Raw genomic sequence first — 270,418 nt, 5'->3', positions numbered from 1 at the left:
CATTTTGGAAAAGAATCTTGCAGAAAATGAACCAGTGGTAATCATGATGAAAATAATGGCTGGAAATGTTTTTATAGAATATACTATAACCTGTATATAGCAAGAATAATACTAAGATTTCAACTGGTTTGTAACTGACAAGCAAGGAGTGGCCTTCGCCACTTCCCTGGCCAGAGCATGTGCTCTGCCTTGAGGTCCCACAGCCTGCTTTCCATCCCTTACCACACTTCCACGGAAGGCATGTGCTCAGAAGTCTCTGTCCCGGCCAGGTGCCATGGCTCACACCTGTAATCCCACCACTTTGGGAGGCCAAGTCAGGTGGATCACCTGAGGTCAGGAGTTCGAGACCAGCCTGGCCAACATGGTGAAACCCCATCTCTACTAAAAATACAAAAATTAGCCAGGCGTGGTGGTGGGGGCCTGTAGTTCCAGCTACACGGGAGGCTGAGGCAGGAGAATCACTTGAACCTGGGAGGCGGAGGTTGCAGTGAGCCGAAATTGTGCCACTGCACTCTATCTGTGTGACAGAGTGAGACTCTATCTCAAAAAAAAAAAATGTCTCTGTCTCCACTAGACTGTGAACACTTAAAGGCAACTGTATTTTATTCATTTTCAGATCACTAGCACCTGGGACTGAACCTGGAACATAGTAGGTACTCAATAAACATTGACTGAATGGGTAGATGAAATTTGTACATGCCCTTACTTGGCATGGATGACAGGGCAGGCCAGGAGATGATAATAATTATTATTATTTTTGTAATTTTCATTTTTATTATTTTGACATAGGGTCTCGCTGTCACTCCAGGCTGGAGTGCAGTGGCATGATCCCAGCTCACTGCAGCCTCCAACTCCTGGCCTCAAGCGATCCTTCCACCCCACCCTCCCAAGTAGCTGGGACCACAGGCACATGCTACCATAGATGGCTAATTTTTTTTTTTTTTTGTATTTTTTGTAGAGACGGGGTTTCGCCATGTTGCCCAAACTGGCCTGGAACTCCTGGACTCAAGCAATCTACCTGCCTCGGTCTCCCAAAGTGCTGAGATTACAGGCCTGAGCCACTGAACCCGGCCTGAGATCATTATTATTTTTTAACCTTTAAGGAGAAACCACATCAAAATTAAAAATTACTCTGCCAAAGACCCTGTTAAGAGGATGAAAAGACAAAGACTGGGAGAAAATATTTGCAAATCACATATCTGACAAAGGACTAGCATCTGGAGTATATAAAGAACTTGCAAAACTTATCAGTAATATTAGCCAGGCATGGTGGTGCATGCCTGTAATCCCAGCTACTTGGGAAACTGAGGCAGGAGAATGGCGTGAACCCAGGAGGCAGAGGTTGCAGTGAGCCGAGATCGCACCATTGCACTCCAGCCTGGGCAACAAGAGCAAAACTCCGTCTCAGAAAAAAAAAAAAAGAAAAGAAAAACTTATTGGTAATAAACAGTCCAATTAGAAAAAGGGCAAAAGACATAAACAGATATTTCCCTGAAGAGGATATACAGATGGCAATTAAGCATGTGAAAAGATGCTCACTGTCATTAGTCATTAGGGAAGTGCAAATTAAAACCACAATGAATCTCTATCACCACACACCTATCAGAATGGCAAAAATAAAAAATAGTGACATCAAATGCTGGAGACGCAGAGAAACTGGATCACTTGTAGATTGCTGGTGGGAATGTAAAATGGTACAACCATTCTGGAAATAGTTTGGCAGTTTCTTTCTTTATTTTTTTTTATTTATTTTTGAGATGGAGTCTCGCTCACCACAACCTCTGCCTCCCAGGTTCAAGTAATTCCCCTGCCTCAGCCTCCCTAGTAGCTGAAATTACAGGCTTGTGCCACCACACCTGGCTAATTTTTGTATTTTTAATACAGACAGGGTTTCGCCATGTTGGCCAGGCTGGTCTCGAACTCCTGACCTCAAGGTCTCGAACTCCTGACCTCGGCCTCCAAAAGTGCTGGGATTACAGGCATGAGCCACTGCGCCGGGCCTATTTATGTACCTATCTATCTATCTATCTATCTACTACCGTGTTGCCCAGGCTGCTCTTGAAGTCCTGGCCTAAAGCCATCCTTCTGCCTCAGCCTCCCAAAATACTGGGATTACAAGTGTGAGCCATGGCAGTTCCTTTTAAAACTAAAAACGGATTTACCATACAACCCCGCACTTGCATTTTTGGCCATTTATACCAGAGAAATGAAAGCTTATTTTTATACAGAAACTTCTACACAAATGCTCACAGCAGCTTTGTGATAGCCAAAGCCTAGAAACTATCCAAACGTTGCTCAATGGATGAATGGTTAACCAAACTCTGATACAGCCATACCATGGAGTACTACTCAGCAGTGAAAAAGAAATGAGCTATTGATAGAACAATATGGACGGATCCCCAGGGAATTATGTTGAGTGGAAAAAAAAACAGCCTCAAAAGGGTACATGTCACATGATTCCATTTATATCACATTCATTGAATAACATAATTCTAGAGATGGAGAACAGTTTAGTGTGGCCTGGGATTAGGGATGGGGGAGGAGGAGGGGAGTGGATGTGGCTATGAAGGGACAGCCCAAGGGAGCTTTGTGGTGATGGTAGAGTTAAGCATCTTGATGTGGTGCAACCTACATGTGATAAAATTGCATAGGGACACACACACACACACACGAATGAGCTCCTGTAAAACTGGCAAAATCTGAATAAGTTCTGTGGATTGTACCAATGGCAATTTCCTGGTTTTGATTTTGTACTATAGTTATGCAACTTCCTGTGAATCTAGAATTATTTCGAAATTAAATAGTTTAAAAAAGAAACTAGTCAGTATTTCTGACTCCCAACTTTGTTTTTTCTTTATGCACACTGTCTGTTTTTTTTTTTTTTTGAGACGGAGTCTCACTGTGTTGTCCAGGCTGGAGTGCAATGGCTTAATCTCAGCTCACTGCAACCTCTGCCTCCTGGGTTCAAGCAATTCTCCTGCCTCAGCCTCCCGAGTAGCTGGGATTATAGGCACCCACCAGCACGCCCAGCTAATTTTTGTATTTTTAGTAGAGACAGGGTTTCACCATGTTGGCCAGGCTGGTCTTGAACTCCTGACCTCAAGTGATCCACCCATCTCGGTCTCCCAAAGTGCTGGGATTACAGGGGTGAGTCACCGCGCCCAGCCCACACTGTCTCTCTCTCTCTCTCTTTTTTTTTTTTTTTGAGACGGAGTTTCACTCTTGTTGCCCAGGCTGGAGTGCAATGGCACAATCTCAGCTCACTGCAACCTCGGCCTCCTGGGTTCAAGCAATTCTCCTGCTTCAGCCTCCTGAGTAGCTGGGATTACAGGCGTGCACCACCACGCCCGGCTAATTTTGTATTTTTAGTAGAGAAGAGGTTTCTCTATGTTGGTCAGGCTGGTCTCGAACTCCCGACCTCAGGTGATCCACCCGCCTCAGCCTCCCAAAGTGCTGGGATTACAGGCATGAGCCACCGCGCCTGGCCACACTGTCTCTTTTAAAACTGTTTCTTACATCATGATGTGTGAGAACTTCGCAGCCATTAAAATATATGTAGAGCTTCAAATGTGCCTTTAAAGTTTGAATCTTTTGTGATTGTTTCATGGTGGTAATACTGGGAACGTATTTCTTTTAAAGGCCCAATACAGGTTCCTTCCCCTTCCTTCCTGGGCATGGAAATCATCATTGCCTTCCTCCTTGGTAAAACTCTTCTGACAAATGTTGGAGTAAAGTGTTTTCTTTTTCTGTTTCTTTTTCTTTTTCTTTTCTTTTCTTTTCTTTTTTTTAAGTCTAGTCAAGTGAAGCAGTGGGAGTGGAGAAGGAACAAAGAAATCTGTAAGTAGTTGTGATCAGCTAGTTGTAAACACCACTGCAGTCAGACCAGCCAGGGGTGAAGTGTTTTCTGAGGATCCTGGAAGATTAATATAGTGTCTAGAAACATAAACCAGTTGGCATTGTACATGCTAGAACATTCTTTTTTCTTGTTGTTGTCGTTGAGACAAGTCTTGCTCTGTCACCCAGGCTGGAGTGCAGTGGTGCAATCATAGCTCCCTGCAGCCTCAACCTCCTGGGCTCAAGCGATCCTCCTGCCTCAGCCTCCAGAGTAGCTGGGACTACAGGCGTGAGCCACTGCACCCATGCTAGAGTATCCTTTTTACTGTTTTCCCCAAAGTTTTATTGGCCAATTATGCTCTTTCATTCACCTACCTTTAATAGCAGGAAAGCCTCCTTACTTGGTAGTTAATTAATGATCACAAGCTCCTTGTATGCTTGCTTTCTTTTTTTTTTTCTTTGAGACAGAGTCTTGCTCTATTGTCCAGGCTGGAGTGCAGTGATGCAATCTCCAGATGCAATCACTGCAACCTCCACCTCCCAAGTTCAAGCGATTCTCCTGCCTCAGCCTCCCTAGTAGCTGGGACCACAGGTGTGCACCACCACGCTCAGCTAATTTTTGTTGTTGTTGTTGTTCTTGTTTTTGAGACAGAGCTTCACTCTGTTGCCCAGGCTGGAGTGCAGTGGCGTGAGCTTGGCTCACTGCAACCTCTGCCTCCCGGGTTCAAGCAATTCTCCTGCCTCAGCCTCCCGAGCAGCTGGGACTACAGGCACGCACCACCACGCCCAACTAATTTTTGTATTTTTAGTGGAGATGAGGTTTCACCATATTGGCCAGGCTGGTCTCGAACTCCTGACCTCGTGATCCTCTTGCCTTGGCCTCCCAAAGTGCTGGGATTACAGGCGTGAGCCACCTCGCCTGGCCTAATTTTTTTTTTTTTTTTTTTGTATTTTTAGTAGAGACGGGGTTGCACTATATTGGCCAGGCTGGTCCTGAACTGGTGACCTCAGGTGATCCGCCCACCTCGGCCTCCCAAAGTGCTGGGATTACAGGCGTGAGCTACCAAGCCCGGCCCTTGTATTATTTCTTGACCTCATCACAAGGACAAGTGATGAAGATTCTCCCAGGTCCTCCAATCTGAGGTGACCCTCTACTGGGTTGGCTGGGGAAGCTGAGAGAAAAGAAAGGCAAGTCCCGTTAGGGGAACTGTTTCTCCAGAAAGACCTGGGAGAGAGCGGCGTCGGGGTGGAATCAGGGCCTTCCTTGTTCTGTGGACCGGCCCCACCTCGGCTCCTGCTTTCCCTGTTGCCATTATTGCCTCTGGCCCCACAGCCCAGTGCTGCTGGGGAAGGACTGGAATGAGGTGATCCGTTTCTCGCGCTGCTGCCCGCTGGCTTCTCTGGCTGTCACAGATGGACTCCCAGTCAACTTTGTCAATTCTGAGTTCCTCCCTGTGGGAGGCCCCTGGGCAGCACTGACAAGAGAGTTTATGCCATACAGGAATTTGCACAAAGCCTCAGAAAACCAAAGGATTTGTCGCATCCTGTGAGACTAAGCCAGTCAAAGATCTGAGATGGTTGATGTTAACATACAGGGTGTCTGTGAAGTCTGGAAATGCACATACTATTACTATTTTTGTTGTTGTTTTTTGTTTTTGTTTTTTGAGACTGAGTGTTGCTCTGTTGCCCAGCCTGGAGTGCAAGGGTGCCACCCCTGCTCACTGCAAACTGCAAACTCTGCCTCCTGGGTTCAAGCGATTCTTGTGCCTCAGCCTCCTGAAGTAGCTGGGATTACAGGCGCCTGCCACCACACCCGGCTAATTTTCGTATTTTTTGGAGACAAGGTTTCATCATGTTGGCCAGGCTGGTCTCGAACTCCTGACCTCAAGTGATCTCCCCGCCTTGGCCTCCCAAATTGCTGGGATTACAGGTGCGAGCCACTGCACCCGGCCCACTATTTATTTTCTGAAGATGTTCTTGATGACATTCTACATTTTTGCCTGTTTCCAGACTGCATGGACACCCCGTATAGTTAGCTAGGGTGTAACTCGATTACTACATGAATGGAGCTGTTTTCAGTCTTGCTATTTATAGGATCCCTGTGGGTTACCTGACTCCAAGCTACTCAGTTTCAGGACTTCTAAGTCATAGATTCATTCATTAGGCAAACATTTTTGAGTGCCATCTGTGCCTCATGACAGCATTGCAGGTAGGTGGAGGAAAGCAACTGCTGTTGATTATCAACCCCATAGGGAGCACTGACCCCCAGACAAATTCTGTGTCTTATTTTTATTCTTGCTGTTGTGCTTTTTTTTTTTTCTTTTTGAGACGGAGTTTCACTTTTGTTGCCCAGGCTGGAGTGCAGTGCTGTGATCTCCAACCTCCGCCTCCCAGGTTCAAGTGATTATGCTGCCTCAGCCTCCCAAGTAGCTGCAATTACAGGCATGTGCCACCATGCCCAGCTAATTTTTTTTTTTTTTTTGTATTTTTAGTAGAGATGGAATTTCACCATGTTGGTCAGGTTGGTCTCGAACTCCTGACATCAAGTGATCCACCCACCTCAGCCTCCTAAAGTGTTAGGATTACAGGCGTGAGCCATGAGCCACTGCGCCCGGACATTGCTGTTGTGTTTTTAAGACACAGGGTCTCTCTATGTTGCCCAGGCTGGTCTTGAGATCTCAGGTTCCAGGGACCCTCCTGCCTCAGCTTCCCAAGTAGCTGGGATTACAGACATGAGACACCTCCCCTGGCTTCAAACTCTGGGTCTTATCAGTTCGTCTAACATAATCACATGCTTCATTCTTCTGACAGGGAGGAATTAGTGAAACTCCATCACCTCAGTGGCTGTGTTACCATGACTGACTGAATTTGTGTAATTGTTCAACCATGAGTCTACCAGCCTTGTCATAAGAAACAACAACAACCCACTGACAACTCATCTGGAAAATCACTGCTCTGTTCAAGTCATTTACACAGCACAAGAAATCTCCGGCAATGTGCCCAGAAGGTCTTTCGTTACCCAATTCCTTAAGCTAGTCTCTGAAAAACAGACACCTGCCCTGCTCTATGTCTCTAGAAGCAACTGGTTCTTAGAAGACACGATAGAGGCTGGGCACGGTGGCTCACGCCTGTAATCCCAGCACTTTGGGAGGCCGAGGCAAGCGGATCATTTGAGGTCAGGAGTTCAAAACCAGCCTGGCCAACATGGTGAAACCCCATCTCTACTAAAAATACAAAAATTAGCTGGGCATGGTGGTGGGCATCTGTAATCCCAGCTACTCAGGAGGTGGGGAGCCCGGGAGGTGGAGGTTGCAGTGAGCAGAGATCGCACCATTGTACTCCAGCCTGGGCAACAGAGTGAGACTCTCTCAAAAAAAAAAAAAAAAAAGACATGATACAGAAACATAAGAGATTTTCACTATAGAGATAGGAAACAATTTTTCAGTCAGCTCTGGATCATTGGCCCAGAATTACCTCCAGGTTCCACCAAGGCTGCCCCACCAGACTGCTACAAGTAGCTAATGTTACCTTGGTTACTTTCCAGGATGAACCTCACTCAAGAGCTCGTGGTCTTTATGACTTATTTCTTTTTCTTAATTATAATCTCTAGACTTCTAACCTAGCAAAGGTCCTGTGAGTAAGATTTAAGGAGAAACTAATTGAGGTCTGAAGGCTGAGTGTGCTAGGAGATTCTTTTTTTTTTTTTTTTCTTGCTCTTTTCTTTTTTTTTCTTGCTCTGTCACACTGGCTGGAGTGCAATGGCAGGATCACATTTCACTGCAGCCTCAACCTCCCAGGCTCAGGTGATCCTCCCACCTCAGCCTCCTGAGTGGCTGGGACCACAGGTGCCTGCCACCATGCCCAGCTAATTTTAAAATTTTTTTGTAGAGATAGGGTCTCCTTATGCTGCCCAGGGTGGTTTCGAACTCCTGGGCTCAAGTGATCCTCCCACTTCTGCATTCCAAAGTGCTGGGATTACAGGTGTGAGCCACTGCATCTGGCATGCTGGGAGATTCTTAATGTTCCCTCCCACTAAGCAGGTTGGGGTGGGTCAACACATCTTCATGGGAGTAGATGGAACTGAAATGCTGGTGAGCTTGGTAGGAAAGCAAGTTTAGGGCTTAACTCGAGTTCCAGTTAGCTATCGCTGTGTAAAAGCCACCTCCAAAATTCAGTGGCTTCGAATGACTATTTTATATATTTATTTTTTTATTTGTTTTTTATTTTTGAGACGGAGTCTCACTCTGTCTCCCAAGCTAGAGTGCAGTGATGCAATCTCGGCTCACTGCAACCTCCGCCTCCCGGGTTCCAGCGATTCTCCTGCCTCAGCCCCCTGAGTAGCTGGGACTACAGGCACGTACCACAAAGCCCCGCTAAATTTTGTATTTTTTAGTAGAGACAGGGTTTCACTACATTACCCAGGCTGGTCTCGAACTCCTGACCTTGTGATCCGCCTGCTTCGGCCTCCCAAAGTGCTGGGATTACAGGCGTGAGCCACCGCACCCAGCCTATTTATTATTCTTCACAGTTCTCGGGGATAACGGGCTCAGCTGCGAAGTTCTTCCTTGAGCATCTGAATTTGGTTGTGGTCAGATGGTGGATAAAGCTGGACTTATCTGAATCTTCTTTCGTCACATGTCTGGAGTGTCTGGAGTGGCTGGAAAACAGCTTCCTCACAAGGTAACCGTCAGAGTAGTCGGGCTTCCCTAAGCCAGCATAGCAGCTGGCTTCCCCTAGAGCGAATGATGTTCTAGGAGATCTGGGTGGTAGCTACAAGACTTCTTAGGACCTAGCCTTAGAAGTCATGCAGTATCAGTCCAAGAGATTCTCTTAGCCAAAAAGCAAGTCCCAGGGTCAGCCAGCATCCAAAGGAATGAATAGCAGTCCATTGCGGGGTGGCCATCTTTAGAGATTAGCTCCTATAGTCTAGTACTACAGAGCAGACACGCCCTAAGTTTCAAACGCCAGGCATTAAAGCAGGTCTCAAATATGAATGGCTGGATACACACAGTGCCTTCTAGCCCTTCCTCAACACTCTAGGTAAGGCACCCAAGCTCTCAGGAGTGCTCATAGAACCATTCTTCATGCTTTGGGCACTGGCGGGCCTGAACCTTCCTTACCTTCACCATTCTCTCTGCTCACCGCCATCTTTCACCACTCAGGGCACAGTAATTAACCTTAGACAGTCTTCTTTCACTCGTGTCCACCTTCACCATTTTTTTTTCTTTTTGAGACGGAGTCTCACTCTGTTGCCCAGGCTGGAGTGCAGTGGTGCGATCTTCGCTCACTGCAACCTCTGCCTCCTGCGTTCAAGCGATTCTCCTGCTTCAGCCTCCCAAGTAGCTGGGATTACAGGTGCCCGCCACCATGCCCGGCTAACGTTTTTGTATTTTTAGTAGAGACGGGTTTCCACCATGTTGACCAGGCTGGTCTCAAACTCCTGACCTCAGGTGATCTGCCTGCCTCTGCCTTCCAAAGTGCTGGGATTATAGGCGTGAGCCACCGCACCTGACCACTTTCACCTTTTATCTTTATCTTCTATGGCTTCTTTCCAACAGTACTTGGTAAATTTTTAAAAATGTTTAATTTTACCTCAGTAAAATCTCTCCTGCTTTTAACTCCAAAACCCTACCCTCCGATCACTGCTGGTGTTAAACCAAAGTGGTTTTAGTTATACAGCGGTATTTTAAAAAGAAAGGCCATAAATTGTAAATAAAATTAGACAAAAAGAGCCAATGATTTCAAGCCCTACATTTTGAAAGTTACCGGAAGTACCTGATCAAAATCTTCCCAAAAGTTAACGGCTTCTTCCTTCCTTTTCTATGAGGTCTGGTTTCTATAAGCACTAGTGTTTCAGATAAATAAAAACTCTTGGCCAGGCACAGTAACTCATGTCTGTAATCCCAGCACTTTGGGAGGCTGAGGTGGACGGATCACTTGAGGTCAGGAGTTCGAGACAAGCCTGGCCAACATGGTGAAACCCCGTCTCTACTAAAAATACAAAAAAATTAGCTGGATATGGTGGCATATGCCTGTAATCCCAGCTATTCGGGAGGCTGAGGCCTCCTGAATCCCTTCCCGGGTTCAAGAATAGCTTGAACCCAGGAGGCGGAGGTTACAGTGAAGCAAGATCATGCCACTGCACTCCAGCCTGGGTGACAGAACAAGACTCTGTCTCAAAAAATAAACAAATAAAAACTCTTATTTTCTTTCTTTTTTTTCTTTTTCTTTTTTTTTTTTTTTTTAGATGGAGTCTTGCTGTGTTGCCCAGGCTGGAGTGCAGTGGCGCAGTCTCAGCTTACTGCAAGCTCTGCCTCCCGGGTTCCAGCCATTCTCCTGCCTCAGCCTCCCGAGTAGCTGGGACTGCAGGCACCCGCCACCATGCCCGGCTAATTTTTTTGTATTTTTAGTAGAGACGGGGTTTCACTGTGTTAGCCAGGATGGTCTCCATCTCCTGACCTCGTGATCCGCCCACCTTGGCCTCCCAAAGTGCTGGGATTACAGGCGTGAGCCACCTCGCCTGGCCAAAACTCTTATTTTCTGTTCGGAAATTGTTTTTCTTTGTTTTCTAAAATTATTATTACAGACATTTTGTTTACTACTAATTTTTCATTATAAGAAACGGTATACGCCAGGTTGGTGGGCTCAAGCCTGTAATCCCAGTACTTTGGGAGGCCAAGGCGGGCAGATCAGCTGAGGTCGGGAGTTCGAGACCAGCCTGACCAACATGGAGAAACCCTGTCTCTACTAAAAATACAAAATTAGCCGGGCGTGGTGGCACATGTCTGTAATCCCAGCTACTCAGGAGGCTGAGGCAGGAGAATTGCTTGAACCTGGGAGGTGGAGGTTGCCGTGAGCCAAGATCACGCCATTGCACTCCAGCCTGGGCAACAAGAGCAAAACTCCATCTCAAAAAAAGAAAAAAACAAAAACAAACCAGAGAGGGTATTTAGCCATGTTATGAGTTATATAGAATTTTGAAGTCTAGTCTAGGAATCTAATATCCATTTAACATAGTTCTGTTTTCCTCTAGGAAAATGCATTCCAAATGCCAAACCACAAACTTCAAAATGACATTTTGTGGACACACCCCATTTGTATCTGACTCCTGCCTGCTCATTTGCTTCTTTCCATTGAGCTACACACATCATGAACTTGGATTTTGTGCATGACATTGAAATACTGAAAAGCAAAGTCAATGCGGGCATTTCAGGCAGGCTCTGTGTTGGTTTGGGACTGAGCTGTTTTTCCCTATGCCATGCTGTGTCCACCAGTCTAACCCTTAGCCCTACTGTGAACCATAGAAGGGCAGGAGCTTCCCTTTAGGAACTATTTTCCACTTAAACAGAAACTGCTGGTTAACATCACTGGCCAAGTCGGGATCACTGCTGTCTGGGCTGGTGACGTCTGGGGTTACTGTCCACATGTGTCTGCTTTCCCTCAGCTGTGCCCTTCGGCTATTGGTACCCAAAGGGAAGAGGAAGGAAGAGTTGTGACAGCAGCAGTGCCCCCAGCAGGAAAGAGGGAGAGCAGTACACCCAGCCTGTGACACCCACTCTTGCCTGTCCACAAGCCCAGCATGGTAGGGGCACGGCTGTCAGGGAACTCTGCCACACTCCTCATTAAAGCCCCATAGCCAGGTGTGGTGGCTCATGCCTGTAATCCCAGCACTTTGGGAGGCCGAGGTGGGCAGATCACCTGAGCTCAGGAGTTTCAGACCAGCCTGGCTAACATGGCGAAACCCCATCTCTACTAAAAATACAAAAATTAGCTGGGCTTGGTGGCGCACGCCTGTAATCCCAGCTGTTCAGGAGGCTGAGGCAGGAGAATTGCTTGAACCCGAGAGGCGGAGGTTGCAGTGAGCCGAAACCGCACCACTGCACTCCAGCCTGGGCAACAGAGTGAGACTCTGTCTCAAAAAATAAAACAAAAAGAAAAAGAAAAAAAAGCTCCAAGGGACAAGACTGAGACCCAAAACAAAAATCAAAATCCCTTCTACAACTCTGAACACAGTGTTAGGCACCCTATGTGAGGTAACGATGTTAGGTGAGTGAATTAACTGAATAAGTGACTTCCAGCACTCTAGCTAGGCAAAAATGTGAATTTGCAACATAAATTATTACTTACTTTATAAAAGAATCACCCTGGGCTTGCTTTATTTTATTTTACTTTATTTATTATTTATTTATTTATTTATTTATTTATTTTGAGATGGAGTCCCACTCTGTTGCCAGGCTGGAGTGCAGTGGCACAATCCCGGCTCACTGCAACCTCTGCCTCCCAGGTTCAAGCGATTCTCCTGCCTCAGCCTCCCAAGTAGCTGGGATTACAGGCGTGCGCCACTACGCTCAGCTAATTTTTGTACTTTTAATAGAAACGGGGTTTCATCATGTTGGCCAGGATGGTCTTGATCTCTTGACCTTGTGATCCGCCCACCTCGGCCTCCCAAAGTGCTGGGATTACAGGCGTGAGCCACCACGCCCGGCCTTACTTTATTTTTTGTTGTGTGGAGATGGAGTCTTACTGTGTTGCCCAGACTGGTCTCAAACCCCTGGGCTCAAGTGATCCTCTCACCTCCCAAAGTGCTGGGATTACAGGTGTGAGCCACGGTGCTGGGCCTTGGGCTTACTTTTGAGGGTAATCCTAGAGAAGTTAAAAATAGAGAAATGTAAGTTGTATGTAAATTTTAAAAGAATTTTTTAATAAAAAATAGGATTTCAGTTACATGCAAATTTCTGGAGTCCCCAACATGTCCACTGTGTAGAATAAGACATGTCTTTAGGCAGATATTTGTTAATTATGAATAATTTTTATTCACACAGGTTCATTTTTCCTCAAATTATCCAGAAAACTGGTGCATGCCAGGGGGGCTTTGGGATGAGCCACAATTCTTTTTTTCTTTTTTTTTGAGACAGAGTCTTGCTCTGTCACCCAGGCTGGAGTGCAATGGTGCAATCTTGGCTCACTGCAACCTCTGCCTCCCGGGTTCACGCCATTCTCCTGCCTCAGCCTCCCTAGTAGCTGGGACTACAGGTGCCCACCACCATGCCCGGCTAATTTTTTTTGTATTTTTAATAGAGACGGGGTTTCACCGTGTTAGCCAGGATGGTCTCGATCTCCTGACCTCGTGATCCGCCCGCCTAGGCCTCCCAAAGTGCTGGGATTACAGGTGTGAGCCGCCGCGCCCAGCCAAGGGATGAGCCACAATTCTTAAAACTTTCACAAGACATAGAAATTTTGACTTATGCTGGGCACAGTGGCTCACGCCTGTAATCCCAGCACTTTGGGAGGCTGAAGTGGGCAGATCACCTGAGGTCAGGAGTTTGAGACCAGCCTGGCCAACATGGCAGAACCTGTCTCTACTAATGATACAAAAAAATTAGCCAGGCGTGGTGGTGCACACCTGTAATCCCAGCTACTCAGGAGGCTGAGGCAGGACAATCACTTGAACCTGGGAAGGCGGAGATTGCAGTGAGCCAAGATCGTGCCATTGCACTCCAGCCTGGGCGATGGAGCGAGACTCTATCTCAAAAAAAAAAAAAAAAGAAAAGAAAGAAATTTTGACTTAAACCGGGGCGAGGGGAGGGAATCTTTTTAAAGAGCCACCAAATATTTATTGCTGCCACTCAATCTCATGGACTCTAAACTAGTCATTGCCTGGAAATTAAGCCGTTGCCATGTCTCCAGGTCTGCTATGCAGGCAAAGAAAAGCAGAGCCATCTTCTATTGAATAGCACCTGTCAGAGGGTTGCCAAAACTCTGGGGAAAATCCTCAGGCGATGTTTTTTTTTTGTTTTTTTTTTGAGACGGAGTTTCACTCTTGTTGCCCAGGCTGGAGTGCAATGGCGCGATCTTGGCTCACTGCAACCTCTGCCTTCCAGGTTCAAGCAATTCTGCCTCAGCCTCCCGAGTAGCTGGGATTACAGGCGTGCACCACCATGCCCAGCTAATTTTGTAATTTTAATAGAGACAGGGTTTCTCCATGTTGGTCAGGCCAGTCTCGAACTCCTGACCTCAGGTGATCTGCCTGCCTCGGCCTCCCAAAGTGCTGGGATTACAGGCGTGAGCCACGGCGCCTGGCCTACTCAGGCAATGTTAACCATGTAGTCCACAGCTGCAGTCCTGACCAGCTTCCACACAGGGCTTCAGTAAAACCTGAAATGTGCTGTATTACCTACCAGATTGAAAACATTCCCCTCCCTCCTCCTGAAAAGATAACACCCAACAACTATTGGTTGCAAGAGGATGCAAGGGAGTGAGTATTCTCATAAATTGGTGGTAGGAGAATAAATTGCAGTCAACTTTATGGAGAATAGTTTTTCAATACAAAATCCTTAAAAGTGTTTATACTCTGTCATTCAAAAACTCCACTTCTGGTCAGACACAGTGGCTCACGCCTGTAATCCTAACACTTTGGGAGGCTGAGGTGGATGGATCACGAGGTCAAGAGATCGAGATCATCTTGGCCAACGTGGTGAAATCCCGTCTCTACTAAAAATACAAAAATTAGCTGGGCGTGGTGGTATGCGCCTGTAGTCCTAGCTACTCAGGAGGCTAGGGCAGAAGAATCGCTTGAACCTGGGAGGCAGAGGTTGCAGTGAGCCGAGATCGCGCCACTGCACTCCAGCCTGAGCAACAGAGCAAGACTCCATCAAAAAAAAAAAAAAAAAAATCCCCCCCACCAAAAAAACCCCTCCACTTCTAGAACTGTATTAAAAGAAAACAAAGAAATATTTTTTAAAGTGTATGTAAAGCCAGGGACGATAGTGCATGCCTGTAGGTACCAGCTATGAGGAGGGCTGAGGCAGGAGGATCACTGGAGCCCAGGAGTTCAAGGCCAGCCTGGGCAACATAGTGAGATCCCCCATCTCTTTTTTAAAAAGTGTATGTAAGAGGATATTTTTCCCAACATTATTTATAATAGCAAAAAATACCGGAAAGCAATATAAAATAAGGCACCGAAATGATCGAATACTATGAACTGATCTAAGTCATTAAAGTTGTAGAAGGATATTTAATGACCTGGAAAATTGTCCATGATATCTGAAGTAGACGGAAGCAGATCACAAAGGAGCATCTTCCCCAGGTTTAGAAGGATAACGTGTGTTTATGTGTGCACAGAAAAAGGACTGGAGGGATACACACAAAAATATTGACATAGTTATCTCTGGATGATAGAATCAGGGCTGATTTTTAAAAATTAATTAATTATTTATTTATTTTTGAGATGGGGTCTCACTCTGTCACCCAGTCTGGAGTGCAGTGGTGCCATTTTCACTCACTGCAACCTCTGCCTCCCAGGCTCAAGTGATCCTCTCACCTCCGCCTCCCAAGTAGCTGCGATTACAGGTGTGCACCACCACCCCAGGTAATTTTTTGTATTTTTGGTAGAAATGAGGTTTCACCATGTTGCTCAGGCTGGTCTTGAACCCCTGAGCTCAGGTGATCCACCCGCCTCAGCCTTCTAAAGTGCTGGGATCACAGGCGTGAGCCACTGCGCCCAGCCTGTGCTGATTTTACAGTCTTCTTGGTGCTCGTCTTATTTTCCAATTTTCCAATGAACATGATTGTTTTTGTAATCAGGAAGAAACATATTCTAACAAAATAATTGTTCTGTAGGGCCACTTTGTTCTCCTTTCCTGAACCTCATTTGTGTCACAGACTCCTTTGAGAATGTGATGAGAATTGTGGATCTTCTTTCCAGAAGTGCCAATATATATATTATCAGATTTTACCTATAATTTCTGGGTATTCACAACCTAGGGGTTCATAGGCCCTGAGTTCAGAACTGTTCATCCACAGTCTGGGTGGCTTCCACCCTGTATATAGATTTGATTGGCTCTTGTTTTTTTGTTAGTTTGTTTGTTTTGTTTTGAGATGGAGTCTCACTCTGTCACGCAGGCTGGAGTGTAGTGGTGTGATCTCGGCTCACTGCAACCTCTGACCCCTGGGTTCAAGCAATTCTCCTACCTCAGCCTCCCGAGTAGCTGTGATTACAGGCGCTTGCCACCGTACTGGGATTACAGGCGTGAGCTACCGCACCCGGCTGATTTGGTTGGCTCTTGGCACATTCTCCAGTGGTGCTGGAGTCCCCGGCCTTCTCCCCCACCGCCAGCCCTTTGACCACTCCAAGAGCAGGTGGGGCCTGTCCTCAGAATATCAATGGACTCATGTAGGTACTCTGATGTGCCGGAGTTGAGTCTCTCAGGACAACATCAACAACTGAAAAGAGTAGGTGGAGAAGATCACTGTGTTCTGGAATCCTGCCCTCAAAGCAGGTAGGAAGAGTGAACATTGCAGGCCACTTCTGTAGTTTCTTAATGAGCTTTGGCCACTTGCTGCTCCCCAGGGGACTGGGGACTATATACTCAGATGACTGTTATTTGGATGCAGCCAGTAGGATGCTTGGGACTTTGAAAATTAATAGCAGGCAGTTATCATTGAGAAACCTGACTCAACATAGGAAGAGAATGATGAGAGCCGAGAGTAATGACTGGAGACTGGAGAACCACAGTCACGGGGTTACTGTCAGAGGCAGGAATTCAGAGACTTGGTGGCAGAAATGAAGAGGAAAGTAGAGCTTCAAACCTTAGTCCCACTGGACCCAAGATCGTGACCTTCGAGGAAGGTCAGGGGCATTGTATATGTGCCCCAGTTGAGGCTGGGGAAAGGTCTTAGAGCTGATTTGTGAATACTTTTATTATAGTTCTTACCTGTGAACTGAAAGCTAGCTGCTCATACGGCCGATGGAAAGGCCACAAAAGTTTCTAAACCAAAAAGCGACAAGATCTGAATCGACTCAGAGAAAGATAAGACCCCTTGGAGGTCAGAGGGGTACCAGATAGGAGGCTGTTGGAGTGATGGGACGTGAACTGAGGTAGTGGGGCTGGAGACTCGTTCAAGCTATAGAACCCAGAGGATCGGGGAGAGGTGGAATTGGATGGGGAGGCTGGAGGGGCTGGAGTCTTTACGAGAGTCTCTGAGGTGGCTAGCCTGGGAGATTGGGTGACTCCATTCTCCGAGACCACAAATACATGAGGCAGAGCTCTGTGGGACGACATAATGAGCTATCGTGGGCTTATTAATGTGAGGAGCCTGAAGACATCCCAGTGGAAATGTCCGGCAGGCATTAGGAAATAGGAATCAGCAGTTACTATGTAGCCAGATGATGTGGCTGCTAAAACGAGGACAAGATGAGGCTGCATTTATAGCTGCATAGTATTCAGGCAGAGGTAGTCATCGACTATTTGCCAGTCAGGTCTTTTGTGGAGTGTGCCTCATTGGCTTCGCTGGCAGTGGGCAGGGAGTGGGCATATTTTAAGACTGACGTTAGTAACCCAGCTCAGAACAGGACCAGAGGGATGGACCGGGATGACAGGAAAACTGGAACTTGTGTAACAGACACTAAAAAAACTAGGTGTCAGCGTTTTCTGGAAGAGGAACTCTGGGTGGAATGATCAGTGTGTAACAGGATATAAAAATGGAAGCTTCTACAGAGACACTGAGCTACAATAAATGTGAAATTTCAGAGTCAGGTGCCAAATCGCCATATATAGATTTACAAAAGAAATGGTTCCCGGGCCTGTTCAGCGACTCTGGAGGGTCTCAGCCAGATCAAAGATAGGAAAGGTCAGAGAGCGAGAAAGGGGAAATAGAGGAAGAGATTTAGGGGGAAGGGGTAGTAGCTGTGGTGTCTAAGACCCCACCCAAGCCCTTAAAATGAAAGGTTATATGGGGAAGGATGTATGTGGGAAGGTTTTACCTCTTAACCAAAGTCTAATGAGGGATCCGTCTGAGCCTGTCTCCTCACCCCCACTCTCCCTACCCTGGCCCTCAAAGGAGGGCTTCTTTACAGTTAATTGATTTCTTGGAATGGTCCCAAGGGACAGGAGCGAGGGACAGGAAAGAGTGAAACAGGGGAGGAGGGAAAGCTGATCCGAGCTCCTCATTATTGTAGGTAACTGGGGCTTGCTATCACTGGGGACTTTCCCAGGCCATGTAAACGACTCTCAGAATTCTCTGCCTGAAGGGTGGAACAGGACAGTATTTATCTATGGCTCCCAGCCCCACTCAGCCGAGGGTTGCCCTCGGGGTGTTTGCACAAGCTTCAGAATGCTGAGGTGGAGTCTCCCAACCCAGGCAGCCACAAAGAAGCCCCAGGGCCAGAGTGAGAGGTGCTCATGACGCTGAGGGAGGTGCCGCTGTCTGGAATCATGGGGGACCCTGTCAGACCCACGCTTGAGAAGACTAAAGCAGGCTGTGGTGAAGTAGACTGGGGTCAACTCCTACCTGGGACTTCTAAAGGGTAAATGATGGGCTGGGCGTGGTGGCTCACACCTGTAATCCCAGCACTTTGGGAGGCCTAGGCGGGTGGATCACTTGAGGCCAGAGTTCAAGACCAGCCTGGTCAACATGGTGAAACCCTGTCTTTACTAAAAACACAAAAATTAGCCAGGTGTGGTGGCACACGCAGGTAATCCCAGCTACTAGGGAGGCTGAGGCAGGAGAATCACTTGAACCCAGGAGGCAGAAGTTGCAGTGAGCCGAGATCGCACCACTGCATTCCAGCCTAGGTGACAGAGTGAGACTCTGTCTCAGGAAAAAAAAAAATTTTTAATCAAAATAAATAAAGGGTAAATGACGGCTGGCTCACTACCATGGTGGCCAAGACAGGGGAGTGCTGCCACACTGGAATCACCCGACCCTTCCACAGGACACTGGGAGAAAACTTGTCTGTTTCCTTTAACTCCACAGGAGGCAGCCTCCCTAGAGTTGTCTGAGAGGCTGCTCAAGAGGACTTCTGGGGGCTGGGGAGGCCTCAGCATAAAGAAGCCAGAGGGTACTTGCCCAGTGCCCAGGGCTGAGGAAGGTGACACTCATGCCTCTGTATTCACAAGCTTGGGAGATCCCCGAGCCATGAGAATCTTTGAAGAGCCCATAAAAACTCCCAGGGGACAGAGAGTCAGCTTTAGACACCTGCCAGGCTCAGAGAGAACCTGGCCAAGGGAGGCCTTGCCCATTCCCTTACCACTCCGCCCTCCACCCATTCCCCACACTCAGAAGCTAGTAGGGATGGAGGGAAGGAGAAGGAAGTACAAGGTGGAGAAATAGGAAGCCAGCCACATCCACTTCCTGCCCACTTCCTGCTGGAGGATTCCAACTGGAAGCAGGCCAGAGTTGGGGAGAGGAGAAGTTATAAAGAATCTCTTAGACTGGTTATTCTAATTATGGGAGAGGCTACATTTGTGTCTTTGAGGATCTATGAGACTATTACCTAAGACTGAGCTGAAAATCACGGGGCCCACTGGGGTATTTATACAGGAATGGAGTTGTTTATTTATCCAGCATATTAGGGTTCTCCAGAGAAACAGAACCAGTAGGATTGGGGCACATGATTATGAAGGCTGACAAGGCCCAAGATTTGCAGAGTGACTCAGCAAGCAGGAGACCCAGGAAGAGCCAATGTTTCAGTCTGAGTCTGAAGACAGAAAAAACAATGTCCCAGCCTGAAGATAGGAAGAAGAAATTCCCTCTTATATGGGGGTATCAGCCCTTTTGTTCTATTCAGGCCTTCAGCTGCTTGGATGAGGCTCACCCATATTAGGGAGGGCCATCTGCTTTGCTGGGTCGATAGATTCAGACGTTAATCTCATGCAAAAACACCCTTACGAAAACACCCAGAATAATGTTTAGCCAAATACCTGGGCACCCTGTGGGCCAGTCAAGTTGACTCACAAAATTAACCGTCACTTCCAGGCAATGTCCACTGAATGGATTTTATTTTATTTATTTATTTATTTTTGAGACACAGTCTCACTCTGTCACCCAGGCTGCAGCACAGTGGCGTGATCTCGGCTCACTGCAACCTCTGCCTCCTGGGCTCAGGTGATTTTCCTGCCTCAGCCTCCTGAGGAGCTGGGATGGCAGGCACACACCACCACGCTCGGCTAATGTTTATACTTTTTGTAGAGATGGGGTTTCACCATGTTGCCCAGGCTGGTCTCGAGCTCCTGGCCTCAAGTGATCCGCCCACCTCAGCCTCTGAAAGTGCTGGGATTATGGGCGTGAGCCACCATGCCCGGCCCATTGAATGGATTTTGAAGAAGACTCAATAAAAGTAGTGTTTTCATTATGTATGAGTCAAGCATAGACAACATTCCAGTAACATTCTTAGAACTAGCTCAAGACTTCCTGTGGGGCCTGCTAAACCTGACCCTGACCCTTGGCTACCCAGTCCCTGACCCCTTCACTCTTTAGCCAGCCCCCATCTGCCTGACACATGGTTAGTACCTTCCTGGCTCTCAGTTTTAGACTCTGCCCTCTGAACTGCAGGCAATATCCCCCACAATCTCTGAAGCAGCATCTTCACAGTCAGAACCCTAATGAAATCCCCATTAGACATGGTCTCAGAATCATTCAAGACATGATTCTCCCCCAGTTTGCTGGTGGATGTAACACCCTCTTCTGAAATAGCCTGGTGATTACTTTTTTTTTTTTTGAGACGGAGTCTTGCTGTGTTGCCCAGGCTGGAGTGCAGTGATGCGATCTTGGCTCACTGCAACCTCCACTTCCCAGGTTCAAGCGATTCTGCTGCCTCAGCCTCCCTTGTAGCTGGGACTACAGGCATGTGCCACCACGCCCAGCTAATTTTTGTATATTTAGTAGAGACGGGGTTTCCCCATCTTGGCCAGGCTGGTCTCGAACCCCTGACCTCAGGTGATCCACCCACCTTGGCCTCCCAAAATGCTGGAATTACAGGTGTGAGCCCTGCAGGCAGCTGGGCGCGGTGGCTCACACCTGTAATCCCAACACTTTGGGAGGCCGAGGCGGGTGGATCACCTGAGGTCAGGGGTTCAAGACCGGCCTGGCCAACATGGGGAAAGCCCATCTCTGTTAAATATACAAAAAAAATTAGCCAGGTGTGGTGGTGGGCGCCTGTAATCCCAGCTACTCGGGAGGCTGAGGCAGGAGAATCGCTTGAACCCGGGAGGCAGAGGTTGCAGTGAGCTGAGATCATGCCACTGCACTCCAGCCTGGGCAACAAAAGCGAGACTGTCTCAAAAAAAAAAAGGGGGGGCCAGGCGCGGTGGCTCACGCCTGTAATCCCAGCACTTTGGAAGGCTGAGACAGGTGGATCACGAGGTCAGGAGATCGAGACCATCCTGGCTAACATGATGGAACCCTGTCTCTACTAAAAATACAAAAAAAAAAAATTAGCCGGGCACGCACCTGTAGTCCCAGCTACTCGGGAGGCTGAGGCAGGGAGAATCGCTGGAACCGGGGAGGCAGAGGTTGCAGTGAGCCGAGGTGGCACTACTTCACTCAAGCCTGGGCGACAGAGCGAGACTCCGCTTCAAAAAAAAAAAAAAGAAAAGAAAAAGAAAACTTGCAGGCCGCAATCAGCCAGAGAGGTCCCCAAGCTGAATTCTAGTGGCTTAGCTTGGGTGTGACAATCCACAGAACTAGGTTTTCTGGTTTGTTGTTGTTTTTTTTTTTTCTTTTTCCTACACAGCTTAGACCAAGGTGCCAGACAGCTTCCTTTGTAGCCCAGTAGCTCCAGCACTTGCACATCCTTTCCAGTGGGCACTTCAAGCCAGGATCTTTTTGGCTTTAATCATTTCAGGTCAGATGGAGGAAAGAAATATGTATGAGACTTGGTCTCTGCCTCTGCATAATCTCTACACTGTGTTCTGAGTGTGACAACCCAGAGAAAAACAAACTGTGTGCCTACCCCACCTTCTGTCTCAAGTAAGCCTCCCTAAAAGTGGAGCCTGGAACACGGGTTCTTGCACAAGTGGCAGTTATTGAGTGGGGGTGCTCTCAGCAGGAAGCTGTAAGGAGGGAGGAGAGAGGAGGAGGAGAGAAGAAGGTTAGCAAGGATGTGGTTCCAGGAGTCTAGCCTCAGGCCTGATCCCACGGGGAGCTCTGGAGCAGACACTGGATCTCAGAATCTGTTCTGCGCCGAAGCCAGGGAAAGGAGACTGTATGCCTCTATACCAATCAGTGGCTGAAGATGCCTAGCTCCAGAGCACCTCGGGTCTGAGTGGCTCCAATCATCTGAGGGCAAACCTCTGTAGAGGGTCACAGGTGTGAACCATCAGCAACAGCCACTGGAGCAGTTAGGGGACTGGCAGGCAGAACTGGTGAAAGAGGCCCCCAGTTATCTGGGCGGTGCTCCCAGAGTCTCTGTGGGCATACAGTGTGCATGCACTGTGGGCATATGGTCCCAGTGGGCATACAGTCTGAGTCACGTGTTCAAAAAGCAGATGGAGGCTTTTGGGTGAAGAAACTGGGAGGGAGAGGGCATCCCAGGGCTGTGCAATGGAGCCCGGTAAGGTCCTTTCCAACCTCATGCATTTCCAGGCATCTCACTATCCCAGGCACCCTTCTCTGGGCCCTTCTGGTATGCTTCTCTCATCATGTAGAATTCCCTTTCCACAATCTCCTTTCCCCTCTCTTCTCATCATCATCCCAACTTCCCTTTTCTTTCTTCTTCTTTTTTTTTGTAGACAGAGTCTTGCTCCATCGCCCAGGCTGGAGCGCAGCGGCGCAATCTCAGCTCACTGCAACCCCTGCCTCCTGGGTTCAAGCAGTTCTCCTGCCTCAGCCTCCCGAATAGCTGGGACTAGAGGCAAGTGCCACCACGCCTGGCTAATTTTTGAATTTTTAGTAGAGACGGGGTTGCGCCATGTTGGCCAGGCTGGTCTCGAACTCCTGACCTCGGGTGATTCACCTGCCTCGGCCTCCCAAAGTGCTGGGATTACAGGTGTGAGCCTCCGCACCCGGCCCCAACTTCCCTTTTCTTTCTCTCCTTTTCCTTGCAGTTGGCCAAGTGGCTGGAAGTCCACCTACAATGGGCATGCCGTCCTGGAACATCTCTCTTCTCTATCTTGGATTCGGTTCTATGGTAAATGTAGTGCGACCAGGAAAGCAGCTGTACATACTTATGCACACATTTTTATTTGAACATTTTCAAACTTTTTTTTTTTTTTAAAGACAGGGTCTCACTCTGTCACCCTCGCTGGAGTGTGGTGATGCAATCACAGATCACTGCAGCCTTGACCTCCTGGGCTCAAGTGATCCTCCTACCTCAGCCTCCCAAGTAACTGGGACCACAGGTATGTGCCGCCACACCTGGCTAAATTGCTTTTTTTTTTTTTTTTTTTGCATTTTTTTGTACAGACGGGGTTTCCCCATGTTGCCCAGGCTGGTCTTGAACTCCTGAGCTCGAGTAAACCACCCGTCTCAGCCTCCCAAAATGCTGGGATTATAGGCGTGAGCCACCATGCCCAGCCTTTAAAACTTTTTATTATGGAAATTTTCAACATATATCCAAATAAAGAAACAGTAAAATAAACCCCATTGTACTCTTCACCCCATTTCAAAAACTGATGGCTGGCCCAGTGCAGTCACTCACGCCTGTAATCCCAGCACCTTGGGAGGCTGAGGAGGGAGGATTGCTTGAGCCCAGGAGTTCAAGACCAGCGTGGGCATCATAGCAAGACCCCCATCTCTACAAAAATAAAAGTTAGCTGGGCATGGTGGCATGCACCTGTGGTCCCAGCTACTCAGGAGGCTGAGGCAGGAGGATCACTTGAACCCAGGAGGTCAAGGCTGCAGTGAGCTGTGATCACACCACTGCACTCCAGCCCAGAACAAAACCCTGTCTCAAAACGAAAACAAAAAAACACAAAAACCGATGGCCAATCTTATTGCCTCCATACCTTCACCCACTCCTCCATGTCCAGAATGCTTTGCAGCAAATCCCAGATATCATATCATTTGTAGATTTTTCCAAAGATAGCTCTAAGAGCTAAGGACTTTTATAAAAGAACATAACCACAGTACCATTAACACTCACCATAACAATAATTATTTCATATCATCAAGTATCTACTCAGTGTTCACATTTTCCCAATTGTCTTATACTTTTTTTTTTTTTTTTTTTTTTTTTTGGAGACAAGAGTCTCACTCTGTCACCCAGGCTGGAGTGCAGTGGTGCAATCTTGGCTCACTGCAACCTCTACCCCCTGGGTTCAAGCAATTCTCCTGCCTCAGCCTCCCAAGTAGCTGGGATTACAGGCATGTGCCACCACACTATGGAGGAAAAGTTAAATATTAATTTTTTTTTTTTTTGAGACCGAGTTTTCACTCTGGTTGCCCAGGCTGGAGTGCAATGGCGTGATCTCAGCTCACCACAACCTCCACCTCCCGGGTTCAAGCAATTCTCCTGCCTCAGCCTCCCAAATAGCTGGGACTACAGGAACGCGCCACCACGCCTGGCTTATTTTGTATTTTTAGTAGAGACAGGGTTTCACCATGTTGCCCAGGCTGGTCTTGAACCCCTGACTTCAGGTGATCCACGCACCTCAGCCTTTCAAAGTGCTGAGATTATAGGCGTGAGCCACCATGCCCGGATGGAAAAGTTAAATATTAAACTTGAACTCAGTTGAACATGGGCAAAAACAATGGTCACCAAGTCCCAGAATAGTTTGTGTGAGCCCCTTGAGGCATTCATCCAGCACTGTTTCAGAGAAATCTCTATTTCAATCTATTCCTGTACATTAGTTATTGAAAAACAACAGACAGGCGCAGTGGCTCACACCTGTAATCCCAACACTTTGGGAGGAGAGGCGGGCGGATCACGAGGTTAGGAGATGGAGACCATCCTGGCCCACATAGTGAAACCCCGTCTCTACTAAAAATACAAAAATTAGCTGGGTGTGGTGGCGCACACCTGTAATCCTAGCTACTCGCGAGGCTGAGGCAGAAGAATCACTTGAACCCGGGAGGCGGAGGTTGCAGTGAGCGCCACTGCACTCTAGCCTGGCGACACAGCGAGACTCCGTCTCAAAAAAAAAAAAAAAAAAGAAAAAGAAAAGCAACAGACAATCACAAAAACAAGTTGACCTTTTTGTGGTCCTTGAGCCCAGTCCCAAAGGGCCCTCATGACTGGGCCTCATGCTAAACAACTCGTTACAAAAAGAGGGTCCCAGACTGCACCGAAGCTTCATGAGACCTCTCCTCATCTGTGCACTGATGAGTGGCCAACTCTGGAGCCCAGGCTGTTGCTTTCCAGTCTGGTGGTGAGTCCTCCATAGTCTGGTGAGTGTAGTGTCTGACTCTGGAGCCCAGGCTGTTGCTTCCTGGTCTGGTGGTGAATCCTCCATAGTCTGGTGAGTGTAAATATATATATATATGTGTGTATATCTATCTATCTATCTATCTATCTATCTATCTATCTATCTATCTATCTATATCTTTTCCCTTATCCCCTTCCCATTTCAATTTGCTTGTTATATCATTTGCCTATTATATCTGCATTGCCATTTACGTGGGATAAAGATTGTTTACCCTTGAAGGTATTGTGTGTGTGTCTTTTCTTCTCCCCTCTCACGTTTCCCACACAGAACACACACCTAGCTAATTTTTGTATTTTTGGTGGAGATGGGGTTTCACTATGTTGGCCAGGCTGGTCTCGAACTCCCAACCTCAGGTGATCCGCCTGCCTCGGCCTCCCAAAGTGCTGGGATTACAGGAGTGAGCCACTGCCCCTGGCCATCTTATACATTTTTAATAGTTTGTTTGAATCGAGATCCAAATAAGTCCATACATTGCATTTGGCTAATATGTTTCTTAAGTCTGTTAGTCTGTAGGTTTACCCTCCATCTCATTTTTTTTCTTGCAATTTGTTGTTTTTAAAGAAACTGAATAGTTTGTCCATAAGAGTTTCTCATTGCCTGAATATTGCTTAGTGCACACTCATGGTGCAGATTCACATGTTCCTCTGTCCTTGATATTCTCTTGTAAATTGGAAGTTAGAGTGAAAGCAGGGCTATCCAATAGAGCTTTCTGCAATTATAGAGATGTTCTATATCTGCATCCTTCAATATGGTAGCCACTCATCCTGTGTGGCTATGAGCACTTGAGATGGGGCCAGTGAGACTGAGGAGCTGCATATTTAATTTAATTTAATAATTTAATTAATTATGTATTTACTTATTGAGACAGAGTCTCAGTCGCCCAGGCTGGAATGCAGTGGCGTGATCTCAGCTCACTGCAACCTCTGCCTCCCAGGTTCAAGTGATTCTCGAGCCTCATCCTCCCTGGTAGCTGGGACTACAGGCATTCGCCACCATGCCCGACTAATTTTTTTTTTTTTGAGGCGGAGTTTCACTCTTGTTGCCCAGGCTGGAGTGCAATGGCATGATCTCGGCTCACCGCAACCTCTGCCTCCCGGGTTCAAGCAATTATCCTGCCTCAGCCTCCCAAGTAGCTGGGATTACAGGCATGCACCACCACGCCCGGTTAATTTTATATATTTTTTAGTAGAGGCTGAGTTTCTCCATGTTGGTCAGGTTAGTCTCAAACTCCCGACCTCAGGTGATCCACCTGCCTCAGCCTCCCAAAGTGCTGGGATTACAGGTGTGAGCTACCTTGCCTGGCCTTTTTTTTTTTTTTTTTTTTTGTATTTTTAGTAGAGACAGGATTTCACCATGTTGGCCAGGCTGGTCTTGAACTCCTGACCTCAAGTGATCCACCCACCTCAGCCTCCCAAAGTGCTGGATTACAGGCCTGAGCCACCGTGCCCAGCCTATTTAATTTTAATTCATTTAAATTCAAATAGCCACATGTGGCTAGTGACTATTGAATTGGACAATGCAGATCTAGAGGCTTGAGCAGAGTTGATTTTTTTTTTTTTGAGATGGAGTCTCACTCTGTCGCCTAGGCTGGAGTGCAGTGGCGCGATCTCGGCTCACTGCATGCTCCGCCTCCTGGGTTCATGCCATTCTGCTGCCTCAGCCTCCCCAGTAGCCGGGACCACAGGCACCTGCCGCCACGCCCAACTAATTTTTTTGTATTTTTAGTAGAGTTAGCCAGGATGGTCTCGATCTCCTGACCTCATGATCCGCCCGCCTCGGCTCCCAAAGATTTTGTTTTATGTTTAAAACTACTTCACGTGGTGATGGTGACTTCCCTCATCCACCACTGTATTTAGTTACAGAGTGTTTCTTCTGGTCTGCAGTCTGCCCTGATGGTGTCTGTGCTTTTTATGCACTTCCCAATAGGCCACAGGGTGGCACTGCCAGCTTGATCTCCTCTGAGGCAGCCACCAGCACTATGGATGCAATGACTTAGCCAGGACCCAGCTACACAGCAAATTTCCCTCACTGTTTGTTGGACTTCATCATGCTTCCTTCACAAAGCCTGCAAAATCATGGAATTCGAATGTTTCTTCATTTTACAGATGAAGAAAATGAGGCAGGGAGAGGAGCAGACTGATTCTCAATGCTGTGCTCCCCTCCTCAGGGAAGAGCTGGGGAACCCATGTGGGGATAGGAAAGAGGTAAAATGTTACACAGCTAGTTAATGGCAGAGCAGAGATGGAACTTAAGTCTGTCTTTTAATGCCCATACCAGTGTTATTTCTGTTTTCTTCTATCAACACAGTGAATGTCATGGTAGATTTGCTGATGTTGAGCCATCTTTGCATTCTTGCAATAATCCTGCTTGGCCATGTTTTAGTGTCTTAACACACTGCTGAATTCAATTTGCTATTATTTTATTTAGGATTTTTGAATTTCTGTTCATAAGTGAGTTCAGCCTATTTCTTTCTTATCTTGATACTCTACTTTCTTGTTTTAATATCAGGATTCTCCCATCCAAGTACTAACCAGGCCCGACCCTGCTTAGCTTCCGAGATCAGATGGGTTTGGGTGCATTCAGGGTGGTATGGCCGTAGACCAAATATCAGGATTCTAATAGTTCCATAAAATGAATTGGGCAGCTTCCTCTCTTTTCTATTTTTTTTTTTTTTTTTTTTTTGATGGAGATTCGCTCTCTTGCCCAGGCTGGAGTGCAATCACTGCTCACTGCAACCTCTGCCTCCCAGGTTCAAGCGATTCTCTTTGCCTCAGCCTCCCAGATAGTTGGGATTACAGGTGTGTGCCACCACGCCTGGCTAATTTTTGTATTTTTAGTAGAGACGGGGTTTCACCATGTTGGCCAGGCTGGTCTCAAACTCCTGACCTCATGATCCACCCACCTTGGCCTCCCAAAGTGCTGGGATTACAGGCGTAAGCCACTGTGCCCAGCCCTCTTTTCTATTTTCTGTAACCATTTACATTAGGTAGGATTTCCTATTTTTTGAAGATTAGGTAAAACGCATCCATGAAATTGTCTGAACCTGGTTCTCTTCTTTCCTCCCTCTTTCCCTCTCTCCCTTGCTTCCTTTCTTTTTTCTTTCTTTTGTGGAGGTAGGGTGGGGGCCTTGGGAGAGATTTTTGGCTTTCTGTTTCGTATTTTTAAAAAGCGTTATTGGTTATTCTGATATCCCATTTCTTAATTGATTTAGTTATTGTACATCTAGAAGATTGTCTCTTTCATCAAGTTTTCCAAATTAATTGGCATAAAGCTGTTCATAGCGATTGCATGTGATTTTTCAGATCTCTTCAGTACATTTTCCTCTCCACCATGCTGACTGTTGTCCAGTCTCGTGCCACAAGGCCTGCACAATGACTTTGTAATCATTATTCTGAACGCCAGCTGCAAATGTGCAGTAAATGTATACTGTCCATTTATTAATAAGACAGGGAGCATTAACCAGATATGGAGAGAAAGCCACAGTTCGTAGGGCTTGCAAAGGGCATTTAGTTTAGTTTACTCTCCTGCCCCAACACAAATCTGCATAAAATACTGCTTGGTTTTGTCACTGCCTTGCTTAAGAATGTCCCACTAGCACAGAGTCTAAATTGCTTGGCCAGGCTTTCAGGATCCTATGGAGTCAAGCCCTCCATAAATGACTGTGTCCAGTATCAGACCTAGAGCCAGGGAGAATGCCAGAGACAAGGGCACCTTAAAAGGGGTGTCTACAGTTAGTTGGGAAGTCAAAATAACACTATGAGGTAAATCTCATGCTAATCTGCAAAATACTGCTTTAGATACAAACAGCAGGGAGTGATTGGGTGAGGGGAGAGTTGGCCTAGTCCCAGGGGCCAGGAAGGGAATGGCCAGGCAGGAAGGAGCACAAAGAGAGTTTTAGGCAACAGAAACTGCCAGAAGAAAGGCAAAATTAGTGGGACAAAGGTGCAGGGGCAAAAAGCACCACAGGATCCAGAATGTGAGAGGGGGGCCTGGCTTAAGAGGCCATCTGATTATAGACATGGAAGGAGAGAGGGCCTGCCTGCTGGGCTCTTCTGTGTCAATCAGGAACTAAAACCATCCAATGAATTTTTGGGAGTGAGAATCAACAAGATTCACTGATATTCTTTCATATAAGAATACATTCTTGCCAGGCGCAGTGGCTCACATCTGTAATCCCAGCACTTTGGGAGGGTGAGGCGGGTGGATTGCCCAGGAGTTTGAGACCAGCCTGGCCAACGTGGCAAAACCTCATCTCCACTAAAAATACAAAAATTAGCCAGGCATGGTGGCAGATGCCTGTAATCCCAGCTACTAGGGAGTCTGAGGCAGGAGAGTTGCTTGAAGCCGAGAGGCAGAGATTGCAGTGAGCCGAGATTGCATCACTGCACTCCAGCCTGAGTGACAGAGTGAGACACTGTCTCAAAAAAAAAAAAAAAAAAAAAAGGAATACATGCTTGTGGAGACAACCCAAATGATGTCCATGGGTAAACAAGTGCGATACATCTATACAATGGAATATTATTCAGGCTTAAAAAGTAAGGACTTTTTTTTTTTTTTTTTTGAGACAGGGTCTCACTGTCACCCAGGCTGGAGTACAGTGGCACAATCACAGCTCACTGCAGCCTTGACCTCCCGGTCTCAAGTAATCCTGCCACCTCAGCCTCCCAAGTAGCTGGGACCACAGGCATGCACCATCACACCCAGCTAATTTTTGTATTTTTAATTTTTGTTTATTTTTTGTAGAAAATAAATTTTGTAGGAAGGAAATTCTGACACATGCTACAACATAGGTGAAACATAGATATTCTACTAAGTGAAAGAAGCCAGACACAAAAGGACACATATTGTGAGTCCACTTATCTGAGGTCTCTAGAATAGTTAGGTTCATAGAGACAGAAAATGGAATGGTGGTTGTCAGCAGCTAGTGGGGAGGGGAAAATAGGGAATTAGTGTTTAAGGGATACAAAATTTCAGTTTGGGAAGATGAAAAGGTTCTAGAGATGGATGGTCATGATGGTTGCACAACAATGTGAATGTACTGAATGCCACTGAACTGGACAAGTAAAAATGGTTAAAATGGTAAATTATAAAGTTTTTCTATTTTTAATTTTTTTTCTTTTTTTATTCTTTTTTTTTGAGACAGTGTTTCGCTCTTGTTGCCCATGCTGGAGTGAAATGGTGTGATCTTGGCTCACTGCAACCTCCACTTCCTGGGTTCAAGTGATTCTCCTGCTTCAGCCTCCCAAGTAGCTGGAATTACAGGCGTGCGCCACCATGCCCCGCTAATTTTGTATTTTTAGTAGAGACGGGGTTTCTCTATGTTGGTCAGGCTGGTCTCAAACTCCCGATCTCAGGTGATCCGCCCGCCTCGGCCTCCCGAAGTGCTGGGATTACGGGCGTGAGCCACCACGCCTGGTCTGATTTTTTTTTTTTTTTTAAAGAAGTCTTGCTCTGTCGCCCAGGCTACAGTGTAGTGGCACAATCTTGGCTCACTGCAACCTCTGCCTCCTGGGTTCAAGCGATTCTCCTGCCTCAGCCTCCCAAGTAGCTGAGATTACAGATGCACACCACCACGCCTATCTATCTATAGAAAGGATCTTTCCACATAGTTTGTGGGGCTTTTGGCTTTTTTTTCTGAGACTGAGTCTCGCTCTATCGCCCAGGCTGGAGTGCAGTGGCATTATCTTGGCTCGCTGCAACCTCCGACTCCCAGGTTCATGTGATTCTCCTGCCTCAGTCTCCTGAGCAGCTGGGATTACAGGCGTGCACCACTACGCCCAGCTAATTTTTGTATTTTTAGTAGAGACGGGGTTTCACCATGTTGGCCAGGCTGGTCTCAAACTCCTGACCTCAAGTGATCCGCTCACCTCAGCCTCCCAAATTGCTGGAATTACATGCGTGAGCTACCATTCCCAGCCTTTCCACATAGTTTGAATGTCTGACAATAAGCATGTAATCTTGCAATAATAAGATAATTAAAAGTGGAAAAAACTAAACAGAGGAGGATGTCATGTGACAGATAAGCATAAAAAGTGCTGGGGCTCTGGCTGAAAGCCACCTCAGGGGAGGGTTTTCCTTCTTCAGAGCAGGGGCTCTGCTTTCTCGTAAATCCCTGGGGATGACTGAGAAGCAGATGAAAGGTTAGGGCTCCGGAGGAAGCTAACTCCCAGCAACCTCTGCCCATTCTCCCCCTTGAGCAAAGGGACCTTGGAGGCTGGCAGTGAACACAGGAGATGCACCCTGCATCCAGTCCCACCTACCGCCACACACACCTAGGGCCTGGCCAGGGGTCTAAGATGGCCAAGTGCATAGCAGCTAAGACACACACAAGCAGAAGCCCTTGAGAGGTGGGCACCTTGCTGGAGAGCACAGGCCAGGCCTCATCTGGACAGCAACTTCCCCACCCCACCAGGGACAGTCCCATCCAGACATTCTGCGTTGCAGGGAGAAGCCAGCACGGTCCAGGGGACTGCGAGGGAACTGGCATCTGAAATGTTCATTCCTCTGCTTTGCTCCCAGGTTGCTAGGGTAGAATCCATAAACGCGCTGACTGGCTTCATTACTGATTAATAAGTTCCAGCTCTATGCCTGACAATCCCAGGCGGCTCCCTGCTTTTCCTAAGAGCAGGTTCAAAGCTGTGGCTCTCCCCCAGCCCCAGGCTCCTACAGAGCAGTTCACTGGGGCCTCCTCTTCCCAGGCCTGGTGAACTGGCCTTGCCTTCACCTCTGGGGGTGTGTGTGTGTGTGTGTGTGTGTGTGTGTGTGTGTGTTTGTGTCTCCATGTGCCCATCAGATCCTTCCTGAAGCAAACTGGCTGAGTGGTCATGCACCTTCCCAAGGCTGACCTAGCCCTTGAACGCATCCTACTCATTCCCTGTCTCTTGGGTGTTTCTTGATTTCCCATGTCCCTCTTACGTTTTCTTTCTCTCTTTCACCAGACATCACTGTCACAGGCTGTAAACAGGATCCGTATCTCCCCTGTCCTTGAAAAAAATCAAACCCAAATAATGTCCTTAGTACAGCCTCTCTCCTTCCTGTGACCCAAACCACTGACAGCTGTCACATAACTCTATTACAAGTCTCCCCAGCACCTCCCAGGCATTCTGTTTTTTAAAAATTAATTTGTATTAAATAGAGATGGTCTCTATTTAATAAACATTAGCGTCTCTTTATGCTGCCCAGGCTGATCATGAGCTCCCAGCCTTAAGCAGTCCTCCTGCCTTGGCCTCCCAGAGCACTGGGATTACAGGTGTGAGCCACCACATCTGGCCTGATCTGCTGTCACTCTAGATTACATTTGTCTTTTCTACAGTTAGATAGAAATCTAATCATGTAGTATATATTATTTTGTATCTTGCATTTTTGCTCAATGTGTGTTTTTTTCAGACGGAGTCTTACTGTAGCACCCAGGCTGGAGTGCAGGAGCACGACCTCGGCTTACTGCAACCTCGACCTCCTGGACTCAAGTGATTCTCCTGCCTCAGCCTCCCAAGTTGCTGGGATTACAGGCTCACGTCACCACACCTGGGTAATTTTTGTGGTTTTAGTAGAGACAGGGTTCACCATGTTGGCCAGGCTGGTCTTGAACTCTTGACCTCAAGTGATCCACCTGCCTCGGCCTCCCAAAGTGCTGGGATTACAGGCATGAGCCACCATGCCTGGCCAATTTTTGTATTTTTTTGTAGAGATGGGATTTCACCATGTTGTCTAGACTGGTCTCAAACTCCTGGGCTCACGCAATCTGCCCACCTTGACCTCTCAAAGAGGCACTTTCTTTTTTTCTTTTCTTTACTTTTTTTTTTTTTTTTGAGACAGAGTTTTGCTGTTGTTGCCCATGCTGGAGTGCAGTGGCGCGATCTCGGCTCACTGCAACTTCCGCCTCCCGGGTTCAAACCATACTCCTGCCTCAGCCTCCTGAGTAGCTGGGATTACAGGCGTCCACCACCACGCCCAGCTAATTTTTTGTATTTTTAGTAGAGATGGGGTTTCACCATGTTGGCCAGGCTGGTCTGGAACTCCTGACCTCAGGGATCCACCCGCCTTGGCCTCTCAAAATGCTGGAATTACAGGCGTAAGCCACCACACCCAGCCCCACTTTTTTTTTTTTTTTCTAAACAGCTTTATAATTTACATACCGCTGGCGGGGCGAAGTGCCTCGCGCTTGTAATCTGAGCACTTTGGGAGTCCGAGGCAGGTGGATCGCTTGAGGTCAGGAACTCGAGACCAGCCTGACCAGCATGGCGAAACCCCATCTCTACTAAAAGTACAAAAATTAGCCAGGCGTGGTGGTGGGCACCTGTAGTCCCAGCTACTAGGGAGGCTGAGGCAGGAGAATCACTTGAACCCGGGAGGCGAGGCTGCAGTGAGCCGAGATCATGCCACTGCACTGCAGCCTGGGAGACAGAGCAAGACTCTGTCTTTAAAAAAAAAAACAAAAAAAAAACCCATACAATCCACCCATTTAAAGTGTATAATTATGTTGTTTTAGTATTTTCACAGATGTTTGCAACTATCATCACTTCAGTTTCTTTTTGTCCCATAAACTTTCTGAAAATTGGACCCTTGAAATATTATGGAATAACTCTAGAAATCAGATTCTCTCCCCCTCCAGGGTGCATTGTGTTACTACTGTCTATTCTTGTTTGCTTCTGAACTAATTCTGTGTGTTCTTTGTCATGTGTGGCCACTGAAGTCCACTGGGTTAGCTTAGTGGTCAGCTAATGAATGGATTGAGATTTCCTTAAGTATTTGGAAACCATAAGTCTCCCAGTCTTTGCTGGTCTTTACTGTGGGTTTTTGGAGCAAACCTTCAAACTCAGCCAGGCAGCTGACAACCCTACCTTAGCCTTCACGTCCTGCTTGCACAGAGCATCAGGGTTCCCCATTGAGAGCCCTCCTGTTGTAAATAAAGGAGCTGGGGAGACCAAATTATTGTGTGGGAAGTTTGCTTAGCAAAATGGTAGACATGCCTAACTGATCCCCTTTCTCCCCTTCTCTCTTATTAACAGTCCCCCTATGTTATTGGGGACAGAATTGTGCCCAGACAAGAAAATGATGTTTCCCAGCCTCCCCTGCAGCTGAGTGGGGACAACCATTGAGATGTAAGTGAAAGTTGATGGATGATGTTGAGAGGTGACAGCATGCTGGCAGCCCTCACAGCCCTCGCTCACTCTCTGCGCTTCCTCGGCCTCGGCGCCCACTCTGGCCATGCTTGAGGAGCCCTTCAGCCCACCGCTGCACTGTGGGAGCCCCTTTCTGGGCTGGCCGAGGCCGAGGCCGGCTCCCTCAGCTTGCGGGGAGGTGTGGAGGGAGAGACGCGGGCGGGAACCAGGGCTGCATGGAGCACTTGCAGGCCAGCGTGAGCTCTGGGTGGGCGTGGGCTCGGTGGGCCCACTGTCTGAGCGGCCGGCTGGCGCTGCCAGCCCCGGGCAGTGAGGGGCTTAGCACCCGGGCCAGCAGCTGTGGAGGGTGCACTGGGTCCCCCAGCAGTGCCGGCCCACCTTGGCGCTAAGGCAAATTCTCGTGGGCTCTGGAGCAGATCTTCCCAACCAGAGTATGGGAACCGCTGCAGGCCTGCCACAAGATACAGATAACTGTAAATGTCATAGTCATTTTATTTGAATTTTATGCAAATTCAGTATTTATTTATTTATTTATTGAGATGGAGTTTTGCTCAGGCTTGAGTGCAATGGCGCCATCTTGGCTCACTGCAACCTCTGCCTCCTCAGTTTGAGTGATTCTCCCGGCTCAGCCTCCCAAGTAGCTGGGATTACAGGCACACACCACCGCACCTGGCTAATTTTTTGTATTTTTTTTTAATATATTTTTTTGAGACAGAGTCTCACTCTGTTGCCCAGGCTGGAGTGCAATGGCACGATCTCGGCTCACTGCAAACTCTGCCTCCCGGGTTCAAGTGATTCTCCTGCCTCAGCTTCCTGAGTAGCTGGAATTACAGGTGCCTGCCACCATGCCCAGCTAATTTTTGTATTTTTAGTAGAGATGAGTTTTCATGATGCTGGCCAGGCTGATCTTGAACTCCGAACCTTAGGCGATCCGCCCGCCTCAGCCTCCCAAAATGCTGGGATTACAGACGTGAGCCACCGCGCCCAGCCAATTTTTTGTATTTTTAGTAGAGACAGGGTTTTGCCATGTTGGCCAGGCTGGTCTCGAACTCCTGACCTGAGGTGATCCACCCACCTCTGCCTCCCAACGTTTTGGGATTACAGGCGTGAGCCACCGTGCCTGGGCCAAATTCAGTATTTATGTAATCTCCAATACTTTTTATTACCATAATTATATACTATAAAGAAAATGTAATAGTCTATTTTTACCAAGCCTCTTGTAGACACTGCCAAATAAATCATACAAATATTATCATGCCCTTTGTGTGAAAAAGTTAAGGAGGCCTGATCTAGACCTTGGCTAACCGTTCCTTTTTAGGGGAGTCATCATGTACTCACTGAGGGAGGCCGCTTCTTGGTTGTGCACTCATTTCCCTGACACTGCCACCTTAGTGAATTTGGCTATGGCCCACATTTCTCAACTGAGAGCTCAGACCATTGCCTCTTGCATGGGATGGAGGGAGCGGCTGATTGCAGGAGCCGGGTGTTGCACTGGGCATGATGGCTCACACCTGTAATCCTAGCACTTTGGGAGGATCGCTTGAGGCCAGGAGTTTGAGACCAGCCTGGAAAACAGAGTGAGATCATGTCTCTACAAAATTATAAAAAAAAAAAAAAAAAAAAAGTTGGATGTGGTGGTATGCACCTGTAATCCTAGCTACTTGAGAGGCTGAGGGAGGAGGATTGCTTGAGCCCAGGAGGTCGAGACTGCAGTGAGCTATGATCACACCACTGCACTCCAGCCTGGGTGACAGAGCAAGACCCCATCTCAAAAAGAAAAAAAAAAGAGGTTGAGTGTTGATGTCTCCAAGTTTCACAATCAAAAGCCCGCATGTCTCCCCTTTGCAAACCTTCCAGCACTGTCTGTGGGGATTAGCTCCCCTGTCAGCCCTCACCACCTAGCCAGGGGCAGCCAGAGCTGAGGTTTGTTCTGAAACCCAAGGAAAGCCCTGGGGAGGAGAGCTTGCTAATTAGAAAAGGCCCTCAGCTGCCTTTCCCCTCTTCCTTCTCAGCATCCCTGGCTCTCAAGGTGACCTGCAGGGACCAGGACCAGCAGCAGCATCGGGATCCTGATAGAAATGCAGATTCTCAGGTCCTACCCCAGCCTTATTCAGAAACTCTGGGCCCAGAATTCCCTCCAGGGGATTCTGATGCATGCTCCAGTGTGAGCATTTGCATAGCTCTCTAAAGTCTTTCCCCTGATTGCTTAGAGCGCATCTTTCCTCCTTGCTAACGCCCTCAATCAGGGGTAGTCATAGACCTGAGCAGCCTCTGCAGTTGGAAAGGTGGGCCTGGCAGGCCCTGTGGGATCTCAGCCCTGCTAGGTAAGCCGTGGAGCTCTTCCTGGTCAGGGAGAGTGTGCATGGGGGTCACTAGCCCCATAGGAAACTAGAGAGATGGAGACAGACTTAAACAGCACAAAGAAACCAGAGAAACCAAGTTCTCCAGTGGGTACCTCTGAATCACCAGTAGAGGTTTTCTTCTTTTTCTTTCTTTCTTTTTTTTTTTTTTTTTTTTTTTTGAGACAGAGTCTTGCTCTGTCACCCAGGCTGGAGTATAGTGGCACGATCTTGGCTCACTGCAACCTCTGCCTCCTGGTTCAAGTGATTCTCCTGCCTCAGCCTCCCAAGCAACTGGAATTACAGGTTCCCGCCACCACGCCCAGCTAATTTTTGTGTTTTTAGTAGAGATGAGGTTTCACCATGTTGGCCAGGCTGGTCTTGAACTCCTGACCTCAGGTGATCCACCCACCTTGGCCTCCCAAAGTGTTGGGATTACAGGCTTGAACCACCACGCCCGGCCTTCTTTTTTTTTTTTCTTTTTTTTGAGAAAGGATCTTGCTCTGTCGCCCAGGCTGGATTACAGTGGCACAATCATAGTTCACTGCAGCCTCAACCTCCCTGGATCAAACCATCCTCCCACCTCAGCCTCCCAGGTAGCTGGGACTACAGGTGCACACCACCATGCCCGGCTAATTTTTTTTTACTTTTTTTGTAGAGATGGGGTCACCCTATGTTGCCAAGGCTGGTCTCGAACCCCTTGGCTCTAGCGATCCTCCCAAAGTGCTGGGATTCCAGGCATGAGCCATCGCACCTGGCCAGTAGAGCTCTTCTGAATCGTGCCTTTTTGTTTTAACCTTAGGTGCGGAGGGTCAAACATAATACTTCTCTGTTTGTGGCATATTAACAACATTGATCCACATAAGGCGTGGGTGTGTGTTTGTGTGTTTGTGCACGCGCACGCGTGCGTACCATTTGATTTCCATTTCCCACTCACCTCTCCCCCCACAGGCAATTGTTTTGTTGTGTATTCGTTCCTTCATATATGCACTTGCAAAATGAATACTGCTATTTTGCATGAATTTATTTTTTATGTTAATGTAAGTGGTATAGCCATGTAACATACCTATGGAAAAAAAGGCATGTATCATACATGTACAGCTAGATACATTTTCACAAAGGGAACATACCTGTGTAGCCAGTGCCCAGCTCAAGAATGAGAATGACCAGCACTCCAGAAGCGCCTTGTGCCCCTAGGGTAATTTCTATGGGACTCCTAACAACATAGATTGGTTTTCCTACTTTTGAAATTTTTATCAGTGGCACCTGTATGCATGTATTTTTGTATGTATATATTTTGAGTTTACATTAATGGTATTGGGTTATATATTTCACCTTGTTTCTCACCTTTCTCTCACCAAGGACTAAGTTTTTCAGGTCTATTTCCATTACTGTGTGTACATTACTATGTATACATAGAATGCATTGCTTTTATTTATTTATTTATTTATTTATTTATTTATTTATTTATTTTTTGAGATAGATTCTCGCTCTTGTCACCCAGGCTGGAGTGCCGTGGCACGATCTCGGCTCACTGCAACCTCCACCTCCCGAGTTCAAGTGATTCTCCTGCTTCAGCCTCCTGAGTAGCTGGGATTACAGGCACCTGCCACCATGCCCTGCTAATTTTTGGACTTTTAGTAGAGACAGGGTTTCACCATGTTGGCCAGGCTGGTCTGGAACTCCTGACCTCAGGTGATCCGCCCACCTCAGCCTCCCAAAGTGCTGGGATTACAGGCGTGAGCCATCACGCCCAGCCTAATGCATTGCTTTTAATTACTGCATAATAGAGGTGCAGGATTGGACCGGGCACGGTGGCTCATGCTTGTAATCCCAGCACTTTGGGAGGCTGAGGTGGGCGGATCACTTGAGGTCAGGAGTTCCAGACCAGCCTGTCCAACATGGCAAAACCCCGTCTCTATTAAAAATACAAAAATTAGTTGGACATGGTGGCATGCGCCTGTAATCCCAGCTACTGGGGAGGCTGAGGCAGGAGAATCGCTTGAACCTGGGAGGCGGAGGTTGCAGTGTGCCAAGATCACGCCACTGCAGCCTGGGTGACAAAACCAAACTCCGTCTCAAAAAAAAAAAAAAAAGGTCTAGGATTCTAGGATGGGCATCTACCTATCCACAGTCCCTGAGACAGGCAACCTAATCGCCTGGGGATCCCTGCCATTACAAACAGCACTGCAGTGACCATCTTGTGCACATTCTTCATGGGCCCATGGAAAACAGGTTGTGCAGAAAAGAATGGACACAGCAGGCCTGGCTGTCCTCCTGAGAAAGGCCTGCGTACCAGGGTGACCCTTGGCTGGTGTCTGGGAACTTGGATTTGGGAGGGTTCTCACCCTTCCCTAACAGATAATAGTGGCTCACTGGGCCTAAACTGTTTATTTTTATTTTTATTTTGAGACAGGGTCTCGCTCTGTCACCCAGGCTGGAATGCAGTCACAGCTCACTGCAGCCTCAACCTCCTGGGCTCAAGCAATCCTCCCACCTCAGCCTCCCAAATAGCTCGGACTACAGGTATGAGCTACCATACCCAGCTACTTTTTAAAATTTTTGTAGAGATGCGGGTCTCGCCATGTTGCCCAGGCTGGTCTCAAACTCCTGGATTCAAGCAATCCGCCTGCCTCAGCCTCCCAAAGTGCTGGGATTACAGGCATGAGCCACCACTCCCTGCCACAGTTCCTCTTTTGTAATCTGCTGAGCTCCATTGTGATGCCTCTGCCCTGTCCTGCCTGGAATGCCGCTCCCTCCCTTCCCTCACTTTTCTGATGGCTTCTTCAAAAACTGAATTCACTATTCACCTACAGACATTCCCACCACCTTGAGGAAGGTGGGGTGTCACTGCCAAAGTGAAAGACAGGCGGTACCACCTACCATTAAGAAACAGGCGGCCGGGCGCGGTGGCTCACGCCTGTAATCCCAACACTTTGGGAGGCAGAGGCAGGCGGATCATGAGGTCAGGAGATTGAGACCATCCTGGCTAACACAGTGAAACCCTGTCTCTTCTAAAAATACACAAAATTAGCCGGGCGTAGTGGCACGTGCCTGTAGTCCCAGCTACTCAGGAGGCTGAGGCAGGAGAATCGCTTGATCCTGGTAGGCGGAGGTTGCAGTGAGCCGAGATTGTGCCACTGCACTCCAGCCTGGGCAACAGAGCGAGACTCCATCTCAAAAACAAAACAAAACAAAAGAAAAGAAAAAAAAAAGAAGAAGAAGAAAGAGGCACACCAGCCTGGGCAACATACAGCAAAATCTGTCTCTACAAAAAATAAAAAATCAGCTGGGTGTGGTGGCACGTGCCTGTACTCCCAGCTACTCAGGAGGCTGAAGCAGGAGGATTGCTTGAGCCTAGGAGGACAAGGCTGCAGTGAGCCGTGTTTGTGCCAGTGCACTCCAGCCTGGGCAACAGAGTGAGACCTTGCCTCAAAAAAAAGGAAGAGGCACAATGTTTGGTGTCATTGGATTTTGGAGGCAACACACACCCTATTCTAATGAGCTACTCTGACCCAATTGCCCAGTAGACCAGAGATTGCCAGTTCTGAGCAACTGACAGCTCTGCAGTCCAGGCTTTGGTACAAGCTGCTCTGCCACTTTGGCCGATAGTACTTGAAAAGTCTTTGGCAAATAGCTGGGCGGTGGCTCACGCCTGTAATCCCAGCACTTTGGGAGGCTGAGGTGGGCGGATTACCTCAGGTCAGTAGTTCAAGACCAGCCTGGCCAACATGGTGAAACCCCGTCTCTACTAAAAATACAAAAATTAGCTGGGTGCAGTGGCACCTGCCTGTAATCCCAGCTACTCCAGAGGCTGAGGTGGGAGAATCATTTGAACCTGGGAGGTGGAGGTTGCAGTGAGCCAAGATCGTGCCACTGCACTCCAGCCTGGGTGACACAGCGAGACTCCGTCTCAAAAAAAAAAAAAAAAAGAAAAAGAAAAGTCTTTGGCAAATAGACTTGGAGCCCCCGCAATCCAAGATAAGAGAATCACACACAGACCCCCAGGGTCCATGGTCAGTCAGGACATCTGCAGCAAATTGTTTTAGCTTCCCGTTGGATGCCTGATCATGGAACATCTTCAAAACTTGGTTCACCACTTACTTTCAGGGACCTTTCCATAGATAACTACATCATACACTCTGTGGCTTCAACTTTCTTGGACTGAATGTGTGCTTTATTAAACAAGACTTGTAGCCATTTGCCTTGCTAAGTGATCCACCTGTGTTGACTTTGTCTCCCAACTAGTATGTGATATTGAGCAAGTTAACTAAATCTTGAAAAATGAGAATAAGCCAGACACAATGAAGCAGACCCATAGCCCCAGCTACTCCAGAGGACGAGGCAGAAGAATTGTGGGACCCCGTCTCTAAGAAAATAATAATAATAAATGCCGGGTGCAGTGACTCATGCCTGTAATCCCAGCACTTTGGGAGGCCGAGGCGGGCAGATCACCTGAGGTCGGGAATTAGAGACCAGCCTGACCAACATGGAGAAACCTCGTCTCTACTAATAATACAAAATTAGCCGGGCGTGGTGGCGCATGCCTGTAATCCCAGCTACTCGGGAGGCTGAGGCAGGAGAATCGCTTGAACCCAGGAGGTGGAGGTTGCGGTGAGCCGAGATCGCACCATTGCACTCCAGCCTGGGCAACAAGAGCAAAACTCCATCTCAAAAAAAAAAAAAAAAAAAAAGAAAGACAGAAAATAATAACAACAACAACAATAATAATAATAAAAGTGCTAGACTGGGTGCAGTGGCTCACGCCTGTAATCCTAACACTTTGGGAGGCTGAAGCAGGAAGACGGTTTGAGCCCAGGAGTTCGAGACCAGCCTGGGCAACATAGTGAGACCCTCATCTCTGCAAAACATCAAAAATTAGCCAGGTGTGGTGGCACGTGCCACCTGTACTCCCAGCTACTCCGTAGGCTGAGGTGGGAGGATCACTTGAGCCCAGGATGTTGAGGCTGCAGTGAGCCATGATCATGCCACTGCACTCCAGCCTGGGTGACGAGTGAGACTCTGTCAAAAAAAAAAAAGAGGTAAATAAATAAAAATAAAGCCCTTAGAAAGGTGCCTGGAGACTGGGCGCGGTAGCTCATGCCTGTAGTCCCAGCATTTTGGGAGGCCGAAGCAGGTGGATCACCTGAGGTCAGGAGTTCAAGACCAGCCTGGGCAACATGGTGAAACCCCGTCTCTACTAAAAATACAAAAATTAGCTGGATGTGGTGGCAAGTGCCTGTAATTCCAGCTACTCAGGAGGCTAAAGCACGAGAATCATTTGAACCCGGGAGGTGGAGGTTGCAGTGAGCCGAGATCGCACCACTATACTCCAGCCTGGGCGACAGAGAGAGACTCCGTCTCAAAAAAATTAAATTAAAAAAAGGAAGGTGCCTGGAACATTTTCAACAGTCAGTACATTTAAACTGCTGTTGCTGTTATTATGGCTGATGGGAGAGGGTTGCAGAGACAGAGTGGGGATTAAGTGAGAGAAACACCTGCCAATGGCACAATGATTATGACCTCCGGAGAAATAAGGAGGCGATGAGTGTTTGCAGGTGCTCCTGCAACAGGGCTCCATGGCTTTGCTTCAATGCAGAGCGCCGCTGGACTCTCGTCACGGCAGATGGAATCACGCTGCCAGGGCAGAGGGGAGCAGCCCTCAGAACCGTGCCATGAGTGTCAGGCCACAGGGTCGTGGCCATCCTTGGGTGAGGAAACCGCTTTTCTGCGCATGCTTCCCCAGGTGTTTAAAACTCTCTCTGGAAGATGAATCAGAGAACGCTTTAGACAGGTTGCACTATGGCTGGAAATAGAAATGCCGGGATCTCTCATTTCAAGTTTTCCACAAATGTTAATTTCCTTTTTCTGAAAGGAAAAACACTTGATTCTAATTTTTTTGTAGGCCTGAAATGAGATTTTTCCTCAATTGGAAGATGTGTTGTACCGTGTATGTACCATACACTAAATGAGAGAAGGGTTGGGAAAACGTAAGCAGGAAACTTTTACTGCAAAAGTAAAAGGAATTACTAAGCGAAAGCCAATCTGAAAAGGCTGCATACTATATGATTCCAACTATATGGCATTCTGGAAAAAGCAAGACTATGGAGAAGGTGAAAAATAATTCAGCAGCCACCAGGTGTTGTGGGGAGGGGGGATGAATAGGTGAAGCACAGCGGATTTGTAGGGCAGTGAAAATACTCCGTATGACACTATAATGGTGGATGTGTGGCATTATGCATTAGTCCAAACCCACAGAATGTACCATAGCGACAGTGAACCCTGATGTCAGCTGTGGCTCCTGGGTGATAATGATGTGTCCATGCAGGCTCATCTGGAGGGGGATGCTGCTGGGGGGAGGTTGTGCTTGTGCAGGGGCAGCGAGGAATATGGGAAATCTCTGCACCTTCCTCTCAGTTTTGCTGTGAACCTAAAACTGCTCGAAAAAAATAAAGTCTATTTAAAAAAAAAAAAAGTAAAATGAGAAAGCAAACTTGGTTTTGAGGGCATATTATTTAGAACTCTGCTGGGTGCAAGTAACAGAAGTTTCTAGCTCACTGAGCCCCAGAAGGACGTTATAGGTCATGGGTGCCTCGGGAACCGGAAGACAGGGATGGTTACAGATGCTGGGAGGATGCTGCAGTGAGGCGGAAGGCAGAATCCCTGTGGCCTCTCTCTCCCCAGCTCCCCTGTTTACACAGGATGATCTCCCGCTTTCCATAGACACTGTTTTCCCTTTCTGTACCCCAATCCTAAATTCCTGGGCAAGGGGACGCTGGTGGCCCAGTGCTTGGGGCAGGTGCCTGCTCCCAGCCCCAGCAGCTCTGGTCATGGTGGGTGGAGGTCCGGGTATGGTTCAACGGAAGCTGCCTGCAGCGCAAACCTACAAGGAAGTGAATGTGTGTGTTGGGTGGGGCAGGGCGCTTTCAGGGGGCCCTAGTTTTGTAATAGTCGTGCCCCCATCCCCACCCCAGCAGGAATATTGTGTTAGCTCCTGGCTGAACTAGGCCCCACTTTCTGTGCTTGCTGCTGACACCCGCTTTCCTTTTGATTTAAGGCCGTTGCAGGGCTCCGCTTTGGAGCGGGCATTGGAGGAATTCTTTGACCACCAAGCAGCCTCCATACCTCCCTCCTACATAACAGAGCCACCGAGAGGCTGTTTGCATTCTGCCTGCTTTCTCTTTTTCCGTTGCAGTAGTTTATTAATTAGTGTGCAAAAAATAAAAAGGAGGTAATAACCTTATTTATGTGCTAGTCCACGTGTTCAGTGTGCTCATTTTTTCTGCAGCCTGGCATCGGGAACCGGAACGTTTGGCCCCAGGAGAGGGGGCCGGGACCCTGGGTGCCAGAATCTTACAGTGCGGAGGCGACAGGCCAACGCAGTTCCTTCCTTTTCCTCCCTCCCTCTCTTCTTCTCCCCGCCACCTTCCTCCCTCCCTCCTGCCTCCTCTCTCCCTCCTCCCTCACCCCCTCCTCCCTCCGCGGGTTCTGGGCGTCCTTGGAAGGAAAGGAGAGTGGCCTCGAGGTCGGAGAACTCGCAGCAGTCATGGCAAACATCGCTGGGAAGCGGGACAGGATCCCCGGGAGGTTGAAACTCGGGTTCCAGGCGGCCTCTGGTGGCGATCACGGAGGGTGTGCCTCCCGGTCCCGCCCCTCACCCCGCAGCCGGGGACCCTCAGCCACCTCCCGGGCGGGCCACCCCGCCGGGGTCTGCTCTGGCCGCTGTCCCCCCGCATCATTTGCCACGAGCCCCTTCACTTCAGCGGTGCACGCGGGGCCATCTCCGCTTCCACAGTGTGGTGTTTAAATCCGCAACGATCACAGCCCAGCGGGGGACTCAGCAGGGAACCTGGGCAAGATGGATGCAGGGATTCAACGACGGCCCGGTCTGGCCAGGCCAAGCTTCTGGCCCCTCCTACAGCGGTTTGTAATGGAGGCTGATCCGCCTTTTCCGTGGTTGCAGCGAGGGAGAGCCTTGTCGCACCTCGCAGCACCCCCACCCCCCTAACCCCCATCGTCCAGCAGGCGGGCCCCGGCTTTGCACAGTTACCAACCTGAGCAGCCCCGCAGCGCGGCACCCAGCCAGCAGGAGGGAGGGAGGGCCAAGGTGGCTCCCCGGGGAGGCTGGAAGTCCTTGCCACCCCGGACTTGGGGACTGGGGGCTTCTGCACTGTTGGAATCCTGCCTGGGGGCACGAGCTGCCTTGAGAGAGGTTTCTGGATGTAGAGTCAGTTGGGCTCCCTCCCTGCCTTTTTTTTTTTTTTTTTTTCACCTCCTGAGACATCCAGGAAATGTATAGATATCTGCAGCACTCCGGGATGAACTGGAGGGTATTGGGGGAGTCAAAATGGGACCCGGTGGGAAAAACATATATTTCATTTTCCGTATATTATGTAATCCTGTAAATAAAATTAAATACATTTTAAGCTGGGGTGGTGCTTTCTGTAACTGAATGAAAAGCACCTCCAAGGCTTCAACTTCAAGAGAAAAAAAGGAAAAGGAGGAAATTTTTAAAAAAAGTTAACTAGGGGCCGGGCGCGGTGGCTCACGCCTGTAACCCCAGCACTTTGGGAGGCCGAGGCGGGCGGATCACGAGGTCAGGAGATCGAGACCATCCTGGCTAACACGTGACTATCTCTACTAAAAATACAAAAAATTAGCCGAACGTGGTGGCGGGCGCCTGTAGTCCCAGCTACCCGGGAGGCTGAAGCGGAAGAATGGCGTGAACCCGGGAGGCGGAGCTTGCAGTGAGCCGAGATCACACCACTGCACTCCAGCCTGGGCGACAGAGCGAGGCTCCGTCTCAAAAAAAAAAAAAAAAAAATGTTAACTAGGTAAAAATTTAAAAACAAAAAGCAACATAAAAAGAAAATTAAATACAGACTATTAGGAAAGGTGTGAAATACCAAGCATGTGTATAACATTTTCTAATGAAATCTTTCCAACCCCCTCTTTTGCTTTTTTAACTTTTTATTATGAGAAATTTCGAACATACATAAAAGTAGATAAGTAGATAACAAATCCTCACCTTCAACAATGACCAATGTAGGCCAGGTGTGGTGGCTCACACCTGTAATCCCAGCACTTTGGGAGACTGAGGCAGGCCGATTACTTGAGCCCAGGAGTTCGAGACCAGCCTGGGCAACATAGCGAGACCGCCCCCCCATCTCTATAAAACAATTTAAAAATTAGCTGGGCATGGTGGCACGTGTCTGTAGTCTCACCTACTCAGGAGGCTGAGGTGGGAGGATCACTTGAGTCCAGGAGGTTGCAGTGAGCTGTGACCTTGCCACTTCAACAAAGCAAGACCATGTCTTAAAAAAAAAAATTACCAATGTAGGGCCAATTTTTTTCACCTATATCCTCACCTACTCCCCCCCATTATATATTTTCATTTAATTAATTTTATTTATTTATTTATTTTTATTTTATTTTTTTTTTTGAGACGGAGTTTCACTCTTGTTGCCCAGGCTGGAGTGCAATGGCATGGTCTTGGCTCACCACAACCTCCGCCTCCCGGGTTCAAGAGAGTCTCCTGCCTCAGCCTCCCGAGTAGCTGGGATTACAGGCATGCTCCACCATGCCCGGCTAATTTTGTATTTTTAGTAGAGATGGGGTTTCTCCATGTTGATCAGGCTGGTCTCAAACTCCTGACCTCAGGTGATCCGCCCACCTTGGCCTCCCAAAGTGCTGGGATTACAGGCGTGAGCCACCGCGCCTGGCATATTTTTATTTTTTAATGATACGATAAATTGAGCTTGTGCTTTAGTTAAGGCTTGGCTGTGTAACAAGCCACCCCAAAACTTAGTGGCCCAAAGCAACAATAGTTTACTATTTCTTACCATTCCAGTGATTGGATTGGGCAGTTCCTCTGCCAGTTTTGACTGGAGTTCCTCCTAAAATGTCTAAGATTGCCCCTCATCCTCTAATAGGCTAGATGAGCCTCCTTATATGGCACCTAGAGTTTTCTAAGAGAATCAAGGCAGAAGCTTCAAACTTACTGACCTGTAAGAGTCCTGAGTCATTCCTGCCCCATTCTATTAACCAAAGCAAGTCGCAAAGCCAGCCCAGACTAGAGAGGTGAAGGGAGAATGGAGAGAGGGGAGAAATAAGCCTCAGTGATGGATGGGACGAATGAATGGCAGAGATTGCACAATGGTATGCACATTAGGATGAGAGGAATTTGTGGCTTTTTTTTTTTTTTTTTTTTTTTTTTGATACAGAGTCTGGCTCTGTCACCCAAGCTGGAGTTCAGTGGTATGATCTTGGCTCATTGCAACCTCTGCCTCCTGAGTTCAAGCCATTCTCCTGCCTCAGCCTCCTGAGTAGCTGGGATTACAAGTGCACGCCACCACGGCTAATTTTTGTATTTTTAGTAGAAACGATGTTTCACCATGTTGGCCAAGCTGGTCTCGAACTCCTGACCTCAAGTGATCCGCCTGCCTCAGCTTCCCAAAGTGCTGGGATTACAGGCGTGAGCCACTGCACCCAGCCAATAGCCTTTCAACAATCGATTGTAGTTTGCTTCCATCAACATAACTTTTCTTTCTTTCTTTCTTCCTTCCTTCCTTCTTCCTTTCTTCCTTTTCTTTTGAGATGGGGGTCTCACTCTGTTGCCCAGGCTGGAGTGCAGTGGTGCCATTATAGCTCACTGCAGCCTCAAACTCCTAGGTTCAAGTGATCCTCCTGCCCCAGCCTCCCGAGTAGCTGGGACTACCCATGCAGCATCGCACCTGACTAAATTTTAAAATTTTTGTACAGATGGAGTCTCACTATGTTTCCCAGGCTGTTCTCAAAATCCTGGCCTCAAGTGATCCTCCCACCTTGGCCTCCCAAAATGTTGGGATTACAAGCATGAGCCACCACACCCAACCCATAACTTTTCCTTTTAATAAACTTTATATATATATATATAAATTAATTTTTTTTTTGAGATGGAGTTTCACTCTTGTTGCCCAGGCTAGAATGCAATGGTGCAATCTTGGCCTCCTGGATTCAAGCGATTCTCCCGCCTCAGCCTCCGAGTAGCTGGGATTACAGGCATGCACCACCACACCTGGCCAATTTTGTATTTTTAGTAGGGACGGGGTTTCTCCATGTTGGTCAGGCTGGTCTCTAACTCCTGACCTTAGGTGATCCGCCCACCTCGGTCTCTCAAAGTGCTGGGATTACAGGTGTGAGGCACCGTGCCCGGCCTTTAATTTTATTTATTTATTTATTTTTATTTTTATTTTTTGAGGCCGAGTCTTGCTCTGTCGCCCAGGCTAGAGTGCAATGGTAGGATCTCAGCTCACTGCAATCTCCACCTCCCAGATTCAAGCAATTCTAATTCTTCTGCCTCAGCCTCCCAAGTAGCTGGGATTGCAGGTGCCCACTATCATGCCTGGCTAATTTTTGTATTTTTAGTGGAGACAGGGTTTTGCCATGTTGGCCAGGCTGGTCTCGAACTCCTAGCCTGAAGTGATCTGCCCACCTCAGCCTCCCAAAGTGCTGGGATTACAGGTGTGAGCCACCATGCCCAGCCAAACTATACACACGCACACACACACACACACACACACATATATATATATATATATATTTGAGACGGAGTCACTCTGTTGCCCAGGCTGGAGTGCAGTGGCATGATCTCAACTCACTGCAACCTCCACCTCCCAGGTTCAAGTGATTCTCCTGCCTCAGCCTCCCGGGTAGCTAGGATTACAGGCGCACACCACCGTGCCCAGCTAATTTTGTTTTTTTTTTTTTTTTTTTGAGGCAAAGTCTCATTCTTGTTGCCCAGGCTGGAGTGCAATGACGCGATCTCGGCTCACAGCAACCTCCGCCTCCTGGGTTCAAGCAAGTCTCCTGCCTCAGCCCCTGAGTAGCTGGGATTACAGGCATGTGCCACCATGCCCGGCTAGTTTTGGTATTTTTAGTAGAGACGGGGTTTCACCATGTTGGTCAGGGTGGTCTCAAACTCCTGACCTCAGGTGATCCACCCGCCTTGGCCTCCCAAAGTGCTGGGATTACAGGTGTGAGCCACCGTGCCTGGCCATGCCCAGCTAATTTTTGTACTTTTAGTAGAGATGGGTTTCACCATGTTGGCCAGGCTGGTTTCAAACTCCTGACCTCAGGTGATCTGCCCACCTCAGCCTCCCAAAGTGCTGGGATTACAGGTGTAAGCCACTGTGCCCAGCCAACTTTATATTTTTTAGAACAGTTTTAGTTTCATGGCAATAGTGGGCAGAAGATACAGAGATTTCCCATATACCCCCTTGACTCCCGACAGGTACAGCCTCCCCCATTATCAATATCCCCCACCAGAGTGGTATATTTGTTGCAATTGATGAACCTGCATCAACACATCATCATCACCCAGAGTCCACAGTTTACGTTAGGGTTTACTCTTGGTGTTATATATTTTGTGAGTTTGGACAAATGTATGATTATGTATGTCCAGCATCATAGTATTATACAGAGTATTTTTTCTTTTTCGTTGTTTTGTTTTGTTTATTTGAGACAGGGTCTCGCTCTGTTGCTCAGGCTGGAGTGCAGTGGTGCAATCATGGCTCACTGCAACCTCTGCCTCCTGGGCTTAGGTGGTCCTCCCAGCTCAGCCTCCCAAGTAGCTGGGACCACAGGCGCACATCACCATGCCCCACTAATTTTTCTGTTTTTTGTAGAGACGGGGTCTCGCCATGTTTCCCAAGCTGGTCTCACACTCCTGGGCTCAAGTAATGCTCCCACCTCAGCCTTCCAAAGTGGTGGGATTACAGGCATGAGCGAGTGTGCCCAGCCCAGAGTATTTTCACTGCCCTAAAGATCCCCTGTGGTCCAGCTGTTCATCCCTCCCTCCCGGCTAGCCCCTGGCAGCCAGTGATCTTCTTACTATCTCCACAGTTTTGCTCTTTCAAGAGTGTCACATAGAGTAGTTGGAATCGTACAGCACGTAGCCTCTTCAGATTGGCTTCCTTCACTTGATAGTATGCATTTAAGTTTCCTTCATGTCTTTTCATGGCTTGAGAGCTCATTTCTACTTAGTGCTAGTCCACTGTCTGGCTATACCACAGTTGTTTATTTATCCATTCACCTACTGAAGGACATCTTGGTTGCTTCCAAGCTTTGGCAATTATGAATAAAGCTGCTATAAACATCTGTGTGCAGATTTTTGTGTAGGCATAAGTTTTCCAGTCGTTTGGGTAAACACCAAGGAGTGTAACAAAACTCTTTATATGAGGTTTTATGCTTACAGTGGCAATTTCTGACCTGGACTTATGCTGAACTGCTGAACACTTCAAATACTTTTTTATTTTTTGAGACTTGAGTCTCGCTCTGCCGCCCAGGCTGGAGTGCAATGGCACGATCTCGGCTCACTGCAGTCACTGCCTCCCAGGTTCAAGCGATTCTCCTGCCTCAGCCTCCCGAGTAGCTAGGGCTACAGATGCACACCACCACGCCCACCTAATTTTTGTATTTTTAGTAGAGACGGGATTTTGCCATGTTGGCCAAGCTGGTCTCGAACTCCTGACCTCAGGTGATCCACCCGCCTCAGCCTCCCAAAGTGCTGAGATTACAGGCTTGAGCCACCGCACCCGACCAACTTCAAATGCTTGATAGCTACCATCAAGGGGAAGTTGTGTTAGCACAAGTTAACGTTTAACATTTTTTATCATCCATTTACAATTTTGCAACAGTTGATATTATATTTAAAGAACCTGGTAGCCAGGCATGGTGGCACGTGCCTGTAATCCCAGCTACTCAGGAAGCTGAGGCAGGAGAATCACTTGAACCCAGGAGGCAGAGGCTGCAGTGAGCCGAGATAGTACCACTGCACTTTGGCCTGGTCGACAGAGTGAGACCCTGTCCGGAAAAAACAAAAAAAACAAAAAACAAAAAAACTAAGAATCTGACAGCTCTTTCTTTTGTGGACAAGTGGAATGTTTACATTTCTTATGTAATGTGAATGGATTTTGAATCTGAACTATCTTTTCCTATTAGACATTTCAAAACAATGATGAAGGTCTAATTTGCAGAGGTACCTGCATTATGAGAGCAGCCGTGCTGCAGTTGGCTTGGGCACCATAAAATTACACACCAGCAGGCTGGGCGCGGTGGCTCACACCTGTAATCCCAGCACTTTGGGAGGCCAAGGTGGGTGGATCACCTGAGGTTGGGAGTTCGAGACCAGCCTGACCAACACAGAGAAACCCTGTCTCTACTAAAAAAATACAAAAATTAGCTGGGCGTGGTGGCGCATGCCTGTAATCCCAGCTACTTGGGAGGCTGAGGCAGGAGAATTGCTTGAACCCAGTAGTGGAGGTTGCGGTGAGCCGAGATTGCACCATTGTACTCCAGCCTGGGCAAGAAGAGCGAAACTCCGTCTCAAAAAAAAAAAAAAAAAAAAATTACGTACCAGCCACAAAAAGACAGAGGTTTCTGATCTGTGTGGTGATGGTGTTTCAGGGCATGGTGTGGAGGTATCGCCCTACCAGGCCACCTCTTCCCATCCCTATCTGTTGGCTACACCTTGATCTGCCCTGAGCCTTTGGGAACCTGGAAGAACCTTCTGCCCCCGGCAGTTCTGTGGACCCTTGTCCATGATGAGAAGGGGCACTGAAATAGTGTCTAATGGCAGAGCCCTCCTTGGCCAGTTGGTCACTCGTGCTCACCACCTGTGGGGAGTGTGGGAGACACAGCCAGAGTCTACCACACTGGGTGCCCTCTTGAAACATCTAGAGTTGACTATTCCAGGGCCCCTGCCCTGCCACCCTGAGAACAGAGGGAATTGCCATCTCAGGGCTCCCTTAAGGACATGTTGGTTTTTTTGTTTTTCTTTTTTCTTTTTCTTTTCTTTTTTTTTTTTTTGAGATAGGATCTCACTCTGTCTCCCAGGCTGGAGTGCAGTGGTGCAATCCTGCAGCCTCAACCTCCCAAGCTCAAGTGATCCTCCCACCTCAGCCTCCCAAATAGCTGGGACCAAAGGTACGTGCCACTACACCCAGTTAATGTGTGTATTTTTTGTAGAGATAGGGTCTCACTATATGTATTAGTCCGCTTTCATGCTGCTGATAAAGAGATACCAGAGACTGAGCAAGCTACAAAAGAAAGAGGTTTAATTGGACTTACAGTTCCACGTGGCTGGGGAAGCCTCACAAGCATGGAGGAAGGCAAGGAGGAGCAAGTCACATCTTATGTGGATGGCAGCAGGCAAAGAGAGGTGCACATATGCAGGGAAACTCCCCTTTTTACAGCCATCAGATCTTGTGAGACTTATTCACTATCACGAGAACAGCATGGGAAAGACCTACCCCCATGATTTAGTTACCTCCCACGTCGGAATTCAAGATGAGATTTGGGTGGGGACACAGCCAAACCATATCACTATGTTGCCCAGGCTGGTCTCGAACTCCTGGGCTCAAGCTATCCTCCCACCTGGGCCTCCCAAAGTGCTGGGATTACAGGTGTGAGCCACCACGCCTAGCCTGTCATTTTCTTTTTAATTTTCTTTTTTTTTTTTTTTTTGAGACGGAGTCTCTCTCTGTCACCCAGGCTGGAGCACAGTGGCGCGATGTCCGCTCACTGCAAGCTCCGCCTCCCAGGTTCACACCATTCTCCTGCCTCAGCCTCCTGAGTAGCTGGGACTACAGGCGCCTGCCACCACGCCCGGCTAATTTTTTTTTTGTATTTTTAGTAGAGACGGGGTTTCACTGTGTTAGCCAGGATGGTCTCGATCTCCTGACCTTGTGATCCGCCCGCCTCAGCCTCCCAAAGTGCTGGGATTACAGGCGTAATCCAGCGTCCGGTCTTTTGTTTGTTTGTTTGTTTTTTGTTTTTTGTTTTTTTTGCGATGGAGTCCCACTCTCTCGCCCAGGCTGGAGTGCAGTGGTGCAATCTCAGCTCACTGCAACCTCCACCTCCCGGGTTCAAGCAATTCTCATGCCTCAGCCTCCTGAGTAGCTGGGATTACAGGTGCCCGCCACCATATCCGGCTAATTCTTTGTATTTTTAGTAGAGACAGGGTTTCACCATGTTAGCCAGGCTGGTCTCCAACTCTTGACCTCAGATGATCCGCCCTCCTCGGCCTCCCAAAGTGTCAGGATTACAGGCGTGAGCGACCACGCTCGGCCGGGCCTGTCATTTTCTTACTATTACAGCTATCATTGGAATTATTGGACATCTGCTGATGCATGGCTGTGACCATTTTTTTTCTTTTTTGTAGAGACGGGGTCTCTGTTGCCTACCTGGAGTGCAGTGGCGTGATCATAGCTCACTGCACCTCGGCTTCTAGGACTCAAGTGACCCTCCCATTTCCAGCCTCCTGAGTAGCTGGGCCACCACAGGCGCACACCACCATGCCCGGCTAACTTTTTGTTAATTTTTTGTAGAGATGGGGTCTCACTATATTGCTCAGGCTGGTCTCAAACTCCTGGGCTCAAGCAATCCTCCTGCCTCGGCCTCCCAAAGCACTGGGTTTACAGGTATGAGCCACTGTGCCTGGCCAGAATATAAAGCTAAATTTCAAATATCTTTTAAAAACAAGAGGGAAAAAGAGACCAGGTGGGGTGGCTCATGCCTGTAATCCCAGCACTTTGGGAGGCTGAGGTAGGCAGATTCCTTGAACCCAGGAGATCGAGACCAGCCCGGGCAATATGGTGAGACTCTGTCTCTACTAAAATACATAATTGGCCAGGTGTGGTGGTTCATGCCTGTAGTCTCAGCTACTCAGGAGGCTGAGGTGGGAGGATCACTTGGTCCTGGGAAGTCGAGGCTGCAGTCAGCCGTGATTGCGCCACTGTACTCCAGCCTGGGCAATAGAGTTAGACCCAGCTTAGCTTCAAACTGTGTTTTAAAAACTTGTTTTCCTTTCCTCCTTTCTCCTCAGTCTCAAGACGTAGCTTTGAGACAAACTGCAGGTGTGTTTTCTTTGGTCTTACGAAACGTGCTTTCAAACGCCCTTCCCTTTCCAACATTATGCTCTCATGTGTCATGCACACTTATTTACCTGGATGCTTGCTAAACTCACACCATGCTCACTTATCTGGTTATAGATTTCCTTAGAAGTTTCCAGAGCTGAATTCTGACACGGACCAGATATCCCTGGAATTCTCTCCTCAGCAGGAGGTTACTTCAAGGCTGGAGTTCACTCTCAGCTAGAGATTGACTGCGATTGATTTGTGAGCTGCGTGGACTCATGATGGTGCTGGCCCCTTCAGCAGATGGAACAATAATTCAAAAGAAGCCATTGGAGCGAGACATGCCACCTGGTACCTCCTAGCCCCCCGTGCCTCTTCTGCAGTCCAAGCCCCTCTTCTTAAACCAGGGCCCCCTCTCCAGAAATTGGAAAATGGCAATTTTTGGAAAGGATTCTGGCCAGCCTTTCCTTGCTAGCAACGGATAATGAAATTTACTTTCTTTTTAACACACCTTGCTCTTATTTTGGCTTCTTTCTGCAAGTGGCAAGCAACCTGACCCTCTTTCGGTTACAAGTCTCAACGAAATGGAATGGGAATGATAGTAAGAAACAGGATTTCAGCACAAATATGGTCATGTGATTGTAGCACTCTTTTTTTTTTTTTTTTTTTTCTGAGACCGAGTCTCACTCTGTCACCCAGGCTGGAGAACAGTGGCATGATCTCAGCTCACTGCAACCTCCACCTCCCAGGTTCAAGTGATTCTCGTGCCTCAGCCTCCCGAGTAGGTGGGATTACAGGCACCCGCCAACATGTCCGGCTAATTTTTGTATTTTTAGTAGAGACGGGGTTTTGCCATGTTGGCCAGGCTGGTCTCAAACTTCTGACCTCAAGTGATTTGCCTGCCTCAGCTTCCCAAAGTGCTGGGATTACAAGCGTGAGCCACCGTGCCCGGCCTGTAGCACTCTTATATTTGACATTCAAGAAGGAAACAATTGCATTCCCAAACAGCTAAATATGCATGTCTAAAAACGGAAGTGTTTTTTTTGAACTGTCAAATTCTCTCCAAAGCCCATTCATCTCAGCATCCCAAAGCTGAAGCACACCTTCTGTGAGCTCTGTAAGAAAGTGGTAACCACAGGGCACCATTGCCAGCACAGCACAGCACGACTGCTTATAAAACGAAACTTCTGACGCTGGCTGCAGCGTCATTTTTTCACCATCCTCACGTGGGAGAGCAGTTGTCTGAGTGATCGCTAAGTCATGCTCACTAAATCAGTGCAGTAAGAATTGCACTGCTGACGCTGAGTCCAGTAAGAAGCAATTCTTACTGCTGGGGCTAGAGCAGGCATGGCAATGAACTCCAAGCTGGGGCCTCCATTTGTTTTCTTTTTCTTTTTTCTTTTCTTTTTTTCTTTTTTCTTTTTCTTTTTTTTTTTTTGAGACGGAGTCTCACTCTGTCTTGCCCAGGGTGGAGTGCAGTTGTGCGATCTCAGCTCACTGCAGCCTCCACCTCCCGGGTTCAAGCGAGTCTCCTGACTCAGCGTCCAGAGTAGCTGAGATTACAGGCATGCACCACCATGCCTGGTTAATTTTTTGTATTTAGTAGAGACGGGGTTTCACCATGTTGGTCAGATGGGTCTCAAACTCCTGACCTCAGGTGATCCACCCATCTCGTCCTCCCAGAGTGCTGGGATTACAGGCATGAGCTACTGCGCCCGGCTTCTCTATTTGTTTTCTAGCAAGCCAAAGTCTGAGTGGAAAAAACACAAACTGTCTTTTCTCTGGTCTCACACAACAATCAACACAGAAGACTTCCGTGACCCCAAAATATGTGGGGATTTCTCCCCACCAGCAATCAAGCAATCAGTTCTGCAGTGGACACCAACTGGGTGTCCTCCAATTCTATTCAATTCAATTCTGACACTCTCTACCTGGAGATAGCTTCAGATCCCACAGGTTGATGGCTCAGTCCCCAAGACTGCCCCCACCTTCAGATACCAATGGCAAGCCCCAGGTTGTGTCACCTGTGCTTCTGACCGACAAGCTATACATCGGGGTTCCCACCACCCCTTCCTTTGGTTCATTTAATTTGCTAGAGGGGGCCGGGCGCGGTGGCTCACACCTGTAATCCCAGCACTTTGGGGGGCCAAGGCGGGCAGATCACGAGGTCAGGAGATCGAGACCATCCTGGCCAACACGGTGAAACCCCGTCTCTACTAAAAATACAAAAAAATTAGCCGGGCGTGGTGGCAGGCACCTGTAGTCCCAGCTACTCCGGAGGCTGAAGCAGGAGAATAGCATGAACCCAGGAGGCGGAGCTTGCAGTGAGATGAGATTGCACCACTGCACTCCAGCCTGGGCGACACTCCGTCTCAAAAAAAAAAAAAAACTTGCTAGAGGGGCTCCCAGAACTCAGGGAAACACATTTACCAGTTTATTATCAAGGATATTACAAAGGATACAGATGAAGAGATACATAGGGCAAGGTATGGGGGAAGGGGTGCGGAGCTTCCATGCCCCCTCCAGGTGTACCACCCTCCAGGAACCTCCACGCGTGCAGATATTCAGAAGCTCCCAGAACTCAGTCATTTTGGGGTGTTTTGTTTTGCTTTGTTTTTTGAGATGCAGTTTCGCTTTTGTAGCCCAGGCTAGAGTGCAATGGCATGATCTCAGCTCACCGCAACCTCTGCCTCCCGGGTTCAAGCCATTCTCCTGCCTCAGCCCCCCAAGTAGCTGGAATTACAGGGATGCACCACAGGGATGCACCACCACGCCCAGCTAATTTTGTATTTTTAGTAGAGATGGGGTTTATCCATGTTGGTCAGGCTGGTCTTGAACTCCTGACCTCAGGTGATCCACCTGCCTCGGCCTCCCAAAGTGCTGGGATTACAGGCGTGAGCCACCATACCTGGCCAAGGCCCATTTTTATAAGTAGTGCACGATGTTCCAGCCAACATTGTAATGGCACATTGGGCTTGGATGTTGTGATGTTATGATATATTTATATTGGTTTTTGTTCACACTTCCTGGTTGATAAGTGCCATAGCCCTTGTTATTTCCTAAGTGACTAAAACAATAGGTATATATTTTAAAAGCATTTGGGCTGGGCGCAGTGGCTCATGCCTATAATACCAGCACTTTGGGAGGCCAAGGCGGGCAGATCACTTGAGGTCAGGAGTTCAAGACCAGCCTAGCCAACATGGTGAAACCCCGTCTCTATTAAAAATACAAAAAAAATAGCCAGATATGGTGGTAGGCGCCTGTAATGCCAGCTACTCTGGAGGCTGAGGCACGAGAATTGCTTGAACCCGGGAGGCAGAGGTTACAGTGAGCCAAGATCACACCACTGCACTCCAGCCTGGGAGACAGAGTGAGACTTCATCTTAAAAGAAATAAAAAATAAAAAATAAATAAATACATAAATAAATAACATTTGGCCTTTTGTCCTTAGTTCCTGAAGCAGCTTCAGAACAGCCTTCAGAGCCATAAAGGTGAAAGACATTCTCTTGTCATAACATTGGGGTGCTTTAGGCCTCAGAAAACAGAATCTCTCTCTCTCTGAGCTTCTCCTGCCCTCCTTTCACCTGCTCCTTTTTCTCTCCAAGGCAGCCTGTATATCTTAGTTCTTTTGCATTGCCGTAAAGGGATTCCTGAAGCTGGGTAGTTTATAAAGAAAAGAGGTTTATTTGGCTCACGGTTCTGTAGGCTATGCAAGAAGCATGGCTCCAGTATCTGCTTCTGGTGAGGCCTCAGGAAGCTTCTAATCGTGGCGGAAGGGGAAGGGGATATGGCATGTGCAGATCACATGGAGAGACAGGAAGCAAGAGAGAGAGAGCACTCATTACAGCGAGGACAACACCAAGCCATTCACGAGGGATCCACCCCCATGACCCAAACACCTCCCACCAGGCCCCACCTCCAATACTGGGGGCCACATTTCCACGTGAAATTTGGAGGGATTAAGTATCCAAACCATAGTACCTTAGAAACTAAAATATACTCTAATATTCTCCTGCCTTGAGCCAAATAAACCTCTTTTCTTTATAAATTACCTGTCTTGGAGCTGGCTATAAAGAAATTCTCTGGCCAGGTGAGGTGGCTCACCCCTGTAATCCCAGCACTTTGGGAGGCCGAGGTGGGTGGATCACAAGGTCAGGAGATTGAGACCATCCTGGCCAACATGGTGAAACCCCGTCCCTACTAAAATACAAAAAATTAGCTGGGCGTGGTGGTGCACACCTGTAGTCCCAGCTACTCAGGAGGCTGAGGCAGGGGAATTGCTTGAACTCAGGAGGCGGAGATTGCAGTGAGCCGAGATCGCACCACGGCTCTCCAGCCTGGTGACAGAGCAAGATTCTGTCTCAAAAAAGAAAAAAAAAAGAAATTATCTGGCCTATCTTGTGTGATTGTAGGTGTAAAAGTTGATCATACTTCAGCTGGGTGTGGTAGCTCATGCTTGTAATCCCAGCACTTTGAGAGGCTGAGGGATCACTCAAGGCCAGGAATTTGAGACCAGCCTGGGCAACAAGGTGAAACCCCACCTCTATAAAAAATACAAAAAAATAGCTGGGCATGGTGGCATGTGCCTGTAGTCCTAGATACTTGGGAGGCCAAGAATTGCTTGAGCTCAGGAGGTGGAGGCTGCAGTGAGCCATGATTGCACCACTGTCTTCCAGCCTGGGTAATAGAGCAAGACACACAGAAAGGGAAGGGAGGGGAGGGGAGGGGAGGGAAGGGAAGGGAAAAGGAAGGGGAAGGGAGCGGAGGGGAAGGGAAGGGAAGGGAAGGGAAAAGGAAGGGAAAGGAAAGGGAAAGGGAAAGGAAAGGAGAAAGGAAAGGAGAAAGGAAAGGAAAGGAGAAAGGAAAGGAAAGGAGAAAGGAAAGGAGTAAGGAAAGGAAAGGAGAAAGGAAAGGAAGGAAAAAGAGAGAAAGAAAAGAAAGGAAGGAAGAAAGAAAGAGAGAAAGAAAGAAAAGAAAAGAAAAGAAAGGAGAGAAGAAAAGATCATACGAATTGGGTCATTCTTGACATACCCAACTGAAACAGAGTCAGGAGGTCAGGGGGAAGCAGGCAGGGCACATAACATTGCTCCAAAAATGTAATTCTCTGCAAGCCTGGCTGCTGAAACTGCCTGCTATGACCTGAAACCAGTTTTTTGTTTTGTTTTTTGTTTCGTTTTGTTTTGAGATGGAGTTTCACTTTGTCGCCCAGGCTGGAGTGCAGTGGCCTGATCTCGGCTCACTGCAATCCCCACCTCCTGGGTTCAAGCTATTCTCCTGCCTCAGACTCCCGAGTAGCTGGGATTACAGGTGCCTGCCACCACGGCTGGCTAATTTTTGTACTTTTAGTAGTGACAGGGTTTCACCATGTTGGCCAGGATGGTCTCGAACCCCTGACCTTAAGTGATTCGCCCACCTCAGCCTCCCAAAGTGCTGAGATTACAGGTGTAAGCCACCATGCCTGGCCTTGAAACCAGTTTTATCTCATGGCTTCTGAAGCAAACTGCTGCAACTCTAAGACTAGTTCTACCCACTGCCAACACTCTCCAATCAGAGCTTGCTTGCCAGCTCTCTGAAACCTTACTAGTGCCAATGAGCTTCCTCAAAGAGCAATATGAAACATTTCCCCTTTCTATAAAACCTCTAACCTTCTCTTTGTTCTTCAGACATACCGAAGACCGGACAGTCTGCATATATGCTCTGAATTGCAATTCTTTCTTCCCAAATAAAACGTTTTAATTTCAGATTTATCTGTATATTTTATTTGACTTCAGCATAGGTTATAAGACCTCCATTTCAGAAGAGATCCCGCCCCATATCCGGGAGGAGGGAATGCCACACAGAGAGGCCAAGAAGAATCTGAACAGACAGGCCTTGCTAGGCTTAGATCATATCCTTTTTGTCCAATCACATTTCTTTTTTTTTTTTTTTTTTTTTGAGACGGAGTCTCGCTCTGTCGCCCAGGCTGGAGTGCAATGGAGTGATCTCAGCTCACGGCAAACTCCGCCTCCTGGGTTCAAGTGATTCTCCTGCCTCAGCCTCCCGAGTAGCTAGGATTACAGGCACACGCCACTAAGCCCGACTAATTTTGTATTTTTAGTAGAGACAGGGTTTCACCATGTTGACCAGGCTGGTCTTGAATCCCTGACCTCGGGTGATCCACCCGCTTCAGCCTCCCAAAGTGCTAGGATTACAGGCGTGAGCCACCATGCCCGGCCCAATCACATTTCTAAATGGATGTCCATGCTTCATGCCTATCCAATGAAGTCTCCATAAAAGGCCAAGAAGATGGGGCATGGGGAGGTTCCAGAGGGATGAAAACATGGCGCCTTGTAGGAAGGTGAACAAGAACTCATCCGCAGCTGAGCACAGTGGCTCATGCTTATAATCCCAGCACTTTGGGAGGCTAAGGTGGGAGGATTGCTTGAGCCAAGGAGTTCGAGACCAGCCTGGGCAACATAGGGAGACCTTGTCTCTACAAAAAATACAAAAATTCGTCGGTAATGGTGGTGTTAGCTTGTAGTCCCAGCTACTTGGGAGGCTGAGGTGGGAGGATTTGCTTGAGTCCAGGAGGTTGAAGCTGCAGTGAACCATGATCGTGTGCTAGATACAGTTCAGTGGCATTAAAAATGTACTTAACGCCACTGAACTGTATACATAAAAATGGTTACAATGGCAAATTTTATGTATATTTTATCACAAGAAAATCTTTTTAAGGCCGGGCATGGTGGCTCACACCTGTAATCCCAGCACTTTGGGAGGCCGAGGTGGTTAGATCATGAGGTCAAGAGATCGAGACCATCCTGGCCAACATGGTAAAACCCCATCTCTACTAAAAATACAAAAATTAGCTGGGCATGGTGGCATGCGCCTGTAGTCCCAGCTACTCAGGAGGCTGAGGCAGGAGAATTGCTTGAAGCCAGGAGGCGGAGGTTGCAGTGAGCCAAGATTGTGCCACTGCACTCCAGCCTGGTGACAGAAAGACTTCGTCTCAAAAAAAAAAAATCTTTTTAAAGAAAAAATACAATATTTACAATGCATTATTTACAATAATTACCCTTCCTGTGCCCCCACTCCTTCTCAATGCAGGGTAGCTCTTTGAATCAAGAGGTGCAGGCCTTGAGCCTGGGCTGGCCTTGGGACTTGCTTTGACCGGTTGAATACTTCACATTGTGCCTGCTCCAGGCCTCAATGGCAAGAGACCTTGAGCATTTCTGCGATTTCTGTTCACTCTCCTGGAACCCCGCCGCCTCCCTATGAACAAACGTGGGCTAGCCTGCTGGGGATGCAGGACCAGGCAGACGAACGACGATCCGACCAGCTGAGGTCACTCCAGACCAGCCCATCCGCAGCCAGTCTGGCAGATGCAGGTGGGAGCCATGTGTATCAGCTGAGCTCAGCCCAGATTGCCAGCCGGCAGCAGCAAAAGCTAAATCAACAGTTGGTGTTTTGGCTTCATGCCTATAATCCCAGCACTTTGAGAGGCGGAGGCAGAAGGATCGCTTGAGCCCAGGAGTTCAAGACCAGCCTGGGTAACACAGTAAGACCCCATCTCTACAAAAAATCAAAAAATTAGCTGGCCATGTCTGTGGTCCTAGCTACTTGGAAGACCGAGGTGGGGGGACCGCTTGAGCCCAGGAGTTCAAGACCAACCTGGGCAACATAGGGAGACCCTGTCTCTACAAAAAAATTAAAAAATTAGCTGGGCGCGGTGGTGTGTGCCTGTAGTCCCAGCTACTCAGGAGGCTGAGGTGGGAGGATCGATTCAGCCCAGGAGGTCAAGGCTTCAGGGAGCTGTGATCGTGCCACTGCACTCCAGCCTGGGTGACAGAGCAAGACCCTGTCTCAACAACAACAACAACAAAATGTTGGTGTTTTAAGGCCCTAAGCTTTGTGGGGGTCGGTTTTGCAGCAAAAGCTACCCGACTCAGAGAGGGATGACGCAGGTGATAAGGATTTTGCTGGCGAAGAGCCTAACCCTCTTGAATTCTAGTTTCTCAATTGGAGAGCTCGAAGGAGACTGGTTGCTAATGGTTTGAGGGAAATTTTATTTTTTCGAGACGGTGTCTCGCTCTGTCACCCAGGCTGGAATGCAGTGACTCGATCTCCGCTCACTGCAACCTCTGCCTCCCGGGTTCAAGCAATTCTCCTGCCTCGGCCTCCCGAGTAGCTGGGATTACAGGCGTCCACCACCACGCCCGGCTAATTTTTTGTATTTTTAGTAGAGACGGGGTTCAAACTCCTGATCTCAAGTGTTCCGCCCACCTCGGCCTCCCAATCTGGCGGTGGCTCATGATTACCGGCGTGGGCCACCGCGTCCAGCCTGGGGGAAACTTTTAAAGATGGCAGTTACCAACAATGACACTGAAGAAGCTAGGACTTCTTGGAGGTCAAGGTTCCAGCCTTCCTGGTTCTTGGACATTAGAATCTAGTATGAAGGAGATGCGGTGAGTCAGAGTGTACAGAGCTGCGGACTTCCAGTCTGATGGTGGTGGGGATGGGGAACGGGGGCCAAGCTGGCCTTCCCAGCCTCGGACCTCCCAGATCCTGTGTGCCGCAGAAGCCAGCCTGCAGCAATGCCCCCCACCAGGCTGGGGCGCCCACTGTCCCCTGCCTTGTCATGCGTGCCAAGATGAATGCTAAATGTGGAGATTCTTCCTCAGTGCTGGATTTCGCGCCTTCTGGCATTCAATACTAGCCTAGTTTTTAATAAAGAAGAAACAACACTATTTTGGTGCTGTAAACCTATTTTTCACCATCTGGCGTACCCGTATGCCTCTTATATTTCTTCTTCTAGGTCAGCAAAAATCCCATCATGGGACCAGAGCCTCCCTACCAAGGAGGATGTTATCATAGATTTCAGGGGACGAGGTACCCCTCTTCAGGTTGCATCCACTTAACTTTGAGTAACAGACTTCTAAAAAACCTGTTTCTATAAATGTCAGTAAAACAAAATGAACGTTTAGCTCATGGAAATTAACATAAAAATGAAAGTTTGATTTTTTTTTCGCATAACAGATGATGACAATCTTAAAATACCCGACAGACGAAAGAGGAAGGAAAACCACCCCTTCTGTCTGAGAGAATTATGCGATAATGGCCCAAAGCGGTCCTCTGCAATTTTTTGGGGGGTGACACTAAAGGAACAGAAGGTACTGGGGGAACCAATGGGAAAAATAGTTTAATTAGTAAAGTTAACTTAATTAGCAAAAATAATTCTCTTTGGAGCAAGCTTTGAATAAATCTGTGATAATTTGGTGATTCTATGAATTTTCTGGAATATGTGTACATGTGTGCATTGGGGTGCATGCACATGTGCGATCATGCATGTGCACGTGTGTGCATGCATGCATGGGGGTGGACCCAGGTTTTGTGGTCCCTAAAGATTATACAATTTTGGGAAGCCCTTTAAAAAAAAGAACACAGGCCAGGCACAGTGGTTCACGCCTGTAATCTCAGCACTTTGGGAGGCCGAGGCAGGAGGATTGCTTGAGCCCAGGAGTTCAAGACCAGCCTGGGCAACATAGGAAGATTTCGTCTTTATTTAAAAGAAAAAAAAAATTTTAATAAAAATGTTTTAAAAACCACAAAATGTGAATGCAAAATTAGGTAGGAAAGGGATGCCTATTTAGAATTAGAAAGAAAACGCAATTCACAATGTTTTCAAAGCTGAGAAATACCTCAAATTTCATATAATTCAGAAAACTAACAAAGTTTTGTTAACTGCTTAACAAACCTCAATGGCCCTTTTTCCCCCTGTAATTTTTGACTGCATACTCTTTGATCACCTTTTCGTGTGGCCGCAACTTTATAATATTTTCTAGGGAGAGGATAGAAAGATAATTCAGTTTTTGGCTGGGCGTGGTGGCTCACGCCTGTAATCCCAGCACTTTGGGAGGCCGAGGCAGGTGGATCACCTGAGGTCAGGAGTTTGAGACCAGCCTAGCCAACATGGTGAAACCCCATCTCTACTAATAATACGAAAATTAGCCGGGCATAGGAGGTGGCGCATATCTGTAGTCCCAGCTACTCGGGAGGCTGAGGCAGGAGAATCGCTTGAATCCAGGAGGCGGAGGTTGCAGTGAGCTGAGACAGTGCCACTGCCCTCCAGCCTGGGTGACGGAGCCAGACTCCGTCTCAAAAAAAAAAAATAAATAAATAAATAAAGATAGTTAGATCGTTCAGTTTTTGTTCTAACATGGTTGATAGAAATTTGGTTTTCATTACTGATAGTTTAGAAAAATGTCAGCTTTACATTTTCATAATTAATAATTCTGTGCACATTTTTAGGATTGTTGTCAAATTTGGGAAAACCTCTATCAAGTTTCTTTCATATAAAAGCGGTAAGTTTTCAGGGTATATCAAGGTTTCATGTTCAGGAACTAACCTTAAATACTCTAAATTGGCAATACTCATGGACCAATTTGACCTCCAATTCTTGCTGTAGAGGTCTAGTCTATTATGAGATTTATGTTATCTTTATCAATGACAGTATTTTAGTCAAATCTGCACAAAATGTAAATGTTTTCCTGCTGTGTTCATGTATTTCACTTATTTTATTAAGTAGATTATTTAATAATCTAAGAGCCCATATATTACCTCTATTCAAAATTTATCTCTTCCTCTTTTGGTATGATCTGAAAAAATATTTTGGTACAATTTACTTCTCAGATGTCAGAATAGTTTCTATAGGTTATATATAGAAATATTTGAAAAATATTTTCATCATATAGTGAGTTTGCAATTATATTACTGCATTATTGAATATATATATATTTTTTTTTTTCTTTTTTTCTTCTTCTTCTTCTTTGAGACTGGGTCTCACTCACTCTGTCACCCAGGTTGGAGTGCAGTGGTGCAATCATGGCTCACTGCAGACTTGACTTCCTGGGCTCAAGTGATCCTCCCACCTCAGCCTCCCCAGTAGCCAGGACTACAGGTATGCGCCGCCACACCTGGCTGATTTTTTAATTTTTTTTTTTAGGGATAGGGTCTTCCTACATTGCCCAGGCTGGTCTCAAACTCCTAAGCTCAAGAGATCCTCCTGCCTCATCCTCCCAAAGTGCTGGGATTACACGCGTAAGCCACCACGCATAGCCTGATTATATTCTTAAGAGGAAAAACTTTCATTTTGATCTGCTTACAAGTTTTCATGTTTGATGGTTGGAAGAATTTTCCATGGATTAACGTCTGGCTCTGTACATTCCAAACCTTGCTGCTCCTCCACCAGCCCAGTCCCAGCTGCTATAGTGCATAGTATCATGAGGCCAGGTGGGCAGGTCAAATCATTCCTGGAAGTCATTCCTACCCCAGGATGGCCAATAATAACTATATGTGAAAACATATGTGAAAACTATATGTGAAAACTATATGTGAAAACATATGTGAAAACTATATGTGAAAACATATGTGAAAACTCTATGTGAAACGTATCCCATTTTAAAGGCCCCGAAGAGTCTTCTGCAAATGAGGGGCTCTGAGGGTTAAGCTTCATGAGTTCTGTGTATGTATGAGTGTGTGAGAGGGTTTTTTGTTTGTTTTTTGAGAGAGTCTCACTCTGTTGCCCAGGCTGGAGGGCAGTGGCATGATCTTGGCTCATTGCAGCCCCCGCCTCCTGGGCTCAAGGGATTCTTCTGCCTCAGGCTCCCAAGTACCTGGGATTACAGGCACTCGCCACCGCACCTGGCTAAGTTTGTATTTTTAATAGAGACCGGTTTTACCATGTTGGCTAGGCTGGTCTCAAACTCCTGGCTTCAAGTGATCCGCCCACCTCAGCCTCCCAAAGTGCTGGGATTACAGAAATGAGATTTTTTTTTTTTTTTTTTTTTTTTTTGAGACAGAGGTTCGCTCTTGTTGCCCAGGCTGGAGCGCAATGGCACGATCTCGGCTCGCCGCAACCTCTGCCTCCCGGGTTCAAGCGATTCTCCTGCCTCAGCCTCCGAGTAGCTGGGATTACAGGCATGCACCACCACGCCCGGCTAATTTTTGTATTTTTTAGTAGAGACGGGCTTTCTCCATGTTAATCAGGCTGGTCTCGAACTCCCGACCTCGGGTGATCTGCCCGCCTCGGCCTCCCAAAGTGCTGGGATTACAGGCATGAGCCACAGCGCTCAGCCGGATTGTTTTCTTTTTAAAAAAAGGGGGCAGGGCCAGGCACGGTCGTCACGCCTGTAATCCCAGCACTTTGGGAGGCTGAAGCGGGTGGATCACCTGAGGTTGGGAGTTTGAGACCAGCCTGACCAACATGATGAAACCCCGTCTCTACTAAAAATACAAAATTAGCCGGATGTGGTGGCACGTGCCTGTAATCCCAGCTACTCGGGAGGCTGAGGCAGGAGAGTCGCTTGAACCCAGGAGGCAGAGGTTGCGGTGAGCTGAGATCGCACCATTGTACTCCAGCCTGGGCAACAGGAGTGAAATCCCATCTAAAAATAAATAAATAAATAAATAAATAAATAACAGGGGCAGCAGGGCACGGTGGCTCATGCCTGTAATCCCAACACTTTGGAAAGCCGAGGTGGGCAGATCACCTGAGGTCAGGAGTTTGAGACCATGGTGAAACCCCATCTCTACCAAACATGGTGAAACCCCATCTCTAGTAAAACTACAAAAAATTAGCCAGGCATGGTGGCACGCGCCTGTAATCCCAGCTACTCGGGAGGCTGAGGCAGGAGAATCTCTTGAACCCTGGAGGTGGAGGTCGCAGTGAGCCAAGATCACGCCACTGCACTTTAGCCTAGGCAACAAGAGCGAAACCCCATCTCAAAAAAAAAAAAAAAAAAAGCTTAAAAAAAGCTAAGAAATACAAAATTTAGCCAGCATGGTGGCGCACGCCTGTAATCCCCGCTACTCGGGAGGCTGAGGCAGGAGAATCGCTTGATCCCAGCAGTGGAGGTTGTGGTGAGCCGAGATCGCGCCACTGCCCTCCAGCCTGGGCTACAGAGATTCCATCTAAAACAAAAAACAAAAAACAAACAAACAAAAAAATAGGAGCCAACAGAATACCAAAGGGCCCAGTACAGAGAGCTTGGATCTGTGCCTCCGCATGAGTCCCGACTCCCTGTGACCTTGAACAGATCTCTTACTTCGAGGCTTGTCCACCTTGGTTCCTCCCACCCGAACCCACCCTGCCCAGACAGCCTCATGGGCCATGTCACCCCGCGGCCTCTAGAGGGCAGCATATCCTCACTTCGGAAGACCCGGCTGCAGTCCCGGCGCAAGGGCAGCGGCACCGGCTTGGTTGCTAAGGGGGCTTCGGAGTCTCGCTGCCGTCCTCGCTCGGGGGACTGTCGGCGCTTTGCGCAGTCGTGCTCCACGCGAGAGGACGCCGCCAGCAAGAAATATGTCAACAAGCCTAGCCTCGCGCAGGTGCCGCTTAGTTCCTAACGGATGCGCGTGATAGAACCGGGGCAGAGAGAGCGCCGCCTCCCTAGTGAAGTTCAAGTTCGCAGGACGGTTTTCATTCCCCACGACCCCCACGGGTCAAGGTCCTCTTGACTTTGGGTCTGGGCACCTAAGGGAAGTAGGAAAGAGCTTGCAGGCCTGGCAGCTGTGGCCTAGGTAATATGACCACGGCGCTGGCAGTGCCACTGACTTCACACAGAAACACACCATGGGGACCCGGGACTCAGGGCCCTGGCCCCTGCAGAGGTATGTCAGAAGCCTTCCCTACCATCACGCCTCCCCCCGGGGACTTTGCCACCTCTCAGGCTCCTGGAGCACAGGACACTCCTCTTGATTTCGGGTGTCTGGCACCTGCTGGACAGGGGTGTTCATCAGCTGACGCGGGGATGCTTGTGACCAGGCGGGACCGGGAGCCCGGGTGGGCACACCACCTAGACAACAAGGCACAGCGCCTTGGCCAGCTGCTGCACCCCAAGCACCTATCCTGGGGGGCCTGTGCAGGATCTGATGAGGTCTGAAGAGCCCCCAATTTGGGGGTCGGGTTATGCACGGGGAGGGGACTCACTCTCCCATGGGACCTCCTCAGAAGGTGGCTGCCTTCCACCAGGGAGCAGTGGGCATAGCTAATGTTTTCAATTTTATCTTTGATCGCTGGAACTCAGGGGCAGGAGGAAGCTGAGAGTGTCCAGGGCTCCCCTCCCACTGTTTGTGGGTAAAGGGGTGTGGTGAGGAGGCAGAAAGGAAGGATCTAGGTGAGAAAAGCACTCTGATGAAATTGACTATTGTCAGCCCTTGTCAGCTGTGGTGTGCCAGGCAGAGGGTGTGTGTGCACGTCCCTGGAGCAACGTGCAGGGGAAGGCACATGTTTTTTTAAAAATTTGAGGCGGCTGGGCGTGGTGGCTCATGCCTGTAATCCCAGCACTTTGGGAGGCCAAGGCAGGTGGATCACTTGAGGTCAGAAGTTCGAGACCAGCCTGGCCAACATGGTGAAATCCCATCTCTACTAAAAATACAAAGATTAGCCGGACATGGTGGCAGCGCCTTTAATCCCAGCTACTTGAGAGGCTGAGGCAGGAGAATCACTTGAACCTGGGAGGTGGAGGTTGCAGTGAGCCAAGATCGCACCACTGCACTCCAGCCTGGGCAACAGAGCGAGACTCCATCTCAAAAAACAAACAAACAAACAAACAAAAACATTTATTGAGGCTGGGCTCAGTGGCTCATGCATGTAATCCCAGCACTTTAGGAGGCTGAGGCAGGAGGATAGCTTGAAGCCAGGAATTCAAGACCAGCCTGGGCAACATAGAGAGAACCTATCTCTACCAAAAAATAAAAAATAAATTTTTTTTAAATTAAAAATTTATTGTGTAGAGTGTAGGACGCTTGCCAGAGACTGGGAAAGGTAGTGGGAGTGGGTGCGGATTGTTAATGGGTACAAAAAAATAGAATAGCATCTAGTATTTACAGAATAAATAAGATCTAGTATTTGATAGCACAACAGGGTGACTATAGTCAATAATAATTTAATTGTACACACTTATGATCCCAGCACTTTGGGAAGCCAAGGCAGGCGAATCAGATTGCTTGAGCTCAGGAGATTGAGACCAGCCTGGGCAACATGGTAAAACCCTGTCTCTACAAAAAATACAAAAAAATTTAGCAGGGCATAGTGGCGCACATCTGTAATCCCAGCTACTCGGGAGGCTGAGATGGGAGGATTGCTTGAGGCCCAGGGGCAGAGGTTGCAATGAACTGAGATTGCACTACCACTGCACTCCAGCCTGGGTGACAGAACGAGATCCTGTCTCAAAAAAAAAATTTTTTTTTAATTTATTGTGGTAAAATACATATATAATTAACCATGTTCACCATTAAAAGTTTTTTCTTTCTTTCTTTCTTTTTTTTGAGATGGAGTCTTGCTCTGTTGCCCAGGCTGGAGTGAAGTGGTGCCATCTCGGCTCACTACAACCTCTGCCTCCCGGGCTCTAGTGATTCTCCTGCCTCAGCCTCCTGAGTAACTGGGACTACAGGCACACGCCACCACACTCGGCTAAGTTTTTGTATTTTTAGTAGAGATGGGGTTTCGCCATGTTGGCCAAGCTGGTCTCGAACTCCTGACCTCAAGCAATCCACCCACCTCGGCCTCGGAAAGTGCTGGGATTACAGGTGTGAGCCAGCTCACCGGCCAAAAGTTTTTTTTATTGTGGTAAAATATACATACCATAAAATTTACCATTGTAACCATTTTAAGGTGTGCAATTTGTAGCATTTAGTGCATTCATAATCTTGTGCAACTATCATCACTATCTAGTTCCAGAACATTTTCCTTTCTCCAAAAAAAAAGAAACCCCTGCCCATTAGCAGTCACTTCCCCTTCTCCCCTCTCTCAGCCCCTGGCAGCCACTAATCTGCTTTCCATCTCTATGGATTTGCCTATTCTGGATGTTTTATATCAATAGAATCGTGCGACCATGGCCTCCTGTATCTGGCTTCTTTCACTCAGCCTGTTTTCAAAGTTCATCCATGTTGCAGCACGCGTCAGCGCTTCCTTCCTTTTCATTGCTGAGTCATATTCCATTGTATGGATAGGCCCCATTCTGTTTACCCGTTCATCTGTTCATGGATGCCTGGGCTGTTTCCACCTGTTGGCAACTGTGAAGGACGCACGCGCGCCTTTGCAGCTGTGTCTGGCCCTCATCTGCAGGCCCCTCTGGGTCTAGCACCCTCTGCCAGCTGGGCTGTGAGCAGTTGTTCTGGGCCTGCATACCTTCCCTCACCCTTTTACTCCCTTGTGAGTCTGGGCACATGGACCTTTTTCTGGTCCAAGAGAGATGGTCCACGTGCCTGCACCAGAAAAGGGTCCACATGCCCGGACTCACCAGGTGTTGCCTCAAATCAAGGGTCCACTTGGAGTTATTTTGTTGCCTCTCAGGGGCCAGGCCCTTTAAAACTTGGATGCTAGAAGCAGCCCCTTTTCCTCTACTTTCTGCTAATACATCCCCAAGGCAAAGAACAAGACTGGCCTGGCTGCCGCCATGATGAGAGGATGGACAAGGCAAAGACAGTAGGAAATGCTGGGCAGTGGAAGGGCGTGGGGAAGCAAATGTGATCCTGCATATTTTCTTTTTTTTTTTTCTTTTGAGACAGAGTTTTACTCTGTCTCCCAGGCTGAAGTACAGTGGCGCAATCTTGGCTCACTGCAACCTCCACCTCCCGGGTTCAAGCGATTCTCCTGCTTCAGCCTCCCGAGTAGCTGGGATTACAAGCGGCCACCACCATGCCCGGCTAATTTTTGTATTTTTAGTAGAGACAGGATTTCACCATGTTGGCCAGGCTGGTCTCGAACTCCTGACCTCAAGTGATCCACCTGCCTCGGCCTCCCAAAGTGCTGGGATTATAGGCCTGAGCCACCACGCCCGGCCAATTTTGCATATTTTCATCCTCACTTACTCTCTTGCCATGACAATTGAGTGGAGGGTGGGACAGTGTGGGACATGGAGGCCACGGCCCAGGACAGTGGGTAGGGGAGATGATGAGGGGCCACCTTTCCTCCCAGCACGGCCAGTCTACCCAGGCCAGGGCAGGAAGCAAGAGGAGGGGAGACCATGTGAGGGCAGGGGAGTGTCTGTGGAGGCCCTGCCTGGACAAGCAGACCAAGGAGGTCCTTCTTTGCCAAGAGAGATGGGCAAATTGTGATGGCCAGTTCTGGAAAAGGCAGTCCCTGGGCCCTGAGGAGAAGAGAATCTCTCCCCAAATCCACATGCAGGGAATGAACCCTCCCTGGGCACTCAGATCAGTGAACAGCTTGTATCAGTGTAAGGTACATGAGTTGGTATATTTACTCCTTGGATTTTAATGGCCAGGGATTCTTTGACTTGTCAAGTCCTTTAGCTACAGAAAATAAACACATGTCTGTCCTCTCTGCTCCACCCTGTCGTTTGCTGACCCTACGTTTGCTGTGTCAGTGAACACTAGGGGCCCCATTCCAGCTTGCCTCATTTGGAATCCAACATTTACTGAGATGCCATAGATGAGCTGCTCTCAGATATCTCAAATTTCACAAACTGATACACTTTTTCAAAAAACAGGACCTGGCCCGGCGCGGTGGCTCATGCCTGTAATCCTAGCACTTTGGGAGACCAAGGTGGGTGGATCACCTGAGGTCAGGAGTTCGAGACCAGCCTGACCAACATGGAGAAACCCCATCTCTACTAAAAATACAAAAATTAGCTGGGTGTGGTGGCATGTGCCTGTAGTCCCTGCTACTCCTTGGGAGGCTGAGACAGGAGAATGGCTTGAACCCGGGAGGCAGAGGTTGCAGTGAGCTGAGATTGCGCCACTGCACTGCAGCCTGTGCAACAGAGTGAGACGCTGAATCAAAATCAAAAACAAAGAAACAAACAAAAAAAGGAACCAATTTGGTTTGCCAACTTTTTGTTGTGCCAAGTTAGGGAATTAAAAAACAAACAGGCCGGGCGCGGTGGCTCACGCCTGTAATCCCAGCACTTGGGGATGCCAAGGCGGGCAGATCACCAGGTCAGGAGTTCGAGACCAGCCTGACCAACATGGTGAAACCCTGTCTCTACTAAAAATACAAAAATTAGCCAGGTGTGGTGGCACGCGCCTGCAATCCCAGCTGCTCGGGAGGCTGAGGCAGGAGAATCGCTTGAACCTGGGAGGCAGAGGTTGCAGTGAGCCAAGATCTCGCTGCTGCACTCCAGCCTGGGCAACAGAGGGAGACTCTGTCTCAAAACAAACAAACAAACAAACAAACCACAACTATCACCGTCATTTCATATAAGGAAAGACATTTGAATTTCAAAAGAGTCCAAGGAGGCCAGGCGTGGTGGCTTACGTCTGTAATCCCAGCACTTTGGGAGGTGGAGGTGGGCAGATCACTTGAGGCCAGGAGTTCGAGACTAGCCTGGCCAATATAGTGAGACCCCATCTCTGTAAAAAATTCTTTTAAAAAGATCCAAAGGTATATAATCTCATAGGATAGTTGTTTAAATAGAGCAAATTCAGTCTTATGAAAATCTTACTCTGTTGTCTCAATCTCTCCTTCTGCATCATTTTGACCAGACAAAATCCTCAAGGATTATGAGGTCTGGGGACCAACCCAGTGTTTAGAAACCACTTCCAAAGTGCCTCCTCCAGGGACCCCTGGGAGCATCCCATCTGGTTATTTTGTTTTCTTCTTCAATTATTCTTCCCAGTTTTCTTCATAGGCATCTATGGGGTCTTTGGCTAATGAGAAACCATACTGCTCAAATCAGAACCTCTTGTACCTTCTAGAAGTTTCTATATTAATGGTGAGCAAACTTAATTTTCCCCCACAAGAGCCAATTTAGGGAAAAATATGCTTACGGGCTGCATTTATTTTCTTTCCAGGTGAAAATAGCTTTGAATCCCATGGGAGTGGGGGCAGGACATGTATTTTCTTCCAGGGTAGAATGTCTGTGCAATCAAGTAGATTTATGCTAATGAGAAAGCAGTGCCACTTTCCAGTTACTAAGATGTTAATATCTGGCATAGTTGAGAATTCGTTATATAGAGGCAGCTTTCTAATTTTTCAGCCTAACAGTTAACAGGCTGAAGATATAGATAAATGGAATGGCACAAAACCATTTATTGAAAGTATGTTTCATTCCTCTCCCTTTGATCAACCACGTAGACTTATTTTAATCCAATACAGGAAACCAAGTTATTAAGAATTCTGCAAGTCGCCGGGCGCGGTGGCTCATGCCTGTAATCCCAGCACTTTGGGAGGCCGAGGCGGGCGGATCACGAGGTCAGGAGATCGAGACCATCCTGGCTAACACGGTGAAACCCCATATCTACTAAAAATATGAAAAATTAGCCGGGTGTGGTGGCATGCGCCTGTAACCCCAGCTACTCGGGAGGCTGAGGCAGGAGAATCACTTGGACCCGGGAGGCAGAGGTTGCAGTGAGCCCGAGATTGTGCCACTGCACTCCAGCCTGGGCGACAGAGTGAGACTCCGTCTCAAAAAAAAAAAAAGAATTCTGCTAGTCGTTAATACATGGCAAATTGTACATTTCAGTCAGAACTCAGAAGGTTTCTAAGGTTTGGCTACAAAGGCCAGTCTCAAAACAGCTGCTGTCTCCAGGTAGCAAGGGCTTCCTCAGAGGTCCTTAAGGAAGCCCAGAGCAAGCCTGCTGGAAATCACTCATTTTGGAGGCTTTTAAAAAATATTACAAAAAGTGGCTGGGTGCGGTGGTTCACGCCTGTAATCCCAGCACTTTGAGAGGCCGAGGCGGGTGGATCACCTGAGGTCAGGAGCTCAAGACCAGCCTGGCCAACATGGAGAAACCCCGTCTCTACTAAAAGTACAAAAATTAGCCCGGCGTGCTAGCACTCACCTGTAATCCCAGCTACTTAGGAGGCTGAGGCAGAAGAATCACTTGAACCCAGGAGGTGGAGGTTGCAGTGAGCTGAGATCGTGCCGCTGCACTCCTGCCTAGGCAACAGAGTAAGACTCTGTCTCAAAAAATAAAAAATAAAAAAAAATACAAAAACAAGTGCTTATGTGTTATCAGGTGGACTTTTATTAATACATAGAGATCAGAACTCAAATTATTGTGTGGTTGAAATATCTCTTGAGTAAATCATTCACATTGGCCCTAGGTGACCAAAGCTATGATACAAAGAATTTGATCCATTCGATCCTGAGGCACCAGAGTTTGCATTCTGGAGTCAAACGCCCTAGGTTCAAATCCCTGAGAAAGTACTAATTGAGTTACCACTATGATATTGTTCCTGGCGCGGAAGGACTTAACAGAACCAGTGGAGTTAGCAAGATGTCAAATAGCAGAGGAGGAACAAACATAGGGTACAGAGACTTCACGATTCACTTCCTTAGTGCTTGCAGTTTCAGGCAAGAGTGTTCCTTACCATAACAAGACTAAACAGAACTGTCTGCCAGACCTTAATTCTAAAATGGATTTTCATTGTTAAAAAATGATTTAAGGCCGGGCACGGTGGCTCACGCCTGTAATCCCAGCACTTTGAGAAGCCGAGGCGGGCAGATCACCTGAGGTCAGGAATTCAAGACCAGCCTGGCCAACATGGCGAAACCCTGTCTCTACTAAAAATACAAAAATTAGCCGGGCATGGTGGCGAATGCCTGTAATCCTAGCTCGGGAGGCTGAGGCAGGAGAATTGCTTGAACCCAGGAAGCGGAGGTTGCAGTGAGCCGAGATCGCACCACTGCACTCCAGCCTGGGCAATAGAGCAAGCCTCTGTCTCAAAAAAAAAAAAGAAAAAAGAAAAAAAAGAAAATAATTTCCTGTTTATCTTTTGTCCTGCTGAGCCACCCCAGACAAGTTATTAAATTTAAGCCCATTGAGATGAAATTTCTTCAGTAAGATAAGGATATTTCACGTACCTCATAGGGTTATGGGGATTAGGGCTATCCTACTGCTGCTGAGAACTAAATACTCCAATCTTTTTGTAGTGATATTCCGTAGACAAGACAAAATAATGCTACCTTGTGATATCATTTAGCAAATCATTAGAAAAAAATCCCTATTGAAACTCCCCAAAGCAAACAAAAAGTAAAGCTAACCGCCATTGGTCAGCCCTGAAAATCACCCCCAAGCATTATGAAGAATCATTTGATGAACTAGATAGGCAGATGTTCCAGAAGATTCTTATTGCTAATTTCAGCAACAAAGCCAAGCTTACACATAAACACACAACCACAAAGTAAGTTATGATCCTCCCCACATTCCTCCCATTTCTTTGCTTTTCTTCAAATAAGGAGAGATGCTTCAAGATACCAGGACACGCCACATTTGTTGTTCTGAAGCAAACCGCACATTACCAAAACATCTTGGATAAAAATAAAATTGTGTTTCTTTCTGAGATGGAAATTGCTTTTGGCTGCTCACCCAACCATGCTTTTTGCTAAACTCTGGGCTTTGTTTTTGCTTTTTATTGGAGCAGGTTTATAAACACCAGAGGCAAAATGCACCAACTTGAACAGATGGCTTAAAGTGCTATTTCATTTGTCATTATTTGCTCAGGGAAGATGGTAAAGTTGGGCTGCTGGGATGCCAAGCTTAAAGCTGGAGGAATTGTCTTGGGCAGAATCAAAGTCCCCTACAAGGCAAGGCTCTACACAAAGTTGGGCCTCAGTACTTTTCTAAAAGGAAAACTTAACAGACACAAAAACCATCCTTTTCTTGCTCATACGACTCAAACCATAGGTGAGAAAAACTTATCATGACTAGAAATCTTATTTCCACAAATTTGGGGGAGGCAGCCATGTCATATCCCACGTGCATGGAGACCCCATTTCCAACTCAGGGCCTCATGACCACTTCTGAAGAAACATTGTCAATTCCTTTTGGACTCTGACACCTTTGTCTAGGATATACTCTGTTACAGCCATTTTGCTCACACGATGTTAGCAGTATTCCTGATGTTAGCAGCAGATTATTTTCTTTGTTTTGGAATTCACTAAGTAAGATCCTCTTGGTCCTTTGCTGGAGAAACGCCACTTCCAGTTTTCCCTGTGAAGTCCCTATCTTAGGGTTGATGTGGCATCCTGAATGGGCCATCTGTCAGCAAAGCTGGGCACCATTAAAAACTGTGCTTGAAGGATACACATTGAATCATGATGGTGCTTGCTTCTGGTGTAGGGGAAGGGAATGGAATGGAGGATGGGGGAAATGTCGCCCAGGCTGGAGTGCAGTGGCTGGATCTCGGTTCAGTGCAACCTCTGCCTCCTGGGTTGAAGCCATTAGCTTGCCCAGCCTCCCAAATAGCTGGGATTACAGGCATATGCTACCATGCCCGACTAATTTTTGTATTTTTAGTAGAGACGGATTTTTGCCATGTTGGCCAGGCTGGTCTCGAACTCCTGACCTCGTGATCCGCCCACCTCAGCCTCCTACAGTGCTGGGATTACAGGCGTGAGCCACTGAGCCCAGCCATTTCTCTGTATTTTTAAAGTTTCGCAAAAACCTTTTTTTTTTTTTTAGTAGAGACAGGGTTTCACCATGTTGGCCAGGCTGGTCTCGAACTCCTGACCTCAGGTGATCCACCTGCCTCGGCCTCTCAAAGTGCTGAGATTACAGGCGTGAGCCACCGCGCCTGGCCTCCAGTCCTTTCTTAAGGGCCACTGCAGCCCTTGCTATCTTTGACTTAGTACCATGAGGAAAAGGAAACCAAGTTCAAGTGTACAGGAGCACTGCAACAGCAAAGAATCCAGTCATTTTCAATGAAAATTAATTCAAACAAAATACAAAGAAAAGTAACCAGAGTTGGGCAAGATAATATTCCTTGAATGTGTATATGTTCAAAATCTGAATGTATAAAATATTAAAGAAAAGAGTAAATATTGGCTGGGCGCGGTGGCTCACGCCTATAATCCCAGCACTTTGGGAGGCCGAGGCGGGCGGATCACCTGAGGTCGGGAGTTCGAGACCAGCCTGACCAACGTGATGAAACCCCGTCTCTACTAAAAATACAAATATTAGCTGGGCATGGTGGCGCATGCCTGTAATCCCAGCTACTCAGGAGGCTGAGGCAGGAGAATCGCTTGAACCTGGGAGGCAGAGGTTGCAGTGAGTCAAAGTCACGCCATTGCACTCCAGCTTGGGCAACAAGAGTGAAACTCTGTCTCAAAAAAAAAAAAAAAAAAAAAAGAAAGAAAGAAAAGAAAAGAAAAGAAAACGGTAAATACAAGGAAGCAACTGAAAAGCCAACAACACCAACCAACCACTTTGGGTTGCATCCACCTATCCAGGTAACGATGCAATCCTAAACTTACCAATTTTTCCATTTTAATTCTAAGCTAACAGATTTTATTGGTTGACTTTTTTTTTTTTTTCCACAAGACAGTCTCGCTGTCACCCAGGCTGGAGTGCAGTGGTGCGATCTCGGCTCACTGCAACCTCCACGTCCCAGGTTCAAGTGATTCTCCTGCCTCAGCCTCCTGAGTAGCTGGGACTACAGGCACCCGCCACCACGCCCAGCTAATTTTTATATTTTTTAGTAGAGACGGGGTTTCGCTATGTTGGACAGGTTGGTCTCGAACTCCTGACCTCAGGTGATCCACCCCCCCCCCCCCGCCCCCCGCTCGGCCTCCCAAAGTGCTGGGATTACAGGTGTAAGCCACAGCATCCGCCCCCCGCCCCCCTCCTTTTTTTTTTTTTTGAACGTGAGAGTTGCATCAACGGTCTGTAAGAAAGCTGGCTTTTCTTATAAAAAAGACACTGAGTACATCCAGAAAACCCCAGCAAGGATATGCCTGACACTAGGATTTCTCCAAACTATTTACTTTAGACCTGATTAATGATTGTGCACCTGGAGTGATGAGTTTTCCAGAGGTCAAGTTGGACTCAATCACCCATATTCAAATCAAGAGAGCAACTGGGAGAGAACACAATTTAAGGCAAAGTGTACTTCACACGTGTAGAACCTGTGCCTCAGTTGTGATGGCCACCCTCACCTCCTTTTTTTTTTTTTTTTTGAGACGGAGTCTCGCTCTGTCGCCCAGGCTGGAGTGCAGTGGCGTGATCTTGGCTCACTGCAAGCTCCGCCTCCCGGGTTCACGCCATTCTCCTGCTTCAGCCTCCCATGTAGCTAGGACTACAGGTGCCCGCCACCACGCTCGGCTAATTTTTTGTATTTTTAGTAGAGACGGAGTTTCACCGTGTTAGCAAGGATGGTCTAGATCTCCTGACCTTGTGATCTGCCCGCCTCAGCCTCCCAAAGTGCTGGGATTACAGGCGTGAGCCACCGCGCCCGGCCACCTCCTTTCTTTACATTGTTTCTTCAGTCCCATAACATCTTTGCAGCATTATTATTCCTGAGTGATTATGACAGCACAATTAAGTTTTTTTTTTTTTTTTTTTGAGACGGAGTCTCTGTCACCCAGGCTGGAGTGCAGTGGCATGATCTTAGCTCACTGCAGCCTCTGCCTTCCGGGTTCAAGTGATTCTCCTGCCTCGGCCTCTTAAGTAGCTGGGATTACAAGTGCATGCCACCACGCCTGGCTAATTTTTGTATTTTTAGTAGAGACAGAGTTTTACCATGTTGGCCAGGCTGGTCTCGAACTCTTGACCTCAGGTGACCCGCCCACCTTGGCCTTCCAAAGTACTGAGATTCCAGGCCTGAGCCACCACACCCGGCCTAAAATTAACTTCTGATGAAGAGAAAGTTTATTGTAACAAAGACAAGAGTTTTTGAAATGCAGATGAGAAAAATTCCTGTCTTGGAGACTTGACAAGTGGCTACAAGTAGGCACAGTCTAAATTCAGCCCATTTGCGAAAGTTATAAAGGAGATGCATTTTTAATCAAAGTCACCACGGTAGGGTTTCATATGAATAAACAAGCTTTTATTTTCTAATGGAGGAAAACATTTGGAGTGGAGACCAGACTTGAGAAGAACCGTACACAGACTGCTTTCTTAGAACTAGGCATTGCCCCTCTGGGCCAGAACACAGAGCTCACACGCCCACTTCTTGTTTGGTGCTGTACCGAAGTCACCACTGGGGCCTGCGACATCCACATTTTTTTTTTTTTTTTTTTTGAGATGGAGTTTCGCTCTTGTTGCCCAGGCTGGAGAGCGAGGGCGCGATCTCAGCTCACTGCAACCTCCGCCTCCCAGGTTCAAGCAATTCTCCTGCCTCAGCCTGCCAAGTAGCTGGGATTACAGGAATGCGCCACCATGCCCGGCTAATTTTTTGTATTTTTAGTAGACACGGGGTTTCTCCATGTTGGTCAGGCTGGTCTCGAACTCCCGACCTCAGGTGATCCACCCGCCTCAGCCTCCCAAAGTGCTGGGATTACAGGCGTGAGCCACCGCGCCCGGCTGACATCCACATTTTAAAGCTGCTAAAGGATTTGGATGGATTGGTGCTGAGTCAGGGTACAACCTGCTATCACTTGAAAATATGGGCTGCTATTTTATTTTCTTCCTGGGACCCGTGTGTTTTGTACAGCACATTAGCACATTTTCTTTTCATTCAAAGTAGTGGTTATAACACTTGATCTCAGCCACTGGAAATGTGTTAGTATAAATCTTCAATGTACTTATTTTCAAATGAGGTTCAAATCAGAGCTACAAAAAAATAAAAGGCGTATTTCAGTTTTCAAAGTTGTAATCCCACATCGAATTTGTAACAAAAGCTGCTCCTCAACAGGAGTTCACGCTAAACGCATTGCAAAGAACTACTGTGGGGTGAAAAAAACTACTGCAATTGATGTACAGCATAATTTAAAATATGGGATATTATTTTAGGCAACTGTATTTTCTTTTAATCTAGACACAAAATGTAACACTGTATTTCAGCTACGGTACATCTGTAAACAAATTCGGAATAAAAAAACAAACAAACCTTACTTGACTTTTCCCCCATTCACTAGTCAAATTTAGAAGGCCAAGTTTTTGTTTTGTTTTGTTTTGTTTTGTTTTTGAGATGGAGTTTTGCTCTTGTTGCCCAGGCTGGAGTGCAATGGCGTGATCTTGGCTCATTGCAACTTCCACCTCCCGGGTTCAAGCGATTCTCCTGCCTCAGCCTCCCAAGTAGCTGGGATTACAGGTGCCTGCCACCATGCCCGGCTAATTTTTGTATTTTTTAGTAGAGATGGGGTTTCACCATGTTGGCCAGGCTGGTTACAATCTCCTGACTTCCAGTGATCCGCCTGCCTCGGCCTCCCAAAGTGTTGGAATCACAGGCGTGAGCCACTGCGCCAGGCCAGAAGGCCACGTTTTAACAACTGTTTTCAAACCAACCTAATGCCAAACTTCAGAATTTAGTAGGAGATTCAGGTATGACGTTATATATGCTTTCTTTTAGTTCTAGCCTTAAATCTTAAGTTAATTCTTGACTTTAAATTTGTACAGTTAAACCAGCTTCCCTAAAAGTAATTCCTCTTTTTTGTTTACAGCTCTAAGCTGCTTTTGTGATGAGTATTGCCCATTGCACTTCAGCATAGCGGAACAGCAGTTAAAAGCCTAAATGTGGATTGCATATTGATAAATTATTACTCCTCAAAAGCACCTGATAATATAAGTGTCACTCTTGGTTACTTTATCATCCTTTTCTAGAGACAAAAACACAGAATGAGAGGGACATCCTGTAGCCATTTCTTTTTTTTTCTTTTTTTCTTTTTTTGAGACAGAGTTTCGCTCTCATTGCCCAGGCTGGAGTGCAATGGCTCACTGCAACCTCCGCCTCCCGGGTTCAAGCGATTCTCCTGCTTCAGCCTCCCGAGTAGCTGGGATTGCAGGCATGCACCACCACACCCGGCTAATTTTGTATTTTTAGTAGAGATGGGGTTTCTCCATGTTAGTCAGGCTGGTCTCGAACTCCTGACCTCAGGTAATCCGCCCGCCTCGGCCTCCCAAAGTGCTGGGATTACAGGCGTGAGCCACCGTGCCCGGCCAATGTGAGATGCCCCTCCCCTTGAACATGGGTGGGGTTTATGGACTTTCTTCCTTTTTTTTTTTTTCTTTTGAGATGGAACTTTGCTCTTGTTGCCCAGGCTGAAGTGCAACGGCGCCATCTCGGCCCACTGCAACCTCCGCCTCCCCGGTTCAAGCAATTCTCCTGCCTCAGCCTCCAGAGTAACTGGGATTAGAGGTGCCCGCCACCATGCCCGGCTAATTATTTTTGTATTTTTAGTAGAGACCCGGTTTCACCATGTTGATCAGGCTGGTCTAGAACTCCTGATCTCAGGTGATCCACCCGCCTCGGCCTCCCAAAGTGTTGGGATTATAGACGTGAGCCACCGCGCCAGGCCTGCTAATATCAGTGTCTAACGCTGTGCTGATAAGTGCTAAACAACAACCCAACATCCAGTTTATCTAGCACTTAACGTTACTAAGTTATTAAACCAAGCTTCAGTGGCCATTAGTAAGGCAAACCTGCTACCATTTTAGTGCAAGTCTGAATTTTTGTTTTTTGTTTTTCTGTTAGATAAAAATTCTGATCTTGGATTGGGTGCAGTGGCTCACGCCTCTAATCGCAGCACTTTGAGAGGATAAGGTGGGCAGATCACCTGAGGTCAGGAGTTCGAGACCAGCCTGGCCAACATGGCGAAACCCTGTCTCTACTAAAAATACAAAAATTAGCCGGGCATGGTGGCACACGCCTGTAATCCCAGCTACTCGGGAGGCTGAGGCAGGAGAATCTCTTGAACCCAGGATGTGGAGGTTGCAGTGCGCTGAGATCACGCCACTGCACTCCAGCCTGGGCGACAGAGCGAGGCTCCGTCTCAAAAAACAAATAATAAAATAAAATGAAAACTAAAAAATCCAATCTTGGAGCAATAGAAAAGGCTAACTACAACCTAAGAGCTTATTTAAAACCAACTTAGCCGGGCGCGGTGGCTCACGCCTGTAATCCCAGCACTTTGGGAGGCCGAGGTGGGCAGATCACAAGGTCGGGAGATCGAGACCATCCTGGCTAACACAGTGAAACCCCCCGTCTCTACTAAAAACACAAAAACATTAGCTGGGCACGTTGGCGGGTGCCCGTAGTCCCAGCTACTCGGGAGGCTGAGGCAGGAGAATGGCGTGACCCTGGGAGGTGGAGCTTGCACTGAGCCGAGATTGCGCCACTGCTGACAGAGCTAGACTTTGTCTCAAAAACAAAACAAAACAAAACAAAAACCCAACTTAATGGTACTAACTTACCAAATTTAAGCAGTCCCATCTAGGTTTCTGACTGATTTTAAACACAGCCTGAAAAAGTTGTTTCCTTAATCACCCAGCAGAAAACACTAGTTTACATCAAGAAATAAGGGCCACATCCTAAACATATAGACACCTGAGGAAAATGGATTCTGAAGGACTTTCCCTCAACATACCATGTGCCCTAAATGTTGACTCATTTCCTTGACATCCTGCAAATGCTTCCTCTTGTTAACAGCTATCGTGCAGGCAGTAGTTGGTGGGTCAGAAGGGAATGCAATTCTGAACCTCCATGAAGCATATCCTTTCTTCTCTCTGGTCCCAGCAGCATGGGAATTAAGACCCAGCCAAAATCATCCTTACTTCTGAACTCCAAAGGTGTACCAATGTTTTAATGGGTGGGGGAAGAATTAGATGAGAACATAAGATAATTAATGGCAAGTGATTTAAGAGACACAGCAGCAACACTGTTAAGAATACATTTCTATTCCTGATGCAACTGAATTGCTAAAAAGGACTCCATGGAAAAAAATGTTCCAATACCCAAAGTACCTATTTGGAATATTTTGTTTTTTAAACACATCTATAGGGTTGAATATAAATAGAAAATGAACACAATTCTTACTATCTTGCAAGGTGGCCCCCACTTGCTTACCTTTGAGGAGTTTGGCTAGTGCTGGGAAGGCTACAGAAGCCAGTTTCTTTTTTTTTTGAGAGTTTCACTCCGTCGCCCAGGCTACAGTGCAGTGGCCCCATCTCGGCTCACTGCAACCTCTGCCTCTGGTTCAAGTTACTCTCGTGCCTCAGCCTCCTGAGTAGCTGGGATTACAGGCGTGCGCCACCACACCCAGCTAATTTTTGTATTTTTAGTAGAGACAGGGTTTCACAATGTTGGCCAGGCTGGTCTCGAACTCCCGACCTCAGGTGATCCACCCGCTTCGGCCTTTCCAACTGGTGGGATTACAGGCGTGAGCCACCACGCCTGGCCTCTATACTCATTTTCTAACATAGGGAGTGCTTTGACAGGCAGAGACTAGTCCAGGGCAGCTGAACCATACTGGCAGAGCAAGAAAGTCCACTTGGTGTCTTAACTATAATGCATGTGAAAACCAGAAGCTACGACACAAAACTATCTCAAGAAGACCGCTTACACAGGGCACTTCATTAATAATTCGGTGACTCCTCAAAGGTTCAGTTCCATCAAGCCATTTCTTCATAAACTTGTAAATTGGCCAGCTTTGTTAGCAATTACACATAAAAATAGGGTTTCTAAGTTCCACTAATGGAAAAAAAAGCAATGTGAGAAAAGCCCACTACAAAAACCTATTTCCAGATGTGAAAAGACGTTTGTCATGACAAGGATTACTACCAGATGGGATACCCCACGTTTTAATATCCATGAAAGTCAGTGATTTTGCTTGCTGAGGCGCCTTGTAACCAATGGCATCTTGGATTTGTTGAAATGCAGTATATTGTCTAATGTTAATGGATCAGAATGAGACTTGTTTTCTCAGATGGCTAAAATGATTCCTATTTTACTCTTGAGTTTTGACCATTTAAATAGAATGACCTTAAAATAATCAACCTTTATTTAAATGGCTCTGAAACGTGTTCTATTTAGGAAAGTTTTTTGGTGTAATTTAAGAAATTTCTCTTGAGATTTTACCTCCCTAAAGTTACTGAAACGTTTTATGTAACCCCAACTTTAGTAAGAGTATCTAAACTTTCAGGTACAGATAAAAATAAAGATGTCAACTTTTTGCCTATCTCTAAGTTACCAGATTACAAGAAACAATTCAAAATATTGGTGGTGATGTAGATTTTCAGTTAGATGTACTCATGTAGCTAAAAATACTTAAAATACAGTCTAATCCAACTGGAGGGAGTTTTCCAAATTGCAGAAAAGTTAAATATTAGTTTTCTATTTAAAAAAATCAGTGAAATTAAATCCAGTGAAAATCTGAGATTTGTCTTTTAGCAGTTCTTGAAGTAACCCAACTTTAGGAAAGCACCTCCAGGTTTCTGAGGAAATCTTAATTTCCCTGGGACATGACAACAAAGAGCTATTTCTAGACACTAAAAAACAGCAGATGGAACTTGCTAGAGAGTTAACTTTCACTTCTGTGGCTCCCCTCAAAACATGTGGTCTGCTTTATTTCCAGTTTAAGAGAACTGAAACACCACAGTTTGCTGAATCTTAGTTTTAACTCTAAAGTCTGCAATTAGATCACAACTCATTTCTTTGAGGTCCTTAGGTGTGAATCCACTTTGGATATACACAATGATGGCTGAATTCCTCATAAACATTTCCCTTTAAAAAATTCCCTTCAGCTCTATTACACATCTACCTTGTTTAGAAATCTTGTATTAATAAATAAAGGGAAAACCGAAATTGAATTTATAAAGTTTTATTTTTGTATATGTGCTAAATCTTAGGAACTGTGAACAATCTTCATGTCAGTCTGTTGGCTTGTAAAAGGCTAAGAAGTGCATGACTTGGGTGGTGAAATTTCCTTTTAGGAATCTGAATCTCTAAATAAATTTTCACACATTTGCAGTTTTAAAATGTGGTGCACCTTGCCCCCGCTTCTCTTACACCTATAAATTTGGAGGGAAAGTGCTAAATTTCTGCAAACGTCAAGTAATTGTTATAAATACAATCAGCAGCAAATTCTCAATACACTTAGCACTTCTGTAGTGTTTTATCACACTCAAAAACCTTATTTGCAAAAACTGAACACTCACATATATGTAGGACCAATTCTGGTTGAGTCCTACTATGAAACCAATACTGTTTTTTTTTTCTTGGTAACACAAAAACTGGGGTGTAGGGGAGTGTTTTCCTTTATCGGCAGTATGTAGTACCTTCAAACTAGAGACCAAAACTGGGCACTTACAATGAAAAGGCAATTTTCTTATCCAGCTATAATCCTAAATAAGGCAGGATATATCCACCAAATTACCCACAAAATTCAGCAAAGTAAAATAGCTCATGGGAAAACATAAGCTGGAAAAATACTAATAAAAAAACTGAATTACTTCGAAGTAGTCATCTGAATATTCACAGACTTGTTTTCATTTACAAATGTAAGTCAAAAAAGTCTCCTCATCTTTCTAACCACTACGAGGATTAAGGATTTAAGTTATTCACTAAGTTAATCATGAAAAAAATAGAAAACATTTTAATTCTAAATTTGTATACACAACAGCTAAAAGACACAAGGCTGGGAAATTATCACCAGGAGAAAAATCAATGAAAGAAAAAAAAAACCTAGTATGTTATTTCTGCCTCTACAATGCTAAACATGAAAGTTCAGTTGGTGGAGGGCTTAGAAACAGCAGCAACATGGTTTAACAAGTTGTGCACTGAAATACTTAGATACAATAGGGCAAAAGCCCTTGTTCACATGGTTTTACAACTAAAATATCTTCAGTCTTTATGGTAACACATTCTACTGTCTTCTATAATCGTGTCATTTAGAATTCTGGGGGCTGTTTCTTTCAAAGGAAGACTGGCGATTCCGCAAACATTTAAAATAGGAAATATATGGCTCAAAAAATCAGTTGAGGGAGAACTAAATAATCCTTAGGCACTTTGAAGACTTGAAATTTAAAATGTGCCACTTGTGTTCAGAAAAAGACCTCAAAATCACCATTATGTTGCTCTTGCAACAACATGCATCTTTAAATTTCTGGTTATACATTAATGCTTGAGTTAAATATAGAAAATAATTTGCACAAACAAAAATAACTCCACTTTCCCTTGCTCCTAGTCACAACGAATACCACTCTTCCTCAAATGGAGACAAAAATGACTCACAAGCCCCTCACCTGGCACAAGGGGGCTTGTAACTTCAAAGCAACCAAGGTTGGGCTCTTCCTCCAAGCAGAAAAATTCACAGCCTTTTATATGTCAAGTTTTCTCTCAACTAGGAAGTCGTTAAAGTTTTTAAGTACATTACATATTTTGTTAAGGAGCAGCAGGAAATATATAAATCTCCTCTCAGATGGTGAGATGGTACACCTAACTCATCCAAATAAAGTTAACCTATTTCACTCGTTTAAAGAGCTTGGAATTGAGGAACTTTTAAATTAAAAAAACTATCAACTGGGGCCAGGCGCGGTGGCTCACACCTGCAATCCCAGCACTTTGGGAGGCCGAGGCGGCCAGATCACCTGAGGTCAGGAGTTCAAGACCAGCCTGGCCAACGTGGTGAAACCCTGTCTCTACAAAAATACAAAAATTAGCTGGGCGTGGTGGTGGGCACCTCTAATCCCAGCTACTCGGGAGGCTGAGGCGGAAGAATCGCTTGAACCCAGGAGGCGACGTTGCAGTGAGCCAAGATTGTGCCACTGCACTCCAGCCTGGGTGACAGAGCAAGACTCCATCTCAAAGAAGAAAACAACAAAAAAATAAAAACAAAACAAAAATCAGTTGGAATTGCAAACACCGTGTGTGACTTTCACTCAAAGTATCGGTGTCAAAATGTCCTACAGGAACACCTAGAAGCACAGGTTGACTATACAGTACTACAAATAAGATACCCAAAGCTTTATCTTAAATACCTGCCCCTTTTAATCACAAAATAATGCAATGCTCAATTTTGTTTCTGCTTTGTTCAGTTCCAAGTGTAGCCTTTTGACAAAACATTTCCCTATTAACTGAATTGTAAAAAATACAACCAAGCTTGTGCTCATTAAATATACATGTATATAAAAAACATACAAAAAGTACAAGATTATGTTAGGAAACTTTTACAGTGTCAACATCCTGATTTCTCAAAATCTTCAGTAGAGGGCCAAAGGTCAAATCTTTCTGTGCACAAAAACTTGATGTGACTGAAATCCTGAATCAGTGTCATGCCTAGGCATGCTATGCACAGAATGAATTTTAATATGCAGTCCTCTTTTAAAAAAAAAAAAAAAGGACAAAAAAAGTAACCAAAAAAAAAACCAAAAACACACCACAGGACAAAAAGTTCTTCTTAAATCAAATTCTATTTGTGAATTCAGCAAAATAATTTCTATAAAATAAAACAGCAAAATATTTAAATAGAATAGGGTGGGCTGTATCTGTTTGCAGGGGTATTTGGTTTTTAGACAGGTTCCAAAAAATTACACACATTCAAGTTACCAATTCTCTTTTAAATACAGTATGAACTGAGGATTTCCTTATTTTTAATCAAATGTTTATTCTGAAATTGTAATATCTCAATTATATCAACCAGTAGTTTCTTTTTTAATGAGACCCTGCTTTGAACGTTAAACGTTTTGGAATAATGGAAAAGGAGCTAGGACAATTCTTGCTTTCAAGTAAAATTGTGACTGAGCAGAAAATCAGCCAGCTATCTTGGTGCAGAGAGGTACTCCAAGTACCGTGGGGTTCTGATGACTTCCACGTCACTGGGATCCAACAGAAGGAAAGTTTTAGAAGATTCACCTAATAAACTCTACCAAAGAAACAAAACAAGCACACCAAATACAGTCTTATATTATGCTCCAGCATCTTGGCATAGCAAATTTTTGCATATTTGTTTTAAATCTTTAAAAATTCCCATTACTGATACGTAAGTGTTCTTTATTCCACCCAGAGATTGAACTGTCAAACATTATATATAAGGAACATATGTGCAACTGAAAATAGACTGTCACATTTCTCCCCTTGTTTTATATTTTAATATTCTAGGTGTAAGAAGTAAAAGCTCTGAGTAATACAGCTGTCACTTCTCGGACAACTGCTGTCATTATGGTAACTTTTTCCTCATTGGCTACACTAACTTGGTGTGAAGCCATGCTAAATGTTACAGCATAACTATAGCTTCAAAGTGATTAACCTAATATCAGAATAAAAAGGCAATGAAAAAAATCTAGAAACAGTGTTACATCACCAATTTTCCACATCAACCAAATAATTTAAAGGTTACCAGCCTTACATTGCTCATAGCAAAATTGACTCCAGTGGCAAAGAATTAACATGAAACTATTGGTGTGGCTGACATGGATGGGCTCTGTTTTGTTGCTGTTGGTTTTTTTTTTTTCTTTTTTGTAAAGGAGCTGATCCAACTGCCATGAGGCAGGCAACACTGGTTGCAGAGTGCAGTGGGTGTAACAAGAAAATTAACTTTTGTAGTTTGTGTAGATCTGTGAGTCTCATCAAGAAAAAAGTTTCTTGCTTAAGAATTAACAGTCAACATTAATATACTATATACACCTTTGCCATTTACACATTAGCATCAGGCCATTTATTACAAAACACTATACACTTTCCACTGCAGGCGGGTTATATATTGACAGCAAATTTCTGCAGATAAGACAGTGAATAAACTCTCCACTCCATGTTGATTAGGAATAGTTTTTCTAGTTTTAAATATTAGCCAGACACAGAAAAAGGTTGGACTGTAAGGCCTGGGTGCACAGTCTTGATGGAACCAGTTAATTATGTGCATTTCATTGATCCTTGGTTTGAGGTGGGGATACTTCTTCACTGCCTTCATAATTTTCTTGTGCTCGTTGGCCAGTTCTCTGAGGGTTGTTCATGTGATGTGCTGCTGGGCCTGTATATGGCTGTCCATGCACATGGTTATTCTGGGAAAGGAGAAAAGATCTGTATGTTAAAACTTTTCACATAGTAAAACAACTTCAAAATCATGGTCTGAAGTCTCTGGAAATGTATACTCTTATTCTTGGGACTTACTCTGTAAATACCCTTGGACTACTATAGTGCAAAACAAAAACAAAAACAAAAACAAAAAAAGGCTTGAAAAACGTAGTGTAAATGCAAACCCCAAAACCCTGAATAAGAGCAGTGATTGTGTAGGTCCACATAAATCTTTGGCCAAAGTGATTTTTAGTGCCAAAAATTATTTAGACTCAAGTCTGGCAAATAAAGGATTAACCCACTGTTGCTCTTGGTAAAAAATTTTCAGAGAATGATCTATGAGCATCTATTGACTCTTCCACATGCTAAATCCGATTGACTAACCATGATGTAAGATATATAGGAGCAGTAACCCTGAACTCACAATAATGCTGATTAAAAACAGAACAATGTTCAAGATGATAAAGTAACCAGGCATGATTAACATAAGAGCTTTCTCAGGGTCAAAGGAAGTTAACCTTCCTTGTGGATTTGGTTCCTTAACCTTTTAAAATGTCTGAACCCTACAGTGCTCTCATTTTTCTGTACATGCTCCATCAGCCAAGCCAAGATTTTAGGCTTAACTTTTTTTTTTTTTTTTTTGAGATGGGAGTTTCGCTCTTGTTGCCCAGGCTGGAGTGCAATGGTGCTATCTCGACTCACCACCACCTCTGCCTCCTGGGTTCAAGAGATTCTCTTGCCTCAGCCTCCTGAGTAGCTGGGATTACAGGCATGCGCCACCACCATACCCGGCTAATTTTGTATTTTTAGTAGAGACAGGGCTTCTCCATGTTGGTCAGGCTGGTCTCAAACTCCTGACCTCAGGTGATCCACCTGCCTCAGCCTTCCAAAGTGTTGGGATTACAGGCATGAGCTACCGCGCCTGGCCAGGCTTTACTTTCTATAGATGAAAATAAGTACGCTGAATGTGTACTTCCTAACTATTCAGTTTGCTTCTATGTACACAGTGAAATGTAAGAAAGAATGCCTGAAATGTTTCTCCAAGTATGGTTCCTGGACCACCAGCAGCATCACTTGGGAACTTGCTAGAAATGTACATTTTCCAGCCCCTTGAAGACCTATGAAATAAGACACTTTAGGGTAGCATCTAGCTCTCTGCTGGAGCAACCCTTCCAGGGAGACTCACGCCTGTGCAAGTTTGAGTACCACTGCCTCACAAGAGCTGATTTAGTCACATTTTGGTTTCAGAAAGAAAAAGTTATCATTTAGAATGTTTCTTCATCTCATTTCTTTTGCTATTTACTAGTTTATTTACTTTAATCACCTATGGAAATCTACCCAAATCCTTTTTTTTCCAGTGATTTTTACCATCACTGAAACCTGTGGCTAAGTAACCAAGGACTTCTTACTTCATTGCCATATCTTAATAATGTTTTTGGAATCCAGGTGAAGATTTTACCTCACCGGAAATGTCACCACAATCCTTTGCACTAAACAATGATCATTTTATGTTGATATAAATTCTCATACAGTTTTATTAACTACTAGCACAAGAAGGACACCTTCTTGACAAGGAAAACCCTACAGTGGTTAAGTTCAAACATGTTACACCATGACCCCCACTCCAAACCATCCCTCTTCTGGATCATGCTCCCAAAGCTAGTCTAGATAATCCTACTTCTTACTTTGTAGTCACAACAAACAATTGAGCCATCCTCTAAAATTAAGCATAAAACCCAGTTCTAGGGGATAAAAGCATAAACTGACTCCTGTTTACCTGTTGATACTGAGATCCAGGTGAATGGGGGTACAATGGGGCATCTTCAGGTGGAGGCGACTCATGTTCATCTGGAGCATCTTGGTCATCTGGCTCCTAATTTTGAATATTTCAAGATAAAAAATTACGTAGGCAAACTCAAGTTTACTTTTAACTTTTTCTATTTGAAATAAATTTTAAAAATCTACAAAACTGACCCATTAGCAACTTTTCTTTTACTGCAGATAAAGAACTTGGGGAAAAAACAAAAAAAAAAAAAACAAAACAAAAAACCTGATTTGCATTCTCTCAGAACTACTACATTTCAGGCAATTTCACAGAAATTTCTCCAAAAGAAAGCTCCCTTCATTAGCTTAAAATGACATAGAATAAACATTCTTTTCTTTTCTTTTTTTGAGATGGAGTTTCACTCTTGTCACCCAAGCTGGAGCCCACTGGCACGATCTCCGCTCACTGCAATCTGTGCCTCCTGGGTTCAAGTCATTCTCCAGCCTCAGCCTCCCAAGTAGCTGAGATTACAGGCGCCTGCCACCACGCCCGACTAATTTTTCTATTTTTAGTGGAGATGGGATTTCACCTTGTTGGCCAGGCTGGTCTTGAACTCCTGACCTCAGGTGATCCGCCTGCCTCGGCCTCCCAAAGTGTTGGGATTACAGGCGTGAGCCACCATGCCCAGCCGAATAAACATTTTTCAAAACCCAAAACTTCAACATAATCTTTTAATAATATCATTAATACATAAACACTGGCCTATAAAATAAAGAATTACTTTGCTCTCTTCCATTTCTATCTGCTGCACACTGGTGGCTTTTTTTACCTCCTCTGGACAGAGTTCACAAGCTTTTGCAAGTGTCATCCTAGCACTATGTGATCTCTCCAAGAAATAACCATTGGACGTTTCATTGCTTTGCACTGGGGGAGACCAATTGTTGTAAGTGTACTGAGGATTGCCAGTATATGGTCTTCTTTCAAGTTCATCTCCAAGCCATTCCACTGCCCAGGTCCACTTTCTTTTAAGATCTCCATTGCCCTGCAAAAGAAAATAAAACCATATAGATAAGAGGATTTGGAATACTTCAAAGTTAACTTAAAATGACAACCCCAAGTTCTCATGATTCTCTTCTTTTAAAACAGAATCCTTAATTCTGATTAAGATTTCTACAAAATTATAAGAAAAAAATCCTCACCTGCAGGATTTGGTAAGCAACAGGACAGTTACTAAATAGAGCTACCATACATTTTATACACTGGTATGCTCTTTTTTGATAGTGATTCTTAGAGCGCTGGATTGTGTCAAACAGCCCATCTCGGTCATCTGGAATTCCTTTCAGTGCATTATGAATTCTGAAAGAGAACCAGATATAAAATAAAAACATCTAAAATCTAATAGCTAATATATACTGAGTGCCTACTATGTGCCACTCAATAATGTCTTTTAGTCATTTAATCTAACATTAGACAATAGGTACTATTATTAAACCTTTATTTTTTATTTATTTATTTTTTTTGAGACGGCCTGGGCTGGAGTGCAGTGGCGCCATCTCGGCTTACTTCAAGTCCTGCCTCCCAGGTTCACGCCTCTCTCCTGCCTCAGCCCAACTACAGGCACGTGCCACCACGCCCAGCTAATTTTTTGTATTTTTAGTAGAGACGGGGTTTCACCGTGTTAGCCAGGATGGTCTCAATCTCCTGACCTCGTGATCCGCCTGCCTCGGCCTCCCAAAGTGCTGGGATTACAGGCATGAGCCACTGCGCCTGGCCTTATTATTAAAACTTTTAACAGGTGAGAAAATTGGCACAGAGTTACACAGCTTGCCGAGGTCATATAGCTGCGGAGCAGTGTGACTCCAGAGTCTGTGCTCTTACTAACTTATTACCAGTCCAAAATAATTCTGCCATATATGTAATTTAAACACATTACCTGAAGTGAATTCAGGACACTCGAGAGTAATGCAAACTTTAAAAAAGTTATAACTAAGTTTATGACTGCTGTAGTTGAGGGTAATTTGCTACACATCAATACCTTTTATAAAACTGCATCTCTGAAGGCAAGTTAGGATTCAGTGACATAATTTGGAGGTACAGTATTTGAATTCTAATAATGAGAATACATGGCAGGCAAAGCATTTTGACAGGCAATAGTACAATTTGGCTGATTTGCCAATAACACAGGATTTCATTTCAGTTTCTCCCAAACTACAACAGAGTAATAATACAAAGCCAACTAGTCCTGTCTTTCCCTGAACTAACTAACTTAAAACATGATTGTAGGGGCACAAACATGCCTTGTTTCTTTTGTGTTAAAAAGATTATGTGCCAGTAAATAAAATGTGGTGTATATATATCCATAAAACAAAATATTATTCAGCTATAAAGTAATGATACATGCTATAACATGGATGGACTCTGAAAACATTAAGCTAAGTGAAAGAAGTCAGACACACAAATTGCATGATTTCGTTTTTACCAAATGTCTGGAAGAGGCAAATCCACAGAGACAGAGAACAGATTAGTGGTTGCCAGGGTTAGAAGGAATGGTGAGTGACTGCTTAATTGGGTAGGGGTTTCCTTTTGGGGTAATAAAAAAAAATGTTCTGGGATGGGCACGGTGGCTCACATCTGTAATCCCAGCACTTCGGGAGGCCGAGGTGGGCGGATCACGAGGTCAGGAGATCGAGACCATCCTGACTAACACGGTGAAACCCCGTCTCTACTAAAAATACAAATAATTAGCCAGGCATGGTGGCGGGCACCTGTAGTCCCAGCTACTCGGGAGGCTGAGACAGGAGAATGGCGTAAACCCGGGAGGCGGAGCTTGCAGTGAGCCGAGATCGCGCCACTGCACTCCAGCCTGGGTGACAGAGTGAGACTCCCTCTCAAAAAAAAAAAAGTTCTGGAATCAGATAGTGGTAATGGCTATACAACATTGTGAATGTACTAAAAGTCACTGAATTGTATACTTTGAAATGGTGAGTTTTGTTATGTAAATTTTACCTCAATTAGAAAACATAACCTGGACACTGAGAATTTAAAGATTCTAATATACACTATGTATTTTACTTAACAGTATGTTTAAAGTCAAAGTAAGATTTTTTTCCTCCATCAAATGCATTCATGATTTCCAAACAAAACAGATTACTTCAACAATTTTGCAAAGCTTAATCATTTCAGACAAATCAACCATGTTCAGGCCCTCTTGCTGTTTCATCTGAAACACTACATATAAATTGCTTTTACCTTCAGTTTTTTCAAGTAACAATGAAGTGCTAAATCATTATTTCTGCCATATCATATTTTCTCCCCATTAGCATCAACTGCTCTCAAATGCCATTTTTATTAATACTATCTTCACTTGCCTTATTACCTGATGCCAAGCAGTGCTGGGCACATGGTAGACACTCTATAAATATTTGAACATTGTTTACTGAATGAACTAAAAGCTCATTATGAGAAAATTATTTTCACGTTTGGGCCAGTGATTCATTTAACAGTATCTTACTAATCTCATTACACAAAAGTGTAATTCCCACATTTAATCTAGCACGTATGTCTTTGCCATTATCACTTGCTCTAATCAAACAAGAGCTAAGATGTGATTAACTGGTTTAAAACTGTAAGTGCTTACAGTACTTTCTTTTTTAAAAAAATAGAGGCAAGATCTTGCTATGTTGGTCAAGCTGGCCTTGAACTCCTGGTCTCAAGCAATTCTCCTGCCTTGGCCTCCCAAAGTGCTTATTACAGGGGTAAGCCACTGTGCCCAGAAATACAGCATTTTTAAAAAAGAAAATAGTAAAAGTTAGATTTCATTAAAATCTACTCTGAAGGAAGCTTTCAAATCCTATGAACATATTTAGAAGGGCACTGAATACTGCCTGAATAAACGACTATAATTCTGAGCTACTATCTTTTGTGTCTCACGAAAATTGATTTTTGGTTTAATGCTATTTTTACAGTATTTGTTTGAAATCTATTATGGTAAATTTGGAGATAATTTGAAAATACTAAGTTGCAAATTCTGGCTTTCGCAATCCCCACTAAAACTCCAGATTGTTACTTCTCTTTAAGCATTTTGTTGTTACAGAACTTGTTTTTAAGTTTGTTTTATTACCTTGGCAGATGGGAGGCAAACTGCGACATAGACTTTGAATTGTTTTCCCAAACAAACTATTATACTATCTTCCATGTGGGAAGGGAAGTTCTAAAACCTGGCAGTGCTGTCAACTAATACCATAATTTATCATCTATTATATAACTCTTGGGATTAAAGATAATATATTCAACTTTTACTACAAAAAAACCCCCAAAAACAAATAGAAAAATTCTAGTGAAAGTTTGAGGGCCAGTTAAGCTGGATAACCTTAGTTTTTACGGGGGAAAAAAGTTAACATTCTAAAAGTTCTCATAAAAACTAATTATAATTGATCCCCTCATTATTCATGAATTCCACATTTGTGAATTCGCTTACTTCCTAAACTTTATTTATAACTGCAAAATCAATCATCAAGGTGCTTTCTTCGTCATCTGTGGACATATACAGAGCAGCAAAAATATCAAGTTGTCCAACACAAACGTTCCTAGCTGAAGTCCAGAAGAGTGTCATTCTCTCTTGTTTCAGCTTAAACTGTAAACAAGTGTCCTTCTTCATGGTGTATTTAGTGCCACATTTTCCACATATTTGTGCTTTTGCTGGTTATTTTTATGTTTAAAATGACCCAAGTATATAATGTTGAAGTGCTATCTAATGTTCCTAACCACAAGAAGGCTGTGATGTGCCTTATGCAGAATGCATTGAGAAGCTTAAGTTCAGGCTTAAGTTACAGAGCTGTTGGCTGTGAACTTTATGAGTCAACAAAATATATTAAATGACTTTAAGTAGAAACACACATACAACAAGGTTATGTATTGACTGGTTGATAAAAATGTAAACAGAGGCTTATAGAAACCTAATTCTGTATTTCCTCCTAGGAGTAATGGTTCAGTATTTGCTAACTCAGTGTCTGTGGTGACTTTACAGAATATAAGTACCATGAAAAATGGAAACCGTACTTACCTGAAGACTTTTTACATATACTATTATACTTCATGTGACTAATGACTAAGTTGCTTCAAGTGACTAATTCTAAAACAAATGTAATATAATCATAAAATAATCCTCGGGCATCATTAATGAAATTCAAATATTTACCAAATGCCCAAGCTAGCTCCTCCTTAATTAAAAAAGTCATTCTAAAGAAACAGGCTTATTAAGTATGAAACTTAGGCAGTGAGAAAAAAGAATAAAAAAGGAAATAAAATTCTGAGGAAAAGGGGAGAACCTGTTATTTACCCTTGTCCTAGGTTTAAGATAAAACATTCACTAGAACTCCAATAGGTTAAAAAAAATGTGGTGACTGTCAATTTCAGTTAACTCTAACACCTGGGCAAGCCTAATTGTTTCCAGTCACAAAAAGAGTATCCACCTGTGAGTTTGCCAGGAGTCCTCAATCAGTAAGATTTGCAAAAGCAGATCCAAATAGGGCCGCAGTTCATAGGTATAGGAATATGCAACCTAAAAACAAGTAAGACATGGTGAGTAACTTAATGAAAGGAATAACAAATCAAATTATAAACATACAAATGTTATTTTCCTTTTACCTGCCAGAGAAGTTCACTGAGGACAGTAGATGAGAACTGAGGATTCTCCCAGCAGCAAAAACGAAGCAATTTGACGGTTTCCTCTGAATTACTGCAGTCTTCAATGATTTTCTTCACATAACTTGTTCTCACAAATAAAATGTCTGCCACATTCTGCTGAATTGGCATTATAGGTTGTGATAAATTAGGATCACCAAAAGGATTGGGAAGAGGAGGATTACCTAGAATACAGATTTGTCACCAATAAAAAACTAATAAGCTTCTTCACAATAATAATACACAACTTTCACGATAGAAAATAGCCTATAATTTTTTTTTATTTTTTTTAAGATGGAGTCTCGCTCTGTCGCCCAGGCTGGAGTGCAATGGGGCGATCTCAGCTCACTGCAACCGCCACCTCCCAGGTTCAAGTGATTCTCCTGCCTCAGCCTTCCGAGTAGCTGGGACTACAGGTGCACGTCACCACGCCTGGCTAATTTTTTTGTATTTTTGTAGAGACGGGGTTTTGCCATGTTTGCCAGGCTGGTCTTGAACTCTTGACCTCAAGTGACCCACCCACCTCGGCCTCCCAAAATGCTAGGATTACAGGCATGAGCCACTATGTCTGGCCAAATGTTTTATTTTAGAGAAATAACATTTTAAATCAAGTTACCTAAGCACAACGAAGAAAGTAACATTATGCATTATAATGATCAGATAGATATACCAAGATATAAAAATACAAAATCTAAATATAAAAAGTTAATTTTTTTTTTGGACACAGGGTCTCACTGTGTCACCTAGGCTGGAGTGCAGTGGCATGACCACAGCTCACTGCAGCCTTGATCTCCTGGGCTGAAGTGATTCTCCCACTTCAGTCTCCTGAGTAGCTGGGACAACAGGTGCACACCACCACACCCAGCCAACTTTTTTGTTGTTAATTTTTAGTAGAGATGAAGTCTCGCTATGTTGCCCAGGCTCAAACTCTTCAGCTCAAGTGATTCTCCTGCCTTGGCCTCCCCCAAAGCATAGGGATTACAGGCATGAGCCACTGAGCCCAGCCTAAAAAGTTAATTCTTAAACTATTTCATAAACATGGTATCAACCTCAGTCACAAGGAGACAGAAAAAAGACCCCCATTAAACACGTAAAAAAGGTACAGGGCTAAAATATTCCAAAGCAAAAATCTTCCTCCAGACTCTTAGTACTATATATGCCCAGCAGCATTTAAAAACTACCGTAAAGAGGGCTGGGCATGGTGGCTCACACCTGTAATCCCAGCACTTTGGGAGGCCGAGGACGGCAGATCACCTGAGGTCAGGAGTTCGAGACCAGCATGACCAACATGGCGAAACCCCGTCTCTGCTAAAAATACAAAATTAGCCGGGCGTGGTGGTGGGCACCTGTAATCCCAGCTACTTGGGAGGCTGAGGCAGGAGAATGGCTTAAACCAGGGAGGCGGAGGTTACAGTGAGCCGAGATCACGCCATTGCACTCCAGCCTGGGCAACAACAGCAAAACTCTGTCTCAAAACAAACAAACAAACAAAACTAGTGTAAAGAATGGAGCATTCAAATTTACCATTGATTGAAGACTGCATTCTTGAAGAGACATTGCAACAGCGGATCAGCTGTGACACTACTGAGTATAATTTGCCTAATTCAGCATACTGGTATTTGATTGGAGGACCTGGACCTTCATCTAAAGACACAAGCATAAAAGTAGCAGGTACACTCAATTTCAGAAGCTGTGTCTTCTCTGCCACACCTACAACAAAAAGGAGTGAAGGGGAGAAGAAAGAGAGGGAGAAAAATATGAGGAAAAAATTAAGATGGCAAGGGCTTCATGAATAAAACAAGTAGTTATACAAAATATCTTGTCTATAATTTTTATGATCAGAAAAATTTTGATTTGTAATTTTATCACTTTTACTTAGCATTCAGAGAATTATTTTACTAGAAAAGAAAACTCACCCATTGAGTATAAGTATTAACATTGTTCAACAGTGACTATGACTATGACATTCCAATCACACCGGCTCACTGTAAGGAAGATGAACACTTTCTTTCTTTTTTGAGACAGTCTCGCTCTCTCGCCAGGATGGAGTGCAGTAGCATGATCTCAGCTCACTGCAACCTCTGCCTCCCGGGTTCAAGCAATTCTCCTGCCTGAGCCTCCCCAGTAGCTGGACTACAGGCACGTACCATGCCCAGCTAATTTTTGTATTTTTAGTAGAGACGGGGTTTCACCATGTTGGCCTGGGTGGTCTCGATATCTTGACCTCATGATCTGCCCGCCTTGGCCTTCCACAGTGCTGGGATTATGAGCCACCACGCCCGACCAGAAGACGAACACTTTCTACAGCCTGGAGAGTCTAAAGGGACTAACCAACACTGCAACCCTCATTTGTAAGGAGGATGAAAACAACAAAATAACTACATTAAATGAGAAGCAAAAACTCTTTTATAAATTGCCTGCCTCTCTTCTTTCCTCTACAGCCAAACTTCTTGAAAAAGATACCTACATTTGGTCTCTCTACTTTCTCATTTTCTATTCCTCAACTCATGCCAATTTGGTTTTGGCCCCTCTTCACAGTAATAAGCTAAGGAGCAGTTCTCAAACCATAACCACTTCTTCCTCCCTGGATTCCTGATTTTCTTTCTACCTCTTTTTGTTCTTATTTGCGACTCCTCCTTGTCTCTTAAAAACTGATGTTTCTCCAAGTTCCCATGCCAGGCTATCTTCTCACACTGATTTCCCTGGATGATCTAGCCCACGCTCACGGCTTTAATGTTCTAGATATCTTCATTCAGATGATTCAAAAACATTTCAAGACAAATTACTTACTGTTCTACTGTATATCTCCATTTGGGTGTCACACAGGCTCAAACTCAATCTACCCAAACTGAACTCACCCCTTTCTTCCCATACATACATGTTTCTCCTCCTGTGTTTCCCCTCAGTAAATGGTACCACTATCCACTCACAGTTGTTCATGTTAGAATTTTGGGCATCATTCTTCACATCTCTTCCCTGTCCCCTCCTTCTCTGAATATCCCATCACCAAATCCACTGATTCCACTTCTTATAAAAAGCACCATATATCTATCTGTCCACTTGTATCTCCCTCACTGCCAGTTCTCCAGTACAGGTCACAATGATCTTATGTCTATAGATCATTTTAACACTCTCTGGGATCTTACTCCACTGCAATACATTCCACACTGTGGCCACAGTGCTCTTTCTAGATGGTATTATCTGTTCAAAACCCTACAATGGCTCATCCAATGCCTCAGTCTCTCTCACAAGGCCTATTAGAACTGCATGATCAGAAACTCCTGCCATTCCCATCTTACATCAATTCTAGTCAGACTGGACAATTTTCATCCCATCCAATAAGCCACGCCAAGTTTATCAAGTCTTTGCATCTGCTGTTCACACTCTAGATGGAAAGCTCAACTAACCAATTCCCACGTTACATTCCCCATTAAGTCTTCTGCACTCCCCAAATCCCTTCAGGTACCATGCCCCCCGTGATGCACTTTGCATTTTCCCTATTATAGCTATTAACATATTTTATGGCAACTACATTATTTGCTTCTATATCCCATTAGACAATCTTATTTATTGCCATATTCCCAAAAACATAATAAAAACAGGTCCACAACCTCTTATCTGAAATCCTAAGATTCCAAAAGCTATTTTAATTTTTAATTTTTTTTAAGATGGAGTCTCGCTTTGTCTCCCAGGCTGGAGTGCAGTGGTGTGATCTCAGCTCACTGCAACCTCCGCCTTCTGGGTTCAAGCGATTCTTCTGCCTCAGCCTCCTGAGTAGCTGGGATTACACGCATGTGCCACCACGCCCGGCTAATTTTTGTATATTTAGTAGAGACGGGGTTTCACCATGTTGGTCAGGCTGGTCTTGAACTCCTGACCTTGTGATCTGCCTGCCTCGGCCTCCCAAAGTGCTGGGATTACAGACGTGAGCCACCGCGCCTGGCCCAAAAGCTATTATTATAACAAGTTTTTTTTTTTTTTTTGAGACGGAGTCTTGCCCTGTTGCCCAGGCTGGAGTGCAGTGGCGCGATCTTGGCTCATTGCAACCTCTGCCTCCCAGATTCAAGCCTCAGCCTCCCGAATAGCTGGGACTACAGATGCCCGCCACCACGCCCTGCTAATTTTTGTATTTTTAAGTAGAGATGGGGTTTCGCCATGTTTGCCAGGCTGGTCTTGAACTCCATACCTCAGGTGATCCGCCTGCCTCGGCCTCCCAAAGTGCTGGGATTACAGGCATGAGCCACCTCGCCCAGCCCAACAAAGTTTTTCATTAAGTTGCTGTCAAAATGTGGTTGGTGGGATAACCTAGCCCAAACTGACTAAAGGCTACTTATAGTCTTTATTTCTCCCTTCAGTATAAATATTCATATTTTACTGTAGAAATATTAATGTGTTCAATTGTAAGTTGTTGTCTCAGACCCTGCTATAGAGATGTTGGTATATGCACTGCCTTGCTTTTCTTAAATCCAAACAATTCTCAATCCCAATGCATATCTGATCTTAAGGACTTCATATTAAGGTTTACAGGCCCTACAGTATTTGTTTTCAGCAGGAAAATTTTACAAGTAGGTTACATTATGGAACAATGATGTGTGCTTTGTGAACAGGCAATATCTAAAAGAGTTGAACAGAATAGGATTCTTCTGAATGTCTAAATTTGGCATTTTTAAGTTTGAAATACAGATTCCACTTATGCTTGTCTGTGTAATAAATATTCTCTTTCTCATCTACAAATACCCAAATATCTGCAATTACGGAAAAGACAAGGGAAAAGAAGACAAACTAAATAGACAAATGAAAAGTACAATCTCCCTTATGTTAAAAGGGCCATGGATCCAATGGTGATTAAGTAAGATCACAGAAAAAAAACCTGAAACGACAGGTACGCCTGGATATAGAACTTCATTTTGGATATATGACTTTTTGGTTTGTTTGCTTTTTGGAGACAGGGTCTCATTCTGTTGCCCAGGCTGGAGTGCAGTGGTGCAATCACGGGTCACTGCAGCCTCAACCTCCTTAGCTCAAGTGATTCTCCCACCTCAGCCTCCCAAGTAGCTAGGACTACAGGCATATGCCACTACATCCAGCTAATTTTAAAATTTTATTTTGTAGAGATAGGGTCTCCCTATGGTGCCTAGGTTAGTCTCCTGGGCTCAAGCAATCCTCTTGCCTTGGCCTCCCAAAGTGCTGGGAGTACAGGCATAAGCCATTGTGCCCGGCCCCTAAATTAATATTTTAAGCGAGTATTTATATTATCCATAATTGTAGTTTACTTAAACAAAAACTTATGTACAGACCAAGTCTGCTATCTAAATTTGGTGAGTATCACAACCATTTGGGGACCCCTTTGAAAACATGGATTCCCTGACATTAGCTTTGGGGATGCTGATTCAATCAGTGTGAGAAGAGGCCTAGAAACCAGTATTTTCCAAAAGCAGCCAGATTTGGCACCACTGCATTAGGAGATTAAAAAAAAAAAAAAATCAAAACACAGATTCTGACCTGTGTCTACCACAAAGACACATGCATAAACAAAGTAAAAGGTGAAAGTGCCATGTTCAGATAAAATTCACAACAGGTTTTATGGGAAATTGTTTCTACTTCAGATCAGATTATATTTCATCACTTGACCTAAATGACTTCACAATTTAATATGATACATCAAAACAGAATTCTGAAAAACTTAAATTCTTACCTAAATTGGCATACATTACAAACAGGTTGAAATACTGCTGTAAATGACGCCCATGCTCTGAAACTTCCCTTCTCAAGAGATTTAGTACTGCTCTTAGTAAGTGATCACTCAAGCTTAAGTTGTCATAAGCCTGTAAAGGATAAAACATTACCTGTTTTACAGCAACAAGGTATATGTATACTTCTACTTGCATAAAAAGGACATGCACATATGCTGATACAGGCATACATTTATGGAAGGACTGATCACACAAACTAAACTATTTTGCTTCTTGGGAAAGGGAATGAAGATCAGAGGCGGATTTCATTATAATTTTTTACACTTGTAATTTTTTAAAAAAATCTAAGACTATTTAAAAAACCTTCAAAATAGGAAAAAATCTACTTAACAGTAAACTTATAATTAAGCTACTGCATGTAACCGAACAGAGAAAATTCTCTTACATTTTTAAAGAGCCAATAATTACTATTCATTGCCATGCAGTAATATTAAATGGAACTCACTGACATCATATTGTGTGTTTCTGTTAGGTAAACATATCAAGTGGATGCACATATGCTTGTGACTTCGACTTCCAGGAAACACAATTTATTTGTAAACATCTCATCATTTAGAAAGAAAGCTGTGCAATTACCTGACTAGAAGGTCCAGGAGAGGCAAAAGGTGAAGGACATGGCCCATCTTGCAAGGAAAAATGTGCAATAAAGACTATAAGTTTTGCAAACGCACCCCTCACTTCTGCACTAGGGCACTCCAGAAGGTATTCGGAGAAGCGATTTGAAACATTAAAAAGGACGTTATGAGCAAACCAAAAACGTACATTCTTGCTGTGACGAAGGAGAATACACAATGCATCATACCTAAAATAAAACAAAAAAACCTATGACTATTAAGTCAATAACTTGTTCTCTATAGTAAAAGGATGAGTCTCATTGAACCAAAAAAAAAAGACAAAGATCTTCCTCTACTGCTGGAGAGAACCAGCAAAGGTTGCTTCTAATATTAAAACAATAGATAAATACTATGACTTGGTCTATTCTCTCAGAGTTACCAAACAGGTGAAAGCTTGTCCTCTAAAAATCCATTAACAAACTCTTCCTAGATTCAATGACAAAATACCACCCCCTTATCTTGACATATTCCTGAAATGAGTAAGTAAAAATTATTAAATCAATGTATCATAATGGCCTCTATACTTTCACAATTAGAAACTTAAGAAAACCATTTTAATTTTTTACCCTTTTAATCGGTGTCAGAATTCAATCTAGGTAAGCTAAAACCTAATAAATTTCATAAGTAGCTTACACTTTTCAGTCTCATCTTGTAATCTTTGGTTTTGTTTGAGACAGGGTCTTGCTCTGCTGCCCAGGCTGGAGTGCAGTGGCACAGTCATGGCTCACTGCAGCTTCAACCTCCCAGGCTCCAGCGATCCTCCCACCTCAGCCTTCCGAGTAGCTGGGATTACAGGTGTGCGCCACCATACTTGGGTAATTTTTAAAATCTTCTTTGAAGAGATGGGGGTCTCACTATGTTGCCTAGGCTGGTCCTGAACTCCCGAGCTCAAGCAATCCTCCCACCCTGGCTTCCCAAAGTGCTGGCATTACAGGTGTGAGTCACTGTCCCCCAGTCTCAGCTTGTAGTCTTTGGTGCAGGGATGTCAAAGATATGATACAAGGTAATAGAAGCAGAAGTCAGCTTCTGAATAACAAAAGGCCATGTTTAGACTAAGTAACTATTTTAATATGATTTCTCTATTGTGACCCAGAGTTTTTATTCTATATTCCAAACTTCAAACAAAATTCTCTTGGTTTAGAAAAACATAAAGCAATCTATTAAAGAAGCAAACCAAACATTAGTATAATAGGAATGAAAATCCAAAGCAATGTACCAATCACTGGCAGAGCCACGGACTACTTTCTTTGTGTGAAATCCTGTAGTAAAGAGGAACCTAGCAGCAAGTTGAATACTGATCATAGTGATTTCTTCTGCTTCAGGCAACAGGTGATCTTGCCCTATAAATAAAATGCAGATATAAAAACACATTTTTATTTTCCAACCCCATTTTCAAACAAGTCTGTGTTTCCATTAATTTTGAGAAGTCCTAAATTTGTTAAGAACCCTTCTCAGGCTACTTTAATTTAGACCCATTTATTTTTTTATTTTATTTTTTTGAGATGGAGACTCACTGTCACCCAGGCTGGAGTGCAGTGGCCATCAATTTGGGTCACTGCAACCTCCACCTCCCAGGTTCAAGCGATTCTCCTGCCTCAGCCTCCGGAGTAGCTGGGACTACAGGGAGTAGCTGGGACTACAGGTGCATGCCACCATGCCTGGCTAATTTTTATATTTTTAGTAGAGATGGGGTTTCACCATGTTGGTCAGGCTGGTATTGAACTCTTGACCTCAGGTGATCCACCTACCTCGGCCTCCCAAAGTGCTGGGATTACAGGCGTGAACCACCACACCCAGCAAATTAGACTCATTTAAAGTGAAAACATTAATTTTATGAACTTAAACATGTTGACGCCTACTATAAATTATTCTTTATTACTAAGAAGCTAAACTCTCTTGATACTCACCGGGAGGAGGGTTTAAGTAAACGCCATTACATGTAAGCAGTTTTTTCATAAACTGAAAATACTCCATACTGTACTGCATTCGGTTATGCATGAATTGTACGTTCTGTTTCCGTACACTTCTCTCAATGGCTGATGGCATAATAATCTGATGAGGTCTGGTGGTGATAGCAAGCTCTGATATATATCTTATCAACTCATCATCTTGGTCTATTGTGTCCATTCGTTCATAAAAAAGTATATAAGCATTCCACCACCTTTTCTGGCGCCTGTATGACATACGCTTCATCATGTGATCAAACACTTCTCCCATGTACTCTCCACCAAAACACTGGTTTTTCATTTCTTCGTCATCATCCATTTTACATTCTGTTACATCACCATCATCAAATTTATACCAGCGATTTCTCTCACCATCTCCACCATTCCTTTGGATGATGTAAGAATAATAATGCCCCCCACTCGCTTGACCACTGTGTACGAGCACACCCACAAGTCTGTATTTTGTGCTTCCTGCTGTCTCACTTTCAGACTGCTCACTCTGTTGTATCAACTGACTCTCTGGGTTTACATTATCCCCTTCCAGCTTTGCGACACCTGCAACTGTGTAAGGTTCCATGTCCAGCTCTCGAGGAAATTCAAAATAATCATTGAACTTGATTGCACATTCTCTTTCCCAGTCATAGTCAAATCGCTTTAGTTGTATAGCAAGAACAGGAGGTAATTTTTTAATCAGCAAGCGCTTTACGGTATCAACCTAAAATAAACAAGACAAAGTTACCAGATGTTCTATTAAAATCCACAGGAAAAAAAAAAAAACCCCAAGCAAACTTTTAAATGATATTAAGACTTATCTGAATTTTTAAGTATAAACAAATACATGACAATGAGCATAATCAAGATAATCCTATCAGCTGATTTAAATGCTGAAATTAATAATATGCAAATGGTAAATTGTTGACTGGTTTCTGTCATTGTTATCTAGCCATTATTACCTGTTTGATGTTTACTGTTGTTCCCACGAAGGTGGTTTCCTATGCACAAACCAAAGAACTACAATAACAATAAGAGTAGCTAATATTTGTTGGGTAATTCAGATGCCAGGTAATATATACTAAGTGCCGCACAAGTAAAAACATACCGAATCCTTACAACCTTCTCAAGTGTGTACTACTGAACCTTAAAAGATGAAAACTAGTAATCACAGAGAGGTCAAGTAACTTGCCTCAGGTCTCAGGAGCTGCAGGTGGCAGGCAGTATGGCTTTACAGCCCACAATCTCAATCTTTAAACTTCAGGACTTCTCTAAGTGGTGCATAAGGCCAAAACAACACAAGTGACTTGAGGGTGAAAGGGTTTGGGAGCTCCCAAAGATACACCTTATTCATTACTATAATGCGTGTGAATCATCTCTCTCAAAGAACTGCTAATAAGTTTCCAAAATAAATGGTTTTATAACATAGGTGATAAAAGAAATCTTATGGGCCACTTGACTAGTCTAAAAGAAATCTTATGTGGTTCAATAAAGTAATTAATGGTTTCAGCAAATGTTTTGGTCTTGACAAGTAATCCTGGACATGACAGGAGAAATGTTTTCCTCTATCAGCTCTGTATCTTTGAGGGGTTCAATGGCAATTTGTTTCTCGGTAGAGATGGAAAGTGTCTGTGTAACTTATATAAGAGAATGTGCTATCACGTTATGACTTTTAAAATTATTCACTCTTATTTACCTATTTTTATCTTATTTACCTAGCCCCTTTGGCACTACTTTTTTTCCTTCCTTGCCAAACCTTCTATTAGTTATCATATTGACTACTTCTCTGCTACCACTATACCAAAGTAGGAGAAAATAAAAATAGGGTGACTTGTGAGGATGAACCAAAAAAACCAATTTCTTCTAAATCCATTAAATGTAATCAAAATTAAACAAAACTGGACAGCCCGTACCTTTTTATTGCATTTTTCACAATGATATGCATTTGCACCTTCTAGTAAATCTCCTTTGACATACTGTTCCAAAGAATCAAGAAGATTTTGGTGATTTCTAATGTCTACGTTTAGGGTCGTAAAAGATTCTTCACATTCGTACCTAAAAACGATTTAAAAAAAGGATTTATCCCTTAGTTTTGTAAACATTTTAGTTATGGACTTAATGTAAACTACATTTGCCTTTTTTTTTTAAATTATACTTTAAGTTCTAGGGTACATGTCCACAACGTGCAGGTTTGTTACATATGTATACATGTGCCATGTTGGTTTGCTGCACCCATACATTTGCCATTTTTATAATGCGAAACCCGTAAGTCATAGAATGTTAGCAATAAAAAAGTTAACTTGATCAAGATTATTAGGTGAAATGGTATTTTAAAGTTGAATCTGTCTGGGCTCACAGCTTAATCTCTTTGTAGTATACGATGCTGCTTCTAGTGTTATCTGTTTAGATAGTAATTCATGCTGAAGCCAAAGCATGAATTTATTAAGTTCTGAAAATGATAAACTACGAATAAGCTAAATTTTTATATATTCTTCCTTTTCTGTAATGGAAGCCTTAGTAAAGCAAAAGTTTGCACACACAAATGAGTACAGGATTAGCAACCTGAGAAGGAGCTAGAATCCCAGTTTATGGTCATTTTCTACCAAAGAGACTTTCCAATTTCTGGTGAGACACATGCATAAATGCAAAACAAGGGATGTGAGGAATACATTATTAACCATTAATTCATCCAATGGATAGACTGAGAGTGCTTTCTATGTGTAAAAGTACTGAGGGATATTCACTGTTTAAGATAGTCCCTTATTTAAGGAATTTTAAACTCCGGAAAAAAGGTACACAAAGGCATTTATAAATTATATGAATGGAATATAAAGCAGGTATTAAGCAAATTTTTACTATATAATCAGGGAACAGCCCATAGAGGGAAAAAAGTTAGATCTTAGACTACACTTCAAAAGTAGGATATTCTTCAACATCTATAAAAAGAAGGTGTTCTAACATTAGAGGACAGCAAAGTCTTTCTGTAAAGGGCCAGATAGTAAATTTATCTTAGGCTTTGTGAAGCATATGGTCTCTGCAGCAAGTACGGACGCTCTTTGCTTATGAAATGGCTACAGCCCAATAAACCCATCATAAATTGAAAATATCATAAGCTGAAAATGCATTTAATACACCCAACCTACCAAACATCATAGCTTTAGCCTAGCTTACCCTAAATGTGTTCAGAACACTTATATTAGCCTACAGTTGGGCAAAATCTTGTAACACAAAGATTCATGTAATTCAATGAATACTGTACTGAGAGTGAAAAACAGAATGGTTGTATGGGCACTCAAAGTAGAGTTTCTTTCTTTTTTGTTTTTAATGAGGTGAGGTCTCACTCTGTCACCCAGGCTGGAATGTAGTGGCATGATCACAGTTCACTGGAACTTCTAACTCCTGGGCTCAAGCGATCCTCCTGACTCAGCCTCCCAAGCAGCTGGGACTACAGGAGTCCACCCCCATGCCCAGCTAGTTAAAAAAATAAGACTAGTTTAGCTGTTGATCAGGTATAAGGATCTGATTTCAAGACCATAATCTTTTGACATTTCACTTGCCAAAGAAAACCAGTGATTTCCAAATAATTTAGAAAATTGTCTAAAACTAAGGAGGAGTAACATGAACAAATGACCCCAAAGTTGGCTGTTTTTATCACTAATTAAAAACAAGGTTAAAATTTTATTTTATTGTTCACCTAATATAAAAGGCCTTTCAAAAGGACTAAAAGTTGCCTAGGCTAAGTGAATAAGTATATTCCCTAATTATGAATGAGTGGTAAGACTATAACTTGCTAGAAATTTCTCATTTATATAGTATTACCTCTCACCCAATCATTTCCTGGTAATCAAAAACAAAACACCCCCACAAACCACATGTGTACTCAACCCATGACTATATTTAATACAGTTTGGATTGTAGAAAATACTATCTTACTGTGACATTTTGGTGAAAAACGATTGCAAATCAACATTAATCCATATTATAACAAGTCCCAAAGTAAAACTTCCATATGACAGGCATGTATATTTATCAGTAATGAACTCATTAACTATTTCTAATAGAAGCCCTTAATCAATTTTCAAGTCAAACAATTTGTTTTGTCAATGTTTTTCTTGTAAAATCTTTTTTTATTTTTATTTTTTTAGGCTTTTTTTTTTTTTTTTAATTGATCATTCTTGGGTGTTTCTTGCAGAGGGGGATTTGGCAGGGTCATAGGACAATAGTGGAGGGAAGGTCAGCAGATAAACAAGTGAACAAAGGTCTCTGGTTTTCCTAGGCAGAGGACCCTGCGGCCTTCCGCAGTGTTTGTGTCCCTGGGTACTTGAGATTAGGGAGTGGCGATGACTCTTAACGAGCATGCTGCCTTCAAGCATCTGTTTAACAAAGCACATCTTGCACCACCCTTAATCCATTCAACCCTGAGTGGACACAGCACATGTTTCAGAGAGCACAGGGTTGGGGGTAAGGTCACAGATCAACAGGATCCTAAGGCAGAAGAATTTTTCTTAGTACAGAACAAAATGAAAAGTCTCCCATGTCTACCTCTTTCTACACAGACACGGCAACCATCCGATTTCTCAATCTTTTCCCCACCTTTCCCCCCTTTCTATTCCACAAAACCGCCATTGTCATCATGGCCTGTTCTCAATGAGCTGTTGAGTACACCTCCCAGACGGGGTGGTGGCCGGGCAGAGGGGCTCCTCACTTCCCAGTAGGGGCGGCCGGGCAGAGGCACCCCTCACCTCCCGGATGGGGCGGCTGGCCGGGCGGGGGGCTGACCCCCCCACCTCCCTCCCGGACGGGGCGGCTGTCCGGGCAGAGGGGCTCCTCACTTCCCAGTAGGGGCGGCCGGGCAGAGGCACCCCTCACCTCCCGGATGGGGCAGCTGGCTGGGCGGGGGGCTGACCCCCCTACCTCCCTCCCGGACGGGGCGGCTGGCCGGGTGGGGGGCTGACCCCATCACCTCCTTCCCGGACGGGGCGGCTGGCCGGGCAGAGGGGCTCCTCACTTCCCAGTAGGGGCAGCCGGGCAGAGGCACCCCTCACCTCCCGGACGGGGGTAAAATCTTTTTTTACAATAGGTTTGATATGTTTTGTATACAAATATACCTTAAAGATAATGACAATAATCAATGCTATTTTAAAAGTCATTATTTCATTTGTATAGGAAATACTACCATAGCTTTGTCATCTTCTAAACTTACTGTATTTACACTATTATAATCACTCAAGTTCTAAGATAAAGGGCAAATTTATAAATAACACCTGTAGCTATATGCAAAATGCCATTTTATTTCCTCAGGAATAATCTTCTGTAAAAGAATGTAAGAGTAGGCCAGGCGCAGTGGCTCACGCCTGTCATCTCAACACTTTGGGAAGTTGAGGTGTGACGACTGATTTTGAGGTCAGCAGTTTTGAGACCAGCTTGGGCAACAAGAGATTCGATCTCTAAAAAAATTTACAAATTAGCCAGGTGTGGTGGCACATGCCTGTAGTCCCAGCTATTTGAGAGGCTGAGGCAGCAGGATTGCTTGAGCCCACAAGTTCAAAGTTACTATGAGTTACGACCATGCCACTGAACTCCAGCCTAGGCAACAAAGAGAAACCTTGTCTCTTTCAAAAAAGAAAGAAAGAAAAAAAAAGAGAAAGGAAAAGAAAAAGGAGAAAGGAAAGGAAAGGAAAGGAAGAAAGAGACTGTAAGAGTATAATATAATAAAATGGCTAAGAGATCAGGCAGAGTAGAAGGAACTAAAAGTTAACTGACAAAAACAAAAAAAAGCCCCACAGCAGTAAGGTATGCAAAGTATATAAATCATTCTGTTTCAGGTATTTAGTAATCAGTGATATACTCCACTTTTGTATGTAAGTACTAGTAAAAATTTTATTTCTGTTAGTATATACATGGTACAACATATACTTTCAATGTGTAATTAGTACTTACCTATGTGGGCAGCCTTGGCAGATCTTCTGATCAGCAAAGGAACCTCCTAAGACTTTACTTAGCATAGCTGGATGTCCTAAAGCTTTTAAAGCTTCATCTAAACTATCCACCAATGAATTAAAAAATTCTAAAGCATCGTGTTGTTCACGCAGATTAACAGGCTCACCCCAAAGCCTAAGAAATGAATGAAATAAAACATGTAACATGTAACATTCACAGAACAATATGTACAACTATATTTTTCAGGGGAAAAAAAAGCAACAAGACCACAAACAACAGTATATAAAACCGAGATTTTATTCCTCAATTACATGGAAAAAGTAGGAAAAAAAGAATGTGCTTTCCCTGTAGAATGTAGTGGGGTAAGAGAGTGAGCCTCATAGTAAAACTAGTACTCTAGCGGCAAAGAACTGCCACAAAACTAGTGGTGTAATTGATGGATAGTACGGCTCCAGGAAGGATGGTTGCTTCAGGTGGTATGACACATGCATGCATTTTGAATCCAATTAAAGATACTATTAAGATGAGGTGGTGGATCTCACTCTTATGTGGATGTTACAATCACTATTTTATTTCTTTCATTTTGCTTAAATTTTGGATTATAAATAGTAAAAAGATCAGATCTAGTTACTCTTAAATTTATTTTTTTCCCAAGTGAAGAGAGAAAGGTTTAACTTGTTCTAGAGTTAATCTCTTGAGTAATCTAAGAAAAGACACCATCACTACATACCACAAAAATGAGAACTCATACTGCTAAAACTCAGGCACTGCTGGAAACTATCAATAATACCTGATTTTGTATATACAGAATAATGTATATAGAGAATTTAAGTGTATTTGTTCTAAGCAAGAAATGACATTTTAAAGTATGCAAGAACTGTCTGTTTATACTTTTGTAAAAACCTTTTCTACATAGCAAATAATCTGATCTCTATTATATTTTACACAAGTAAAAATTTGTATACAGTAAGTTTAAAATCAAATATATTATTTGTTAAAAATCAGCTTGTTTCATTACTGGAAATTACACCAGTCCGTTCTATTTACTTTCAAACCATATTCAACTCCTCAAACTTTCAAACATGTAATCAACTAATTTCAAAAGGGAAAAGGTACCCTTTATAAAGGAGAGATCTGTTAAGACACCAAGAAATCAAAATTAATATCACTTAATAATTAAGTGGATAACACATGCCTCCCAATACAGTGCAGTGAGAAACACAAAACATCAATTATGTAGTTTTATTGCCCCCACCCCCTCAACATTTAACATAAAGCTAATCATCAGGAAACAATCACACAAATCAAAAAACACATTCTGCAAGACAACTGGCCTGGATTCTTTAAAAATTTCAGTGCGATACAAGTCACAAGTTAGGGAGATTATTTTACATAAAAGGCAACTAAAGAGCTAACAGCCAAATCCTTGTGATTCCTTCATGAGTATCAGATTGGGATAGAGAGATAAGTTATAAAGACCACTTTTGGGAAATCGGAATATATACTGATGAATATTAGAGATTAAAAATCGTTATTATATTACTTGGATATAACTGTATCATACATAAGTAGGAAAATTGCCTTATTCTGATATATGATCTCTTATAAGATATATGTTGAAGTATGAAGGGGTGAAGCGTCCTGTTTGCAACTTCACTATCAACTTAAGAAAAAAGGCCGGGCGCGGTGGCTCACGCCTGTAATCCTAGCATTTTGGGAGGCCGAGCCGGGTGGATCACGAGGTCAGGAGTTCGAGACCACCCTGGCTAACACAATGAAACTCTGTCTCTACTAAAAATACAAAAAATTAGCTGGGCATTGGTGGCAGGCGCCTGTAGTCCCAGCTACTCGGGAGGCTGAGGCAGGAGAATGGTGTGAACCCAGGAAGGGGAGCTTGCAGTGAGCCGAGATCACGCCACTGCACTCCAGCCTGGGCGACAGAGCGAGACTCCATCTCAAAAAAACAAAAAACAAACAAACAAACAAACAAAACTTAAAAAAAAAATAAACCAAAAACCAAGCACACATATGGCAAGATAAGCAAATATGGCAAAATGTTAATTAGTAAAACCGCATAAAGAATATAACATAAAGGTGATAATTATACCTCTTCTTCATCTTTTCTGTAGGTTTGAAACTTTTCAAAATAAAAGAGTGGGGTGAGGAAGTGTAGTTAACTAACCCGCTTGTGTCAAGAGTAGATTATGTGTCTAAAGTGTGGATAATCCAAAGTGCTAGTCTATACAAACCGAGCTCCACTAGCACAGCGAGTAACTGAAAAGTCAAAAAAGCAAAGGCATTACAAGAGAAAAAATTGTAACTGAATGACAAGACGAAAGTTTAAAAAGTGTAAGCCTCAGCTGGGCGCAGTGGCTCTCGCCTGTAATCCCAGCACTTTGGGAGGCTGAGGCGGGTGGATCACCTGAAGTCAGGAGTTCAAGACCAGCCTGATGAATATGGTGAAACCCAGTCTCTACTAAAAATACAAAAATTAGCTGGGCATGGTGGCAGGCGCCTGTAATCCCAGCTACCAAGACAGGAGAATTGCTTGAACCCAGCGGGCAGAGGTTACCGTGAGCCGAGATCACACCACTGCACTCTAGCCTGGGCCACAGAGTGAGACTCTGTCTCAAAAAAAAAAAAAACCCAGTATAAGCCTCTGTTTGTGTTCTTCAGTTTGGAAGAGCATAAACAGAAATGCTAAAATAGCCTTAAGGCAGAGATGGAATTGGAATAACCTAGGGAAAGAAGACAGAACTGAAATAGTCAGAGAGGAGGGAGAATGGTATGCTGGGTGACGGGACTAAAAGCAAAATGAGAGATGGGAGGGAGGGTGGTCCACGCAAGACACTAGTACAGAGTAAGTAGAGGGCCTAGTTAGGGGAGGAAAAGAAATTTATACTGCTTTGTCAGAAGAAGGGAAGGCGGATCAGAGTATCAGGTGACCCTTCGTTCCCCGCTCCTCTCAGCTGGCCGGGAAGCACCTTGAAGGGATTCCAAGGAGGATTACTTACAAAACAAAACAAACCAAACCTCACTGCTATAAAGAATTATACCCCTTTTCATACACAGTAAGAGTTACGTGGTTGTACTGTAGTTATTTTAGCACAGTGCATGACGTAGTACTGACTTAAAGTCAAAGGAAACAAGATAAAAATGTAATCTGAGTTTTCTAACTTAAAAAGAAAATGGTGAGGGCAATTTTCCCTTTATAGATCTTTTCTAGCTATTAAATGAAAAAATAAAATATTGTTATTTTATAACCCTGAAGAAATACTGTATTAAGATAATGATAATTGGCCAGGTGCAGTGGCTCACGCCTGTAATCCCAGCACTTTGGGAGGCCGAGGCGGGTGGATCACCTGACGTCAGGAATTTGAGACCAGCCTGGCCAACACGGCGAAACCCTATCTCTACTAAAACTACAAAAAATTAGCGGGGTGTGGTGGGCCTGTCGTCCTAGCTACTTGAGAGGCTGAGGCTGAAGAATTGCTTGAACCTGGGAGGCAGAGGTTGCAGTGAGCTGAGATCGAGCCATTGCACTTCAGCCTGGGCAACAGAGCAAGACTCTATCTCCAAAAAAAAAAAAAAAAAAAAAAAAAAGGCCAGGGAGCAGTAGCTCATGCCTATAATCCAGCACTTTGGGAGGCAGGCAGATCACCTGAGGTCAGGAGTTCGAGACCAGACTGGCCAACATGGTGAAACCCCGTCTCTACTAAAAATACAAAACTTGGCCGGGCATGGTTGGCCCACGCCTGTAACCCCTGTTAACCCTAGCTACTCAGGAGGCTGAGGCAGAATTGCTTGAACCCAGGAGGCGGAGGTTGCAGTGAGCTGAGATCACGCCACTGTACTCTAGCCTGGGCGACAGAGCAAAGACTCCATCTCAGGGGAAAAAAAAAAATTGTATATATATAATAATAATAATAAAAAATTGCTGTTAACATCATAAGAAGACAGACATTATAATGTCACTCCTCATGGAGATAAACATTATCCCCTATGAAGTAGCGTTGCCTATCCATTCCACAAAAAGAAAAATAATACCACAATCTGATCAAGCCTCTAGATCTCATAAGGTGTTTATAGAAGATGCAGGTGACCAAGAAAAACAGAAAATAATAAACGACCACAGGGATTCCATCAACAAAATTCAGACTGTGGGAAAATTTACATGCTAAACTATTTGTCCTCCGATTCCCCCATAATTGTAAAGGGAAAAAAGAAACAGATGAATAATCAAGATCATTACCAACCATTTGTGGTAAATGGACCTCAACTGAATCTTATTTTTAAAAAATATCAGTAAAAACCAGTTATGAGATAACTCGGTAAATTCAAACACTGACAGAGATATTTGATATTAAGCAATTTTAAAAAAACATAATGGTATCATGATCATGTTTTGAGACAGACACTACAGACACATACTTAAGTATTTACAGATGGAACTAAGATTTGCTTCAAAACAATCTAGAAAGAAATAGGTAGGGGCCGGGCACAGTGGCTCACGCCTGTAATCCCAGCACTTTGGGAGGCTGAGATGGGAATCACCTGAGGTCAGGAGTTCGAGACCAGTCTGGGCCAACATGGTAAAACCCCGTCTCCACTAAAAATACAAAAAATCAGCTAGGCGTGGTGGTGGGTGCCTGTAATCCCAGCTACTTGGGAGGCTGAGGCAGGAGAATCACTTGAATCTGGGAGGCGGATGTTGCAGTGAGCCAAGATCACACCACTGCACTCCAGCCTGGGCAACAAGAGCAAAACTCCATCTCAAAAAAAAAAAAGAAAAAAAGAAAAAGAAAAAGAAAAAAAGAAAAAAAAAATAGGTTAAGAATATAGATTAAATGAGGCTGGCCACAAGTTGACTACTACTGAAGTTGGGTGACAAGTATACAGGGGTTCATACTATTTTTTCTACTTCTGTATTTATTAGATGTTTTCCTAATAAAAAGTTAATAATATGGTTAAGAGACTAAAGGATGTTGCCCTTACTTACTATGGCAGTTTCTACTTCTTCCTAAGGGGACCTAAAAAAAAAAAAAAAAACCCACCCAATTAAGGACAGTTTGAATATTACCAGTGCTTAAAAAAAGATGCCTTCCAACATGTCTTTTAGAGGTTTAATGTTAGTGTATTGAGATGTTCATTTTAAGAAGTATCTCTATTACTGTCCATCCATAGTTTACCTGAACTGTTTCCAAAATCCTCTGGGCACATAGTATTGCAGTCGAGAAGCAGCTAAATGACCAAAGATGACCTGAAGGTGTCTTAGGACACCAATGTTGTACTCTTTTCTATCTTCAGTTTTACTTAATGCTGGTTTATCTTCAAATTGTTGAGGATATCCAAATACATCATCCCTGGGATCAACATTGCTCTAGAAACCAAAAAATGTCACCAATGAGCTAAAGTATAATAAAATACGTTGAGACAAATGCCAAGCAGTTATTGAACAAATGATTTGTATTCCTATTATGCTCATTTCCAAAGCACTTTTCAATTTATAAATTTTTAGTTATTTAGTGTTTATCCCCACCATTTCACATATTAGTTATCATAACCAAATAACCCTGACCATGTGTAAGAAAGATAGATAATATAGTGTAGCATTAGCATAGTAATTTAGACTGAACTAGACATAAATGCAGGCTCTACCACTTATAAACCAAGTAACTTTGAGCAAGTAAAAACTACTTAAACTTTCTAGGCTTCAAGTTTCTTTATGTGTGAATGGGGGTAATATATCCTTTGTGTAGCTGTTGTATATAAAATGCTCAGATCTGTCAATAAAATATACCTATATCAGTATAGTCATTCTTTGCTTAATGACAGGGATAAATTCTGAGAAATGCATCATTAGGTATTTTGTCATGTGAACATCATAGTGTACCTATAAACCTAGATGGTATAGCCAATTGCTCCTAGGTTGTAAACTTGTACAGCATGTTACTGTACTACATACTGTAGACAACTGCAAACCAACGGTGAATCTGTGCATCTAAAAATAGAAAAGGTACAGTAAAAATACGACATTATAATCTCATTGGACTACTGTCATATATATGGTCTGTAATTGTCTGAAACGTTGTTATGTGGTGCATGACTAGTACTCTTCCACAAATGGTGCTGGGTAAACTGGATAATCCACATGCAAAAGAATAAAGTTGAGCCCTTATGAAACACTACATACAAAAATTAACTCAAAATGGATCAAAATCCTAAATGTAAGAGCTAAAACCACAGAACTGTTAAAAAAAAAAAAAAAACATAGGGCAAAAGCTTCAAGACACTGGATTTGGCAGTGATTTCTTGGATATGACATCAGAGGTACAGGCAACAAAAGAAAGTATCTGCAAATCACATATCTGATATGGAGTTAATATCTAGAACATACAGAGAACTCTTAAAACTCAACAACACAACTCAATTTAAAAATAGACAAAGAAGATCAACAAGTGGCCAATAATAAGCACAGCTAAAGATGCTCAAAATCGTTAACCATTTGGTAAATGCAAATCAAAACCATGAGATACTACCTCACACTCAATTAGGGTGTCAACTACCAGAACGAGTGAGTATAACAAGTGTTGGCAAGGATATGGAGAAATTGGAGCTCTTGTGCAATGCTGGTAGGAATGTAAAATGGTGCAGTCACTCTAGAAAACAGTTCCTCAAAAAATTTGGCCGCATATGGTGGCTCATGCCTATAATCCCAGCACTTTGGGAGGCCAAGGTGGGTGGATCACCTGAAATCAGGAGTTCGAGACCAGCCTGGCCAATATGGTGAAATCCCATCTCTACTAAAAATACAAAAATTAGCGGGGTATGGTGGTGCGTGCCTGTAGTCCCAGCTACTCGGGAGGCTGAGGCAGGAGAATCGCTTGAACCCAGGAGGCAGAGGTTGCAGTGAGCTGAGATAGCACCACTGCACTCCAGCCTGTGTGACAGAGTGAGACTCTGTCTGAAAAAAATAATAAATAATAAAATAAAAATAGCATCACCAAATGATCTAGTACTTCCACTTCTGAGCATATGCCTGGAAATATTGAAAGCAGGACCTCAAACAGCTATTTGTATATCCATGTTCATGGCAGCCTTATTCACAATAGCTCAAATGGGGAAGCAACCCAAATGTCCATCGACAAATGAATGGATAAGGAAAATGTGGTATATACATATAATGGAATATTACTTAGACTTTAAAATGAAATAAGCCAGCTATGCAAAGGCAAACACTGTATGATTTCACTTATATAATCACTTATATGAGGTATGTAGAGTAGTCAATCATAGAGACAAAAAGAATAGTAGTTGCCAGAGGCTGTGGGGAGGGAGAATGGGGAGTAGCTTAATGACTACAGTTTGAGTTTTGCAATATGAAGAGTTTTGGAGATGGGTGGTGGTGATGGTGTACAACAATGTAAATGTATTTAATAGGACAACTGCACATTTAAAAACAGATGGTAAGTTTCATGTTATATGTATTTTACCACAATTTTAAAAAACAACAGAAGTAGTGGTGTAAGATGTAACATGAAGACAGAATTCCTAAAGGTCATAATCATATGGCAGCTACAAAGAAGAATGTGTTTTTACATTTAACTATCTTTCAGTATTCTCTGAGTTGTATCTGATAACTCTGATATAGAAATAGACAACAACCAGTCCCTGCCCATGAGAAACTTATACTCTAGGGATGGAAACAAAAACATAAGCCAAAAAAACCAAAACCCAAAAAACCCCACAAAAACTCCCACAGTACACTGGGGTGCAGAGACAACATGGAGCAGAGGATACCATGAGAGTAAAAGTGGTACACCTTATTTGAAATTGTGTTATATTTTCTATGCCTCATTTACTTCTTGCCAGTACAATTACCTATATCTACTTGTGTTTAACTCAATATCCCAGGTATATGATGGGCTCCAGAACTGGAATTTGAATTACATTTTTTTCCCAGAGCAGTGGTTTTTAATCAGGTATGGGTATAAGTGTCCTTTATGAAGCTTTTTTTTATAAAGTGAAAGTGCTCAGAACCCAATCCCTAGACCATCTGGCACAGCAGGTCTAGGGAAGAGTTGAGGCAAGTAGATGTTTCAGAAGCTCCAATTGATAAACTACTTCTTCAGAGCAAAATCAGTTCTGGCAACTGAAGGGAGGGAATGAAAAGAACCATTTACTACAATTAGAATATACTCTGGCTTCTCTCTTCAGTTCCCACTATCACTATAAACAGGAAAAGTAAAACCAAGGAAATATTACATGGTAAGCACAAACATGACCACAACTTAAGTCTTCTTGCCATATGCTCTTCTTTAAAGAGCTATCTTACAGTTATGTCAATTCTGATTCGCCACTACAACTCAACTTCTTCACTGCTTTATACTGCACTGGATACTCAGTAGGCAGCCTAAATTTTGCCACAAGACTACGTGAGACTATTTAAAGTAGGGAAAGTTTGTTTCCTAATCAAGAAGAGCTATGATCTAAGGGAAATTCAAAGAATAACCTAAAAGTAAGCACACACAGTGAAATTGGCAGATACTGTATAACTTGGCATAAAATAGAAAATTAAAATTTAGAAATAGAAAAGTAAAAATTTAAAACTATTATCAAAAATGAAGGTTCTTACCATCAAACAAACCCCAAATTATACTAAACACTCTACACAAAAAAACACGAGTACATTAACTGTTGCTTTTTTTTTTTGAGACGGAGTCTCGCTCTGTCACCTAGGCTGGAGTGCACTGGTGCCATCTCAGCTCATCGCAACCTCCACCTTCCGGGTTCAAGTGATTCTCCTGCCTCAGCCTTCCGAGTAGCTAGGACTACAGGCATGTGCCACCACACCCAGCTAATTTTTGTATTTTTAGTAGACATGGGGTTTCACTATGTTGGCCAGGCTGGTCTTGAACTCCTGACCTCAGGTGATCCACCTGCCTCAGCTTCCCAAAGTGCTGAGATTATAGGTGTGAGCTACCATGCCCAGCCAACTGTTGCTTTAGAAATGTACAAACCATTCTAAAAATTATCTGCAGTTTAAATTCTGGTAGGTAGTGAGAACTATACTATGTTAAGAGGTAGCAGTTCATGCTGGCTGGGAGAAGTCCATCCCTACTTACTTTTTCTTTTTCTTCTGAGACAGGGTCTCACTCTGTAACCCAGGCTGGAGTGCAGTGGCATGATCATGGCTCACTGCAGCCTCCAGCTCCCAGGCTCAAGCAATCCTCCTGCCTCAGTTTCCTGAGTAGCTGAGACCACAGGTGTGTGCTCGGCCCATCCCTAACTTTCAAATATACTTTAATACGTTTGATGAAAGTATAACACTCTCTTAAGAGAGAATAGTATCTGGTATCATAACTTGAAACACAGAAAACAGAAATGGTAACTCAAATTTACCTCATTGTCCTGCTTCTCATCCCCAGACATATCATCATCTACATCACTACCTGTGCCTTCAATGGCAAGAATACCGTTCCTAATGGAAGGAATCATGTAGAGTTGCTGAATCACAGAATTCATGTAACAAGTAGCACCGGCATTTTTCAGCCCCACGAATCCTTTGGGTGGGCGGGGTCCAACAGGTGGCAGATATTCCCACTCAGTAAGTGCTTCACAAGCTGAGAGAAGGAAAGATTCTTGTAGCATGAACACGGCCATTCTGTCCTTTCAAACTCTATTATGCTGACAAAGCAACCCTGGCAATAATTCTACCACCCATAATTCGACTAACCCTACAGCAACCTGAAGCAGTGTTCTGAGTTTGCACTTCATCTTCCAACAATCTAAAATATACAGCAACAGGCACCACTGTGCAGCTTCTTATCCAATCACCCGCAAACCCGTTTCATATGATGTTGCTTCTATGGCAGTCTCAAAAGTACAAGATAGTATAATTCTAATGTCTACATGCTAACTTTACTTGCATCTTTATTTTTAGCCATTATTCACTTTCTTAATATTTGATACTTTTGCCTTCAAATTTGGCAAGGAATGAAATGTTATCTAAATATATCAACACATTATAATTTTCTCAGTTTTAAATAATCCTAAAACCACATGGGCTCACATCCTGGTTCTGATGCTTACCACTTTTTTTCCCCCACCTTTAGGTAACTTTCTGTTTCTTCCTAGTAAATGTAATAATAAAAGTAACACTTGCTTTCCTGATATCTATAATGCTATTTTGAGGAGCAAGCAAGACAGCAGATTTGTGATAATTGTAAATCACTGTACATCTTCCTATCTCCCTCCACCTAGTATAAACCTGGAAACAACATTAAGTATCATTGTCTAGGGGGCCAGTTAATTATATCATACCAAACTGCATGGCCAAAAATGGAATTAGGTAAATATTTCTGTGTTGACAGGGAACAATGGCAGATAGGGAAGGATGCAAACAACGTTGTACTATACTCCAATCTGTGATTAAAAAATTAACCCCCATTAAGTTAAAAAAAAAATACAAGAATTCTCACAATACATAGATTTGATAGGACAGCTAAAGGTCTAACCTTTTAAGCAATCAATTTATTCAGAAATTCCTGAGATGTTATTTAAAACTTCCAAACATTCTGAAACACATCAAAAAGTAATTTGACATGTTCTTAAAGATTTACTATAATCAATTATATTCTTAAGTGTTCTAAATAGCGATTTTCTCTTAAAACAGCATCAATTATGCTTATTTCTGCTTTTTCTGTTATTAATATTTTATATTGCCCTTGCCCTTTTGAGCTTCAATTCCTTATCTGTAAGGTCTGAAATCTGCAGCCTATTCATGCGCCTGGTGTGGGCATTAAATGAGAACATAAATAAGGTGCACCAAAATGGTAACTTCTCACGTTCTAATCTTCAAAGCCAGATTTTCTTCGAACTCATAACGTTACGGAACTTCTAAGTGAAGACCTGAAAGGTTTTCCAATACATGCAACTTAAAGTTTTAAGTCTGGGCCAGGTGCGGTGGCTCACACCTGTAATTCCAGCACTTTGGGAGGCCGAGGCAGGTGGATCACCTGAGGCCAGGAGTTCAAGACTAGCCTGGCCAACATGGTGAAACCCTATCTCTACTAAAAATACAATATTAGCCAGGCATGGTGGCAATACAAAATTAGCCAGGCATGGTGGCAGGCGCCTGTAAGCCCAGCTACTTGGGAGGCTGAGGCAGGAGAATCACTTGAACCCGAGAGGTTGCAGTGAGCCGAGATCGCGCCACTGCACTCCAGCCTGGGCAACAAGAGTGAAACTCCGTCTCAAAAAAATAAATAAATAAAATAAAGTTTTACGTCTATACTCTACGGCATTTACTTTGGCTACCTTTTAATCTGGAGTTTGAATTTTATGACAGGTTTCATGAGATGAAATTTATCTTGCCAAATGGCGACACCACTTATAGGATGCCACTTAACAAATGTTTGAATTTTTTTCTATACAAGGTGGTCTGCTTATAATGGTCTTATTTTTCTTTTTTCTTTTCTTTTCTTTTCTTTTTTTTCTGAGATGGAGTCTTGCTCTGTCACCCAGGATGGAGTGCAGTGGCGCGATCTCGGCTCACTGCAACCTCCACCTCCTGGGTTCAAGCAATTCTCCTGTCTCAGCCTCCTGAGTAGCTGGGATTACAGGTGTGCACCACAATGCCCAGCTAATTTTTGTATTTTTTGTAGAGACAGGGTTTCACCATGGTCAGGCTGGTCTCAAACTCCTGACCTCAGGTGATCCACCCACCTTGGCCTCCCAAAGTGCTGGGATTACAGGCCTGAGCCACCGTGCCCGGCCTATAATGGTCTTAACTGTTCATTCACTCACTAAAAATGTTAAACTAGTTACTGAAAGAAATACGTAAGTTGGAAATATTTTCTGAAAGAAAAACAGGAAAACAACTTTGAAACATTGAAATGATCAATTATCACATTCTATTAAAAATACTTACTAGTTATTGCTGTGCCAATGTAATACATTTCAGTCAAAGAATCTACTATTTGTTTGAGATTCCTCACACAGCCAACAGCTAATGCTACAAGTAATTCAAAACCAGCATTAATTGTAGGTGGTGAACCACAGACCGGAATAGCCTGTTCAGCTGGAAGCTCTCCATTTCTCATATACTGTAGGTAAACATTGGATGCAGGAAATATGAAATCATCAATTAATTCCTAAAAAGTTGAAAAAGGGATTACATATTAGCAATGCTATATATTTTTAGAAAAAAAAAGTTCTCTTGTAAGTAAATCATTTTAAAATTACTCATTGGAATTTAAGATCTCATTACATCTCAGAAAACTCAGATTTTCTAATAAAAAGATCTTCCTTCAAAACACTATTTACTATCACTAACATACCTAATTTCGCAGGTTAAATAAATTTGTAAATATTAAGAAAGAACTGAATATAGTACTTATCAAAATTTTTATTTTAAATGTTTGCTCCTTTAATCAAGTGTATAGCAAATTAAACCCATTTTGAATAGAAATAAAATGTACAAAAATGAAACTTTGTTTCCTTGTGTTACTACATGTATGAAAAAACTCATTAAAGATATACAAGATGCATTCTTACAAAACAGAGGTTTGCCTCATTAAATGAAATTAACAATTCAGATTTTCCAAAGAGAAAAACTAAACAACAATTACTTTATAAAGTATCTTATTTATTTATCTATTTATTTTGAGACAGGGCCTTGCTCTGTTCCTTCAGGCTGGAGTGCAGTGGTGCGATCTCAGCTCACTGCAACCTCCACCTCCTGGGCTCAGGTGATCCTTCCATCTCAGCCTCTCAAGTAGCTGGGGACCATGGGTGTGCGCCACCACACCTGGCAATTTTTTTTTTTTCTTTTGTAGAGAAGGGGTTTCACCATGTTGCCCAGGCTGGTCTTCAACTCTTGGGCTCAAGCCATCCACTGGACTCGGCCTCCCAAAGTACTGGGATTACAGGCATGAGGCCAGCAAGTCCAGCCATGAAATCTTATTTAAATACAAATTTAGAAATGTCTCTTGAATAAAGTAAGGCATAACTGTATTTCTTAAATTACTGTAAATTTGATAAAGATTCTTAAAAAAGAGAAAAGATCAAGAAAGTACAAAGACATGATACTACTATAAATTAATTAAATTTGATTATAAACATTTAGAAGGTTATGATATGTAGCTTACAACCAAGAACACAGAACTTACTTTAATGAGATTAGCACCTCCTTTTTCACAACCAATATGAAATTTTTTCTCAGAAGTTTGAAAGGCCAGTAACTCCTTTGTCACTCCAAGGTGGCCCTCTAAGATCGTCTCTTCAATACCCGTTTCTCCTGTTCTTTTAACATCATCCTGCCAAAGGCGGGGGGTGGGGTGGGGGGGGGAAGAAATCAAATGTCTAGCTTATGAAAGGGAGGTAAAGAGGGAGAGAGGAGCCAGAACGAGACAGAGCTGGAGGGATATGAGATAATTTCCTTAAGTCTTTCCATTCAAACAACTTTGTTTTCTTCAGAACTTTCTAGAAATTGGCTTTATGAACTACTAGAAGAAATGCTAATTTGAAGGTTAAAAACTACAAATCTCTTCAGAAATAAATTCTTGTATCATTTTGCCTAAGTAAAAAGTATCAGATGTTATGGTAGAAAGTTCTGCTCTATCAGACTCATTTTTGACATAAACAATTCAAGAATACTTTTTTTAAAAATTAGAATTTGCAAAAAGGCCCAAAATGCTAAAATAAAAGAAGCTGAACATCAGTATTTCAAGTGTCAAGTAAGCAATTCATTTTACTAAACTAGATATGCATTTTGTGAATCACAGATTACTAACGTCCACTGATGCAGAGTACATTCTTTGGTCCCTTTTATCAATCTTTGGAGTTTTCCATTTAACCAAAATGCTCAAAAAATATAAATCATCAATAAAACATTCTATTTACTAATAATGACATATAAATGGAGTATTAACTAAAACTTACCCTAATTCTTTTAAGCCAATCAATTTCATTATTGAGAAGAACTTCAGCATTGGGTACATTAATATTACTATTGTAAGCGTAATTAAGAAGGTGTCTTAAAAGAGTAAAGTAGTCGCCTGAGTGTTTAGCTCTCTCTCTTGCTGTGCTCTGGAAACAGAGTAGAATAATATCAATTTACACGTCCATCCTCAAAATCCACTTTTTTAAAAACCCAGAGTTAACTAGAGAAGATGACTACCACAGTGCGGGAAATAAAGTAGTACTTCATTTATTAAATATAGACTGTCCTAACTTTAATGCAAGCTAAAACCACAAATTTCTGAATGTTTCTTGCTTAAAGAATGAATCACATTGATAAGCATATTTTAAAAAGTCTCACCCCCAAAACAGTAAAGAGTAGAGTAATGAAGAAAAGTAGAGGCCGGTGTCCCATGCAACATCTGGTGCACATTAAAAAGAACTGCTCCTGTGCCACCTGACGAACAGTTCTGAAATAAAAAATGTTTCACATTTAATACATTATTTCCATTTTAAAAAATGATTGTAACATTGTTCCCTCTTGGGGAGGAGAGGTGGGGGGAGTATAAAAGGGAAATAAATTAATAGTAAGGATACAGGATTACCCTACCTACACACAACAAGCACTCAAGCCAACACCACATAATACATGAACTTAAGCTCTATGTCCAGGACTATAACCTCAAATTGACACTAAGAGTTTGAGGGATACCACCTTCTAACACCTCTTTCTTGGAACAGGCTGGAAATGTTCCTCTATATACCAAATGCTCTACTACAATAACCTTATGCATCTTTTTGGCCTTCCACAGAATTTTTATTCAACTGTGGTTCTGCACAACAGCTCTGTGGAAATTCTGTAGTAACCACGGTAAGGCTATTGTGGCAGATGTCTCTTACACCAGGGGTCCCCAAACCCCAGGCCAGAAGGCCAAATGAGCATTATGGCCTGAGCTCCGCCTCCTGTCAGATCAGCGGTGGCATTAGATTCTCATAGGAGCGCAAACCCTATTGAACTACACATGCAAGGGTTCTAGCTTATGTGCCCCTTATGAGAATCTAACTAATGCCTCATGATCTGAGGTGGAATCCTTTCATCCCGAAACCATCCCCCACTACCTCCCTGATCCACGGAAAAATTGTCTTCCATGAAACTGGGCCCTGGTGCCAAAAGGGTTGGGGACTGCTGCCGTATACCGTACTGGCAGTTCCAAAAGCACGGTCCCCAGAGCAGCAACATCAGCATTATCTGGGAACTTGTTAGAAATGCCAACTCTCAGGCTCCAATGCAGACCTCCTGAATCAGAAATACTGGAGGTGGGGCCCAGCAATGTGTTAATAAACTCTTTAGGTCAATCTGATGTGCACTAAACATTGAGAACCACAGGCTGGGTGCGGTGGCTCACACCTGTAACCCCAGCACTTTGGGAGGGTGAGGCGGACGGATCAGGAGGTCAAGAGGTCAAGACCATCCTAGCCAACATGGTGAAACCCCGTTTCTACTAAAAATACAAAAATTAGCCAGGCGTGGTGGTGGGTGCCTGTAATCCCAGCTACTTGGGAGGCTGAGGCAGGACAATTGCTTGAACCCGGAAGGCGGAGGTTGCAGTGAGCTGAGATCACGCCACTGCACTCCAGCCTGGTGACAGAGCAAGAATCCATCTCCAAAAAAAAGAAAGAAAAAAGAAAGATTGAGAATCACAATACCATATTTTCTCTCTGATGACCCTTGGGAAAACCTTGTCTCATGATTCTCAGATCTGGGAATCATGGATCTATCTTTTTTAAAAACTGTTATGTACTATATAGATCTCACTAGAATAAAATGCTCCAAGAGGGCAGAGACATCATCTACCTTTAATTAAAACTGTGCCATTGGAACCTAGAATAGTGTCTGGCGTATAAGAGGACCTCAAGAACCAGTTATCAAATGTGTAGTCTATCTCCATTACAAAGTAAGCTCTTTAAGGGTAGGGGCTTTCTTGATGCCAAAGGTCCTGGCACCTAGAACAATGTATGACACATGGAAGATGCTCAACAAGTACCTGCTAAGCATTTGTGAATATCTTATAGACATCACAAACTGCATTTCATGGATAACTACATTTCTGTCTTTGTGCTAGTTACTAGATAACTCAGAACCAAATTTATTTTTATTTATTTATTGACACAGAGTTTCGCTCTTGTTGCCCAGGCTGGTGTGCAATGGCAACATCTCGGCTCACTGCAACCTCCGCCTCCCAGGTTCAAGCGATTCTCCTGCCTCAGCCTCCCGAGTAGTTGGGATTATAGGTATATGCCACCACACCTGGCTAATTTTGTATTTTTAGTAGAGACGGCGTTTTTCCATGTTGGTCAGGCTGGTCTCGAACTCCCAACCTCAGGTGATCCGCCCGCCTCGGCCTCCCAAAGTGCTGGGATTACAGGCGTGAGTCACTGAGCCCAGCCCTCAGAACTTAATTTAAAGTACAAGTGTAAAGGACCTGACAGCATACATTCTGTGTACTAACCTCCCTCCCTAGAGGGTATCTTAGGTTTCTGAAAACAGTCCATAGGCCTATAAATCAGAGGGATTCAGAAGCCCCTAAAATTTTTGGAGGTAGAATTTGGGGGGAACCCAAGTAAACCAAAGTCAGGCGTATCTACTTTTCTGGGAGCAAGCCCATAACTTAATCAGATTTTCAAAGGTATGCTATTCCCACTGCTTTGGTTTACTAATTTTTCAATAAGCTAGGTATACAGCCCAAATATGAGGGGCAATAAAAAGTTGATGCTCGTGAATACCCGATAGAACTTCCCTGAGCAAATGCAGACTTCTAGAGTGCTTCAAAAGAAACACATTTCTGTCAACTAATCCTGTTGCCTCTATCTTCACAACAGTCAGTCCCTTTTACTTTAGACAGGGTTTCCCTCTGTCACCCAGGCTGTTTAGTGGCATCATCCTAGCTCACTGTAACCTCAAACTCTTGGGTTCAAGCAATCTTCCCACCTCAGCCTCCTGACTAGTTAGGACTACATGTGCATGCTACCACATCCAGCTAAAAAAAAATTTTTTTTGAGACTGGGTCTCGTTCTGTCACCCAGGCTAGAGTGCAGTGGCACGATCAGGGCTCACAGTAGCCTCATCCTCTCCGGGCTCAGGTGATCTGCCCACTTTAGCCTCCTGAGTAGTTGGGACTACAGGCATGTTCACCATACCCGGCTTATTTTTTCTATTTTCTTTAGAGACAAGGTCCCACTATGTTGCCCAGGCTGGTCTCAAACTCCTGGCCTCAAGTGATCCTCCTGTCTTGGCCTCCCAAAGTGCTGGGATTACAACCATGAGCCACCACTGCATGCAGCCCACTGTCATCTTTTATTTAAATTCATAAAATAGCTTGCTTTTCCTGCTATCCTACATACTATTCTTAACCAGAATAAACTTACAAAGTTAAGGTGGAGCACATCATTTCTCTGCTTAAAACCCTCTGAAAGATTCCCATCTCACTTAGGGTCAATGTCTTCACAATGACCTATAAAAACCCTCACAGGGTGTTTGTTATCCTCTCTGACTTTACTCCCTACAACTGTCCCCGTCCCCTACCGCCTCTGTTCCATCCACTCCAGTTTCCCTGCTGTTCTTTCACATGTCAGGCATGTTCCTGACATGCCTGGACATACACATCTGTTGTTTTTTCTGCTTAAAATATACTTTCTCCATGAGTCACATGGATTATTACTTTGCTCTGAAAGGTAATGATAAAAGGTGACCTCTAAACAAAGCTATCACCTTTGTGAAGTCTTCTTCAACTACCCTATAAAAAAATGAACTCCACTCATGCCCCGTACTACACAGCCCCTTTTCCTGCTTTATTTCACCCCCATAGCACTTATTCCTATCTGATATACTTCTCGTATGCCTTCTCTTCCCCCATCCCTTTTGGCATGTAAGCTCCTAGAAGGCTAAGATTTTGTCTGTTTTGCCATATCCACAGTGGGTAGTGTCTTGTAGACAATAGGTATTTGATCAATATTTACCAAACATATACATGAGACTGCCTACACCACATTAACATCAAACACTGCTTAGACCTTAGCACCATAGGCCTTCTGTCAAACTGACTCCCACTAACCTCCTGTACAGTATTATCCTTGACTCCTTTTCTAAACATTTAACCAAATACTCAGCTCTGCTCTGAAAGCACTATCCCAGGAGTGGCAAAGTCAAATGCTTTCTCGGATCAGAGAGGTAACATAAGTGAGTTAACTAGGCAGGGAATAAAACAACAGGCTGTGGAAACAGCAGAAAAAAATATCGTTTATCTAAAAGAATTTAAATCCATTGCAACTAACTACAATAAAATAAAGTCAGTGTCATGATGTGGAAGCAGACCATCTAACAGGAACAGAGGTCTAGGAAACCTTTCCTAGATTAGGGATAAGGAAAAGTTACTAGAATATGTGGCATTTAAGTTGAAACTTCTGAATGAGTAGAAGCAGGGACCAAATTATGGAGTGCTTATAAGCCAAATTTAAAAGTTTGAACTTAATTCAAAGATAACGGGAAGACATGGAAAGATTTTAAGCAGGAAAGCAACATGCTCATATTTTCTAGAGATCACTCTGCTTGCCGTGTAGTCAACAGATTAGAAGAGTACAACACTACAGGTGGGAAGATCAAGGATACTATGATTGTCCAGGCAATGGGTCCAGACTGCTTAGATCAGGGTAGACCATGAGGAGGAAAGTGTATGGAGTTCAAAGACACATGAAGTAAAAGCCACATAACTGGGAGTGAGAAAGGGAGAGAGAGAGCGCACTGGCAATGACCATCTTCTACTTTTATGCACATATAAATCCTGCCCAAACATGAGCTCACATGCTACATCCTGCACAAAACCTTCACTTTTGCTCCTTCCAGGTAGAAAGTAAGTTATGGCCTTTCCAATTCTCAAAGTATTTTACCTTTTATGGCACCAATTTCTCTCTCAAAGTTCCTTGAGTGCAAGAACTGCCTTATTTGACTTTGGTTTTAATTGCCAAGCACATAGGTAGGGATTCACATATTTGCTGGTGGATTATAATTACACCCAGAGCCCAATTTGTGTGGCAGAAATGTCAGAACTCAAGAAGCAGAAAACCTTCAGTCTTAGTGTTAGCATTTAGTGATCATTATGCCCTTGTTAGTCATTTAATTTCTACAGTCCTTGTGCCTCTCCATCAGCAAAGTCTACTTCTGAGTTGCTATACGGATTAAGTGAGAAGTACCTTGTAAATAACTATGCTTAAACGTTACTATAGGATTATAAACTCCATCTGAGGGGCAGATTTGTACACAGCTCACAATCCCTTATTTGAAACCCCTGGGGCCAGTATGTATTTGGGGATTCAATTTTTTTTTTTTTTTTTTTTGACATGGAGTTTCACTCTTATTGCCCAGGCTGGAGTACAATGGCGCGATCTCAGCTCACTGCAACATCCGCCTTCCGGGTTCAAGCAATTCTCCTGCCTCAGTCTCCCAAGTAGCTGGGATTACAGGCGCCCACCACAATGTCCAACTAATTTTTTGTATTTTTAGTAGAGTCGAGGTTTCACCATGTTGGCCACGCTGGTCTGGAACTCCTGACCTCAGGTGATCCACCTGCCTCAGCCTCCCAAAGTGCAGGGATTACAAGCATGAGCCACCGTGCCCGGCCTGGGGATTCAGATTTTAGAATATTAATGCCAATAATTAATGTCCAAGTCGGACTTGCTGACAAATTCTTACTAACGGGAAATAATGGATTTTGAACCTACATAGGTATTCAGATATTTATAAAAAATCAGGTACTTAAAACTCAAAAAGATCCTAACTTAGAACGCCCTCCCTATTATTGCAGACAATATGGTGACATAATGAGATAACATGCTTTCTACAGTACATTACCGCACTGCATGCAAGTTTCAGGGAAGAGAGGGGCAAAATGGTTCTGACTTATATAAGGGTAATTTTCATAAAGGGTAGAGGGCAAAAAACCCTGTTAAATCAAGTTCCTTAATAGTTAGTAGACTAAGAGATGAAATAAGTTCCTAATTTAAGATTTTAAAAATTCAACATAGAATAACAAACTTGCTACCCTCCAGGTTTGACATCATTAAAACTGTTGGCTAATCATCTTTCCTATCCTCACCATTCCCACACGTATGCATCATTAAATGGAATTAGACTTACTAAACCTATTTATCTTTTCCAACGTGCAGGATTGTCTTCTCAAGGAGGTAGCACGCCCAACCCGATTTGTGGGGATCCTGTTAAGAGTTTCTGAATAGGCTGGACTGGATTTCTTCAAAGAACTTACCCAAGGACCTTCTTAAAATAGGTGATATTCACACTTTAAACCCACTAAATCACTTTAGACTCTAAAGTGACATTCCCACTTCAGACTCTACATCCTCTCGAGTGGGCAAGTTGAACCCTACCCCCCACAGCATGTACATTTTTAAAACTTTAATTATTACTATGTTTCATTTCAACAAATGACTTATTGTGAATTTACATCAACCTTTCATCAATGAATTTTGTCATTATTGAATGGCATGTGATGGAATGATGAAAGTAAACATTTTCTGTGTCTTTTCACAAAATACAGATAAAACAAGTTAATTACATACAACAGTGACACAAATTAGAGCCCAAGTTAATAAAGTTACCATATACGAAGATCAGGATCAGACTGATACAAGAGGATGGAAACCAACATTTTCTATAAATCTGACTGACTTGCAGAAAAAGAAACCCAAAACAAAATTACTGCCACTGATTAAATGCTCTTGAAATGAAAACATGAGCTTTATAACTGATCTTTATTATCAGTGTAAACTGCAAAAGTTCTTACAATGACCCTGTCTTACAAATTTCATATCAAATTCTGTTTGGCTTTAAAAAAAACCTGGCATCTAGGAATCTAAGATAGGAGGCTAATGTCCTATATGATTTAAATCTTGCAAACTAGATTTTTAGAAATAGGCTAATCTATATACCTCCCAGGTAAAACTAAATTCTAAGATTAGAAAAAAATCATGCTTTGACAATTAATATTGGCATTTGCAGAGACTAAAACCAAACATTTAGGTTAAGCAAAACACTCTTAAATAATAAAATTTTCCTCAATACCAATATGCCATAGAGACAATAAATATTTAATTTTGGGGACACATTTTGCCAGCCTAAATTAATTCACTCCATTTACAAAAAGTAAGTTTCTTACAATTAAAAAAGATACTTACTTGCTGTGACAGTGCAATAGTAAGTCAATGATGAATGTCTGCCAAGCCTTTTCTTTACTAAGAGCATCTAAGGCTGTTGGAATCAAGGCAAAACATAAGGTCATCACTTCCAATGCTTCACAGCAAACCTGTTCGTCTTCCAAGTCTGGCTCATTGCCTGCATTGGTCTGTAAAATTACAATCAAGAACAAATTACCCAAAGAAGTATTTAAGAAAAATCTCACACAACTTCTAGTTAGTGCTTAAAACTCATCTGCTCACTTAAACCACCTGGCCTCAGCCTCTCCATGGCTGCATGTTAACTCTTGAGGCCCCTTTGGAATAGTCTGGAAATGACTATAATAGAAAATAAAGTCTAATTCCATTATTTTCCTATGTCTTCAGGAGGGCTGAAGGAGCACACTGAGCACACTACCTATCTTTTTGAGACCTTCTGAGTTGTTTACTTCTGAACCAACAACCAATCCTTTCTCAGGAACCACTGTGGCATAGCACTTAGGTACTTTTGACTAGTTCCATTATGTTGCTTGCCTATTGTGCCATTTTATTCAAAATCAATTGTCTGACAACTATTCAGGAAGGGTTTCAAAGGCTTACAACCTAAAATATGCCTGGGGAGGTACCTAATGAATTCTAATCTGACTTTATTAATCAAAAAGTAGTAACTACAGTACATGCCTGAAACAGAATAAGTATTCAGTTAATAAGCTGAATGAATACCCAGGGCTGTGCCAGACAGATACTATGGAACATCAACATATATCCTGGGCAAATCAGGGTGATGTTGGCCATGTAAAAGAAGCTCTACCAAGTCAGGGAAGTTCCTGTAACTCAATTTCTCCTTCTAAATATGTAGCATCAGGGGCAGGTACACATGATAAATCAAAAAGCCAACCACAGCTTCTCTTCTGTAGATAATTTGCTTAATCTAATAGAAGGTCAGGAATGATATCTAATTGGCTAACACTCTTATTTTTGACTGCTTTAAGACAATCAAATAAAAATACTTAAATGCCATACCATAACTGACAAACCAAAATTTACGCAGGACAGAAAGATGATAAAAGAAAAAAGAGAATGGGATAAAGCAAATTCAGTATGAGACAATTATATCTGACCCCCACAAGAAGCAGCAAAAGGCAATTTCATTTAAAAAGCAGCCACATGGCACGATTCTTAAGTACTTCATTTTCAAAGTAAAATTTTACCATATTCTCAACATAGCTATCAATTAATTTTCAACCATTAAGATGCAAGTGATTCAATTTTTAAAAATAGCAAAGCTAATAAAAATCAAACCACATGCACAATTAAGAAACATTTGTTTACAAGGAATATAGTTCTGTGATAATTCTTACCTTCTCATAAATTTTAGTGATTTCTTCATTTGGGCTAAATACTAGCTGTAACGACCCACATCCTGATGCCCAGATAATTTTTTGTATAGCTCTAATTACACAAATATCAGGCATATATCTTGAAGCCTGCAAGATAACGAGTAAATAGAACTGTTGATAGAATGAGAGTGAAATTATGTTTAGAAAAACAAAAATGTTTCACTTTGTAAAGGAAATAGGAATTACTGTGTAGTACCATTGTTTTTAAATTCCCAAGTTGCCTTTGTCTTAAAAAAAAAAAAAAAAAAAGGTGGGGGCGGAGGGCCCTCTGGCTCTGTCACCCAGTCTAGAGTACAGTGGTGTGATCATAGCTCACTACAGCCTTGAACTCCTGGGCTCAAGAGATCCTCCTACCTCATGCTCCCAAGTAGGTGGAAGTCCAGGCATCTGCCACTGCACCTGGCTTATTCCCCACCTCCTGCCTTTAAACAGCAATACAACAAAGTACGCTCCCCAAGTTCTCTAGCTCTTTACTATTACATTTTACTACTACAAAGATGACAACCTTTCCACTCGTAGTTTCTTATCCAAGAAAAATGAAAATTTATGTCTACACAAACACTTGTACACAATGTTTACATCAGCTTTATTCACAGCCAAAAAGGGAAAATGATCCAACTGTCCTTCACCAAGTATATGGATAAACAAAATGTGGAATATTCATAATGGGTACTAGTTAGCAATAAAAAGGAATGAACTACTAATCCACACAACACAGGTAATTCTCAGTCATTATTCTTAGTGAAAGAAGCCAGACACAAAAGAACACACACTATAATCCACCTATATAAAACTCCAGAAGACAAAAAATACTCTCTAGGGACAAAAAGAGCAGTAGTTACCTGGGGAAAGAATAAACTGCAAAAGTGCATAAAGAGTGATGAAAACATTCGGTTTCGACCGCAGCAGTGGTTTCACACATATATGTCAAAATTCACCGAATCTGGGCCGGGCATGGTGGCTCATGCCTGTAATCCCAGCACTCTGGGAGGCTGAGGCAGGCAGATCACCAGAGGTCAGGAGTTCGAGACCAGCCTGGCCAACATCATGAAACCCCATCTCTACTAAAAATAAAAAAATAGCCGGGCATGGGGGGGTGGGTGTGGCACCTGTAATCCCAGCTACTGTGGAGGCTGAGGCAGAATAATCACTTGAACCTGGGAGGTGGAGGTTGCAGTGAGCCGAGATAGCACCACAGCACTCCAGCCTGGGCAACAGAGTGAGACTCCGTCTCAAAAAAAAAAAAAATCACCCCATCTGTATACTTTAAAAGGATGCTGTTTATTATACATAAAGTTGATTAAAAACAGAAAGTACTAATATTAATAGTAGACAAAACTGATATTAAGGGGACATTATCTATAGAATGAGACAGTGATTAAAATAAGTGGGCCTAGGAAAGTTAAAATTGTGACAGAAGTCTTGATAAAACTAACCTCATCAGATATCTGCTGAGCAAGACGAACTGACACATTTCTAAGCATGCACTCGGATGATGGATTAGGAATGCTCTGAAGGGCACTTTGTAGCACCACTGCTTGATCATGGGTAACTTGGTTGATCTGAAAAAAGTTAACCATTTTATTTGGAGTAAATAATTTGTACATAACCAGACCTAACCAATTGCTCTTCATTCATCACCCACTCCTGCAGAACGACTTCCTTGCATATACACATTATAGAACCTGTGGCAACTTACACAAAAAGCACTGCCAACAAAGTGGGCTTCCTCTCTTCCTTGTGCACTGTAGTGCCACGTGTCTGCAAATCCCCATTCTAGAGCAATCAACTCGTGTCTCTAAATCTGGCCTCAGCTTAACTTGCAGGGGATAATGATACACTAAATAGACTGGTTCCCTTCTAGAGACTCAGTAAAGTATTGTACATCTTTTATGTACATGCCTTGGGCAGACCCTGCTTGTATTCCCCATTGTTACCACATTTTTCTTTGGAAAAAAAAAAGAAAAATTAAGGAATACTGAAAAAGCAGTAAGAGGACTAATGTATGAAAGGTACCCTAGTTTTTACTTAATGCTATAATCAAGTTGTTAAATCAGTGACAGATTAATTTCATTACGTAGTTGTTAGCGAGGTAATTCTGACTGCCTTCAAGTTGTAACTCCCCTCCTATATATATATACTGTAAATATTTCAACAATATTATTTTAAGATATTTCTATATTACTAAGTTTGCATTGGGCTCCCTACTGTGAGCTCGTTGAGATTAGAGGTTATTATGTACCTCTGTATCCATAGTGGCACATTCTCTGAATAAATACTGAAGAAAGGTGAAAGTGGAAACATGTAATTGTTTTCTGTGTACTTCATTAAGTATCTGTGTCAGGGATCATGACAAAAATCTGTTTTTATCCTAACAAGAAGCTGTCTTTTTACTTACCTAATAAGAACTACTTTAAAAAAAAAAAAATCCTAACAAAGATGGGACCTGTGATACAAAACAATATAAAATTTAAGCCATTTTTTACAGAAAATTCGTAACACACATCAAAGTGTCGAAAGTAGTATAATTAACTCCCATGTACATATTACTTAGCTTCAGGAATTATCGCCAGTGAACCAAATTGTTTAATCTGACTATCCTCCCTTGCTTTCCATCACTTCTCCACCCCAGGATTGTTTTTAAGCAAATCCTAGATATCATGTAATTTCACCTGGAAGTATCTTAGCAATCACTTCAAAAATATAGGGGGCTCTTCCTTTTAAACATAACCACAGTATTATCATAGCTAAAACAATTATATGTGATATTACCATAAATATCAACATTCTGATCTCCACAATTGAAAACTAAGCCATTTCTAAAGAAGAAAATCTTTATCCCTGAAGTTTTACCTTCTATCAGTAACTTAGTAAAACAATCATTTATGATGTTTATAAAACTTTACTTAGAATTAAATGCATAGTTTGATCTCTCATAAATAAGTATCAAATTCTGGCATGTCTTGAGAATTTTTTGTGACATGGATCAAGAATGCCACCAAGGCAGAAACCGAGTCAGAATAAGCTCAGAACTTGGGTTTAAGCCCAAGGTGGGAAGGGAAACAAGCAACAAGATAAACCAATTATATCTCTTATTACAATCTGTGTCTTTATATATCTACCAGGCACAAGTTAATAAGAGATTCATATGGAGTTTTTGTTAGGTTTAAAATAAATGAAAGTCAAGCAAGATTTAAGTGGGCAGGGAGAAACTACCCTCAGATTATCAGCTGTCAGCGAAAAGTATTTGCACTTTTAATACAAACATCATAAAGAAAACCTCTGAAATAAGGCACTTTGAACATTGAGTCAACCTTGAACTCTACACTTAAAATACTAATTAGTTTTACTTTAAAAATTGCTATCTACTATTATAAAAGGATTTTTAAAAAGTCTGTATTACCTGTGTCATGGGATTCACACCTTCTACACCTGGCTGACAAGCTTCTGCCACAGCTCGAACATGACCATAGCCAATGGCAGTTAGCAAAAGCTTGGCTATTTTAAGAGCATTGAGGTAGGCACCCCTTCGAGTTTCCATATCTGCATTCGGTAGGAAGTTATTTCTGGTTAGCATACTCAGTACAAGGGGTAGGCCACCACTTTTCAAGAAGTGAAACTGAAAATCAGAGGAATCATCAGCCAGAGGTGCACCAGCAGGCATTAACAAGGCATAGACTACCTGGAAAAATAGAGAAGAGGGGGAGAGGGCTGTATTAAAAGATTTAAAAAAAAAATAACTTCTATTTGTACTATTGTCAGTGCCAAGAAACTCTTGACCATCTCACTATTATTTATTTCAAATTAATATTTCATTTCAAAACTACTTCATTACAATTTTACCCAAATCATTCACCTTACCATATGAAAGGTCAAATTTAAAGAACACAGAATAAATTTAAAAGGAAAAACAAAGAAAACAACAACAACAAAAAACCCCAAAAACTAACCTCTGTTAGATATAGCACTTGTGAGGCTGAAGGACCAAAGAAAAGTGAGTCAAGAGATGGACTAAGGCTGCTTTCTCCAAGTTTGGCATGGTCTAAACAAATAGCTCTTAATTTTTCTATCGTTGTGCTATCTGGAGGAAAAAAAGAGACAGTGTGAAAATGTAATTCATGTGTTCATACATATTTAACTTTTGATATCTTGAAGACCATACTAATATGGAATAACAATCCACTCAGTTGGGCTATAGGCTCAAACTTCCTAAGACATGACAAGACCTGGAATGATTAAAAAAGAAAAAAAAAATAAACAAAAACAAAAACAAAAAACAGGGCTCTTTAATCAGTTACTCTCAATACAAAGCATCTGCTACTCAGGGACCTCAAATCAAGATACTCTCCTCTCAGCCACTGGAGATGGAAAAAAATACATTTCAAAAGGAAGTAGTTCTGACTGAAAATAACAAGAAAAAAATTATAAACTCTTCCCTCTAACCTCTTTATTGTTTGCCCCCTGACACTATATATTAACTGGCTTGCTTCACTGAAAGGAATGTAGTGATATCCAAGAAAATGAACCCTAAAAAGCAAACATCGAAAAAGGGTAAGTGCCTATGTACATTCACCTCAAAGCAAGCAGAGCTTTTGTCCTTTTGTCATAATATTAAAACATAATTTTAAATTACGGTGAAAAGACACAGTGGGGGAAAAATAAGATAATCCCAAAATACAATTAAGCATTAGCTACCAAATATTCCAACTTTATTAATAGTCAATCAACCTTGGAAAGTATTTTGATGATCTAAGGTAACTGCCCTATGATTAAAAAAATACCTTGATAATTTTTTTTTTTTTTTTTAAGTAAAAGCTTCTTTTAAAGAAAAGAAAAATAGGTCTGGGCGCAGTGGCTCACGCCTGTAATCCCAGCACTCTGGGAAGCTGAGGCAGGCAGATCACCTGAGGTCAGGTGTTCGAGACCAGCCTGACCAACATGATGAAACCCCATCTCTACTAAAAATACAAAAACCAGCCGGGCGTGGTGGCATGCGCCTGTAATCCCAGCTATTCGGGACGCTGAGGCAGGAGAATTGCTTTAACCTGGGAGGCGGACGTTGCAGTGAGCCAAGGTTGCGCCACTGCACTCCAGCCTGGGCAACAAGAGCGAAACTCCATCTCCAGAAAAAAAAAAAAAAACTATGATTTTCTTTGGGTAAATGAATTTTTACAGGCCTAGAAATAGCAGCCATTATCTTACAAATTTTTCAGTTTGTGTTGAAACTGTCACTTCTCTCTACTCTGAAGGCATAGCGACATATAATGTAACCAATTAAAATAGTTTTTATAATAAAATATTTATAAATATCTTCTCGTGTCATTGAATATTCATCTATATCATTTTATCTGATTATTAAAATGACAATATTATTTTACCAGTTTAATTCCTATTATTGGGCATTTAGGTTTTTACCTCCCCTCACCTTTTTAAACATCAAAGATCCTAGCAGCTGAATTTTTATAATTTTCACCATGCAAAACCCTGCAAGCATAAAGAAGTTGAACATAATGCCCAAAGACTTGACATACATTGTCAAATTACTCCCTAAAAGCAACCCAATTCATATGCTTAACCACTGTATCTCATAGTATCTTGCTTGGCTTAAAAATATTCTGAGTGAAGGATGGAGGCAAAGGGGAGTAGGAGGAAAAAAAAAAAAAGAAGAGCTCAAGAAAAGGAAGTGGTGGATATTTTTTTTTCTTCTTTGAGACAGGGTCTCACTCTGTCACCCAGGCTGAAGTGCAGTGGCGTGAGGACTGCAGCCTCAACCTCCCTGGGCTGAGGTGATCCTCCCATCTCAGCCTTCTGAGTAGTTGGGAACCACAGGCATGTGCCACCATGCCCAGCTAATTTTTGCATATTTTTTTGTAGAGACAGAGTTATGCCATGTTGCCCAGGCTGATCTCAAACTCCAGGGGCTCAAGCAATCCTCCCACCTTGGCTTCCTGAAGTGCTGGGATTACCAGCGTGACCCGGTCAGAAGTAGTGAATTCTAAGCAAATCATTTAATGGTCTTGAATTATAGTTTACTCATTTGAGAGATCTGAATCAAAGTTAACACTCAGTGGCCATTCCAGCTCTCATATTCATCCCTGATTATATCATGTTACATTTTATAAAAAATGGAAGCCAGAAAAATTTAAGCCAGTCATAATCTTGTCATCCAGAGTTTATGACGATTTTGGTTTCTTTCTAGCCTTTTGAAAAGATACCTAAGCTTTGGGAAGCCAAGATGGGAGGATCACTGGAGCCCAGGTCAAAACCAGCCTGCGTAACACAGCAAGACCCCCATCACTACAAAAAAATTTTCAAAATAAGCCAGGTGTGGGCCGGGCGCAGTGGCTCATGCCTGTAATCCCAGCACTCAGGGAGGCGGAGGTGGGCGGATCACTTGAGGTCAGGAGTTCAAGACTAGCCTGACCAACATGGTGAAACCCCATCTCTACAAAAAATACAAAAATTAGCTGGGCGTGGTGGCGTCCATCTGTAATCCCAGCTACTCGGGAGGCTGAGGCAGGAGAATCACTTGAACCCAGAAGGCACAGGCTGCAGTAAGCAGAGACTGCGCCACTGCATTGCAGCCTGGGCGACAGTGTGAGACTCTGTATCTCAAAAAAAAAAAAAAAAAAAAAAAAAAAAAGTCAGGTGTGGTGGTGTGTACCTGTAGTCCTAGCTACTCTTAGGCAGGAGCCTCACTTGAGGCCAGGAGTTTGAGGTTACAGTGAGCTAGGATCATGCTGCTGCACTCTAGCCTGGGACACAGAGTAAGGCCCTCTCTCTTTAAAAAAAAAAAAAAAAAAAAAGAAATGAGAAATAGCATTTAAGCTATGTGTCCCAGGTGAATTAACAATCTCTCTGTGCTTCAGTTTCTCCGTCTTTAAAATACAGATAAAATTAATAATTTCCTTATAGGTATGTTGTGTGGTTTATCAGTGCTAAGAGCTTACAACAGACTTTTACAAAAGATGGTATTACATATAGAGAGGACTGCAGAAGTTTTAAGTTTAACAGCAAATCATAACATGGGCACTTGGCTTCAGGCAAAGATTCAGAATGAAAAGAAGTGTAACATTTGGGTGATCATTTAGCATTTGTGCACTCTTGGATGTATTTTAAATGGAGGGGAAAGAGAGAATCATTAGCTTTTTTCCTAGTCATTAACTATACCTTATAGAGATGATGTGTGGTTTAAGTTGAGTTTATCAGTGCTAAGAGCTTACAACAGACTTTTACAAAAGATTGTATTACCACGTTTTAGACACAAACTCTTAAATAAGAAAGGAAGCAGGAGCTCTAAGAAAAGGAAGTGACAGAGAGTGGTTTAATGTTTAATGAATACTAAGTGCCAGTCCCTAGGCTAGGGGTTTTCCATACATTGTTTCATTTAATCCCTGCAATTACACAAAAAAGTTATCATTATCCCAGTTCTAAGGATAAGGAAGCTCTAATAAACTATGAAACTTATGTTTAACGCCATAGAGTAGCAATTAGAAGCAGGATTGGAACTCAAGTCCATTTGAGTCCAAAGCCTATGATTTTCTGCTGCAATACAACCATTACCAGCTTTTTCAAAAGCTGGCTGTTTCAAATTTAGGTATTCTAGTTTCATTATATAAAACATGAAGAAAGCACCCACTTCAAGTTTCTTGCCTTAACTGTCTGACAAGAGCTCATGCTCGCCATCTGGTGGCATTAAGCGCCAATCACAAGATCAAGGATTCAGTGGTGGGTTTGTGTTTTTACAGTATGTTGTGAAGGTTGAATCTGCAGTAAAGCACTGCAAGGACTATTACTGAAATACTAACAAATGAAACTATGTAAATTCTAAACGATGTAACAGACAAGAATGAAATATATCTTTTGAGAGAAGCCTTAGCTAAGAATCTAATGTGAAATGCTTCTGTCCCATAATAATTGCAAAGCAAGATGAGAAGCCCAACAAGGTGTTTAATTTAGAAAATGGAGGTAATAAAAGCAGAAGACAGCTTTAAAAATTATGTCAACTAAATATGGTGTACTGCACTATATTTATCAGTACTTCATCCCCAAACCCCACTAAAATGAGAATGAATGAATATAAAAATACATAAACTCAAAAGAACATAAAAACAGAAGGGGAAGCAACACATTAAACAGCTGTCAACAAATTACTGACGGTGTAGTGAAGATGGGGATAGATAGTTGGTTTAGCTGAAGTTGTGAAGTTGGTTTAGTTGTTGTGAAGGCAAGGAGAAGAGGGTGCCTATAAATTAATGCCCCACTAAATCTGAGAAAAGCCAAGGGTATGAAAACAACAAACACTTGGGAAGGCACAAATGATTCGAAGGCCTAAAGACAGAGGCTGAAGACTGATTAAGAAGCCTTTCCAACTCCCTCAGGTTTCAGATTTCTCATTGCTGTAGAGATACAAATACGGAATGGAAGATGACTAGGAAGCTGGACTGGTACAAGCGTGAACCTGTGTTAGTTAACTGCAGGATACAAAAATCAATATACAAAACTAAGTAGTGTTTCCATTTGCCAATAGCAAACTATCTGAAAGAGAAATCAAGAAAGTTATCTCACAATAGCTACAAAAATATAAGATGCCTAGGAATAAATTTAAGCAAGGAGGAGAAAGATCACTACAAAAAAAACTGATGAAAGAACGAACACAGGACACAAATAAATGGAAAAATATTCTATGTTCATGGGTTGGAAGAACAAATATTGTTAAAATGTCCATATTACCCAAAGCAATCTACAGATTGATGCAATCTCTATTAAAATACCAATTATATTCTTCACAGAAATAGAAAAAACATCCTTTGAGGTGAATCTGCAAGGTAAAACAAAAAAATACAAAAAACACTCCTAAAATTCATATGGAACTACAAAAGACTCCAAATAGCCGAATCAATCTTGAGTAAGAAGAACAAAGCTGAAGGCATCAGCTACTTGACTTCAAAATTTACTATAGAGCAATAGTAACCAAAACAGCATGGTATTGACACAAAAATAGACACAGATCAATTGAACAGAATAGAGAACCCAGAAATAAATCCACATAATCAGAAACAACTGATTTTCAACAAAGGTGCCAAGAACACACATTGGGGGAAAAGGCAATCTCTTGAATAAAAATGGTGTTGCAAAAACAGAATATACATATGCAGAAAAATGAAACTAAACCCCTATTATTCATCATATGTAAAAATAAACTCAAGATGGGTTAAAAACTTAAATGTAAGACCAGAAACTATAAAACTACTAGAAGAAAACACAAGGGAAATGTTTCATGTCATTAGTGTGGGCAAGGACTTTTTGGCTAAGACTTCAAAAGCACAGGCAACAAACACAAAAACAGACAAACGAAATTACATTAAACTAAAAAGCTTCTACCCAACAAAGGAAATAAGACCACAAAAAGACAAATCTACAGAATTGGAGAAAATATTTGCAAACTATGCATCTGACAAGGGGTTAATATCCAGAATATATAAGGAACTCAACAGCAAAAAATCCGATTTTTAAAATGGGCAAAAGACTTGAATAGATATTTCTCAAAAGAAGACATCCAAATGGCCAACATGTACATGAAAGCACACTCAACATAACTAATCATTAAGGAAATGCAAATCCAAACCACAATGAGGTATCACCTTACCACAATTAGAATGAAATAAGGATGACTTGGCAGGGGCACTGTGGTTCACACCTGTAATCCTAGCACTTTGGTAGGCCGAGGTGGGTGGATCACCTGAGGTCAAGCGTTCGAGACCAGCCTGGCCAACATGGTGAAACCTCGTCTCTACTAAAAATATAATAATTAGCCGGGCATGAGGGCAGGTGCCTGTAATCACAGCTATTCGGGAGGCTGAGGCAGGAGAATCACCTGAACCCAGGAGGCAGAGGGTGCAGTGAGCCGAAATCACGCCACTGCACTACTCCAGCATGGGCAACAGAGCAAAATCTCCGTCTCAAAAAAAAAAAAAAAAAAAAAAAAAAAAAAGATTTAAACCTCGGATTTTGATTTCTAAATACCCTTCCTTCTAAAAACTCTGGAATGGCAGATTCCAGAGCTGGGGCAGAGGAAATACTATAGATAAGCTTGAAACATCTTCTCATACCAGAAAATAATAAAGTACAATAAAGTACCTTAAAAAAATTGAGGTTGTATGTCTGGGTCTAACCTATAGGGGCTTCCACTGACCATATCTAGGACAATTGAGCATCAAAATAAATAACCATTACAATGGTTATAACCCAATGAATAAAATAAACCCATAAGAGTGATCATATATGACAAATATAAAGGCGAGAAAACAAAGCACTACCTTATAGAATGTCAACTAATAAATGTAGAAAGGATGACAAAATTAAAACAAAATTACCATTTTGCAACCATCATAGTAAAAACATTTAGGCAACAATCACAATAGATGATAAAACAAATGTTTGATGAGGAAAAAGATAGTTACGAAGTCTCAAAGCATCTCTCTACACAAAGCATCTCTCTCCTTTAGAGGAGAAACCTGGCAGCTATCAACTAAGTGATCTGGGTTAATGTCACCAAAGACACAGTGACATGTGTCTCTCAATGTGATGCTCTTAGACACATCAACATACAAGTAGTACTCTGTCAAATGTACAACCTCCATATAATCATCAGAACAGATAAGACCCAATGAGAGATATTCAGCGCAACTGACATGTGCCATTCAAAAACAAAGTCACAAAAGACAAAGACTGAGGAACTATTCCAGATTAAAGACAACTGAAAGAGATACCGAATAATTATGCAATGTATGAACCTGGATTTAGATCCTCAACCAGAAAACATTGTTATAAAGTCCAATACTGAGGAAAGTGTCAAAATATGAAAATGGTCTGCAGATTAGATGATATTACTGTATATGCTAAATTTTTTTTATTTTGAATAATACTATGTTAATGTAAGTGAGAACATTCTTGTTTTTAGAAGACATATACTAAGCTATTTAGGAAGAAAAAGATGATTGTCTACAACTTGTTCTCCAAATGTTAGGAAACTTTTGCCATCACTACGGCAAACTGTTAATTACTGAATTTGGGAGCCAACTGTATTCTTTGTAAACAGTTTGAAATTATTTTAATATAAAAAGCTAGTTAAAAAACTCAAGGACAGTAAAAGATGATGCTGGAAAAAGAAGAAAACATAATATCCATCAGTAATAGCCTAGAGAGAAATAATTACAGTCTGTTATGCTATAGCACGTTTCTATAACCCCAATTAGCTCACAATCAATTGGCAAATATAATGATGTCAGTATAATGCAGAAGGTGAGTTTGTTCATGTGTGATTTCTTCCAGGCAACAGTAGCCAGAACAACAGAACTGTTAATCTTCAACAAAAAAATTAAAATGAGCAAAGCAAAAAGCCCCCTCAGCTGGGTAGATGTGTAAGCAGAAGCCTGTTTCTTTTTAAAGGAAAATTTAAAGTGAATACTTGCATCAAGGGCTCATCTTGTGAGATACAATCCTAAACTAGACTTTCATGGACCTTGGCAGGTTCTACTTCCCCCTGTGCCTATCTTAATGGTAGCCCATCTATCTCAGAGCTCCACTCTTTTGCACTGTATCTCAGCAATGTCAAGTCAGCATTTCCTCTGTACTGGTTTTGTGTCTTTTTACTATCTCCTGAGGAAGCCTTCAGCCACACTGAAGTACCTGCCTGGACTGTCCAAATTATCTCTGAGGATACTAATTATCATTTTATGAGTGCTCTAATTAAACTATGTGCAAGTTTTAAAGGTAGTCCTATGTTGGGAATTACAGACCATGAAGGAGGAGGAGGGAGCCCAATAAGTGGGTAGAGCTCAGCATAAAGATTCAACTCAAGCAGAGCGAGGAGTGTCCCTGGGGTAGAGACCCAACATTCAGAGACAAGAGTCCTTCTGCGTTCAAAGAAAGGGTGGGGGGTCTGGAGATAACTGATTAAATAGGAAAATAAGTGAGAGGATAACAGAAGCCAGGTTTTTCATTGTCAGAAAAGAGAGTTTGGCCAGGCATGGTGGCTCACGCCTGTAATCCCAGCTACTGGGAGGCTGAGGCAGGAGAATCCCTTGAACCAGGGAGGCGGAGGTTGCAGTAAGCCGAGATTGCGCCACTGCACTCCAGCCTGGGTGACAGGGCGAGACTCTGTCTCAAAAAAAAAAAAAATTACAAATATAGAAAGGGAGAAAACTAGAATGAAACTGTGATAGGCTGGGATGGGAGGAAGTCGTGTGACCCCATGGTTTTGTAAAAACTTACACACATATATATATTCATGTGTGTGTGTGTATATATATAGTAATAGACTTAAATGTGGATACACATACACACATTCCTTAGCTCTAACTGCTTAGAGAGCCAGGGAGCAACAATACATCGATAGCAATGAGTGCAATAAATGTCCAGATCTTGGTTTCTAAACACCATTCTCCAGGAAAATAAATCAAACAGGCCTCCTTGGAGAAACAGCCAATTTCAGGACTGGGGCAGAGAGGGTACAGGATGTTAATCTGGAACTTTTTTAAATTTTTTTTTTTTTGAGACAGCGTCTTGTTCTGTTGCCCAGGCTGGAGTACAGTGGCTTGATCATATAGCTCAATGCAGTCTCCATCTCCCAGGCTCAAGTGATCCTCCCACCTCAGCCTCCCAAGTAGCTGGGACTACAGGTGCGCATCACCACACCTGGCTAATTTTTGAAATTTTTAATAGAAATGAAGTCTGGCTATGTTGCCCAGGCTGGTCATGAATCCTGAGCTCCAGTGATCCTCCTGCCTCACCCTCACAAAGTGTTAGGATTATAGGCGTGAGCCACTACACTTGACCTAATCTTAAACATCTTGAGCCAAAGAGCACACAAGTGCTGAAAGAATAATGGGAACATATTAAAGTAACACAGAACAGTCTGAAAGGACTCCCACTGGCCAAACGAGATCATTTCAGCATCAAGATAAATGATAGTAACAGATTATAACTCCTTGATCATGATTTCATACAGATATAAACGAATGAATAAAATGTCTGATGAGGAACAGTATAAATATTTTCAAAGTACCTCTGCACAAAATACTTTTTTTTTTCTTCAGACAGAATCTCGCTGTCGCCCAGGCTGGAGTGCAGTGGCATGATCTCGGCTCAACGCAACCTCCGCCTCCCAGGTCCAAGCCTCAGCCTCCCAAGTAGCTGGGATTACAGGTGCACACTAACACGCCCGGCTAATTTTTGTATTTTTAGTAGAGACGGGGTTATGCCATGTTGGCCAGGCTGGTCTCGAACTCCCGGCCTCAAGCGATCTGCCCACCTCGGCCTCCCAAAGTGATGGGATGATAGGCATGAGTCACTGTGCCTGGCCCAAAATACTTTCAAAGGGAAGGGTAATTTTACAGTGGGGAAGCAAGGAAAAAACTCAAGTGATCACAGTGATCATCGTCAGTAATGGGAAAAATTGAAATTACATACTATCTGACTGGAAGCATTGAGAAGAACAGAACATCGCTTCTGTGGTATTTCTGCCAAAGACGCATAACCTGAATACAATCATGATAAAACAAATCTAAACTGAAGGACATTCTATAATTAACTGGCCTGTAATCTTTAAGAGTCAAGGTCATGAAGGTCAAAGACAGTATGAGGAACTGTTTCAGAAGGAAACTAAAGAGATACATTAACTAAATGCAATACAGTTATTCCCCGGTATCCATGGGGGGTGGGGGTGCAGGGATGGTTTCAGGATCCACCCTCCCAACACCAAAATCCAGGGATGCTCAAATACCTTATATAAAATGATGTGGAATTTGTATACAACCGATGCACATCTTCCTGTATAAATTATCTCCAGATTACAGTCACGTGTTGCATATGTTCTGAGAAATGCATCATTAAGTGATTTCATCATTGTGTGAACATCATAGGGTGTGTTTACAACAAATCTGGATGATACAGCCTACAACATATCTAGGTTATATATGGTATAGCCTATTGCTCCTAGGCTATAAACCCATACAAGCATGTTACTGTACTGAATACTGTAGGCAATTATAACACAATGGTATTTGTGTATTTAAACATAGAAAGGGTACAGTAAAAATATGGTATTATAATTTTATAGAACCACCATTGTATATGTGGTCTATCACTGACTGAAACGTCATTATCTGGTGCCTAACTGTACATTGTATTAGGTAACACCTAATACAATGCTTACACATAGCTTCATTCGTGTGGATTCAACACAGTACTCAGCATGTGGCAAATTCAAGTTTTGCTTTTTGGAACTTTCAACAATGTTTTTTCCCCCAAACATTTTCAATCCACAGTTGGTTGAATCCATAGATCCAGAACCCATGTATATGGAGGGCTGACTATATCTGAGTTTGAACTATATCTTTTTGCTGTGAAGGAGATAACTGAAAACACTCAATAGAGTCTGCTAAGTAGATGGCAGTAATGAATCGACATTAATTTCCTGGTATAGATGGCTTAATTTTGCTTATACAGACAAATATCCTTGTTTGTAGGGAAAGTATTTGGTGGGCGATGGGACTACAAAAACCAGTAAATTACTCTCAAGTGTTCTTGAATTATACTTCTAATTTTTCTGTAAGATTGTAAGTATTTCCAAAAAATACATTTAAAAAATTTTTAGGTTGTATAGGCTTGAATGATCTGCCAAAACTCTACTTTTTCCCCAAAAGCCCTACTATTTTTAGTGCATAATTTTGCCGAACATTAGGTTTTAAAGGAACACACATATATTAGAACATAAATGCAAGAATGTGTTAGTGAAAAACAAAATCCTGTATATGGAAAAGGATCACTAAGGAGACAAAGGTCTTGAAATTTTAACACTAGAATATTTGGAGGGGAAAAGCCAACAGAAGAGCTGGAAAAGGTTAAAGAAGCCACCCCAAAGGTGGAATAAGATTAAAGAGAGAAGGGAAGAGAGAAAAGGTAAAATCAGATCTAGTAAATTCACCATCACACTTAGACATTTCAAAGACACACAAAACGCAAAATGCTGGTGAGAAAACTATCAAAGAATACAAATCTCTCTCAACTGAGGAAATCTCCAGGCCCACAGGTGACGCACCACAAAACAGACTTAACGCTAAGGCACATCATAATATTTCAAAACGTAAGGATAAAACCAAAACTTCCAGAAACGAAGGTCACATGCAAAGGAATAGAAACCAAGAGGACTTTGGTCTTCTCATCAGCAATGCCACCAGCCAGAAGGAATATATTTTCAAACCTAGGATTCTATACACAAACCATTAATCAAACGTGATAGTTTGCCCACATTCAGATAAAAAATATCTCAAAAAAAAGTATGTGGGAAGAATAAGTGATAGGTGTACAATCAGGAAAATAAAAGGGAAATTATTAAATCCAGGATAAAAGTTGTCAGTGATCTAGAGAACTATATTTCAAACAATCTTGGAAACGTAGATGTTGAATCTGGATTTAAGCAAATACTGGGAGGATGTGGGGGTATGTAACAGTTAAGTTTTCATCTACACAGCAGAAAATCAGTATATATCTGTAAGTAACAAAGAAATAGCTGTATGAGGACACTCCAGACATAATGGTACATATATATACTAAAGTAAAAGCGAGAAGTTGGAAGTGGTTGTTTCTAAGGATAAAAAAGGAACAATACCGCAGATGACACATGACCCATATTATAGTCCAGGTATAGGCAAACATTTTCTGTAAAGGGCCAGGAAAGTTAAGCAGTTTAGGCTTGTGAACCATATGGCCTCTGCCACAACTCCTGGGCGGTGCTATTTTAAGACAAAAGCAGTCATGTAGACTGAATGTAAACAAATGAGCCTGGTTTTGATCATGGACACTAAAATTTAAACTTCATATAATTTTCATGTATCACAAAATATTATTCTTCTAGATTTTTTTTTTGTAGCCACTTAAAAATATAGCTCTTGGGATGCACAAAAACAAGCAGGGGGCTTGATGTGGCTTGTGGGCTGTCATCTGTCAACTCTTGTTATAGTCTATACCAAAAAGCACGGTCCATTTAGAAACAGAATTTGCTAATATACTCCTTTATTGTCCAGCAAGTACTTGATCATCATTTAAAAATTCTTACCTGGCGGCATAAGTTTCATAAGTACTCTTGCTCCATCTCTAAGGGGTGGCATATTTAGGCTGCTACCTAAGTCTGCAACTTGCCAAAGAAAAGAGATGTATCTGGGATGCAGTGACATTATCTAGAATATAAAATACACAAAATAATTACCTCTAAATTATTTACTCCCGTTTTATAAAAGCCCAAGTAAGTTTCTCTGTGTTAATCCCTATACTTTTACTTATGAAATTTCTACTCTTTGAAATAGTCTGACTTTCCCATCTTTTAATCCCTACAAATCCTTAATAGTGCAGATCAAATACATCATCAAGTCACTTCCAGTCATTTTTTTGTGATAGCTCCTCTCCTGTTCTATTAAACCATTTCTCTCATATATACAATTTAGACTCTGGACATAACAAAAGGCTGCCATGCCCACTACCAAATTCTTAATCCAGTTGTTATAGAGAGCCAAATCCTCCTGACACTGGAGTGGCTGCTACTATTGTAACCATTAAAATTTCTGTCGGGAGGGGCGAAAGGAGAGCTTAAAAATATTTCTTTGGCTATATGTTACTGACAATCTGATAAAGATTACAGGTATTTTCCTACATAGTTCTTGTTTTCATTTATTTATATTTTTAGAGATGGGGTCTCACTCTGTTGACCAGGCTAGAGCATAATGGCACAATCGCAGCTCACTGCAGCCTAGAACTCCTGGGCTCAAGCAATCCTCCTGCCTCACAGCCTCCCCAGTAGCTGGAATTACAGGTGTGAGCCACCATGCCCAGCTCATATATAGTTCTAAAAGAACTATCCGTTTTGTGGTATAAATTTTAGAAAGTGATACAGCTGACTCTTGAACAACACAAGTTTGAACTGCACAGGTCCATTTACATGCAGACTTTTTTCCCAATCAAATGTGGACAGAAAATTCAGTATTTCCAGCAAGCAAAACCCAAGTATATGGAAGGCTAACTTTTTGTATATCTGGTTGCACAGGGTCATCTGCAGCATTTTGGGTATATGCAGAGGTCCTGGAACCAATTCTCCACGTATACGAGGGATGACTGTTTTCCTCTAAATTTATACATCCAATAGTGTTATAATTAAGCTCTAATTGGTTAATTTTATGTAAAAGTAACAATACTATACCTATGGGGAAATTATGTTTTAAATTCCAACTGTGTTACAATTACCTTTTAGAGGGATCCATTCTGAAGTTGGTGGTTAACTGTATTTTTTTGTCTCATTAAACTGTAAGCTCCTCAAGAAAAGAAAGAACCACTCTATATACTTTATTCTCAAAAACCCTAGCATGATGCCTTACATACAGTAGTTCAAAACTGTATCTACTCACCACTCCAGGCAAACAGCTTTCCACTTCTGGATTGGGACCATCACTGTAATGATTACCATGGTTTCCAGGAGATCCAGTGGAGGAATCAGAAGAGCTATCAGGGCTTGAAGGCATATTGGAACTTATCTGTGTAAGTTTGGCTGTAATAAGCTGAAAATTATATACTATGTTAATATCAAAAACAAGGAAAAATACTTACACAAAACACAAAACTTAGTGATATACCAACCAAAAAATCCGAAAGACTACATGCTATACTTTAATGCTATAACTCTAACACCTAACACAGTCCCAAACATAACAAATGCTCAATTAGTATTTACTGATTAAACGATAGTCTCTGGTTTGATTTTATTGAAAAATCTGTTAACTATACATACATACCGATTTATCTTTTAAGTTTAATTGTCCAATCAACTTTCTATCATCTGCAGGATCTATCAGCTCACCGCCCACAAAGAGCTCAATTTTTGTATGGGCTACGTTGGCTTTAATACGATTGAGAATACATCGTCGTACTGAACCAATTGTATCATTTGTATGAGACCATACCTCCAAGTCATCAACCTGTCTGCCCTGGTTTGGAAATCGAACTACAAAAGAGAGGTGTTTACCGCGGAATGCTCTGGGGGGAAAAAGAAAGACAGACATCATCATATTCAGCAGACTCTGAAATTTTGTTGCCAAGAAAATAATGCTGGGGATTTAACACTAAGTATTTTCTTATTAAACAAGAGGATGTGAATTAAAGATACTTAATACAGCTTGAGAATCCCTTATATGAAATGTCTGGGACCAGACAAATTTTGGATTTCTTGGATTAGGGATACTCAACCTGTATTACTTTCAGTATCTTGAAAATAAGGCCAGGCATGGTGCCTCATGCCTATAATCCCAGCACTTTGGGAGGCCGAGGCGGGTGGATCACTTGAGGTCAGTAGTTCGAGATCAGCCTGGCCAACATGGTAAAACTCCATCTCTACTAAAAATACAGAAAATAAGCCAGGCTTGGTGGTGGGCGCCTGTAATCCCAGCTACTTGGGAGGCTGAGGCTGGAGAATCGCTTGAACCTGGGAGGCAAAGGTTGCAGTGATCCGAGACTGCACCACTGCACTCCAGCCTGGGCAACAAGAGTGAAATGCAAAAGAAAAAAAAATATTGCTCCTTTTAACTAAAAATATAAATAATATTTAAAAACATAATCATATTCTATTGTTGTTAGTCTTGTATCTATGGTTGCAGAAAATGAGGTGTCTACTAAAATGAAATTAAATCCAAGATATAACGCTTATTTTTATGCTGTAAAAGCCCAACTCACTAAGACTATTTTTAAATGTAAAAGGTTGGCTGGACGCAGTGGCTCATGCCTGTAATCCTACCACTTTGGGAGGCCAAGCAAAGAAGATCCCTTGAGCCCAGGAGTTCAAGACCAGCCTCGACAACATAGGTAGACCTTGTATTAATAAAAAAAAAAATTCAAAAAAAGAAGGTAGAGTTTACCTTTTACATTTAAAAGGTCGTTTTACATTTTGTTAAAAGCATCAACAAAAATGCCACAATGCACTTTATTTTTTTTCTGGAAAAAAGCCTTCATATCAAAATTCACTCCAAAATGCTATTTATATTGGTATAGTACCTTTTTTAAAGTAAAATACAAAATAAAAATCATATTCAAGAAGCAACTGTATATAATTTCATGATTAATAAACAAAACTCTTTAAAAAAAATGATGGCATTGACTACACAAAACATCCCAAAACTATAAACACCATTTGAAAATATTTGTTATATGCCATGCAAGGCAGCTTTTAAGAGCTCTTTACAGGCCAGGCACTGTAGCTCACGCCTATAATCCCAGCACTTTGGGAGGCCAAAGCAGGAGGATTTGCTTGAGCGTAGGAGTTTGAAACCAGCCTGGGCAATGTAGTGAAACCCCACCTCCACAAAAAGTCAAAAAAAATTAGCCAGGTGTGGTAGCCTGTGCCTGTAGCCCCAGCTACCTGGGAGGCTGAGGTGGAAAGGTCGCTTGAGCCCGCAGTGAGCCATGATTACACCTCGGCATTCCAGCCTGGGTGACAGAATAAGACCTTTTCTCAAAATAAACAAATAAACAAAAACACTTCAACTGCAAAATGCCACTGCAACACTTAATGAGTAATAATGTCAAAGACAAAAAGAAAACTAGAAAACAACTTAAGAATGCCTCACCCAAAAAACCAAAACAAAACCAGATGGGAGAGTGGGGGAGGTTATTAAAAAAAATTAGATGAAATGAAAATGTTTTTAATGGGCAAAGACAACAATTTTCAAACGAGAAAAATTTCTGCTCTCCTTTTACCAAATGGCTAGGAAAATATCAAATAATTAAGAATTAGCACCAATAGATTAGTTATTCACAAACCTCGACATAGGGAGAATTGTTCTTTCCTCATGATAATCACTGTCACATTCATTTATATATTCCCTTAAAACAGTTAATACTCGAACCATTCGAACAGCTTCCTGTCTTGCACAATTAACACTGTCTTTGTCACCATCCAAAACACACAATGTGTCATAGGAAGCCTTCAGACGATCAAAACAAGACTGAATGAAGTCTTCATGGATCACCACCTACAAATATCAGGCCAAATAAACACAGTTAAAATTGCTTTAAAATGTAAAAACCAAATATTAATCCAATTAAAGATGGCAATGGCTGATTTAATTGTAGCACTCAATTAACAACAGTCATATTTAAGTAGAGAATCCATACAATAATAAAATGTATGTTTATTAAAAGGAAGCTAGCATTACATAAGTTAACAAACATAAATTAGTCAAAAGTGAACTTCAGGATTAGGTGTTAGCATCAAAATGAATTCACATAGACTTTCTTTGCCATTTCAACATCTAATAAATAGTTATATTAAAAATAACCCAATCACTTCAAGACAACTAACAAGGCAAGATTCATTTAGATAATATTTTTTCTCTTTTGTATAAGAGAAATGGGGGCCGAAAGAATTATATATGGAAGTTTTAATGCACATCAATCCTCACCTGATTGACTTGTAGTCTTGGACCAAGGTTCGTGTATATCTCTTTGAGGAGATCTATAGCTCTGCTGGCAATATCATCATTACTCTGAATCACGACCTGGTTTCAAAATGATAAAAGTATTCATCCCTTTCAACATATATTTTTGTTGGGCATTTAAATTCAAACCATATCCTCAGTTATCTTAAACACACTATTCAATGATTTAATGGTAAGTTGACTTTGATAATCAAGTAAAATTAAGTGAGAAGCACAGACCAAAAGAAAGGGTAATAAATGCAAAATGAAAGTCTCTGAATAATTTAAGAATGAAAGGTACATTTTTGTAAAAATAAAATACGCTTTGACCACTATTATTTAACCCTATAATTTAATATCTTGATAACCAAGTGAGACACTCAAGAAGAAATTCAAATTAGTTGACAGGAAATAAGAGATTACATGAAACACAGTTTAGCATAAAGGACTACTCTACCCCCAGTTTCTATAAATCTTTATCACTCATCTAATTACATTAGTGGTTTCCAAACTATGTTCAGAACCCTAGGGGACTTTGAGGAAGTGTTTCAGTGTTGGCCCCTATAAAAGGGTTGGGGAGGGGAAAGGGGATAAGCATGGGGAGACCAAGTAAGAAAACATATTTTCCTTGTTCAATTCAGTTTACTTTTGTAGTGTGGTGCAAATTTTGAGTTTTAAGATGTGTTTCTGCTGTTAAAACAATGTTGAAAACCACATACTTAATTAAAAGCTTTTAAATACTCAAATGCCACAATAAACATCTTTATCTATGGTTTGCAGGAAAATATGTGAGACATCCAAACAATATAAACTGCTGTATAACAGGTCAGATTAAAGATAGGCATAATAGAGTAGTACTATAAAAATAGATTAGCCTTAAAAAGATAGTATTTTATTCCCCCAGGTATTTAAAAATATCACAAGGTAAACAGTGCCAATAAAGCATATACTCATAATCTATACTAAACACAAGTCCTCTCTTCTGTCCTCTATTTTAGTGTTAAACATTGAAGAGGAGGAAACAGATCGACACTGAATGAAAACTCGGGAAGGAACATTAATATCCACGGGGGAGGAATGAAAGATTTGTATGTTTAGTGCACATCTATGGAATACACAGATACTAAGCTAAGACAAAAGGAACATCAGTGGCAGGAGGAGGGAGAGGAAGAGAGAAGAAAAAGCCCACTGACAGGTGACATAATAAAAATGAACAATTCCTAACTACACCAAATTCCTGAGACAAACATCAGAGTAAAATACACAATTTATATGCAAAATTACAATTCCTTACGTACATGAAAAAGTACATCAGACACCATTTACAGAGTTCCTACTTTTGACTTACCCTCCAAAGGTAATCTAATCCTATTAACTCCAAGTCATCCATCATATAGGCTCTCCTTTTTGCTACTAGTTTTCCTTCTCGACAATTCACAGCTTTGAAGAATCGCTCAAAACACTTCATTCCATTTTCAGTTAACAGAGAAGGATCAAGCTGAAGCACATTACTTTCAAAGAAGTCCTTATTAATATCAGGATCTAAGTCTGGTTCATCCCCCATCAACTTGGAATACCACTTAAAACAGGCTTCACGATCACAAAGGTAAACTGCATTCTCAGCTAAGCATTTCCATATTTGTTTTGCCTGAGGAGCACATAGCCACAGCTGACCATCCTTCAATAAAAATCTTGAAAAAACATTGAAAATTGGCAATTAGATTTATGTAATTTTTATCCGGAAAGGCAATCTGTATTACCTATAAAATACATTTATCACCATTATATTTTAACTATAGATAAAAAGATATTCATTCTTTCAAAATAACCTATTTCTCTACTTTTATCTGGTACTAAAAAAAAATCCCCACTAGATATTAATTAATTCAACAAGCACACACTGAACACCCACTTTGTGCCTGAAATGCAGCTAGCTGAATTAGGAATAAAAGATTCATTCCATGAACCTTTAGTTTTTGAAACCAGACTTTTGGAAAGAAGCATGTTTAGTAGCTTGAGTTAAAAATAAAAGACTTAGGCTGGGCACAGTAACTCACGCCTGTAATGCCAGCACTTTGGGAGGCTGAGGTGGGCGGATCACCTGAGGTCAGGAGTTTGTGACCAGCCTGGCCAACATGGCAAAACCCCATCTTGACTAAAAATATAAAAATTAGCCGGGTGTGGTGGCTCATGTCTGTAGTCCCAGCTACTGGGGAAACTGAGGCATGAGAATCAATTGAACCCGGGAGGCGGAGGTTGCAGTGAGCCAAGACTGTGCCGCTGCACTCCAATTAAAGATGGCAATGGCTAATTTAATTGTAGCACTCAATTAACAACAGTCATATTTAAGTAGAGAATCCTGGGTGAGACCCTGTCTCCAACAACAACAACCAGAAAAAAGACTTAGCAGCCTGCTTATATGGCATCATTGAAAAATGAGGTATTCAATCAAGTGACTTTCACAAATAACTAATCCATCAATATTTATGAGTTAAAACTGCTTAACTTTTCAAAGGTTTTCCATTTTTTTGTTTTTTTCTAAAGATGGCATAGACCCTTCTTCAAATGAAAATCCCATTTGGAATCTGATATATATTTTAAAAAGTAGAGCTGCACCAGTTGTTGGGAGAGGAAAAAGAAAGGAAAAATCGGGAAACTTCCTACTGCTTGTTCAGAAATCTTCAAGGAACTTAACTCAGAAGCCCTAAAGCTCCTACGTAAGTTTGAAAAACTACCGGTCTAATAGGAAGAGCACAGACTTAAGTAAAAGAGACCTAGTTGAGTAGTGCAATTCCATCGTATACTGGCTGTGATATTTCAAACAAGCTACCTTAAGCCATTGGAATCTTGGGTTTCTTACTGATCAGATGGGAGTAACACCTGCTGCACTGTGTTGCTTCGGAGTAAATATAAAGTGTCTGGCACAGGCCCAACACACAGCAGGCATTAAAGTCAGGTTCCTCTTCCTTGAGTTAGTTGCTATTAGCTCACATACAGAGGTACTAACAGAGTAGAAACTACAATAGTTCCTCTGATTCCAAACTTTAAAATGGCAAAAAGGCTTGAAACCACTTTTCTGTTCTAGTAAACCTAAGAGACATATAACACATGCCAATCAGTAACGACTGCTTACTATGGCAGTAACTCTCAATGTGGGGAGGAGGCAAGTCCTTCTATCCAGGTGGTTAAAAACAAAACACACAGGAAAAAAAAAAACAATGCACTTTAAACAAATGCCAAATTTCTTAAAATTTGGTAGAGGTTTTTCCTCAAAATCATTATATAGCTACTTAAAATTTTCTCCATAAATAAGCACAGAGTTCAATAAATAGAAATCCATAATTAACACAGCCCAGGACAAAACTACCCAGAATATGTTATTAAAATAAATGGGGCCAGGCACGGTGGCTTACACCTTAATACCAGCACTTTGGGGGACCGAGGCGGGCAGATCACGAGGTCAAGAGATAGAGACCATCCTGGCCAACATGGTGAAACCCCGTCTCTTCTAAAAACACAAAAATTAGCTGGGCGTGGTGGCGCATGCCTGTAGTCCCAGTTACTTGGGAGGCTGAGGCAGGAGAATTGTACCTGGGAGGTGGAGGTTGCAGTGAGCTGAGATCTCACCACTGCACTTCAGCCTGGCGACAGAGTGAGACTCCGTCTCAAAAAAATAAGATAAATAAATAAAATAGACTTCAAGAAGCAGTGATAATCTGGGCATTTCTGTTAGCACACTTGTAATCTAAACAAGCTCTTTTGCTACATGTGGTTTTTTGAATTCAAAAGGAACCTCTCATTTAAAAAAAAAATTTTTTTTTTTTTTTTGAGACAGGGTCTGGAGTGCAGTGGTGCAATCACAGCTCACTGCAACCTCCGCCTCCGAGGTTGAAGTGATCCTCCCACCCCAGCCTCCCGAGTACCCGGGACTACAGGTGAACACCACCATGCCTGGCTGATTTTTGTATTTTTTTTTAGAGATGGGATTTCGCCATGCTGCCCAGGCTGGTCTTGAACTCCTGGGCTCAAACCATCCACTTGCCTTGGCCTCCCCAAGTGTTGGGATTACAGGTGTGAGCCACCGTGCCTGACCATCAAAATTTTTAACAAAGGCACTTTGCACATCTGTTAAGTGTATGATCACCAAACGCTAAATATTGCAGAGAAAATCCAGCCCTAGACTACATTTTATCTTAATAAACCTTTTCCCCTCAAGCCAATCAGAAATGATATTATTAACACATGACTTTAGATTGCCTGTCAGCCACTGTTAGAATAAACAAGATACCAGAGGACTCCAACCACTCTTTTGAGGTGCTGGTCTAGCAGCCTTTTGCCCCCGTTTCCTTAGTGTCTATGATATCATTAAGTCAGTATAGTCCTCCTTCCGGTTGTGTCAAAATATGGGAATTTGCCCTTTAAAAATAAACATTATTTCCAGCATAAACAGATATGAAGAACGAAGTCAATTCTAAAGGTTAAAATGTGTTCTCTTAAAATATTGCAACAAAGTTAAAACTCAGCGAATCATTTTAAAGTATTTAGTAACAAATACAGGGAAATGTCTTACATGACTTGGGGACTTGGGAAAAGGCCACCCAACAAAGACCAAGCTATACAGTCTATTCATTCTGTATTCCTTATCTTTTTCTTAAAGAGAGCAACACTAACTGTATAAAACAAACCTAAGGAAGTTAAGCCGTTCTTGAACTTCTTGAACATGACTATATCTACTTCCCAGCCTCACAGTTTGTGGGTCATAATCTTCATGGTCTGCAAATTAAGAAAAAACCATGCATTATACACATGGATAACCCAAATCACTGCTTTGACTTCAACCAAAGAAATTAGGCCAGTTAAAATGTCACTAATCCTTTATCATTAAAAGGCAACCTAAATTCTACCAGTTGGTGGTTTCTATCCATCTCCTGTTTTCCCCACAAAAATACGTTCCTGTTACATAACCAAAACAAAATAATCTGTTAAATATGCTATCAAAAATAATTATTCAGCACAACCCCTTCGTGCAACCTTCACACACAATGAAGCAATTCATGATTGCAGCCTAAGACTGACCTAAGTGGTCTATGAACTGATAAGGAAGACAAAATTTTTTTCTTCAATTTCTTACCTGTTATATTGAAAGGTGTTTTCATGAAGAAAAAATTATTTTGGTATAAAAATAAATATTACTAATTTACACCTAAGAAGTGAGGGTAACACAAGATGCTACTCTACATGACCAAGTTATCATACAATTGTCACCATTACCATGTTAATGTCCAGAATGTGTCATTTTCCTTCAGCATTAATTACTATATTTCCATATCAGATCCCAGACCCTATGGTATGTGCAAGCTATTGTTAAAGATTCTAATTATGTAAGCTCTTTTGGAAATCAGTAATCAAATTCTTCAAAACATTGATGTTTCTTCTCTGAACAAACTCCTGATGTGTTATAAAGATGGGACATTCATAATGTCTGGAAACATATTTGGTTTTGATGCTTTGGTAAAGAAAAAAGCCCCATATATTACGACCAAACTACTTTCTAATTCCACATATATTGGAATATGCAAACAGGCATAAACACTCTACTTTCAGGAATGCATATTTCATCAGAGATTGGGACTTAAAGGACTACTTCAAGAGGTTTTCTTAAGAAACTGGAAAGAAAATCAAGTTTTAGCTCATGCCTGTAATCCCAGCAATTTGGGAAGCCCAACCCAGGCAGTAGTATTGCTTCAGGCCAGGAGTTCGAGACCAGCCTGGGGAACATAGCAAGACCCTGTCTCAAAAAAAAAAAAGTGAGAGGATGGTTTGAGCCCAGGAGTTCAAGGCTGTAGTGAGCTATGATTGCACCACTGTACTCCAGCCTGGGCAACATCAAGACCTTGTCTCTTTAAAAAAAAAAAAAAAAAAAAAAAGGCAGGGCGCCATGGCTCACGCCTGTAATCCTAGCACTTTGGGATGGCAAGGCAGGCGGATTACCTGAGGTCAGGAGTTCGAGACCAGCTTGGCCAACATGGTGAAACCCCGTCTCTACTAAAAATACAAAAATTAGGCATGGTGGCAGGCGCCTGTAATCCCAGCTACTCTGGAGGCTGAGGCAAGAGAATTGCTTGAACTCGGGAGGTGGACGTTGCAGTGAGCCAAGATTGTGCCACTACACTCCAGCCTGGGTAACAGAACGAGACTCCGTCACCAAAAAAAAAAAAAAAAAAAAAAAAAAAGGCAAGAATTCTCTTATACTCTTTACCTGTATTCACCAATTGTTTACATCTTCCTCCATTTGCTTCATTAGTTGCCACACATGTAAAAAATACACACATACACGTGTGTGCATAATCTTTATAAACCATTTAAGAGTTGGACATATGTCCTTTTACCCTTAAATACTTCAATGAGTATTTCCAAATAACAAGAAAACTACACTAGTAAAATACTACCATCATCTAACCCAGGGTTTCCGTTACTGACGTTTGGCCAGGTAATCTTCGTTGTACAGGACTGTTCTGTCTAGGACTGCACTATAGGTTACTTAGTAACATTCCAGGCTTCTACCCACCCCTCAACCCCAGTTTAAGACAGCTCCAGACACTGTCAAATAGCCACCTCCACCCCCTCGGAGGAGCACTGATTTAATCCATGGTCCATATTCGAGTTCATCAATTTTCCCAATAACGTCCTTTTACATCTTTTCTACAAAGCCCAAGATTAAATATACATTGCATTTGGTTTTCATGACTTTCTATTCTTTAATCTGCAGAATTAATCATCCTTTGTGTTCTTTGACCTTTTTGAAAACTGGAGGTCAATTTTGTTGAAATGTCACTCAATTTGGGCTTCCATGCCACTTCGTCATAATTAGATCAGTCTAAGCATTGTGGCGAGTAACACAGAAGGGAGGCAGGTTTCTCTGATGTAAAGGTACTATTTTGCTCTTTGTAATTAATAAGTAATTTGTAGAGAGAGACTTTGAGGCTATGTAACTATTTTGTTAAACTTTTGCCCACTAGTTTTAGCTAACAACCCACCTCCCTTTTTTTGTTTAGGTGCTAACACTTTACTTATGAAGAACTGGGACCCTGCACAAAGAGTAGAACTTTGGAAACATTCAGCTGACAGCTAATCAATAAAAGTCAAGAAATAAGATGCCTTTATGCTAAATAGGAATGAAGAGGCCCTCTTACTACAGAGAAGCTTCCAAGCTGTCAAGACAAATTTATATATATATATATGTATATATATAAATTGGTAGTTTAGTAGTAAATATTCAGTTCAAAACAAATACCTGGACTTGTTAGCTAGCAGTCAAATGAGGAGGATAATCCACTTTTGACTCATATTGTCTAGGTGGCAAATATCCCGCTGAAAACAGCAGGAAGAATTAGATGAGACTAAATTACTCAGATGTCTATGAAAATAGGTAGGAAGAGGTAGTGAATCATGGCTGAGACTAACATAAATTGGTTCTTGTCATCATAAACAGCAAGTTTTCTAGGGCCCATTTTAGAACTTATTTTAAAAGTTCATTTAAAAAAAAAACATCGAGTCATAAAGTACCATAAAATCTATCCATTTAAATACAATTCAATTTTTTTAGTACAGTTGTATAATCATCATCACAATCTAAGTCTACATTTTTCCTCACCCCAAGAAGAAACCCTGTACAAACCACCCTCTCCCTTTGTTCTCCCTGCTTAAGTCTGAGGCATTTCATATAAAAATGGAATCATGGCTGAGCACAGTGGCTCATGCCTGTAATTCCAGCACTTTGGGAGGCTGAGGAGGGCTGATCATCTGAGGGCAGGAGTTTGAGACCAGCCTGGCCAACATGGCGAAACCGTTTCTACAAAAAAAAAATTAGCCGGGAATGGCGGCATGTGCCTGTAATCCCAGGTACTCGGGAGGTTGAGGCATGATAATCACTTGAACCCAGGACGCGGAGGTTGCAGTGTGCCGAGCTGGCGCCACTGCACTCCAGCCTGGGCGACAGAGCAAGACTTCATCTCAAAAAAAAAGAAAAAAAAAAAAGAATCATGCAATATGTGGTATTTTTCTGACAGACTTTTTCCCACTTAGCATAATGTTTTCAAAGTTCATTCATGTTGTACAGATTTATGTATACATTTTACTTGGGTATGTAACTGGGAATGGGTAATATGGTAAATTCTACGATTAATATTTTGCAAGGTGGGTGCCACTCTACAATCCCACAAGGACTATATGAATGCTCCAATTTCTCCATAGCCTCATCAACATTTACTGTTGTCTTTTTTGTCACCCTAGTAGGTATGAAGTAGCATTATCTCACTGTGGTTCTGATTTTCATTCCCCTAATAACTAATAATACTAAGCATCTTTTCAAGTGCTCATTGGCCATTTGTATGCCTTCTTTGCAGAAATTTCTATTCAGATCCTTTGCATCCATTTCTTAATTGGGTTGTCTACTTCTTTTTCTTGCCTAGTTATCCTGGCTAATGCCTCAAGCAGAATGTTAAATAGAAGTGGTTGGAGTGGACATCTTTGTCTCATTCTTGTTCCTAGGGGGAAAGCAACCAGTTTTTTACCATTAATTAGTATGAGGTTAGCTGTGGGTTTTTTGGGACAGTCTTGATCAGGTAGAGGAAGTTCCCTTCTATTCCTAGTTTGAGCCTTTCTATATTGAAAAGAGGCTGGATTGGACAAATGCTTTTTCTGCATCTATTAAGATGATATGTGCTTTTAGTAGTTTCACTATTGTTGGATGGAGTATTCCACAGATGTCTGTCAGGTCTGTGGCCTGTTAGAAACGGGGCTGCACAGCAGGAGGTGAGCCCCCCACCCCCCAGTCCGTGGAAAAACTGTCTTCCACAAAACCAGTCCCTAGTGCCAAAAAGGTTGGGGACTGCTGGTTTATAGTATTCAAGTATTTTTTTCCTGCAAATTCGGAACACTCTGTCTGATGTCACTTGTTTTGGGCCTAATTACTTCCTTTAGGGTGTCTTGTAAGCCAAGTCTTAGAGCAACAAATTCTCTCAGTCTTTGTTTATCTGGGAATATCTTCAGCTTGCCTTCAGATTTTAAAGACTGTGCTGCTGAATGTAAAATTCTTGGTTGTCATGTCTGTCCCCCAACCCCAGCACTTTGAATATGTTGTCCTACTGCCTTCTGGCCTCAATGTTTCTGATGAGAAGTCAGCGGTTAATTTTTATTGGGGTTTCCTTGTGCAGGAAGACTCGTTTTTCTCTCACCACCTTCCAATTGTTCTCTCTGACTATAATGTGTCTCAGTCTGGGGCTCTTTGCATTTACCCTATTTGCAATTCTTTTTTAAGCTTCTTGTCTGCCATCAAATTAGAGACGTTTTCAGTGACTATGTCTCTTTCTGTCACTCTCATTCATCTGGTATTCCCATTAAAATTAATGTTGGTCCCCTTCATGGTACCCAATATTTCCCTGAGATTCTGTTCACTTTTCCTGTGTTCTTCAGATTGCATAATTTCTACTAATCTATCTTCAGGTTCACTGATTCATTCTTCTGCCAGCTCAAATCTATTGTTTAGCCCCTCTTATGAATATTTCATTTTGGTTATTATACTTTTCAAGTACAAAATCTCTACATGATTTTTTAAATAAAAAATAATTTCTCTTTACTATCCTCTAATTTAGATTAGACATTGTCATCATACTTTAAAAATTCTTTAGACATGGTTTTCTTCAGTTCTATGAGCATATTTGTAATTCAAGTCTTTGCTGTCAAGTCTGTCTGCAAAGCCCTCCATTTGGCCTCCTTCAAAGGCAGTCTCTGCGTCAGTCTACAGGTCCCATCTTCCCATTTGTTTGCATGCCTCAATTTTTGTCATCAAAATCTGGACATGTTAGATATGCAACAACAACCTGAATACTGATCTCCCTTCCCCCACCCGTTTGCTTGCTTGTTTAGTGACTGGGCTATGACTATGGGAAACAGAAATATGACTATGGGAAATAAGGGCTATGGCTATGGGATATAGTGACTGGGAAATAGACTTCATAGTCTATTTCCCTCACAGTGCACAGCTTCCGACAGCTCTGCCCCCATGTTTTCCTCCTTCTTTTAATCCTTTAGCCTGCCTACCTAGGAGTTGCCCCTGCATCAGTATAAGCCCCTTATTGGCCAAACGCTGTGTTTAAGCCTCCTTGACTAGTAGATTTTTACCCTTTACCACTGCATGTCTGTGTGGCTTGGAGGCTGCTATCACACCACTCAGAAAGTTTATGTTTTTGTCCTATGCTCATTCGGAGACTAGCAGCTTGCTTGTTCCCTTCTCAATCACTCCAGCAAGGATGCAGCAAGTCTTCCAGACTGCCAGGGATACATGTAATTTTCATGTCTGGCTTCCTAAGAGTTGCCCCTGAGTCGGGGTAGCTTATTATTCACCCAATGCTTTGTTTGGTCAGAGCTGTATTTAAGTCCACTGTACTGGTGAGGCTTTCACCCTTTGCTGACGGATTGACATGAAGCTTGGGGAATGTTTTCAATTTGTCCCGTGTCCAGTTCTGATTGTTTCTGCTTAGGTGAAGCCTAATGCATACACGTAGCATTCCTGACCCCCAGGGTTGACTGTGATCACAAGAGAGCTTGTCTTGGCCATCTCTTTATCTAGATCTTTCTGTTAAATTTCTGGTTGCTCATCCTGTGACTTGCTGATACCAGTATAAGGGAGCCACAAGCACTCTCCTAATTCTTCATCACCCAAATCTCCATTTGTGATAATACCCTTAGGCACAGCACGGTCTGGTCCAAAGAAAGTTGGTCCCTTCAAGCACAACTGCTGAGCACAGCATCCTCACACCTTCTCTCTCCATCTGGACAGAACATCTATGTTACTGTTCAGGAGATAGAGGGAGGACAGCAGCTAACTTCTCCCAAAATTATATCCCTGCCTTAAGAGCAGGTGCTGGTGTTGGGTGTGTGGGATCAAACTCTGATTTTTTCAGATTGCACTCCCTGACATATAATGTCCACCCTGTGAGCAAGCCAGGTTGGGGATAATCAGAGCCCAATATTCTCAGCCTGCCATGCCTTAAGTAAAGCATTTATCCTACAAGCAGGCACTGAATGGGGTAAGGGAGTCTCAGTTTTCTTGGACATGACTGCCTGGAACAGAGCTTCTGCCACATACGACTGAAAAGGATCAGAAATGCCAGTAGCCCACACCACCTCATGTGGTCAAACTACAGCCCTAGACTGGCAGCCTCAGGGAAGGAGCCCCTGCTTCTTAGTCACACCTGCCTGGAGTAGAGTTTCCACACAAGAAAGCTGGATCTGAACATGGGAGAACAGAACAAGCTGTGGCTCAAATGCTACAGACTCTTGCTGTTTTGCAGATTTAATAGATTTTCTTGAGTGTTTTCCCATTTGCTATACTCCCTCTTAGGACAATTTTCAGGTACTCTAAATGACTATTGTTTATATTTTTCTCCGGTTAAATGGTTGTTTTGTTAAGGTCTGCTGAACATTTTATTCTGCCATTCCAGACGTGAAAATCCTCACCCCCTTGGGTTTATTTTCATCATATACTCTTCATTTGTTAGTTGGCATTTTTGTCTACATGAGTATTTTCATATTTTATTTTCATTACTAATTTTGACCTAATTATGGCCAGTGAAAGCCAACTCCTGTGTCCTTTTGACATGTCAACATGATCGTTGAGCACTTTCTTACTTTCTGGAATAGGATGGTCAAGGATCATGTGGTACTTTCCCTGTTCCACGCCTGGAAACAGCCGTTTCTCCAAGAAGGTACAAATTGTTCACAAAATGGATAGTATGTAATTATTTTTAAACCACAGAGAAGTCACACAGACTTAATAGTACTTCATAGTTGATGTAAGGAATGAGTCCTGAGAAAATCTAGCACAGGATCTGCACCCTAACATAGCACTGTTGGTGAATGACACTCATAAAGCAATCTTTTTGTGTGGAAAACGTTCCTAAAAACTGTTACTGTTGGATGGAAAAGACCGGGAAGAAGTAACAGAAGGTAGCATCCTAAGTAAACAGAGTGGAAAAATCTGACCTACAGTGAAGTTGGGTCATCCAACTCTATCCAGAAACAAGAAAAAATGGTAAATTAAACTTTCGGTAAGTATTGAAGTCAGTAGAATGACTATTCTACCAATGAGTTAAAACTTGAGTGAAAACTAAAAGGTGGTTTATACTTCATTGTATGCATATGAAAAACTTTTAAAGAATAATTTAAGTACCAGTGTATGAAAACACTTGTAGTGAGAACATGAGTAAATACTGTAGAGAATTTTACTAAGTTCATTCTTTTATCTAAATAATGTTTATAGGAGGTAAAATCAGCTGATCATGCTTACTGAGGAAATGTTTTTCCCCCAAAAGCTAAAGATGCTAGTGAAGATAAAATACAGGCAGCACAAACCATTGGTAAAATGGTTATCAGAAATTGAGAATATCAGTAAACTGTGAAAGCCTGATGTTATCATGCCAAGTAACCTAATGCCTCATAGCTAATGGGATTTGTCTATCACTTTTATTATAGAGGCAAAAACCATAATTAACTTTAGAATTGCAAATTTAGAAATGTTAGTGGATGTTACCACAGAAGTGATTTAACGTTGTAAAAAGTTTAATAGAAGAATTTTACTGGTTTTAAAAATTATTTGCCCCCACCCCCATATTTAACTATCTCCAGACTCATCAGTATTAATCAAGAGTAGTGTAATAAATTGGAAGAAGAAAAGGTACCAAGGTTAGGAGGAAAAAAAGGTATGATGTTAAAATTCAGAGGGGAATTTACTATGTGCCAGACATTATTCTAGCATAAATAACCTGCCCACAGTCATACAGCTAATATGTTTGGGTCATGTTTCAGACCTAGGCAACTATGCAGACTCACATCTCTCAGTTTGCAGATATACAGACAACATAAGGAGGAAAAACTGAAGAATGTAATCATTCCTGTGATAACGAAGTTGAGATGAGGCGGTAACTCAAGTAGAATTGTACTAAAATGTAGCAGAAAAAACCCTAGTGAGACAGCCGGGTTCCTGACCTCTGACAATGAAATTAAACACCACATGCAAATGAAGTAAATAAAAATTAGCATTAAAGCACGTATGAATTATATGTCTCCACTCTGGGGGAAGGCCCTCCTTGGCAACCATGAGGGCTGTGTACCACCAGGAAGAGATTATAATCATAATATACTAAACCCAAATGCTTGGGTATACTACACATAAACCTCTTTTTTATGTCACTGATTTTGAGTACCTTTGGTATAGAACATAAATCACATGGTTGTATTGCCTTGATCATTCTATTACACTGCTTAGAAGGAACCTAAGACTAAAATGCTAAGATCACTGTCTGTTCCTCATCAGCTGCCTAACATTTAGATTGCTTGTCTAGCTCTAACAATCTATTGGCCCCGAGGGGATAAATGGAAGAATAAAGAGTCAACACTATCACTGGGAGTATCAGAAGAGTTACTTAATTTTTATGTTTATCTGAATTTCATTGGGAAATGTACATAAGTATTAAGCAAAAATCTGGTAATTCTTAAGCACGAGGGGATTTTATTCAATAATGTCAAAAGCCTACTCCTCAAATAATGAGTATTATAAATATTCTCATTTTTAACATACACTATGGGCTTCTGCAGATCCTACATAACATGTTAAATGAATGGTAAGTTGAGTAATCAGTATGTTTAACTCTATAACTAACATTCGTAATACAGTATTTTCTTACATACTGCTCGGGAAACAAACTTGAAACAACAAAGTATCAGTGGGGAAAGGGGTATGAATTTGTCATAAGACAGAAGAGGAACAGTATATACTGAGAAGCCATCCCTACTCTTGCACACACAGACTGACATAACTGTCAAAGGGCAAAAGAGCACTGACACAGGGCTCCACACATGGCAGGCTAAGACTTACAATCAGGATCTGTTGAAATCACAGGAAACTTTATCCTAAACATGTTCAAACAATTTCACACTTTGAATGCCAATGTAAACATCTAGATTCTTACAGCCAGCCTCTCATCTCTACTCTTATGTTTTTTAAATTCATGGAGTCTTGAAGCACTTACAAAACATAGGCTTGGCATTATAAAAGAACTATAAAGTAAGAACAGACTTAGACAAAACAAGTTTCCTTTTAAAAAGCTAAAGGTGGTGGTAAAGGACATAAAGGTTGAAAATGAGCCAAGTACATTCCTAAGAAGGTAGCGATCAATCGTAAAAAAGGCAGGCAGAGCTCCCAAAGCAGAGAACAAAAATCTATTTAACAAAGAGAATGGGGGAAGGCAAGCACTTAGTGAAGACTCTTAAACTGCTGGCCTAGAGTTTAGGATGTCTAAGAGTTGGGAGTAATAGTGGATCTTAAATCCATAAAGGAACATGATTTACATTTCTAAGGTAATTAATGCAAAAAAAGGTCCCTGCTATTTCCCATAGTTTATTTTAGCTTACAATACATACCTCTAGCATATAGTCTCATGCTTTCCATGTAAGTTGCAAGGTTTTCTGCTACCAAAGTAACTAGGGCATGATTGTGTTGAAGTTGATTGATTAAGTCATGGCGATAAAACACATGGGGACTTCGCTGAGTTTGACTGAAACGAGAAGAACTTAACAATATAATTAGGCAATTAAACTCTGTTGTAACCAGAAGAGTTCGTACTATCTAAATTCTTAGCTACTGATGTAAAAACTTAAAAATTATACTTTTGTACATTTACTTCTTTTAATGAAAATATCACAACCAACTTAAACTCTTCAAAAGATAAGACATTTATTACATTATTATTTTACACAAAAAGCATCCATCACTATTCTCCAACTTCACCAAATGGGAGTATACCTCAATGACTAATGTCTATACTATAACTGTACCAAAGCACTTATGTTATGTAATTATTCCCAAAATTATAAAATAGAAACATTTTTTGCAAGACTAGCATCACAAAGATTATGCTACAGTTGTAAGGAAGAATTCAATCAAAGAAAATGCTCTTAGCATTTTCTTCTTATTAGCTATTTAAGAAAACATCCTGGGACACTCTGTTTGTAGCCAAGTTTGCCCACAGGTGTCACCACAAAGACTCATCTGTTTTGCTATCTTCATTGAAACCCTAATCTGTTTTGCTACCTTCACTGAAACCAATCAACTTTCACATCCACTACTACTATTTTAGGGGAGACAAGGCCACTGTTCTTGGGAGAGTATGTGAACTACTGTGTCTACTTCGAAAGATAAATGCATTCATTTGAGAAAGGCCGAAATATGTACGATGAGCCAAACATACTCAAAATATGCTCCTCAAATATTATTGTTAACGAGATATATGTCTCAATTTCTTACAGTGTTTATCTCTATAGCTTTTCCAATTTGCTAATTTTTTCTAGCCTTAGGGAAAAAAGTGAGACAAAGTTCAACTGTTTAAATAAAGACATATACATGACCTTTTCTATTTCTGTCTGAGGTATAATCATAGTAATCTAGAGCTGTAAAGGATCCTGGCAATCATTTAATCTTACATATAAAGAAAACATGTTTTTTGGTTTTGTTTTGTTTTTGTTTTGAGACAGTCTCACTCTGTTGCTCAAGCTGGAATGCAGTGCTGCAATCTCAGCTCACCGCAACCTCTGCCTCCCGGGCTCAAGCGATTCTAGTGCCTCAGCTTCCCGAGTAACTGGGACTACAGGCGCATGCCACCACGCCCGGCTAATTTTTGTATTTTCAGTAGAGACGGGGTTTCGCCATGTTGGCCAGGCTGGTCTCGAACTCCTGGCCTCAGGTGATCCGCCCTCCTCGGCCTCCCAAAGTTCTGGGATTATAGGCGTGAGCCACCGCACCAGGCCAAACATGATTCTTTACAGAATTTTTACAAGATTAAATTACTGGTTTGACACAAGATTCACACCTAGGAATCCTGACTCCACTGTGAATATTCCTTCTACTGCACCCTGCTCTCTTTCTCTTCACATTATTTTTCCTTTTCATGTTATCAGTTCCAACTGTATTACCAGAAAATAGGACAAATTATTTCAGTAACCAGAATATGACACCTAAGATAGTATAAAGACAGCTATTAAAAAGAAATTTAGCTAAAATAAATGTTTAAAAATTATGAAACTTTATCTTGTCATGTTTCATCAATTTAAATGTTCTTGTGGTCTAATCCATCTTTAAAGACATGCTATGAAACTTCTTGGCATACTTGCTGGAAATATAGTATGTATATAATAATAATTCTGAACCAAGAACCCAAAGGCAATATTACCTTGATTCTGATTTATCACTTAACTGTGGCTTACTTCCTCATTAATAAAAAAAAAGGAGGTAGATGTAATAAAGAATTCTTTTGTTCCAAACACTTCTTATATAGCCTCTTCTCACTCCACTAATTTAAAAATTTGCATTTGCCAGCCAATATGCTGTTTCTTTTCAATAAAGTACATAAATTTTAAGTATTGAAATTTTCTATGTTAAAAAGTCTTACCTCAAATTTTGAGGCGCTTCACCAAACAAACTACAAATTTCTCTAATTTGTTTCAGTGCGGGAATAACCCATTTGTCATTTGTGCGAAGTTCTTCTATAAAGCGATCTATCCATTGGATCTTTTGTGTATCACGGTCCTTAAACAAATGATTTCAATGTTTTAAATAGATCAATACTCAGGAGAATTTTATTTTCAAATTATTTTGAGAATTATAAAATAAAAGCTTTTCTTTTAAGATTAGCAATACAAGCATCATGTTGTAATTACAGTAAAGAGTTTAATTTAAATAATAAAAGCTTTAAGTTTGTTTTTATTTCACACTTACTACCAGAACTCCAAAAAGCCCAGCACTGTTATAAAAGCTTTGTATTATATGGACTGAAATATATCTGTACACACTACAGATCCTAAGTATTAGGCACACTGACAGAAAGTTTCATTTTCCAAGTTTGCCAGAGGGTAGGTATTTAGCCAGTATTTTAAGAGATTCTACCGTATCATAAAATCCAGAATTAATATATAACAAGACCCTGACTTACTCTAAATGGGCCATCTTTTAGTACAGTGAAGAACACAAAAAATGTATATTTGACTAAGAAAATAAATAGAATGACAACTACATTTAAAAATAATCGCCAAAATCAAAATAAAGAAACACACGTACAAGGAGAGAAAAAGGACAGAGGCAGATATAAACTTAAAAATTAAAAATGTTATAAACTCAAAATTATTTCAATTATGGTATTTTACTTCTCAAACCTCAGTTACTTCACCTCTTCCCCTAAAGTCAATAGTAATCAGAACTGCAAGTTTGTGTGCCTAACAATTTCGTAAGCTCGGATTGTTTTACTTTTGCGTACAGGGAAAGGAAAACAATTTTGTGGAGTTTTTTGTTTTTTTTTTTTCCTGAAACCCCTCAAGTTTGGGGTTATTTTGTAATACACAGATATTCCTTTTTCGGCAGCAAAATTAGAATCATACTCTTAAGTGATATTAATCCTTTTAATGGCGCCATAATCGAACCTTGTATAAACTATTAGTAATTATTCACAGCTGGGAGCTGTGGCTCATGCCTGTAATCCCACCACTTTGGGAGGCCGAGGCGGGTGGATCACTTGAGGTCAGGAGTTCGAGACCAGCCTGGCCAACATGGTGAAACCCAGTCTCTACTAAAAGTACAAAACAATTAGCTGGGTGTGGTGGCACGTGTCTGTAATCCCAGCTACTGGGGAGGCCGAGGCAGGAGAATCGCTTGAACCTGGGAGGCGGAGGTTGCAGTGAGCCGAGATTGCGCCACTGTACTCCAGCCTGGGCGACAGAACAAGACTCCGTCTCAAAAAAAAAAAGTAATTATTCAGGAGGCTTCCACATGTTCATGTCCATAAACACTAATGAATGTCCTTGTGGGTACCTCTTTGTATCCTTTTTCACTATTTCCGAGAAGAAATTTCTCTAAGTAGAATTGTTGGGTTTAATAGTGTGTACATTTTTAAGGCCATGAAAACATTTATGATCAAATGTACACTTTGACAACAGTTTTGGCAAGCAGAAGGGAAAAGGTGACAGTTGGAAAATGACTTTTAAAAATTTTTTCCCAAACAATAAATGAAAGTTGAAGTTGAAAAAAGGCAACAGTCTACTAAATTCAGTGAAACTCAGTAACTATTCATGAATGAATGTGTACATCACTATGCCAGGCACTGATACTAATAGATATTTAAAAAAGAAGTTACTAGTTAAAAGCCCTGATAGCAAATGTACTGCTCTGATTTCAAGACTCCTCAGAAGGACCCTTGGTTTAATGAAATAATTTATACTCAAGGCCCTTATTACTATTTAATTTGCTGAATAAATACTTACCGAACTGTCACAAGTAAACATAGTCAAAACCTGAGTAGTATCTACATTAATACACCTTCCTGAGCTTTTCTTGGCTCTTACCTAAATACCAGTTCATCAGTGTAACAAATAGTTTTATTAACATGTGAGAAATTACTCAGCAATGTTCACTTTACCATGTGTTAAAAAATACACATGCCACAAATTAGAATGTAGGGAAACTGTGTGATTTGCTCACTGTGGAGGCACTAAATGTTTTAATGGTTAGGAAATTCTATTAATTTTTCTTAACTTCCCTATGAGCAAAGAAAACCTAATTTCTCTTCCCTCTGAAGTCCCTATCAGCTTTAACATTCGAATTCTATTCGAAACGGCATTTCAGAACCATACACTTGATAATGCCACCACTGTATAATCTGTTCTGTTTATACTTTCTCCCAAGGAGACTAAAATGCTTTTCAGATGAGTCACAAAACCTTGATGTACAGATCCTAAGGAAAGCAGACTAATGAACAAAAAAAGTCAACTCCGGAAGATCATTTAAAAACTAACAATGTCAGAGTAACAGAACTATCCTGTAACTAAGCCAACCTAACTGAAGGGGAAAAGTCACAAAAAGTGAGCAAAGCAGTACACTCTTACCTGGGAGCAACTGTAATCTAGTATTTTTATGTGGGCACTGAGAGCCAGGTCCATGATATCTACAGGCACATCATCACTGTGAGCCAGATTCCACAGAAGGTTCAACACTTTGTGTGCCATCACACCATCTTTATCATCTTCTGCAAGACGACGTATCAGCTCAAGTAGCTTTTCACGTTGCTTTTTACTCGCATTTGTCCAACTGGCCTAGAAAAAAATTAAGTGACATGAAAACAACACATATTTAGTCACCACTTCATAAATTGTCACCAGGTTAACTATATTCAAATTCATCAAAAGCAACGTAGCTAAGCACAGAATGATTCAAGTGAGATCTGAAAATATAGTTAGCCTGGTATTTTTTTTATAGGGTAGAGTTAAATTCCAAAAAAGAAAAATAAATGATACACTATTTCAATTTAGAAGACACCCAATTAAAAACTCTAAAATACATTTTTTTAAAACCTCTAAAATGGTATTGTAATACAACATGGTTATCATGCTTGGGGAAGGGCAGGGTACTAATGGCATTTAGTGAGTAGAGACCAGGGATGCTGCTAAGCAATATGGGAAAAGTTTTATGAGTAAAGTTACTGCTATGGTTCGAATGTCCCCCCCAAAACTCACGGTTAAGCTGGCACCATGCCTCTTGTACTTCCCAACCTCCAGAATCATAAGCCAAATAAAATTCTGTTCTTTATAAATTACCCAGTCTGTGGTGTTCTGTTATAGCAGCAGCAAATGCACTAAGTTGCTGATCAGTGTTTATTAGAAAATAAACTGAAACGAACTTAACGTCAAACAGCAGAAGAACGATTAAGCTGACCGGGCACGGTGGCTCACGCCTATAATCCCAGCACTTTGGGAGACCCAGGCAGGTAGATTACCTGAGGTCGGGAGTTCAAGATCAGCCTGGCTAACATGGTGAAACCCCATCTCTACTAAATATACAAAATTAGCTGGGCGTGGTGGCGCATGCCTGTAATCCCAGCTACTTGGGAGGCTGAGGCAGGAGAATTGCTTGAATCCAGGAAGTGGAGGATGCAGTGAGCTGGGATCGCGCCACTGCACTCCAGTCTGGGTGACAGAGTGAGACTCTGTCTCCAAAAAAAAAAAAAAAAAAAACAACGATTAAGTTAATGAGAGAAGATTAGTTCAATGGAATTATTAATATGGTACGTCTTCAAAGATGATGTGAATGCCTGTTTTTATTTCCTTCCAGCCTACACAAAATAACAAAAGGAATATGACAACTGCTAAAAATGTAAGACTAAAATATCAGATTACAATTAAAAACCTCTAGCTAACATTATAAAAAGAGAGACAACTAGGTATTCCTCCTCAAGGAAAAGCACACCACCACTTGAGATATGCTCTAGTAAAATTAAAAAAAAAAAAAACCTTCTGTATCAAAACTATTGACAGACACCAAGGCAACAAACAATCCAGTTTCTTCAACAAATAAATTGCAAGGGAAGTAAAAAAGAAGAAAGCTAGTTTCAAAGAGACTTAAAAGACATACACATGGACTGCACCAGGATCCTGATTAAAACTCACTTCTAAAATGAAGATGTATGATCTAAGACAACTGGAAGTTTTAAAACTATTTTATGATATTAAGGAATTATTGTTTTTTAGGTAGATAATGGTATCGTGAATTTTTTCATGTACTCATCTTTTAGACATACAAACTACATGAAAAGGAGAAATTAAGAACATCTATTCAACCAGTACAACCATTAAGTGAATGAAAAAGATAACCAAATTGGGAGAAATTATTTGTAACTCTTGAACTGACAAAGATTAGCATTCAAAATATATCAAGAACTACAATCCAAAAAATATACAAATAATGCCACGGTGGGGGGAGGGGGGGAACAGGCATTCACCCAAAAAAAAAAAAAAAAAAAAGGCAAATAGCTCAAAAAATATACAGAAAGATACTCAATCTCATTATTGATCAAGGGATATAAAAACTAAAAGCACAAGCACAATGAGGTAACATTTCAAACACCAAGAAGATTGTCAAAAATTCAGAACTCTGACAAGAACAAGTGCTGGCAAAGATATGAAACTTACTTAGAACTCAAATGTTTAAAAACTAGGCTCTAGGCCAAGTACATAAAGCAAAGTCTAACCCAGAAGGTTGGAATCATTTGGTTGCAATCTGCAAAGAACCACAAGGTGACTCAGACTTCATTGCTTCCTTTCAAAATCATCTTTAGCAGAAACTTTCAACACTCCATAAGAATTGCCAGATTTACCAACACCTTGGGAAAAAAGTGCTTGTTACCAAATGACAAGTGCTCAATAAACATATGTTAAGCCAAAGGGGGAAGAACATGAAGAATTATTATTATATTCAGACCATTATTGTATTTAGACTATCCTGAGAAGAGGGGGGATACAGCAGATATAATAACAACCCCTTTTTTTCCTTCTCTCATCAAAGGCATCACTGGTCACGTATCATCATTTCGGAAGTCTTTATCTTTGCAGTGCCCATGATGACCAATTCTATTATTTCCTCAGCTGCCTTTGATATACTTCAATGGATGGAAAAAGTATTTAAGTTTTGCTTTTACATGTATAGAAACAAAATATATAAAAACCACATAAAAGATTCACTCAATAATTTGTTCCCTTCAAAATAAAATTTTCCATAAGGCAGCGATTTTTCCATAAATCAAAGCTTTAATGTCCCTAAGACTTATCTGTGAAACTTGCTTAAAATACAGACTCTTGGGCTTCAGTACCTACTGATCTAACATGTCTGTGATGGAAGCCAGTAAAAATGGTATTTTTTTCTTCTACTGTGAAATATCTAGAAAAGTACAAGCATATACCATTATTACAGTACACAATGTGAACACCTGTGTAACTAGTACCCAGGTAAAAAATAATACACGGCAAGTAACATCCCAGAAACCAGCTGTGCCCATTTCGGAACTTTACATTAATGTAATCAAGGTGTATTAATTACTGTGTGGCTTTATTCCTTTCTTCAACCTTCTGTTTATTAGACTCATCCATATGGTTGAGTTGCTCTTTCATTGCCGTGAAATATTGCACTGTATGAACATTCCATAATTTATCTATTCTATGTTTTATCTATCCTACATAGCAGGTTTTTTCACTATTACAAGTAATTCTGCTAACAAGTGTTGCTGAACACGTATCCTGGTGTACATAAGCATGAGTTTCTCAAGTGTATATTCAGAAGTCAAACTGATGAGTTATGAGAATCTTAAACTTTACCAGAAATACCAAGTATTTTCCAAAGTGGCTATAGCAATTTATGTTCCCACTGGTCAGTATAATTATTATTTTTAACAAGAAACGTTGGTGACCTATTGATCTAATGCCAGTTGTTAACAGAACACCTCTTAGTGCAAACTGCCAAAAAGTTACGTTCTTAATCCACAAATTCACTAACCACTTGAGCTTTCACAAACCTAACCCTGGCAACTAATCAAAGATGTTACAAAACATGGCCTCAAAAACCAACATGATGGCATCAATGCAGATATGACTGTAGGAGGAGTTCTTGGGCTACCTTATCAGTTACATTTTGATTAACTCATATTTTGCTTGTACATATGACCCCAGAATACCAAGATATTGGTATTCTCTTGCTTTCATCTTACTGTTTATTGTAGCCAATCATCCTTCCCTGTAGTCCTACAATTTGCTTGAACCTGTAACTAAAATAGAAACTACCAGGGGAAAGAAAGAAAAAGTGATAGCCTGAGTTTCCATTATGGGGGCTATTAAGAAAATGAACATCAAGTTCTTGTTGGAAAAGAAAACAATGGGCCAATTCCTTCACACCACAGACTGTTTAATGGGATTTCTATTTAAGTATTTATTGGCTAAAAGTAATTCACAGATCTAATTAATCAATTCTATTTGAAATAGAATGGTAATATTTTGCTATGTTAACAATTACCTTAAAACAATCAAAAAGATGATCAAGTTGTTCAGGAGAAAAATCCCATGCCAATTTTGCCAGGAGATCATGTACATTCTTCACAATGGCTTCATGTTTCCCTGCCTATTGAAAAACAAAAACGAAATCACAATGCACAAGAATCTGAGTAATAGATTAAGTAGTGTATACTGCTTGCTGACAATTAATAAAGTACTCCTATCTCCTTCATTTAACTATGTAACACAAGAAAATTCCTAACACAGCCCGCACAGTGGCAAATGCCTATAATCCCACCTACTCGGGAGGCTGAGGCAGGAGAATCACTTGAACCCAGGAGGCCAAGGTTGCAGTGAGCCGGTATCGAGCCACTGTACTCCAGCCTGGGCAACAGAACAAAACTCCATCTCAAAAAAAAAAAAAAAAATTCTAACATTATAAAATGCTTTAGAACTGCCATCTAAAACCTGGCAACTTAATTTCATGATATAATAAATACAGCTAATGTGTATTTTGGCGGTTCATACAAACCTTTAATACAATTTATTTAATTTGACAATTTTAATATTGCAAATACAAAAATAAGGCACACTAACAATATTGTTTCAAAACTGGAACCTTAAGCACTCAAAGGCAAAGCTGTTTTCTTGGTTTTTATAGACTAAAAAAACAAAGCTTTATAATCTACAACTCAATAATGCTTCCCAAGAAATCCACGATTAGAAAACTGTCATTAAGATAATAGAAGGAGTTGTAGTTTCCAACTCAAAAACTAAAAAGGTTACTAATCCTTCTGAAGAGTTATAAATTCTCTGGAATAATTATTACAGGTCTTTATAAATAATCAAGTGAATTAATTCTCCTGACACTGGAGGTTTTTGCTTTCTATTAAATCTATGAAGAAACCAATTACAGATGTCTTTACTCTCTTTCAATAGACATTCCTTATGATTTTACTGTTTGCATCTTTATTTAAAACCACTGACAAATTCTCAACCTTTATCAAATACAGATAAAAGAATATTTTTATTTTTAAAAGATTATTGGTTATTTCAAAAAGATTCCTGGCAGGGTAACAAGCATTTAAACGTTCTCAAAGTCAAACAATACAAGCCTGCATCCATTTCATGACAGCTACTGTATTTCTTCAGTTTTTAGTATCTTTATTTTAAAAACTAAATAGCCATCATCTTAAATTCCTTACCTGTGCTGCCCAGATATTATCAAGATCCTGTAAGGTCAGAGCTTTTTCTTTGATGACAAAACGAAGAATCTTCTCTAACTTTTCTACATACTGTGGCTGATGAAGACTATCTCGCAACACTATGGATAAGATATTGTTCTGCTGTATCCATTCCTAAATGTTAATTCAAAAACGTGTTTGAAAGCAGAAATTAAAACAATTTTTTCTTAATTGCTCACACTATTATTAAATAATATAAGGAAATTCAAAACACATTTACAAAATATAATACTGGTAAAATATACTTATGTGTTGCTTTAATGGAAAATTATGAAATTTTATAACAATTTTGCACATACAGAAATGCTCCCATAAATAATACTGAAATTAAGAAGATTCTACACTCCAGCATTTACTCAGAAAAATATTATTTAAGTACACAATCACCATGGTAGGGTGAGTACAGGACCAATTTTAGGATCTTTGGATTCTTTATCCCAATTTTGCCACAGAATTATGTTTTGACCTTGGGTAAAAAGGCTCTCTATTTTTTACTTTTATTTATTAACAATTATCATGTGCTAGGCACTATTATTGCTTATCCATTATCTCTTTAATTTTCCAAACAATCCTAGTAAGAGATACATTATTCTATTACAAAATGTAAACAGGCTCACAGATGCTAGAATTGGAATATGAATCAAGTCATATGCTTCCACAGTCTGTTTTTCTGTAACACTGTGCTAGCTTGCTCAACTAGCATTCATTTAATCTATAGCAACAGAATAAAGTGCTAACTCATGATACAAACAGGGAGTAATCCACACTATATGATTTTGCAGTATTTAGCTGAGAATAAAAAGTAGTTAGGCCCAAAATGTGCTAGAGAAGTACATGTCTCAGCTGATAATGAGCCAGTTTTTAATGTCTAATCTGTTGCAGATATTTGTTTTTATGTTATTCTACATATATACACATATGTTTTTAATATGGAGACAGGGTCTCGCTTTGTTGCCCAGGCTGGTCTTAAACTCCTGGCCTCAAGCAATCTCTCCTCGGCCTCCCAAAGTGCTGGGATTACATGCGTGAGCCACTGCAGAGCCACAGATAATTTTGTAAAACACAATAAAAATGTCGCAATGTCAAACTGCAATGAAAGTTTCTAAACACTTAATGCCATTCTCTGTCCTATCTAGGACTGGTTCAAGAACCAGCACCAGTCTTCAGAGCACACTTTGAATAGCTCTGTGCTGGACTTTCCATGAGGCAGATACGTACATCATATGTATGAAACCAGATGTCTACCACCTGACCCCCTAACACAGGGCAATATCTAAGCAGTCTCCACATGCATTTTAACATACTCTAATCACTAACTCCCCTATTAAGTGAGGGCTCCTTGAGGGCAAGGACAGTTCTCCTACAGATGTTTCCCCAGGACTGTTACACATATACATTCAAAAAATATTGGCACTGTAACTTAAATGGCATACTTACTCATTTCAAAACAATATAATACAAAATAGCTATGGTACATAAAGTTTCATAAAATTTCAATGTCAAAATAAGGGCTTTCAAAATAAAATTCTCAAAATCGTGATAAAACAATTTGTATAGATCTTATTCTAGTAATTTTATTTCCTGTTTTAAAACGTTTAACTGTAAATGGTCAAATGAACAATAGGCCACTTTATAAGGTACTAGATACTACCCAATCCATTTTCTAGATCAACTCTACCTACTCCATTTCAACCAACTTCCCACTCTCCAACAAACTAATAATTACTTCAAAACGCCACATTCATCACTAAGTTTATCAAAGATGTTTTAAAGCTACCCATATCACTACCAAATAATAAACTATGTTATTTCAAAAAGTTCTCAGGATTAACAGAGTTATAAATCAATCAAAACACCTCCCAATTTCAGTTTACTTTAAAATGTTACTATTACTAATTTTTTTAGCTAGAGCTATTCTAATTTCTTGTCTTAAGTAGATTCTTATTCCTATGAAGAAGAACTGAAAGACTCACTGCCATTCGTTCAGCTGTGAGCCACTCTTCCTCCTCAGGATTACCATGTCGATGAGTATAGTATGATACACTAGATATCACCTTATTAACTTCATTCAGTGCATTCATCTTTCCATTGAAAGAAGAAATTTGCAATAATCTGTAAGAAAAATTCAGTGATAAGTATGATTCTAAAATCGGCATTAACAATTATTTCAAGAGGTAAGTATCTTACCTAAGTATCATTTTTAACCTAAATATTTCTAAGTTTTTAACAGTTTCTTCTTGTCCTGGAACCCTTGAAGCTAAATTCTTCAAAGATTTAATAATCATTGAAAGAGCATCATTTTTGGCTTCATTCTTTGCTTCTTTTTTCAGTTCTTCATCAGTTAAGTTTTCTAAAAACTGTGGAACCATTTCTATTATTGGAAGAAAGTACTTTTTCACTGTATGAAGAGTGAGAAACTCATAGCATTGCCCAAATGGTCTGAAATAAGAAAGATACAAAACTCCTGTAAATACGCAATTTCTTAAAATCAATTTAGGACTAAATTCTTTATATTACTTTTAAAAAATCCCAGTTATTAGTTGAAGAAACCACACTTGAAAAACTCAATTTTTATGAAGCAAAAACCAGCAATTCTACGGTGCACTAACCATTGATTTTTAAATGTAACTTACTTAATAAGGGCTGCAATTATTTGAACGTTTAATGCTGATCCATTAATAAAACGATCATGCAAAATCTGGAACCCATTTAAAGTGCCAAATTTGTTGAGAAGATCCACTAGCCAACCCTGTAACACAATTAATGAAAAAAGTTAACTTCCTACTTTAAAGGGTAAAAAGCACGAAAAAAAAGCCTTATTGAAATATACTAGAAATAGTAAATTCAATAAAATAAATCATCTTTCAAAGGACCACAAAACATTGCATTTTGTTCATAGTAATTCCATCTGTGAGACAGAAGCAGTATACGTAGTAAGTATAGATTAAATCACTGGGGCATAGTTCTGTCTGTCTGTACCAATGTAAGTGGTGAACAGGAATTAGAAGACATGCTCCTATTTCAGATATCCCACCATATAAGAATGAATACCTTCTAATTACTGTAAAGTCTTTTATATTAAAATAATTTTCAGGAGGCAGAAAGACTTCAAGAGAGTTAAGAAGAAGCTACTTGGTAATGAATTTTGAATCTACTTCTTGTTTAGTTGTAAAACATTAAAATTTCCCTATAAACACAGTAACTAATAGCCTGAGAGTCAATTGTCAATTAAAAACTAAGGTCTGGTACTAGTATCTACTGTTCCTAAGTAGAATATGCTGGTTGATACTTTTGCTTATACAAATTGCACCCAGTTCTCCTTATCTTAGAAGTAACACCATGCAACAGGATGAACTGTCTAAGAAAGAGCTGTAGCTCAAAGTACCATACAGCTGGCACAGACAACAGTTGTGAGGCTAAAAGCCTGTCTGTATGTAAAAACCTAAAATGAATTAAAAGGCTATATAAATATAAGAATCAAATATATGTAGAAATTAATGTACCTAAGAAAACCTTTCACACCTTGCCACCTTCTAAAATTTAGGCCATGTTTTAGAAGCCACTGGAAAACAAGGAGCAAAATACACAATTTCTCTTCTAAGCCTTAAGCAAAAATAATTTCTACAGCTATTTAAAAAAAAAATACAGGAAAAAGTAAAGATGCTAAATGGCTGTATGTTCAATGTTTGTTTAAAGAGAAAATATGATAGCTAATGCTAGTTTTTTCTGTGTGTTTTTTTGTTTTGAGATGGAGTTTTACTCTCGTCGCCCAGAGTGCAATGGTGTGATTATCGGCTCACTGCAACCTCTGCCTCCAGGGTTCAAGCAGGATTCTCCTGCTTCAGCCTCTCAAGTAGCTGTGATTATAGGCACACACCACCACACCCGGCTAATTTTTGTATTTTTAGTAGAGATGGGGTTTCACCATGTTGGCCAAGCTGGTCTTGAACTCCTGACTTCAGGTGATCCACCCGTCTTGGCCTCCCAAAGTGCTAGGATTACAGGCGTGAGCCACCTTGCCTGGCCTACTGCTAGTTTTTATATGGTTTTAAAAGAATATGAATGAACTAAGTTTCTCTAATAAACCCATTAACGTATTTCAATTTAATAGTGTTTTCCTACCTTTTTAGTCATGAAAGGCTAATTCAAAACCATTAAAACTCGAGTACTTAATTCACCAGATCCCTTTTGTCATTCAGCAATTGTAAGAAAGTACATGCTCATTATGTAATATATTTTATTTCTTCAGTAACTATAATGAGACTATTAGATTGATATACTTGATAGTTACATACAATATTTATAAAACAGCAGGTGTGGACACAGTAAAGAATTAGTCTAAAGCTAATCTTTCTGTATTTCTTTGGCTGCAATGTATGCTTAAACAATTGGGAATATTCAGATAAGAGTGCTTCAAACTGAGGCTAATAGGCTAGCTTCAGCAGCTGCCAACAACAGCTTTCCTTCTCTGGCTCTAAGTTTTCAAGACTGGCAGAGAAAGATCAGTCGCCCTAAATAGAAAATTCAAAATGACCACATAGCTTACAATTCACCATATGCTTTCCACATAGTTTTCTATTGCTACAAGTTCCTTTTCTCAAAGATAGCATGGTGAATTTCACCTAAGACCTTTTGTCGTAACCAATGAAGTTTTTATTATATTTTAAATGTTTGAATAAATGATCTCATTTAAACATCTTCAAACATCTTGGGGGAAGATGGGGATTAGGAAACACTCTGAGAGATAGTCCTGACAGCTTTAGCTTTGTCATGGGTCAAAAGTTGAGGCCACAGAGGTTCAATGTCCCAGGAGGGTAGGAGGTGTAGAGAGAATTTGAAGTAGAACAGAAGACCTACCAAAAGCTCCAGAGAATGATTAAGTATTAAGGCTCAAAAATATTCCGAATAAAACACTTTTAAGCTCTGTAACTCAAATTTCTCAAAGGTAAATGAAACTCATTACAAACAGTATCCGAAAGTGAATCTACAGCTTAGAAAGTTTATCTCCATCGACTAAGTCTGATGATCTGAATTTTGCCACTACCACTTTTGGAGAACAGGAGAAAAAAACATATGGAGGCTATTACATATCTCTTAGATTTTTCATTATATCATGACATCTGCATTCAACTAGGACATGGTTGAAGATGCTGCCAAACATGTCCCCTTTTAATCAGATTTTTAAAAGCTTATAGAAGACCTGTTTAGCTGTATGATAAAATTTCTCTTACTTCAATAGCAAGTAAATGTGAAGGTAACTCCATAGAATATGCTTCTCCTTGATTCGCAACTATATTTTGGGCTATATTTTTAAAAATTGTACTCTTGAAGGCTTTGAAAGGCTAACACTCTCACAATCGCTACACTTTATAAGTTTAATAGCAAGAACTATATTTCAAAGATATAAAACTATCTTCAACCAGAAGTCATCTAAAAATTTTACATTTAGCCATGTTAAATCAAGTTTTGTGCCCTGTGAATCTCTTAAGTTGTGGATTACTGGCACATAGAGAAAAAAAAAAAGTAAAATTTAAAAAGAAATACAGGTATAGATTAAAATTTTCATTTTGAAGACTGCCATTATTTAGATAGTAACCTGATCTACTCAAGCAAAAATAAGCCATCTAGTGGCAACTATATGAACTAGGAAATATCAGAAAATCTCAACTTAAGTTTGACCTTTTTTTGATAACTTCAGCTTATTAGTAAAATAAACCAAGTTCTCCATAATGTATGACTTAAAATCTTTCTGGCTGGATAGAAAAAGGGAAATTTGTACAAGACCTATAATATTAAAAATGTCTCCCTAAAATCTAAAATTTTAAAATTATATAATATTTATTAAAAGAAGCAGCGTTTAGGGAAAAATTTTTTAAAGTGTACAGTCTGTTTACACCAATATAGAAAACTTACATTTATGTACACAATATATTTAAGTGAGATTTGGAAGATTTACTATATTGATTTCATTAACAATTTCTGTAATTTTATGATGTATTATTAGGTATTTAGAGGATATACTTGATTTTGGAGTCAAAATCTTAGAATGCCTAAAATGATCACGGCCCTACAGAACAACAATTGAGTCCTTGGTCAAAGAAGTAATCTCCTACTCTATTTCAAAGAAAAAATACAGTCTGTTTCCTACTAACCCAAATTATGACTACTTCTAAAGAGGCTGGACAGAAGACAATGGGGATAATTATACATGCAGAAAAAACAAAGAACTAGAACGACAAAGCTACGAAAAAGGCTCCTGGTTGTGTGTATTTTCATTTAAAGTGTTATTTCATTGTCACACTTTAAATACAGATCACTGAAGATTCTGTGTCAGAACAAAACAATTGTATTATTTAATTTTGAAAATAACAAACCAACACACCTTTGGTGATCGAGGATCTGGAGAACGAGCAAAGAGTTCATCTTCAGGCAACTGAACACTTGAGGAAACTGATTCACATGGACGTGTACCATTGTAGATATGGAATTTGCAATGAGGATTTAAGGCCATGGCAAGAAGTTCTAAAAGTGGAAACCAGTCTTGGGACAACTTGGCCACACATAGCTCCACCAGACGATGAGTATTGTTAATAATACACCTCTGTTATACAAGGGGGAAAGGCGATTTACAAGATCAAAACACTGCAATTTCAAACAGAAATATCTTCCAATATTAATCGTATCCTAACAAATAACGATCTCTCCATTTTTCTAATCATTAATATTGGGATCAAACTGATTATCAAAGGACAAATTAGAATTTGTTTACTTCATAATTTATATGGTACTTTCAAAAGCCATTTGCTATGGCTTAAAAAATACAAGAGGCACCATAAGATATCTATTCCTGCTCTACGTCCACAGGTAAGATGCAAGTTACTATTTTTTCTCTGTGGAATTTGTACACGAGAGGCAGCAATTCTAGAGTCTAAACAGTATGTCAGGCTGAGCACAGTGGCTCACGCCTGTTAATCCCAACACTTTGGGAGGCTGAGGAAAGCGGATCACTTGAGGCCAGGAGTTTGAGATCAGCCTGGCCAACAGGGTGAAACCCTGTCTCTACTAAAAATACAAAAATTAGCCACGTGTGCTGGCATGTGCCTGTAGTCCCAGCTACTCGGGAGGCTGAGGCATGAGAATAGCTCGAACCCAGGAGGCAGAGGCTCCAAGGAAGCCAAGATGGCGCCACTGCACTCCAGCCTGGGCAACAGAGCAAGACTCTGTCTCAAAAAATAAAAATAAATAAAATAAACAATATGTCAATCATCCAAGATAAATTTGCTAGCTAAATGTCAAATGCAGAAGTCTGACGCCACTTCCAAAGTTTCCATTTCTACACCTATACAATTACATGTTAAATCAGAAAATGTGGAATTTTTATGCTATGGTCATATTTGGGAAATAGGTTATAGGCCACAAAAATATTATCTGCTTGACAACTTATGACCATTTCCATAGTATACAAAAGAACAGAGGCCGGGCATGGGGGCTCACACCTGTAATCCCAGCACTTTGGGAGGCTGAGGCAGGCGGATCACTTGAGGACAGGAGTTCGAGACCAGCCTGGCCAACATGGTGAAACCCCATCTCTCCTAAAAATACAAAAATTAGCCAGGCGTGGTGGCGCACGCCTGTAGTCCCAGCTACTCGGGAGGCTGAGGCAGAAGAATCACTTCAACCTGGGAGGCGGAGGTTGCAGTGAGCTGAGATCGCACCACTACACTCCAGCCTGGGAGACAGAGTGAGACTCCGTCTTGCGGGGGGACACACAAAAAACAAAAGCAACAGAGACTTAGAGTAGTTATGGCATTTTATCAGTCTGAGACATATACTTTTTTCACTTTTTAAGATCTCTGGAATCTGACTCTATCTTATAATCAATGAACAATACATTACTGTTTTCCTAAATGGAAGGTATTTGCAGAGAGGAATTGTGTTTGCTTCTGCTAGTCACTTGGGGGCACTACCGACATGAGACCACTTTACATTTTCCACTTAAGGGCTTTTTGTATTGCAACTATAATTTGAATTCAGACTACGAAACTGTTTAAATACTGGCTTGTGGTTTAGATTTTCACTTTTTTTTTTAATCCCTCCCTCCACCAAGTGCCAAGGTTGAGATATGCAGGATTTTTTGCTGTCCCTTTCTGCATAGCAAGTTCATTTCTCATTTACCTCTATACTGACCCTTTGGTGTCCCAGACGTATATGAAATGCCCCATCTTGGGTGTTTTTCTTCCTTAATAGTCCATAAAACAGTGATGTACCTTACAATTGATAGCATTACATTTTCAATGAAATGTGATGACTTGCCTAAGGTCACAGACACTTGAGATCCCAGAGGAGAGATTAAACCCAAGCTTAACTCTAAATCTCATGCTTATTCTAAATGACCATGCGGCCTTCAAGAGACTTAATTTATAAACATTTTTAAGTTTTTCATTTTTAGACCTTTTAATTCAATTATAACAGAATAAATATAACACAGCCACACACACATATACCTCTTCCCACTCACAGGCATCACTATGTAAATCTGATCCTTTAAAGTCAAATGCAAGACTCACATGAATTTCAAACTTCCAGCCACTCACTGCTTCATCTGTAAGAATTTTAGTGAATGATATTGTTAGCCCATCACGGAAAAATCGCTGACATGCTTCACTTTTAACATCAAGGCCTAAGAAAAAGGGAGAAAAATTAATGCAAACAAAATGTTCATCTGGTTGTTTTTACATTGTCCAATATACAATAAAAGGTAATAAATAACTGGAAACTTCACCGACAGCTAACAAATATTTAATTGCATAAAAGTAGATTAACCGAGTAATATTAACACTAACTGAAAATGTTACAAATTATGGCACTAGCCTTAAACACAAAATGGTGATCAGCAGCACCACAAGAAGAGGCAAATTTAAATAGTATTTTGCTCCCTGAAAATAAGTCTTTGACCTTAAAAGCATTTCCCAATTTTTAAAATCTTATTTTGTTCATAAATCATTCATTTAGCATCAATATCCTTATACTATTCTGTGTTTGATCAAATAAAATGAATTATGTCTTGTCTTCCTTATTAGCCTCTCTCAATTATCTCAGTGTCTCTGTTTCTTTATATCTTTGCTTAATTTCACCTCATTTTAGAAAGGCAACAGAGCAATGTGCTTCCAAACAAAGAAAATCTGTAACTCTTAATGACCAAATAAAAACTATTCAATTTGTACAGAAAGTATTATTTGATTGATAGTACAAAAGAGATGGTAATTTAAACTTTTAAAAATTTGGAACTTGTTGAAAATAACCGTGGTCTCAGAAAAAAAATATGGTGGAGGGAGGAATACATGTCCACTGAATGTCAATGCTATTAAATGAAATACCATTAATCAGTGTTTATCCATCATTTTACAGTCAGGACTTAGAACATGCTTAGCAAAGAAGTCTTCCAAAATTTGCTGATATGCCCAAAAGAAAGAAAATCAGTATATTGAAGCGATATCTGCACTACTATGTTTGATGCAGCACTGTTCACAATAGCCAAGATTTTGAACCAACTTACGTGTTAACTGATAAATGGATAAAGGAAATGTGGTACATATACACAATGGAGTATTATTTAGCCATTAAAAACAAATGAGATCCTGTCATTTCCAACAACATGGATGGAACAAAAGGTCACCATGGTAAGTGAAATAAGCCAAGCACAGAAAGACAAACATCACATGTGCTCACTCATTTGCAGGATCTAAAAATCAAACAATTGAACTCACGGACGTAAAGAATAGCGGGATGGTTAATGGGTACAAAAATTAGAATAAGACCTAGTTACTTGATAGCACAAAACGGTGAGTACAGTAAAAAATAATTTAATTGTACATTTTAAAATAACTAAGAGAGTAAAACTGGATTGTTTGAAACACAAAGGATAAATGCTTGAGGTAATGGATACTCTATCTACCCTGATGTGATTATTACGCATTGTATGCCTGTATCAAAATATCTCATTACCCCAAAATATATACACCTACTATATACCCATAAAAATTCAACATTTTTAAAATAAAAAAAGATATTTTCTTTAAAAAATTTTGATGAATTAGTGAACGTATAAAAGAACAAAAAATTCTGAGTGGTGAAAACAACTGTAACCTGTCCGCGTATTGTATTTTCACTTTGGGATATTATTTCTACAAGATTAATGAGGCATAAGGACACGTTCTTTAAACAAAAGAGGGGAATTATTAAAAGATAAATCAAACTTTCCCTTGCCATGGAGTTGAACTTAAAGTACTAAACATGTTAATTTTGACAATAATCAGTTTCAATTGTGATAGTGCCTACTGTTAGTTATAACACATCCATAGCTATCCTATTTCAGAAAATGAAATGTTACTGCTTTTTAATCTGCAATATCTTAAAAAATGAATTGAAAGTTATTACAATGGTAGTCCTCTGTTAGATAATTCAACTGCACCTAAAGTAGACCAAAGTCATTGGGGGAAAAAAAAGATTAATTCCAGCATTAAGCTTTTTTTCTGGACAACTGAGTAAAAACACCAGATTTCCTTTTGCTGGTTAAACAAAAACTGAGACTTCATCTTCCGATTCTTTAAGAGAAAAATCACACCTTTCCTGTGTATTAATAAAAAAAAAAAAATAGGCTGGGTACAGTAGCTCACGCCTGCAATCCCAGCACTTTGGAAGGCCAAGGTGGGAGGATCACTTGAACCCAGGAGTTCAAGACCAGCCTGGGGAACCAGTCTGTCTCTACAAAAAAAAAAGAAAGAAAGAAAGAAAAAAGATTAGCTGGGCGCGGTGGCTCATGCCTATAATCCCAGCACTTTGGGAGGCCAAGGCGGGTGGATCACCTGAGGTCAGGAGTTCGAGACTAGCCTGGCCAACATGGTGAAACCCCGTCTTTACTAAGAATACAAAAATTAGCCGGGCATGGTGGTGGGCGCCTGTAATCCCAGCTACTCGGGAGGCTGAGGCAGGAGAATCGCTTGAACCGGGGAGGTGGAGGTTGCAGTGAGCCAAGATCACGCCACTGCACTCCAGCCTGGGCAACAAGAGTGAAATTCCATCTCAAAAAAAAAAAAAAAAAAAAAAAAATTAGTGGGCATGGTGGCGCATGCCTGTATCCCACTCAAGAGGCTGAGGCAGAATGATTGCTTGAACATAGGAGGTAGAGACTGCAGTGAGCCATGATCACATCGCCACACTCCAGCCTGGGTGACAAAGCAAGACCCTATCTTACAAATATGTAAGCGAGACAGTTTATTTCAGAAGTACAATATTAATGAAATGGTAATTTTTACCTGAAGGATTATGAATGAAGATTTTACTAGGTAAAATTTTACTGAGTACAAAGAGCCACACATCCTAATTCACTGTCATTTCAGTAAAGCAGTCAAAGGTCAAGTGTAAATAATTTGTAGACTTACATAGTAATATTTTGAGGACAGAAATGACTCAAGATAATTACAAGGAGGGCAGGGGGCAGATATGTCTGGAGTCCATCATACCATCCATCATTTATAGAGTACTTAATTGTAAAATGTTCTTTTGTATAGTATTTCCCATAACAGATAAGACCCTCAATTAAAAATGTTTAACCTCTGAGTGACAACCTCTTTGCAAATCTGACGAAACAATGAATCCACTCCGTAGAAATACAAATATAAATTTTATGTGACCTCAGAGAGTTCACAAACATCCTTTAAGAATGTCCAAAGGATATGAGCCCCTCCTTGCAAGCTGCAGTATGTGTTTATGATGGAGGAAAACAAATCCACTTCATCCGCTTTTGGGATAAAGTAAAAATACATCTAGTAGCATACATTATAGGAAGCATAAAAACATATAACTTACCCTTTTTACTAAGATCAATAGCAGCTTCTAAAAGCACTTCTAATTCCCCTTTCGGCAAAACTGGAACCACCCATCGAGGCCTAAAAGTTTTACCAAACAAAAACATGCTTAATGGTTGTACACTAAAAGAGGCACTACAAATGAGCTACTAATTATAATTATCTTGCTATGAAAATATTTAATATTAATATTAAAATAACATTAAAATATTAAGACAAGGTTGGCAGATTATCTGCTTTGTGGGACTAAGCACCACCTGATGTCTCTACAAATTTTTACAGGTACTGTCAAAAGATACAGCAATAAGAGAGGGAAGAAAACTAAATTATCTTGATAACTTAGGATATAAAACTATTATAACAATCAAATATTAACTAATTAGGTATCATGGATATTTTTGTTAAAATTCATAGGGAAGTGCTCTTTCAGGATTCAGATCAAAGGAGACATTATGATAAACCTCTTCATTGCCCCGCCACCCCCCTTTTTTTTTTTGGTAAGAGACAGGGTTGCCCGGGAGCAGTGGCTCACGCCTCTAATCCCAGCACTTTGGGAGGCCGAGGCAGGAGGATCACCTGACATCAGGCGTTCGAGACCAGCCTGGCCAACATGGTGAAATGACGTCTCTACTAAAAATACAAAAATTAGCCAGGTGTGATGGCACATGCCTGTAATCTCAGCTACTCGGGAGGCTGAGGCAGGAGAATCGCTTGAACCTGGGAGGCGGAGGTTGCAGTGAGCCAAGATTGTGCTACTGCACTACAGCCTGGGCAACAGAGTGAGACACCGTCTCAAAAGGAAAAAAAAAAGAAAAAGAAAAGAAAAGAGATCAAGACCATCCTGGCCAACATGGTGAAACCCCATCTCTACTAACACAAAAATTAGCTGGGTATGGTGGCACGTGCCTGTAGTCCTAGCTACTCGGGAGGCTGAGGCAGGAGAATCGCTTGAACCCAGGAGGCGAAGGTTGCAGTGAGCCGAGATCACACCACTGCACTCCAGCCTGGTGACAGAGCGAGACTCCATCTCAAAAAAAACAAAAAACAAAAAACAAAAAAAAAAAGAAAAAAAGAAAAAAAAAATCATTTGTATTTTTCTCCCCCCTGAGAACTTGCTAATAATATGCAACTTTAGCCTAAGAAGTATTTTATTACCAATCACCAACCACCAGACAAGTATGGAAAAGCAACAAACAATACAACCTTCTGCTATGGTATCACTGCTATAGAGAATGGTCAGGGACCACTATTAAATATAATTTATTATATACCATTACTATAGGCACCTGCCAGAATCACACAATGTATTCTTATAAATATATAATTAAAAACAATGGAATTTATTAATAGGAAAAATATTCAAGATAAATGAAAGCAAGTTACAAAATTATAGTAAGAATCCTCTATTTATAGAAAAATCAATTCATATATGATAGTAAACACAAAGGTAATCTGAAGAATGTATTGATTGTTAACAGTAATTTTTGGCAGGAATATGTGTATGTAAGGGGGAAATTACAGAGAAATTTACCTACACAAAATATTTCTGTTAACGCATACTCATTATTTATGTATTTAGATTTCTTTTTTTAATGCAAAGGATTTCTATTTCCCCTCACATTATGCATTTAATAGTGTTGACTTATTTTTAGAAAATGAAATTTAAAAAAAAACTCAGTAAAGCAAGTGCCTTTAAGAACATGTGTTTTCATTACTTTCCTTTTGGGGAGTGAGGGGGAAATGTGTCGCACCTTCCTAGCACTCACTTGTTGAGCCCACAGTCTGGTGAAGATCACAGTCACATGGGATTCCTTGATGTGCTCTTCCCTAGCCTCTTGAAATCTTTTTCTTCCTCTGCACAAAAGCTTAAAGCTTCACTCTCTTGGAGGTTTCCTCTAAATAATCAAAGTGTGTGGGGTGGGATAGGGTGGTTGTTTGTACTATAAGTGTGAAAAATTATATTCTGAACTGTTCCCTGAGATGAAGACCAAAAAAAGGAAACATCTAGGATGGTTAAATAGCTCAAACTAGTCAAGAGTTCACTAGGATCAGGCTCTGAGGAACTCAATGTCCTCATGACCTGATTTACCTCAGGCCATCCCAAAAATTATGAAAGTCATCCAGCAACCAAGAGACCAATGAGAAAAAAACTTCATAAACTCTCCAAGAGGGAAACTGAACATACAATTTTACTTCGGAAACAACCCAACTAGGGTCATCATCATTAATGTGAAATTTTTACTAACACTGTCACTCCCTTTCATTTATTAAATCTATTAAGAATCATGGGTTATAAAGCACTTGGCAGTGACGAAGCTATAAAGACTATTAAGGAGGCAGTGGGGTTACTTTCCTGTCTGCTCTCTTTCTTGGGTGTTACACACCAACTCACCTGTTGATCATGTCATCCAACTTGGCCAAGTCAGTATGTGGAAATGCAGGTTCCTCATCTTCAAGCTGTGGTGGGGCATCACCTTGACCTTGCTCATCTGGGGGAGTTGCCGGGGAATTTTCATTGGAAGAATCAGGCGATGAAGTCTTAATTAAAAATTAAACATTCCACATTTAAGTTTCTATAACATATGTAAAATAGTAATCCAAACACCAACATAGACAAGCATTGCAGATTTAAAAATTTTGTAAATAGCCCTACATATCCATGGGTTCTGCATCTGCAAAGTCAACCAACAACCTTGGATCGAAAATATTCAGAAAAAATTGCCTATGTGCTGAATATGTACAAACTTTTTTGCTTGTCATTATTCCCCAAACAATATAGCATAATAATGATTTATATAGCATCTACACTGTATTAGGCATCATAAGTAATCTAGAGATGATGTGAAGTATATACAGAAAGATGTGCATGAGTTATATTCAAATACTAAACCATTTTATATCAGGGACTTGAGCATACACCAATTTTGCTATCCAAGTGGTAAGAGGTCTTGGAACCAATCCTCCATGAATACTAAGGGACAACTGCATTGTAAATTTTTACAAAAGATAAAATAATTGAAAGTTTATGATGTTTCAGGCCATCTCTGTACTACTGTGCTTTAAAATAATTTCATCTAATCCTCAACAACCTAATGAAATATGTTACTGCCATTTAATAGATGAAAAAAAACTCAGAAAGTAAGTAGCCCAAGATCACACAGCTCAAATTCTATACTCAGGATTTCTATCAAAGTCTAAATAGTTTGTGTTCTTAATCATAATGTGTACTGCCTCTCTGCTTACATTTCCCATTATATAAGCCATGACAGAAATTATTCCACAAATATGATACATCACATTTTATACATTATAAAGTAATTTATAACTTCTGTTTTTTATTTGAAGGGAGAAAATGTAATTATTCCATAACTTCCCTACACCCAAACCATTATCCAAACAATAATTATTTAGAAGTTCATGATTATGGTTCTTAAATAAGTAACATCACTTTCAACTAACGTGGCTATTTTTCTCTTTCATTCCTCATTTTTAGCATGTCTTTCTCTCCCCCCGTTTTAACAGTGCATAATATTTTCACAACTAAGTGAATGAACTTTTATGACCTTTACTCTTAATTCAGAAAGCAGGTGGTATTTTCTCTTTCAAAATGAAACTAACCTAAATTTTAAACTGATTTTTATTCATGTGTTCTTGAATTTTCTATTCACTATAGGCTGATGGCCCTTTAAGAGAAACGGGCCCCTCGCCTTATCATTCAAGCACCTATTTAACAGTTGTAAAATAAAGAGTTGCATAAATAAGCACTTGCACGAAGACAGATGAGTTTACCAGCATTAATATGTTTTACTCACAAAGTTTATACATGAACTCATATGGTCAATTAGTAACTAAATGGTGCACTGTGCAGGTGCTCACAGTAACACAGTAAAACTGTGCAGGTGCTCACAGAGCTGGTCTCAAGGCACAGGAAACTACAGCACGGAAGTCAAGTGTTACAAGTCCAACAAAAATGTCTGATGTGAAGTATGTAACTTTGGAAGCCTGCTTTATTATTTTTTAACTCCTTGCCCCCTGATATACAGGTAGTTTACACATGCTCATAGAAAATATAAAAAATAAAATTTAAAACACCTGTAATTCCACACCTATAAACACCACCGATATTTATTTCCTTGTAATCTTTAAGAGTAAATAAAAACTGTCCATATATATGTTCAATAAAACTGGAATTATACATAAGTCTCTGTCCTTTTCCATTCAATATATCTAGGTATTCAATTTTTTGATTAAGAATCTTAAAAAAATATTAATGGCCAGATAATATTGCATGAATTAAACAAAATTAAGGGGACGTTTAGTATTTGGTAATTTTTACTGCTAACAAACATAAACATAGCTGTAATTAATGTTCTCATATATAAACCTTTGTGTTGAACTTCAACTTTTCCTTAGGATAGGATCCTGGATATATAATTACTAGAACAGTATAAACAATTTCTTTGAAGGCCACTGACAAATACTGCCAAATTTCATTCCAGAAAATTTGCACCCTCCCAGCAACCACATCCAAGAGTGTTCATCCCACGGTGTCTCTGCCAAGGCTGTTTCATTTATCGAGTTTTACTACATACTAAAGCCTAAAATTCTCTAAGAGAATTTTTTTTAAAGGCATGCTTAAAAAAAATTAAGTGAAAAATCTGATTTTAGAAATTCCCTTTATGCCAGCACATAAAAAGCATATCCAAAAAGCGAGCCCTAAATTGAACAGTGATTAACACTTTGGTTGCTGCTTCTTGGTACAACCGTGTCAGATCTTGTAAAATAAAATCCTAACATTAAAAAGTAGAGAAAAACAAAATGTAAGAGTGAGGGATAATGTAATTTGTTTCATTCCTTTGTTATTTTAAATTACCAGTCATCTTTAAAAATGTAAAGTTTTTAGAAGAAAAAGAACACAATGTAGACATAGAATATTAGGTTGAATATCACAAACCCAAGAGCTCTAAAAATCATCAAGTACACCTTAAAATAAGAGTAAGGTTAAATTAAAGGTTTGATTTTTGTCTAAAGCCATGCAAGTCAGAAACATTGCAAAAAAGGTTAGAATTCCATGGACAATGCAGGTATAAAATGAAAAAGGAAGAGGGAAAGATACTGGAACTCTAACTACTAGCTTCTGGTGTAAAATTAGAAATCTTTAGCATCCAACTCAAACCTCTGACTACGCTTTTAAAAACCTGAATACTGGCTAACAAATTTATGTCACAGGAAGGTCTTAACTCTGTCCAAGACCTGTGACCATACACTTTAATATTTTATGTCTCGAAAATGGGAACTAGAGAGGAAAAGGAATAAAACTGACACATTTATTTGGGGGAGAAAAAACCCCCGACTTGTTCACTTCTCTAAAATGGCAGAGAAAGAAGAAAAAGGAGAGACAGACAGAAGCTCTTTTCTATACTACTTACGATAGAATATCTAATCTGTAATAGCTGGACAATAAGAACTTATCCCCAAATAACAGTATAAAAACTTCAAAATAACACTTTTGCCTAAAAACTTACCTGACTCTACATAAACATGTAATAATTGGAAGCAGCATGTTTGTGATCATTTACACACACCTCAACTTACCTCTTACCTCTATAGAAGGTAAGTTGTGATGTGAGCTGTACATCGTAAGTTTTAATGTTTTGCCATTCAATTTAATACTTCCCAATATAAAACTGTATATATTAGAAAAGACAACTGAAATCAATTATCTAAATTTCCATTTCAAGAAATGAGAAAAAGAACAGCAAACCAAATCCAAAGTAAGCAAAAGGAACAGAGAGAGAGAGAGCGCGCGCGCGTGCGCGAGAGAGAGAGAGAGAGAGAGAGAGAGAGAGAGAGTGTGTGTGTGTGTGTGTGTGTGTGTGTGTGTGTGTGTGTGTTGGCGGGAGGGGTGTGGGGGGAGGGAGTAAAGCCAAGAGAGTTGTTTTTAGAAGGTTTAATGACATTGGTAGTGGTATCAGAAATATCAGAAATAAGGAGGCATTACCATAGGCCCCAAGACACAAAAAAGATAATAAAAAGGGTCGTTAACAACTTTACCTCAAATTTGAAAATCCAGATGAAATAAACCAATTCCTTGAAAACCATAATTTACCAAAAGACACTAAAAATTAAAAAATTCCTCCACTTAAAAAAAAAAAAATGGATCGGCCGGGTACCGTGGCTCATGTCTGTAATCCCAGCATTTTGGGAGGCCCAAGGCAGGCGGATCACAAGGTAAGGAGTTCGAGACCAGCCTGACCAACATGGTGAAATCCCATCTCTACTAAAAATACAAAAATTAGCTGAGTGTGGTGGGACGTGCCTGTAATCCCAGCTACTCGAGAGGCTGAGGCAGGAGAATCGCTTGAACCAGGGAGGTGGAGGTTGCAGTGAGCCAAGATCGCGCCACTGCACTCCAGCCTGGGCAAAAGAGCAAGACCCCATCTCCAAATTAAAAAATGGATCTTCAATTAAAACTTTTCCATAAATAAAACCCCAGGCCAGATGGGTCCACCAGTAAAATCTTCCAAACAATTAATGAAGAAATAATAAACTTCGCATAAATTCATCCAGAGAACAGAAAGAGGTACACCCTATGAGTTTTGCGGCCAGCATAAAACCTTAATACCAAAATCTATGTTTAGCATTAATTCAATTGATCCTTTTAACAGTCCATGAAGTAGTTACACTATTATTACCCTCATTGTACAGATAAACAAACTGAGGCTTAGAGGTTATATAATTAACCCAGAGTCATAACGCAAGTATGGTACAAAGCTGAAATTTGAACGCTAGGCAACATGACTTGGGTCCATGTTCTTTTTATAATCTTATTGTAAATTGACAATTTACAATTGTATGTATTTATGGGGTAGAAAGTGGTGTCATGATTTATGATGGGTCCAATGCTAACCATAGGCTACACTGAATGATTTAATGCTTTCCCCCTTAGAATTGACACATGGCTTAGTTAATTTTAATGACTGACAGTATAAGCCATCAGAAAAAGACGGACTACATACTCAAGTATTACCATCTACACCACTTGAGCTTTCTTGTTACTATGCAAGACCTATGTTCACTTTTCTTTTTTTTCGGAGATGGAGTCTTGCTCTGTCACCCAGGCTGGAGTGCAGTGGCACCATCTCGGCTCACTGCAACCTCTGCCTCCCGGTTCAAGGGATTCTTCTGCCTCAGCCTCCCGAGCAGCTGGGACTATAGGCACGTGCCACCACACCCAGCTACTTTTTCTATTTTTTAGTAGAGATGGGGTTTCACCATATTGGCCAGGCTGGTCTCGAACTCCTTACCTTGTGATCCGCCTGCCTCAGCCTCCCAAAGTGCTGGGATTACAGATGTGAGCCACTGCGCCCAACGTGTTCACTTTTGTTAATCAAAACTTAAAATAACAGTTGCTTCACAAATTATTTAGAACATGTTCCATCATTTAGTACCCCAACAGTAGACCCACCAATGTAGGTTTTTTGTTTTTGTTTTTGAGACAGAGACTCGCTCTGTCACCCAGGCTGGAGTACGGTGGCGCCATCTCAGCTCACTGCAACCTCGGCCTCCCAGGTTCAAGCAATTCTCTTGTCTCAGCCTCCCAAGTAGCTGGGATTACAGGTGCATGCTACCACGCCCGGCTAATTTTTGTATTTTTAGTAGAGACAGGGTTCCACCCTGTTGACCAGGCTGGTCTCAAACTCTTGACCTCAAGTGATCTGCCTGCCTCAACCTCCCAAAGTGCTGCGATTACAGATGTGAACCACTGAGTCCAGCCCCACTGTAGCTTTAACTAGTATCTTCAACATCCTACCTGATTCTGTTGGAGGGGGGGCTGAGACTGTCCATCAGGAGCCTGGCCCTGGTTGTCATTCCCTCCGACCGGAGAGCCACGAGTCGTGGCTGTCATACTCGACACAGGGCAGATCTTTGCAATTTTGTCTGCTTATGTAGTTGTCTTGAGAAAAGAAATTATAGTCCACTTATAGAAGATGAAGTACCAGCATTTGTCAGTCTTAAAAAGGTCCAATTCAAGAATAAACCATCTTGCAGAGACCATTGCATAACCTACAAATAGAAAGGGGAAAAAGTAATTGGTTTTAGATATAAAAAACATGAATTATGGAACTGTTCGAATTTAGTATCACCAGTGAATCTAATCAGGAAAAAGGGGCTATACAAACAAGAAGAGAAAGTAAAAAGCTGAAGTTTCATTAATACTACATTTAACTTAAAACTGATCATTGGTACACTGGCCATTATACCAAGAAAACAAACAAATATAGCCTCCTGGAAATGACTCCAAAGGCAATATATCAAAGTACTTAACTGTCATTTTAATTAAATTAAGAAACGGCAAAAACTATCTGTTTTCAATTTGCTGATGCATTCATTACACTGTAAGAATAAGGACAAGAGGTATGAGGGTGGGGTCCCTGGTGAGGGCTCAAGCCTGGACCTGCAGCCCTAAATGAGAACAGGCATTCCTGTTTTCACGCCCAAGTGTTCCCTTTTGGCCTGCCACGCACCCCTATCCCGTGCCCATATAAACCCCAAGCCCCAGGCTCCAAAAGCAGAAGAGTGGCAGAGAAGCACAGCAGAGAAGGAGAGAAGAGAGGAAGTGTCTAAAGGTGGAGAGGAGGTTCAAGCTGGGGGCCGTTGGAGATTGGCTGTGAGATAGCCGAACTCCAGGAGAAGATCATCTTCCCACTCCATCCCCTCTCCAGCTCCCCATCCCACTGACAGCCACCTCCACCACTCAATAACATCCCCACATTCACCATCCTTCAAGTCCCTGTGACCTGATTCTTCCCAGACACAGGAAAAGAACTCGGGATGCCCTAAATGCAGAAACCCAAAAAGGCTGTCACACTGACTCTTCTCTGAGCTGTTTAACACTTATGCTGGGACAGCAGGGCTAAAGGAGCATTGTAACACTCCTAGACACTGCTGTGGGGCCGGAGCCCAAAAGCGCTCACCCTGGCTCCTGTACCTGCTCACCTGTGTGCTCCCCTTCCCATAAGAGGAATAAATGAGCCACACCCCTGTCACACATCCTGTGAGGGCGTCAGGGAACTCTCCTGTTTCAGTAACATGTGTACTTAGACAAAGTACAAAGTGATTTTTTAAAACATTTCAAGGCAGGCCGCACAACTAACGTTTATCACTGATACTAGGGCATTATAAATGGTTTTTTAAACTAGCTTCTAAGTACTTTTAACATAAACTTTGACGCTTTGGAGAGAAACATCAGGGGTGCACGCATACAGAGTAAAGACCACGTAAAGATGCAGCAAAAAGGTGGCCACCTGCAAGCCAGAGAAGAAACCAAACCTACCAACACATTGATATTGGACTTCTGGCCTTCAGAATTGTGAGAGAACAAATTTCTGTTAAGATCCCCGCTCTCTCCACCCCCTACAAACAAAAAACCCTGAAAACCCCCCAAAAACCTCTGGTAAAATTTTAAGAGGGTTCAAACTACATAATACTCCAATACAACTGAATTTGTCAGATGATCTCAGCTCTCTACTTTGGCAAGGTTTTGGCTCCAGCCACTCCTAGAGCCATAACAGGGTTACAAGGCCACAACTGTTTAAGAACAGGGAACTCTTCTTTACAAACTGACCAGCAAACAAGTACAGGAGAATGCTACCAAATCCTCAATTCTATATTCATTAGATCAGTAGCCCTCTTCAGCTACACAATAAAATCACCTGAAGTGATTTTGTTTAAAACACTGATGCCCAGGTTCCTCTCCAGATGAAATAAATTACAGTATCTGGGAGTAAGGCCTAGGCATCAGAACTTTGCAAAAAATCTCCCCCAGTGAATGACTCTAAGGTGCCACCAGATAGAGAAACTTAACTGATTGGTTCTAACTCACTGGCTCTCAAGAGATTGAGAGAGACTTCCCACAAGCATTGCAAAGTTTCATTTCTAAGTTTTCTAATTATGACCTGGCTTAAGACATTCAAAACCAAATGTATACCATGGTATATAAAACTTACCTGGGGGCTTGCTTCTGTAATATTAATACCCAAGTATTTTTCACCACTTAGGTTACCAAGCCACTGCAGGAAGTTTCGAAGTGCTCTGCCACAACTCACTTGATTCTCATACCCAGTCTATGCAGCACAGAAATTGAGTATTATCTCCATTTTACAGAGTCAAAAATAAGAGACAGCAGGGGCTTGCCTAAGTTATGCAGAGCGGACTCTAATTCACATCTGACTCTAAGACTTCTTCCTCTTCAAGTTCTCTATCATTGTCAAAAAAAAGTTGACGTACATTTTAACCCCTGCCACCACCTGACATACACACAAATTACAGGCAGATTAATGAGGAAAATGTAAACAACTATAGAAAGTGCTAGAGGAATATGTTTAAAATCAGGCGCAGTGGCTCACGCCTGTAATTCTAGCACTTTGGGAGGCCAAAGGCAAGCGAATCACTTGAGGTCAGGAGTTCAAAACCAGCCTGGCCAACGTGGTGACACCCCATCTCTACTAAAAATACAAAAAAAAAAAAAATTAGCCAGGCATGGTGGCTCACCCCTGTAGTCCCAGCTACTGAGGAGGCTGAGTCAGGAGAATCACTTGAACCCAGGAAGCGGAGGTAGCAGTGAGATGAAATGGGGCCACTGCACTCCAGCCTGGGCAACACAGCGAGACCCTGTCTCAAAAAAAAAAAAAAAACTTGACTAAAGCACACACAAAAACTGATTTGTTAAGATATGTTGGCTGGGCGCGGTAGCTCACGCTTGTAATCCCAGCACTTTGGGAGGCTGAGGCGGGCGGATCATGAGGTCAGGAGATCAAGACCATCCTGGCTAACATGGCGAAACCCCGTCTCTACTAAAAATACAAAAAATTAGCCGGGCGTGGTGGCGGGCACCTGTAGTCCCAGCTACCTGGAGAGGCTGAGGCAGGAGAATGGCGTGAACCTGGGAGGCAGAGCTTGCAGTGAGCCGAGATGGCACCACTGTACTGCAGCCTGGGCAACAGAGCGAGACTCTGTCACACACACAAAAAAGATATGTCCTCCTCTAGGCAAAATTCAGAAGCTTCAGGGAGAAGTAGAAAAACAGATATGAAGATAGACTTCTCAAAAAGAAATAGAAGTGACTAATAAATACATGAAATAAGACATAATTTTAAAATAGAGCTTTTCGCATGTTAGGCACTGTTTGTAGCACCGTAATCCTTACAAATGTATACAGTAGGAACTAGTATCATCCCTCTTTACAGGTAAGGAAAGGGAGGCACAGAGAGCAAAAGTAAATTACCGTATCAGTAAGTACTAAGTGGCAAAATGGGATTCCAACCCAGGGAGTCCATAGCTCTTAAATGCTACACTAGCCTGCCTCTCAACCTCATTAGTAATTGCGAAAATGCAAATTACAAAACCAAAATTTGTTCCACTGATCAAACTGGCGAAGCAAAACAAAGTTTTAAGACTGATACTATCAAGTACTGGTGAGTCTAAAGACATAGAAGCTCTTTAAATACATAAAGTGGAAAAAAAAAATGAAAAAGTCTGATTTAAGCAGTCCCTCTTTCGCTTTTGTTATCCATTTTATACACCCTAAATTACAAAGAGTGTTACGTGAAGCAGACAATTTTCAAAACCTTGAGAAACTTGCATATCATTTTCCTTAGCCACTTTGGGTCTGCTGACAAATTATGTGAATGATTATTTTCTTTTTTGAGACGGAGTCTCGCTCTGTCACCCAGGCTGGAGTGCAGTGGCGCAATCTTGGCTCACCGCAACCTCCGCCTCCCGGGTTCAAGCAATTCTCCTGCCTCAGCCTCCCGAGTAGCTGGGACTACAGGCTCGTGCTGCCACACCTGGCTAATATGTGAATAATTATTTTCTTGGCACTCAAAATATTAGCTAACCAATTCAACTTTATTCTTGTCTACTTCAAATCTGCTCCAGTTTCTTCTTTTTCTTGTCCCTCAGCTTGGGGTCATGATCCCATTGTATACCCTCTCCAAGGGATGATGCTCCAATCATCATCATCCCCAATCAATCTTTTCCCAGCCTGTGCTTGAATCTTCCCTACTGAAAATCACCAGTGTCTGCCCTTCCCTTTTCCCACAAGTCGTAAGACTGTCTCCATTTCCCCCTTCTCTTTCTTTTTAAATAAATGTGATGAAGACAAAGTAGGTAAGTTGTAAATTTTGGGTTTTTTGTTGTTGTTGTTTTGAGACCCAGGCTGGTCACGAGATCCTGGGCTCAAGCAATTCTCCTCCCTGGCCTCCCAAAGTGCTAGGATTACAGATGTGAGCCACCATGCCCCGCCCATCTCACCTTCCACTTTGTCCATTCTCTCTCATCACCTGGCTCCATCCAAAGCTACTAAAACTAAAACTGCTTTAAGCCAGAAGGTCTTAATCGAGACGTAGGGATGGGCTTCAAGATTAATTCCCCTAAAAATTACATACAAAGCTTTTGAGTATGTGCATTAGGGGACGCATGAGAAGAAGGTCCACAGATCAATGTTCTACTTACTGACAAATCAAATAACTGCTTCTCAATATTCATCCTGTTTGCCCTCTTCTCATCATTAGACACTGACCACCTCTCCCTTCTTGAAACTCTGAGCTTCCTTGGCTTATATAATCCTGGACTCCAGGTTTCCCGTCCACTTCTCTTCCAAGGAAAGGGGTAGAGTGGCAGTTCGTACAGTTCTTAACATTGAAACTGAGGTGAAAACCACTAGAGAGTTGGCTCTACACGTCTAGAATTCAGGCAAAACTTGGGAATCTTGAACACAGATTCAACTATTCACAAAAGGGTAGGAAGAGATGGATTCATCAGCACCACCTGGGAGTCTGTTTTTTTTCCCGAAAATAAATACAACCTCCACTCCCTACCATCTCCTCCTGAGAGTGATGAGGTTAGCGACTATATATTCCCAAGTGTGGGGCAAGTAGGGGGCCAGGGAGATCACCTTGTCTACTAAGCCAATACTGTGTCTCTTTTAAAAGTCTTTCCAGGAAGCAATACAAGGACGAACAAAATGTGGTACCTATGTTCAGTGGATTATTTAGTATTTTTTAAAAAGAAAGGAAATTCTGACAGGTGCTACGATATGGGTGAACCTTGAGGACATCATGCTAAGTGAAATAAGTCATTCACAAAAGAACAATACTGCATAATTCCAAGTACACGGGTACCCAGATTAGTCACGCTTGCAGAAACAGAAAGTAGAATGATGGTTGCCAGGGGCTGGGGGGATGGGGAGTTATTGCTTAAGGGGTACAGCGCTTCAGTTTGGAAAGAAGAGAAGTTCTGGAAATGGATGATGGTAAGCATCCCACAATGTGAATGTACTTAATGCCACTGAACTGCAAACTTAAAAATGGTTAAAATCAGCCGAGCACGGTGTTTCACGCCTGTAATCCCAGCACTTTGGGAGGCTGAGGCAGGTGGATCACCTGAAATCAGGAGTTCAAGACCAGCCTGACCAACATGGTGAAACTTGTCTCTGCTAAAAATACAAAAATTAGCTGGGCGTGGTGGCGCACACCTGTAATCCCAGCTACTCGGAAGGCTGTGGCAGGAGAATCGCTTGAATCCGGAAGGCAGAGGTTGCAGTGAGCCGAGGTGGTGCCACTGAACTCCAGCCTGGATGACAGAGTGAGACTCCGTCTCAAAAAAGAAGAAAAAAGGGCCGGGCGTGGTGGCTCATGCCTGTAATCTCAGCACTTCTGGAGGCCAAGGTGTGCGGATCACGAGGTCAGGAGATTGAGACCATCCTGGCTAACACGGTGAAACCCCACCTCTAATAAACATACAATAGCGGGCGCCTGTAGTCCCAGCTACTCGGGAGGCTGAGGCAGGAGAATGGCGTGAACCCAGGAGGCAGAGCTTGCAGTGAGCCGAGGTCGCACCACTGCACTCCAGCCTGGGCAACAGAGCAAAACTCCGTCTCAAAAAAAAAAAAAAAAGAAGAAGAAAAAAAAAAGGTTAGAATGGTAAATTTTATGTATATTTTCCCACAGTAAAATTGTATATATAGAGTACTCACTGTTCCCTTACCTTGCAGTTCTTTTAGCATTTGGAGATCATTTGAGCTAAAATACCTCAAAATTATATTCTCATATTTTTATGCACAATATCCTTCCATCTATATGAATTCAGTAACCATCTATACACAAATCAGAAATATCTGGCAAAAGTCATGGTATAAATTATTCTAGACAAAAGTATCATGTGGATAACTAAGGGACTATCCCTTTAAACAAAATAACTAAGATAAATGGGAAAAGCGGCAGTGTGAAACTCCTCTCTCAAAACACCTTTCTCTAAGACCACAGAACTAAATCATCTTCTGCTTATGACAGGACACTCAATCAGCAAAAGCCTCAAGCTGCTTGCTATCCCTATCTCTTATATAGTCTCGCCTTTCTAGCTCTTGGTTTCTGTTTCTTCTACCCGACAAGCTGTCCTCATTTCTATATTTCCGGTATTGCTGAGCAGGTATGTCAGGTCTCAGCATAGCATACTCTGCTGCATCTCTCTACTACCACATAAGAATTTGATCCCTTTCCCTCAGCACACTAAGATGCAAGATAAAGAGCAGGAAATAGGCATGGAGCAATTAAAAATAATTTCTGGATTCAAACATAACTCATTCAAAATCCAACTTCTGTCACTTACAATCTGCCTATCTTAAAAAGAAAGTAACAACCTCTCTCATTCTTTTTCCAGGTATTTAAAATTGAGATGCTATTACCCACACAAAAAAAAGAAAGCCATGAGAATTGCTTTAATAAAAGGAGTCTCACAAATAGCAAGCACAGTAATTCTCAAAAAAATGTAAATTTTCTTTTCCCTTTCTACAATGTACTGTGCAGAGTTCCTAAATATTTCAGGAATGAATCTGAAAATATTGCCTTCAGATATAATTTGGAAAGGTTTGAGTGGGAGAAAAAAACTTATCACAGATACAACTAAGTTATCCAAGAATAACACCACTACTTTTCTTAATAAATCCTATTCAATACTCAAGTGGTGGAAACAGCTGGGAATCACACAGCTTTGCCTGATTTCAAGTAGCAGTCTCACAACTCTAAAAGAGCCTGTTTTTTATGTCACAGAGATTTAGGCATACCTAGCAGGGCTAGAACAAGCTCTCTACCAAGTCAAAGCAGCAGTATCCTACACACAACTGAACAACTTAGTAATTATTCAAATCATTCAATATTTGACACAGTAACAATCACTTTCCATAGGCATGCTCAAATACAATGAATCACAGTGTGAAATTTTACCACATGAAGTTTTACGCTTTATTTCATAAAAACAAAATTATTACACAAACAGAAGCATCTTTAATTTTCTCAATGGGAAATACAACCAAAATGGTGATTTGATTGCCTCTACAACACACAACACATTTTCATATTCAAACTTAGCATCCTAACATCTTCCACAATGGGAAAAGCATCACCTTTACCTAGATAAAGGCTGGACTGCATTAAGTAATCTAGTACTCCATAAACAGCAAACCATTTACTTTAAACTTTGCAGAACTGAATTTCTCCAGCAGCTTTCACACAGGGCCTTAATACCAGAGAAATCCCTTTTAGAACAAAGAATTATCCTTTCTTACCCAGTCATTATCCCAACTCTGCTAAAATTTGCCCTATGTTCCAGAATCTCTCTCCTTTTATACAGCACGTTGAAATCCTCTGATTCTACATATGATCCTAGGATACTTAAGATTTTCTTCTCTCAATTTTTCTTTTCATCCAAAAAAAAGGTGTTTAAATAAAAACTCAAAGCTTAGTCATTCAAAAATTGTGTACTGAGCATCTGCAATGGGTCACATATTGTTCTAATCATAGGAGAATATATGGAAGTACACAGTGCATCAAATATCTCTGCTTTTGTGGAACATTACAGACTGGGGATAGAGACAATAAACAAGCAACAGCAACTCCAACCCCCTACCAGATTATTTCCTTTACTGGACATCAAAGTGAAATGAGTTTCTTAGAAAACAATTTGATAGATCATCCTTAAGCTCAAACATGGAAATTATCTTGACTTGGAAATTAATCTTGACTTGTGAATTTTGCCTATTCCGGTTTTATGCACCAACAATCAAAGGGAATTACTTCTCTTCCTTTCAAATTTCTATGTTTAACCGACATCTATAACCCTTGTTTTTCCATTAAAATATTTGACTCACTAGAGACAAGAGACCTAACTGTACAACACAAGCTATACTTAGCCTTCACCAGTAGAGGGCGCCAGACCTCACTACTTTTTTTTTTTTTCTTTTTCTTTTTTTTTTTTTTGGAGACGGAGTCTTGCTCTGTTGCCCAGGCTAGAGTGCAGTGGCACAATCTCGGCTCACTGCAACCTCTGCCTCCTGGTTTCAAGTGATTCTCCTGCCTTAGCCTCCCAAGCAGCTGGGACTACAGGCAGGTGCCACAATGCCGGGCTAATTTTTGTATTTTTAGTAGAGATGGGTTTTCACTATGTTGGCCAGGCTGGTCTAAAACTCCTGACCTCGTGATCCACCCGCCTCGGCCTCTCAAAGTGTTGGGATTACAGGCATAAGCCACTGCGCCCGGCCCATAAATAACTTTTGATTCCTCAGAAACTTAACTACTAACAGCATACTGATGACAAGAAGCCTTACTGATCATAAAGAGGCGACTAACATATTTTGTTACATGTATTATAATACTGTATTCTTACAATAAAGCAAGCTAGAGAAAAAAAGAAACTCAGAAGGGGTGGTGACTCACACACCTGTAATCCCAGCACTTTGGGAGGCTGAGGCGGGCGGATCACTTGAAGTCAGGAGTTTGAGACCGGCCTGGCCAACATGGTAAAACCCCGTCTCTAATAAAAAATGCAAAAAAAATTAGCCAGGTGTGATGGTGTGCACCTTTAATCCCAGCTACTAGGGAGGCTGAGGCAGAGAATCGCTTGAACTCGGGAGGTGGAGGTTGCAGCGAGCTAAGATCGCACCACTGCACTCTAGCCTGGGTGACAGAGTGAGATAGTCTCAAAAAAAAAAAAAAGAAAAGGGAAAAAAAAGGAAAGAAGAAAATCAGAAAATGTATTTATAGTACTGTACTGTTTTTACCAATAAAGTAAAATTACATCATCTGTTTACAAGATCAATCATCTGAAATGGCGGACAACCACAGCTGCAGACCTCAGACCTCAATCTATGGTACCTATCAAGCAATTCAACTTTTTCTTATAAGAAACTTTGCAGAACATTATAACGTCATGACTTTTCTCTGCTTCTTGGGAGCCTGTTCGCCAGCACCACTAGTGACACTTCATGAGTCCCGTAATGTTATTCAAGGTTTATGGTATTGCACTAAACATGATGAAAAATACATGAGAACATGAGAGATCATTTTTTACTATGATAGACCATTTACTGGAGAGATGAACTGCTCATGCAGAGATCAGCGTCACATATTTTCATCGGATACTTACAACAAACTCATCGCAGTAGCAAAAGGAGATGGCTATGAAATTACAGTAGTAGAGAATGTACTAGTTAATTTTATGCAGTTATGACTTAATCCATCTTTACATTTGTTCACATTTCTCTCAACTGCACGTGGCACCACATGTGGTCTATAAAAACGTTTGTGTGCATTAAGTTTTGATAAATGTTAAATTTATAATAGATTTATGTATATTTTATGGTAGTAAATAGATTATTATCTACATGTATTTTACGCGTTCATGACACACCTTTCTTAATTTTTTCAGTATTTCCAAGCTATGCAGTTTATCCTGTTTTTTTCAAATTGTCACAAATCTCCAAAATATTTTCCAATATATTTATTGAAAAAAATCTGCAGTGAAAGTGGACCACACAGTTTGAACCCATGTTGTTCAAGGGTCAACTATATACTGATTTAAAATTATAATGTGAATGTATAAATCAATTGTTTCATGTTTATTACAATCCAGTAAGCAGCATCTTTTCAGCTAAGCTTTCTTTCAAAATGCCCACCATTTTAGAGTACAAAAATACTTATTTTTGGCCAGGCGCGGTGGCTCATGCCTGTAACCCCAGCACTTTGGGAGGCCGAGGCGGGCAGATCACAAATCGGGAGTTGGAGACCATCCTGGCTAACACGGTGAAACCCTGTCTCTACTAAAAATACAAAAAATTAGTCGGGCATGGTGGCAGGTGCCTGAAGTCCCAGCTACTCGGGAGGCTGAGGCAGGAGAATGGTGTGAACCCAGGAGGCAGAGCTTGCAGAGAGCAAGATCGCACCACTACACTCCAGCCCGGGCGACAGAGCGAGACTCCATCTCAAATAAAAACAACAACAAAAAAACGTATTTTTAAGCCAAGTTTAGATCTTTTTGAATTTTTAAATTGAACATGCTGTTGCTATGACAGATTCAATTATGTTTTTAAAGACAAAATTTTAGTGCATTGTTGTCTAGAAGAAAAAGTAACCTACACAGCAGTTTTTCTACCACAGCATGAGAAAGGACACTAAAATAAGGTTATCACAGGTTTGACACACTTCTATGGACACAGAGAAATTGCCAAAAAACAAAAACTGTATAAAGCAGAGCACAAAATAAAAACAGCAAACATTAATAGCTTATATGCTGGACTTCAAGGATTCTTTTGGTGCCTCAATCGAAAACACATGAAATGTGAGTGAAAATAATTATTAAGGGGATAATCTTGACTCTAATATTTTTAGGTAATCTCATTTGCAAACATTACTATTTTAACTAATTATTTAATTGCTTATAATTACTTGTAGCATACACCTCACAATCAATTATATTTAGACACTATGGTCCATAACCACCCTGTGGGCAAGGCGAAACAGGTCTCAGTATTTATGCTAAAGATTTTTTTTCTTTTGTGGACTTGTTGGTTCCATTCCATTCAAAAGTTCTCTGTGGCTCCTTTCCAGTTCTTAGTTTGTATATTATTCTTGAAAAGTTTTAAGTACTTACTTGTGTATCAAGCACAACAGTAGGTGCTTTATTTGTATAATCTCATTTAATCATAATACCTATCTCATACAGCCATCAGTCCAATTTAACAGACATAAATAGAAGCTAAGAGATTAAGTACACTGAGCTTATACAAGATCACAATAATTTCCGTTAAGACTCTAAAACCCTTGGCTCTTCCAACTATACCATGAAGGTTCTCTACAGAATCTGTTGTTCTCTATAAATTCAAACGGGGAGAAAAGGAAACAACAGGGAAAAGGGATTGAGCTTTCTTTTGAAAGCAGTGACTGTCAGGCCTGCATCCATTCCTACAATTGTTTTGTTCTTTCGGTATTAAAAATCATCACTATGAGTTTTACTGAAATGCAAAATATGTCACAGCACTGCTTAAAAATCTTCAAAGACTGGCTGGGCGCAGTGGCTGACGCCTGTAATCCCAGCACTTTGGGAGGCCAAGGCAGGCAGATCACCTGAGGTCGGGAGTTCGAGACCAGCCTGACCAACGTGGAGAAACCCCATCTCTACTAAAAATACAAAATTAGCCGGGCATGGTGGTGCATGCCTGTAGTCCCAGCTACTAGGGAGGCTGAGGCAGGAGAACTGCTTGAACCCGGGACGTGGAGGTTGCAGTGAGCCAAGATTGTGCCACCGCACTCCAGCCTGGGCAACAAGAGTGAAACTCCGTCTCAAAAAAAAAAAAAAAAAATCTTCAAAGACCAGGATGAAGATCAAAATACTTATCTAATGGTCTACAAGGCCCTCAAACACCCAATTCCAGCCTCATCTTGCAGCTAACCCCAGCCAAAGCTTGTTCAAACTCCAGTTCAATTTGCCTTCTTGTTGTTCCTTCACAAAGTGCTCCTTCATGCCACCTCTGAGAGCCTCTGAACAAAGCAGTCTGCTTAGTTTTACCCATATTAATTCAGCAGCTCCCAACTCTCCTGACTCAGGATTCATCAAGTACTCACATCCTAGACTCTAGGAGCCAGCTACCCTATTTTCTCATAGCACCTGTGTGAGTTTATCTTCTTACTAAAACATAAAAGCTCCTTAAGGGCAGAAGCTATGCAAGCTTTGCTCATCACTGAATCCCAAGGATTCATTGGCAAACAACAGGTGTTTGTTTGTCTTAGCCCCTTCTGTAACAAAAGCTCAGAGTGAGTGGCTCAAGTAACACTTAACAGTTCTGGAGGCTGGGGAGTCTAAGATCAAGGTGCCAAGCATATTTAGCGTCTGGTGAAGGCCTGCGTTCTGGTTTACAGATAGCAATCTTCTTACTGTATCTTCACAAGGCAGAAAGAGTGAGGGAACTCCCTGGAGTCTCTTTTATTAATACAAGGGCACTAATCCCATTTGTGAAGGTTCCACTCTCGTGACCCAATCACCTCCCAAAGGCCCCACCTCATCACATGAGGGTTAGGTTTCAACATATGAATTTGCGAGGTGGAGGGGTGGAGACAAACGTTCAGTCTATAGCAGTGCTCAAAACTAAAATTGGGAGTGTGGGGAAATACAGTAAAAACAAAGTCAAATCTCTCCCTTCCCATCTCCTCCATTCTTCTTTCATGATGTGTCCAATGTTATCTTTTCCACTCCCACTCAAACCACTCTAGCCTAGACTCCTATTTTAACAGCATCCTGGCTAGCGTCCACACTACCATACCAATCGTTCAGTATATTAATGCTAAATTAATCTCAACACTTTCAATCTCTAAAACCTTGAATGGCTTCTCTTCTCCATCTGGTACATATTCAAGGTCATTCATAATCAGCCTTTAACTTATTTTTCCAACTTTGTCTCTCATTTCCCAACTTCAATACTAGTGCAGCCAGGTTGACACACCTCAAATTTTAAATAACATTTTCCTCATTAATAGTGACAATAGCTAACATTTAAGTATTTGTCTCAGGCACTATTCTAAGCAAGTTAATCCTTAGAACAACCCTATTATCAGCCCAATTTCATGAGTAAAAAAACTGGGACAGAGGACTACAGGCTGTCAAAGTGGTAGGAGCCAGGATTCAAACTCAGACAGTACAAGTGCCAGTGTCCTACAGTTTTAACTATCACACCATACATCAATAATGTCAGAAAAGGGAGGGGGAAACTACCATTAATCTCACCATAACCCCACTCCCAAGACAAACTGTTTAGTTTTTGATGCAGAAACATGTTTTACAAAATTGGATTTTTCACTTAATTCACAATTTCTGCATGTTAAGTATCGTTGTCACTGTTATAGTACATATCAAGGAACTAAGACACAATTAGCTGTATTCCTCAGATATATGGAATAAAAAATCATGTTATAAAAATTAGCTGGCTGTGGTGGTGCACACCTATAGCCCCAGCTACTCCGGAGGCTGAGACAGGAAGATCACTTGAGCCCAGGAGTTTGAGGCCAGCCTGGGCAACAAAATGAGGCCCCTTCTCTGGGGGAGGGGGTGTTTGAGAATCCTTCTCAAACAGGCAGGAGTGGCTGAGAAGTCTGGGGATCTCTCCCTCTGACAGAGTGTGTTAAATGAGGAGGTTCATGTTAAGGAGTCTGAAATACAGTAAGTTATTTTTAATAGTTGAGCCCACAGCTATACACCTAAACATCCCTAAGTTATTTTAAAATGTGGCCTTTGCTCAAAGGTAAAAGCTTTTCTTTTCCTAGTTCCACCAGCACTGCCATTATCATTTGCACAGACTTTATCATTCTTATCACACATTATGATAAATTATACCCAAAGCCAGTCAAGATAACTGTATTAAGCACAGGTTTCCTGCCCCCCCCATCCCCAGTGTGATGCTACTTCTAGACAGCTTTAAATCCAATCAATAATTCAGGTTAATGCAAATAAAGATGTCCAATTAATCTTTGTTAAATTCAAATATGTTACTTGAGCTAAATGCTCGTATTTTATTTCCAACACTATTCACACACACATACACACCCCTTACAGATTCCTGATTTTTGTCACTAAATTACTGTGTACATCCATGGCTACTTCCTATAAGTCACTGCAACAGAACTGCATCCTGCATTCAAAATTCTTTGTGGCAGCAGAAATGTATTCTTTTAGAAATGCTCAGTAATTGGCCAAACACCCTTATTCAAACCTCCTCCATATCGAGCATCTGTCAAGTTGTACGTACACAATTAGAGTAATGAAGCTTTTACATACATATAAACTTCAGCATCTTTTCCAAAGCATTCTCAAACACAAATTTTTAAGTGGCTGTAGGCAATTTGAGTAATTTTACATTAAAAATAACTTTTGGAATGGTGCCCTCAAAGGCTCCGTAAATGCTCTCCCCAGTGAAACAATCGTTAACTGGTGAAAATTATTTTTTTAAAAAACAAAAAACACTAAAAGCCTCTGGAAATTGTCCTAAGGGCATATACCAAATGAAAAAATAATTTATTTAAGAAAATCTACCATATCTCAGTAAGGATAGTCTGTGGCATTTGAGCCAGCTCAGCAGGACAGTAGCTCCACTCCAGGTGAGAACGGCCAAGAACACACCTCCCCCGACCCAGCTCCCAGTTGATGGTATCTCCCCAGGAGGTAAAGGCAGGCAGCATTTCTCAACACCCCCAACTTTGAGTTGCACAGGCTCTATTGCACCAAGAGTGGCTAAGAAGTCTGGGGCTCTTTTTTCCAGCTAGGCCCCACTTGTGAGGCAGACGCTCTTAACCCCAGGTGCAGCAAGTCAAGAAAAGCGTGGTCCTAATGGCCCCCACCCCACCTCACTCAGAGTCAAGATTCCATGGCAGGCAAAGCCAATCACCCTGCTCAAGAAGCAGAGGTGTCACTCTGAGAAGTGAGCCACAGTCCAACCCAGTTCTGAAGCAGTGGTGTAAAGATTTTGCCCAGGGGGAAAGGCAGGCCGTAAGAACAGAGTTCTGAAGTTGTCTTAAAGTGAACTATTTGAAACAATATGGTAATATGCTGCCTGAGGGTGTGTTGGAAAACAACACAAAACAGGAGAGATCATGGTAATAAGCAGCTATCAAAAGACCTGTGGTGGACAGCAACAAGTTAAACTACTCAGCTAGCAGCTTACCAGATAGAACCAGGGAAATAAAAGCTAAGAACCTTCCTGGGGTCAGAACAAACCTCAGACACAGCCTCAAAGATTACTTACCCCTGGAAAGCATGAGAATTTAACTGGATCAGACTGTGGGGCAATTTATGTCCCAAGGAGTCATTTAAATCAACAGACCAATCAGTAGGCAATTAGTAGAGGCTAATATGTGCATGTGATACCAACACAGAGAGAGGTTTAACAGAGAGATCACAGAAACTCACAAAGCCTTGCTAAAATCACCATCATCCCAGGCATGACTAAGGCTACACCCGCTGAAGAGCAACATCACAGGCTGAGGGGTAGGCACTAAAATAGTTCAGCCAGTCACTACATAAATAAGGAAGCAACAAACAACAAAGCTGCTAGAGGTGTAGGGTATCCAAAGTTGCTATATTATATAAAAGGTCCAGTTTTAAACAAAAAAATTTAAGACATGCACAGAAGAATGTGTGCCCCACATACAGAAAAAAAGTAGGCAAAAGAAACTGACTTTGAGAAGGTCCAGACTTAGCAGAGACCTCAAAAACAGCTCTTATGCTTATGTTCAATGAACTAAAGGAAACCATGCTTAAAGAAGTAAAATATGACAATTTCTAAACAAACAGAGACTAACAGAATTTAACAACAAAAAGAACCAAACGGAAATTCTGGTGTTGAAAAGTACAATAACTGAAACGAAAAATTCAGCCAATGAGCTGTCGGAACAAAGAATCAGCAAAGATACAGACTGTTAGATTAAGCAATCTGAATAACAGAGAAAAAAAATGAACAGAGCCTCAGAGAAATGTGTGACAAAATAAGCAAACCAACATATGCATAATGAGAGCCCCAGAAACGGGAGAAAAGGGAACAGAAAAGACATTTGAAGAAATCAGAATCAAAAACTGCCTCCAAATTTAATGAAAACCATTAATCTACACACGCAGGAAGTTCGACAAATTCCAAGTAGGATAAATTCAAGATCCAGACTGAGAAACATCATCAACTGTCAAAAGCCAAATACAAAGACAATCTTGAATGCAGCAAAAAGTGCATCCATCACCACATACAAAGGATCATCAGTAAGACCAACAGCTGATTTCTCACCAGAAAACTTGAAGGCCAGAAGGCAGTGGGATGGCATTCTTCAAGCACTGAAAGAAATAAAACTATCGTGCCAAGCGCAGTGGCTCACGCCTGTAATCCCAGCACTTTGGGAGGCCAAGGCAGGTGGCTCACCTGAGGTCAGAAGTTCGAGACCAGCCTGGTCAACATGGTGAAACCTCATCCTTACTAAAAATACAAAAATTGGCCAGGCGCAGTGGCTCACGTCTGTAATCCCAGCACTTTGGGAGGCCAGGGCGGGTGGATCACGAGGTCAGGAGTTCAAGACCAGCCTGGCCAACATTGTGAAACCCATCTCTACTAAAAATACAAAACTTAACCAGGCATGGTGGCGGGCGCCTGTAATCTCAGCTGCTTGGGAGGCTGAGGCAGGAGAATCACTTGAACCCAGGCGGCAGAGGTTGCAGTGAGCCGAGATCACACCACTGCACTCCAGCCTGGGCAACAGAACAAGACTCTGTCTCAAAAAAAAAAAAAAAAAGAAAAGAAAAGAAAGAAAGAAAACTATCAACCAAATTTATTTCAAAAATGAATTCAGGGCCGGGTGCAGTGGCTCACGCCTGTAATCCCAGCACTTTGGGAGGCCGAGACTGGTGGATCACCTGAGGTCAGGAATTTGAGACCAGCCTAGCCAACATGGCAAAACCCCATCTCTACTAAAAATACAAAAAAGTAGCTGGGCGTGGTGGCAGGCACCTGTAATCTCAGCTACTTGGAGGTTGAGGCAGGAGAAGTGCTTGAACCCAGGAGGTGGAGGTTGCAGTGAGCCAAGATCGCGCCATTGCACTCCAGCCTGAGTGACAGAGCAAGACTCTGTCTAAAAAAAAAAAAAAAAAAAAAAAAAAATTAATTCAGAAATATACTTCCAGTATGACAACCGGAGGAGCATGACAAGACACAAACTCAGTGAAATAACACTGGTAAATACAATTATGCAATTATAAGAAAACAGTATGACTGCATATTTCTTTCTCTTAACTGACTTAAAATGCATTGTGTAACACAACATGTGTATAATTCATTGTTGAGCCTACTACATATAGAAGTGTTTCCCAGTAACAACATGAATTAACATGAAATGCATCAAAGACCTAAATATAAGATAAAAAAACTATAGAACTCTTAGAATGAAACATGAGGGTAAATCTTAATGACCTAGGATTTGGCAATGGATTCTAACAGATACAATACCAAAAGCAGGAGCAACAAAAGAAATAGTTAAATGGGACTTTATCAAAATTTTAAAATTTCTGTGCTCCGAAGAACACTGTAAACAGTGAGAAGACAACCCACAGCCCACAAATTACAAGAAAAACATTTACAAATAATGTATCCAGTAAGGGACTTGTATCTAGAATATACAAAGAATTCATACAACTCAATAATAATAAAAAGACAACTCAATTGAAAAATGGGCAAAGGATCTGAATGTGTAAGACATACAAATGGTCAATAAGCATATGAAAAGATACTCAACATTATTAGCCATCAGGGAAATGCAAACCAAAACCACTATGAGATATCACTAGGATGGCTATAATCAAAAAGGCAGAAAACACAAGTGATAGCAAGGATAAGGGGAGAAACTGGAACCCCTGTGCATTGCTGGAAGAAATGTAAAATGGTGCAGCCACTGTGGAAAACATATGGTGATTCCTCAAAAAGTTAAACACAGAATTTACATATGATACATACAGCAATTCCACTTCTGGGTATACACTCAAAAGAACTGAAAGGGACTTGAACAAATACTTGTACACCCATGTTCATAGCGGCATTAGTCACAATAGCCAAAATGTGGAAGCATATGTATCCGTTTGACAGATGAATGTGTCAATAAAATATACATACAAACAATGGAAAATAATCCAGCTTTAGAAAGCAAGGAAATTTTGACATGCTACAATATGGATGAACCTTGAGGGCACTATGTTAACTGAAATAAAGCGGTCACAAAAGGACAAATATTTTATGATTCCACTTATGAGGTACCTGGAGTCGTCAAATTCACAAAGTAGAATAGTGGTTGCCACTTTTCCCCCAACACATTGATGTTTTGTACCCACAAGTAACAGAAGCTGAATGCAGCATGGGGTTGGGGGTTATAGGTCTGAACCAGATGCTCATCACCACCACCTCCTAGCCCCACATTATTCTTCTTGGCTTAGTCAGGCCACATGCTCTGTCTCAGAAGTATGTACGCAGTTCCACCTGATATTTATGCATCTTAGCTTTGTCTCTCTAAGTCAGTCACCCCAACCCTCCCCCTTATACCTGCCCCTTCCATCAAGCTACCTTTTTCAAGTCCTATATTTATTGTAGTTTGTCAGAAATTTAGGATCTTCAAAACTGTGCTATTTTACTGGAATTTTTATTGTTTTGTTAGTGCTCTAATTACAAAGTAACATAGCTTTGAAGTGATCAGTTTACTCTTAAGCCCATTTTTCCCTATACACATTGTTAGTTTTTGGTACCTGATTTTTGCAGACTATGAGGTTTTCAACAATGCATATACTGCAACATAGCAGACAGGCCGACAACAGATGATGTTCTAACTCCAGGTATCTTTTTTTTTTCTCTCTCAAGATGGCTAATACCTCCAGAGACTGTTGAAAAGCTTTAATAGGAGAATGTATGTGAAGTACCAGACACACAGAGGGACCCAGTAAAGAGCAGGTGTTTTAACAAGTGCTGGTTATTCCTCTCTTGAAATGCTGATTATCCCCTCTTGACAATTCTTATTTTTGAATCTTCAGAGGGTCCCTATAAATATAATCTCTAGACCAGCCCAGAGGAAAATTATTCTCCCAACTATAAATTATCAGAATTTGCTGCTCCTGGTATACACACCACAATTGCTTAGGTTTTTAAATAAATGAACAGCCTCAACAGTTTTACTGATATAGCTGTTATTCCATTGCATTACAACAGAATCCTACCACATTTTAAAATTATTTTGTCCTATTTTTTAAAAAGTAAATTTCAAGTTAAAGGTATAGGCCGTGTGAAGTGGCTCACACCTGTAATCCCAACACTTTGGGAGGCCGAGGTGGGCAGATCACTTGAGCCCAGGAATTGCCCAGCACACCAGCCTGGGCAATATGGCAAAATCCTTCTCTACAAAAAATACAAAAATTAGCTCAGCGTGGTAGCATGCACCTGTAGTCCCAACTACTGGGAGTGCTGAGACAGGAGGATGGCTTAAGCCTGGGAGTTCAAGGCTATAGTGAGCCATGATCACGCCACTGCACTTCAGCCTGGGTGACAGAGCGAGAACCTGTCTCAAAAAAGGGGGAGTGGGGGTGGTATCTTACCTTCTAGAAGACAATTCATAGCATAATATTCCTATCAGATTTTGTGCTGGCTCTGAAGAAAATTTGACAGTAGGGAAAATTAAACTAGTAATGAGATAAAATTATGTGGTGCTACACAACTAATTATCTGTTGAGTGAAAGAATGAACAAATGAACGACCCTTTTAGTTAGAAATATATTTCCCATTTCATAAATAGAGAAATAACCTAGTAAATACAAAACTGCAGTCCCAGTTCCAGTCACCTAATGCCAAATGCTAGGTTTCCAGCAATAATATTAAGTAAGCTGGCTCAAGCTTGCAAATTCTGGTTCTATCATAACAGAATTTTTAAAAACTAATTTAATCACTTTCTATTTTAATGTTGCTTAAATAAATGCAGAAATGAAATTAGGATTAAATTCCTTATGCTTACTGCTCTCATAACTAAAACTAAAATAAATTTATAAATGGAATACAAATAAAACTATTAATATAACGTGACAGATGGCAGTGTATTACTGAATGCTAAGGCATGGGTTCGAGTTTTGCATGGCTATACCACCATCATATGTTCCTACTTCTACCTGAATGATTACACTACTCTATACACATAGTATCCTGTGACATCATTTGCCCTTGGCACCAACACATTATTAAGCTAACATAAGTACCGAAATGATGTTAACAGTTCTTGATTATGAGGCAGTCATCTGGATAATCCAAAAATGCATGTACTAATGTTGAAAAATATCATCAAAACGAAAAGACTTATTTTAAAAAGAAAACACCTTTCTTAACTCCTTTTTTAAATCGTTACAAAGGCTGTGAAGTTCCGACAAATCCCAGTCCCTAAATCAGCCAATAGGTGAGCAATGTTGACTTAATATTAGACATAAGTCACATCAAATGTTACAGAATGCGGGTATGCCTAACTATCAATCTACTCTGTTGAAACAACAGGTTAAGATAAACTCAAAGTTAGGCCGGGCGTGGTGGCTCAAGCCTGTAATCCCAGCACTTTGGGAGGCCAAGGCAGGCGGATCACCTGAGGTCAGGAGTTCAAGACTAGCCTGGCCAATATGGCGAAACCCTGTCTCTACTAAAAAATACAACAATTAGCCGGGCGTGGTGGCGGGCGCCTATAATCCCAGCTACTAGGGAAGTTGAAGCAGGGAGATTGTTTGAACCCAGGAGGTGGAGGTTGCAGTGAGCCAAGATTGCACCACTGCACTCCAGCCTGGGTGAGAGAGCAAGACTCCGTCTCAAAAAAAAAAAAGATAAACTCAAAGTTATCTGTTAACAGCTTTTTACCAATTTTTGACAAAATTATCTAACTTTTCTAAGTTACTAACCCAATCATGAAATGCTAACCCAATACACTGAAAAGAAAGATCTCATTTCATTTATGACATTTTAGACAAGGCAGTATTAATAATTAACTTTTTCTTTTTTTTGAGACAGTCTCGTTCTGTCGCCCAGACTTGAGTCCAGCGGCGTGATCTCAACTCACTGCAACCTCCACCTCCTGGGCTCAAGCAATTCTCGTGCCTCACCCTCTCAAGTTGCTGGGATTACAGGTGTGTGCCACCACACTCAGCTAATTAATTTTTTGTATTTTTAGTAGAGACAGGTTTTCCCTATGTTGGCCAGGCTGGTCTTGAACTCCTGACCTCAAGTGATCCGCCCACCTCCACCTCCCAAAGTGCTGGGATTACAGGCATGAGCCACTGCACCCAGTCTAGTAACATTTTTTATGTGCCTCCACTGGGTGTTCTTTCTGCCTGTATCTTCCAAAACCAGATTGGTTAAATCATAAATGTAAAGAATCTGAAAAAGTACACCAAAAAATTTCAAATTATGTTTAATCAATGAGATTATCATTATAAATTATATTTAAGTTTTTTAAAATAACACCCTTGAGATCTAATTCACATACCATACAAATCGTCCATTTAAAGTGTACAAGTCAAAGGTTCTCAGTATATTCAGAGTTGCACAATTATCACCAAAATCGATCTCAGATTACTTTTTCATCACCCCCAAAAAGAAACTTCATACCATTAATAGCATTCTCCCTTCCCTCCAACCTCCCCTCAGTCCCATGCTAATCTATTTTCATATAAATGGCATCATGTGATATGAGGTCTTTTGTGACTGGTTTATTTCACTTAAGCATAACATTTTCAAAGTTCATCCAAGTTGTAGCATGTATCAGTACTTCATTTCTTTTCATTGACAGATAATATTCCATTGTATATTTTATTTATGCATTCATCACTTGATGGACAATGGACATTTGGGTTGTTTCTGTAATAGTTTTACATACACAAATTCCACTAAGAAAGATCTGAGAAGAAGTATCCTCTAAAGTCATTATTTATTTATTTTTTTTAATTTATTTTTTTTGAGACGGAGTCTTGCTCAGTCGCCCAGGCTGGAGTGCAGTAGTGCGATCTTTGCTATAGGCGTGGTGGCGGGCGCCTATAATCCCAGCTACTAGGGAGGCTGAAGCAGGGAGACTGTTTGAACCCAGGAGGTGGAGGTTGCAGTGAGCCAACCTCCCGGGTCCAAGCAATTCTCCTACCTCAGCCTCCTAAGTACCTGGGACTACGGGCATGTGCCACCACACCCGGCTAATTTTTTTTTTTTTTGTATTTTTGGTAGAGACTGGGTTTCACCATATTGGCCAGGCTGCTCTCGAACTCCTGACCTCGTGATCCACCCGCCTAAGCCTCCCAAAGTGCTGAAATTACAGGTGTGAGCCACCGTGCCTGGCTGGCTTCTCTAAAGTCTTTATATCTTTGCACAATTAATCCTAAAGATTCGAACACTCAAATTAACACCGGAAGGGCTAATACTCAAAACAGAAAAATCTAAAGTGAAAGCTGTATCGAGTTACTGCAAATGAAATTTTCAAATACAATGTTAAAGCAAAAATAAAAACATTAAAAATTTAAAATATAGTATATAAAAGACGAAAATATTTAAATTCAGTATGTGGTACCTTCTCCCCATAATTATAGAGACACTATTATTAAACAAAAAGACCAGAGGTCAGCAATTTTTTGATAGAATATCACATATAAAATTAGAAGCAGAACAGCTAAAAGCAAGGGATGATCATCTTTAAAACAGGAGAGGTGGCCACATCTGCAATCCCAGCACTTTGGGAGGCTGAGGCGGGTGGATCACCTGAGGTCAGGAGTTCGAGACCTGCCTGGCCAACATGGTGAAACCCCATCTCTACTAAAAATACAAAAATTAGCTGGGCGTGGTGGTGGGCACCAGTAATCCCAGCTACTGAGGAGGCTGAGGTAGGAGAATTGCTTGAACCCAGGAGGCAGAGGTTGCAGTGAGCTGAGATCACGCCATTGCACTCCAGCTCAGGTGACAAGAGCAAAACTCCATTTCAAAAAAAATTTTTTTTAAATAAATAAAAAATAAGAGAGTTGCATGCTAAGGGCCCTTTTAGCTAGATTTTATGAAAGAGCAAATAATACTTGTGTGCCGTTGGAAATGCAAGACAGGAGGCAAAATTAACAAGGAAAAAATGCTAATTAAAAAGGACGATTGAAGGAACTTATATGCAGTAGAGCGCTCATTTACTCAGACATTATGTAATGCAGTAGTTAACACTAAAGACTGAAGATAAACTGCCTTAGTTTGAATTCCTGTTCTACCACTTAACTAGGTGTACAAGCTGGACAAGTTATTCAACCTCTGTGCCTTGGTTTCCTTATATATACAACAGAGACAGTAATATCTACCTTTTAGAGCTGTTGTAAGAATATAAAGAATTTATGCAGGTGAAGCAATTTCATAGATCCTCACACACAGGTGTTAAGTGTTAGTGATTGTTACCTGTGAGAAGTTTACAAAGCAGAATGAGAGAATATGTAAGAACTAAATTGAACTTATAATTTACAATAGAGCAGCACAATATGAGCACCAAGGAAAAAAACATCTAAATTAGAATGGGATATACTGAAATATGTAAGATGAAATGCTGTCTGGGTTTTGCATCAAAATGGAAGGGGGTAGGTAAAAAAGACTAGCCATGAGTTGAAGCTGATTGATGGGCAAATGGAAGTTTATCTACATCTGTGTATGTTTGATTTTTCCTTAATAAAAAGCTTGGAAAGGGAGTAAATTAGAAGAGGGTAGAGAGTATCTATTAAAGACTTCTCAGAAAAGGGATTACAAGCATATGCCACCAAGCCTAGCTAATTTTTGTATTTTTAGTAGCAACAGGGTTTCATTATGTTGGTCAGGATGGTCTCGATCTCCTGACCTCGTGATCCACCTGCCTTGGCCTCCCAAAGTGCTGGGATTACAGGTGTGAGCCACCATGACCAGCCAATTAAGTTTATTTTTAAAAGCCTCATTTCAGAAAATTCATTCAACTAGTGATTTTGAACTACACAAGATGTTATTAGCCAAGCTTCAAATTTTATAGGTAAGCAAGAGTTAAATAGTAAAATGACTGGTGAGCATGTGAAAGTATTCTAAACACTAGACACAAATACAAATTTAAGCCACCAGATATTCCTAAACTTCCACCAAGAGGGCTAAAATTAGAAACACTGACTGATAATAATACTAAGTATTGATAAGGAAGAGCAACACGACCTACTGCTAGTAGGAGTTTAAACTGGTACAACTACTTGGGAAATCTGTTTGGCAGTATTGACTAAAGCTAAACACATATGTATCCTATAAACCAGCAATTCCAATCCTGGATATGCAGCAAAAGACCACCAAAAGACATATACAAAAGTGTTCATGGCAACATTCTTTATATTGGTGAAAACACTGAACAATCTCAAACGTCAGCCAGACACAGTGGCTCACACCTGTAATCCCAGCACTCTGGGAGGCTGAGGCAGGAGGATTGCTGGAGCCCAGGAGCTCGAGACCAGCCTGAGCAACATAGTGAGACTCCATCTCTGTTTAAAAAAAAAAAAAAAAAAAAAAAAAACAATTATCTGGGCATTATGGCATGTGGTCGTGGTCCCAGCTACTCAAGAGGCAGAGGTGGGAGGAATCGCTAGAGCCTGGAAGGACAAGGCTGCACTGAGCTGTGATCACACCACTGCACTCCAGCCTGAGTGATAGAGCAAGACCCTGTTTCAAAACAAACAAATGAAAAAAACCCACCTCAATCCAACAGAATGGATAAATAAATCATGGATTTAATACAATACTATACAGTAATGAAAAAGACGAAGTTGGCTGGGCACGGTGGCTCACACCTGTAATCCCAGCACTTTGGGAGGCTGAGGCAGGCAGTCAGCAGTTCGAGACCAGCCTGGCCAATGTGGCGAAACCCCATCTCTACTAAAAACACAAAAATTAGCCGGGTGTGGTGGCAGGCGCCTGTAATCCCAGCTACTCGGGAGGCTGAAACAAGAGAATCACTTGAACCTGGGAGGCGGACGTTGCAGTTAGCCAAGCTCGCCACTGCACTCCAGCCTGGGCAACAGAGCAAGACTCCATCTCAAAAAAACAATAAAGAAAAAGACAGTTAGTGATCATGTATTGAGCAACAGCAGCCAGATACAGGAGTATATAGTGTATTACTCCATTTATCCGAAGTTCAAAAATAGGCATAACATTCATTAAAAGACAGAGGTCAGGCTGGGCACGGTGGCTCACGCCTGTAATCCCTGCACTTTGGGAGGCCGAGGTGGACAGATCACTTGAGGTCAGCAGTTCGAGACCAGCCTGGCCAACATGGCCAAACTCCATCTCTACTAAAAATACAAAATTAGCCAGGTGTGGTGGTGTGTGCCTGTAATTCCAGCTACTCGGGAGGCTGAGGCAGGAGAATCGCTTGAACCCAGGAGATGGAGGCTGCAGTGAGCCAAGATCACACCACTGCACTCCAGCCTGGGCAACAGAGCGAGACTCCATCTCAAGAAAAAAAAAAAAAAAAGAGGTCAGGGTATTTGGGGTTTTACAGGGAGGAGGTAGAGGCATAAGGGAACCTTCCAGGGTGCTGGAAATATTCTGTATCTTGATCTGAATGACTACACAGATGTATATATTTTCTAAAAATTTATCAAGCTATACAATCTCATATTTGTGCATTTTACTGTAAGTTATATATCTCAGTTAAAATAAAATTTACAGTAGATAAGCCACTCAAAAGATAACATCACATCTTCTCTTGGCAGTCTAAGACACTGGTTCTCAAAGATCCCTGAGATCTTTTCAAGAGGTCAGAGAGGTCAAAATTGTTTTCTTAAGACTTTACTTGCCATTTTCACTGTCATTCTTTCTCAAGTGTACTATGGAGTTCTTCCAAAGGCTATATGACGTATTATATCGCAATAGATTGAAGGCAGAAGGAGGCAGAGAATCCAGTTGTCTTCTATTAAGCCAGATAGGAGATTTGTAAAACATGTAAAACAATGCCTCTCTTCTAATTTTTGTTCTGGAAAAGTTATTTTTCATAAAAATATCTAATTGACATGCAGTGGGGTTTTGTTACTTTTAAAAGCATACATAACTTTATTAAATGTCTGTTTTCATTTCTAATACAGTAAATCATCAATGGCTGTAACCCCACATAAACAAAAGCTCTCTGGGATCCTCAATAATTTAAGAGTATAAAAGCATCCTGAGACCAAGTTTGAGAATGACTCACCTAAGAAACAAAATAAGCTTCTTTTGCTAGTTCTCTTACAGTAAAATAAGAAATGAGGTATCAACATTTTCTCTGAAACCATCTGTGCCAGATAAAAATCACTATTACTGTATTTATCTGTGTATTTTCATCTTCAATTCGGAAAAAATAATTTCCCCCTAAATACTATTTCCCCTAGCAGGCTATATCACTTTTTAGCAAGTTATGTTATTAAAGCACTAGACTGCAGATGAAAACTTAACCAAACTTTAAGTTGCTCTGCCAACAAAGAAATTATACCCCTGGCTACAAAGTCTATGGTCCCTAAATTCACAGTACAAGCTGTGGGCCAAGCACAATTAACCCACAGGATTCTAAATAAAATAAAGCCCTTCAGACCACACAGGAGAAACAAGGGAGAGGAGACATTCAAGTTGTTGGATTGACAAGTAAATGGAGGAATATAACCAACTTCTAAACCCATTAAAGTGTTTACCTTCTCTGTTTTCCTTTACTTGACAATTTCTCTTGACTACAGATTTTTCCACATCTTTAGGAATAAAGATAAAATTTAAGAACTTAAAAAAGTAGTAGTTTAACTCACCTCTTGCCCAACATCTTGGTTTTACAGAGTCATGAAGACCCAAGAGGTTAGCTAAGTGATTTAACACAGGGAGTTGGGTAACTGGAACTAAAGCACAGCTCTTGACCAGGCGCGGTGGCTCATGCCTGTAATTCCACCACTTTGGGGGACCAAGGCAGGCTGATCAGCTGAGGTCAGGAGTTTGAGACCAGCCTGGCCAACATAGTAAAATCCCATCTCTACAAAAAATACAAAAATTCGCCGTGGGTGGTGGTGCCTGTAATCCTAAGCTACTTGAGAGGCAGAGGCAGCAGAATCACTTAAACCCAGGAGGCAGACGTTGCACTGAGCTGAGATCACACCACTACACTCCAGCCTGGGCGGCAGAGCGAGACTCTGTCTCAAAAAATCAATAAAATAAAAAAATAAAACACAGATCTTGTGACTCCAAGTCCAGTACCCTTCCACTGACTACATTCTCACTTAAAATAGTAAAGCTAACCTCCAAAATAGGAAGCAATGAAATAATTACAATTAAACCATCAGATTATTCACCTATGTTTGTATATCAAAGTATTTTAGGGCAAAATAACATCTACACAAACCAAGGAGAGGCTACAATTAATGCTCTCTGGATGCCAGTCTAACCCCTTGCGGGGAGCGGGGGGGAAGATGACACTTGTGCTTTGATAATCCACTGTTTAAGGAACCACATTGAGAGAGTAGTCATTCTGTAACCCAGATTCCCTTCTCTCAATGACCTTTCAACAGACCTCAACAGACAGCAGCTCTCAGTGAGGAAAGGGAATTGGAGGTGGCAGGAAAAGTTGAAAGGAAGACAATAGAGGTGTTTTGCTTTTTAGCTCAGTACTCCATTCTGTGGCAGAAAAGCCAAACTCAAATTAGCAGCACCTCCCTCATACCATGGGAGCACCCCATTGATCTCCTTCCTTTATTCCATTCCCTAATCATTATTTCTTATCTTTCAGAAGAACGGTTAAAATACCATCTCAATCCCCCGACACTCAACTCTCCAACACATCTGCCACGAATGCCATCAGAATTATCTTTCAAAAACAAACACAAATCTAATGTCTCCTTTCACTTAAACTTCAAAGTACATCTCTCATTACCTTAACAGTAAAAGGCAAATGTCCTAACATGGCACTCAAGGTTACCCCTTGTGATTTTAGCTTCACTCAAACTACCTTTCAGTTCCATCTCCCATAACCCCTCCCCTCCCAGTATCTCTAGTGTTCCTTGCACACTCTCCTACTAGTTCTTACTCTGAAAACACTATACTTTCACACTTGCATTGCTCCATTTCAAATAATGGTTCTCAATTTTGCCCCCAGGGCACAACTGGCAATGTCTGAAGACATATGAGTGGGGTAGGGGCTATACCACTGGCATCTTGTGGGTAGAAGCCAGGGCTGAGTAGGACAGCACCTCACAACAAAGACTTATCTGCCCCAAACTGTCAATAGGGTTAAAAAACCCTGCCTGATCTCAAGTTGATCCCTCTGACCGGAAGTCCCTGCTCTAATTAATAGGGCCATGAAAATAGGACATCTTTGAAGACCTCACCCAATGCCAAACAATGATTTCTCCATCTCTCCTACTACACTTTTCACACCTCCACTTAATACAGCTGTAATTGCACTGTATAACTGTCTGGTTCACCATACTTCAGAGCCTTGAAAGCAGAGAATCATCTTTATATACCCTCTGGTGCCTAAAATGGCACAGGTTGAGCATCCCTTATCTGAAAAATCTGGAATCCAAAATGCTCCAAAATCTGAACTTTTTTTTTTTTTTTTGAGACGGAGTCTCGCTCTGTCACCCAGGCTAGACGGAGTGCAGTACCGCGATCTGGGCTCACTGCAACCTCCACCTCCTGGGTTCAAGGGATTCTCCAGCCTCAGCCTCCTGAGTAGCTGGGATTACAGGTGCACACCACCATGCCTGGCTAATTTTCATATTTTTAGTAGAGACGGGGGTCTCACCATGTTGGCCAGGCTGGTCTCGAACTCCTGACCTCAAGTGATCTGCCCGCCTCAGCCTCCCAAAGTGCTGGGATTACAGGGGTGAGCCACCGCGCCTGGCCCCAAATTTCGGATTTTGAATTTTCACTCACCCGCAAGTAATATTCCAAATATTCCAAAATATGGGGAAAAAATTACAAAATCGGAAACACTTCTGATCCCAAATATTATGGATAAGGCGTACTAACTGAATCTATATTAAATCAATGAATTCAATTCAATCACAGTAAGGTAGCACTGACATGATTCTCCTTCCCATAATGCACCGAGGATAACAAAGCAATCCTCAGCTGACATTGATATGGCTCAGATAACGACATGCACTGACATCAGACAAGAAACACACCAGGCACGGTGGCTCACACCTGTAATCCCAGCACTCTGGGAGGATGAGGCAGGTGGATCACCTGAGGTCAGGAGTTCGAGACCAGCCTGGCCAACATGGTGAAACCCCATCTCTACTAAAAATACAAAATTAGCCGGGTATAGTGGCACCCACCTGTAATCCCAGCTACTCAGGAGGTTGAGGCTGGAGAATCACTTGAACCCAGGAGGCGGAGGTTGCAGTGAGCCGAGATCACGCCATTGTACTGTAGCCTGGGCAACAAGAGTGAAACTCCATTTCAAAAAAAAAGAAAAAAGAAATACACCTGTAGTCACTACAGTAGGTTCCTCCTCCAACACTCAGTCTGGCCCCACAATCCCTCTTGCCTCAGCTCAGCATGCTCCAAGTCAACTCTTAAGAATCCTGGATAATTAATTATATCTACAAAGGACACAGTAAACAGATAATATACACACTAATTAAATGAGTAAATGAGATTTTCTATATTTTCAAAAGTCTGGACAAATGCTGTACATAGCCAGTATCCTCCTTTCACATTCCCGAAAATGTGAGAGAAGTCAAAAATTTCAAAAACGACAGTCACCTTTTTAGGGGTTTTTCCCACTCACAGAGTACAGAAACTTTTATTTCTAATTATACCCTCACCTTTCAAATGTAAACTTCATCATACATTTGCCTCACTTAATTCCTATTTCATTCTAATTATTGCATTCACTATTTGCACAAAGCCAACTAACCTAACCAATGAGCACAACCTAATCCAGTAAGGTTTAAGATTCATATCCCTAACCAGTTCCCTCTGTCTCAAGGATATTTAAGACCTCCAGGTAGGCCAGGCATGATGGCTCATGCCTGTAATCCCAGCACTTTGGGAAGCCGAGGCAGGCGGATCACCTGAGGTCGGGAGTTCAAGACAGCCTGACCAACATGGAGAAACCCCAACTCTATTAAAAATACAAAATTAGCTGGGTGTGGTGGCGCATGCCTGTAATCCCAGCTACTCAGGAGGCCGAGGCAGGAGAATCACTTGAACCCAGGAGGCGGAGGTTGTGGTGAGCCGAGATCGCGCCATTTACTTTTTTGTTTTCTGCTCATTCTTATAAAAAGGCAAAATACATCTGAACTTGCACATAAACACAAGATACTGCCGTACAAATACAGCAAAGCTGCTGAAACCAAACTATTCTCAGGCAATACCACCTTGCAATAAAAAGAAATCCCTTTCATCAGCTAATGTACAGAAGTTTGAACCTGACTTAAGGAAAGGAGGTTCAGAGTTGTTAACATATAGTGTATCAAATAGGAGGTCAAGCACAGTGGCTCAGGCCTATAATCCCAGCAACACTGGGAGGCCAAAACAGGAGGATTGCTTGAGGCCAGGAGTTTGAGACCAGCCTGGGAAACACAGTCAAACCCCTGTTCTCTAACAAAAATTAACCAGGTGAGGTGATGTCGGCCTGTGGTCCTACTTACTCGGCAGGCTGAGGTGCGAGGATGCCTTGAACCCAGGAATTCCAGGCTACAATGAGCTATGATTGCGTCACCACAATCCAGCCTGAGTGACAGCGAGACCCCTCCTCTTAAAAAAAAAAATCACTGCTCTTAACTAGGGGCTGGCAAACTATGGTAACAGACCAATTCCAGCCTCCTGTTTTTGTACAGCTCACAAGGTAAGAATGGATTTCACACAGAACGTCTGCAATCAATTTGATGACAGGGAACACTGAACTTTACCCAATAAAGCAAAATACTGTATTACCTCCCCTCCACACACACACACCAAATTGTTTTTCTCATTAGACCTAAGTTATACATAACTGTATTTAATTATATTTTTTATTTCACCAATAAAAATTTTACCCAATGTCCTCAATTTTGCCTCTTAGCCCACAAAGTCCAAAGTATTTACTATGTGGCCCTTTACAGAAAAAGTTTACTGATCCCTGTGCTCTGAACTCCAGAGATGTTACCAAGCAGAGCAACCAAAACTTTGTACACTACACCTCGACCAGAGAGAAAACACTGTTAGGCAGAAATGGGTTCAATACTATACGGTAACTTCCATGCTCTCTGGGGTCCAAGTTAATAATGAGCGGCCTTACTTAGGAGTTCTAAGTAACCAGTTAACAGAAAAGACTAGAAATGAGAGATGTAACCAACAGCCTCAACTTATAACTCTCAATAGCCACCAAAGTCAGCAGGAATAAAATGGACATCAAGGATACTAACAGGAGGCTTCGCCACTCCCTTTTTCCTTTCCACCCAATTCACAGGCTCTGTAGAAGATGGGATCTAATATGCACGATCACCAGCTCAAACTCATCCCAAGGAAAACAATTCCTTTGATTATGGTTGACTAACATGGTGTTCAAAGCTCACATGATTAATAAGAATAAACTGTAGGGTGCCATAAAATGAAGATGAATCAATTCTGTACAAGAGGTTGGAGGTACTGCAAGTTAAATACTGCCCCAGATTTTCCCATTCAGGTAATCAAATGGTTATTATAAACAGTATTATTCTAGGTGCTCTGTAATATACAAAGGTAAAGGACAGAATCCCTGACCTTATTATCCATTACCAGGGAGACAGTTTAATGTTAATTTTATGAGTGACTACAGAGAATTTAATAATTAATGTGATTTGACACATATAGATATAGCTTCATAAAGAAGGTAGTCTATGGCATGCTATCTTGGTCAAGTTACTTCACCTTTCACCTCTTTGAGCCATTTTTTTCATCTGAAAAATGAAGGGTCTGACTAGAAAGAATTGAGATCTCTTCCAGGATTTCTCATTGTAATGAGATTAGTAAGAAAAGTGACTCCCAGAAGTAAAAAGATTTAGCAAAAAATAAGTAAAATAGCAAGAATGTGATAAACTATATTCATCCAACAGTTACTAAATGTCTATATGCCAGGCACTTTCTAGGTGCTAAGGATATTATCACTGACTTAGAATGAAAGCCACTAACCTTAAAGATAGAATTGTGAGGACAAAATTAATCAAAACACCTAAACAAAGTAAATTAAATAGAAAAACACACTGTATAGAGATAATAGAGCATCAATACAGCAAAGGAATGGCAGGAGTAAGGGGTGACACCAGAGTATGTAATTTCTGGTCAAAAATTAACAGCATCAGAAGTACAGCTATTCCTAAAGCCAGTATGCCAAGAATTCCAAAAGAACCTATTTCTACTATACTTGACATTTGGGCTCACTGGAGAAAACTGGAGTTCAGAATGAAATTCTATTTAGTGACAAAAAAAATTCAATTGGCATATACCATAACAAAGTTTTTTTAAATAACAACTTAATCCAATCTCTCCTACGAGGTACATAAAAGAATGCCAGAAAACTAGCACTAAAGACTTTAGAGATCAGCTAGTCCAGCCCACCTCACTTCATATGTTAGCTTCTAGACAACAGTAATCTCTAGAACAGTGCCTAGCACACAGCAGATGCCCCAGAAGTATTTGTTGAACGGATTAAAAAGGAAACAAATGTCTTAACAGATATTAATGTTTATAGTAGAGCTGGAACCGTAACACCGAGAAGGTGCTAAGTGACAATAAATTTGATATATATGTGCACATATACTGTATATAATACATGTGAGTGTGGAATCCCTGTCTCTTCTAGTGTTTGAGCTTTTCACTACATGTTTGTGTTTCAGTCTGGAATTTTTGACTGTGTGACTAACAAAACGAAACTCAAACAAGAGTACTGCTGCCTAATGGTGGAACACATGACATGCAAAGGGTCTCAATTCTCCCCTTTCCCTAAAAGGGACTGCAAAAAAAAACCTCTGGTTACACATCAGACTCACCTATAGAGCAAATATATATTTTGAAAAAGCTCCACAGATGATTGATACACAGAGGTGGTAGAAAATCCTTGTTAGGCAGTGATTGAGAATAAAATTGAAAATCCATTTGCTGCCAAATATAAGATATGTGTGTATACACACGTTGAAGACACCAAGATTTAGCATGAGTATCTTTGAAGAATAAATTTTAGGTAAGCGATCTCATCCTAACAATATACTTTTTCACAAGTTATTCTTTAAAAGTATATTACAATGGTCATCACTTTATAATCCACAATAAATTATAAATTCAATGCCCAATATAGGTAAGTGTTAGAAGTTTTAAGTCTTTTTCCTTATTACATCAACTTTTTTCATGATCCTTATAGTCTCATTTTCTATAATTTAACAAAAAGATCTTTGGGGAATCTTGTGTCACACTAAGAATGCTCATAGGGCCGGGCCCAGTCGCTCATGCCGGGAATCCTAACACTTCGGGAGGCCCAGGTAGGCAGACAGCTTGAGCCCAGCAGTTCAAGACCAGCTTAGGCAACAAGGCAAAACCCATCTCTATAAAAGAGAAAAAAAATACAAATAGCCAGGCATGGGAGCACCTGTAGTCCCGGCTACTCAGGAGACTAAGGGGAGAGGATCACCTGAGCCCAGGAGAGGTGGAGGCTGCAGTGAACCGTGACCACTCCAGCCTCAGTGACAGAGTGAGAATCTGTCTCAAAAAAAAAAAAAAAAAAAAAAAAAAAACCCTCATAGATCCTAAACTCCTATAGGCTTCCCTGCTGCCATGCCCCCACCATGCAGAATTTGGTCCAATGGACCAAGGGGATTAAGAGACAGAAACTCCAAATAAATGTCTGTTATTGTTATTTCATTCGTTCCATAAAACAATTATACATCAATCCCAAAACAACACAAAATTCAAAACGCTTAATCAAAATCAAACTGATTTTGACTAAGACAAATAAAACTCTAAATTCTCAAACTGAGATAACAGAATTTCATGTGACACTAAACGGTAATTTGTGGGATCATTTAAATAAATTACTAGGAGACAAATGCATAGTTTCTACACCTTTTAGGAATGTTGTGTAATATTTTGTCATAAACGCACCAACTAAACTATCACCCTGAGCACGCTGGAAGATATATGGAAGGGGAGAAACCTATTTGCCACATAGCTTTTAACATCTCCCTTGGGCAACCAAGATATTTATCAAATTGGAGACTATCTTGATAGTCTTAAAAACTAAACTATATCTTAACTTACTCTGGTACGAGAAACAAACCAAAAGCTCTAAATGCTTTTTTAAAAATAGCAATCAGTGTCATTTCACTAACATAGCACAGTAGTCGAAGCACCACTGGTTGAACCTGACAGACCTCAGACCCATCGTAAGGCAATAAATGGAAAATGCTTAACAGTGCTGACAGACAATTAATGCTCAAATGATAATCATGCTAATAACTGAAAACAATTGAGAAAAAAATCCATTTTCTTATTTATCCACTTGAAAGTTCTAACAACATGATAAAAACAATAGCCCAGTGGTTTTCAACTCCAAATGCATGTAAGAATCATCCACAATGCTTTTAAAATATACCTTTGCCCAGGCTCCCTATCAGACCAATTAATCAGTCTCTGGGGGTGGAACCCAGGGATCAGTTTTTTTGTTGTGGTTGTTTTTTAACCCCGCCAAGTGATTCTCATGTCCAGTCAGGGTTGAGGTCCAATGCACTAACTCTTTCCCAAATATTAACGTTAAACTCTATGTTAAAATAATACAAGAACTTAGCAATACACAGGATGGCTTTCAAAAACACAGCTCCTAAAAGAACCAAATGACAACTAAAATCCGGTTTTTTCCCTTTTTGAAAAAAAAAAGAAAAACAATTCAAGACTCAGAAAACATACCTACAAGAGGGGAAACATAATGTAGGCTACCATAAAAAGTAATACGTTCTTTCAGAATAAAAATCAACTAACTCAATCTCAGGATAAGACCCCCCTCACCTTCACTGCCCAAAAGACTTAGAAGAACACTAATCCATTAACACACACTGCTAGATATTTCAAATAACTAATTCTTAACATCTGTTTTAAACAAAGATTGGTTTTAATACTAAAATTTTGAAACTAAAACGTTAGAAATTGATCTTATTAAATAAAAATAAGCTCAAAGACACTTGTTGTGTGACCAACTAATCAAGAACTGGATGATTAGCAAATTCATGACAAACATCCATTTCAAAACCATAAGCTGCATTATTACCACCATGTCAAAGAAAAATCTCTGAGAAGATAGCAAAGAAATCTCATACCTTAAGATATTAAAAACAAGACTCTGGAAGAAAAAAGATCTAAAGTAAATCCTACTTGAGCATTCCATAGATAAAACATGAGAACTGGGAGGTCGACACGGGCGGATCACGAGGTCAGGAGATCGAGGCCATCCTGGCTAACACGGTGAAACCCCGTCTCTACTAAAAATACAAAAAATTAGCCGGGCGTGATGGCACGCGCCTGTAGTCCCAGCTACCAGGGAGGCTGAGGCAGGAGAATCCCTTGAACCCGGGAGGTGGACGTTGCAGTGAGCCGAGATCGTGCCACTGCACTCCAGCCTGGGCGACAGACAAAAAAACAAACAAACAAAACCATGAGAACTATGGACTATGGAACACCAAACTAGAGACCCCAATAACCTGGTGAAAGGTAAAATCTGCCCTTCAATGTTCCTTCCTGAAGTAACTTAAGATTCTCACATGTACTGTTGCTGGTGCTATTACTCCCTCCAGAAATTCTCAGAAACTACCAAGGTCAGCAAACAAAAGAAACATGAGAACGCTGATAACCAGAATTACAAGTTACATGTTCATGCAAAAAAATACAAGAAAAGGGGTAGAGAGAATTCATATAGTCCAAACGTCCTATTTTTAAATTAGAGAAAATAAAACAGTAAAATACCAAAGACATTTTGAGTTCACCTGTGGAACACCAATTCCAAATACTTCAAGCTTTCACTCCACCCAAAAGCTGGAACGATAAAGTTTAAAGGGTTAAAGTTAGATGTATGACACAGCACATGAGTTTAAAAATTGAGAAAACGAATGTTGACACTTTTTTATATTTAATACATAATTCTTCAAGAATTTGAAGGTATTTGCTGAAACCAAAATGGCAGCCCAGCGAATTAGAAGACGAGCGAGATCTAAAGGAGAGTTTATAGTCTCTATTTTTGAGTTCAAGTGTACTAACCAGCCAAGCTAGTCATGGTTAAGGAGTCCTTACCTAAGGGTAATCAGCTCCGAGAGGGTTAAGTACCTGCTGGAAAGTTTCCTAATCAATGCACCCCAAATCATTCTTCCTCAAAAGTGAAAGTATACAAACGTTAAGTAGATTTAGGGACTCATGGGTTTCCAGGTAAAAGAACAGTACACATACTTCTCTCCCCGAAAAATAAAGCATGAATATTTAATCTATACCTACAACTTGCTTATTTAAACTAAAAGACAATCTGAAGCAATTATATACACCTGTAAACTGCACCGTGTAAATTCAATTAACGTTGTAACTATGGAACTTCCAAAAAATAACATGCTTAATTTAAGCAGGTTCTACTAGAAATTTTGCAAATTCTCGTGTAAGTTCTAGTCGCTACAGAAATCCACACAAATAATTTAAGAAGCCATCTACACACCTGCTGTATAACTCTTTAACTTATTTCACAATGAATGAAAAATCAGCCATTTATCCAACCCTAAGCCTCACGTCACAAGAATCTGAAGACCTGATCACTACCAAACTCGCACATGCTAATATTTGCAGAAACAGTTAAAAATAGAAAGGTAATAGGTCCAAGCTAGCTTGGAAGCGATTTCTGCATTCAAAAACCCCTTTCACGGCTTTGGCCCTCTGCAAATAAAGCGGGGCGAAGGAGGTGTAGGAGGCCGATAACCCAGCTCCCACTCCAGGAGCCCAGGGCCGGGGAGAAACTGCGGGTTATCGCGGGAGGGTGGGGGGAGGCGGACAAGTCGTCAGGCCTGATAGCCAGGCGTAGCCGAGGCCTAGCTCCCCAGCTCCAAATCACTCCACCTCAGTAATGGCGTTTGGTGTCAAGTGGAACCAGACCGGGTAGGAAAGCGGCCGCCGGGCGGGGGGCGGCCAGCCCCCAAACCGACCCGGCCCCCGGGTGCGGACGGCGGGGGGGCTGCCCGCCACGCCCGGAGACTCCATCCTCCTACTCGGCCCCAGACAGGACGGGAAGGGGGAGGAGGGGGAGGGACGGAGCCGTCAGCCATTTTCCCTTACAGTCCAAAACACACAGACACGCTCTCGGGACACCGGCTCCACACACAACACGGGCCCGCGCGCCCGCCCAGCCCGGGCCGGAGGAGGGGGAACGGGGAAGCCCCAGCCTGGCCGGCAGCCGCCGAGGGAAGAGGCTCGCACACACGCACACCCCCCTCGCCCTCCTCCCCTCACCCACATCCAGCTGTTGGCCCCGGGAAAGAGCGTCGCCCCAGTGCAGCTGGCCACTCACCGCACGACACAGACGTCTTCTCACAACCAGGGCACACGGAGGCGGGAGGCACCAGGCGACGGTGGGGCTCGGTCCCGGGACGAGACCTACCCTGGGTGCATCCCAGGCCCGGGGGTGACCGGCAACAAAGTGTATCGAAAGGCTGCGGCGGCCGGGCTCGGGGCTGCGGGCGTCTCAACCAAAAGGCTGCACACCGGCGCCGGAACTCGCTCCTCGCCGCGCCCGCCTCCTCCTCCTCCTTGGCCGGCGACGGCCCTCTTCCCCTTCTCCCCTCAGGCTGGGGCTCTCGCTGAGCTCAGACGGGCTCCGGGCGGTGCGTTTCTCCTGCGTCACCTCCTCCTGCTCCTCCTCCTGCAGCGACGGCTTCACCTTCCCCTAGTCGCCGCCTCTGTCCCCGCTCCAGGCCTGGTGGCTTTGAAGTAGCTCGCTCCTCGCTCCCGGCGCCGACCCAAGCACCGGGCGCTAAGGCGGCCGCCTCCCGTGAGAGAGAGGCGGCGGCGGCGGGCTCCCGCGAGGCCCGGGAGCTGTGTAAGGCGGGGAGGGGCTAGGCGCGACAGAGGCCCTGACGGGGCCGGGTGCGGAGAGGTTGCGGCTCCGGCGGCGGCGGAGACTAGCGTCCGCAGCCGCGGATGCCCGTCCTCGTCAATATGGCGGATCCGGCAAACCAAAAAAAAAAAAACCGCTCGGCCAGTGGCGGCGGCGGTAGCGGCGACGGCGGCAGCAGCGGTGGCGGCGGCGGCGGCGGCGCAGACTCCCACTAGCCCCAGAGCCGCCCAAGACCCGAAGTTCTCCGCCCCCGTCAGGGCCCGCCCCTTTCAGGCCCCTCCTTTCGGCCCTCCCCCTGCTCCTGCCCAGCCCCCTCCCGCTCAGCTGCCCCCTCTTCTCTCCCTCCACCCCGGGCCGTCAAGGCTGGGAGAGCAGCGCGAGCCGCTGAGGGGGCCGGGCTTCGGCGCGAGCCGCCGGGAACCCGGAGAGCTAGGGTGGGGGAGGGGAAGACAATGCGGTAAAGATTGTTCGCGCAGTACTGTTTCTTCCGGCTGGCCCCTTCAGGGTCGTGCTACGGCCAGAAATCCTGTTCCATGCCCCTCGGCTCAGGAGCGGGACGAGGGCAGAGGTGGCTCTAGGACCGAAGTTGGGGAAGGGAGGCCCGAAAAGATCTGGCACACCACTCGGGAGGGGCTGGGCGGCAGGGACTGGCGGGGTGTGTGGCCACGACAGGGTTAATCGCGTGAGCCGCAGCCGCGTCGCTCATAGTTTGACTCGGGCCGCTTGTTTTTGTTCCATTGTGAACCGTAGCCCCGCCGACAAGAACCCGGATGATGACGTCACCGGCCTCCCCCTTTTCCGGGACCGTGGGGGGAGGGGCGCGGAAAGATGAGATCTCGAGACCACGCGCTGGGCGGTCGCCGCCGCGGTGCCTGGAGGTCCCGGCGGTGCAGCTGACCCGCGTCACGTGACGCACGAGCTGGCCGGGCCACTGGCTGCGGGGGCGCGAGGTCCCGAGGGCCTGGCCACCTGCTTGGCGCCGATAGGGGGAAGGTGTGGCTATCTCCCGCAGCGGAAGGAGGGGGCGTGGGGAGTGAGGTCCTTTTCCCCACCCCGCGAGGGAGGTGCTCTGAGAAACTCTTTCACACGATCATGCATCATCACTACCTCAAAGCGTTTAGGCGTCCTCAAAGCGTTTAGGCGTCCTCACAGCCTAGCTGACGGGACTGACCACCTTTTTGGCCATAGGAGCCCTTCAAACAGACCAGCAAAGAAAAAAATTATAAAGTGCCCCAGACGGCTTAGCGAATAGGCCGTACTTGATGTGGCAAGATTAGCCTCCATTGCCAGATCATCAGCACAATTCGGTGTTAGGACCCGGAAGAAACTTATGAACCCATCCGCTGTGTCATGGACTATTTTCTACATGTTTATATTCCAAAGTGCGGGCATAGGAAAAACTTAGGCTAATCTCAAATTAATGGGGTGCTTGGAACAAATCTGTACAGTCTACCTAGGATGCCCAAATGAAGAGGAAATTAACAGTTCCTAATTTACAGATTTCCTTTTGACTTAAAAAATACCTGTGGACATCAAATGGCATGCAAAATCATAGTAAAACCCTACAAACCGAGATCTATTTTATAGAGAAGAGGGTTGAATTTAGTTATGCTATGATTATATCAGTTTGTAATAAAAGACTGTTAAAAATGGAACCAAACTAATGTAGGTGACAGTGAAAGCAAGTTATTGGTATCTTAAATTTTTAAACCATTTCTCTATTTAGCACAAGATTGTTTACAAATTTTTCACCACAAATTATCTAATAGGGTATCCAAGATGTATCATTCATAGCCCTAATAACTCTTAGCATATGTTACCTTGTTTTTATAATTATTTCCATGAATCATTTGCTTCCCCACTAGCTCATGGGCTTCTAAAAAGCAGACACGACCACCCGCGTACACTATAGGCTGTTATTTTCTATTTTAGATAAGGAAACAGAAAGGGTAAATGATTTGCCCGAAGTCAGGATTGGAAAGTGTTGAACACTGGTCTTTTAACCCTATCAAAAGTGCACCTTTAACAAGGATGTCCCCTCTCACCAATTCTGTTCAATATTGTACTTGCAGTTCTAGCCTGAAAAAGAAATGAAAGGCATCCAGATAAGAAAGGAACAATTAAACTATCGCTACTTTCACATGACATGATTTTATATATAGAAAATCTTGGGAAATCCATTATAAAAAAAATAAAGCCAATAAGCAAGTTCAGCAAAACTGCAGGATATAAGATCAATATTTAAACATCAGTTATAGTTTTACACACTAGCAATAAACAATCTGAAAATTAAGTTAAAATTCCATTTACAATAGCATCAAAATCAATAAAGTTAAAAATCGATTTAACAAAAGAAATGCAAGATTTGTACATTGAAAACTACAGAACATCATTGAAAAACATTCAAGACTGAAATAAAAGTATTAAGATAGCAATACTCCTCAAATTGATCTACAGAGTCAATGCAATCCCTATCAAAATCCCAGCAGGCTTTTTTTTTTTTTGCAGAAATGGACAAGATGATGCTAAAATTCATACAGATAAGGAGTTTCCCCCCCACCTCGCCACTAGCCAAAACAATCTTGAAAAAGGAGAACAATGTTGGGAGGGCTCCTACTTCCTGATTTCAAAACTCACTATGAAACTGTACTGCGTAAGGACAGGTATATATGCCAATGGGATAGAATAAGGAGCTCATAAATAACCCTTAACATATATGATCAACTGATTTTCCACGAGGGTGCCATGACCATTCAATGAGGGAAAGGATAGTCTTTGCAATAAATGGTGCTGGGAAAACTGGATATATATATATATATATATGCAAAAAAATGGAGTTGGATCTTTTCCTCACATAACATACAAAAATTAACTGAAAATGAATCAAAAACCTAACCATAAGAGGTAAAACTATAAAACTCTTAGAAGAAAACGTGACAGGGAAGTTTCACAACATTGGATTTGGCAATAATTTCTTGGATATGACAATAGCACAGGTGGAAAAAATAGACAAATTGGAGTTCAACAAAATTAAAAACTTTTGTGCATCAAAAGACACTATCAACAGAGTGAAAAGGCAACCTACAGAATGGGAGAAAATATTTGCAAATAATATATTTGATATGGCATTAATATCCAGAACATATAAAAAACTCCTACAACTCAACTCAGCAAAACAAAAAACCCAAGTCAAAAATGGGCAAAGGACTTGCAGAGCCATTTCTTCAAAGAATATATGTAAATATCCAATAAGCACATGAAAAGACACTTAACATCATAGTCATTAGAGAAATGCAAATCAAAACCACAATGAGATACCACTTCACACCCATTAGAAAGGCTATTAACCAAAAAAATAATAATAATACAGTGTCCGGCCAGGATGTGGAGAAATTGGAACCCTCCTACATTGCTGGCATGAATGTAAAATGGTGCAGCTGCTGTGGAAAACAACATGGCAGTTTCTCAAAAAGCATAAAATTACCATATGACCCAGCAATTCCACTCCTAGGTATATACCCCAAAGAAGGGAAAACAGGGACTGTAACAGACACTTGAACACCACCGTTCATAGCAGCATTATTCACAATAGCCAAAATGTGGAAACAACCCAAATGTCCATCAACAAATGAATGGATAAACAAAATTTGGTGTATACACACAATGAAATATTATTCAGCCTTAGAAAGGAATGAAACTCTGATACATGCTACAACATGGATGAACCTTGAAAACATTATGCTAAGTGAAAGAAGCCAGACACAAAGGCCACATATGGTATGGTTCCACTTATATGAGGTACCTAAAGTAGTCAAACTCATAGAGACAGAAAGTAGAATAGAGGCTACCAGGGGCTAGGGGGAGGGTAATAGGGAGTTGTTTTATGGGTTCAGAATTTCTGTTTGAGATGATGAAAAACGTTCTGGAAATGCAAAGTGGTGATGGTTGCACAACATTGCAAATGTACTTAATACCACTGAATAGTACTCTTAAAATGGTAAATTCTAAGTTATCTGTATTTTACAATAAAAAAAATGAAGAAAAGAAAATCCAGCCACATACAATTTCATATGGTTTAGGCTATACATTACTCTCCCACCAGCTGTTTTAGTCTCAACTCTCAAGTCAAGCTCACCACCAACTGATGCCTTGTGCTCTCTCGAGCTACCCAGAGGGTGCACCTTGGCTCCCAGGGTAGATTTGGCCTACAGGACTGTCCCCTTTTGAGATCTTCCACTTAGTTAATGGGATAGGAAATAAACAGTTTTGAGTTAAAAGAATAGGTTTATTATCACAGTGCAACTCCTTAAATTAAAATCCATATAGTCCAGGTCTTTCTTCTTCCTTTGTTTGGGTTTCTCTTTTCTAACACCTGTCCTTTAGTTTTCAAACTGTAATTTTTTTTAACTTCCTGGTTCTGCTTTATTAGGGCAAAACCTTATTATATTACATTTCCTCATGAAATTTCTCATTGCTCTCTCTCCCCACTCCCCCTGCCCCAGAAATATCTGATAAGTATACTCATTGTTTACTAGGACACTTATCTTAAACCATAGACAAATTTTCCTGGATAAATTGATGTTATTTAATATTTTCAGGGGTACAAATTTTAAAGTTCTGTGGAAATACTTTCTGGGCTAATGGCCAAACTAAAATAGAAGAGGAGGGACCTTTGATAATATGTTCCCTAGAGAAGGCTTTGTGATTGAATGGAATGAGCAAAGTCCACAATGAGTTACTATTTTTAATATAAAAATACGATAACTAAAAATCTAAGTAGGTGGTCCCACTTAATCTTTATGACAACAGGCAGAAAATGTAGCTAGGGAGAACAAGAGATAATTAAATGATCACAGTTGATAATGTGCTATTGCTCATGGTGTCTAAAATTTGACCAAATTTTAGACACCAGTGCCTAACAACCTGCTTAGAAGTAGTCTGTCCCTCCTGCTCTGTGGGAATGTCTCTGAAACTGACCTATTCCCAGCCAAAGACTTGGATGTAAGGACAGCAAGAGTAGCCCCAGCCTTGGATCATCCCTGAGTTCTGGGGACATAAAGGAATCTAAAGCAAAACTACCATGTATCTGCCCACTCAAAGGGGACCAGCTACCTGGTCTTAGTCATGGTACATGGGGCTTAGTCACCAATCAATACCACTGACATTAGAAGGAGAACATCGAGGATAAGCTAGTTAGAAGTGTTATCAACTCAAAGACTATTTCATATTAGTAACTGCACCAAAGTCTTGAAAACTTGCAGCCCATGTATGAAAGAAACTTGACAGTTGTCTCAACATTGATCATCTTTTTTTTTTTTACCCCAAGTTGTTGTTTATTTTCATGAGGGGGGGAAAGAATCCTTTATGATAGTGAAAGTATACTTTATTTTTTTGATACAATAGCTGCCAACAATATACTGGTGTTGATGTTCCAAAAAGAAAAGAAAATACGTGCATGCTATAATAAGCTTTCATTTGCCTGTTCAAGAAATTCTAAAGAAAATACTCCAATTCTGTTCAACATTATGGCTTGAGAAGTTGAAATTTTTCCATGATGAAAATATAATTTGTGTGGCCCAAACTTTGACTATTTATAAAGGATGGAGTTTTTAAAAGCCCAAATATATCAATAATGAATGCTCCCCTCTCTTTGAATTAAATGCTTAATTCAAATTAATGTAAGAAATTGGTGAATCATTAAACTTGATGAAATTTCCATCAAAATTTTCATGAAAAAATACATTTCTATTTCCTCTCCATTTTTACTTCATAGATATTTTCTAAATAGGTTTAAGTGCACAGAAATAAATGCTATCTACATGCAACTCTGGAGCGATTCAAAACACAACAGAAATAAAGTTAACATGCCTAAATCCTAGAGTGTATCCACTTAGTGTAAGAATAAATGTCAGAAATCTCTTAATTGTAAACAGATTGCTCAAGGATTTAAAGATAAATTGTGAAAGTCAAAATTACCAAGAAATAAAATCTTATTTGAATTTTATGACAAAAGTTAACAGTCGTAGTAAAAGAAGACAACAGAACTGTATAGAAAATATGCATCTACATCAAAAAAGGGAAGTTTTATCAACTAGAATAGTAGAGAACTTTCCAACTGTTGAATACAAAACTTTCTCAGAATCCCTTGGAAAACAGTAAGACTTTCCATTCAGACTCCAATCTCCTCACTGAAGTAAATACAAAAGGTGTTTAAATGAAGAGGAATGATTTGTTAGTTGTAAAAATAAAATCAGATTATTTCCATTATGCCAATTTATATACTGCACGAACTGTCTACCATGAAAATTTTATGGTCCAAATTTCTCAAGATTTTAAGCTATGCTCTTTCCACATACAGTGGGATTAAAGCATGTTGTCAGATCATCCTTTTAACTAGGTAGCTTTTGTCCATTTACCAATTTCCATTTGATTTGACTAACGTCCCTGATAAAGTAGTATCTGTCTTTCAACAACAAAAAAAACAATTCTGATCATCAAAATTACAATGGACATACCTTCCTCGAACGTGGCCAAGTGTAATCACTGGGTTAATAAAAAACAAGAGAATAAATATCCAAAATGAAAATACTCTGAGTTGGGCCAGACGCAGTGGCTCATGCCTGTAATCCTAGCACTTTGGGAGGACGAGGAGGGTGGATTACAAGGTCACAAGTTCAAGATCAGGCTGCCTAGGATGGTGAAACCCCCTCTCTACTAAAAATACAAAAATTAGCCGGGCGCGGTGGTGGGCGCCTGTAATCCCAGCTACTCGAGAGGCTGAGGCAGGAGAATCTCTTGAACCCGGGAAGAGGAGGTTGCAGTGAGCCAAGACCATGCCATTGCACTCCAGCCTGGGCAACAGAGTGAGACTCCATCTCAAAAAAAAAAAAAAAAAGAAGAAAAGAAAATACTTTGAGTTTCAGAATGAATTTTCATCACTCTAGTTTGAAGAATGGAGCTCTTTCCTCTGTTAGCCCTCCACCCTGCACTAAATATTACAAAAATCCAAAAAATACATAAATATTCCTTATACCATGCATTATGCACCAGTTTGGGGTTGCCTGATAAAGTCGTAGCTACTATTTAAACAGACATTGCACCTCAAAATTCTGTCATCTATGCACAGTGAATAGACACAATGGTGAGGGCTCCTGAAAGATGGCAAGCTACCTCTAAAGTGAAAAGTTTGTGGTGGAGTGTCTCCAAATTAAAAAGAGGGGAACACGGGTACAGAGGTAGGCAGGGTAAAAGGATTTTAAAATAATACTGCTTAGGAGTGTGTGTGTGTGTGTGTGTGTGTGTGTGTGTGTGTGTGTGTGTGTATATATTTTTTTTTTTTTTTTTTGAGATGCAATCTCGCTCTGTCTCCCAGGCTGGAGTGCAGTGGCGTGAACTTGGCTCACTGCAACCTCTGCCTCCCAGGTTTAAGCGATTCTCCAGCTGCAGCCTCCCAAGTAGCTGGGATTACAGGTGCGCACCACCGCGTCCTGCTAATTTTTTTTTTCTTTTTTTTTAGTAGAGACGGGGTTTCACCATGTTGGCCAGGCTGGTCTTGAACTCCTGCTCAGGTGATCTGCCCGCCTCGGCCTCCCAAAGTGCTGGGATTACAGGCACGAGCCACCGCACCTGGTCAAGGAGTGTATATTTTAAGATAACTACTATACCTTGTCTACCCTTGATCCTAATCCTCAATAACTGCATGTTCGTGCAAAATACAATTTCTACTCTATAAGAAGAAGAGTAGCCTGTTAGGAAAAGCATATTCTTAGGGGAAGACATGAAGACATCTCTTTCATAAATGCAATTTTACTTGGTGGGTCTTTTGGCATCACTATATGCTATTTCAACCTCCTTATCACTGGGACAGGTATTGATGAACTCGTCCCTACTATATGCATTAGTTAGGTATCTCCAGATGCCAGTCATCTCTTTTGGAATATCAAAGTTGTGATATTTTTTGGCCACCACCTTGACAATATGCAGTTTGGGGAGCAGGCTGCAATCAGCTAATGTCATTTCATTGCCATCCAGAAATTTATGTGTAGAAAACTTAATGTCCTCTATACTATTTTCATCAATTTCATCAGGGAGAGGAGAATTCAGATATTTATCCAGTTTCTGCAGGGTTTTCAGGAGATCCTTCTCCAGTGCTTCATTAGCCTCTCGCCTTCAATTCTTGATAAATGCAGAGAATTTGGCAAAGATGTCCATTCCAGCAGTATTTGATTCTGGGTGTTTTGGTGAAAGCTTTAAGTACTTGGGAGGGCATAAGACTTCTTCAAGAAATTCCTCAATCTTACTTACATCCGTTTTGACTTCACTGTTGAAACTTACAAACGGTGGGTGGGTCCTGGGAGCTAAGTTCTGTAGGTCTGCAGGCTTCCATTTCAGGTCAACAGTTGTGACACTAAATACAACTCCTTTGAGTCAACGAATCATGAAGAACCTCTGGGAAAAGGGGCAGTTTCCTATGCTTTCACCATCACTGCCAGCTTTGACGAGGAGCTCAATGAGGGGCTCTTTGTCCTCCTCCTTCAGCCCGTTCAACGGCATCGACAACGCCATGGCCGGCTCGGCTGCGCTCCGCAAACGGCGACGGCTGCTGCTGCTGCTGCTCCTCCTGCTCCAAGGCTGCTCCGACTGCCGGCTCCCGCCGCAGTGCTCTCTGGACAGTACGGCGTCTAACTGGCCGCGGCCTCGGCCCCTCAGCACCTCCCCACGCCCTGCGCACGACCAAAGTTGATCATCTTAAAAACGTACTTGATATTGGCCGGGCGCGGTGGTTCATGCCTGCAATCCCAGCACTTTGGGAGGCCGAGGTGGGCGGATCACAAGGTCAGGAGTTCGAGACCAGCCTGGCCAACATGGTGAAACCCCATCTCTACTAAAAACACACAAAAAAATTAGCCGGGCGTGGTGGTGGGCGCCTGTAATCCCAGCTACTCAGGAGGCTGAGGCAGGAGAATCGCTTGAACCCGGGAGGCTGAGCTTGCAGTGAGCCAAGATTGTACCACTGCACTCCAGACTGGGGGACAGAGCAAGACTCCATCTCAAAAAAAACAAAACAAAAAGTACTTGATATCACTAACAAGTTGTGAAGCTGAATAAACATTTCTAAATTATTAATAAGAAAAGGCCAGGCGAGATGGCGCCTGTAATCCCAGCACTTTGGGAGGCTGAGGCGGGCGGATCACGAGGTCAGGAGATAGCGACCATACTGGCTAAACGGTGAAACCCCGTCTGTACTAAAAATACAAAAAATTAGCCGGGCCTGGTGGCACGTGCCTGTAGTCCCAGCTACTCAGGAGGCTGAGGCAGGAGGCTGAGGCAGGAGAATCGCTTGAACCTGGGAGGCGGAGGTTGCAGTGAGCTGAGATGGCACCACTGCACTCCAGCCTGGGCGACAGAGCAAGACACCATCTCAAAAAAAAAAAAAGAAAAGAAAAGAAGAAATTTTGATCAACCATGGTTTTTTTTTTTTCCTGGATTTTGCGCTGTTTAATTTGTCAGCTGTTTAAATCTTGCCATTTGTGGTGATTTCTCATTGTAAATATTCCCTTTTGTACCTAATTTTGCATTTGTAATTTTGAAATTTTTTTTTCAAAGAAGGCTCCCATAATTGTGTAAGCATCAGGCTTCATAAAGCATGGGTTTGCCCCTGTGAAGAGGAATAAGGTAATAATAAATAATTAAAGGCAAAGCCATGAAGGTACCCATAGTGTCATTTGAGAGTCTGTGTATATTTTGTTAGTTTCTCTAGTTAAAAAACAAAAAGATTTTTTAAAATCCCCCCAGCAATTTAGAAAGCCAAGAAAAACCCAAATAAAACAAAGATACGCAATGAGATGAAATATTTCTTATTCTGATTTTCAAAAGAACTTTGAGAGGCCCAAGTGGTGGAAGCTGAGCCCCCAGGGCCTGGGCATCAAACTGGATGGCTTTGCAGGAAACCCGAAGAAGAAATCTGGGGTAGGAGCAAAAAGGAGGAGGGGTCGCTGAGAGAGCAAGGATCAGCCAGGGCCTGTAATACCACCACTTTGGAAGGACGAGGTGGGAGGATCACTTGAGCTCAGGAGTTTGAGACCAGTCTGGGCAACATAGGGAGACCCCATCACTATAAAAAATAATAATAAATTAGCCAGGAATGGTGGCACATGCCGGTAGTCCCAACTATTGGGGAGGCTGAGGCTGTAGTGAACCAAAATCACACGACTGCACTCCAGCCTGAGCGACAGAACCAGGCCTTGTCTCAAAAAAAAAACAAAAAGCAGGGCCGGGCGCAATGGCTCATGCCTGTAATCCTAGCACTTTGGGAGGCAGAGGCGGGTGGATCACCTGAGGTCAGGAGTTTGAGACCAACCTGGCCAATGTGGCGAAACCCTGTCTCCACTAAAAATACAAAAATTAGCCGGATGTGTTGGCGCATGCCTGTAATCCCAGCTACTCGGGAGGCTGAGGCAGGAGAATCGCTTGAACCCAGGGAGCAGAGGTTGCAGTGAGCCGAGATCACGCCATTGCACTCCAGCCTGGGCAACAAGAGCAAAAGAGCGAAACTCCATCTGAAAACAAACAACAACAATAACAAAATAAAAAATAAAAATAAAGATTTGAGGAGTAAGACCTGAAAAGTGCTGGAGGGACCCCAGAGCTGACCCCAGGCCAACCTGCCTCTCTGCATCTCCACCTTACCTTACCCCAGGGGGCATCACTATTAATATTCCACCAGAGTCTATTAGCCAGTGTTTTAGGTATTATTTCACTCCTTTTACTGTAGAGTTTTTAGATCTTTGGGGCTTTTAAAAATAAAAATAAAAAAAAATAAGGCTGTACCTTATATATTTTATGTAAACCACCATAGCGCAAAATAATTTGATCCTTTTGTTTTTACTAGCGAAATCATGTTTATTTCATCTAGGCCTAAGAAGTACATATTTTCCCAGGAGGAGATATCACCAGTTTGTGGCACTAATTATGCCTCATTCCTGACCCTATGCTAGTTCTAGTAAATCCATTGCTCCTTAGCAGTGGTATATCTCAGATATATATCTACATACCGTCTAGAGGATTCCAAATTTTCCAGCCATATTCACAATCAAAACTGCACTGCAGTCACCCAGACCAACCATTTGCTAATTCAAGTCAGACATCAAGTCAAATTCTCTACATGACTGCAGCCTGGAGAAGCTTCAGTTCTGTCCTGCTTTCTGCCTTAGCACTGTTATTTCTTCTTGACTAGCCTAGAAGTCTTGTAAAAAGGGAGATTTTCAACCAACTCTTCCTTTTGCTAGAGTTTCTTCAAAGTCTACTCTAATTTGGAAATATTACTACTTATCTCAGAAAAAGTAAACACTTTTAAAGCCCATAAGCAAATATGCTCATTTGCTACCAATTCATCTACTATAACATCATTAATTTGGATCTCACTAAATTAGAACATGATATTCTAGACAGCAACTGTCTTGAATTTTATGCTTATCCTATCATTGGGGGAAAGAAAAAAAAGAAAGCATATTCAAATCGACAGTATACACAAAATTATAAGAGAATTATTTATAATCTAGTCTCTATTACAGAGTTGTTTGGAATATTTTAGAAAAATCTGCTAAAATGCTAAACTTCTAAATCATTTTTAGTAATTAAAGTAGCTTCTCTAAAGCATGTGAAAGGGCCCTGTTTCCACACAGAGCTTTCTAGAATCAAGAGAGCCAGGGCCAAGTTAAAGAGGCACTCCCAACGACTCTACTGCAGGCTACTAAAAGTTTCAAATTGGCCAGGCGCAGTGGCTCACGCCTGTAATCCCAGCACTTTGGGAGGCCGAGGTGGGTGGACCACCTGAAGTCAGGAGTTCGAGACCAGCCTGACCAATATGGTGAAACCCCCCCATCTACTAAAAATACAAAAATTAGCCAGGTGTGGTGGCAGGCGTCAATAATCCCAGCTACTCAGGAGGCTGAGGCAGGAGAATTGCTTGAACCTGGGAGGCGGAGGTTCCAGTGAGCCGAGATTGCTCCACTACACTCCAGCCTGGGTGACAAGAGTGAGACTCCGTCTCAAAGGAAAAAAAAAAAAAAGAAAGGAAGAGGATTAGAGAAGGAATAAAGGTAAAATAGAATATTTTATTTTTATTTTTAATACATCTAATAGATAACAGTTTGTTCAAAATAATAATAGCAGTGATTCAATATTAGCAATATTCAGTATAGCTTATGGATAACTGAAATGAATGACAGCAATGTTATAGGGGTGTGAGAGAGGAATTGAGAATATTCTGTTATAAGATACTTGTATTACCTGTCAAGTGGTGGTGTTATTTGAAAGTGGACTTAGATTAGTTGTAAATGTATACTGCAAACTCTAGAGCAACTTCTGAAAAGAAAGAAGTAGAATTGATATGCTAAGAGAGGAGAGAAATTAGAATCATATAAAATGTTCAATTGGCCGGGCACGGTTGCTCACGCTTATAATCCCAGCACTTTGGGAGGCCAAGGCGGGCAGATTGCTTGAGCCCAGGAGTTCGAGACCAGGCTGGCCAACATGGTGGACCCCTCTTTCTACCAAAAAAAATACAAAAATTAGCCAAGTGTGCTGGCGCACGTCTGTAGTCTCAGCTACTCAGGAAGCTGAGGTAGGAGGATCACTTGAGCCCAGGAGGTCGAGGCTGCAGTGATCCAAGATCATGCCACTGTACTCCAGCCTGGACAACAAAGCAAAATCCTGTTTAGAAAAACAACAACAACAAAAAAAAACGTTCAGCTAACACCAGAGAAGGCAGAAAAAAAGTGTAAGGCAAAAACAACAACAACAACAAAAAAAACAAAGAACAAGGATAATGAATAGAAACCAGTAACAAACATGGTAGACGTTAATCCAACTGTATCAACAGTCACTTTAAACATCAATGGTCTAATTATTATAAAATACACCAATTACAAGACAGAAACTGTCAGAAGAGATTAAAAAACCCAACACCCAACTATTTGTCATCTAACAGAAACCAACTTTAAATATAAAGACATAGATTAAAAGTAAAGGGATGTTAGCTGGGCATGGTGGCTCATGCCTGTAGTCCCAGCTACTTGGGAGGCTGACGTGGGAGGATGGCTTCAGCCCGGGAGGAGGAAGCTGCAGTGAGCCAAGATCATTCCACTGCACTACAGCCTGGGTGACACAGGGAGACTCTGTCTTAAACAAACAAACAAACAAAAACAAAAACGAGTATAGTCAATTTTTACATGCATACATATATGCTCTTTATTTATTTATTTATTTATTTTGAGATGGAGTCTTGCTGTCACCCAGGCTGGAGTGCAGTGGCCGCCTCCCAGGTTCAAGCGATTCTCCTGCCTCAGCCTCCTGAGTACCTGGGATTACAGGCGCACGCCACCATGCCCGGCTAATTTTTTTGCATTTTCAGTAGAGACGGGGTTTCACCATGTTGGCCAGGCTGGTCTCCAACTCCTGACCTCAAGTGATCCGCCCCCCTCGGTTTCCCAAAGTGCTGGGATTATAGGCACGAGCCACCGTGCCTGACCTACATATGCTTTTCACATATTTTAACAATAATATTAAATCATTTCAGTACTTATGTGCTAAGCACTGTTCTAGGCACTATATGTGTATTAATTCCTCGTTCTAGGCACTATATGTGTATTAATTCCTTTAATCCTTATAATAAACCTGTAAGTTAGGTGGTATTATCATCTTATTTTAGATAGGAAAACTATGGCATAGATAAAGCATCTGGCTGGAGTCATGTGATTAGTAAGCACAGAGCTAAAATTCAGACAGACCCCACCCAGTCAGGCCCCAGTGTCTGTGTTCTTAGCCTTTCTATATTACAACTGCATATAAAGATAATCGTAGAAGCGGCTTAGCACAGTGTCTCATCCACAATATTAAGTGCTCAATATTATCATTATCATTTTTATCATTATTACTATGCTTCATTGAATCTGAGGTGCCATCAATTGTAGATACATCATTATTTTATGTGCCATTAACAAAGAAAGAAAACACTGCCAATCATAACTGAAGGCTGAGTGTTCTAAAGTGCATTCCAATTTCAAAGATGTGAGGAAATTGCACTTTGTAGAGTGAATGAAATTCAGTATTGTTATATATAGTTTCGCATTTAGTATACAGCTGCTTTGAATACCATCCATATACTAAGGATCCCCAAATTTACATTTTCAATACTGACCATTTCTTTAAATTGTAGACCTGCATATCCAAGTGCTTAGTTGACATCTCCACATGGATGCTAATAGACATCTCAAAAATTAAATGCCTAAAACTGAGTTCTCAATAGTCTTTACCATATCAGTATATGGCATTTTTATTCTTCCGATTATTTAGTCCAAAAGCTTTGGAGTCAGCAAATTCTGATGTCTCTACCTTCAATATAAACCTAAAATTCTACAACTTCTCACTACTCTCATTGCCAATACACTATTCCAAAGCACCCGTGGCAGAGATGGCTAGCTCCTCACCTGATCCATGCTTTCCTCTTCTTCCTGGGCACACATTTCCCAGCCTCCCCTTGCAGTTAGATATAGTCATATGATGAAATTGCTTTATAAGCAATGAAATATGAGAGCAAATTTCTCGTGCCACTTTTAGTCTGCTCCTATAAAACTCACAAACATATTCCTATATGTTTTTCTCCTCTGACAGGTTGCTGCAGTAGGGATGACTGCATGCGACCCCCAAGGATGACCTTGGTGGCCATGTGCTGAAGGTAGCAAAGCTCTTGTCACCCTGGGTTTCTGAATGACTGCATGGAGGAAGGCTGCCCCATTGACCTGTTCACCCACATAATACTTTAAGATGAGCAATAACAAAACGTGTTGTATTTGAGCCAGTGAGCAGTGACAAAACTGATATTGGAGGATACAACATGGAGAGCCATGTTAAAAAGCAGCAAAATTCTTGATTAAAAAGTCGCCTGTAATAAATTAGAAGTCAGATCAAATGTCTCCTGGGCCTATAACTCTAGGGAAAAAAAGATAGAAAGCAATTTTAGGTATGTATTGATGGTTACTTGCTGTATTTAGCAAGGTATTACATGAAGAGAAAAGCTGACTCAAGAACCGGCTGGTTCAATAGCAGAAATGAAAGAAAATAAAGAGTTAAAATAGGCCGAGCACGGTGGCTCATGCCTGTAATCCCAACACTTTGGGAGGCCGAGGTGGGGGGATCAAGAGGTCAAGAGTTTGAGACCAGCCTGGCCAACATGGTGAAACCCTGTCTCTACTAAAAATACAAAAATTAGCCGGGTGTGGTGGCGTATGCCTGTAGTCCCCGCTACTTGGGAGGCTGAGGCAGGAGAATTGCTTGAACCCGGGAGGCGGAGGTTGCAGTGAGCCAAGATCGTGCCACTGCACTCCAGCCTGGGCAACAGAGCAAGACTTCGTCTTGAAAAAAAAAAAAAGAGTTAAAACAATGCCGCACACCAACGACCATCTGATCTTCAACAAAGTTGACAAAAACAAGCAATGGGAAAAGGACTCCCTATTCAATAAATGGTGCTGGGATAACTGGCTACCCATATGCAGAAGACTGAAATTCCACCCCTTCCTTACACCATACACAAAAATCAATTCAAGATGGATTAAAGGCTTAAATGTAAAACCTAAGACTATAAAAATCCTGCAAGATAATCAGGAAATACCATTCTGGAATAGGACCTCACAAAGATTTCATGACAAAGATGCCAAAAGCAGTTGCAACAAAAACAAAAATTGACAAATAGGACCTAATTAAAGAGCTTCTGCACAGCAAAAGAAACTTATCAACAGAGTAAACAGACAACCTATAGAATGGGAGAAAATATTTACAACCTATGAACCCGACAAAGGTCTAATATCCAGAATCTGTAAGGAACTTAAATCAACTAGAAAAAAAAACAAACGACCCCATTTAAAAATGGGCAAAGGACAAGAACAGACACTCTTCAAAACAAGACATAGACACATCCACAGGGAAGTGAGGGGAGAGAGAGCATCAGGACAAATAGCTAAGGCATGTGGGGCTTAATGCCTACGTGATGGGTTGATAGGTACAGCAAACCACCATGAAACATGTTAACCTATGTAGCAAACATGCACATGCTATACAGGTATCCCAGGACTTCAAATTAAATTTAATTTAATTTAATTTAAAAAAACATACACATGGCCAACAAGCACATGAAAAAAGGCTCAACATCACTAATTATTAGAGAAATGCAAATCAAAACCACAATGACCCCAAAGTCCCCAAAGTCCCCCTGCCCTTAAGTCAAATTAAAAAAAACCACGGCCAGGCGCGGTGGCTCACGCCTGTAATCCTAGCACTTTTGGAGGCTGAGGCGGGCAGATCACGAGGTCAGGAGTTCGAAACCAGCCTGACCAACATGGTGAAACCCTGTCTCTGCTAAAAATACAAAAAAAAAAAAATTAGCTGGGCATGGTGGCACACGCCTATAATCCCAGCACTTTTGGAGGCTGAGGCGGGCGGATCACGAGGTCAGGATTTCGAGACCAGCCTGACCAACATGGTGAAACCCTGTCTCTACTAAAAATACACACACACACAAAAATTAGCCGGGCATGGTGGCACATGCCTGTAATCCCAGCTACTCAGGAGGCTGAGGCAGGAGAATCGCTTGAACCCGGGAAGCGGAGGTTGCAGTGAGCTGAGATCGCGCCACTGCACTTTAGCCTGGGCAACAGAGCGAGACTCCATGTCAAAAAAAAAAAAAAAAACCAACACGAGATGCCATCTCACACCACTCAGAATGGCTATTATTAAAAAGGCAAAAAACAACAGATGCTGGAAAGGTTGTGGAGAAAAAGGAATGCTTATACACGGCTGATGAAAATGTAGATTAGTTCAGCCACTGTGGAAAGCAGTATGGCAATTTCTCAAAGAGCTCAAAGCAAACTTACCATTCCACCCAGCAATCCAATTATTGGTATATACCCCGAAAAATACAAATCATTCTACCATAAAGACGCATGCATGCATATGTTGACTGCAGCACTATTCACAATAGCAAATATATGGAATTAACCTAAACAACCATGTATGGTAGAATGGATAAAGAAAAGGTGGTACATATATACCATAGAATACTATGCAACATTAACAAAGAACACAATCATGTCCTTCCCAGAAACATGGATGAAGCTGGAGGCCATTATCCTAAGTGAACTAACACAGGAACAGAAAACCAAATATCTCATGTTCTCACTTATAAGTGGGAGCTAAACACTGATTCCACATGGACATAAAAAAGGGAACAATAGACACCAGGCCCTGCTTGAAGGTGGACAGAGGGAGGAGAGGAGGAATCAAAAAACTACCTATTGGTTATTACCTGGGCGGTGAAATAATCTGTACACCAAACCCCTGTGACATACAATGTACCTATATAACAAACCTGCACATGTACCCCTGAACCTAAAAGTTAAAAAGAAAGAGTTGGGAAATTTGGGGATACAGGGTTAGAAAAGCTCACAACTTCTATATCCCAAATAAGAAGAGAGGAGACCGAAAAAGACTTTGTGTCACAAAGTGTACGGGAAGACTTTGTCATGATATGCTGGTGACGCTGCACATCTTCATGTAGGCCACACAAGCGAGGCTTGGCTGCAGTCTGACCTGAGTGTTGGCAGAATGCCCCCCGATTCTTCCTGGAACAAGGGGAGATAAGGGCAAGGAACTGCTGCAAGGCAGTTTCATGTCCCTATCTTGTGAGCTTTTGACCCCTTGACACAATAGTCCATAAAGACCCCTCACTTAGAGGGACCCTGCCCTAAAGCAAAAATTAGATTAAGGGTGGTGGTGCCCTCACCTAAGCCTGTTGCTTGAGATGACATCGAGGTAGCCAACATTAATTTGAAAGAGAAAGAAGCACAGGACCAAGAAACAAACACTGCAAAAAGGAGACTTTACCACTATGTCTAGGAAAGAACATTGGGCATAGTTACATTACAGCACATGGAACTGTCTGGAAGCAAAGAGATCTGAAGCCTTCTATGGTTTTGAAGGAATTAAATTACCAAAGAAACCAAGAGCCTGCTCTCAAATGCTTCGAGGTGTAAAACAACCCTTGGGCAGGAAATGATCAGAGAAGGCTGCCATGGTCTCCAATCCCCATCATTATCTCTCTGACTTCATTTCTTACTTTCCCCCCCTCACTCCCTCCGTTCCAGCCAGCCTCCTTACCATTCCTTTAACAATAAACATGCTACCACCTTTGCCTTTGCTGATTCCTCTGCCAGGAAAAAACTGTTTTTCCTGTGGATCCCAGGCCCGGTGGATCCCAGTCCCACACTGTGATCCCAGTGGATCACTGTGGATCCCAGCCCCAGGCCTATTTAGGGGAAAGTGAAACAGTCTACCTTTCTTCCTGCAAGCTGCCACTCCCACAGACATCCAGGTCCACTGTTGCCATAAAACAAAATCTAGGTGTAACCTAATTGCCCTGCCACCTGTTCATGCAAGAACCTCAACTCCCCACAAAAAGCACCTCATTATTTCCAGGAGTTGCTGGGGGTTGTCACACATACTTAGGAACAAGTCCACTGCAACAGTCTCTGTAAGACTCTACTCTCAGCTGGATACCACAGACACTGCTGCCACTCTAAGGGCTTGGTTAGGGTGTTGGTTTTTCCTGCAGGATTGCAATAGTTCTGCCCTGGTGGCCCCCTGGACTGTAGGGGTCTGCAGAAGATATGCGGTGGTCTGTGGGTGGTTGGGATGAACAGCTCTCCCCACATGTTATCTTCTGCTAAATCAGTACAGGGCAGTGCCACATGGAAATATAGGCTAAGGCAGCTATTGGAAGTCTGTAGTAAGAGAAGGGCATTAGTGCTCTCCAGGTATACATTTTTCTCTCTTTTTTTTACTGACACGGTATTACTCTCTTGCTCAGGCTGGAGTGCAGTGCCTATTCAAAGGTGAGATCACAGCTCACCAAAGCCTTAACTCCCTGCCTTAAGCAATTCACCCACTTCAGCCTCCCAGGTAGCTGAGACTATAAGCATGTACCATCATGCCTGGTTAGAGAACACTTGTTTTTTTTGTTGTTATAGTTGTTGTTGTTTGAGATGGAGTCTCACTCTGTCACCCAAGACAGAGTGCAGTGGTGCAGAGGCTCACTGCAACCTCCACCTCCTGGGTTCAAGCGATTCTCCAGTCTCAGCCTCCCGAGTAGCTGGAATTACAGGCATGCCCCACCACACCCAGCTAATTTTTGTATTTTTAGTAGAGATGGGGTTTCACCATGTTGGCCAGTCTGGTCTCGAACTCCCGATCTCAGGTGATCCGCCTGCCTCGGCCTCCCAAAGTGCTGGGATTACAGGCGTGAGCCACCACGCCTGACCTTTTTTTTTAAATTAATTAATTAATTAATTAATTTTGAGACGGAGCCTCAATCTGTTGCTCAGGCTGGAGTGCAGTGGCACGATCTTGGCTCACTGCAACCTCTACCTCCAGGGTTCAAGCAATTTTCCTGCCTCAGCCTCCCGAGTAGCTGGGACTACAGGCACGCACCACCATGCCCAGCTAATTTTGTATTTTTAGTAGAAACAGGGCTTCACCATGCTGCCTAGGCTGGTCTCGAACACCTGACCTCAGGTGATCCGCCCACTTCAGCCTCCCAAAGTGCTGGGATTACAGGCGTGAGCCACCTTACCTGGCCACAATGGAGATTTTTTAATTTTCTTTATTTTTTTGAGATGGAGTCTCACTCTATCACCGAGGCTTGGATGCAGTGGTGCGATCTCAGCTCACTGCAACCTCCACCTCCCAGGATAGAGAGATTCTGTGCCTCAGCCTCCCGAGTAGCTGGGATTACAGGCACGCACCACCATGCCTGGCTAATTTTTGTATTTTTAGTAGAGACAAGGTTTCACCATGTTGGCCAGGCTTCTCTCAAACTCTTGGCCTCAAGTGAGCTGTCTCCCTCGGCTTCCCAAAGTACTGGGATTACAGGCGTGAGCCACTGGGCCTGGCCACAATGGAAATTTTTTTATAATTCAAGTGTAATTTGAAAATTGAGGTAAAATTATTATTTTTTTTTAAATTTTTTTTTTGAGATGGAGTTTTGCTCTTGTTGCCCAGACTGGAGTGCAATGGCACAATCTTGGCTCACTGCAACCTCTGCCACCGGGTTCAAGTGATTCTCCTGCCTCAGCCTCCCGAGTAGCTGGGATTACAGGCATGCACCACTACGCCTGGCTAATTTTGTATTTTTAATAGAGACAGGGTTTCTCCGTGTTGGTCAGGCTGGTCTCGAACTCCCGACCTCAGGAAATCCGCCCACCTCAGCCTCCCAAAGTGCTGGGATTACAGGCGTGAGCCACTGTGCCCAGCCAAAATTATTAAATTAAGGTTAAACTACTTAAAATATAATGAACAAACATCCAGTGAACAGCTTGATGAATATTTACATATTCATATTTACACAACCATGTAACCACCACTTATATGAAGACATAAAACATTTCCATAACCCAGACTATCCTTCATAAAAGGTGATTTTCCAATTCTGTCATTTTTTTACGAACTTGAATTAGTTCATAATGAAGAACTTTCCTATCATTTCTGGATGCTCTTGAATATAGTTTGCCCAGAAAAACAAAATAAATGTGATTCTTTTCCTTTATTTGCCTATTATACAATTAGTGAGTTGATGTTCCAGCAGCCTCCAAAAGGTAACCAGTGAGGTTTTATTTATTGATTATTGATGTCATTATGAACTCATGGAGTTTTAAAATACTTGATGTGTAAATATTACAGTACTTTGCAGTCATTATGCTTTTTGATGCTCAAATTGTTCCATCTTGTCATACAACCCTTGGAGTCCTTAATTTTTCTTAATTTCTGGTAAGATAGGATATTCCAAGTTCATCTTTTACATTTCCAGCCTCGGAATTGGAACTAGCCACTTCCCTAAGGAGTTCTGCATATTTGTTTGTTTTAAATTATATTTACTCACTATAATCTGGATGCTGGGTCTTTATTGCTATCATTTCTTTTCAGATCTTTTCAGTGCACAGAGCTAAGAATTTTTTTTCAAAATAAAAATAAATTATGAATAAATACTGCTATTTCTAATCTAAATTAAAGATTAAAGGGTTTTTACTTAATTTCTTTGATTTTGTGTTTGCATCTCTTCTCTCATGTGTAAAATCTTGGTTCCTAATGATATTAACATAATGACTTACTTGATTTATTCCACTGGATAGATAGAATAGTTTCAGGATAACAATATCAATGTTATTACTAACAGTTAGATCACCGAATGCCTTTTAAGATTTATTCGCAGTTATTTTAGTCCTTAGGATCCAGCCCACAAAGTAGAAGAAAAATACTTTGTTCATGAATCACTTGAAATCATTATTATATGCATAGTTTTGCCACCAACTTGATATATAATCAGGTTCAATTTGTTTCAGTTTGTCTTCAATTTTTAACGACTGCCTCTAGTTTTCTTTTTGATTATATTCAGTTGTTAAATTATTTACAACTTGGCTGGGCGCAGTGGTGCTCACGCCCGTAATCCTAGCACTTTGGGAGGCTGAGGTGGGCGGATCATGAGGTCAGGAGTTAGAGACCAGCCTGACTAACATGGTGAAACCCCATCTCTACTAAAAATATAAAAATTAGCCGGGTGTGGTGGGGCATGCCTGTAATTCCAGCTAATCGGGAGGCTGAGACTGGAGAATTGCTTGAACCTGGGAGGCGGAGGTTGCAGTGAGCCAAGATCGTGCCACTGCACTCCAGCCTGGGTGACAGAGTGAGACTCCATTTCAATATATATATAATATATATATATATGTGGGTGTGTATTTACAACAATCTTGCTGTTCTAACATCTATTAGTGACCTATTGGTGCATAACAAATTATACCAAACTTAGCGGCTTAAAATAACCAACTTTTATTATCTCACAGTTTCTGTGGATCAGGGATCCGGTGTGGCTTAGCTGGGTGGCCCTGGCTCAGGGTCTCCTCCTGAAATGCAGTCAAGATGTCAGCCAGGGATGTGGTAAGGCTCGACTAACGCCGGAGGATCTGCTTCTGCCAGGGCTCGGTCACATGGCTTTGCTGGGCTTTGGATCCTCGCCACATGGGACTGCTCTACAAGGCAACTGGTTCCCCCAGAACAAGTGATCCAAGAGAGAGAAACAGGGTAAAAAGGAAGCTACACTGTCTTTTAGAATCTCATCTTGGAAATTTTTATACCATCACTTCTGCCAAATTCTGTTTTTTTGTTTTTCCACACACAAAACGGATGTAACGTCTGCCAAATTCTACTGGTCTCACAGATCAACCCTGGTACAGTGTCAGAGGGGACATCACAAGGGTGTAAATACCACAACGTGGGGATTCTTGGGGGCCATCTTTTACACAAAGCAAAAATATAAAGCAAGATACATTCAGAGAGTTCTAGCTTTCACCTTTGTGTGTTCCACATTGCTTACCTCCACCTTTAGGAAACCACTTTTGTTACTACCTGCTTTATTTTTCCATTGTTTTGTTTGGAAAAATATCAAAAAATATGTACATATATCTGTAGTTCCAAAATTAACTTACTATACACCTTTTCAGCACCTTGCTTTCTTCAATTAATGCCGTGTCCAAAGGACCACCTAATGGCAACCTATAGACATCTTTATTCTATTTTATACCTTCATTCAACTCCATTATATAGCGATCCTGTAGTTTACATAATGTTGTAATGGCTTCATCATTTATCAATTTTTCTCCAATTTTTGGACATAGTTGCTTATAATTTTCATCATCATAAACAATGCTGCAATGAATATCTTTCTGTATAAAGGTTTTGCTGGATGTGGAATTATCTTAGACTACTAGACTCACAGATACAGATTTATTAAGTCAAAGATATGAATTTTTTTTTTTTTTTGAGACAGAGTCTCGCTCTATCGCCCAGGCTGGAGTGCAGTGGCACGACTTCGGCTCACTGCAATCTCTGCCTCCTGGGTTGAAGAGATTCTCCTGACTCAGTCTCCTGAGTAGCTGGATTACAGGCACTCACCACAATGCCCAGCTAATTTTTTGTATTTTTAGTAGAGACGGGGTTTCACCATCCTGGCCAGGCTGGTCTCGAACTCCTGACTTCGTGATCCACCCACCTCGGCCTCCTAAAGTGCTGGGATTACAGGCGTGAGCCACTGCGCCTGGCCGAAAATTTTTATGTTCTGCTTATGCATTGCTAAATTGGTTCACAAAAGAGTTATACTGCATTACGTTTCCACCTACTATGCAAAGAGTGTTCATTTTCTCTGTGTTGTGATCTGCATTTGGTAGCCAGGTTTTTTTTTTTTTTTGAGGCTGGTCTCGAACTCTTGACCTCATGATCCGCCCACCTCAGCCTCCCAAAGTGCTGGGATTACAGGAGTGAGCCACCGTGCCCAGCCCCACAATGGAGATTTTTAAAAATTGAAGTGTAATTTTAAAATTGAGGTAAAATTATTAAATTAAGGTTAAATTAAACTACCTAAAATATAATGTATGAATATTAAGTGAACAGCTTGATGAATATTTACATGTTGTACAACTATGTGACCACCATTTACATCAAGACATAAAGCATTTCCATAACCTAGACTATCCTTCATAAAAGCTGATGCTCCAATTCTGTCATTTTTGTGTGTGTGTGTGACAGAGTCTCTCTCTGTCACCCAGGCTGGAGTGCAGTGGTGCGACCTTCAATCTCTGCAACCTCTGCTTCCCGGGTTCAAGCGATTCTCCTGCCTCAGCCTCTCGAGTAGCTGGGATTACAGGCACACACCACCATGGCCGGCTAATTTTTGTATTTTTAGTAGAGATGGGGTTTCACAATGTTGGCCAGGCTGGTCTGGAACCCAAGACCTCAAGTGGTCTGCCTGCCTTGGCCTCCCAAAGTGCTGGGATTACAGGTGTGAGCAACCGTGCCCGGCCTCATTATGCTTTTTGATGCTCAAATTATCCATCTTGTACCAGTGGGGGACCTTAAAAAGTCGGCTCCTTAGTACTGTCATACAACCCTTGGAATCTGTAATTTCTCCCTTAACTTCTAGTAATTCCAAGTTCATCTTTTACATTTCCTACCTGGGAATTGGAATTAGCCACTTCCCTAAGGAGTTCTGCTTGTTTGTTTGTTTTAAATTATATTTACTCACTATGATATGGATGCTGGGTCTTTATTGCTATCATGCTGTCATTTCTTTCAGGTCTTTTCAGTGCACAAAGCTAAGAAATTTTTTTTTCAAAATTAAAATAAATTATGAATAAATACTGCTATTTCTAACCTCAATTAAAGATTAAAGGGTTTTTACTTAATTTCTTTGATTTTGTGTTTGCATCTCTTCTCTCATGTGTAAAATCTTGGTTCCTAATGATATTAACATAATGACCTATTTGCTTTCTTCCCCTATATAGATAAAATAGTTTCAGCATAACAATACCAATGTTATTACTAACAGTTAGATCACCAAATGCCATTTAAGATTTATTCGCAGTTATTTTAGTCCTTAGGATCCAGCCCACTAAGGATGTACAGGGAAAATATTGTGTTCATGAATCTCTTGAAATCATTATTATATGTGTAGTTTTGCCACCAACTTGATATACAATCAGGTTCAATTTGTTTCAGTTTGTCTTCAATTTTTAATGACTGCCTCTTTTCTTTTGGATTATATTCAGTTGTTACATTATTATTATTTTTTGAGACAGAGTCTCTCTCTGTCGCCCAGGCTGGAGTGCAGTGGCGCGATCTCGGCTTACTGCAACCTCCGCCTCCCGGGTTCAAGTGATTCTCCTGCCTCAGCCTCCTGAGTAGCTGATATTACAGGCACACGCCACCAAGGCCGGCTAATTTTTTTGTGTTTTTTTGTAGAGACGGGGTTTCACCATGTTGGCCAGGCTGGTCTCAAACTCCTGACCTCAGGCGATACACCCGCCTTGACCTCCCAAAGTGCTCGGATTACAGGCGTGAGCCATTGCGCCTGGCCCAGTTGTTAAATTATTTACAACAATCTTACTGTTCTAACATCTATTAGTGCATAACAAATTATACCAAACTTAGCGGCTTAAAATAACCAACTTTTATTTTCTCACAGTTTCTGTGGATCAGGGATCCGGTGTGGCTTAGCTGGGTGGCCCTGGCTCAGGGTCTCCTCCTGAAATGCAGTCAAGATGTCAGCCAGGGATGTGGTAAGGCTCGACTAACGCCAGAGGATCTGCTTCCGCCAGGGCTCGGTCACATGGCTTTGTTGGTCTTTGGATCCTCGCCACATGGGACTGCTCTACAAGGCAACTGGTTCCCCCAGAACAAGTGATCCAAGAGAGAGAAACGGGGTAAAAAGGAAGCTACATTGTCTTTTAGAATCTCATCTTGGAAATTTTTATACCATCACTTCTGCCAAATTCTGTTTTTTTGTTTTTTTTCCCCACACACAAAACAGATGTAACTTCTGCCAAATTCTACTGGTCTCACAGATCAACCCTGGTACAGTGTCAGAGGGGACATCACAAGGGTGTAAATACCACAACGTGGGGATTCTTGGGGGCCATCTTTTACACAAAGCAAAAATATAAAGCAAGATACATTCAGAGAGTTCTAGCTTTCACCTTTGTGTGTTCCACATTGCTTACCTCCACCTTTAGGAAACCACTTTTGTTACTACCTGCTTTATTTTTCCATTGTTTTGTTTGGAAAAATATCAGAAAATATGTACATATATCTGTAGTTCCAAAAGATAACTTACTATACACCTTTTCAGCACCTTGCTTTCTTCAATTAATGCCGTGTCCAACAGACCACCTAATGGCAACCTTAGACATCTTTATTCTATTTTATACCTTCATTCAACTCCATTATATAGTGATCCTGTAGTTTACATAATGTTGTAATGGCTTCATCATTTATCAATTGTTCTCCAATTTTTGGACATTAGTTACTTATAATTTTCGTCATCATAAATAACGCCGCAATGAATATCTTTCTGTATAAAGGTTTTGCTGGATGTAGGTTTATCTTAGGGTGCTAGACACACAGATAGAGATTTGTTAAGTCAAAGATATGGAAAGTTTCATGTTCTGCTTTTGTGTTGCTAAATTGGTTCACAAAAGAGTTATACTGCATTATGTTTCCACCTACTGTGCAGAGAGTGTTCATTTTCTATGTATTGTGATCTGCATTCGGTAGCCTAATTCTTTTTAATCTTCACTATTTTAACAGATATACCTAAGTGGATTTCTGTAGTGTCCATATATTTTCACATCATTCTTACTACTAAGTTAGTTTACTTTAAAGTAACAAGTGATAATTTGTTACTTTAAAAACTGTATTATATATATTTCAAATACCATTTTTGACTATTTAATTTTTCTATATATTTAACCTGAACTGCATGTGGACTTATAGAATTTTTCTGAGCTAGTAAATATTTAGTACTTACATTTCCATGAAGACTATAATGTGTACAAAAATGATAAAGTGCATCAATGATTTTTATTATATTCCATATAATATTCACTAAAAATTATTCCAAACATTTTTAGTATAATATATTCATATATTTAGAGAGAGTGAAATATTCAAGTTATTTTGTTGGATTTGTAGCATTATAATTTTATCTTGGCTATAGCAGTGGCTCGATCTCCACTAGCTGCAACCTCCGCCTCCTGGGTTCAAGTGATTCTCCTGCCTCAGCCTCCCAAGTAGCTGGGACTACAGGCACATGCCACCATGTCTAGCTAATTTTTTGTATTTTTAGTAGAGACGGGGTTTCACTATGTTGGCCAGGCTGGTCTCAAACTCCTGACTGCGTGATCCGCCTGCCTTGGACTCCCAAAGTGTTGGGATTACAGGCATGAGCCACTGCGCCTGGTCGTTTTTTTTTTTCTTTGGTTGTTGTTGTTGTTGTTGTTGTTTTGAGACAGAGTCCCACCTTGAAGCCCAGGCTGGAGTGCAGTGGCAGATCTCGGCTCATTGCAACCTCACTGCAGCCTCCACCTCTTACACTCAAGTGATTCTTCTGCCTCAACCTCCCAAGTAGCTAGGATTACAGTTTCCCACCACCACACCCGGCTAATTTTTGTATTTTCACTAGAGACAAGGTTTCGCCATGCTGGCCAGGCTGGTCTGTAACTCCTAACCTCAGGTGATCTGCCCGCCTCAGTCTCCCAAAGGGCTGGGATTATACGTGTGAGCCATCGCGCCGGCTAACCTAATTGCTATCAATAAACAATTCTATCAAACTGGGTCAAAATGCTCTGAAAATCTTTCTGCCGTGGGCCCCCGCCCCCCACCCCCATCCCGCCTGTGAGGTTCCTAGCTAAAAGGAAACATTATTAATTTGTATGTTTGACGAGGTTCCTAGCTAAAAGGAAGCATTATTAATTTGTATGTTTCCAGCCTGTGAGGTTCCTAGCTAAAAGGGAAAATTATTATTATTTTTAATTAATTAATTATTTATTTTTTTGAGACGGAGTTTCGCTCTTGTTGCCCAGGCTGGAGCGCAATGGCACGATCTCAGCTCACTGCAACCTCTGCCTCCTGGGTTCAAGCGATTCTCCTGCCTCAGCCTGCGGAGTAGCTGGGATTACGGGCACATGCCACCACGCCCGGCTAATTTTGTATTTTTTTAAGTAGAGACGGGGTCTCTCCGTGTTGGTCAGGCTGGTCTTGAACTCCCAACCTCAGGTGATCCGCCCGCTTCAGCCTCCCAAAGTGCTGGGATTACAGGCGTGAGCCACTGCGCTCGGCCAGGAAACATTATTAATTTGTATGTTTCTTGCCTTGACCAGCAAAGCAACTCAGACCTGTTGGAATTATCACTCACAGCACAAGAACAAAGACATCTACTGTATTTCAATACTTTCCAAAGAGCCAAAACAGTCTGGAGCACATTTTTCAACTACAGTGCAAAAATTAGCAAATATGGACAGTAAAAGTCTACACAAAATGAGATTTAAAACAGATACTTTTGGCCGGGCAAGGTGGCTCATGCCTGCAATCCCAGCAATTTGGGAGGCCAAGGCAAGTGGATCACGAGGTCAGGAGTTCAAGACCAGCCTGGCCAAGATGGTGAAACCCCATCTCTACTAAAAACAAAAGCGAAAACAAACAAACAAACAAAAAATTAGCCGGGCATGGTGGCGGGCGCCTGTAATCCCAGCTACTCGGGAGGCTCAGGTAGAGAACTGCTTGAACCCGGGAAGTGGAGCTTGCAGTGAGCTGAGACCATGCCACGGCACTCCAGCCTGGGCAACAGAGTGAGACTCCGTCTCAAAAAACAAACAAAAAAAAGATACTTTTTTTTTTTTTTTTTTTTTTTTTTAGTCAGGGTCTCACTTTTGTTGCCCAATCTAGAATGCAGTGGTGTGGTCATAGCTCACTGCAGCCTCCAATTCCTGGGCTAAAGTTATCCTCCTGCCTCAGCCTCTGAGTAGCTGGGACTACAGTGAGGATGTGGTGAGGAAAAATAGACCTCTTAACTCACTGCCAGACTGCCGGACATGGTGGCTCATGCCTGTAATCCCAACACTTCGGGAGGCTGAGGCAGGGGGATCACGAGGTCACGAGTTTGAGACCAGCCTTACCAACATGGTGAAACCCCATCTCTAAAATACAAAAATTAGCCAGGCGTGGTGGTGCGCACCTGTAATCACAGCTACTCAGGAGGCTGAGGCAGGAGAATCGCTTGAAACCGGAAGGTGGAGGTTGCAGCGAGCAGAGATCTCACCACTGTACTCCAGCCTGGGCGACAGAGCAAGACTCCATCTCAAAAACAAAAATTTTTTTTAATGCAGGAGAAAACATGAATTTGTAGGGACTTTCAAAGGTACTTCTTGGTAATCTGCATCAAAATTATTTCAAAGATCCATTCCCCTGGTTTTTTTGTTGTTATCAATTATATGTTTACAATTTCATCCCCAACGAATAATGGGCAGAGAAAAATATCTAGGGTGTTTATTGCAGTACGGTGGATAGTAGCAAAAAGTTGGAAACTACCGAGTGTCCAGCAATATGGAGACTGTTTTAGTAAGTTAAATCCATATGCAACTATTCAAACTAATTTTGTACAAGTCTATTTTGTTAGTTGCATGTCTAATACCCTTTATGCTCTTCTTCTATACTAACAATCTGGACACTGTTCAGGGCAGCAATGTTCACTGCTCCAGGCACAAAATCCTGACAATTCTGATACTACTTTCGCAGCCTCCCTTGCACCTAGGGATGGACATTTTAGTTATGGCCAATGAAACGTAAAGGTAAATCTACCGAGTATTTCTCAGAAAGTTTTTGTTTTCCTAATAAAAGGGATAGATAGCATTGATGCTAGCAATCACCTACTGAGGGCTTGTTAACTGAGACTAACTTCTATTTATGAAACAAGGGGTGGTTGGGTTTTCTGCTGGTTGAAGTCAATAGTGTCCCTAACTATGGTGGATTCTGTACTGCAGGGCTCAGATCCCACTTCAGGACTCCCAGCTACTGGGAGTGCTACAGGCTTCATCTGCCTCTGGGAATTGAATTCAGTTGAAGTCAGCTGCCTTGCTCAATGTCACCCCCACCCCTTCCCAGGGGCAGCTCACATCAAACGACACGGGTATATAAAGGCCCAGCCTTCTTTCTTCAATTTGTGACAGCATTGCAGGGCCTCTAAGCAACAAAGCCGGAGCCCTTGTTGATACTGCACCACAGTCTAACTTCTCCTCCTGTCTAATCCTACCTCATTCCCTTCCCCCATACATGTTGATCCTGAAAGCATTCCCTGATAAACTTCCTGCACACAAATCTCTGTCTCAGAGTCTGTTTCCTGGGAAACCCTGCCCACAACACTACTGATACATTTATTCAAATGAAAAGATGTTCAAAATATATAGCTAAATGACAAAACAAGTTATAAAGCAGTATGCAGGATGTCATCCTGTTTTTTTAACTATACAGGTTATAGGTCAGCCTAGAAAAAATATCTGGGGGCCAGGTGTGGTGGCTCATGCCTGTAATCTCAGCACTTTGGGAGGCTGAGGTGGGTGGATCACCTGAGGTCAGGAGTTTGAGATTAGCCTGGCCAACATGGTGAAACCCCATCTCTACTAAAAATACAAAAATTAGCTGGGTGTGGTGGCATGCACCTGTAATCGCAGCTACTCAGGAGGCTGAGGTAGGAGAATTGTTTGAACCCGGGAAGCAGATCCGAGATTGCTCCGCTGCACTCCGGCCTGGAGCGAGACTCCATCTCAAAAAAAAAAAAAGAAAGAAAGAAAGAAAGAAAAAGAAAAGGAAAAAAAGCTAGGAAACTTTTTAGGAGATAATAATAAGAGAATATTTTTATAATCTTGTGATATTGGGAAGTTTCTTAAATAAGACATAGTAGTGCAAACCATAAAGAAAGGCTTATACATTTGAATAAATTTAAATTAAAAACTTTTGTTAATGAAAGGACAAAAACACGAGCCACAAACTAGAGACATTTTTATATTTTCAACATGATACCTGACAAGTGATTTTATCCAGAATATATAATCAATGAGAAAAAGTCAAATCCAATAGAGAAGAGGGCAAAGAATATGAAAAGGCAATTCACAAAAGAAAAGTCATACATGGCCAATAAAGCATTAAAAGACTCTCAATCTCACCAACTCTCAGGAAAATGCAAAACGTTTTTCACCCATCACGTAGACAAAAATGAAAAAGATCGATAGTATCTAGTGTTGGCAAAAGTGTGGGGAATCAGGCATTGATACACACAATATTAAAAAATAGTCATTTTGTAGGTAATTTGGCCCAGCCTTTTTGAAGAGTAATTTTTAATAGCAAAAAAACTTTAAGCAACCTACATTTCTATTGGGAATAGGGTAGCAAGCAGAAGTTAAAGACAAAGAAGCCAATGTAGATGTGCTGGCATGAAACAAACTCCAAGACAAAATGTCAAGTAAATAAAGCAAGTTACTTAATATGTGAATAGTATAATCCTGTTTATTTGTTTTTGAGACGGAGTTTCACTCTTGTTGCCCAGGCTGGAGTGCAATGGCGCAATCTCGGCTCACTGCAACCTCTGCCTCCCAGGTTCAAGGGATTCTCCTGCCTCAGCCTCCCGAGTAGCTGGAACCACAGGCATGCGCCACCACGCCTGGCTAATTTTTGTATTTTTGTTAGAGACAGGGTTTCTCTATGTTGGTCAGGCTGGTCTCGAACTCCCGACCTCAGGAGATCTGCCCACCTCGGCCTCCCAAAGTGCTGGGATTACAGGTGTGGGCCACCGCCCCTGGCCCCCCATTTATGTTTTTAAAAGATCACTATATATTTCAACATATACATATATGCAAATTTAAAGAAAAGGATTTGAAGCAATATCTACCAAACTGTTAGTAGTAGTTGCTTCTGGAAAGGGGGACTGGTTGGGGTGAGTAGTGAAAGGGGGACTTTACTTTTTACTACATATTATTTTTGAATTTTTTTACTTTTTTCTTAACATTTTATTATGAAAAAAAATTTTAATAAAAAATGGAGACAGGGTCTTGCTATGTTGCCCAGGCTGGTCTGAAACTGCTGACCTTAAGCAATCCTCCCATCTTGGCCTCCCAAAGTGCTGTAATTACAGGCATAAGTCACCATGCCTGGTCTTATTATGAAAATTTTCATTTAATTTTTTGTTTGTTTGTTTGCTTGCTTGTTTTTTTGAGACAGAGTTTCACTCTTGTTGCCCAGGCTAGAGTGCAATGGCACCATCTCCGCTCACCACAACCTCCGCCTCCCGGGTTCAAGCAATTCTCCTGCCTCAGCCTCCCGAGTAGCTGGGATTACAAGCATATGCCACCATGCACGGCTAATTTTGTATTTTTAGTAGAGACGGGTTTCTCCGTGTTGGTCAGGCTGGTCTCAAACTCTCAACCTCAGGTGATCCGCCCACCTCGGCCTCCTAAAGTGCTGGGATTACAGGCGCGAGCCACCGTGCCTGGCCGAAAATTTTCGTTTAATTTTTAAACATAATGGCAACATTGAGTTTTATAGCAAACATTCATAAAATTATCTAGATTTTAGCATTCACATTTCACTACATTTGTTTTCTTACTAATCTATTTATTTTTCTATCCTTCTATCCATCCATTAGTCTATCTTATTTTAATGCATTTAAAGTAAATTGTTAACATCAGTACTCATCTCCCTAAATACTTCAGCAGGCAAATAGTTAATAAGAGTTGAAAAATTTGTTTATAGTTTTTCTTCTATATAAAATTTACCTATAACAAGAGACACAAATTTTAAGAGCATATTCACTGAGTTTTGAAAAATGTCATATGATCAAAAGCCCTATGAAGATATAGAACAATTCCATCACCGATGAAAATTTCCTCGTGTTCTTTCCCAAGCATTGTCCCATCCCATCTACCAGAGGCAACCACTGTTCTGTTTTTTTCGTCTATAGATTACTTTGGTCATTCTGGAATTTCGTGTAAATGTAATCATACAGTATGTAGTCTTTTATGTAAGGCTTCTTCCACTGAGCATTATGATTTTGAGATTCTTCATGTTATGGTATCTATCAGCAATTCATTCCCTCTGTGTAGTATTCCATTGTATTGAAGGAATTCCGAACATGTCACCCTAAAATATGTCACCATGCCATATTGACTATTTGGGGTTAAAGGCACTTGAAAAACAGCAGACGCAAGAAGGACACTCTGATCCCCCTTTTCTTTTTAAAAAATACGAGATAAAATTATTAAGCGAGCACGGCCTTCTTTGTATCAAGAGAATAGAAACATTCTTATCAAGGATGGGCAGTTGAGACTGAGAGAATTCTGTACAAACTGATCTTCTTTAATCTTCTCATATATTTTAGTTACTTTTCCACAGTTGCCTCTCTGTTGAACTCAGTATAAAAGCATTTTGGTTTTGCCAATTCTTTTTTTTTTTTTTTTAGACGGAGTTTCGCTCTTGTCAACCAGGCTGGAGTGCAAGGGCAGGATCTCAGCTCACTGCAACCTCCACCTCCCGGGTTCAAGCGAGTCTTCTGCCTCAGCCTCCTGAGTAGGTGGGATTACAGGTGCCCACCACCATGCCCAGCTAATTTTTTTTTTTTTTTTTTTTTTTTTAGTAGAGATGAGGTTTCACCATGTTGGTCAGGCTGGTCTCGAACTCCTGACCTCAAGTGATCCATCTGCCTTGGCCTCCCAAAGTGCTGGGATTACAGGCGTGAGCTACCACACCCGGCCAAGTTTTGCCAGTTCTTTGGGTCTTCATTTCCTTATTATGAGGTCACCTGTATTATAGAAAACTTATATTGAATAAATTTGTATGCTTTTCTCTTGCTCATCTGTCTTATGCCAAATTAATTCTCAGGCCCTGCTGGAGATCCAAAGAAGGTAGAAGTAAAATTTTGCCTCCCCTACAGTATGAATGTATGAGAGCTTGTTTACCCATTCTCCTATTGATGGACACCTGAGTTTTTTCCTGGGCTTAGGTGTTATGAATAAAGCTTCATTGAGCATTCATATTCAAGCCTTTGTGTAGAGAAATCTTTTCTTTTCTTTCCTTTTTTTTTTTTTTTGAAACAGAGTCTCACTCTGTCACCCAGGCTGGAGAGGCTGGAGGGCAATGGTGTGATCTCGGCTCACTGCAACCTCTGCCTCCTGGGTTCAAGTGATTCTCCTGCCTCAGCCTCCCGAGTAGGTGGGATTACAGGCATGCGCCACCACGTCCGGGTAATTTTTGTATTTTTTAGTAGAGATAGGGTTTCACCATATTGGACAGGCCAGTCTTGAACTCCTGACCTCGTGATCCACCTGCCTTGGCCTCCCAAAGTGCTGGGATTACAGGCATGAGCCACCGTGCCTGGACAGACAAATATTTTCATTTCTTTTGGGTAAATACCTAGGAATGGACTTGCTGGGTCATAGCATAGTAACTGTTTAGTTTTATAAGAAACTGCCAGATCTTTTTCCAGAGTAGTTATACAATTATACATTTTCACCAATAGGGTTTGAGAGTTCCTGTTGCTTTACATCCTCACCATTTGGGGTGGTCAAGTCATTTTAATAGGTGTGTAGTGGTATCTCATTGCGGTTTTAATATGTATTTCTCTAGTGACTAATGACCTTGGTCACTTTTTCATGTGCTTATTGTTCATTTGTTTATTTTCTTTTAGGAAGTGTCTACTCAAATTGCCCATTTTAAGTTGGGCCATTTGTCTTAGTATTACTGATTTTTCAGGTTCTTTATATTTTCTGTATAGCAGTGCTTTGTCAAATATGTATTCTATGAATATTTTCCCCAGTCTGTGGCTTGGCTTTCAATATTATTTATTTATTTATTTATTTTTGGAGACTGGGTCTCGTTCTGTTGCCCAGACTGGAGTGCAGTGCTGCCATCTTGGCTCACTGCAACCTCCACCTCCCGGGTTCAAGCGATCCTCCCACCTCAGCCTCCTGAGTAGCTGGAACTACAGGCACGGCCACCACGCCCAGGTTAATTTTTGTATTTTTGGTAGAGATGGGGTTTTGTCATGTTGCCCAGGCTAGTCTTGAATTCCTGGCCCCAAGTGATCAGCCCGCCTCAGCCTCCCAAAATGCTGGGATTACAAGCTTGAGCCACCACGCCCAGCCATTGTTTATTTATTTTTAAGAGATGGAGTCTCCCTATATTGCTCAGGCTGGTCTCAAACTCCTGGGCTCAAGCAGTCTTCCTGCCTTGGCCTTGCAAAGTGTTGTGATTACAGATCTGAGCTGCTGTGCCTGGCCTTGATATTCTTAATGTTGTCTTTTGATGAACGGAAGTTTTAAATTTTGATGAACTCTAATCAATGTTTTCTTTTATGGTTACTGTTTTCTGTGACCTGCTAAGCAAACTTTGCCTATCCCAAATCATGAAGATACTCTTCTGAGGTTTCCTCCGAAAGACATATGGTTTTACCATTTCCATTTAGGTATGTGATCCATCTCAGATTAGTTTTCATATATGGTGTGAGGCACAGGTTGAGATTCATATTTTTCCATGTGGCACCACTTGTTGCATCAACTTTCCTTCCCCCACTAGATTGCATTGGTGCTTTTGTAAAAAATCACATGACTATATATGTGTGTGTCTACTTCTAGCTTTTTATTCTACTTGTTAATTTATATGCCATACTCTGTTGATGATAATAGTTTTATAATAATCCTTGAAATCAAGTAATGTAAGTTCTCAAACTTTGTTCTTTTTCATATTCTTGGTCCTTTACATTTCCATATAAACTTAAGAACTACATTTTCAGCCAGGTGCGGTGGCTCACGCCTGTAATCCCAGCAGTTTGGGAGGCCGAGGTGGGCGGATCTTGAGGTCAGGAATTTGAGACCAGCCTGGCCAACATGGTGAAACCCCATCTCTACTAAAAATACAAAAAAATTAGCTGGGCGCGGTGGCATACGCCTGTGATCCCAGCTACTCAGGAGGCTGAGGTGGGGGAATTGCTTGAACCAGGGAGGAGGAGGTTGCAGTGAGCCGAGGTTGCAGTGAGCCGAGGTTGCACCATTGCACTCCAGCCTGGGCTACAAAGTGAGACTCCTTCTCAAAAAAAACCATGCAGAAAACCCCCAGACTTGGGTTCATCATCTCCT

At 41.7% G+C, this 270,418-nt stretch overlaps 1 protein-coding gene, 1 long non-coding RNA gene and 2 pseudogenes across 9 annotated transcripts, besides 18 other annotated features; all 4 read right to left on the bottom strand.

Moving 5' to 3' along the window:
- Positions 14,360–14,565: a silencer, noted in NCBI's record as "fragment chrX:41165064-41165269 (GRCh37/hg19 assembly coordinates)". NCBI's record gives its function as "represses an EF-1alpha promoter that drives an FKBP-Casp9 reporter gene in an ReSE screen in K562 erythroleukemia cells {active_cell/tissue: K562}" and the evidence as "EXISTENCE:reporter gene assay evidence [ECO:0000049][PMID:32094911]".
- Positions 15,754–16,317: an enhancer, noted in NCBI's record as "NANOG hESC enhancer chrX:41163312-41163875 (GRCh37/hg19 assembly coordinates)". NCBI's record gives its function as "activates a minimal SCP1, AML or CMV promoter by ChIP-STARR-seq in primed H9 embryonic stem cells {active_cell/tissue: H9 hESC(primed)}" and the evidence as "EXISTENCE:reporter gene assay evidence [ECO:0000049][PMID:30033119]".
- Positions 27,460–27,578, bottom strand: RNA5SP502 (RNA, 5S ribosomal pseudogene 502; annotated as a pseudogene).
- Positions 28,592–29,156: an enhancer, noted in NCBI's record as "NANOG-H3K27ac hESC enhancer chrX:41150473-41151037 (GRCh37/hg19 assembly coordinates)". NCBI's record gives its function as "activates a minimal SCP1, AML or CMV promoter by ChIP-STARR-seq in primed H9 embryonic stem cells {active_cell/tissue: H9 hESC(primed)}" and the evidence as "EXISTENCE:reporter gene assay evidence [ECO:0000049][PMID:30033119]".
- Positions 43,550–44,050: an enhancer, noted in NCBI's record as "OCT4-NANOG-H3K27ac hESC enhancer chrX:41135579-41136079 (GRCh37/hg19 assembly coordinates)". NCBI's record gives its function as "activates a minimal SCP1, AML or CMV promoter by ChIP-STARR-seq in naive H9 embryonic stem cells {active_cell/tissue: H9 hESC(naive)}" and the evidence as "EXISTENCE:reporter gene assay evidence [ECO:0000049][PMID:30033119]".
- On the bottom strand, positions 43,598–44,637 carry LINC02601 (long intergenic non-protein coding RNA 2601). The gene is made up of 2 exons (NR_135616.1): positions 44,493–44,637; positions 43,598–44,287 (listed from the first exon to the last, which is right to left on the bottom strand). It is a non-coding gene; the product is annotated as a long intergenic non-protein coding RNA 2601 (long non-coding RNA).
- Positions 44,025–44,384: a silencer, noted in NCBI's record as "silent region_20773". NCBI's record gives its function as "represses an Ori minimal core promoter by ATAC-STARR-seq in GM12878 lymphoblastoid cells {active_cell/tissue: GM12878}" and the evidence as "EXISTENCE:reporter gene assay evidence [ECO:0000049][PMID:35858748]".
- Positions 44,025–44,551: a biological region, named in NCBI's record as "OCT4-NANOG-H3K27ac hESC enhancer GRCh37_chrX:41135078-41135578".
- Positions 44,051–44,551: an enhancer, noted in NCBI's record as "OCT4-NANOG-H3K27ac hESC enhancer chrX:41135078-41135578 (GRCh37/hg19 assembly coordinates)". NCBI's record gives its function as "activates a minimal SCP1, AML or CMV promoter by ChIP-STARR-seq in naive H9 embryonic stem cells {active_cell/tissue: H9 hESC(naive)}" and the evidence as "EXISTENCE:reporter gene assay evidence [ECO:0000049][PMID:30033119]".
- Positions 83,797–234,931, bottom strand: USP9X (ubiquitin specific peptidase 9 X-linked). 8 transcript variants are annotated; one of them, NM_001410748.1, is made up of 46 exons: positions 234,267–234,931; positions 232,711–232,759; positions 196,652–196,905; positions 191,231–191,376; positions 188,840–188,919; positions 185,539–185,651; positions 183,354–183,572; positions 179,605–179,720; positions 179,159–179,410; positions 178,945–179,083; positions 176,933–177,085; positions 175,750–175,854; positions 171,801–172,007; positions 169,319–169,455; positions 167,295–167,443; positions 157,499–157,586; positions 154,162–154,504; positions 152,799–152,894; positions 152,158–152,369; positions 150,141–150,381; positions 149,757–149,906; positions 148,418–148,538; positions 136,248–136,378; positions 135,701–135,979; positions 133,734–133,859; positions 132,259–132,384; positions 130,901–131,067; positions 124,017–124,125; positions 123,638–123,784; positions 122,866–123,012; positions 121,626–121,848; positions 119,096–119,316; positions 114,883–115,073; positions 109,694–109,867; positions 105,667–105,808; positions 103,724–104,477; positions 103,033–103,156; positions 101,779–102,004; positions 101,145–101,274; positions 96,974–97,159; positions 95,414–95,634; positions 95,239–95,327; positions 90,967–91,123; positions 90,549–90,809; positions 89,780–89,875; positions 83,797–87,989 (listed from the first exon to the last, which is right to left on the bottom strand). In NM_001410748.1, the coding sequence occupies exons 3-46, from the start codon at positions 196,745–196,747 to the stop codon at positions 87,852–87,854; spliced, it is 7,728 nt and encodes a 2,575-aa protein (NP_001397677.1). In that variant the 5' UTR covers positions 196,748–196,905; positions 232,711–232,759; positions 234,267–234,931; the 3' UTR covers positions 83,797–87,851. The 8 variants fall into 8 exon arrangements, with proteins under 8 accessions (NP_001397677.1, NP_001397678.1, XP_047298504.1 ...); NM_001410749.1 differs by having other exon boundaries at positions 90,597–90,809; XM_047442548.1 differs by having other exon boundaries at positions 167,295–167,428.
- Positions 108,537–109,254: an enhancer, noted in NCBI's record as "H3K27ac-H3K4me1 hESC enhancer chrX:41070375-41071092 (GRCh37/hg19 assembly coordinates)". NCBI's record gives its function as "activates a minimal SCP1, AML or CMV promoter by ChIP-STARR-seq in primed H9 embryonic stem cells {active_cell/tissue: H9 hESC(primed)}" and the evidence as "EXISTENCE:reporter gene assay evidence [ECO:0000049][PMID:30033119]".
- Positions 187,959–188,459: an enhancer, noted in NCBI's record as "H3K27ac hESC enhancer chrX:40991170-40991670 (GRCh37/hg19 assembly coordinates)". NCBI's record gives its function as "activates a minimal SCP1, AML or CMV promoter by ChIP-STARR-seq in naive H9 embryonic stem cells {active_cell/tissue: H9 hESC(naive)}" and the evidence as "EXISTENCE:reporter gene assay evidence [ECO:0000049][PMID:30033119]".
- Positions 203,274–203,333: an enhancer, noted in NCBI's record as "active region_29553". NCBI's record gives its function as "activates an Ori minimal core promoter by ATAC-STARR-seq in GM12878 lymphoblastoid cells {active_cell/tissue: GM12878}" and the evidence as "EXISTENCE:reporter gene assay evidence [ECO:0000049][PMID:35858748]".
- Positions 205,594–205,726: a silencer, noted in NCBI's record as "fragment chrX:40973903-40974035 (GRCh37/hg19 assembly coordinates)". NCBI's record gives its function as "represses an EF-1alpha promoter that drives an FKBP-Casp9 reporter gene in an ReSE screen in phorbol 12-myristate 13-acetate-treated (for megakaryocytic differentiation) K562 erythroleukemia cells {active_cell/tissue: K562(+PMA)}" and the evidence as "EXISTENCE:reporter gene assay evidence [ECO:0000049][PMID:32094911]".
- Positions 233,737–234,196: a silencer, noted in NCBI's record as "silent region_20772". NCBI's record gives its function as "represses an Ori minimal core promoter by ATAC-STARR-seq in GM12878 lymphoblastoid cells {active_cell/tissue: GM12878}" and the evidence as "EXISTENCE:reporter gene assay evidence [ECO:0000049][PMID:35858748]".
- Positions 234,321–234,858: an enhancer, noted in NCBI's record as "H3K27ac hESC enhancer chrX:40944771-40945308 (GRCh37/hg19 assembly coordinates)". NCBI's record gives its function as "activates a minimal SCP1, AML or CMV promoter by ChIP-STARR-seq in naive H9 embryonic stem cells {active_cell/tissue: H9 hESC(naive)}" and the evidence as "EXISTENCE:reporter gene assay evidence [ECO:0000049][PMID:30033119]".
- Positions 234,897–235,276: a silencer, noted in NCBI's record as "silent region_20771". NCBI's record gives its function as "represses an Ori minimal core promoter by ATAC-STARR-seq in GM12878 lymphoblastoid cells {active_cell/tissue: GM12878}" and the evidence as "EXISTENCE:reporter gene assay evidence [ECO:0000049][PMID:35858748]".
- Positions 235,397–235,936: an enhancer, noted in NCBI's record as "H3K27ac hESC enhancer chrX:40943693-40944232 (GRCh37/hg19 assembly coordinates)". NCBI's record gives its function as "activates a minimal SCP1, AML or CMV promoter by ChIP-STARR-seq in primed H9 embryonic stem cells {active_cell/tissue: H9 hESC(primed)}" and the evidence as "EXISTENCE:reporter gene assay evidence [ECO:0000049][PMID:30033119]".
- Positions 235,397–235,980: a biological region, named in NCBI's record as "Sharpr-MPRA regulatory region 13807".
- Positions 235,686–235,980: an enhancer, noted in NCBI's record as "tiled region #13807; K562 Activating DNase unmatched - State 1:Tss, and HepG2 Activating non-DNase unmatched - State 1:Tss". NCBI's record gives its function as "activates a minimal TATA promoter and a strong SV40 promoter by Sharpr-MPRA in K562 cells, with weaker activity in HepG2 cells {active_cell/tissue: K562 | HepG2}" and the evidence as "EXISTENCE:reporter gene assay evidence [ECO:0000049][PMID:27701403]".
- Positions 235,707–235,776: a silencer, noted in NCBI's record as "silent region_20770". NCBI's record gives its function as "represses an Ori minimal core promoter by ATAC-STARR-seq in GM12878 lymphoblastoid cells {active_cell/tissue: GM12878}" and the evidence as "EXISTENCE:reporter gene assay evidence [ECO:0000049][PMID:35858748]".
- Positions 242,446–243,483, bottom strand: CLIC4P3 (chloride intracellular channel 4 pseudogene 3; annotated as a pseudogene).

This window comes from Homo sapiens, chromosome X, assembly GCF_000001405.40.
Source record: "Homo sapiens chromosome X, GRCh38.p14 Primary Assembly".
Classification (NCBI taxonomy): Eukaryota; Metazoa; Chordata; class Mammalia; order Primates; family Hominidae; genus Homo; species Homo sapiens.
Note: the sequence above shows the minus strand (reverse complement) of the source record. Positions and strands in the feature narration are given on the sequence as shown.

Bases quoted from the DNA above. Each gene is read 5' to 3' on its own strand.
- USP9X (NM_001410748.1), bottom strand. From the start codon at position 196,747: ATGACAGCCACGACTCGTGGCTCTCCGGTCGGAGGGAATGACAACCAG. The intron at 169,456-171,800 runs GTAAGAGTGTAC...CATTTGTTTAAG, and splicing joins TAGATTACAGTTGCTCCCAG to GACCGTGATACACAAAAGAT. The intron at 103,157-103,723 runs GTGAGTATCAAG...TTTTATTTATAG, and splicing joins TTACTTAAACCCTCCTCCCG to GGCAAGATCACCTGTTGCCT.